We start from the raw sequence: 286,273 nt of genomic DNA on the forward strand, positions 1-286,273 counted from the left end.
AGGAAGAAGCAGGTAAAAGTTCTTTCTGCTTTTGTTCATGTGTTTTCTGAAATGTAAAAGTGTTCCACAATTTGTTGTATTGTTTTGCACTTCCAGGCCACCGTAGCGTCTCCACATCTGGAAGAAATATCAACGAGAACACGAAGCGGAAAGCGGAAGACCGGAAAAAGTGCACCGACAAAGTGAGCGATCTGAGAAAGGGATTATTAGCCACAACCCGTTATATTCTTCTTCTTATTATTATTATTATTTGGTTCGGATTTGATCGAACGTCTGTAGGGTGACCGCACCTCGGAAAAGGGCAGCCATTGACCTTAGATGCTTTTTCACCGGCTGGCTGAGGTTACGCACGTGACGTGCGTGTGTGTGTGGGCGCAAGACAAATAATGGTATGAAATGAAATGAGATGACTCCAACACACCAAAGCAAAGTGCGCGAGAGCGAGAGCGAGAGCGAGCCTTTCCTGGCTCCTGCCAGCAGGCAGGCAGGCCCGTCGCTCCGGCGAACTTCCAGCCAGCCAGCGTGCGAGGCCAGAGACGCGACGTGACGCCATCGAGACTCTGGCGGCGCTTCGGTGCGTCGTCTCGTCCTCCTCCTCCGCCTCTTGTCGGCACCTCGGTGAAAAATAAGCCGCGGCCGGAGGGGAGGAGCTTGGACCGACGCGCCCCGTCGGATGACTTGATAGGTTGCATCGACGGGACCCTCGTTGCACAGTAAAGTCAGTTGGAAGTCGGCTCGAAGGGGCTGCGGGGGTTCTATTGATGTAGACCGCTACCTCGAATTGAACTCAATGTACTCGTTTACCGCATCAAGTTTCCCCTCTGACACCAATTGAAATCCCATTCATCCGTTCCAGCCCCCCAAAAAACCTTTTCCAAAAACTCAGAGATTGGACCACAAGGTGACATATTTGGAAAAGTAGGTCAGCTTGGAGACTGACCTGAGAGAGCCAATCGCAAGCCTCGGCTTGAGAAGGAGGAAGCGTCATGAAAGAAAAAGCTTTACGGGTATTTAACGAAAATGACTATCATGGGAAATTTTCAAAAGCAACTGTAATTTAATGACATTTTCTCCCAGTAATGTAATAGATTACAATGACATACATTTGTAATGAAATGAAGTCATCTCGGGAAAATGGAATGAGTTACTGCCGAAGCCTGCTCATAAATTGAGGCGCCGCCGGAGTTGGGGCCGTCGTGTGTTTTGGGGGACAAGTTGTTCAGGGGTCAGCCGACTTTTCGGAGCAAACGATGTTCAAAGCTACATATCCATTTTCTCAATGCATTTGCAACGGTCTGTCAATGGCCATCTGCGCATTTTCTCGGTCCCTAGTCCCTGCCGACATACTTTTCATCGTCGTAGTAAGTGGACGTCAAAAAAAGGCCAATGAATATTCAGTCCACTTCACTTTAACGTAGACGTGCTTTTAGCCGTCAACAAATAATAGTCAACATATTGAAATAGAGTCGAAACAAGAAAGTTCAAACATGAGCTAAGATCATTGACTTTGAAAAGATGGATTTGATATATTGCCACCGATCACACCTGAATGAACGAACGAACGAACGAATGAATGAAATGTCATTATCGTTGCACGCGTGGCTCAGCAAAGGATGGAGTGATCCGGAACTAAGACCGACGTGCAACTCAGTTCATGTCAGGGCCAGTTTTCTCCTTTCTGCTTTTCCAACCTTTCAAAATAAAATCTGCAATTCCAAAAACATCCAAATCCAATTGCCAGTTGATCTTCTCCCGGTCTGCCCAATAGAACATTTCGGGGCTTTACGATTGCGAGACAGGAAGTGCTCTTTATGTCGTCACGCGAACGGTTGAAAAAGGACGTGCGCAAATTCCAAGCCGGAACAAAGAATCGCGTTTGTTTCTAGCATTCAAATACTAGCGAGCTAGCGAGCTAGCGAGCGAGCTGACATACTGTAAGTAACAATAATTGATTGACATTGTGGACTTTTTGACCTTCTGACACATCGTGAATTCAACGACAATAACACACGCTCCGTATTATCGGCGAACAGTGACGCTACCAATTCCAAATGGATTCAGTCAGCGAACATCGCTTGTTTTGAAAAAGGTTTCTGCCTCTTGTCAGCTGCCCTTTTCTTTTCTTTTCTTTTCCTTTTTCAGTTCTTCAGCATCTATCTGTCTCGTCCGCTATCTTTGTGATTGATTGTCTGCGTGGCAACTGGCCACGATGCCTTCAAGGGCAGGTCGGAAAAACGTGTCACAACATCTTAAAAAGGAATTTCATGAATTTGTTAGCTGGAAAATCTCGAGATTGTCCCTACACAAGACCGGGACTTTTGGTAGCCGAGGCCAAGAGCCTAAAAATCCATCTTCAGAACCACGAGGCGGAACAGTCAAAGATGTTTTGACAAAAAAAAAAAAAAAACGGTGTCTGCAACTCTTTCAAAGCGCAGCATGCAGACATCTCAAATCGTCTGGCGGAGAATCATTCCGTGTAGTCCTTCTCTTAAAACATGAAGAAGTGCTTTGAGAGACCGCAACATTCAGTGACCTGAACGTGCAGGCTGGGCTCTCATCGTCCACTAAAAACCCTCGGTGGACCTGTGCGGAGGAGTCGGGAACTGAGGGTCTTCAGCGTCCAGGTTTTCGTCCCAAAACACAAGTGCGTTGTCGATGTCAGAATGCTGGCCGGCCGCCATCAAAAGATTTGCTGATCTGAGTTGGAATGCTGGGGTCCTTTTCCTCTCCTTATCATAACATCGATGAAGTTGAAGACTTGCAGATCGGCGCCGGTCTCCGTGGAAAATGCGTCCGATTCCGGCCGGTCCCGGACAAGACCGAGACTTTTGGGAGTCGAGTCCGAGATAAGACCGAGACCTTCCGAACGTCGTCTCGGCGTTCCGCGTGACGTACCGAGGCCGGCGACGACTTGGGAACATCTCGACACTTCCGGGGGGCCGACGAACCCGGAATGTTTCTCCGAGCGAGCGAACGTAGCCTCTCGCTTGACGAACAATAAAGTGAGTGAGCGAGCTGTACAATCAACACTCGTTTGCCAGCGTCAGCGGGCTTCGAGATGGCCGCCCCGTTCGCCATGAAGGGGATTTGGTTTCAGCTCCCTGCAAGTACACCGAGGTTTTTGTTACGGAGATCAATCTGAAGGCTTTCTCGATCCCTCGGGGACAGTCACGGCGGGAAATCCTAAACACACAATAGAAGGCTGGGAAAATGTGTTTCCTGATCAAATTGTTGGGATTTGATTTGAAAAGGGTTTTCCCAGAAGATGAACTGGAAAAAGAAATCAAGCGCCAAACTGCCGGCGTCGTGGAACCTTTCGGATCTCCGTTTTGGAGACCGCGCGTCCTCACCGGGGTGAGCAGGAACGAGTCTCCAACACAACGCAACAGCCGGGTTGCCGTGACGTTCTATTCATTTGAACACGCGAGCAGCCCGGCCCGATCTCGTGAGCGTCGCCCTCACGGACGGCACGCGGCTCCCTTGGAAAGTCCGGCCGCTAAACGAGCTGATCGTCGACGCTGGTGGGGCTACGCGAGACTTGCATTTTTACCGTTCAATCGAGCGCACCCCCCCCCCAACTTTGTCCATCTTGATCTCTAAATGGAATCTTCATTTCAAATCATGAGGTTCTCATCTCGCGATCCCTTCTGGGCTCCTCAGACCCTCGCAGGTAATATGGGCATTCGTCTTAGCAATGATTGCTACTTTTGTCTCCCTGAATAATGGCGGCACGAATGGCGGCCTGCGAACGAGGGCCGCACTTTGACCCTTGATTTGTCCTTTTATTGCCGCTTTACACGAGACAATCCGACAAAGGTCGGATGAAGGTTTGAGGATGATGGAACGCAATCAACTTTTCAGTCAGGCAGATTTTTCCTCAGAATTTCCACTTCCCAACTATTCCACCTTTAAGGCGTTCATATTTGGAGGTTGCACTGCATTCCACATTCATTCTGAGTGTGTGCGTGTGCGTGTGCGCGCGCGTGTGTGTCAGTGTGCAACCATAAAAAAAGTACTCTCTACTCCCACAGTGGAAAAAATGATGTGTTGTTGACCAAGCCTGGAGCAAGTAAGTGTCATTTGCGTGTGCGTGTCCGCATGCGTGTGCGTGCGTAACGAGAGAGACTGCACTTGAACGCACGCACGCACGCACGAATGACTTTTGCGTCCGCTTCTTTTTTGGGCCGCGTGTGCGTGTCGGCCATGTTGACCTCCCGCAGCGTATTTGGACTGTTTCCACGCGCCGTTGTGGTTCTTCACGGCAATTTCACGTCGAACGCACCGTCGGGGAAGTTCCATATGGACCCGGAGGTGCGAGCAGGCGGGCCCCGGCTCGCAGGTGTGGACTGTTTTGCGTTTACGAGCGCACGAGTGAGTAAGCGAGTGCTCGGCGTGAGCATAATTGCGTTTAGCGTAAAGCTACTGCCGACTCGCGAGTGGCCACGAAACAAACACTTACCGGATCGCCGTCCCAAATGTTTACTGCATTTGGCCTGCAGCTGTAAAGAACACGCAAATGCTGGCTCTCAAAAGAAGTTTTCATGTTCGTGCAGTTATTAGGGTGTGCAGTATTCCTAAACGTGCCTTCCAGGGCCACGCAAACTTAGCGAGGTCCGGCAGAAATCTCTTTGACAAAAGATTCAGCCCAATGCTGAATGTCTGCCTTTCGGCCGAGTTTTTCTTCTTCAAACGCTTTCGACGGGGTCGCGAGAGAAATGTGAAAGGCCGCTGCGGTGGCAACGATGATCAAGACGAAGGCTGCCGGAGTCGCGGCAAAGTTGGCAGAAAGCGGCAGACGCACATGCGGGGGTGGCGAGGCGTACGTCTCACGGGGGTTTTCAATTTCACAAACAAAAACCGGAATAACTGGCCACAAAAGGAAACCTGAGCAACCGCAACACGAATGGACAGACGCCGACCGAAAGAAAGCGGGGAACCGAATACGAGACGACACGCGAGTGGCCGCAGGGAGCCGATCGGTCGACTCGAGGAACGGGGCGAACGAGAACCTAACGAGCGAGACAAGACAAACATGAAACAGAGGTCAATCTCACGGCCACGCTGCGACGAGCGTCGTCGGGATGAGGGAGGATCCGTTTGGGTTAGGAAGTGAACAAGTCACGATAGATTTGGTCAAAAGGCCCCAAAAGTCTCTGAGTTGTCACTTTGCACCTTTTGTAGCATCTTGGCTCGCGTTGACTCAGTAATGGACTTCGGATCTATCGGAGTCTTGTTGTCAACATCGACAGTTCACGTTCCAAAAGTGTGCGATGATATCCCCTATATATATATACATACATATATGTATGACGGCCGTGTGCGTCCTGTTTTCCCACGTCCTCGTGTGCCTTTGAATGTCATTGAGTTCATCACCGTGACGACATCATTTGCAACAGCTGTTTTTGCGCACGACGGTCTCCCTCGGCCAGACGGATTTCCGGCAGCCGACGACGCTGCGGGGAAACGTCTGAACGTTTCCAGTCAGCGGCGGGATTAACGAGGAGTAAATAAGCCTCTTCCTTCTCAGGTGATGCGTCCGGCTCATGAACGCGCTCCCGCCGCCCGCCCGCCTGCCCGCTCGCGAGTTTGTTTGTTGGCAAGGCGGGTCGGCCGGGTTCCGGTAAAAGGATGTTTGGCGCAGGTGAGGAAACGCAAGTGAATCACGCTCATCGGTGGAGGTTCTTAAGCAGCTTTGAGCTTTGCGTTTTCTTCTCGCCGTTTTGTTCTTTGTTTATTTCCACTTGAGGGTGCCAAGCGACATTTCTGCCTTTCCTCAAGGCTCACACACGTTTTCATCACGCTCCGTACGGCGACCTTCGTTGTTCACGTGAGCATGTCTTACCGGAAGACTCCACACCGCATTTCAAGGTCGCATTTCGAAAGTCTCGGTCTCGGACTTGGCGGACTGAGGAATTTCCCTTCGAATTGCTCGAAACCAGAACTGATCTGCTATTCTTCAACTTGATGGTGGCGACAATACGGAGAAACAATAACACGGACTTCAAACAACAAATGCCTTCTATACTCACTCAGATGTCCATCACAGGTCTGCTAACGCTAACTGCAAGTAACACCGGCGAATCCAATTTTGTCTTTCTGAGGAAAGGTTTTAATTCCAAACTTGAATTGGCTTGATGGAACAAGATTACACTTTGAATGTAGCTTATGCGACGCACTAAATTGGCTTAAATAGTACCGTGAGCCGTAACGTCCGTCCGTCCGTCCATCTTCTTCCGCTTATCCGGGTTCGGGGCGCAGACTTCCCGCTCCCCGGCCACTTCCGAGGGGATCCCGAAGCCGGCCACCTCAACCGGCTCCTCTCGTGCTCCTCCCGGATGACCGATCTTCTCGGCCGTTCTCTCGGGGAGAGCCCGGACACCGAAACTCCTTCCGGTCGCTTGTAGCCGCCATCTTGTTCCTTCGGTCACGAGCTGCGGGGTCCTAGGTAAGGGTAGGAACGTAGATCCGTGGCTAAATGGAGAGCTTCGCCTTCCGGCTCGGCTCCTCCTCCTTCACCACGACAGATCGACACCGAGTCCGCACGACTCGATCCCCCGTTTCCTGTACATCCAAACATTATCTTTGCAAAAATGTAGTCAAAAAGAGAATGTAGGATTTGAGATTTTTGCTTGTAAACTGAAATGAAAGATGAGGCACGGTGAGCGACCGGTTAGTACAGCTGAGGACCGGGGTTCAAATCCCGGCCCTGCCTGTGTGGAGTCTGGAAAATGGAGGGATGAAATTCAAGAGAGAAGGCTCTTTAACTGTTTTCAAAACCGATTTTTATGGTCTCTGTCTTGTCTCGGTCTCGGTCTCGACTCCCAAATGGCTCGGCGAGTTCTGCTCTGGGGCATGTCTTGGTCCGGGATCGTGCGGTCTTGAGCACAACGCTACGGTCCGGTATATGCATGCGTTTTTCAGATGAAGGAAAAAGGACAAAGTCCAAAAAAGCCAAAACAACAGGTGTGCTTACTCTTCCCCCCCCACCCTTATGCAATAGACCCTAACAAAACGAGGAGATCAGCAGTCTTTCCCTAAATTTCCGATGGAATTCTGCAATGAGACGATCTTTTTTCCGACTGTCAAACCGTTACGAGCTGTTTGAATAGCATGCCGTTGCTTCGAGAATCGGAATCCTCTTTATTTGCCAAGTATGCCGAAAACACACCCAAGGAATTTGTCTCCGGCAGTCGGAGCCGCTCGAGCACGACAACAGACGGTCAATCGAAGGAGAGCACTTTGGAGACAGAAACAAGCAGGATGTGGAGGCTCCAAAAGGGTTTTGCATGTGCTTGTCTTAGTTCTGGCAGCGTGTAAGTCCTCAAGGCTGGGTGGGGGGCTTGAAAAAGTGCTTTGAGAAGAAAATATTGGACCAGAGAAAAAAGAAGGAAGGCGGCGGGGAACGAGGACCGCCTGATCTCAGGCCACAGGACGAGCGATTGGCCTCTGCCATCACGAGGAACGCGGAAGTGATGACATTCCACATAAATGGGGATATTTATTGTGGATTTCTCTTTGGAATTCTGGGACGCCATTGCAAAAAGCAGAACTGAAATGGCTTCTACTGATTGCAACAATGACTGAAGCTGCGCGTGAAGTGTTCAATCCAAGATTCAAGATCCAAAGTATCTCATCTCTGCGTTACAGTTGTCAGAAATGAATGCAGTTTCCACGCGTTGTGCATCTCCGCTGATGTATGCTTCTTGTTTTTGGGAACTTCTGGTCCAAGGAGGTTCTACATTTTTTGCAGAGTAACAGCAAATTGAAGGAAGAACATATTGAAGAATCACAGATTTGGGCGTGAAATGTCGGTACGCACCATCCAAGCACACGTTTGTGGCTCTGCATTGGTGGGGGGCGGGTGCTCCTGCATGGCCATCTGCGTAATAAGACCTGACAGACGGACGGACTCTCACTCGTCATCGCTCCAAAGGGGCTCTGGATCTTCACCCGGCGAAGCTGATCTTTTCACGGGTTTTGGGAAATGAGGAAAAACACCAACAGGCATTTTGTTTCATTTCACACTTGATGGGCGCGGAGAGGAATTATTTGTATACGAGCAAATAAAAACGGCCCATTTCCCATTCAAATGATTTTTTCGGAACTTTTTTAAGCTACGCACCCCTTCAATGCCCCAATAGAACACCACAGATACAGATACACACTCAATCTGCCCCCCCCCCAAATACAAACACATTTAGTGTTACGTGAATGTTTTGTTGTTGTTTGTGTTTTTTCCTTTTTTGGTTATAGAACAAGCATTTCCAGATGTTTCTTCCCCTGCCCGCACCAACGCAACCTTCCATCCAGAACAAATCTCTCTCTTTTTGTTGTTTGCACTTTGGCAGCGTTACACTGTACTGCCACGCCTTTTGCGCGTGCAACCTTTCTGGTTTGAGTTCAGTCATTCCAAGGCACGATACTTTGGCCCGAAACGCTCGGCGTCAGTGAGCGCGGTGCCGTCGAACGGACTTCGTCACGCTTTCGTTCCGCACCCGAGCTTCATCAGCTCCAGATCACCCCCGGAGCGCGTGACAGTTCAGTGGCTGCAATCAGATAGCTGGAGCAAAAATAAACATTCATGCTGGAAGTCGGCTCCCATCGCGTCAACAAGCGCCGGTTGCGAATGGATGACAGGATGTTTCCTCCATCCGGGAAGTCGGTTGGCTTTCCTTTCAAGAAATGTCCAAAACATTACCGCAGAGAAGTATTATATTGGCAAGAGAAGGATACTAATAATCCTAATCGTGCCTAATATTGCCAGCCACATTCTGCCCACAATTTCAAAGAGTGCGTCCGTCTGTGTCCAATCTCAAGTGGCTTCGAGTAGCAGGAATTCGAAGAATGAGAACAAAATGAGACCGTATTTCTGTCAATGGCAGCCAGGGGCGTTTGTTTAGTCCAATGCAGATGGGTGGGAGCGTCTGCTTGATTGATTTGTATGATTTGTCTCATGTCTACATAAAAACAACCAATATCTTTGTCGAGGAAAATGACATGAGTCGATTGTGGTGTGGATCAGCACTTGTTTTTCATTGCACGACTCTTAATGACAAATTGCCAAAGCTTTTGTCAGGGGGGACATTTTTCTTTGCACAAACATGGAATAATATTCCAAATCTGGATTGTTTTGGAGACACGGCAAGAACCGAGGCGGACTGGGCGGAAGAAATACTTTTTACGTCACAGATGCGCGCTCCATCAAATGAAGCCCGGGAGAACGTTGAAGATGCCTTGACCACAAAAGTTCATCTTTAGTACTGCACCAACCGCAAGGTTGTCAAATTCATTTTTGTCGCGGGCCACGTTGTAGTCACGGTTTCCCTCAGAGGGACATTACGACTGTCGAAGCATACCCATGGTTGATCGCCTCACATTCTTGCACACACACGACAAATTGACGGGTAACCAATTTTCAAATCGAAGTCGAGGATAATGGGTTGAGTTACAGCAAAAGAAAGGGGGGAAAAAAAAAAAAAAAAAAAAAGCTTCTTACTAATGATTTCAGGAGAGTGTTGCTGTCTCGCCCTGACTAACTTTACAAATTGCAAAGATTTTGTCTGTAGAGGCCATAGTAAATTTGGAGTTGAGTTTTTCTCCATTTACGGTCTGATTGGAAGGCCTTTAGCGTCACAGTGTTCCTCCACGGCTTCGTCTCAATAGGAGCCACGGCAGCCATGATATTTGAGATTTTCTGGGTGACCTCATCCAAAAGTTTGTTGACAGTCTCTGCATTTACAGTTGGCAACACAGAAACTTAAGAGCTTGTACTCTCATTTGTGGACTTTTTCTTAGTAGATGCAGAGGGTCTTTTCCGGAATTCACAAAAACAATCCGAAATGGCCAAGTCCTTAATGTCGACAGATAAAATGTCAGAATCGGAATCCTCTTAAGTATGTCAAGTATGTCTCCGGTAGTTGGAGCCGCTCCACCACGACAACAGACAGTTGCAGTTGTTGTGTCCAGGTGACGGTTGTCCTAACTTTCGCATCGCAATCCTGATATGTAACTTTTTTTGACTGGGGATCATTTATCATTTTTGTCTGTCGCGATGAGAACGATGGAGCAAAGGTTAAGGGCTCCCGCATTTACGACAGCGAGCGTGTCTTTATGGAACAGGAAGCGTGTTCTGAAGCACGCTTGTCCTCCTAAGATGAAGAATCGGGACGATTGATTGATCAATGAAGAGGTTTGTAAAACATCAAATACGAATGAGGCTCAGTAAGACGGACGCTGGGTGGAACAGTGCAAACAGAGGAGAGAAATCAGGTCCAGATGAATGACATTCCATCTTGTCCGAGTTCAGCGTGCGTGCGTGCGTGCGTGCGTGTGTCTCTGGTGGTTTGGGAAGTCTGGGACATGATTTTGGTCTCAGACAATGACACTGTCCTGGCATGACCCCGGACGCTGACTCATCCCCCCCAACTGTCTCCACCGGGAAAAAAGATGTTTATGCTAATAACGCTCGTGTGGTGTTTTTCATTGATCCGGTGCAGGTGTTGGTCAATGTCAGCGGAAATCCGAGACGAGTTATCCGGGGAGTACAATATGCTGTTGCATTGCGTGCGATTAGTCCGGGGCTTCCCTCCGCTTGTGCCTCAATCTTCAAGAAAAAAACAGACCGAAAAATGGGAATCTTCGCATTAAGGTTGAGATGAGTGAGTCTGCTTGCGTGCGGTTACACGGACGCATGCGTCTCGCTCGGTGTACGCACGTCTGTCTGTGTGTACGTGTGTATGCGTGCGTGTGTGCGCGTGTGTGTGTTAGCGCACTTCAACCGCAATTTCTTTCCTGTTTTTACAATCCTTCTCTCGTCTGTGTTTCATTTCACATCCCCCCTGATTTACTGTGTGGGCTGCCCAAAACACTGCAGGGTTTTTGGGCGTTGTGCACAATAAAACGGGAAATATAATATGACATAAAACTGGCCGAATCCCCCATAAGGTAAGCGAGCGAGACTTTAAACAACTTATGCATATCTCGCTGTCTGTTTTAGTTGCACATAAAGAAGTTGAAGTCATGAATTGAATTGATGTTATTGACGGGAGTACCAGAAGAGCAGCTCAGGGTCCAAAAAGCCATCCCTTCATTTTTCTGTGAATCCTTCAAAGGTCTTCAATTGGAGTTCCCAAAAAGTGAGGCCTAAACAGGGAGTTCACAGTGAGCCTTCAAATGAAAGGTCATCCTCAAATCTAACTGTTGCTATTTGGTAGATTTGCAAACCGACCATTGTCATTTAGTATTTTTGAAATATTAACATTTCAAGAAACGACATGAAATGGCATTGACATTATATCGAGCCCACGTGGCCTAATCCACACGGATGCACTAAGTCGACGTGAGATCAAAGTAACCTTTAAAATGCTTACTTTGAAAAATTCAGCAGCTGAATGAAGTATTGAATATGTCACCATTATTATTCCACAGGTGCTGTTGACTTGAACATTCCACGCAAGTCATCCAAATAAGCACAGAAATTAAGTTGTGTGTAATAACGTGAAATGACACAGGGGGAAAGTATTGAATACAGCAACTGGTATATATGTATTACTACTTTGTACAAACGCCTTTGTTTGCAATGACAGCTTCAAGATGACTCATGTATGGAGAAACTAGTCGCATGCATTGCTCTGGTATGATTTTGGCCCATTCCGCCACCGAGCAGTCTTCAAATCTTGAAGGTTCCGTGGGCTTCTTTTATGGACCTTGAGTTTCAGTTCTTTCCATAGATTTTCGATTGGATTTAAGTCAGGTAATTGGCGGGGCCATTCTAGCAGCTTTATTTTGTTTGAGTTTCCTTGGCAGCATGTTTTGGATCATTATCCTGCTGAAGTGTCCCCCCTTGTTTCATTTTCATCATCCTCATAGATGGCAGCAGATGTTTTGCCCATTCATCTTTCCTTCAATAAGGTGAAGTTTACCAGTACTATTTGCTGAAAAGCAGCCCCACACCATCATGTTTCCACCTCCGGACTTCACTGTTGGTGTGGTGCTTTTACGGTGATGTGCAGTGCCATTTCTCCTTCAAATGTGGTGTGCATTATGGCATCCGAACAGTTCAATTTTGCTCTCATCAGACCAGACTATATTCTCGCAGTATTTAACTGGCGTGTCCAAATGTTGTTCAGCAAACTTTAAACGGGTTTTGACATGCTTTTTTTCCCCCAGCAATGGGGGAATGACATTCCGTGGCTTTCCTTGTGACAACGGTACCTGCTAATTCCAGGTCTTTTTGAAGCTCTCCACAGGTGGTCCTTGGCTCTTGGACAACTCTTCTGATTATTCTTTGCACTCCTCTGTCAGAAATCCTGCGAGGCGCACCACCTGCTTGAAGCAAATTTATGGTGGTATGATTGGCTTTCCACTAACGTATTACGGCCCCAACCGTACTGTACTGTGTTCAGTTTGCGATGGTCTTGAGACAGCTCTCTGCTCTTCCCCTTCACGAGGTGTGTCTTGACTCACATCTTGGCAGCGAGACTTTTTTGTAGGCCATCAGTTAGGACTGAACCAGCTGATATTCATTTGCACTGACAAGGGACTGGATTGCTGTTTGGTTATTGATAGACTGGCTGGGGCATCTGACTTGGATGCCTCCCAGACGCCTCCCTGGTGAGGTGTTTCGGGCACATCCCACCAGGAGGAGACCCCGGGGACCACACAGGACACGCTGGCGAGACTACGTCTTTCGGCTGGGCTGCGAACGTCTCGGATCTCCCTGGAAGAGCTGGATGAAGTGGCTGGGGAGAGGGAAGTCTGGGCGTGCCTGCTAAAGCTACTGCCCCCGCGACCCGACCTCCGATAAGTGGTAGAAAATGGATGGCTAAGCAACATGGCTTGGAAAAGGAATAACAACAGCTGCATCATCTCTGTTATTCTTTTTGCCCTTGCCTTGAACATGGTGACTCAGTCTGCTGAAGTGGAATGCAGAGGCCCCTTAACCAAGTCCAGTCTGCAACAGCCCCTGGTAAGAGCATTCATGGAAAACTTTACCCTCATAACAACATGCGTCCCGAGGAGTATGTGCATCAAGCAAGGACTTGACAAAGGCATCACCTGGGCACAGATAACTTAAGGGGGAGGTTGTTGACATGTCCTGCCGTTCTTCACTATCCGGAGCCACCATCCGCGCCATCACAGACCGACCAGTCGAGAGTCTGTGGAAGCTCTGAACTCAAAAAGACTATTGCAATTCCAATCCCAAATCCAACAAATATTCGGAAGCCTGCCTTATAAATGTGAATACGTTAGGCCAGCCTGACTAGCTCTTTGATCTGGATCACCATATCAAATTATGCAGGGGGTTTATGCTGTTCGACTAACAGCAGTCGAGTTACTTGAAAGCAAGATTAGTGGTTTTCTCTGCAAGTCGCTGGGCCTCACCAGTGCAGCACTATACAGGACCAGCATGACTTTATGGTGGCATTAGTGCAGGGACTATAGGGACCAGCCAGAGGGAGTCATCAGTTGGCATCGAGCTGAAGGGAGGGAAGCAAATGGAGGGCAGCCAAGGCAGAAAAGCCACGACGAAGGCAGAAAGCACTGGTGGGTACCACAGCACTGGCACACTGAGCTTGAGATACTTCCCTCACGCACGTCAGCAAGATCCAGCTCAAAGATAGATGGCATGTGATCCATGAAGAGGTGTCAGTCGGACGGTGGGGACAAGGTGGGGGAATTTATTGCGGCGCTGGATGACAGGTGCCTTTCCTTGTTCAACCTGTCTCTGATGCTCTGCCAAGCCCAGCAAAAGGCAAACCCCTTCCTGCCCGCAGTAATTGCACCGCAAAGAGTTGTCAGTAGCTGCCCAAAGTCTCTGAGGGGCTTGATGCTCAAGGGGGCTGCACAAGCAGCGGCAAACATCACCAACCCCAAAGAATAAAATCACCTTTCTTTTGAGCTGGAGAAAACAACGTCCACAATCAATATCCAGGAAAAGGCCACCTCCGCACAGCACCTGACCGGTAGCTGCAAGTCGTCTGATCATGCTCCAACAGGTAGTGCGAAGAGTGCGAAGAGTGCATTGAAGCAGAAAATGAGAGGAAACATGCCACGTGATTGCGATACGAGCCCATACAGGTGGGCTGGAGAGGCTTTGCAGGGCAGTCATTCTACTCGGCCATGGACTGGCACTGAAGGAGAACCACTTAGTCCGCAAGTCACGTCACAGAGAAAGCCAGCAAGTCGGGACTCGATCGATGTCAGCTGGGTCGCCCCACTCAGGGTGTCTGATGCCGAGAGACCCGAAAAACACACGACGGTGCTTCTCTGTGCATCTAGACGTACGTCTCTTACATTCAAGAAGTTTGGCCTGGTTGCAAGACATCTATTAGTTTTACCGCTGTAGTTTTTTCAGGCAGCTGGGTCAAATGGGAACATGTTCAACAGCGCTTCAAACTTCTAATCAGGTGCCAGTGATTTCTTTTTTGCATTGTCCATGCAAAATACTCTTGGTTTTCTCACTCAAGTAGCTTGAGGTAACTGGGATCTAAGGTCAAATGGAATGTTCCATTTCACCTCTCTGCAGGATCCCATTTTCAAAATGTCCAAAGGGGAAACTTTTTCAAGCGCTGCACGTTCAAGACCTCAAAATCTTCAATGATATACGATCAAAGATGGATAGTCTCAACTAATTACATTGTGTGGACATTCTTATATGGACACGGTGACTTTTGGAAAAGGAATTTTTTCTGCTCAATCCGGTGATGAGAAATTTCGGAGGCTCATAAACATTCGAAGAGATGAGCGTTGGCGTAATGGGCTGCGATGTCTGGAAAAACAACGAGGGGCCTCTCATAGTGACATCTTTTTGTGTCTGTTGTCAACCAAAGCCACTGTAAGCATTTTCTTTGGAGTTGTGAGTCTATGAGTCTATAGGATGAGAATAAGTTTAGATGTGCCACCAAGTTGATCTCTCAATATGGAAATCTCCAAAGGGTAAGGTATCAAAAAGGCACAGCTTCAAACTTGCAAGAGCTTGGGATTTTTGAATGATATACAGTCTGTGGATATTTCTACGAGGCTCATAAAACACGAAGAGAGACGAACGCTTGCGTAATGGGCTGTGATGGCCGGATGCCTTCAACGCGCATAGTTTTAGCTTGATTGATGAGCTGCAGAAGTCTCGTGTTCCATACAGAGCACGCTCTGATCCGAGCATGGTACCGTCACTTCCCAGTGGAACGCATCAATTTGAAGTTAGCTCTAAATATTTACTGAAAATGACACCTCGATGATACAGTAAGCCCGGCTAACATCACTGCCAACAAGAGGATTTCTTTTCGACTTGTGTGGCATCCATTTTGAAAAACGATGCACATGACCAAATATGTTTGTATTTAGGGTGCTTGTGCACATGCGTAATAAAACCTGACGAAATACGTATGAGCCAGGTTGCCACACATACTGTATGAATCAACCTCACTGACGGCACACATCGCGGTTACCTTTACTGTTCCCAAAAGGCTGCGACATTACTAGCATCTCTTAGCATCTTTGTACGAAAGCGACGCCTTGAGTGGCGGAAATTGGGATGTGCGAAGTGTGCGAGGAGCGATCGTGACACATTGACGATCGGACCACAAGTGTAAGGCTATACCTGAAAATGTACCGTGAGTCAAATGCTTTTTCCTTTTTAATCATGTGTATGAAATGCACGACATAAATAAAGCTGCCTTGCCATACGCGGGCCAAGGCAGGTGAGAGACTACTGTTGGCAATATACACTATAGTCTACGTGCACACGGGCAGGTATCAAATTGTGTGTTCGGAACCTCCTCGTGGCCGGATGGTCGTCACTATGTTTGATGTCAAAGTTCATGAAGTGAGAAAGTTACTTTGTCCTCAAAGATTGACTTGACATATTCTCTCTATTTTGTTCCACAGCAAGCTCCTGTATATGGCAGGTTGCCAAAATACACACAGATAAATGAAATTCCTCCTCGATAGCACGCATGGCAGTTAGCCCGCCCTGCTCTCCAAATGCAGCGACATTAGCGTATCTGTGCTAAAATGCTGCCTTACATCAATGTACCGTGTCAGAAGCAGATCATGAAAACTAGCAGTATGCAAAGATGAGTCAATAATTAGCAAACAGGAAGTAGCTAGCTTTATTGCCGTCGGTCTTCTACGTGGCAGACGATTTCGATGACACGGCCAACTTACAGTAATAACCCTCCTTCTCTCGCACCCGTGCAAGAGCCTGTAAATCTCGCCCTGTTATTGTTTTAATAACATCAGTGTTAACATTAGCCAAGTGCCAGACATCAAACGCTATACCGTACATTTGCGCCAGTAATGGGGTGAAGGCCGACGGCTTGTGAAAACAGCCAACCCCGCTGACTCAGCAAAGGAGTAGAATGGGATATACAGTATATGTTTTAGCCACAAACGTATGCGTTGATAGTGCGCGAGCCAAACCCAAACATTTTGTAGCACTATTTCCTCCAAACCGCAAAGCCTCGTAAAGTCTCTGCAGCCAGCGTTCCCCAATTGTGTAAACTTTGATGCTTTTAATAAGGGCCTCTTCTTTTGGAGAAAAAATACGCCGATCGGCTTTCGAGCAGTTTTTCTCGATAGAAAGTTGCGTCGGCGAGGACGTCGGAGTCATGTCTGGGACTGGAAGTTCTTTTGCCGGTGGTCATCAAGTAACAGCTGAAGACCGTTAAATGAACCCCATTCCGTATCCCAAAGTCCATCCCCATTGCTTTCACTGCCACAGGCCCTGATGTTTTGACATATGTGAGCAATAAAAAAAGCCCAACGAGACTTTCATTTCTGCTTCATGTAACAAGTGAAATTCCTCTGTGGATTTGTTCAACTTAGTGGGGGGTGAACATGTTTAAATGCTTTGGCCACCAATTTGGCAATTGCCGGTGCATTGCCGTTGAGAAAATTGCTCTCTCAAAAACAGGCGTCCTGTGCGACGCCCCTAGATGGCGCCACCCTGCCCGATCGGCAACGGCCCGCTGCCCGTATCAAAAACCGCTACCGAGTTTATGTGTTGCTGCTCCGTCAGCTGGTTGAAGGATTAGAATTCCTGTTACATCAGAATCAGAATCCTCTTTATTTGCCAAGTATGTCAAAAACACACAAGGAATTGGTCTCCGGTAGTCGGAGCCGCTCTCGTACGACGACGGACAGCCGTTAGACGGAAAATACTTTGGAGACATAAAAACACACTACGGAGAGTCACTGAGCAATGAAAGGTTACCAGTAATGTGGTAATGCCGATATATTTACATGACATAAATAGCGGGGGTGTAGCAGTGATCTAGAATGTGGATTTCCCTGGTGGGACAGTCAAGGTGCTGCTTGTATTTAAGGAGTTCGTGGTTGAGTTTAGCTTTGTTAAAGTCCCCAAGAATAACCAGGGGCGAGTCTGGGTCCTTCCCCCCCCCCCCCCCCCCCGCCCATGTTCGTTGACTTGTTCAGAGAGCGTTAGCGTCGCGGCATTTGTGTTAGCTTGAGGAGGAACGTAGACACCCCCCGAGTCTGAATGAAGCGAAGTCGCGCGGCAACTAGAATGACTTACAGTTCAAAAACAGCGACTCTAAATGCGGGCTGCAGTGTGTGCTAGCTCAGTGATGCCGGTACAGCATTTTTCGTTGACATAGAAGCATATCCCGCCGTTTTTGGCATTTCGTAATATATGTTAGCATTAAGCTAGCGGACCTTCGCTTTATGAAATTAGGAGGTCTGGTTAAAAATGTTTAATTCTCTTTTGTTAGGGAGTGAGAAATGAACAGCTTGGAGCAAGCATCATTGGCTCTTCTTTGGAGAACTGTGATTAAGAGCAGGTGCTAAGGAATGCACGAGGTTACACGTTTAAAGCATGTGGGAGGGGTTTAAAACAAATTGGAAAGGTACTTTTGTATGCGGTCTCTCCAAATTGTGGCTTTTCACCTATTTGCAGGTCAGTCTGGAACGTATCCAATGCGAAGGACCGTCGGGATGTGTGAACTTGACAATCTGGACTCCAACGGAGTCTGTTCAATACACTGTGAAACTTCATTACAAAAGTAGTATTTTTATTTCAACACACACAAACATAAATAATAAAAACGTTCTCCGTTGAAATCAGGTATGTTACTATCTTGCGGAATAAACAAATGCATTTCACTTTCAGCTAGCGAGCGCACACACAATTGTCAAAAGTGAGATACATAAATACGGAAGTAGAGCTGAAGCCCCGGTTTTTAGGAACAAAAAGCGTGCCTACCATGTCCCAAGTGCTGCAGAATGAATGTTGTACACACATGACTTTGTTTATAAAAGCTTAAAGGCCACTTTACCAACGAACCGCACTTCTCGAACTAATAAATAAATAGCTGGTGCGCGTTCCCATTTAGCTCACCGGAGAGCCAAATGAAAACCAAGAAGAAATAAGTTAAAGACAAACCAAAGTCAATTTGGTTCCTCCCTTTCAAAGTCTTTTCGCGTCCAAGAGCAGACAGTCCCGCTATCCGCAACACTCGTCGATCGTCACCCACAGCCACGCAAACACGTCGCAATGAGCGTCGCGTCATCGCAGCACATTTGAGGTGGCTAAGTAAATACAAATGAAGCGGGGCAGAGGAAGTATTGAATCACTTCAAACTAGATTCCGATTGTGACGAAGAGGAAGCGACTACGTTCACGTGGACGCCAGGATTTTGATGACGGCGCTGACACTGAAAAACGGACAGAGAGGACGACTCTCCGAAACGTGCCCGCGCACCCGTCAGGTGGCAATCTGCTGTTGAAAGACAAACATCACCCACGGGTCCTTACTTTCACGTCAAAGCCCAAAAGATGGGCGCTAGCCGAAGTGGTTTGCTTCCGCTATCCGGCACACGGCGGATTTCTGGGCGAAGTTGCCGACACGGTGTCATTTCGGAAGCGTCTCGATCGCTCTCTCTGGGGATTGCCCGTCGTTCTAGTTTGACATGTTACGAAAAGTTGCGCTGTATAGCGTGTCCACCGGACTCCATCTGTCCTGTGTCTTTTTCAGTTCATTCCAGTCTAGTCTAGTTTTTCTGGTCGCTTGTGTAGCGTCGGGCAAAACAAAAAAGAAAAAAACCAGAAGAGACACACTTAGTGGCTGACGTTACGACTAGTTGGCACAATTGCAGAGGAAACAACATTTGAAAGGGCGATGGCATCGTCAGAATTGCATTCGAGTCCCTTGAAAGGTGCTAGATAGTGTAAACGCAAGTGATTATCATCATCATCATTCTAAGCACGATGGTCGCGCGGCTCGGACGGCTCCTGCAAACGCAGCCTTCTGTCCCAGTTTAGCGCAAGATGCGTTGCTACTTTTCAAAGATGCTCTTTGGGGGAAGTACAGATTTTTGAAATGCCAAAACGATTGGAATCTACGCGCAAATATGTCGTCCAGATTCTTCCCGCCTTCTGAAAAAATTCTAAATTGTAAACGGCCGTTTGTGGAAAGGTGCCCCGCGAGTGACTGGCGCTGTGCCTCTGGCCCAAGGTGACCTGGCACCCGAGTGAGCGCAATTTGGGAAAACGGACGGCGTGAGGCAAGAATAACGGTGGGAGCATTTGAAGGTCAGTGAAAGTCAAATTTACAAGCGAGGGTGTGCGCGTTTTCAGAGGAATCGGCTTGACTCGGGACACTCGGCCTTCAATAGCGGAGGCGCAACCTTTGCACGGAAACGTAGCCGTCGTAACGGCGCCTCATCCGGGCTTGCGCCTCTGTCTCGCCGACAAAAAAACCTTTTCCTGGAAAACATCGACAACTGCGGCGGCGCTGGTGTTAAAATGCAAACTCCTTGTTTCCATGATGACGCTGATCTGCGTTGCCAACAATTCCTCACTTGCGCCCTTTTTTTGTCATCAGTGCTTAAAAAAAAAAACAACAACAACAACAGAGTCAAATGTGATCTTAATGAATAACATGAGTAAAAAAAAAAAAAAATTTAAATTAAATAAATCCAGCGCTACACTCGACCGCGGTTCTGTCCGCGACGGCACGTTGGGCTGCGTGCGGCTAAATCTATGAAATCATCAGCGGTTCTTTGGCGTCACTTCAGTAGCGTGGCGGCGTCCCGCGCGTCTTGGCGTGTTTTCAGTTACCCAACTTAATGGCCCCGAAGTACGTGCCCACTCCGTCGGGGTCCAGCATCCACGCGTTGGACACGCTAACGTACAAGGCGTCCCCTTGCTCCAGCCAGAGGCCTCGGCCCTGCTGGGCGCAGTACATGTTGTAGCTGGAGTTGTCCCAGCGCATGGTGCTGCCCGTCTTCATCAGCAGGTCCTCTTTGCTGTTCTGCTTGATTCTCTCGTGGTAGACGTACTGGATGAGCTGCGTGTTGCTCACGTCCACGGAGGGCCCGCCGCCTTGGCCGCCGTCCCCGGGGTAGTCGTAGTAGCGGAAGCAGGTTTTGGCGTAGACGTAGTAGAAGCCCGACTTGACCACCAGCAGTTTGCCCCTCTGGTAGTCCATGCGATGACGGTACCCGTGCGCCTCGTCCCAGTCGATGGTGATCGCGTTCGGTTCGCCGGCTGCAACGCAAAGCCACACGTTTAGACTGGATCGACTTGGCGGCGGTTCCCCGCTATGTCGCGCTTCCACGTTCGCGTCCGCCCGCACGGCCGTTCGTTCGCCGCTGCTTTTGTGGATTTTATAGTATTCGTAGTTCCGTGTACCGCCATACCCTCGCCCGTGGCAAAGGACAGCCACGGTCGGCCCACGGAAGTGCGTGCGCTCCGAGTGTGTCGTATTGCTATACGACACACTCGGAGCGCACGCACGCACTGGCGCTCGCCCACGGTCGCCCGCCACCCCACCAGGCTCACGCATGTACATAGACATTACCCGAACATACAATATTTGATGCTTGCAATTTTTAAAAATGTGGTTAAACAGGTTTAAGTGTGTGCTAATATGTACTGTAAATAAATAATATGCGCTTATAAAATATATATATATATTTACATATACATATATACCCATTTTCCACATATAAGGAAAAGTCACAACGAAGTAAATCCTAAACTATTCTAACCCTGGGAGAGAGTCCCAATATTTGGAGTTGCAGGCACTTCTATTGGGTGAAGAGGGTGGACTCACGCTTGGCAAACTGTTGGTGCATCTTGATGGGCAGGTGGGCGGAGGGCGGGGTCTCCTTGTGGTTCTTGAAGCGTCGGTTCTTCCTGGTGTCCCTCAGCGCGTTCAGCACCGGCTCCGTCTGCACTTCCTGCCGCAAGGAGCGGAGCAGACGACAAATTGTGAGACGCAAATGTAAAACGACAAAGCGGCTCAAAAACACCGTTAAATGTTTCACCGCAGCCGCCATTCGAAATCATCATCAAGTCTTTAAGTGCGTGTGGAGACCGAGTGCGCAAACACAGTCTGATTCAGTCCAAACATGGTTTCCAAGCAAGTAAACAGTTACCGCCGACTCCCAGCTGCCTTCAAAGCAACAAGGTTTACGCCCTGGCCCGATGCTGCCGATAAGGACAAAAACCTCTCTGCCGTCAACGTCGGCGGGCCAGCCGGGAGGCATTTGTCCGCCCAAATCGAGTAACACAAAAGTTAGCTAGGGATAAACCTGTGAAAAGTCCAACAAATAGAAATCGCAGCTCAAGCGGTCATTGATGGCGCCGAGCGCCTCTCGTACGGGCGGCTTTGACACCTCCGTCCATCCTCACTGGGGTCGCCGGTGAACGGGCGACCGGCGGGACAGTGCCCGCCGGCCGATCGCAGGGCGCATACGAACAACCGTTCACGCCTCCGGACAATTGAGAGCCTTGAAGTGAACCTAGCATGCAGGTTTTTGGAACGTGGGAGGAAAATCTAAACAAAATCCACGCGAGCACGGAATCTGCCAGAGCCGAGATTCCAAACGAAACGTCACAACTGCGAGGCCGAGGTGCCAAACACTCGCTCTGACACTTCCATCTAAGAAGGGAAAGAAATAGCCATCCCTTTTATTTATTATTATTATTGTTTTTGTTTTTTTGCAGCCCATCCAAGTTTACTTTGGCTGAGAGGCGGGTACACCCTGGACAGCTCGCCAGCCAACGGTAAGGCATGCGCAGAGGAGCATTCAAAGCTACGTTGACTTCTGGAGACATTTGAGAGTCTTCCGTTGACCTCACCAACACGTTTTGGAATGCGAGAGGACGCCAGGCTGAGGGAGAACATGCCAACCCGCAACCTTGGCACTCCGAAGCAGATGTGCTTAACCACCAGGCCGATACGCCGCCCTCAATGTTTCAGATTGGATTTCACGAACGGACGATTTCATACATTTCTCCAGCGCTCGCCCTCTTTCGGGTCGCCGGACTGCGGCCTACTCCCCGGACTGCTCGACTTTCTTTCTTCCACGGACCCGAGAAGCACGTTTTGGGGACGCGGGAGGAAACGTGCGTGCATTCATTGTCTGTAACGATGGCTCGATGGATGCCTATGCCTTCCAAGTATCGTTCACACAAATATTAAGTGTAAAGATGACTTTACGACTGCATTAGCGTACAAATTTGGTCTCGGTTGCCGCCGTACGAACGGAGCTCGTCGTAAACCGACGACCCCGTGCCTCGCGGTTTGATCATCATTCTAAACTTGTTGATGATTTGTGCGTCTGTGACATAGCGCACTTATGATGCCGCCGCCGCCGCCAACGGGAGCAAGATGAAAGGGAAAGGAAGGAAGTGTCCTTCTCAATTTTTCAGAGCCGCTGGCAGATAAAGTGTCCAAAAATGCTCGTGTGATGAGTAACTGGAAGCCAAGTACTATTGCACTAAACTTTGGAGTTCCAACCAAGATGTCAAGGGTTTGGGTTTTTACGACGCAGACCACATGCGCAGGGGTCGCTCGGACGGAACGAGGGCAGAAAGGAGCGGGAGACGGCCGAGAAAATCCGTCGTCCGCTTTGGGGAGAAAGCCAAAAGTAACGTCGGCCAAAGGAAAAGAGACGCCTGAAGGAGACGCAGTATTGGGAGGCGAGCGTCCGAAGACTCGCCGAAACCTGTGACGACTCGAGAGAGCCCATCGAGATGTTGCCGAGAACCCAACCCAGACTTCCTTTTAGAGCGATTTAACAACAACAACAACACAGTTGACCAAAGTGCTTCACACAACATTTGCCGCCTGTTGTTTTAGGTTTCGTCTCTTCCTTTGTTAGCCTGCAAGCTTGCCGGATTCTGGATGCGGCTCCCGATTGCGTCTGATGCCAATGACGGAAGGAGCCGCTGGCTCGCAGGCCAGACTACCCGGTCGCCGTAAGCTCATCTTATTTTGCATCTACCGTACTTACGGAATACTGACTGGAGTGAAGATTTGGAGGACTACTATTTACTTTTATATTCATATTATTCTCCAGTTACAGTACTGGCGAACAATGTTTGGCTCCCCTACCCATCTCTGATTCCGAGCCAATAAAAAGGTGTGTGTATGTTCCTTCTCAACATCTTCAAACAGTCGGAATAACAAAGTCTCTCTCAAACGACAACTGCCCTCCTCAAAAATGTTTGTCAGTGAAAGCTGATAACAACGGACTCGACTTTTGGGTTCAGCGAACCTGACGATAGCTCAGTTCAGCGATCGTCTACACGCAGCGTGGCAACACACAGAACGAGGCGGCGGCGATATATCCGGGGACCGCAGTATCTGTCCGTTTGCGCCCCGGTCAAATTCATCTCAATCGCGTTAAGACTAGCGCTCTCTTTGCGCCGCGGTGTGAGCAGGCGCGTGCATTTCGATCGACTTTCTGCCACCAAATAGTCGCTCCGCCAGGCGCGCGTCCGAGGACACGCCTTGTTGCGCCAAACTGGCAGTTAGCCCGTCGCTTGCACGAAAATCACCATACGCCAACATTAGCGTCCCGCCACACATGCGGCGTCTATACAATACATCGGGATATGTTCTTTAAAACGAGTATTCGTGAGGAATTGCACTCACCTCGATGGGCCGACGCGGCGCAGCGGTCAGATCTACCTGGAGACGAAGCGGAAGAGAGAACAGAGGTCAGTGCATCGTCACGCCAGCTCAGACCACGTGCAATGTCAGCACTTTCTTGACATTTGGAAGGATGACTCTTTTTAAAGGAGAGGAAGTCCAGACTGCGTGCGTGCATACGGGAGGAGTTCTTTTCCAAAGTGCACTCAGCGTTCCCAAGCAGCAGGCTTCAAAGTCAAAGTGATTTGGAGCTCCTTTCTTATTATGCGACTAAGTCAACAAGACTTTCGGGCTTGCTTACAGTGAGGCGAAGGGGGAGGGGGGAAGGAAAAGAAAAAAAAACAACAAAAAAAAAAGGATCAGAGCCGCATTCCTGCGCTGGGCTCCGAGATCTCTGGGAAAGCGGTGCAGGTGTTGAAGGCGGATGATGGTCCAGTGCCAGACTGCGCTTTTCCTGAGTCACGCGAGCGACGCCGTTATCAGCGCGACGAAGACGCCGGGCGCGCTCATCTTCCGGAGCTCCGACTCCGACGGGTATTCCGAGACCGTCCCAAACCGGTCCACGTCGACGCCATCCCTGCTGTCTTCTCCCCCTGCTGGCCTCCAGCCAGCAACAAATAGCACACTTCGAAAAACAAAGTATCCTCAGTTGAAGTGTGAACGCCAAGTGCATGTAACAAGTATACTCGCATTTCTTTAATATGGACGTCAGACGTCTTCTGTCCATCAAGCAGTCCCGACGTCCGCATTGTGGTGAACAGCGGGAGCCTCAAGAGCCTAAGCCGACCGAGTCTATTCTGCCATTTAAAAAGCGACAACTCCACCATTTCTACTCCTGATATATTATGACGAGACTTTACAGCGATTTTATCGGGCTGATCGGTATCGGCCGACATTTAGCATTTTATGCCGATGGGCTTCAATGTCATAATTCGCCGATCCGATTAAGGACGTCATTGATCGGCTCCGCAAAAGACATTTACTCCGCGTCGCAGCGTGCACAGGATATTTAAATCCAAAAGCTCGTTTATTTTTAGCCTTGTCACGCGTCTTTTGACGTAGAACTGTAAATATCTGACGGGCGAGGAAGTTATTCCAAAAAATAACCCTAAATGTCGGCGGCGTGGGACAGACAACATGTCGGAGACAGACAACACGCGATGCCCGGATCAGACTCCAAGACAAATGTGCTCCACGTCAGACTACTGCAATCGAATCTTGTATTCCGATACCACCGCGTCCCGTTTTTTACCATCATTGGGCTTCACCTTGTCGCGTTAGCGTGGCGACGACAACAACAACAAGAGCGGAGCGAGCCGAATGCATTACGAGGACAACAACGCGTGTTGGTGGTCACCGGGGCTCAGGGCGTTCGTTTAAGGCTCGCTCCCGATCAGAGGGAAAGGGGTGGTCTTAGCCAAATATGGACAAAGCGGATACAAGACTGGGTCAAACAGAAGTAGCTGTAGCTGTCAGAGGGGCCTTTTCTAGACACTGGTATGGTAAAGCCAAGGTGTTTTGGGAACATTAACCACTTGACACTTTTCTACCAAGTCCATGTGAGAGAGTTAGTCTATGGAGGTCAAAATAGTCAAAGTAGCTTCCGCTATTCCGATCGCTGCTCCTCCTGAAATATTCCAACGGGAGCACGTTCGAGGCACAAAAAAGGCGGTAGCTCCTCGCGGTTGTCGCGGAAGCGTCGGGGAAAAAAGGCCGACGATACATCTCGGACTGAAAAAAATAGGAAGCGGGGGAAACATAATAAAAAGGAGAAAGAAGCAAAGAAATCAAATCGAAAGTGAATCGGACCGGTTTGGAGGGCGCAGTAAGCCGGTGGAAATGTTTCATCATTCCAAGGTCAAAACTGTCCTGACCTTTGGCAGTCTCAAAAAAGGTTCGAACGTGCGGTTAAAAAAAAAGTCAAACGATCGACGTCACAGCGCCGGAGCCGTCGAAAAGCGTTTGCAGGAGGCGCGCTGTCCCGACTCGCAGTGCCGAAGGCAAAATCGAGCGCGGTGACAAATTCCTTTGCAACTCAAGCCATCGCACCATTAAAAGGTCCATTTTAAAAAAGAGACTTTTGGACAGGCGGCACAGTGCGTGGCTTTTTGTCCCCGGGTACTCCGCTCTCCTCCCGCGTCCCCAAAACATGCGCGGTAGGTCGATAGAAGCCTCTAAATTGCCCGTAGGTGCGAACTTTTTGGCCCTTCTCGGAGACAAAGCCAATTCGCGGTTTTCTACTTTGAGCACGTATTCGAGCCCAACTCCAGTGGCGTCGTTGGTCTTGTGTGATCGCACTCGCTTTCATTCAAGGGACAAGCAAGTCGAACTGAGGCACGCATTCAAGACGGCCCGTTCTCACTCAGCGGCATATCGCGTCTCGCTGCGTTTAGTTGCAGGAAGACTTGAGCGCACTTTTGCCTGACATTCTAAATTGAGCCTCGTGGTTCCAAGCCTAACACTTCCAAACCTCCAACTATTTTCGTGAGTGTCGCTCAGCGGTGTTTGTGCACAAGAGCTTTTCATTCCGGATACTTTCCAGGTGAAGCCGAGGCACCCCGACGCCGCTCAAAGGCGAGTTCCAAAAGAAATCCAACCTTCCATGCGGTCTGCTGCCTTCGGGCTTGACGCGACCCCGAAACCGAGGCGCAATGGAAAGGGAGAGAGCGCAGGAAAAACAAACGATTTGGAGCTTTGCTGCACTTTGCGAGTGGGAACATCTCGACTCCTCGTGAACTTTTCGCAAACTCTTGTTTACGCCGCAGTGCCGCATATCTTGCAGATAGGAATCACAAATAACGTAGCGGATGTGGAAACATCTGCCTTGTGCCAGATGATGGAAAAACAAGTTTGCAGGCGCACTTGACGCGTCTTTGCGCACACTTTGGAAGTCTTTTCGTCAGCGGGCTCAAAGCATGCCGCTTCCTTTCCAACTTCGCAGCCCAAATTGCGCACGAACTCGAGGAAAACAGAAGAAGAAGAAGAAGAAGAAGAAGCAGCAGCAGCAGCTCCTTACCTCCTGCAGGTAGCCCGTCAGGTGCAGCAAGATGGCCACGCTGGAGGCCACCTGGAGCAGCCCCATGACCGCCAGCGTGCCGAACAAGAGCGGCCGGTGCGAGTGCTCCGGGCCGGCCGCCGCCGGCTGGAGGCGCTGGTGGCCGGCTTCCACGTCCACGGTTGTGCGCAGGTAGCCTCTGTATTCGCCGTGGGCGGCTGCCATGCTCCCCGTACCGACGTGCGGAGGGACTCGGTGGACGAGCTCAAGTCAAGCGGTGTGCGCGCGCGCGCGCGTGCGTGCGTCGGCGGCGGTGGTGAAGTGGGTGGGCCGAGGCACGCGGTGACGGACGCAATGCTCGAGTGAGTCAAACTCCGCCTGCTGCTGCTGCTACTAGTCCACAGTCCGGTCGAGTCCGGAGTCCAGAGTCCAGAGTCCAGAGTCCGGAGTCCGGAGTCCAGAGTCCAGAGTCCAGAGTCGAGATGGAGCTGAGAGAGAGAGAGTGAGTGAGCGCGCTGCAGGTGGCGCGCCTGTCCTTATCACAACCGCAGGAACACGTGACCTGGCCCACCCACTCCCTCCCTCCCCCCGCACGCACGCACGCACGCTTTTGCAGCTCGCTTGTTACGTCACCACAGGCAATCTGATTTCAATTTACACTTGGCCACACACGCAAATTACAATTAAGAACAATCAGCATCAAATGTAATACTTTACAAACATCCTTTCATAATCATACCACAATGTTTTCATCTTGTGGAAGTAAACAACAAAGTTTGAGGAAATTAATCTGAAGAAAAGGTTTCATTCACATGACAAAAGTCATTTTGGGAGTTATTTACTAAGTATTAGTCTCACAAAAGTAAAAAGTTGGATTTTTCTCAAAATGTTAAAGTTGAAATATTACAAGAATGAGGTTTTAGGGAAAATTGGAGTTTCTTTAGTTTTTTTGTTTTTTTTACTTTATGATCATGAAGTCAAGTGTTTTTTTGTTTTTTTTGAGAAACAAAAAATTAGTCATCTTTTTAGGGGGGGGGGGGGAGCTGTTACCTCCAGGAACCATATTTGGTATTTAGTAACTTCAAAAGTCCGACATGAAAAAAAAGGATGTCAATTTCTTTGATTGATTTCTCCCTGCTGAGCAAAGACAAATAACCATTCAAAACAAAAAAAGAAACAAATACCTCTAATTCGCACAAATAATTCTAAAGTAAAAAAAATATATAAACAAATGAGTTCACAACGCTGAGGACCCCTGCGTTTCAATGCTGAAAACACCCCCCCCCCCCACCAGGATCATTCTCGAACTATACGCGTCGCCATACAAATCCACAAGTCAGCGAGTTTGCAAATTGCCAACGGGCAGGGCTCGAGGGTCCATAAACAGGGTTAGCGCAGGAGAAAGCCATTTTAGCTCATCAGAAGCAATTGTGTCTCTCCAAGCACGCGGTGTCAAACTCGTCTACGACAACAAGCGTGCAGCATCTGCGGCGAACTGGAGATTGTTGCTGTCCACCAAAACTTGAAACTGTCTTCAAACCTTTTTTTGTCCTCCCCCCAAAAACAAAAGTGCGTTTTGTTGCGTGGTCGTGCGTGACATTTGAAAAAGCTCACACGTGCTTTTAGCGGCATGGTGTTTTTTGAAACACCCGCGTTGGCTTGGCCTTGGATCAGGTTTTCCAGGAACACTTGTCTTATTTTGGGCGAACGAAAGTGAGGTTCCAGACTCCCCCCGCCTACAACCGACAAACGTCATTTCATATTTCATCGGACCACACGCACGATTTCGCTGAGGTTTGCACGACCTCCTTCTCCCACACATTTACAGTTCATAGGCATCCCGATTTGTATTTTTTTCGGGGAGCCGTGTGACATCCCGCGCGGTGGTGCACTCGGGGGGTCGTCGATAACGGCGTGGGAACCCGTGTTGCTTGCGGATATTTCCTGCCCAAGTCGGGACCCGCGTGTTGCGGCAGTGAAGCGCGGCTAGCTGGCGGGCTACCGGGCGGGTTGTTCCAGTTTGCGTCGGGGTCGGTTGGTTGGTGAAACCTCATACGAGAAAACCGAACGCAGGAGACGGGGAAACGGGAGCCATCACCTTCCGGCTCGAGGCTGAAGGTTTCGGGTTCGCGGGAAGTAGCGAATCTAACAATGTTTCGTAAACACTAAAGACAATTTTCAACGGAATCATTTCCCTCCATCCGGTCCAAGACGGCTAAATGTGAAACCCGTTGCATATTTTGGGTACCCGGGCCTTCAGCCGAGCCAACGCGAGCCGCCGTCGCAATTCACCAAAGCATGGATACTTTCCGAAAAGGCCGCGACACGCAACTGTGCCGCGTACATCGCCTGGAGCCGCTTGGAATGGGTATTTCTCTCAAAAACAGAACACTGAAATGACACTGATTATTACAACCGATCCCAAAACCCATTTGTATTCTTTGGCCTTCAACTCAGCAGCAGATTCTGAATTTATTTGAATCTATTGTTTGAATTTGCCCGATGTTTCGCTGCACATGGCAGTGGGTGCTTTAAAGTGCTCTATCAATAAAGTTGGGTTGAGTGAGTCAATGGACGAATGTGTGCAGATCGCTGCGGACGGGTTTTGCGAGTCAAACTAGACTATGCCGAGGTTTGCGTTAAGCGAACCGATCAGAGGACGGAAAAAGGCCGATCTTACCGTCACATCTGCGAGGCAAATTTGAAATCTGATCGGTTCAAGGACCAGTCCCATTGCTCACGTAGCGGAAGCTACGTCGGCCAGAACTTCGGTTTCTGAAGGCCCTCCGGTGCAGATGAGATTGACATGGCTGAAATCTCAGTGGGCTAAAAAACTGAACATCCGCATCCACAAGTGAAACGCTTTGAAATGAAGGCAGCGGACTGTCGGCAATGACTTCATTCAAATAGTGGAACGTCGGCCGGAAGTGTAAACGCTTGTGATTGCGACCGGGCCACCAACAAAGGAGACCCGACGGCCGTCGAAGAATGGAATACGAAAATGAACCGTAGCGATTCTGTCTAACTTATGGAAACATGGAGGAGATTTCGTGTTTTTCGGATCACAGTCGGTTTTCAGTCATTTGAGGGAACGCTGACGTTTCTTCTGGTGCGCCTGAAAAGTGTCACGGCACACAGCTCGCCAGCGAGGCTTCGATGAGCCGAGGAGTTGCAAATGATAAACCTTCTCCTGAAAAACACCCGTTTGAAAACAAGCCCCTATTTTTGGATCCTGCATTCAAGAATAAATGTGTCTCGTCCTCACTCCCACATCCTCTGCGGTAACACGCTCGCTGCAAGTCTTCCACGCAACACACCAAACCGCTCGGGGATCGTCTTACTTCACGCTCCGAGCCGGCGCCTCCGCAGCGACCCCGTGCACCGCCCGCTTGTTTACGCCCCCGACATCCCATCGCGCCGGCGCATCCCACGATCCCGCGGTTTAATCAAAAGCCGACTTTTGAGTCCGGGGGATATTCCGCTCAGTAGGAGGGTTAGGGTTTCCGTTCAACTCGCCGGGCTGGCGAGAACGAGCCGGCGACACGCTACGACTGACACCGCGGCGGGAAACGGGCCGAGACATTCGAACATGTACGTTCGGGTCACGACCTGTAGATGTTCGACAATGAATAGACTCATCTCCCAAAAGTTTTTTTCCAATTTATTTCAAAGGCTTACTCCCTTTTCTGAAGAAAAGGTTGTCTTCAAAGAACCTAGTGAAAGCAGCAGCTTGAGCCGAACCTGAGCATTACAAATCATTCCTCGTCTTCAATCAACCCGACGTACGTACGGGCGTCGTAAACACTGAAGACAATCGAAGGGTCGAATGAACTTCACTTAACTTGTGTGTCGGACAATTTAGATTGAACGTGTTTTTTGTAAATGGTACAGTCTTCAGTGAACATCACGAAGGCCGTCGCACACCGAGCGCCGTGACCGAAACCGTCTCGAGTGTTGCGCTGCGCGCGCCAGTTCGGCACCGGCGGCCGCCGGTTTTGCCGCGATTGAAAAATAGAATGACCGGTGAACGGTGTCCCAACATTGCAGATGGAACAGCCCATCAAAAATGCACTTGAGCGTTCAGAAAAAACGAATCATTGGTTTCCCGTCTTACAATACAGTTGGTCAGTAAATTGGTCGATTGCCAACAGCCACTCAAAATATCTCACGTTCTCGCCCGTTTCCTCTTTGTGGCCATCCACTTCTTCCTTGACAATCGCACCATGTTTTTGTGGTAAAAAAAAAAAAGCACTATAAGAGAGAGAGAGAGAGATGGTGGATGACATCTGCCTCACACTTGTGAGGTTGCTGGTTAAAATCCGGCTTCGCCGATGTGGAGTTTGCATGCACTCCGCTTTCCTCCCACATCCCAAAAACATGCAGGGTAGGTTGATTGAAGACTCTAAATTGCCCGTAGGCGTGAATGTGGGTGCGGATGGTTGTTTGTTTCTGTGTGCCCTGCGATTGGCTGACGTCCAGTTCAGGGTGTACCTTGCCTCTCACCCAGTGACGGCTGGGCAAAGCGCCAGCTCGCCCGCGATCCTAGTGCGGAGAAGCGGCTCAGAAAATGGATGGATGGAGATATATACATATATATATATATATATATATATACGTATATAAGTATTTAACACATCACCATTTTTCTCACTAAATATTATTTCCAAAAGTGCTATTGACATGAACATTTCACCAGATGTTGGGAACAACCTCGGTAATCCGTACATACAAAGAAAGTAGAACAAATAAGCACAGAAATTAAGTTGTGTGTAATAATGTGAAATGACACAGGGAAAAAGTATTGAACACGCCGACTGGTACTTATTTCATACTTTGTACAAAAGTCTTTGTTTGCAATGACAACTTCAAGATGACTCAAGTAAGGAGAAACTAGTCGCACGCATTGCTCTGGTGTGATTCTGGCCCATTCCTCCACACGAGCAGTCTTCAAATGTTGAAGGTTCCTTGAGTTTCAGTTCTTTCCATAGATTTTCAATGGATTTAAGTCAGGTGGTTGGCTGGGCCATTCTAGCAGCTTTATCTTTTTTTTTCTGTGAAACCAATTGAGAGTTTCCTTGGCAGTGTGATTTGAATCATTATCCCGCTGAAATGTTTCACTTTCATCATCCTCGTACATGGCAGCATATTTTTGTCGAGAATGTCTGGGTACATTTGCCCATTCAATAAGGTGAAGTTGACCAGTACCAGTACCAGTTGCTGAAAAGCAGCCCCACAGCCCCACAGCAACATATTCCCACCTCGGAACTTGACCGTTGGTATGGTGTTTTTAGGGTGATGTGCATTGTGACATCCGAACAGTTCCGTTTTGCTCTCATATGACCGGACAATATTCTCCCAGTATTTAACGGGCTTGTCCAAATGATGCTCAGCAAACTTGAACCGAGCTTTGCCATGATTAGTTTTTTTCAGTAATGGAGTCTTGTGTTGTGAGCGCGCGCATGGTCTTGGAACGGCTCTCTGATCTTCCACATCATGCACCGGCGTATATCGAGTACGAAATATTATGCTTGAACGGCAATCCCTAACTCCTCTGAAGCGCTTCGGGGTTCCCGACTGACTTTGGGCGAGAGCCCCCCGAATTGGTCGCCAGCCAATGGCAGGTTTTATTGACATCAATATATTTGTCATTTCTAATGAAAAGCTTTCAAATATCCACTCCCGCTTGGATTCTCACCTGCGTCCTTTCTGGAGGAATCCGCTTCTGCCGTCACGATGAATCGATCTTGTTATGGTTGAATAAACGTCCGATCCGATCAGGTTCGAGAGCGTCGCGCCGCGCGCGGCGGCCTGAACAGACGTCGGAGATGTTTTTTACATTCTTGTCAACTTTTGATAGACAATTTAGTTGAAAAAAATCATCCCTTTGTCAGAAGCATCAAAACTGATGTGAGCGCTGCAACAGTTGCAGAGAAAGTCAAGTTTACCAAAGTGGAACGCTGCCAGCGCACGAGCCCCCCCCCCCCCCCCCCTTCTGTCGACCACATCCGCTCGCCCTTCGCGACTTCCTCTCCTCTCCCCGGCTTCCTCTCGTCTCTCACGTTACACATTTCGTCGCTACATTGTTCCTCGAATTCGCCTCAAGTGCTGAACCGCGGAGGTCAGGAGTCGTCGGCACTGACGGTAATCTGTTGCCGTGGAAACAAACAGCAGAAGAATAGGAAAAGGGAGGGGAGGGAAACACACGCAGGGCAAGTCCAAGTAATGACATGAGCGGGATCTCCCGGATTTGACCCCCGCCCCCACCGTCACGATGAGCTCATCAGAATAAAATAAAGGCTTCGTCCAGACTATTCACCACCTTTAACACAACGGAGCCTTTTGTTGGCCGTCTGTCGTCTCGTAAGAAGTTGCCGATGACGTCGGAGTCGTAAGCACAAGCGCCCCCGCCGCTTCCACCCTCGTCGCCGCCCGTGATTCATCCCGAACCTCTCTCGCTCGATATTAGCGCCCTCCGCCCACGCCGCTCGCCACACACATCAACGGTCGAGGGTGTAGCCTGGCCCTCCGAAAATATTTTGGGGGGAGCTGAGGCAGATGCGAAAGAAAAAGCAAAAAGCAAAAAACCAAAACATTCAGGCATTGTTGGTCCACATCCAAGCGAGCAAGCTGTTGATTCCGGGTTGATATGTAGTTCGCAATGTTTGGCTTAGTCAGCGTTTGAAAATGCCATGACCTATTTGCAAACCTATCCTTCAGACCGTGTTGGCAGGAGAAAGGCCAGCTTGTTCCATCCATCGGCACTCTACCAGGTGAAGATTTCAACCGAACGCAAGGGAGAGATTTGGACCGATTTGGACCCTGTTTTCTTCTTCTCCCAGTTGTATTCCCGCGTAATGGCTCTATTTCAAAGATTTGGAGGGACGCTTGTCAGCGTTTCACGACTAAAACAAAAGATAAAACGCTATCAGCCGATATTCCTCGACGCTAATGAGCGAGAAAGACATTTTGAAGCTGATGAAGACGAACGCTGAAGTCTTCCAGGGCGGCCGAGGTCGATCCCATCTGACTTTGGGCGGGAGCGGCAGATGTTTCAAAATATGCATGAAGAAACCACGGAGCCTGGAATCCCCCACACCGACATTGCCGCCATCCGACCGGATGACGCGAGCGATCTCAAGACGACGACGAAGAGGAAGAAGAAGAAACGGGACGCAACTCGGCCATGTTGTTTCATTTCAAAACAGAATTTACTCAACTTGAAACCATCTGGGTTTTTGGGAGCGATCGCAATTTCCATGACTGGTTCATTGACTGCATCTTCCAAAAGATTTTCTCTATTCAGGTCATGCCTTCTCATCAGTCAGGTCAAACCAACATTACAACCTGACAGAAATAATGGCTGCTAACTTACGGTCATTATATTACTTTCAATATTAAAATGAAACTTGTTCACGTACAACCGTTAGTGCTGGCGCTAGCTTGCGAGGCTACGTAAGGTTTTGTTGGCTGCTTGTGAGCTGTATGGTATTCAAAGTACATGAACATAGCTCAAGCGAACGTCTCCGGTGACCACCGCCACAATTTTTGACCAACACAATACACGCGCGATCTAATGTTGTTGTTGTTGTGGCCGTGGTAACGAATGTATCCGGTCACGTTCGATTTGACAAAGCCCAGTGATCGCGAGGGCCAAAAATAAACTAGCTTTGGGATAAATGTCTTTTGCGGAGCCGATCAACGACGTCAATGATCGGATCGTCGAATGATGACATTAAAGCCGATCAGCATAAAATGCTAATTATCGGCCGATACCGATCAAGCCGATCCGATCGGTGTAAAGTCTAGCATTTACTACATGATACGCGGGATTACTCGAGTGGTTTCAGGTTTTAGAAGCAATTTTCCTATATTTAGGTGCAGTGTTGAAAACTGTTCAAACTGTGCATAATATTACACCGAGTTGCAATATTATTTTCATGAACACACTACTGCATTAGAAGACTTTTTTTTTAAGGGGTACTTGGTGTAAAAGGTTTGAGAAGGACTGATCTCAGGTTTGGTGGGCAGCTGAAGTTGAGGTTGATTCTAATGTTTAGGAACTGTTGAGTATATTACAGCAAGCAAGCAGCTTGATGGGATCCAGCGTGAGATGAGCGAATCATCGTGGATGTGTTCTATACCAAAAAGTCCAGGTTTTTGGATGGCAATTAAAGCAAGAATCACTGACTTTTCAATATTTGCATAACAGTTGGTTTGGGATCAAATTTCAGCTTAGTGCTGTAGTTTCACCATTGCTAAATGTCCCTTTTCAGGCAGAAACCTTCTCGATGGAAGCAAAACCCTAATTGCTTCCGAGGTCCAACGGGTCCAAAAATTCCTACCAGACATCCTCAAAGTGCTCTTTTAAAAAAGCAACATTTTAGTAGCCTCCGTATTTTCCCGACTGGCCTGGTTAGCATGTCTACGAAACCGGTTAGCACGCGTGCCTCGCAGCCGTCCTGCCGCCCACAATCCAAAAACCCGTTCGACTGTTCGGTCGATAGAAGACTCGAAACTAAATCGCCCCGTGTTTGGCCGGTGACCACTCCGGGGTGTACCTCGACTCTCACCCGAAGCCCGTCGGGACGGGCCGCGATGTCCCTCGGTTCTGCTGCCGTCGGTCATCAAACGCCATCGACACCAAGTACAAATGAACACAGCAGCAAGTCCGAATCGGTCAAGCGTGCAACTGCCTTTTTAGAAACACAAACAACATTTGAATTGTTTTGCTCATCTAGGATTCAAGACTTGAGCTCGATTTCTTCTTTGCGTAGCGAACGTTTTCGCAATCAAAGAAATGTCGACGTTCAAGACGCGCGTTTCTCTGCTTTTGTGTCCTGAAGGTCCTCTTTCCGACGTCTCAGTCAGAACCACCTTTGGTGAAATAGCCTTCAAAGAGGTTCGCAAGTCACGCTCGGTGACATGGAGACGACGACCGAGAGTGTTTTTTTAGCGGAGGCATCCCGGCCGTGTTCGAAGCGTCAAATATCCTCGCCCTCTCGGAGATTGTTGGCCTTTTATTAAAACAACAAGGCCATTGATGTTGAACGATGGGAAGAAAACAGTGCAAATGGGTCAGCGGCAGGTCATCCCCCCTCTGGGCCCTCCTCCCTCCTCCTCCCTCACCAATTCATGAAGCTTCTCACCTATTAAGCGTGTGCTGATGAAAGACAGAGCGCGTGAAGCAAAACAATGGAGAGTTTCTTCCAGGCGAGGTAAACAAAAGGCCCGGCCGAGATGATGTAGCCGGTTTTCCCCTCCGACACAAAGGAATCGTGGATTCCGCGGATTTGACTCAACTGACACCCCCCTCCTCCAGTGGACTCTCCCAACAACCCAGCCGTTTGTTGCTGTTGGGTGGGAAGTGATGTCAGCAGGGGTCGCACCACGCCAGGACTCCGCCTATCTGATGTCACTGTGTGCATAGACGACAAGACACAATAGTGCGGGGCCTCTCGCTGGATCGCTGACTGATGATTTTCTGCTACGCGACGACTGGCGGGCTCCGCAAATGTGTGTGTGTGTGTGTGTGTGCCCGCGCGTGAAATGGCTCGAACGCCACGATAACCTTATAGCCTGAACGACATTCCAGTGGTTTCCGACCCGACGGATGAGGGCTTTCTGCGGTTTTGCGATTCCAACTGACGCAACGTCAAAAGTAATAACGGTTAGCGGAGGCTATGCATGCACTGATAAAAGAATGTGAGCACATCTATTAGGGAATAAAGGGGCTATGCGAAGGACCCTGGACAAGTTTGGCAGGGGATTAGACCTCAAGCGCCAACTATTATGTTCCCATACAAGTAAACTGAAAAACATTTTCTCTTCTCTTGCCAATTTTCTGGATTGAAGACATTTTAGGGGCGTCCAAGTCGCCCACACTTCCAACTTGTGGCGCAATGACAGAAACATGCACCCGTTTAATCACAGCAGTGTCAGATGGTGTTTACCTTAGCCTTGATTTTGAATGTTGTCCTTTTGTCTTTACTTGGCAGAAATCTTTTAGCTTCGGACTGCTGCCTCCAGTTCTGACTGCCGTACAGAGTTTGAACTCGGCTGTCTGTCCGTCCATCCATGCGCGGATGTTCTTGCAGGTACATTAAGAGCTGTACTTTACAAATTTGACAGGTGAAATAAAATCCTCTTGTTCTTGGGCCTCTTGAGTACTTCTCAAGCTGACCACCATTTCAGACGTTGGAGTCACTGATGGTGTAGTGGTTTACTTGCCTGACTGGTTCAATTGCCCTTCAGCTAGGGCGTGAATGTGAGTGGGAATTTTTTGGATTATACTGATTGGACCTGATTAGGAAAGCCCCACACACACACACACGTCTCTATAAGAACTTACGGCTCACGGTGCATGTCAGAGCAAATGAGAATCATGAGGTCAAAGGAACTGCCTGAAGCGCTCAGAGACAGAATTGTGGCAAGGCACAGATCTGGCCAAGGTTACAAAAACATTTCAGTCACACTTAAGGTTATAAGAGCACGGTGGCCTCCATAATGCTTAAACGGAAGACGTTTGGGATGACCAGAATCCTTCCAAGAGCTGGCCGTCCGGCCAAACTGAGCAATCGGGACAGAAGAGCCTTGTAGAGAGAGGTAAAAAAGAACCCAAAAAGCACCGTGGCTGAGCTCCAGAGATGCAGTCAGGAGATGGGAGAAAGTTCTAGAAAGTCAACCATCACTGCGGCCCTCCACCGCTCGGGCCTTAATGGCAGAGCGGCCCGACGGAAGCCCGCATGGAGTTTGCTAAAAAACAACTGAAGGACTAAGATTCTCTGGTCTGATGAGACCAAGATAGAACTTTTTGGCCTTAATTCTAAGCGGTATGTGTGGAAAAAACCAGGCACTGCTCATCACCAGTCCCATACAGTCCCAACAGTGAAGCACGGTGGTGGCAGCATCATTTTCAGCTGCAGGGACATGGAGACCGGTTGCAATCGAAGGTAAATAAATGCGGCCAGGTACGGGAAAAGCTTCTCCAGAGTGCTCAGGACCTCAGACTGGGCCGAAGGTTCACCTTCCAACAAGACAATGACCCGAAGCACACAGCGAAAATAACGAAGGAGTGGCTTCAGAACAACTCCGTGACTGTTGTTGAATGGCCCAGCCAGAGCCCTGACTTAAACCCAATTGAGCATCTCTGGAGAGACCCGAAAATGGCTGCCCACCAACGTTCACCATCCAACCTGACGGAACTGGAGAGGATCTGCAAGGAGGAATGGCAGAGGATCCCCAAATCCAGGTGGGAAAAACTTGCATCTTGCATCATTCCACCAAATACTCAGCAAAGGGTCTGAATACTAATGGCTGTGTGATATTCCAGTTTTTCTTTTTTAATAAATCTGCAAAAATCTCAACAATTGCGTTTTTTTCTTGTCAATATGGGGTGCTGTGTGGACATTAATGAGGAAAAAAACGATTTGAGCAAATAACAAAGAGTGAAAGATTTAAGGGGTTCTGAATACTTTCCGTACCCATTGTATAATCTGGCCCAATATTTGAACAAAACTCTCGAACCCAAGACAAGACGAAACAAATGGGGTGACCTCCCGGGGAGTTTTTGTGGCTCGCCCATGCTCCGCCAGCTGGCGCCCGCCTGGGTGCCCCTCGTCCTATAGACTTTCATCATTTACATAATCAATCCCACCACAGCACAGCCTTGTCCTGCACGCTTCTTGTCCTGTTCTATCCTGTCCTGCCCTTCCCTCCCAGGGAACACTCATATTTCATGTTTTATTCTTCACTTACTTTTCTCATCCTGTTTACAATGAGTGCTTTGTCTTTTGTCTTCGTTTCTCTCTCCCCTCTAGAAACTTTGCTCTGTTTGACTGATCGACTCCGATTCTCAATAGACTTCAATTCTAATAGTAAGAAACCGCATCGGAAGCTTCAAAACTCCATTGCGACACAGTAAAACTGTTCCGACACAAAAGGGATACAGAGCCTCCGTTCTGCTTGACCTAACAGGACCAAAAAAAAAAAAAAAGACAAAACAAATGGTCGCTGTCCAGCATCAAGCATGTGACACCAACATTTCGGAAAACCAGCATTTTTGTTGTCGTTCTTTCCGAAAAATAACTACTCTGACATAAAAGTTTGACCCCTGGATAAGATTCAATTTACTTACATTCATTTGCTACATGGAAAATTCCACACCGGAACAAATGAGAGTGGAACACACAATGAGAACTGCGGTATTTCTGAAAGTCTTTTGGCAACAGTCATCTGAGTCATCTCGTTTCTGGCGGTTCGCAAAGCAAATCGAATGGCCGTAGAACACTGATAAACCTCAGCACGCTTGACGATAGCCGTTTCAAACTGTCAAAACAACGATAAGGTTTCTCAAAAGACAAATTGGGTGAGGCCGAGGGGAAACGTCACGCCCTATCGGAGCCCCGCCATCGGAAAAGTCACCTTTGCCGTCGCCAATGGGAAGCCGACGGTTTCCCGCTGCAAAGTGTTTGGAAAACAGCCTTGGAATCACAGCCCGGAGCGGGGGATCAAACGGCGGTTTCCCACGGAAACACAGTCCGCTGCTTTGTTGACCCAGCTGTGCACCCTGGCACCCTCCCAAACACAAAAACCTTCTTGCCAGATTACAACGTCATCCAATTCGCCTGCCAGCGCTCAGATGAACTGACACTGGAAACTGGAGTCAAGTGCTGGGGAACCACCAGGACGCTTCCAATGTAGCTCAGTAGAGATTGTGTAAGCCTCTGGATAGAGGATGCTGGAATCTTTTAAAAGCAATTACACACAGTGCCATTGCTTCTCGAAAGTCTTGAAAGTACAATTTATAAATGCATTACTCGCGTATGACATACTTCTTTATTTGCTTTTGTGTATTAAAAGGACAACATATACAGTCCCCTCCAAAAGCATTGGAACGGCAAGGTCAATTCCTTTGTTTTGGTTGTATACTGAAGACATTTGGCTTTCAGATCAAAAGATGAATATGAGACAAATGTTGAGAATTCCAGCTTTTATTTCACGGTATTTACTGTACATCTCGATGTGTTCAACCACTCAGGACAGAGCAGCTTTTGTTTGAAACCACCCACTTTCAAGTGAGCAAAAGTATTGGAACATGTGACCTTTGAGATTGATTGCTAAAACATTAGCTAGCGCTTGTTTTTGGCTTCGGGTTTCAGCTGTGAAAACTGCATTTGCTGTTAAGCAAACACAGTCCAGAGAGCTGTCTATGGGAGAAAAGCAAACCATTGTGAAACTGAGAGAAAAGGGGAAATCGATCAGAGCTATTGCACAAACTTTGGCCATAACCGATACAACAATTTGGAATGTCCTGAAAAAGAAAGAAACTTCTGCTGCATTGAGCAACAGACATCAAACAGGTTGGCCAAGGGTATCAACAGCAGCTGATGACAGAAATATTGTGAGAGGTGTGAAGAAACACCCAAAGACAACAGTCAGTGACATCACTGCCAACCTCCACCGGGCAGGGGTGAAGGTGTCACAACCCGCTGTTCGAAGAAGACTTTGAGAGAAGAATAGGCCGTACCACAAGGTGCAAACCACTCATGAGCAAAAAGAATGGCAAGGCCAGATTGGATTTTGCAAAGAAGTACAGCGATGAGTTTTACGGATTGATGAGACCAAGATGAACCTCTACCAAAGTGATGGAAAGGCCAAAGTATCGAGAAAGAAAGGATCAGCATACGATCCAAAACACACAAGGTCAAGCACGGCGGAGGTGATGTCATGGCTGCTTCTGGAACGGGCTCACTCGTCTTTATTGACGATGTAACTCGTGATGGTAGCAGCAGAATGAATTCTGAAGTCTACCAAACCATTTTGTCCGGCAATTTACAGGAAATGCATCCAAGCTAATCGGGAGAAGCTTCATCATGCAACAAGACGATGACCTAAAAACACACTGCCAACACAGCAAAGCACTTCTTTGGAAGGTCTTGGACTGGCCAAGTCAATCTTAACCTTAACCTTAACCTTAACCCAACAAAGCATGCATTTTACCTCCTGAAGAGGAGACCGAAGGAAGAAACCCCCAGAAACAAACGAGAACTGAAAGGCCAGGAAAGGGATTTCAAATGAAGAATGGAACAGTCTGGTGAAGTCAATGGGTCGCAGGCTTGATGCACTTATTGCAAGTAAGGGTTGTCAGGGTTATGCCACCAACTGCTAAATGTTATTCACTTTAAGTTCATTGAATAATGGCTGTTCCAATCCTTTTGCTCAATTGGAAAGTCAAACAAAAGGTGCCCTGTCCTGAGTTGTTTAACATCGAGGTGTAAATAGCACGAAACAAAAGCTGGAATTCTCAACTTTTGCCTCATATTCCTCTTCTGATCGCAAACCCAAATGTCTTCAGTCTACAACAAAAACCCAGGAAGTGGCCTTGCTGTTCCAATACCTTTGGAGGGGACTGTGAATAGAACACAGATAATGGAATAGAATCAGTAAATAGCGCACCATCAAGCTGGCTCCCGTGTCTCCCATGTGGAATATTGTTTTCTTCCCATGTAAAACATTGACAGTCGTAGTCAACAAGAAATGAATTGTACTTTCCATCCATTCGCTCATCTTGTTTCGTGGCTAATCACCGGGATGCTCCTGTTTTGAAGTTTGTCCTTTTCTCATAGAGCGTCAAAGTGCGGCAATGCTGCGCTTCTCTCGTAATCCTTTTCGCTCAGCTAGTTGTTCTTTTTGCGTGTGACTCATGATTTATAAATCACATTCATGCATCCGCTTGGTAATAAGAGTAGACCGTTTGATTTTAGTATGGAAAGAGAATCCAAGAACTCCGGAAGGGAGGCCCGAGGGACGTCACTTGGAAAAATTAGGTTGAAAAGTTGTTTTTCAAATAACTACACTACACAAAATGTTGCTTCACTTTGGAAACGCAAAGTAGATTTACTTGAATTCAATAATAATAATGGACAGCAAGGAATGGAATGGTTAGCACACCTGCCTGTGAGTGTGAATGCTAATCACTGTTATCGCTTTTGTATTAAATCATCGTGCTGTGGTGCAGCGAGCCATTGCACGTTCATGAATGTACTGTATGGAAAATTTAAATCAATCTATCAAAAATATGTTGGGATGTAAAGAAAGACAATTCTAAGGATTCTTACACTAAGTCCTGAGGGACACCACTGGTTATATATACAGCTTCTTTTTCTTTTTTTAATGAAAACACTTTTTAGGTCGGGTCGCGGTCGACTCCCCAGCCACTTCATCCAGCTCTTCCGGGGGGATCCCGAGGCGCTCCGAGGCCAGCTGGGAGACAAAGTCTCTCCAGTGTGTCCTGGGTCGCGTCCCTTTAGAATTTCCATTAGATTCGTTTTTTTAGTCAGTAGTAACAGTATCCATCCATCCATTTTCTGTCGCAGGAGGCGGGGTACACCCTGAACCGGTCGCCAGCCAATCGCAGGGCACATAGAGACAAACAACCATTCGCACTCACAATCCCACCTACGGGCAATTTTAGAGTCTTCAATCAACCTACCACGCATGTTTTTGGGTTGTGGGAGGAAAGCGGAGTGCCCGGAGAAAAGCCACGCAGGCACGGGGAGAACATGCAAACTCCACACAGGCGGGGCCGGGATTTGAACCCCGGTCACCAGAACTGTGAGGCAGATGTGCTAACCAGTCGGCAGTATACAGTAATAGTCAAATATAATTTAGCTTCTGTTTTTGATGGGTGCTCAGCTGTTAAGTGGGTATTTATAATCAATTATAGGCCTATTGCTTTTTTTTTTTTTTTTTTAAATCAAATGATCATGCTTAGCTGCATCTTGTCACTGCATGTGAATTTTATAGAATTTGACTGTGTCCCTTTTGAATCAATGTTTAAATGAAAAATTCGACAATGTTTATTTTTACCCTCATATTTTTAAAAGTTTTTACAACCCCAATTCCAATGAAGTTGGGACGTTGTGTTAAACATCAATAAAAACAGAAGACAATGATTTGCAAATCATGTTCAACCTATATTTCATTGAATGCACTTCACAGACAAGATATTTCATGTTCAAACTGATCAAGTTGATTGTTTTTGTCAAATAATCATGAACTTGGAATTTGATGGCTGCAACACGTTCCAAAAAAGCTGGCACAGGTGGCAAAAAAGAATTCTCATCAAACACGTGTTTGGAACATCCCACAGGTGAACCGGCTCATTGGGAACAGGCGGGTGCCGTGATTGGGTAGAAAAGGAGCTTCCCCCAATTGCTCAGTCATTCACAAGAAAAGATGGGACGAGGTTCACCTCTTTGTCAACACGTGCGTGAGAAAATAGTCCAACAGTTTAAGGACAATGTTCCTCAACATACAATTGCAAGGAATTGAGGGATTTCATCATCTACGGTCCATAATGTCATCAAAAGGTTCAGAGAATCTGGAGAAATCACTGCATGGAAGCGGCAAGGCCCAAAACCAACACGGAATGCCCGTGACCGTCGATCCCTCAGGCGGCACTGCATCAAAAACCGACATCGATGTGTAAAGGATATCACCGCATGGGCTCAGGAACACTTCAGAAAACCAATGTCAGTCAATACAGTTTGGCGCTACATCTGTAAGTGCAACTTGAAACTCTACTATGCAAAGCAAAAGCCATTTATCAACAACACCCAGAAACGCCGCCGGCTTCTCTGGGCCCGAGCTCATCTAAGATGGACTGACACAAAGTGGAAAAGTGTTCTGTGGTCCGACGAGTCCACATTTCAAATTGTTTTGGGAAATTGTGGACGTCGTGTCCTCCGGGCCAAAGAGGAAAAGAACCATCCGGACTGTTATGGACGCAAAGTTCAAAAGCCAGCATCTGGGATGGTATGGGGCTGTGTTAGTGCCAATGGCATGGGTAACTTACACATCTGTGAAGGCACCATTCAGGCTCAAAGGTACATACAGGTTTTGGAGAAACATATGCTGCCATCCAAGCAACGTCTTTTTCATGGACGCCCCTGCTTATTTCAGCAAGACTATGCCAAACCACATTCTGCACGTGTTACAACAGTGTGGCTTGGAAGTAAGAGAGTGCGGGTACGAGACTGGCCTGCCTGCAGTCCAGCCCTTTCTCCCATTGAAAATGCGTGGCGCATTATGAAGCGTAAAATACGACAACGGAGACCCCGGACTGTTGAACAGCTGAAATCTGTACATTGAGCGAGAATGGGAAAGAATTCCACCTCCAAAGCTTCAACAATTAGTGTCCTCAGTTCCCAAACGTTTATGGAATGTTGTTCAAAGAAAAGGTGATGCAAACATGACCCTGTCCCAGCTTTTTGGAACGTGTTGGCAGCATAAAATTCCAAGTTCATGCTTATTTGCTAAAAAAAATCAAGTCTCAGTTTGAACATGAGACTTGTCTTGTCTTTGTCATGTATTCAATGAAATATAGGTTGAACATGATTTGCAAATCATTGTCTTCTGTTTTTATTGATGTTTAACACAACGTCCCAACTTCATTGGAATTGGGCTTGTACATTGGACAGTAAAGCCCAAGGTTTTACATTTGCCTCCCTTGATATAGCATCATTGGTCAGACATGAGGAATTTTTTTCAGTACAGAAAGATAATGACACGGGCTCTAGCAATGAGCCCTGGGCGACCCCCGTGGTAAGACTTTGCATGGTGTGGCTTGTTTAGCACTTGTGACATTGAAACCGGTTGACTTTCTTATCTTATTGACTACATTGTGAGCCTTTGGAGTAGCCCATGTTTGATTTGTCACCTCAATCCAAGCTTCCCATGACATCACTCATTCCGGTTAGCTTCTCTGAGATGGAGAGGCGCTTGTCAGACACATTCTTTGCCTACTGTATCATCGCGAGGTAACCTACAATTAACTGTTTCCACCTTGTACTCATTCCTCTTCTTTCTTCCCTTTTTTGTCACCCTGCCCTCAACGTCAGACAGACACTTCCATTCATGAGCGTTGGCTTATTCCATGTGCAGTAATTCTAGTCGTCAAATCACACAGCAACAGACGTGTTGTTGGTGTGTCTGTTATCGAGACCAGCTTTCATACAAGACAAGCCTTTGGTCTTGTTTTGGCACCTGTTGGGCAGACTACTTTCGACGCACTTTTACACGCTTGTCAGCAGTGCGTCAACGTTTAGTGTGCTGGCCTTACAATGACAAGCAACAACAAGCTTTTGAAAACCATTCCGCAAGCACCTCCCTGACAGGATTACATGATTGCTTTTATTACGTATCGAGGTATTCATGTCAGCAGTTAAATGTTTGGCAGAAATGTTGTGGTTAACAAATTACAGCACATTAAGGAATACATTGCCAGCTATTTATGGTTATATTTGGAATCACACTTCATTCACCCCAAGAGATGTGTAAATGGCAACAGCGCGTCCAATTGTTTGTTGAGAAGAGCGCGTCAAAAAGGATCGCCCACACCCACGCAGAGCGATGAGTTCAGTCACGATAATGAACCTACAGTATCCATCCATCCGTCCATTTTCCGAGCCGCTTGTCCTCACGCGGGTCGCGGGCGTGCCGGAGCCTATCCCTCAACCGGTTGCCGGCCAATCGCAGGGCACACACAAACAAACAACCATTGGCACTCACATTCACACCTACGGGCAATTTAGAGTCTCCAATTCATGCATGTTTTGGGGATGTGCCCGGAGAAAAGCCACGCAGGCACGGGGAGAACATGCAAACTCCACACAGGCGGGGCCGGGGATCGAACCCGGGTCCTCAGAACTGTGAGGCGGACGCTCTAACCGGTCGGCCACCTACAGTATTATTAAATAAAACAATGAAGGATTGAAAAAGTCAATTCATCATCAATATCTATCCATCCATCCATTTTCCCTCCTGATGGGTCGCGGGCGTGCTGGCGCCTATCCCAGCTGACTTTGGCTGAGAGGCGGGCTACACCCTGAACTGGTCGCACGCTTTGGAATGTGTGAGGAAACCAGAGTACCCCGGAGAAAACCTATAGTATTTCCAACAATTTATAATGTTATATATATTTGTTCTTTCTCGTTTATAAGGGATTTATGCATTAAAAGAAGCCCAAAAAAGGGACAACGTAAAAAGCTTTGTCTCACTGAGCTTTTTTAATCATAAAGTATTGACGTCAAGCTTACAAATGTGGATTCACTATTCAGCATTGTCACGAGGGAACAGGTCGCCACACTCACTATCATATTACATTTATATATTATATAACTTAATTCATTCAATATCTTTATTTAGCATGACTTTACAAGTAAGCAGGAACCAATACAGAGTGAGTGTGTGTGAGCGTGCGTGGGGGCGTGGGGGCAGGGGCAGGGGCAGGGGGCACTCTGAAAGCAACACTGCAATACAACAGCGGCCCGTTTTTTACAAAATGTTGCAGGCGCACATCCAGCGTCCAACAGGCACAAACACAAGCCGGAATGTCAACAGAATGACTTTGTGCACGGATATCTTCTCTTTTCATCATTAATCGGGCATTCGTGCCAACTCAGTCTCTCTGCAAGGTTCATTCAAAATACTTCGCCACCTCTTCTTCTTACAGTGCAACTGTTTTTCCTCATAGTGCATTTAGTGATATATTTCACAAGTAAACAATTATTGAGACAAACACCGTTTTAAATTGATACACGTATGCTAAAAACCAAAACCATTCTGGTCAGCAGCCTATAGAGCTGAAGCAGGAAGAGGTGGCATGGAGCGTCTAGCCATGCAGGTGAGGACCCATGCCGAACGACAAATGAAAAGCGATATTTATATATTACGATGACAGTGTCTCCAACAAATGTTTGTATTTTGATCAGCAGTTGGGCAGAAAGCGCTTATATCCAAAGTTGGTCAATTTCAAATCAATACTACTGCACGGTCCGTTTTTTTAAAGTCTTGCAACTACCTCTCTGAACTGTATGATGTTTAATAACTACAAAAACATGTCCTGAAAACTAATGGTTTTGAAGAGGTGAGGATTCCGCCCAACATCGATGACGTGTCCGTTTTAGAATTTGGGACTTTCCGAGGTTTTGTCTCTTTTTAGAATTGCATGGTAGGCCCTATCAAATGCTCTAGGGGTCGTTATATGGCCCACGGGCCACAGGTTGGCATGGAAAGTCGCATGGACGTGGCTGCGCTGCGCACCCCGATGGAATCCGTTGGGCAAGTTGTGGTCGCCCTCTGTGAGGTGGAGCTGACTTATCTCTTCAGCCTGAGTTTGTGGTTGAAGAGCGACGCCATCTGCGTCGGCGGACCTTTCACAATCCCGACACGGCACGGATGAGCCACTCTGATGATGACTGGGTCCGCGTCAGGTCAGTTTGGCAACATTAAAGCCACAAACGTTGGCTTATTTCAGCTTACTGAAAAATAAATACTCTCAACGTACTGGTCTACCTGGTAAACAATCCACATGCTAGGGACGGGCAAGATCGATTCATCGTTGAACGGAGCCTTAAGAAACGAGTGAGGGTCTGGACTTGATTAATGGTGTCTTGAAGCAAATCAGGCAAAATAGAGACCACCGCTTCCTGTTGATTTCGTCTGAACTTGCTTGCTGTCTCCTGTCAGGAAACGTTAGCAAGACTGCAGTCTAAAGAAGTCTCACCAAGTTTGCTGTCTAATGTCTGAACAAGTTTGCAGAGTAAAGAATTCTTGGCAAATTTACCGTCTTAAGTCTCAACTTGATTGCTGTCTCAGGAAGTCTTGTTTGCCGTCAACAAAAACCTCAAGTTTGCTGGTAGTCTAATGCCTGAATGAGTCTGCAGTCAAAAGTCGCCTCAACGGGTTTGAAGTCTAAAGAACTGAGACTCGATTGCCGTCTGAAGAAGTCTCAATTAGTTTGCAGTCTAAAGATTGCAATCTATAATGTCTCGACCGTCATCTCAAGTCTCAACACATTTGCTGTCGAAAGAAGGCTCGATTACTGCTTCATCTTGGCAAGTTTGCCAAGTGAAGTCTCAATTTCTTGGCCGTCTAATGAAGTCTTGTTAGCCATCAACAGAAAGCTCAAAAGGTTTGCAGTCTAAAGTAGTGTCAATGAGTTTTTCCATCGAAAGAACTCAATTGCTGTCAAACATCCAAGCACGTTACAGCCGAAAGAAGCCGAGACTGCCGTCTCGGTGCGTTTACCATTTGAAGTCGAGACTGTTCTTATCTCAATGTGTTTGCTGTCTCCAGAAGCATTGATCGACGTCTAAAGAAATCTTAACTAGACTGCAGTCTTTTTTACCTCGACTAGTTTGCTAACTGAAGAAGTCTCGATTGTCGTGGAACGTCTCAAAGGGTTTGCCGTCGAAAGAATCGAAATAACTCTCGATGCCCGTCAAAAAGAAAATGTCATCTAATCTGCAGTCAAGTATTTATGGCATCTAAAAAAGTCTTAACTAGCCTCGACAAGCTCGCCGCCAAAAGTCTCGATGGGTTTACTGTCTAAAGAAGCCTCCATTGCTGTCGAAAGAAGTCAATGAGGAGGCTCAATGAGGCGGCCTTATTAAGAAGTCTCAGCGAGGCATGTTAAGTGTCAAAAGTTTGCGGTCTAAAGGAGCCTACATTGTGGTTAAGGAAGTCTCAAGCATTCGGTTTGCCGTCCGAAGACGTCTCAGCAAGACCTTTGCCGTCTGGACTCTCGTCACTCGTTGGCGGTCTAACATTCGGAGAAAGAGATTCTCTCTCATCTTTTACAAGAAATCAATTGAAGCGTTGCCCATCCCGAATCCACCATTTGCAATATTTCAGCTGGCAAATCACCCTCTAAAGATAAAACAGGAAACACACTGGGTCCTATCGATCCAAATCAAATTGAAGGCCCTTCCACACTGCCTGGAAAAGTCAACACTTTTCCGCCTATTTTCCGCATGTCGCAGAAATCGGGGGGGGGGGGGGGGCAAAGTCAACTGGGCAATTTTCTCAGAGCCGTACCAGAGGCGGGAGAGTCTGCATGTTAAGGCTATTCCGCAATGCCCAAGTCAGCGTGTGACTTGTTAAGACGCTTTGTTGCATTGAAAGCAATTGCTTCCGTAGAAGATGATCAATTGTGGAATTCTAAGGCAATTTGTGCAGTATTTCTGTGTGTAACACAAACGTTGAAAATAAAGCGATGGCCTTTTAGCGTGTGGAAATTCTGCTTGAAGAAACACAAAAATGGATGGAGAGAAATGCACCTTTTCAAGATGGCCCCTACTCTGATAATGGAAGCGCGTGGTGTTCCTCTCATGTGGAATCAGCTACGCTGCCGCCAAGGTGAGCTGTGGATGTGATGACCTAATCGGCCTGCTGGCAGCCATGGGGATCCCCGAACAAAAAGGGCCCGCCCGCCCGCCCGCACTTTCTCCCTGCCTCACAAATGGCCGCGCCAGGAACGAACGGGATGGGTCGCTCTGCTTCCTTTTTAGGAAAGTGTGAGATCGTTCGTTCGAGCAACAATCGAACAGCAGCAAAATAATACGTCGTACAAGGCTCTCACGGCTCCCTCTGCTGGAAGCGGGCGGAGGAAAAAAAGGAGCAGGGCTTTAGGTGTGCTCCAGGAGCCACTTGAAGAGGGGGACGCGCTGAGACTCTCGGACCACGTGGGGCGTCTCCTCCCCGGGCGGAGCATGCGGCTGGGTCTCTTCGCAGTAGCGCAACAGGAAGTGCAGCAGCTCTCCCACCCTCCACTTCCTCTCGCGCAGCCTTTGGACCACGGCCGGCAGCTGAAAGTGCGCACAAACAAATTGACGCTTCAAACTCTCTGTGTGTACGTACTCATATGACCATATGTCACAATCTCAGGTGGAACGTCACGAAATCAGTGAGACTCCAGTCGACTACATCGCTAGTTTAACTAAATGAGCACAGTACGCTCATCATTTGTACTTATTATTTGTTATTTACAGTATTTAAATCCCATCCCAATGTTCGCATCAAATATATTCCCAAAGGTGCTATTGACATGACCATTTCACCAGTGGTTGGAGATTCATACACAAATGTACAAATGTAGTATAATGTATCCATCCATCCATCCATTTTCTGTCGCGGGCGTGCCGGAGCCTATCCCAGCTGTCATCGGGCAGGAGGCGGGGTCCGCCCTCAACTGCTTGCCAGCCAATCGCAGAAGTATAATAAATTGCGGTCAGGGAGGTCTGCGGTCCAAAATAGCCATAAATGCTACAAGATGGCAGCAAAGGACTACTTTTATCAAAATGAAACTCTTCAACACACTTCAACATAGTTTCTCTGCACCAAGATGGCGAAAAAGGACTACTTTTTACGAAAATTAAGCTCCACAATTCACGTTATTGCTTGGGCTACACAGAGTTGAGTAGGCAAATGCCGTCACCGTAGTTCCATGAAAAATGTTTCTTCTTGAGCTGATGTTTTGCATAAGTGCATTAGGCCTTTCAGACGTGCATTATTAGCATGGGTGCCGCGACAGCACACCGCTGCTCTTGTAAGAACATTGGGAAATGAGATCTTGACCTACAGGGTTAAGCCATCAAATGCAAGTCAAGCGTTTGACAACCTAAATCCTATATACCTGCTGGAGCTCATTGTCGGGACTCAGTTGGATCAGAGGGACCCCGGCGACGGAGGCCGCCGCCCACTGCAGCAAGCTCCTCAGCTGGGGGTCGAGGGTCAAGTGCCGAGGGCTCCGCCGGAGTTCCCGGATGTCCGAGTTCAGGATAATCAGCGTAGTCCTGGAGACCCGCATCTGGGTGGTGTCGTCGCACAGAGTTCCTGCAACGCGGCCAAACATCGGAGTCTTAGATTCGCCGTTTTTTACCGCAATGACGTCAAGTGAAACCGGAGTTGAAAACTGCAAAACGGCAGGAAACAAACGATGCGGGTAAAAGTGTGGCGCGACCGCGTCCGTCGACTAAAGCGCTCCTGGTCGTTACGGACGCCGCCTCCTCATAACGGAAGATCCCCTTAATGCCGAGGAAGCCATTTCCACCATGCGGCATGACTTCCTTCACACGTGCAACAATTTATTTGCGAGACTCTTTACGTGTGTCACGCTGTCGGTATTGCTGATTTGAGTTCAAATAGGCTCGGCAGTAACTGGGCCGCTATTAGAGGAAACACTTGTTTGGCTCCGCTCACCATCTCCAAAACACATTCAAATACATTCATGTTTGAGGTTTGAGCACAAATCTGAAATGAATTCATAGCACTGGAGACAGTTCAAACTTCGAGCGGTGTTAACAATTGCTTCATCAGCTTAATCACACTTTTCAATGTTGTTGGCACCAAATATGCCACACATACTACATTTTGTGCTTTGATGAAAAGAGTTCAGCGCTGCATTATATGCAAATGACCTTTGGTTTTCCCCCCCCCCCCCCCAAAGTTGCATCGTTGTGACTTTTGAAGCAAAATATGCACAACAGTTTAAGAGTCCCTCACTTATATCTTTGCAGTGGCGCAAGTGTTGACCTGATCACTGAGCTTACAGCAACCCGCACCGCATTTCACATATTCATCCACGATTAAGGTAAAGGAGCGTGTGCTGTCAACATTCATTGTGTGAGTCATCTGACTATTGCGATCATTCTTTTGTGATTTACTCATGAGTTAACGCTTTAACAGCCAGTTCATATGTTTTCCTCGTCCAAATACAGGAGTCTGTATTCAAAAGGATCGTCAGAGCCCGTCGATAACGGTCTGCAGCGAACATGCTAATAATGAGTGAGTGCCGATGACGAATGAACGTCAGTGTGGCTGACTCGCACTACGGGGGTGGTAAAATCCCCGCTATGACACACCCAGACAGCGCGGCAGGCTGACGTACACGCGGCTCACGTCAGTAGACTCGACTCGGATTGGAAGGACTCATTCATCTCTGCCGCTTTGATGTTACAATGACAAATGTTTGAATGAATTAAAAGGGGGAGTTTAAAGACACTTACCACTGGATTCTTCTTTCGCCTCCCCCTCTTTGTCCTCCGTATGGTCGCTGTTGGATACGAGATGGCAAACTAGTTACGATCAAGAGATGTCTTTTGACTGCAAACTAGCTCCACTAACTTCCCTTTTTTTGTTTTACTTCAGTTATGATACTGACTGAGAGGAAGAAGTCAATATCTCAATTCTGAAAATCCTCCAAACAAAAGAAAGATATTTCAAAGAAGAAGAAGAAGAAGAAGAATCACCTTTTCTTGTCATGAACATGCATGCACACGAAATTTGTTCTCTGCATTGAACCCATCACAGTGAACACATACACACGTTAGTGGAACACATTGAACACATTTATTTTCTAAACGATGACATTTTCCCCATCGCTGCGTTTGCACAATGACTACATTTTCCAAATCCGTACTTTTTACGTGACGTGTAGATAAGATTTTGTTACGGTTGCATGCATATTGCACAGATCAAGGCACACACGAGAGCAGCACTTCGGTTCTCGTTTCTCAAATTGTCTAGCATTAGCATTAGCATTATTCAGATTCGAGAGGATATAATACACATGGATTACAGACATCAGAATCAGAATCAACTTTATTTTCCAAGTACATCAAAAACACACAAGGAATTGGTCTCCGGTAGCTGGAGCTGCTCAGACAGCCATTGTGAAATACTTTTGAGACATCCAAACACACACGACAGGTTCATGATAATGTGATAATGCTGATACAATGACAAATGTGCAAATAATACAAGCAATTTAGAGCCGTTGAAATGACTAATAGAGCAATCATCCGGTACAGTGACAATTGTGCCAATGGTGCAGAGTCCTCAGGAAATCTAAGCGGTTTAAAGTGACTCGTAATGTGATCATCTGGAACAGTGGCAATCGTGCGCATGGTGCAGATAGTTCTCCAGCACGACATGCAATCCAATCCAATCAGTCCTGTGTTCTTCCATCACAGTCTGGTTTGGCGCTGCTACAAAAAAGGACCAACTCCGACTGCAACGGACAATCCAAACTGCTGCAAGGATTGTCGGTACCCCCCTACCCACCCTCGAGGACTTGCACGCTGGCCACAAAATCCTCTGGGACCCTCCGCATCCCGGTCACCGGCTCTTCCGGCCGGCTCCTTCCCTCAGGTAGGCGCTACCGATCGATGCCGACTAGAACTAGCAGACATTCCAACAGCTTCTTCCCTCTTGCAATCAACTTCTTAAACAGCTAAGCTACAATTCCATTGCAACATGCTGCCAATTGTTTTGTCTTTTTGTCTTGAGTTTGTTGTCACATTTCTGTGGGGCCAATTATATATTGCTCGTGCACTCGCTGTAGTGGTCTCACCACGCTGCACCATTTGCATATCTGTTGTTGACCGATACTGGCCACTCATGCCAGAGTAGCATCTGCAACATTTGCACAATCGACATTGTGCCAGACTATCGTACTACTCGCTTGAAGTCTCGGCGCCCTTTGCACCGGACTATTGTAATATTAGTCATTCGAACTTCTCTAAGTGCTGGAGGACTCTGCATCTATTGCACAATTGTCCCAAAAAAAATTATTATTATTATTATTTTTTTTTTTTTATTTTTTTTTTTTAAAAGTACCGGCATTACCAGACAACTAGCAACCCTTTATTGCTCAGTGACTCTTTTTGTCAATGTCTTTCTGTCTCCAAAGTGTTCTCTGTCAATTGAGCGTCTGTTGTCGTACCGGAGCGGCTCCGACGACCGGAGACCAATTCCTTGTGTGTTTTTTGGACATACTTGGCAAATAAAGATGATTGTGATTCTCATTCTGATCCAATAGTAACGACACTGAGGTACAACGTGATCAAGTCACGGCTCGCAGTTGGTCCCAACAGCGCTGCAATTGTTAGCTTAAGCAATTTACAAGACGCCTCTGAAATCGCAATAGCCACTAGCTACTTTAACACAAGTGTTCACTCGGCTGAAAGCTGCGGCGCGTTTTAAGTTCCCACCAGGCATCGTTGCTCTTAAGAATCACCCGAAAAGACTCAAAGTGGGATACGGCTGCAGTTGCTACAACTATCTGACTGGCTCTCGGTACCAGAACGAAATCAAGTCACATCTGGATTTAGTTTGACGGGAGAGACATCAGTTTATAATATTGGAAATGGCGCGGGGGAACGACGTAGGTCGGCCACGACGTGCGATACGTAAAAGGAAAACTGAGTCGTGAGCCTTCCTCACGGGAGAACGTCAATGCAGTGTGCGATCAAACTGTCAGCAAGTCTGAATAGTTCAAGAGAAACACTGGATCACAATTGCGATACGACAATTTCCAGGGGTGAGGTGTCAAAAGCCGCTTCCAAATGTGAAAACTGAAATTGAACTGCATATTTCACGGCTTCGGAGGTTGCGTCAGATGCGTGACCGGGCCGTATGAAAAAAATCATAACTCAAAGCCTAGAAAAGCTCACACACACACACACACACACACACACACAAACGGTTGCCCTGTTGTCTTGAAAGGGTTGCCGCCCTTCGACGGTGCAATTAACTGTTCACCAAATGCCTCTGCAAAATTCTGTCATTTGGCAGAAGCTGTGTGAAAAGTGCTAAAGAAACAGAGAAACGATACGAAATGAGGGTAATCGCGAAGCTACGACAGAGACACCATGATCCTGTGGTGAGTTGTCGAGTCTCAGCCTAATAGCTCAAGAGCTCCAAAGGGTGTCGAGGGCTTGATGAGGATGAAAATAGTCTCGGCAAACCCAAGAAGGGAAATAACCCACAGCTATTTTGGTGGTGTCTACAAACATAATCAAAACACCAAAATAGGCATTATTCCCTTTTTCAAATAATAATGCTGAGCTGCAGACTTTGTCAAATGGACAGCAAAGGGCGCTGACGCAATTCAAGGATCTTTTTCCACTAGTTTGTCACCAGTCTGAATCTGGGCTGTGATACGCCAAGAGAAAAACATTTTGCGAACATTCACCCCTCATACAGCTGCTAACCACTTTGTTGTTGCCGGAGCCTCCAGGCAAAGACGCTTTCCAGCAGGAGGTTGCCCGGGGAACCGCAAATGTTTTTGATACCCAAACAGGGAGGACCCGAATAGACAGGTGGCAACAACTACAAATACTGGATCCGTTTCTATCGTACTGTATCCCGGACCAGAAGGCAGGCTGGCCTTCAACATGTCATGTTATGTTATGTTATGTTATGTTATGTTGTTGTTTATGCAGCTACAATTTGGACCGCTTCCCCTCTGGGGCGAGTCGTGACAGGCTTATTTTTCAAAATTCGGATTCATCTGAAGCTCAAATATGCAAAGATTGGAAGGGTAACTAGTGGTGCTTTGCTAACATCCCATTGATGGAAAAGGTAGATCAAAGTCAGGCTGGCTGAGCTCTTATTTTATTTTCATAATCGGAGGCTCGCCATGTGGATTAATGCGCTTGCTTTACTTCCCATGTCAAAACTAAAGACTGATAGGCCTCACTTGTACTCTGCAAGTGCTATCATGGTCTGTAATGATGTTTTTATTTGGTCTTTTTGAGTTTGCAGCTGCACGACTGGTAGGAGATCAAAAATGCATTTTTGTTTTACCCCATTATCCATTCGCTCGAATGACCGTCATTTCTCGTGTATAATACGCTCTAAAGTATAATGCTGGGACACTGGCTCATGCTCGGACAGCAAGCCGCCATGATGACATCAACAATGAAACAAAGATTTTCCCAGCGTGCCTCGCGCCCTTGTGTAATAATTGTAATCGTGTGAATGCTAATAGAACCTATGCGTGCTTATCCGCCCTCTGCAGCTTTTGTTGTGTCTTAACTCTTTTTCTAAATATCTTGCACCAGGAGTGAACGCGTTATCTGGGCACATGACCTCTCCAGCTTTCAGTGCATCGCGCAAGCCAGCTTACGCGCCAATGGCCACGTAGGAGCTGGAACATACCACCGTAAAGCAGCAGTGGTAAAACTAAACACTAGGGTGCATCACAGCCTCAATATTTACATACAATAAATGAGTAGTAAATGACTATATACTTATAAATGTATTAAGTCTCTATACTTACAAATTTATAAAGTTTTAAAACTAATTGACAGCTTTTCTAAAACATATCTATTCGTATACATCATTATACTGTGGAGGCTAACTTTGACTATACTTCGGGACAATACGGCGTATTGACTTGAAGATTTTTGGGGGGGAACAATTGCGCATTATACATGAGAAATTACGGTAACGCCAATATAAATCTGAAGCTCTTCATTTGTAGTGGTGCGTATCAAAGCCTAAAACGCTGAAGCATTGCAGCATCAATTTCAGTATTCAGCGTTTAGACTAATGTTAGAAATGGCATCACATATGAAGGTCGAGAGGGCAGGCATCATCTTCATCCAAACATACGAGAAGATAACAGCACGAACTGAGTCATAAAGTGAGAGCAGACGGTAGCATCGACAAGAAAAAGCGATGGCGCAATGGAATGTTACTTCCGAGTATGTAATCATCTGAAGGAATGAGGACTGAATGAAGGAAGGATTTGGTCATGAAGTGTTTTTGGCGCTTTCAGTGTGTACCCGTCTTACTTAATAGTACTATGTTTGACTTAGTGTGCCACATGTTTGTGTCCCACTCTCTAGTAACCCAAGAAAGATCTTGCAGGCAGGTTCAGTACTGATACGGTGGCACACTTAGGAGCGTACGCTCCTGTATGCTTGATTCTGAAAAGGCGCGCAGCGGCGCGCTTCGTCCGCTGGAATGGATCCATTTCAGTGGGCGACATGACTTCGGTTAAAGAACGTTTCTTTGTACAAGCGGGGTCTCGGAACGAATTCAGTTCGGAAGCCGAGGTTCCGCTGTACTACTAAAATATCGGTTTGCATGACGACTGACCTGTCCGAAGGCGAGGATGACATGCGTTCGTCAAAGGGCTCCCCCTCCAGGCCAAGACTGCTCCAGCTGCTGCTGTTTCCATTGCTGCTGGCGAGAAAGAAGGCCAGTGACGTACCATAAAGTGCCATAAAGACAACTGACGATCTCAAGGCGCGTGGTAGTGCAATTATTATGACTTCATCGCTATTATGTTACACGATTGCAAACGAGGCAGATCTCACTCGATATACAAGACGTCAGTGATAGTGTGGGTTAGCGGAACCCCGATTTATGAAATCCTCAATGGTGGAACTATTCCATTTACGAACCGCAGACCGAACAAAAATATCGGTGAACGGGTGAACCTTATCCATTTCATTCATCCATTTTGTGCCTGCCGCCCGTTGTGGGGAGGCGGATCACTCTCTGCCGCTCCAGCGTCACAGTCGGTCGCTACTTTGCTAAGGGCGTCATTATGTGCCTTCTCGGTTGTTCTTCCTATTTTGCTTGCTCAAATATGGCTCAGAGAAAAGCAATGGATGAACGAGCGTGGCAACAGGGCGGGACTCATGAGAAGTACATTAATGGTGCACGCATTGAAGAGCTTGCTCGCAAGTATGGAAGAAGAAAATTCCACATACAAACAACCAACCATTCGCACTCACATTCACACCTACGGGCAATTTAGAGTTGTCAATGAGCCTAGCACGCATGTTTTTGGGATGCGGGAGGAAAGCGGAGCGCCCGGAGAAACCCAACAAACTCCACACAGGGTTGAACCCCGCTCCTCAGAACTGGGAGGCAGAGGCTCTAACCGGTCGGCCACCGTGCCGCCCCAATTATTCATGTTTACATAATTTCTTATGGGAAAATGATGTTAAATTGACACACATTTACAAAGCCCATTCAAGAAACAAACAAGTTGATAAATGGAGGTTCCACTGTATAATTTGTATTATCGATCTTTTTCTTCCGCTTGAATTCAAATCCTTATTTTATCTCCGTGGTCAGAGCGGATGACAAGGTTTTGTCCATCAGCATGCTCCGACACCCTTTAAGGATGAATTGTATTTTCCCTTTCGTCGTTTCATCTGCTAAGCGGAAATGGCCGCAACAGGCTTTTCGAGGGAGTCTAATGAATCACACATGGCGGTGGACTTTGTTCCTGCACAAACCGCGCCTGAAGAGACAAAAGCACTCCTTTGAAGACACACCTTTAGAAAATATTATGATACATTAACTCAGCCTCCTCAGACACTGCGTGCCTTAGGTATCTTGGGAAAGAATCTCATTGTCAGATTTGCAAAAAAAAAAATACAAATACAAAATTGGCAACTAGTGTGAGAACATGTCAAAGCGCTGACCTTATCCACACATCTCTCTTTGAAATGTACATTCATTGCAGAGTTCCCACATTTCCTCTGAGCTACTTAAGTGCATTACAACTACACCCACGTACATGAAACCTTTTGGATCTTAAGACCACATACATGTTAAAATGTTCCAATATAACCGAATAATATAGGACAAATCAGAGGAAATGGCACTCAGGCAGCAAAGGCCAAGCAAAACTCCCAAGACCAAATCCCTTTCCATTTTTCTTCTTCTTTTGTGCGTTTCCTCCCCACCACCGGAGTCATCTTCCACACCACCATCCCGTGCTGTCTCGCCACACTCTCCCCTACCGCCACCTGACAGTCTGTAACCTCCTTCAGATGACATCATCTGCACAAGATGTCATCCACCTGTGTGCTTCCACCTCCGCTCTTGCAGGTCACCGTACGTTTCTGCCTCTTCTGGCAGAAAGCGCTCACTACAGCCATTTCCGTCGTTTTTGCAAAGTCTACTACGATCGGTCGATCCAAGTTCCTTTTCTTGATGCCGAACATACCCGTTACTTCTTCATCCCCCCTGTTTCCTTCCATTACAATCTGCACCAAACACGACTCGCTCTCCGTCTCGGATGCTCAAAACTACTTTGTCAAGCTTCTTCCAAAATTGCTCCTGCACCTCTAGGTCACATCCTACCTGTGGGGCAGAGCCACTAATCACAAGTTTCAGCCTCCTCACGCGATCTGATACTCTTTTCACCGCCAAGAAATTCTTGGCTAACCCTTTCTTGAAAATAACACCTACCCCATTTCTCTTCCCATCTACACCATGGTCAAATCATTTCAACCCTGCCCCTAAACTTCTAGCCTTACTGCCTTTCCACCTGGTCTCCTGGACACACAATCTATCAACCTTTCTACTAATCATCATGTCAACCAACTCTCAAGCTTTTCCTGTCATAGTCCCAACTTTCAGTTTTGGGCTCTGTGCTTTCCTCTTCTCTTTCTACCCAAGAACCCGCTCTCCACCTCTCCTTCCTCTTCGAGCCACAGTAGCTGAACTTCCACCGGACGTTGTTAATATTTTTTTGGCAAAGTTTTAAACGGATGCCCTTCCTGACGCAACCATCGGCATTTATCCGGGCTTGGGGCCGGCCTACAGTTTGCACTGGCTTGTGACAAAAGTCTTTGGGACGAAAAACGAAAATCCACTTTTGAGCCATTTTCAGTCTCGGAAAATTCGGTGCATCTCGAATGATAGCCAGACTGTGGATTATCGAGTATGTAATTCATCATTCATGATGTATACCTGTCACTGAGGTGAAGGAAGCTGCTGTTGTCATCCTCGAAGCTGAGGTTGGACCAGCTGCCCAAACTGTCATCCCCGACACTCAACTGCTGGGACACAGTGGATTCTGTGGCTTCCCTGCCTGGAGAGCTACATGCAAAATAAAGTAAACTTAGATGGCTTCAAAACATAAAGGTCAAATTCACAATCTAAGATGTATTTTTTTTTTTTTTTAGTAGTTAAAAGAGTAGTATGATCACCTCATCATATGGTGCAAAGAGAATTCTGGAACTATACCCCAGAACTAGGAACCTTTTGTAGGAACTTTTCTTTAAAATGAGTTCTGGGAAAATGTATCAGGGAAAAAGAAGTGCTCGCTAGGGAGGTTTCCCCCTCAAAACATTCATGAACCTTAGAACTTAAGAACGATACTGACATGGAGAACATGCACTAAGATTCTATAGCCGTTTGTACCTGACACTGGCCGCTTGGCAGACGTTAAGTGCGGAGGTCATGGCCTCAGCAGTGACACTCTCCGCGTAGCTAGTTCCATCATGGCCGATGCCACTGTCTGCGTTAAGGCTGGTGTTGCTCAGCTCGCGTTTTGCGTTCTCCATCGCCACAGACACCATCTGTTCCGCAAATGCCGACCTGTGTTCCAGGTCGATATGGATTTTAGGAATCTCCAGCCCGTGGAGGCGCTCTGGCCTGGTTTGATACTCTGGGCCCCTTCTCCTCCTGTGCAATATAGGCTGGTGGTGATGCAGACTAAGTTTGGTGCAGTAGGGGCACTCCAGGGCCTGACAGTAACAGCAGGTTGTCTCTCCCTGGGCGGGACCTGGCGCCGTCCCTTCAGACAGCCTTTGGGTGTGTGAGAGTCTGTCTGGGCCAGGGGTCCTCTGATGATCCCGGGATGAATGCCCAACTGAAGCCAAGCTCATCTTTAGAGTGTCATCAACTATTTTCTTTGCATAGTGCTCAATGACCGGCATCATCCTATTGCTGTGGCCGGCATCAAGCAAGCTTCCCGTGCTGTGGTAAAGTCTAGCCTTAGTGACCTTGGACAGTAGAGGGCAGGAGAATGAGTTCCTAATGAGGTTTTCTGTCACGTTTTCAAGATTGGATTTCTTATAGAGACAAGAGTCAGTGAGAGACTTTGGGAGACGTACAGAAGATAGACGAAGCATTCGTGTAACATCACACGTGATATTGTATGCTAAAGATTCTGCAAAGTTCACCAGATCAATGCAGTCCCTCTGGCCATGATTTTCTCTGCAACAACACTGCACATCCTCACACGAGAGACAAACTATTGACTCCACTATGTCCTTGAGTGGTGAGGCCTCACGACCCGAAGCCTTCTGTTCATCTGGTAACGACTTTGAGGGATAAAGACGGGCACTGGAAGATCTCTGTTTTATCTTGCGACTAGCATGAGCCAAACCTTGTTTGATAGACCGGTACGCCAGACGACTAGCATACTGATCGAGGACTAACTCCCGATTGCCTCCCTCTTTTTTTAGCACCCTAATGAGGTAGCCGGCGTATTCGTCTGTCACACTCTCACAGCTGGGATACGCGGAGGACAATCCAGAACTGGAACTACTCGATGTGGAGACAGGCGACCGGAAAACAGAGGCTAGGAGATTGTTTGACCATTGCTCAGCCACCCGCTCCACCCTCCAGTCACTCCTCTCATCTGTTCCGGTAAGAGAGTGGTGTTGGTGGTGATCGTGATGCAAACATTCCGAGCTCAGACGGTTGACACTTCTTCTTCTGGGAGAACCATGATGAGAGCGCTGCTGGACAGAGCTCAGCATCCTCTTCACGTCATTGATTACCTCCCCGGCCACCTCGCCCGCATACACCCACAAGGTGTTCAAAGTTTGCTCTGAGAAATGAGCCACACTGTCACACCTTCTCTCACTCGGACCAGCGAATTCCCCCACTTTGTCATCGACCCCGAGAGCATCTATCTCAGTTGCCATTGAGACTATATGACAAGCCAACTGCTCAGCATAATGGAGAGCTTCCTTGTTGGATAGCCCGCGAGATGACAACGGTCTCACTTCCTGCAGGTGACCTTCCGACTCGGCCGATTTGTTGGTGCCACTTACACCGGTGTCTTCTAGCAATTCTTCCTCCTCTTCATCCACATTACCATCTGCCTCCTCGGAAAGAGATCTCATCAGTTTTAACATGAACTCGGTCTTGTCTGCCTCTGGACTGTTTTCCGTCGGACACGGGCCAGGTTCAGTGTGATAGTGCGGAGTTGGAGGAGGGGTTGCTGGAGAAAATTCTTTGGCCAACTTGCTTTTTAACTTCTTGGAGAAGCGTTTTATTTGTTTCTCCTTGGATACTTCACTGGGCTGCTGGGGTGTAGACGGAGGAGTGCCGGGTGTCCGACCAGATCTTTGACCCAAATTTGGAGTTGTGTCATCGCCACCATTAGATGTCTTCTTTTGTCCGCCCATCTCTGCATTTGGCACATCCAGTGTGTCCCTTTGGCTCACGACTGCCTTTGCAAGGAAACCAGCACAGTCATCAAAACCTTTCTTCATTTTAGAAGTACTTATAACTTCAGTCACTATCATGTCCACCATGTTGCCAGAGAAGTTTTGGAGTGGCGATTTTCTAAGGGAGCATCCTTTTCCACAGGTGGGTGTTTGAGTTCCATGGCTGTAAATGTGAGTTTGCGTACATGTGGTGTTATCGGAGGAAAATACTGTTACTTTTTTAGGGCTGGACGGTGAAGTATACGTTAAGCTAGAACCATGCTGGTCTTCAGGATCCTTTAGATGGGAGATGGCTTGGCCTGCTTGGGGCACAGGGATACAGCTAGCCATGCCTGACACAGTGAAAAGGGCTTCCTTCACTGTGCAGGGGGCACTTTCTCCTGAGGCCCCCAGAACATATGCTACGGTTGCACTGGAAAGCTCCTGGTTAGCAAATGTGCTGCAGGTGTGAGCACTCATATTCTCTGCACGAACGTAACAAATGTTGTCTGGAGAAACACTGATGGCTGCTTGGCTAGTGAAGGCAATGTCAGCCTGAGAAAGCTCGATGAACGCCTCCTGGATGACAGACTCGGACAAGTCTGAAGCATAGGAGGTAACCACCTCCTCCTCCTCCTCCTCCTCCTCTTCTTCTTCCTCATGCCCATGGCCAAAAGACCAATCAGTGGGGGTTAGAGGTGTCGACGGGTGGGAGAACTGACACACCTCCATAATACCTTCGAACAGCAGCTCTTCGGCTAAATCGGCCGCAAACTTCGTCACCGTGCTCTGGAAAACCTGCTTTTTCACAGTCAAGAACTCTTTCAGAGCACCAGATACTGCCTCTCCGACCAAGAAGTTTGCTAACCCGTTCACCGCTCGCTCCTTCAACACATAGGCCTGCCGCATGCCAATCTCATGGAACGCCATCTGAAATACTGAGGAGGTGAGTCTAGCAGCTAGCTGACACAAAGTGGTGGTGCAAATAGACACGCCTTTTTGGAGGTCCCGCAAGGCGCTGCCCAGGCTCATTTCTACAAGGTCAGCAGCAAACCTCTGGATACCGCCCTTCAAAGACTGGGACGATTTCTGTAAGCCGGCCACTGTTACAGTCTCCTGGATTTCCGACAGCTTCATTGTGTAGCCTGAGGAGTTGGTGAATTTCTTTTGGCACACACAACTGAGATTCTTGTTTTCATGAATGTCTATAGCGGACTGGTACCCGCAGACAGATCCAAGAATTTCTTTGGAGAGACTGTTGGCAAAGTCTGAGTAGGTCTTATACAAAGAGCAGAGATCTTGAGGTTTTCGTAACTCAGTGCTGTTGCTCCCGTCCTCACTTCTCTTCCAGAAATATTCCAGCACCCCACTTGAATCCACCAGGGGGCTAAATGCAGAGGAGTTAATAGGACTGAAGAGTGGACCACCATTGTCCTCAGACGGACTCTGTACTGGTCGCGGGGAGTCAGGAACCTCAGAGTGAGGTCCATAGGGGGAGCCTAGTTTAAGGGGAGTGGGTTTTTTCACATCGGCTGGGAGAATGGGTTGATCAAAGCAGTGAGGATACATGTCCTTTGTCGAGCAGCCTTTGGAGACGTATTTGGTTGCCGAGCCACCGGTGCTAGATTTGACAGTGGTAGTCTGTACTCCTGGAGCACTGTCATTATCCATAGGCAGCGTGAGAGTGCCACTCTCCGAACTGAAATCTTCAAGATCATCAAACTGGTCGAAGCTGTCAAAGAATTCACTCACTTCAGAGTCAGAGTCTTCCACCCTCTCTCTGGGACCTCCTGGCACCTGAGGGATGTCCAGCTTGGCCAACATGCTCTTCTGATAGCCCACCTCATCCAGAAAGATGATGGGGCTCGGGCTGGAGCAGTCAGATTCTTCGGATTGACTGACTTGAACTGTCGGTGAGGGTAGACGAGCTCCTGGACTGCAGTAAGTCCACTGGGTTTCCATGCCCGAGGACCTCTGCACTGTGACAGAAACCTCCGGGCCCGGTTTGTGTTTGGCCGCGCACTTCTTTGAAGACGAGCCTATGATAATACGGGTGCCTGATAGTTCCTTTCGTCTCTGGTGGGCAGGCGCCGTCTGTGACGCCACATCTCGTCTTTTGAAAGGGCGATAAGCTTCAGTTGTCCGTAGTCATCGGAAGAGAAAGAAAAGGACAAAAGAGAGGGGTAAGATGATCGGAATATGACAATCAAAAAACCTTTTTCCAAATTTTACAACCCATTTCCATTTTATTTCCTCCAAAGGTGGGAGTGCCACCTTGACCACAACACACACACTGGTGCCTATAGAGCAGATGTGGCATCTGTAAAGCTGAGGTTAACGGTGTGGGCATTCCAGAGTACAGTGAACTTCCACTATTGGCGGGGGACAGGAACAGACTTGGCAAATAAAGATGCTTCTGATGTTAGGGAACGTTGCCTCATTTGCATAAAGACATGACTAATGACTTCAATAGAAGAACATGAATTCATCCATGATGATGATCATTTTTGAATTCTTACGTTTATTGTACTCCCTTAAGGGGACATTCAACTCACTCTCGTATGTATACTTTGCGTTGCACCCCACACATCGGCAGGCAAGCGAGGGGAGTGAAAGCGGTGCACAAAGACGGCCACACCGCTTGAGCTGGGGCCGACGCTTTGCTCAAGGGCACCTCGACAGTAGCCGTCTTGTAATCTAGCATCTATTCAACAACCAGTTGCCATTTTGACATTTGTGTCTCATTATTATTCATGTATTCTAATCCCTCTAGTCAATCATTTTCCATACCACTTTCATCCTCAGATGACTTTGTGCGAGAGGCAGGCTATACGCTGGAGGTTTCGCCAGCCAATCGCAGGGGTCGGCAACCCAAAATGTCCAAAGAGCCATATTGGAGCCGCAAAAAAAGGAAAAGCCGGATATAAGCCTTATAAGGAAGGCAACGCACGCCGTGTCGATATTAGCCTACTGTCCAAATGACATCATGAGCATTCATGATGAAATGTTTATTTTTCCTGCAGCGAATGACACACCATGTGACTACTCTGCTGTACGATGTTGTTTTACGTTTTGTTGCGTGGATGAAATTATAGAAATAGAATAAAGAAAACTGAGTTTTTTTATGTCATTTTTATTTTGATTCAAAAAAACAAAATGTAATTTCACACCTCCCCATGAGAATAAAATAATACAAACAATCCTCTTCTCTTCCCCCCCTTATCTGGGCAACAGACCGAGTGTAACAAAACACAGCCTCCTGAAAAGGTAACTACTACGAAAACAAGCCTGTTTCATTTCAATTAATGAAATTAAATAACGCACAACCCTCTTCTCGCCTAATGGCGGCAAATTAATAGGCTACAATTGCACGTGTGATAAAAATAAAACAGCAGCCGTTCAGTTCGATTTCTGGGCATTATCCTCTTGAGTTTTCTCCAAGTGCTAAGGTGGCCAGTGCAAGGTAAAAAGCAGCCTCCTCTTCTCTTTTGACACGCACAATGCAACGCAGCCATCCTCGGACCTGAGCAACAAAACACAACAATATCCCGATGTGTCATTCCAAATATATACTGACAAAAATCAGAAACCACTTGATAAAAATAGACACATCGTTGCTAAATATATTCGTACCCGTTTCATGTGGCTTCAGTTTTCGGACATCACCGGACAGCTTCTCGACATCGGGCGTGTAAGATGGAACTCGAATCTTGGTATGACTGCAAGCTCTCGTCTGTGACGCGGTTGCGGTATTTGGACTGAATGTAGCTCATGTTTGAGAATATCTGCTCGCACCAAAGATGGATAATACTCCAAATGCATATTTGTCCATGTTCCTATAAGTGTCAGGAAGAGCATTCCATGTTTCAAACAAGTTTCTCCGGTGTCAATTTCGCTCCATTTGTGGCTTTCTGGCTATCCTCAGCTCTCTCTCTCTTTTTTTCCCTTTGCGATCCACGGCCCATCACACACCCGCCGGTTTGTTTGCGACGGCCACCTGCCACGCCGAGCTCAAAGAAGCGAGCGTCGCAGACTATGACGCAAGTCTTCGTTGACAGAAATGTTGAAATGCAATATTTATTCCACACATTTTTGCAGCATTGGAAAACGGTAAGAATTTGTGTTGTTATGTTTGTCCTCCTACAGAAACCATATTAAAACAAAAAAGATGATTTTTCCATTTTCATACATTTTTGAAAACGCTCCAGGGAGCCGCTACGGCGGCTACTAAAGAGCGCCGCGGGTTGCAGACCCCCGATCTAGACACCCAACCACTCGCACTCACATAAACACCCACACGCCTTTTTTTCCCCCCCAATCAACTTAACATGCATGTTTTTGGAATGTGAGAGTAAAGCGGAGAAAACTCACGCATGAAAACTTTGAACCGCCGACCTCAGAACTCTGAGACAAACGTGCTAACCAGTGTTACCGCCATTATAATACATTCATTCATTCATCTTCCGTTCCGCTTATCCTCACTAGGGGGTGCTAGAGCCTATCCCAGCAATCTTCGGCGAAAGGCGGGGTACACCCTGAACTGGTCGCCAGCCAATCGCAGGGCACATAGAAACAAACAACCATTCGCACTCACAGTCATGCCTCCGGGCAATTTAGAGTCCCCGATTCACCTATTACCATTACCATGCATGTCCTCAGAACTGTGAGGCAGATGTGCTAACCAGTTAAATTAAGTATCACTACTTTTGGGAAAAACCCATATATCATATCATATCCAAATGTTAGAATTTAGCACTCCTCTGCAGTTGAGTCAATGAATGCCCTAAGCCTAGATGAGGACATTGTGCAGTCAGACCCCCCCTCTACAGAAAAACCTTACGGGGGCCGTCTCCCATTTCGACCTCCTCGAGATTCTCCAGCGCGGTGACAAAGTCGTCCTCGATGGACGAGACGGACCGGTTGGTGTCGTCTTCCTCCGACCGCCTCGCTTCATCCCTGCGGAGGCTTTGCAGCTCCACGGCGTAGCGGATGCCGGCGACGTAGCGCCCGAGAAGGCCTGCCAACGACGTGGCGCCGGCTGCGGGTTGCCCGCTGGCACCGGGGTTGTGGCGCAGCACGCACACAGCCTTTAGCCGGCACTGCATGTTGAGAGTTCAAGGGAAAAAAAACAAGTTTCAAAAGGGGATGACACCGGCCTCGCGGCTTCCGGCATCACTTTCCAACCTACTTGAGGCCCAGCGTCCTTGTGCTCCGTCAGACTGCGCGAGTCTTTGAGCATCTGAACTTCATCGTTCCTCAGGCCGTGAACGTGGAAGTTTCCGAGCATCTCGCGCAGCCCCGCCGGAAGGGACGCCAGGGCCTAAAAGGAGGACGGAATACTGAGTTGCGCACTAGATTCCGTCGACTGTCACGATCCTCACGCATCACGCAAATTCTTCATATAGACATCATGTGAAATTGCTGCATCATTTACCCACCTTGGCGCAATATTGCCAAAACCGCGTGCATTTTAGCACCGAGCAATCAGATAATTGGAGAATAGAAGCGCCAGTGTCCGTCTGGTGTGGTGTGTACATTTCAATGCGGGCCACCCATAAACACAGGCATGATCCACCATCTGTTACAGCTCTGGTAATAAATTAGGCACACTAAGATGGAATTGGCATTGTCTGGCCTCTGTTACAATGCTGATATGGATCAACTTTGTGCCATTTATGCAGGAAAGCATCATGGGGAAAACGGTGAAAAACGGTGCCCTTTCTACAGTACAGTAACACGGGAAAAACGGCAGGAAAATGGCAGCATGCGCAGGCAGTGTGAAAGGGACGACAAACGCTGTCCCTTTTTTTTTTTAATGGCTCTGACAGCACACGGGGGGACGGGGAGGTGGGGGGGAATCTGTTTTCTTTACCCTCACTAGGGTAAAAAAAGAAAATCAAAATTAAGAAATAAAGTTCTTAATTTCATCATGTACATCGGTTGCACATGATTAAAATGTAGTAATTTGCGCCTCTTGTCCCTGACAAAAAGCAATATACGTAACTTGACCACATTTCAATCACATGCAACCAATGTTCAAATGAAGTCAACTCAAAGCTCTTCTCTTTTCCTCAGCGTCGCACCGAAGAAAGAAAATGTGCCCCTCCCCCGTTCCATGTCAAAGCTAAAGTATGAAAGTACCTGATCCACAGCGACGTCGCCTTCACTCTGACCAGGCAGACAAACAAAATGGACCTGAAGGAGGAATGAAAGGGTGCATATATTCGCAGTTCAAAAAAAATTGTATGAATTATTCAAATTATCTTTTGAAAAATCATCTCTCTGGCCCCACGTGCACGCACGCACGCACGCGCACACACACACACACACCGTTTGAAAAGTGACCCCTGGGGCGCTAAACTTTTCAGCCACGAATGTATTGTCTATTATATACATATACTCTATTTGTGTCATAAAACAAAAGTATCAAACCACGCATGCGTACGTTGGCGCTTGCGCGAGACAAACCTCTGCGACTATTGTGCCGTCTCTGGACGGGAGTTCCAGGTCGAGACGGCAAAGATCCTTTCGGCTCCGCAAGAGGCTCTTGACAAACTGCGCTCCGCCGCTGTCACGCATGGTCTGCACACACACATGGACGGACGGTCATGGCTTACAAGGAGACCCAAGAACCAAACCCAAGTAGGAAGTCCGGAAGTAATGGACGGCGTTCGTTTACTCAACTCAAGAGTGGCAGCTGTCATTTGAAGTCAGGCATCTACATTGAACCCATTCATTGCGGAGGATACCGACACCACTCGTGGTTTTTTCCCCCCATTGTTTGCCTCTCCCACACACATTAAACACATTTAAAGGTACTACAAGATGCTTGTAAGCAAAGTGTAAATCTATTTTAAACATAAAACCGCAAGCACAAAGCGTATGGAAAACGCGGTCCACATTGTAGCGCCGCTGCCGAAGAGACGAGGCTCGGTGGGCGTGCGCGTTTCATTTTCTCCCAGCGTTCAAGAAACGGCTGAAAAGTCCATCAACCTCCCAGTAAAAAGTGCCAATACTGAAATAACGATCTTGTCTCAATTCAAATCTGGGCTTCTGTAGTCGAATGCAAAGCCGATCTCGACTCATTGTGTCAAATTGAAACAAGTCGACAGACAGCTTTCATGTAGCTTCTGCCATCCAATGGCAGAGCATTTCATTGGTCTCTGCCTGTCACGATAGACAGAACAGCAAATATACAAAGTCGGTACCGACATATCTGTTGAATAAAAAATCTTCAAACATTAGATTACAAAAACAACAATGATGATAATGACTAATAATGGTGCGAACACACTTTCAATCACAGCCGAACTACACAAGACATAACTGAATTTTCTAAGAGCGACCCCAACCGAACGGTGTCACCGCAAAACCGGGATACAAACCCAAGCGTGGATTTCGTCAACTGCTGCACCCCCAATTGGTTCTCAATTCTTGTCACACGACGACTCGACTCGTATTTTCCGACTGTCGCTAAGCCGCCGCCCACTTTAAGAGACATAAAGAAGAATAAAGGCACTGTATTGTTCAAAAATAGCCTTTAAAAACACATTTTAACTATACATTCTCACATGTCAAAACGAGCCAGTCTATCACTAACTAACCCAAAATCAAAGTCAGAATTACAGGAAATATTTGCATATTTGGATGCCATAAAGCAATCCAATGAAAATCAGTGAATGCAGCGCTAAGAGGGCACCGCGTGAAAACGTAGCCTTACGCCATCTGTCACCTCGAAAAGTCCAATGTCCGTCCCGTCGTAAACTGAGGACGCGCGTCATTTTTACGACCTGCCCGCTGACCCACCGGTTGAGAAGCAAGAAAGCCCATTTTAGGCGACCATTTGAGAACGTGCGCTACATTTGTGCGGCAAAAAGCCAAGCCTGAGGCGTTCGACCAGCGGATGTGCTCCCTGACCTCTTTTCTGACGGAGGCCCCGGACTTGAGCGGAGCTCCTCGAGCTCGCGCGCGAGCATCCATGGCGACCGAGGGCTCGCTCACCTGCGAACGTGAAAGTCAATGTTAGACCAGGAAAACAACAATCAAGGAAACATTACAACTTCACCTCGAAACTCTCACAAACGTAGTCTCCGACTTGTTTTCGCCGCAGAAGACTACAGCATCGTTCTCAAAATATTAAAAGACCCTGTTAAGTGAGGTCCAAGACTTACACCACATTATACACGTGTGAAGATAATCGCTGAAAACGTGTCGTACTCAGTTGTTGTTGAGATATAGCGTTCCAGTTATCCGGATTTTTGGGACACAGCTAAGGCGGCGCCCAGCACGAGTCGCCTCTCTCCCACCATCGACGAACTGAGCGCCTTTTGTTCCATCGCTGGCTATTTTGCTAATTGGGAGTTACTTACTTAGAATGACTTGGCCCATTTATGCCACTACGGCGTGCAGTTAGCGCGCTAGCTAGCGATGCCTACGATCTGAAAAATGCACCTTCCGCGGACGCCGCAATTTACAGAGCAGCTCGGTGTCGTCATTTCAATTCCCAAGTGTTATGTATTCTCGTTATTGAGACTGCCCTAATGTGTTGCATTGTGGGTATACGATGAGCAGGAAGTATGTGCTCAAATGTCCGCCGTGTAGTGCGAGCCACAGGCTGAAGGAAGTGTTCGGTGAACGTTTAACTTTCCCCGCAGTGTCTCTGTTACGCGGTCCGACACGCGACTCATGACCGAGCGAGGCGGCGATGTACTCCGCGGCATCCGGAAGCCCGCTAGCTCGCCGGTGGCTAGCGCCTCCCGTCGCAACGTGACGAAGTTTGGGGACAACTCGCAGCCACCGGGGGCCTGAAGCAAAACGTAAGCGGATGTGTAGGCTTTATGATGCTTCACGTGCCAACGCAATTTGTTGAAAGTTGAGCGTGCCGGTTTTTCAGCGCATTTAACGGAGACGCACAAAGCGTCTAAGAGAAGGTCTCCATTTTTCACTTTTTCTTTTTCAAATTTGTCCGGCTTGTTGAGAACGCTCCCCTGTGTGGCTTTTCACATTTTTACTTCCGCTTTCCAGGGAAAATTCGACTTTTTTGTGTCATATTTTTGTCATTTCTTGGTTGACATGTTACTCCTTCCCTCTTGAAATATTACAACTTTGTTTTTTTCATATTACGTGTGTTTGTTTCTGACAGCACATTTTTAGTAACGTGTGAATGCTCATTTGTCGACCCGTACTCTGCGATTGGCTGGCGACCAGTTCAGGGTGTACCCGCCTCTCGCCCGAAGTCAGCTGAGATGGGGGCCAGGGCACCCGCGGCCCTCGTGAGGAGAAGTGGCTTAGATGATGGGTGATGTCCTAAAAAAAAAATCCTGTTTGAAAAAAATCCAGTTTATTTATTCATTTCAAAATTCTTCTAACATTTAAAAATGTTTCTCTCGTAACATTACAACTTTATTCTGTTAAAACTACAAGCCCAATTCCAATGAAGTTGGGACGTTGTGTTAAACAAATCAATAAATAAATCAATACAGAAGACAATGATTTACAAATCACGTTCAACCTAGATTTCATTGAATACACTACAAAGACAAGATATTTCATCTTCAAACTGATGAGCTTTATTGTTTTTGGCAAATAATCATGAACTTAGAAATGTATGGCTGCAACACGTTCCAAAAAAGCTGGCACAGGTGGCAAAAAAGAATTCTCATCAAACACGTGTTTGGAACATCCCACAGGTGAACCGGCTCATTGGGAACAGGCGGGTGCCGTGATTGGCTAGAAAAGGAGCTTCCCCCAATTGCTCAGTCATTCACAAGCAAAGAAGAGGGGACGAGGTTCGCCTCTTTGTCAACACGTGCGTGAGAAAATAGTCCAACAGTTTAAGGACAATGTTCCTCAACGTACAATTGCAACGAATTGAGGGATTTCATCATCTGCGGTCCATAATGTCATCAAAGGGTTCAGAGAATCTGGAGAAATCACTGCATGGAAGCGGCAAGGCCCAAAACCAACATGGAATGCCCGTGACCGTCGATCCCTCAGGCGGCACTGCATCAAAAACCGACATCGATGTGTAAAGGATATCACCGCATGGGCTCAGGAACACTTCAGAAAACCAATGTCAGTCAATACAGTTCGGCGCTACATCCGGAAGTGCAACTTGAAACTCTACTATGCAAAGCAAAAGCCATTTATCAACAACACCCAGAAACGCCGCCGGCTTCTCTGGGCCCGAGCTCGTCTAAGATGGACCGACGCAAAGTGGAAAAGTGTTCTGTTGAGTCCACATTTCAAATTGTTTTTGTAAAATTGTGGATGTCGTGTCCTCCGGGCCAAGAGGAAAAGAACCATCCGGACTCTTATGGACGCCAAGTTCAAAAGCCAGCATCTGTGATGGTATGGGGCTGTGTTAGTGCCAATGTCATGGGTCACTTACACATCTGTGAAGGTACCATTCATACTGAAAGGTACATACAGGTTTTGGAGAAACATATGCTGCCATCCAAGCAACATCTTGTTCGTGGACACCCCTGCTTATTTCTGCAAGACAGTGCCAAACCACATTCTGCCTGCAGTCCAGACCTGTCTCCCATTGAAAATGCGTGGCGCATTATGAAGCGTAAAATACGACAACGGAGACCCCGGACTGTTGAACGGCTGAAGCTGTACAACGAGCAAGAATGGGAAAGAATTCCACCTGCAAAGCTTCAACAATTCGTGTCCTTAGTTCCCAAACGTTTATTGAATGTTTTGAAAAGAAAAGGTGACGTAAACACAGTGGTAAACATGAGCCTGTGCCAGCTTTTTTGGAACGTCTTGCAGCCATCAAATTCTAAGTTCATGATTATTTGCTAAAAACAATAAATCTCATCAGTTTGAAGATGAAATATCTTGTCTTTGTAGTGTATTCAATTAAATATAGGTTGAACGTGATTTGTAAATCATTGCATTCGGTTTTTATTTCTGTTTAACAACGTCCCAACTTCATTGGAATTGTACTTCTATCATCTAAAGGAATGAATTTATTCTCAAAATGTTCAAATTTTCTCTTAATATTGCTAATTGATTCTCCTGAAAACACTTTTTCGCCCCACTATATCATAAAAACATTTTGCTCATAATATGACTTTTGTGCATCACACCTTGCCTCTCAAGCTTACAACTTCTGTCAGTTTTTGTAACATTTCCATTTGTCTCTCGCGTAACATAACTTTAGTCCTGTAAAATGACTTCATGTACATGCAGCCAATGATAATATGTAAACAGTTTTCAGTACAAAATGAATCTTTAAATAAGAATAATTACAACAACGTACCCAAGAAATTCAAATGTACCAAGGGCTAACTGAATAAATGTGCTATTACGCAATCCAATCACAAATTGCAACTTAAGGGAAGCAAATAAAAGGCAACAACATTAGGGCGCAAGCACTGACTTTTCATTGGAACATCCCCGTCAATGTAGTGAATTGTCAAGGACGGGTTCGTCTCCATTGTTCTGCAAACTGCAAAGTACGCGACAGTTGCGAGTTCCCCTCTCACTTGACTTGCAGTCGGGCTCGCTTGTTTAGGGCGCCCCCTGGTGGCTGGCTGACGACGTCACTTGTAGTTCTGTATTAATGCAGCTGAACAAATATTCCTTCCTGGGTTCACAAAATCAGACAAAACCCGGGTGACGCTTTCAATGTAAATCTTCTTCTCTTTGGCTGGCGAACTCAAACGCGGGCCATAGCCGACATCGCCCCCTGGATAACGTTTGTTTGTTTGTTTGTTTGTTTAGCACCATTTCAAAAGAGTGCAAAGGAGAACCTTTTTCCGCAACACGGGTTCCGACAGGGCCACCGCCGCAATTGGGTTTCGTTTGACTGCAATGTTACCTTGCATTGAACGATTTGGTTGGAATCGGGGCGTCATTGGAAAAGAGAGCTTGCTGTCCCAGAATAAATAAAAGCTGGACTTGAACGTTCCACGATTGTAAATATGGAGGAGGAGGAGGAGGAGAACAGCTAACGTGTTGTTGTTTCACTATCGCTTGGGCGACGAACACGAGCAAGGCCGTTGTCACTGGTCACACATCCGTGTTCGAAACGAACTCCATTCTTTCTGAAAGAATATTCAGAGAAAGGGAAAGAAAGGGCCTTTCGTGCTCGTTGACGGGCTGCCTGGCAGGCTTGAATAATATAGGCCGCAGCCCAACGTGAACGCAGACGCGCCCCCAAAGCAGAAACGACAACGACGACATGGTTAGCGTGGAGTTTACCTCTGCTGCTCGCCGATGTCGGTTTCGGTTTCGACGTCGATGTCGGCGTCGGCGTCGGTGTCGGTGTCGCTGCGTTCACTTCCAGCAGCGCCGACGCTAACCGCAGTGCGCCCTTTAGGAACACAAAACCACTTCGGGATTTGTCAACACTTCCCCCTTGATGGCCAACACGAACTGAGCAGTGGCTTCTTTCTTCCCCGTCGTTCACCGATGGAATTCATGCATCATCACAAAGCGACGCGAGTTCAAACCGCACTTAGAATTTCAAACGTGACATCGACGTTTTTTTATATTATGCACGGTGTTCACTTTTACCGAGTGCGTTAAACGCAACCCGTCTCCCCACTCCGTGCGCAGTGTGAAAACCAGAATGTCTCAGGCATCACCAGTCGAAGCCCGATAAACAGAACAATCACTGTAACATTCATTCATCCATTTTCCGTACCCGAGGGTCGCGGGCGTGCCGGAGCCTGACCCAGCTATCTTCGCGCGAGAGGCGGAGTACGCCCTCGACCGGTAGCCAGCCGATCGCCGGGCACGTGTAACCGAACAAGCATTCGCACCTACGGGCAATTGAGTCTTCAATGTTTCGGGGATGTGGGAGGAAAGCGGAGTACCCCGAGAAAACCCACGCGAGCCCGGGATTCGAACCCACAACCTCACAACGGTTGCGCACCGTGCCGCGTAACATAAATACGTAATGTTCGCTTTACGTCAGCGAATAACCGCTCTAAATATTCTGACATTGTCACGACCATAGAGATCGATATGAAATATATCCGATACGACAGCGCGGAACCGCAAGACTCCATGTTTTCTTCGTTGTACTTGACATTGCGGGCCGAGCACGGGCACAAACATTTTCGAGCTCAGGACACTGTGCCGTCGTATCTGTTGCATTGATTTCTCATATTTCATATTGCTCAATTGATGTCTCGCAGGCGGCGCGGCGAACGACTGGTTTGCACGATTGTGAGGTTGCGGGTTCAAATCCGGCCGCGCCTGTGTGGCGTTTGCGGGTTCTTTTCTATCCAGAAAACACACATGCAAGGTGGATTGAAGAATGTGCGAATGTGCAGGTGCGAATGTGAGTGGCAATGGTTGTTTGGTCGCATGTGCCCTGCGATTGGCTGGCGCCTCCTGCCCGAAGATGGCTGCGATAGGCTGCGGCACGCCCGCGACCCGCGTGAGGAGAAGCGGCTTGGAAAATGGACGGATGGCTATTCAACGCCTGTTGAGTGTTGTTCAAAAGGAAAGGCGATGAAAAGACGGCGGTAAACGTGTAGCTGGCCCCGCCCTTGACAACAGCGTGCGGAAGGGGTCACGTGCACACGCCCAAAAATCCGTTGGAACGAGAAATATCTTCGTGTTCGTGATGTACTCCGTGGAATCCTTGTCGTCTGTTTTGGAAGGGCGCTATTCGAGGGGGTTCGGGACGGGACCGGGCCGAAATTCGAGTCGCCCGTTGGAACTGGACCAACCGCCATAAGCGTTTTTGGGACTGCTTGCCCGCCGCCATTACAATTGGAAATCAAATCCGACCCAATTGGACAAAGAAATCCGCGGGCGCCGAACCACGAGCCATATAAGGCTGTTTTTCATCGTTTTATCATCATCAATATCATCTTGTTCTTTTTCTTTCTATTATTTCCATATTTTCTTGTAACATGACAACTCCACTCTTGTAAGATTGTGTTTTTTCTCGCAATGTCGATGATTCGCAGACGTTTTTCAACTCTGTTCTTGCAATTTGACAAATATACGCGCACCTCATCGTATCATCGCTTTCTTCTTGTAATATTAGGAGTTGTAACGTTACAAGATTTCCCCCATGTAATGTACAACATACAACTGCATTCTCAAATTCTACTTGATTACAAATGTGTTTGGTATGGGCGGCACCGGTTAGAGCGTCCGCCTCACAGTTCGGAGGACCCGGGTTCAATCCCCGGCCCCGCCTGTGCGGAGCTCGCATGTTCTCCCCGTGCCTGCGCGGTCTGCGTGGCTTTCCTCCCGCCTCCCAAAATAGGGGCGAGTGTGAGTGCCAACGGTTGTTTGCGACCGGTTCCGGGGGTAAGCCCGCCTCCCGCCCGATGATAGCCGGGCTAAGCGACCCGCGTGAGGAGAAGCGCTACTTTGGTATGACTGGTATGTTTTGGCGTGCCGAGTTATTTCTCACGACGTAACATTGTGACTTGCCCAAAACCCGCCACCGACGTAACGGCACAATAATCGTGCGGCGGCTGACAAATTTCTATTCGGAGAACAACGATGAGCGGGTCTGCGGTTTGAAACGAGAGCAGCTTTCGGTCGGGGGCATATTTGAGCCCCGAAAGCGTCTGAAAAGCTCCGACCGGGTTGCGAATGCCTCCGTCGGCGGACGTTTTCCCGGCGGCGGCGCATTTCCGAGCTCAACCGCCGCGGAATTGGTTTCCCAAATGCGAACGGCAATTGGGTGCCATCCTCGAGTGTCTTTCGTTGGGGAGTTGAACATAAGAACTTGCAGAACAAAGTCATATATTGACTGAAATCTTTTTTTAATGGAAGAAGAGAAAGACGGTGTGCATGGGTGGCCTCTTTAAGGCAACCAAAAGCCCGTATCAGGAGTACAAAAATACACATCTCAGTGACTTCAAATCCATAGAGAATAAATAAAGTTCAACATGCACTTTCTAACCATCAAAAGGCACAGAAAACAGTCACTTAGTAGTCATACAAGCAATTCTTCTTCTTATTATTATCAGGAAACTTCTTTTTAGCCGAGTAATTCAATATAGCAATACAGCTGACAACATTATATTTATTCAAAATGTGAGATAAGACAACGCACGTGTACACCTTAGGCAATAAATATTTCTTCGAGCACTTATAATTCCTACAAATGAAAACTGTAAACACCAAATCAAAGTGCCATCGCTGTTTTCTCGGAGCCCGCGACGGGTTCTTTTGCGAGGTTGCGAGGTTCGAGGACAAAAGCGGCAGCGCTTTGCGATGAAGGGAGGAGGGCGGCTTGCACGTGCCTCGCCTTCAAACGTGGCGCCGGAGAATTCCAAGCGACCCGCAACAAGTCTCGCTGAGCGCTTGGCTCGTTATCTTCGGCCGATCGTCGCTGAATGGAATCGACGTTCATCAAAATACCGAAGACCGAGAAGGTCGCTCGGCTCTTTCAGTGACGTCAACGGCACCCAGACGGAACTCGCGTCCGAACTCGGTCCAGATGGCGGAAAGGGACTCGGTTTTTTTGCCGCGCGTCGCCATGGCAACTCCTCTCACGATCCCAATCCAAGTGCCCACTTTGATACGGTCTCGCTGCTTTTCATCTAGTGGATTGGATCAACATTTGCTCAAATGTGAAACAACAAGAATTTTCTTGAGAAATCATATCCACTTCAATCAACTGCTAATGCTAAACGAGAAACTTATTGATGTCGTCAGCCGTGTTTTTTCGATTCCCTTTCGACTGGAATGCTTTGAGGTCCAACCTGCTAAGCTAAGCTAAGCTAAGCTAAGATAAGCTAAGCAGGATATCTCCCACTTGCGGACATTGCGTAGAATCCAAACCTGTCCCTCGTGTTACCGTCGCGCAACTCCAATCGATTTGGACGTTTTGGGGGGGATTCTCTCTGAGGGTAAAATCAAATCATTAAGAATAAAGCGTCATTAAATATCCTGTTTGGCAAACAATATCTGAACTACACAAATGACATCACAGCTAAACTGTCGCGCCTGCGCCCTTTTTTGTCACTAAGGCGATCCTATTTGAACGTCACGATGGAAGCACCGCCGGAAGAAATGTGTGCGCGCGTTTGTCCATTTATTGCCGGTCGTTCCGTCACCGCAACATTGCCGGCGTCACGCAGGAGACCGCACGCGTTGACGCGCGCTCGCCACGTCGGCCGCCGCCCGACAAACCTGGCTCGCGTTTACAAACGGGCCCGTAGAAATAGCTCACCCTGTACTGCCACCGCTTGCAAAAACCAAGACGCACGCCCACAGGGTTCTGCAGGCTAACTTTCCAATTCGACTTGGAAAACAACAACAACAACAACAACAACAACATCAATGTGTTCCTCCCCCCAAAAGTCGAGGGGAGTTGCTAATCTACAGTATATGAAAAGTCGAAATATCCTCGTAAAGCGGTCGGGGGCGATTCAGCGTACCGCACATCGACGCGTCGTTTTACAAATATTACTTATTCAACGGAGTGTAAAAAAAACACATACTTACTCCTTTATTATTACATTTCACAATCGTCATTATACTATATTGTTTCTACAGACAATTTGTTTTGCGTCCAATCTCCGCAAAAGTGACAATATATGCCAACATTATGATGGACTTCATTTTTGACCAGAACGGAAGAAATCGACGATTCTTTTGTTTTTGGCGCAATCGGGTCAAAGTTGACGGAGCAGATTTTGCTTTCAGACGCCACGTGTGTTCTGCAGGGCGCACACGCCGGCGGCCTTTTTGGCGCAACTTTAGGAACGCGAGCGCATTTGGCAATCAATTGAGAATGATTTGGAGGAACTACAGATATCAAGTCGTCTCCCGCTGCTAATGAAACCAAAACGCCAGGCGAAAATCGCCAGTTGACATTCCCTTGGCTTTCCTATTTTTTAAGTGGCAAATACTTTTCAACCCTCCTGACGACGTGGTCCTATAAAAGCTCATTTGAAAGATTTTGGCACCGACGCGCAACTCTGACAGAAATGAAAAGTCTTCGGGAACGGAGACGCTCAGTCGAACTTGTTCAAGTGTTCCCGTAAGACACGAAAGCATGCAATTCAATCGAAACCGGGGAGCACGGAACACTTCCGGACAGTTCTGCAAACAAACAGCGCATCCAGCAGAACCGCATGCGCGCTCGCGGAAGTCCTGCGTTCGGAAGTCCATCAACAAATGGGCGCCGTCTTTGCTCGTTTACCAAAATGGGGGCGGGGCGGGGCGTTATACGTGATATGATGGGTTATCGTCAAGGAAAAGCCTCCCGGACGGCTTCTTGCTGAACCTTCGAGCCGACCGCTCTGATTCTTCTCCCGGCACGCCAGCGGGAACGAACGAACGAACGGACGTTTGTTTCCTCTGTCGAGAAGCGTCCTCTTCCCGGCTAAAGATCAAGCATGGAGGTCTTGGCCAGGTCCTTCGTTCCCTGGAGGATTCTCTTCATGTGACCCACTTTCGAGATCCCCAGATCCTGGAAGAGCAACAAAAAGAAGAGACACTCAAACCAACATACACCGCAAGTGATTCTTTTCTTTTTTTTTCATCCTTTTACAGTCGATGATAGAAGTGACTCTGTTCTCGGTGCGTCGGACAGTTGAGCGTTTCCACCCTTCTGGAAACGACTTCCAAGGCAAACAAAAACAAACTTCTTTTCCAGACGCTGTGAGAGTGTTTGAGTTGACGCAAAGATCTTTTGAAAAGCTTGGGAAAAAAAGCCAATGTCAATGTTTGACCACAGCTCAACTGTGGCTGAGAAGGATTTTCATCCTCACAACAGCATTTCCCAAGTATGGGCAGGAAGTGCGGGATGACATCTTCAATCTCACGCCTTTATGCGCCCGCACCACGAGCGACCCTTCGGCCTCGAACTGAGCTCGTCTGCCGCAAACTCAAGAACGGTTACAAAGCGAGCTGGGACTCCGCGGAGGAAGGAGCCCAAAAGGGAGGAGGACTTTCTGTTTCGCGGTATGGTTTTCACAGCGCATTTGTGCCACGGCAGGATGTGAACCAGCAACTCGGGAAGGACGTCGCAGGTCGCGAGTCCGGTTTCGTCCGGATCGCAAAAGCCACACGAGGAGCGGCCGTCTTCCGTCTTTGAGAAGAAAAGCCAGCTCAAAACGGATTTTTGGACGACGCGTTCCCGGACGTCCTCGTCGACCGCGGCCGCGGCTCAAGTCGCCGCCGACGACCATCGCGCCCCCACGTCGGAGGACCTTCGTCAACAGCTGCCAGGAAAAGAGCGAATTCGTTTACGTGAGTCGGCCTTTTCCCGCATGAAGATCGTTAAGTCCGAGTAGCCTCCCGCCACGACGGAGGAACGCCCGGAAGCGCGCTCGAGGCCGGCCGTCGGCGGCTCCCGTCCGGACCGCTCGTTCGCATCCCCGGCCCGTGCGCACATCGAACGGACGACGCGCCCGAGCGACACCCCGCGTACGCCGCCGCGACCGTGTTGCCCGCTATTCGTCGACGATAGAACACCACAATTACCTTCGCGTGCCGCGAGATGGCGGCAAAGGACTGCTTTTGTTGCAAAACAGCAAATAGGTGACTTTTTCAAAAAGTTGCGAATCACAAATCACAAATTAGTCCAGTCACGCTTTTCGCTGTAAACTAAAGTCAAGTCTTCCACCGAGCGAAAGTCAAACAGGCAAAAGCAGCCAGCCGGCCGGGAACGGCGCGGCGCGGCGCGGCAATGCGGCACAGCACAGCAACGCGGCACAGCAATGCGGCGGGACGGGCGGCCGTTCAAAAGAGAAAGACACCAGGAGGACCGAGAGAGAAGAGCGTCGGTCGGAGGACGCGGCCAGCTGCGTACCTTCAGGTCCCTCCTCTCCAGGTGCAGCAGCTCCGAGCCTCGAATGTCGTGACGGACGAAGGTGTCCCGGTACTCGCCCAGACTCAGCTGCTCCAGCCACGCGCCCACCTCGTCTGTGCCCCATCTCTCCGCTACGCACGCACACACACACACACACACGCACGCACGTGCGCACAAAGCAGAGCAAAGAGAGGCTCAGAGCGCCTCCCGGATATGCAAAACAAACACAGAACACACAAGTGGAAAAACGTCCTCACACGCAACCGCACGTACACAGACACACACACACGTGCGCACGCGCACACACTCGCCCAAAGTGGTATATCACTGAAGGAAAAAGAAGAACGGAGAACGGAGGGAAGAAACGAGAATGAAGGGAGGGAGAAAGAGGAAGATCTGGCAAGACTGGCAGCTGCTGGCAGGAAAAGGGGGCGGGGCCCGGGCGCGGCGGCCGTACATGCAAGCGACCGTCCGGCTCGACGCGGGGCGGGAAAAAGGAGAGCCGCAAATCCAGCTTGCCCGATTTTCATTCGTCAAAACAAACCGAGCGGACTTGTCTTTCAACTTGGACTTTGCGCCGTTGCAGAACTTCTGCCGATGCCGACAAACTCACCCAAGTATCGAGCGACCGATCATTCTTTGACTTCGGATGAAACTGAAACCGTCGGCGGACGACGTCTGGTGTGCGCTCGTAAAAAGTATCCCACCACCCGACAAAACCCACGAGAGACCGCCGAGCGTGACAATGTGGACCGCTGTCGCTTCGGTGAGCTCGCGACTTGTCAGCAAGAATGGCCAATAAAACGGCATCAAACCATTTTTCTGATGGGCAACGGGAGGTAAGTGCCGCACGGAAGCCGAGCGCTTCGCGCGTCTGCCTCGTAGTTTCGAGTCCAAACCATTTGCCGACGACATTGGCCGACTCCGTTTGCCGACTACGTTTGCCCGCTCTTTTGTCGAGTAAATTTGCCGACTCCGTTTTCCGACTCCATTTGCCGACTCGTTTTCCGACTCCATTTGCCGACTCCGTTTACCGACTCCATTTGCCGACTCGTTTGCCGACTACATTTGCCCGCTCTTTTGTCGAGTAAATTTGCCGACTCCGTTTTCCGACTCCGTTTTCCGACTCCATTTGCCGACTCGTTTTCCGACTCCATTTGCCGACTCGTTTGCCGACTACATTTGCCCGCTCTTTTGTCGAGTAAATTTGCCGACTCCGTTTTCCGACTCCGTTTTCCGACTCCATTTGCCGACTCGTTTTCCGACTCCATTTGCCGACTCCGTTTACCGACTCCATTTGCCGACTCGTTTGCCGACGACATTTGCCCGCTCTTTTGTCGAGTAAATTTGCCGACTCTGTCGACTACATTTGCTGACTCCATTTTCCGACTCCGTTTTCCGACTCCATTTGCCGACTCCGTTTTCCGACTCCATTTGCCGACTCGTTTTCCGACTCCATTTGCCGACTCCGTTTACCGACTCCATTTGCCGACTCGTTTGCCGACTACATTTGCCCGCTCTTTTGTCGAGTAAATTTGCCGACTCTGTCGACTCCATTTGCCGACTCCGTTTACCGACTCCATTTGCCGACTCGTTTGTCGACTACATTTGCCGACTCCATTTTCCGACTCCGTTTTCCGACTCCATTTGCTGACTCATTTGGCGACTACTTTTGCTGACGACATTTGCCGACTCATCGCCGACTCCATTTTCCGACTCTATTTTCCGACTCCGTTTTCCGACTCCATTTGCCGACTCGTTTTCCGACTCCATTTGCCGACTTGTTTACCGACTCCATTTGCCGACTCGTTTTCCGACTCCATTTGCCGACTTGTTTACCGACTCCGTTTGCCGACTCGTTTGTCGAGTCGTTTGCCGACTACATTTGCCCGCTCTTTTGTCGAGTAAATTTGCCGACTCGTTTTCCGACTCCATTTGCCGACTTGTTTTCCGACAACATTTGCCGACTCCGTTTTCCGACTCCATTTGCCGACTCGTTTTCCGACTCCATTTGCCGACTCGTTTTCCGACAACATTTGCCCACTATATTTTCCGACTCGATACCGCCAGTTCACTCGGGGCTTAATTCTGCCATTGGTGCACAAATCTTTTGACACGGCGCCGATTGTGCCGCCATGACTTCAGCCAGGCCCCCGAGCGTACCCCGCTCGTTTGCATGGAACGGCTTGAGAGGCGCCCACGCGCCCCCGTCGCCCACGCGCTTGCAGACGTTTATTCGACGGGACAAAGAAAAACAAACACACACGCAAACACAAAACAAACGGACTGGCCAGACGGCATCAGAGCAGCCAATCGACGGCAAGTGCCGTATGAAGTTTGACCTCCGTGGGGCGCTGTACTCGCGGATGGCAGAATGCGCGCACGTCCCGATTTGACGGTGAACGGCCGGCCACACTCCAGGGTCGCGCCACCCGGGGTCGCTTGCTGGCACGAAGGGTGCGTACGTGACAGACTGAAGCGCGCGGCCAGACGAGCATGGAGCTGCGCGCCTTTTCTGACTCGAGCGCACGGGAGAATTTGCCCTCGGTCAGTGCGAAACACAAAGTGTTTAGTCGGAACACAAAGCGGGCATCGGGATTCAAAATGTTGGAACCGATTCACAGCCGACGAATCGCCGCCCTCGTGCGCAAAAGCGAGATCCGCGAAGGCTTCGTTCGGATGAGTTGGGTGTGGAAGAACAAATCCACATGGATGCCATATGTTCTCGTACTTTTGTCTGAACAGAATGCAGCTTAGCAGTCCATCAATTCAAAGTGGGAAGCTATCATCGCACCGTAGAGGCCATCAAAGAATCGATCCCACAGCTTCAACGTCTGTGAAAAAGCCAGCGGCGCCTTACCTGACTGCGGGCTGCCCTTTTTGGCCGCCTTCTCCTTCTTGAACTTGGGCACTATGCGAAAGACGCCGCCGCTGCCGCCGCGACTGTTCCTCTTGCCGTAAGCCAGAGAGTGGTCCTGGTACACAAGCACAGTCAACCTACAGCCTTTCGTGGAGCTACTGCGCTCGCCCGCCGCACGGAGCCTTCTACGACCTCGCCTCGCCAACGTACCGCAAAACACACGCCGTTCGTATGCGACGCTCACCTCCTCGTCATCGGGCTGCAGAATGCGGTAGAGCCACGGAATCTCTCCGACTTTGCCCAGTTCCGACTCCAGACTCTGGAGGGCGCCGGAGAGCTGCTCCTCCTCCGCCGGCTCCAATTGCTAGCAGAGGAAGACGAAGCATTATGACCGCTCCCAAGGCCAAACTGTTCACAGAAGCGGTGACCTCATTTGCGCAAGTTCTGGAGGGGGGGGGGGGGCCTCCCATCCCATTTTACGCTTTCGCTACGTCAACGAGGTCATTGAAAGGAAAGCGGCCGGTGGCATTTCGATTTTGGCACAGCAGTTTTTTCACCGTAGGAAAAGCAATTCAAGTCAAAAAGCCGACGTCAAAAAGGATGAACATACTGCAAGATTTGATACAGAAATGTTCAATTATCGTTATATATCCCATAATACTTTTTCAGCATGTCCACCATCTTTGATGACGTTACCGTTTTGCACAGTCGCTTCCGAAATTGCTGTGAGGATTAAATGAAGGACTTCTCTGCAAGTAGTAAATTCCCCCCCGGCCTCCAAACGTGAATGCTCTTCCTTCCGCGGCATCAAATGATTTGCAGCTATCTCTGCGTACTTGATTTGGTCGGATGAACCCAAAAAAAGCGCGAATGGCAGGCAATTATTGATCACCGCATTTTGGAATCTCTTAGATGGCAACCAACGTAATCATGAAGTCTTGCGGATTTACCAGAGAGATCCGACCCACGAGGAGCGATTCCGTCTCGTTGTACAAAGCCTTGACGGTGCAGGCCACCTCGATCGCCGTGTTCCTCGACAAACTCTGGAACGTACAGCGCACGCACGGGTCAAGTTGGTTAACAGGAACAGCTTTGCGTGTGAAGTTGGAAACGGAATTTGCGCAGATGAAAAAACTCTTTATTGAATTGAAGATTTGATCCAAAATAAATGTTATAAATATGCATGGCAAATTTAATTTTCAATCTATAATACACTGAATCAAATTGTCTCATCAAATACTGAACGAATAAATATTTTTCCATTTTGAAACACAAAAATGAATCAGCGCATTTAAAATATATAGAACATTTCATGTATTAGACATACTGTAATACAGTTTCTAATTCAAATCAAACTCAAATCTATTTTTGAACCTATTAAGTGTAAATCATTTTAAGGTTAATTTGCTCTGAATTCTATTCCGTTATTTTATTGAATTGTATTTTTGGGAAATCTGCCCGATCCCAAACTCCAAGCTGAAAGCACTTGCAAAATGACTTGAATACAAATCAGTCAATGTTGTACGCGGTAGCCATACAATTTAAAGCGAGCGTCTGCCTCGCAGTTCTGAGGACCGGGGTTTCGAATCCCGTCCCCGCCTGTGTGGAGTGTGCGTGTTCTCCCCGTGCCCGCGTGGCTTTTCTCCGCTTCCCTCCCACATCCCCAAAACACGCATGAATTGCCCGGAGGCGTGACTGTGAGTGCGAATGGTTGTTTGTTTGTTTGTTTGTTTGTATGTGCCCTGCGATTGGCTGGCGACCGGTTCATTGGTGTACCCCGCCTCCTGCTCGACCCGCGTGACAGAAAATGGATGGATGAACTTGTAAACGTCTTTAAATGCACATTTGAAAGGAGAAATGTTTGGAATGAATCCTTTTTTCTTTACCTCGGGAAACTTGGGGTGCGTTTTGTTGATGGCGTGCGACGCCGCGTTTACGGCGTGGGCCAACTCCTGCTCCAAGAGCCCGTTGCTCTTTGCGGCCTCACATATTCTGCAATCGAACAGGGAACCGCTGAAGGTCAAAGCGCCCGACGACGTCTATGGCGGCGTACGTACGGCGTACCGCGTGATGAGCTCCTCTGCGGCGCGGGCGCACAGCCGCACGGCGGGGGCCTCGTCCTCGCCGGCCAGGTCGACGGAGTGCTGCGGGTAGAGGTGCGGCCGCAGAGGGGGCTTGTCGAACTTCAGCTTGTCCTCCCACGACTTGAGCGTGTTCTCGAAGGCCTGCGCGGGGGGGGGGGGCACAGGAGACCGTGAGAAGACGAAGCTGCGCGTCGACGGCCGTCGCGCTCCCCCCGAGGTTCCTCACCCGGTCTCTGGTGAGCATCTGCGCTCGGTTCTTGTGCTGGATTTTGATGAGTCCGGGCGGCTGGATCCAGGCCTCGCCGTCCACCTGGACGGGAACGCCCTCGTCGCCCAGGATGGTGATCTTCACTGTTCGGCACTGATTTGCAAAGCGCGCTTTAGACACCCGGGCGCTTTTGCGCCACCGTCGTTACACAGTGACTCCTCCCGACCAGTGAATATTGCACTCAACTGGTCTGGTGAACTTTGATGACTACACTTCGTATCATATCATCATCTCCTCGTGCATTTCTCTATGCGTGGCAAACATCGTGACAGGAAGAATCATTCGAGGTTTCCCCACGAGATGGCAGAAGGTGCATACTGTAATTATCCACCTGTCGCCATTCATCAACGTGACTTTGTGGGTAAATCATTATTTCAGTCCATACTGTAACTGTATACTTCTTGTGACATTCATTCTGGAGGAATATGTGCTAGTAGACTGACTGTGCTCCACTTCATATGGATCTTCTTGTTTAATTGTAAACCAGGGGTGTCAAACTCTTTTTTGTTTTTGTGTGTGTCTCGGGCCGCACTGTAGCTAGGATTTCCCTCAGAGGGGCGTTAGAACAGTGAAACCCAATCAATGTTTCATCCCCAAAACATATTATTACCATTACACAACAAATTGAGGGACAACTGCTTTTGAAATCAGAAAACAAGGATAATAGTTTGCTCAAGTATTGTTTAAGTTACTGTAGAAGAAGGGGTTGGTAGGAGAAAAATGCAGTCGCTCAAAAATCAAGGAGCTTGACGAGCATGATTTGCTTCGGCGGGCCACATAAAATGATGTGGCGGGCCGCATCTGGCCCCCGGGCCCTGAGTTTGACACCCATGTTGTCGACTATGAGATATTTGTTTCACTTCCATAAAACAATTGCCTACTTTGGAACCCAATTCAACCTAAATAAGTTTGAGTGAATTCATGCCATGTCATGACTTTGTCTGAGCACAAGAAATACTTTTTGCTTCGCTTTTTTTGGACAGCAATTTCTTTGAGCTCTTTTACCGTGGAGCGTGTTCAAATGCGCCGTAAGTGCTTGTCACCTGCGCGATGCGGTGGTGCTGCAGCTTGATGACCCGCGAAACCGCCATCTGCATGCTTCCGAACACCGCCACCACCTCCAGGATCTTGTCGTCAAATGACGGAGCACAGAAAATCTGCGGGGACGACAAATGAAACAAATACGAGGAAGTCATCGGACACAAGTCTGCTCTTAAGATGACAGCGGACATCTTCCCTTGTCGTTGGGTCCTTTTTGCTCTTCTGCCGATTGTTCTCCTTTTCCACAACAGCAGTTGCATGACACCTCATGTTATACAATGAATGTGTGCGTGCGTGTCCAAGTTTGCCCGCTTAAGGGAATGTGCGCGTTTGTGTGTGCAGTGTTGTGAACCCGCCTACACTGTACTCTAACTCTCTTCGAACCAGACCCCCCGTTCACTCAGAGCGGACTCACGTCATCCTCCTTGGTGCCACCCCAGAAGTTGGTCCCGCCGGCGTAGCTGGGGATGTTCAACACGGCGATGCCCTGCAGACTCGGCAGGGGGATGTACTGGCCGTCGCACTGGGACAAATAGAAGCGCAGGTTAATTTCAGGCAGTGGGGCTCAAGATCTCTTGATTGACTAAATGAATGAATGAATGAATGAATGCGGCGGGATGTTCGGTGGTGGTCGCAGGGGCCGTCGGCGCAGAATGGCGGCCAGGCTTCCGTCAAGACTGCCCCCTGCAGGGCCAGTAGCTTACCACCGCCGGGAGTGACTGCGGAAGGAATGAATAACGCGTGCAATTGGAAAGTATTGAAGGTGCTACAGGGTTTTAGGGTGTGGCGCGTCTGGGGGTACACAAGGGTGCGTAGAATGGAAATCAGATCAGGCTGCGGGAGTGCGTTGCAAGCTAGCTCCCGGCAGGGTGCATGCGGAGGCCACGGAGAACACACAAGGGCTGGAAACTGTGGAGAGCCAGCGGCGAACGGTCACGGTTCTGCAGAGCAATGATGGCGTCGGACGGGACCGCGGACCAATCAGACGGCAGCGATTCCATACTTCCTCTTTCAAACATCGCATAAGTCGGATAGCTTTGTTCAGTGTGCGCTGTCTCTGCTGAGGCTCGCATAAGCGTAGCCGCTGACCCGGAGCTCTGTCAAATGTATGCCCTCCTCTGTCAGGAATACATTGCTTGACTTTTAACACGTGGTGATAATTGTAACGAACACGCATTGGAACCTCGAGAGGAATAGGTGATTCGAAAATTCAGGTTCCTTCAGTATCACGAAAGGCGCTACACAGTGCTAGGCATCATTATCATTATCATTATCATTATTATTATTAAGGGTCCTCTGTCTCACCTCCAGCTGGACCTTCTGTTCCAGGTTCTTGTAGGTCCTCTGGAGGAGCTCCTTGGTTCCCAAGACGCCGTACCACATCATGTTCTTGGTGCGACTCCTGCCGAATAAAAGAAACTTTTCTCTGAATACGAGACTCCTATTTCTTCGTATCTTTCCGCCCTTTGTCACAAGTGGAGTTAATCCATGAACGGCGGCTTGCGGCCACATTGTTGTGTATGAAAGGCACCGAATGAATGAGTTCATTTAGGAATGCGTTTGCAAGAGGCGAGTCGAGTTGATTTGGAACGCCCTTAATCCCAAGAGAGTCTCAAAGGGCTTCCCCGCCCCACAGTTGACAGAGACTGACAACATCCCCTGAACCCAACCCCCCAAAAAGCCAAAACCGGGTTCTGCGGAAGGTGTCGGCTGCGGGGCGTAAGATTTGCGGGGTTTCTCCCGCCTTGCGGCGCGCATGGGCGCTTTGGCTCCCCCGAGGTCCCGGCGGTTCCTCGCTGCCGGGGTCACAGTAGCGCCTCGGCTTCTGCGCCAGCGGGGCGGGGCGGGCCGAGCCGAGCCGAGCCGAGCGCCTCGTTGCCCCGGCGAGAGTTTGACGGCATGATCTTTAGTAGCGTACGGGCCCGGAACTGGTGCTGCATACAGATGGAGATGAAAACTCTCGGTTTTAGGGTGGAAGGAGTTTATTTAGGTACACTATGTCATCTCAATAAATGAGAATGAATATATTCTCGTTTATTGAGATGACATAGTGTACCTAAATAAATTGGGCAACAGAAGCATGCGGATGACTCGAGATTGAGATGATTTATTAGCTGGAAATTGCAAAGTTCCACTACAGCAATAAATCACATCTGTAATCATCTGCCGGCTTCTGTTGCGCAATTTATTATTCTCGTTTATGGAGATGAACCTGTACTCGACTGCTCAATTCTTGCCTTCATGCTTCGCTTGCCCCATTGTGCTTTGTCACACTCTTGCCGGATGAGCTCATTGCAAGTGCTCCCTTTCCTTTAGTTTTTCTTTGAGTTGATCTTATTTTATGTTTCCTCGTTTGTTGCTGAACTTCCGAGAGGGCAGGGATCGCGCACTCTCGCACGCACACTAAGACCTTTTTTTTTTTGGAAACACAATAAAAATGTCCAAAATGCATGTTGTATCTGTATTGTTTTTACCACATAAAAACATTCATTCAATGTCAACAAATCATTTCCATTTCTTCCATTGGTTGCTGGGCTGATATATTTGTTCAGCGTAGTATAAAAAGAAAGAAAGAAAGAAAGAAATGTAGCGGCATTACCAGATCACGAGCAACCCTTGATTGCTCAGTGACTGTTTCTTTTGTTCATCAATGTCTTTCTGTCTCCAAAGCGTGTTGTCGACGACCCGAGACAAATTCCTCGTGTGTTTTTGGGACATACTTGGCAATAGAGCGGACTTCGATTCTCTACATGACCTGAGAGGTAAATAATCCGAAAAAGCTCACCTGCATTTTTCTGGATGTTCCTCTCTCTTGTTGTTGAACTCCAAGGAGATCTTGGCGTCGAGTCCGATGCCAAAGTAGTTGTTCATCACGCATTTCTCCATGTAGCCCTCTCTGACGGAGCAGCAGGACGGTCAGCTCGCTCGCACGCAAACACCGGACGGGATCGAGTTCTTACAGGCAGTCCAGGTCGGGATCGATGAAGGGGGTGGCACCCAAGGGGTCGATGTTGGCCAGCAGCATCTTGCTAATGATGGAACTTCCTGCAATGGAGGCCGCCAGACCGGCCCTCAGTCCTACATGCACACACGCGCACGCGGGCCCGTTAGCTCAGCAGATCACTTCAAAGTTGACTTTGTGTTTTTCACTATATTGTTTTGTTTTCAGGTGTACTATTTCTTTGACTGACTTTGGATTTTTACTCCTTACATTTGAAAACAGATACAGATACAGTATTTAGGATTTGTAGTCCTTCTTTTTTTCAACTCCGTGTGAAAAAGAGAGGTTGCGATCTGGAGGGCTCACGAGGCGGACGGCAGCGGCGCGAGCCAGGAGGCGTTAAGGGCGTAACGGCAACGGGTCGGCGCCGGCCGAATCTTCGCCGAAGACGATGTTTTGATTTTATAAAATCGGCTATAAAAAAACGGCTGATGAAAGCCACGAGCTTGCTCAGTCTAAGATTTGAGCGTCTCATCGTGCGTTATCTGGCGCACGTGTGGACGGACGTGCGTGCGTGTGCGTACCGGGACAGATGATGCGTGTGTTGAGCACGGGCAGGTTCTCCTTGCTGGTGGTGAAAGGCGTGATGCTGAAGGAAGCGTACGACTGCGTGCTGCGACTTCCTCTCCTGTCTGTGGGAGAACAGACGGTCTTGACGGCTACGCGTGAGCACACGCACGCACGCACGCACGCACGCACACACACACGCACACACACTTCTCTTTAGGTTTCTAGCGCTTCCATGTCTGCAGGAAAATAGGTTGAAATTGAAGTCAGCTGCGAGCTCTTCTCATCAAAGCGAGGCCCTTATTTCGGATGGCTTTTCCGCAGTGCTCGGCGTACGTTTGCTCAGTTGGGTAACGGCGGCATCTTACCGAATACGCCCGAAACATGAACCTTAATACGCCCAGAATAGCATGAATGCGCCATTTTGGAAAGCCTGAAAAACAGGCCTGTGTCGTCGAGAACATGACACTTTCATCAAGGGTTAGCTTAGCGCTTTTTTATTTTGACGGCAAAAAGTAAAAGTGTAACCATAACCACAGAACTGAAAATGAATCTTATGGCTAGCACACTCCTCTGTCCTGGCTGCTTATCACATTTTGGCCAAAACAAGAATCATCCGAAGACTGGATGAGTGACTTGCGTCCTCCGGCCCTCGCGGGTCTTTCTATTCACGTCAATTCATATGGGGACCAAAAAGGGTTTGCCTAATATTTCTCGCTTTTGGCTGACTGCAAAAGGAGAGGAAGGAAGGAAGGCAGGAAGGAAGGCGGGAGGGAGGGAGGGAGGGAGGAAGGAAGGGATGAAGGAAGGGAGGTAGGAAGGAAGGGAGGAAGGAAGGAAGGAAGGCAGGCAGGAAGGAAGGGAGGGAGGGAGGGAGGGAGGGAGGAAGGGATGAAGGAAGGGAGGTAGGAAGGAAGGGAGGGAGGGAGGGAGGGAGGGAGGGAGGAAGGGAAGGAGGAAGGATGGAAGGGAGGGAGGAAGGAAGGAAGGAAGCAAGGAAGGGAGGGAGGAAGGGAGGGAGGGAGGGAGGGAGGGAGGGAGGGAGGGAAGGAGGAAGGCAGGCAGGAAGGCAGGAAGGGACGAAGGAAGGAAGGCAGGAAGGAAGGAAGGGAGGAAGGAAGGAAGGGAGGAAGGAAGGAAGGCAGGAGGGAAGGAAGGAAGGAAGGCAGGCAGGAGGGAAGGAAGGAAGGCAGGAAGGCAGGAAGGAAGGCGGGAGGGAGGGAGGAAGGAAGGGATGAAGGAAGGGAGGTAGGAAGGAAGGGAGGAAGGAAGGAAGGAAGGAAGGCAGGAAGGAAGGCGGGAAGGCAGGAAGGGAGGGAAGGAGGGAGGGAGGGAGGAAGGATGGAAGGGAGGGAGGAAGGAAGGAAGGAAGAAGGGAGGGAGGAAGGGAGGGAGGGAGGAAGGCAGGCAGGAAGGCAGGAAGGGACGAAGGAAGGAAGGCAGGAAGGAAGGCGGGAAGGCAGGAAGGCAGGAAGGAAGGCAGGGAGGGAGGGAGGGAGGGAGGGAGGAAGGGAGGCAGGCAGGAAGGAAGGGAGGGAGGGAGGAAGGAAGGGATGAAGGAAGGGAGGTAGGAAGGAAGGAAGGCAGGAAGGAAGGGAGGGAGGGAGGGAGGAAGGGAGGAAGGCAGGACGGAAGGAAGGAAGCGAGGAAGGATGGAAGGCAGGAAGGAAGGAAGGAAGGAGGGAGGGAGGGAGGGAGGGAGGAAGGCAGGAGGGAAGGAAGGAAGGAAGGCAGGAGGGAAGGAAGGAAGGCAGGAAGGCAGGAAGGAAGGAAGGGAGGGAGGGAGGGAGGGAGGGAGGGAGGGAGGGAGGGAGGGAGGAAGGCAGGAAGGAAGGGAGGGAGGGAGGAAGGAAGGGATGAAGGAAGGGAGGTAGGAAGGAAGGGAGGAAGGAAGGAAGGAAGGCAGGAAGGAAGGAAGGGAGGGAGGGTGGGAGGGAGGAAGGGAGGGAGGAAGGATGGAAGGGAGGGAGGAAGGGAGGGAGGGAGGAAGGCAGGCAGGAAGGGAGGGAGGGAGGAAGGCAGGCAGGAAGGCAGGAAGGGTCGAAGGAAGGAAGGCAGGAAGGAAGGCAGGAAGGAAGGAAGGAAGGAAGGAAGGAAGGAAGGAAGGGAGGGAGGGAGGGAGGGAGGGAGGAAGGAAGGCAGGAGGGAAGGAAGGAAGGAAGGAAGCAGCTGCCTGACAAACAGGAAGAACTCGGCGGCGTGAATGTGCAGGCACGTGTTGATGTTATTTCTAACTTCTCGATGCGACTCCCTTGCTCAATAAGAGAGAGACGCACGTGGCTCTCGTTATTGTTTAACGTCGTCTTCAGTGTCGCTTCCATCTTTTAGCCGTACATTTCATTTCCAATGTCCAACGCAACTAGGAGCGCGAGGCCTCATGAATATCGCACAGGCACGTCAACGCGGAGAAAGAAACAGATGGAGTTAAAAGCTCGAAACTTGACGCGTCCACGATAAGCGACAGGACGCACAATCTGCGTCAGTTTTGGGGAGGATCGAAACTCATCGCAGGCGCGCAAACGCAGTTATTTATTGAAGCCGACGCCGTGCTTAACCCTCGTTTATCGCAGGAAACCCATTTCTCATTTTCAATGGCGACCTGGAGGCAATTTAGGGTTCAGCGTCAGATTCCAACCACCGACCCCGCGCTCGACTCACCGAGCCACGGCGGGTACCCGGAATCCCCCGCGCTGTGGTTTTATCAACGACGATACGGTAGCCGTAGACAATGGTAGCCGTAAACGCGGCTCCTCCCTTTTGCTCTGTTCCTGCCGATATTGTTGTGCGGCTCGCAAACGTTTTGGGGTGCGATTTGATAGGAAGAGCAGAAAGTGCATTCGAATGGCATTCTGGCCTCGGCGACAAGCACACAGCTACCCGATAAGGAGCGGGAGGGAGCTCGCCGAAGTGATCGGACCATTTTTTGCCGTCTTGCCCGCTGACGATCGTGCTTACGTAGGTGCCGCCGCATGTGCGCCGCACGTTCGAGAGTACCTCCGCTCCGCAGAAGAAACAGAGAGGCCGCTGAGGGTCTCGATCAGTGGCCGTCAATCCAAAAACATCACGTATTCTTCTTTGTAAAGTCGCGTTTGAGGTCTGTTTTCTTTTTCCTTTCCGGTGGCCCAGAGTCCGCTTCGAAGTTTTTATTAACAGCATCGTGCAGTAACTTTCACAACGGAATTCACATACGAGACACTTTAGACAAAATAAAGTCCTGTTACCCTCTGCAGTTTAGGTAAAAAGAGCTCTCAGTCACATCTGAGGAAACTAATCCCAGTTGTGTACTGCGAATGGCATAGAATGGTTTTAAAAAGATATTTGATTTTCACAGACGCCTTGCAATTACACCACGCACCACTAGGGGTCCACAGACCCCAGTTGAAAAAAACGGCATGAGCGGTTCGCCAGCCCAAGGTTGGTTGCTATTTGGGAATTTGGTTCATAAAACCCTGACTGTGGCTTGTGTTTTCGACAAATACGGTACATTGTGTCCCCAATTGCCGCCACATTTGAAAAACTAAATCCCCCTTCCACTGAATCTGCAATAAATGAACGGATTAGGCTATCGGGACGAACATCGTATATGTTTGTGAAACACGAAAAGGCAGAGTTTTTTTTCGAGGTGTGCCATAAAACAAACGTACGGGCTAGCGCTTCCAGCTCCTTGGTGTCCTCGTCCTTTTCGCTGTCCCGGTTCTCCTCCTCGCCGTCCTTGCGGAACTCCAGCGGGGACGTCGGCTCGGACTCGTCCGTGTTGGCGTTCTGCTCGTCCACCACTGAACATGCAAAAGACGTACACGTGTGTACTGCTGCCACCACTGCGAGTACAAATTGGAAGGAGGCCGCAAATTGTATACGTTGCGGAAAATTATGGACGGACCGAAAGGAACACAAGAAGGATATTTTTTTAAATCCATTCCTAAATAATTTCAGTGACATAAAAAAAATCATAAAAACAAATAATGAATAACAAAAAAAAACCCAAAACAATCCATCCATCCATTTCCAATGCCGCTTATCCCCACACGGGTTGCGGGCGTGCCAGCTGACTCTTGGAGAGAGGCGGGGTACACCCCGAACTGGTCGCCAGCCAATCACAGGGCACATACAAACAAACAACCATTCACACTCACATTCACACCTACGGGCAATTTAGAGTTGTCAATCAACCTCGCACGCATGTTTTGGGGATGCGGGGCCGGGGATTGAACCCGGGTCCTCAGGACTGTGAGGCAGACGCTCTAACCAGGCGCCCACCGTGCCTACTCTGAAAAAAACTACATTGGAACCTTGATAAGGACCCTGATATATGGATATCGGATAAAACGGAGGGAATGTGTCCAAAAATAGTCACCTAAACTGCCGTTCCAGAATTGGCCACTGTCGTTGACCGGCGCAGGAAGAGAATGGGACCGACATATTTCCGGGTCACTGATATACAATATGACTCGATCCGACTAAAAGACGCGCCTCCTGTGCCTACGTGGCGGCCATGTTGAATGTGGGGCATCGACGTGTCGGCCGTGTCGCGATGTGTGTCTATTGTGCATAGAGAGCGGCATGGCGGCAATATTAACTCCGAGGAATACAAAACAAAAGTCTCTGAAGTCTGGAACGTGCTATTTTGTTTGTCAAGTCGTTCGCCTTTGGCAACATATTTGGAACTAGGAAGCACACTAATTCCTTGGGGCTTGTGAAAGCAAGCGCCTACGATGAGTAGTGTACGTTAACAATGTCACCATGACCACGCAGACCGGTGTGCTAACTTTGGATAAAATGGGAAACTTTCAAACACTTTCAAGCTTTTTTAAAAATGCATTTACAATAACTTTGTACTGTAGCCTACTGGGTGTTTTAGGCCATGAAAAAACCTACAAAACAATAATTTTGTGCCGTACAGTAATATGGGCGCATAAGGCCTAAAAATATGAAGAAAGAAATCATTGGATGTGACGGAGAATCGGCTCCACGGGACAACCTCCCGCCCCTTTTAGTCTGTTCAATCCAGGTTCCACTGGACTTAATTTTGGGTTGCACATGATTCAAATGTATTAAACTGACATAATTCTCCCATCATTTCCTGGAAAATAATCCAATAATATGTTAGTTTAACACACGTCGATGTACATGTTTGATTAAGTATGTGTTACGTATTTTTTTTCAGGGTCTGTGTCCATTTCTGTTCACACAACAGTGCTAGGAGGCGACAGCGGCCGAGCGGCAGGTTTTTGGCAAAGTGGGAGGGTGCATGCGTACAATTCTCCCCAAAACGCAAATGAATTCTGGTCAGATTTCAGAACATTTTGTTGAAAATTGATGACAGAAAGCATCATTGTTTTTGGGAAATATGGATGAATGAAGAACAAACCAAATGCCCTTTTTTCATCTCGGGCGAAATGGCAAGTGCTTGTGCAGCCCCGAGTGGCTATGTGCGCACGTGTGTCTTGACGGGAATCGTTACCTCTCTCGGCCTGCCGCACGATCTGCCGCAAGGCTTTTTTCAGACTGTCGGCCCTCAGCGTCAGCTGCTGGCGACTTTTCAAAGCGCCGCCGCCTTTCTCCGTCTCCTCCTCTTCCAGCTTCTCCTTCAGCTCCGTCAGGCTCTCCTCGCTGGGGGCCTCCTCGTCCGCTTTCTCCTCCTCGCCGTCCTCCGCCGCCGCCGCCGCCTCCTCCTCCTCCTCCTCTTCCTCCTCCACGATAGGAGGAGCGGCTCGGGGCGGCGGCGCCTGGCGCTCCGTGTCGAGCGCTCGGAGGAGGGAGTCCAGCTTCTCGTTCAGGATGGCACACTGGTCATGTACACGGGCACAATGTAATTGACGTGGGCGTACCGAATGCCGTGACCGTTTTCCACGCACCTTAAGAGAAATGCTGTCACAGTCCTCAGCATTCTCTGCGCTTTTTTCGTAGGCTTTCTCTACTTTGGCGACTAAATCCTTCACCGTTTCGCACAGAATCCTGAAACAGTATCAGAAATACTAACAATGAAAGAGATGTTGGTATACTAGAAAATAAAAGGCATTATACTGACATTCTGTACCAACACTGCGACTCCATCTCATATGTGCAACGCCAATTCCAATCAAGTTGGGACGTTGTGTTAAACATCAATCAAAACATCAATGATTTGCAAATCATGTACGGTCCAAAATATCATCAAAAGGTTCAGAGAATCTGGAGAAATCACTGCATGGAAGCGGCAAGGCCGAAAACCGACATTGAATGCCCGTGACCTTCGATCCCTCAGGCGGCACTGCATCAAAAACCGACATCGATGTGTAAAAGATATCGCCGCATGGGCTCAGGAACACTTCAGAAAACCAATGTCAGTCAATACAGTTCGCCGCTACATCCGTAAGTGCAACTTGAAACTCTACTATGCAAAGCAAAAGCCATTTATCAACAACACCCAGAAACGCCGCCGGCTTCTCTGGGCCCGAGCTCATCTAAGATGGACTGAAACGCATTCTGTGGTCCGACGAGTCCACATTTCAAATTGTTTTGGGAAATTGTGGACGTCGTGTCCTCCGGGCCAAAGAGGAAAAGAACCATCCGGACTGTTATGGACGCATCTGTGATGGTATGGGGTTGTGTTAGTGCCAATGGCATGGGTAACTTACACATCTGTGAAGGCACCATTCATGCTGAAAGGTACATACAGGTTTTGGAGAAACATATGCTGCCATCCAAGCGACGTCTTTTTCATGGAGGCCGCTGCTTATTTCAGCAAGATAATGCCAAATCACATTCTGCACGTGTTACAACAGTGTGGCTTGGAAGTAAAAGAGTGCGGGTACTAGACTGGCCTGGCAGCAGTCCAGACCTGTCTCGTATTGAAAATGCGAAGCGCATTATGAAGCGTAAAATACGACAACGGAGACCCCGGACTGTTGAACGGCTGAAGCTGTACATCGAGCGAGAATGGGAAAGAATTCCACGTACAAAGCTTCAACGATGCGCGTCCTCAGTTCCCAAACGTTTATTGAATGTTGTCAAAAGAAAAGGTGATGTGACACAGTGGGAAACGTGAGCTTGTCCTGTCCCGGCTTTTTTGGAACGTGTTGCAGCCATCAAATTCCAAGTTCAGGATTTTTTGCTAAAAACAACAAGGTTTAACAGTTTGAACATAAAATATATTGTCTTTGTAGTGTATTCAATTAAACATGATTTGCAAATCATTGTGTTGTGTTTTTATTGATGTTTAACACAACGTCCCGACTTCATTGGAATTGGGCTTGTATTTCAAACCAAGAGCGACAAAGCTTTAGAATCCATCAGGAACGGATCATCTTTTCTTGTGTGCTCATTATGGTCTGGCTTTTGGAAGAAAGCTTGAGTCAAAGTCATTCTTTCGTGGACTGGAATCGGATCGGGACCCAGCAAGGCCTGCTGCCAATGGCTAAAAAAGGTTTGATTTTGAATAATTGGCTGTATTCATAGATTAAACTGTAAGTATACAAGAAATTACGATGCCAAAAATGTTGAATATTATTTCAAACTCATCTTACAACATTAGCCTTAAAAGATGTGATTTTGAAAAAAGTCTCTCTCGTCACTAAGTTGGGACGTATCACTTCGACATTGTCCAAACAAATCGTCTACTTTTCGATCAGAAAGGGCTTTGGCGCCATCTTGTGGCATTTTAGAATGGGTACAAGAACTGCAAGTAGCAGAGCTTTCCAGCAAATCATTATGGATAGGTTCCATCCATCCATCCATCCATCCATCCATCCATTTTCTGTAGCGCTTCTCCTCACGCGGGTCGCGGGAGCAAATCCCAGTTATCTTCGGGCGAGAGGCGGGGTACACCCCGAACTGGTCGCCAGGGCACACAGAAACAAACAACCATTCGCGCACACATTCACACCTACGGGCAATTTAGAGTCTCCAATTCACGCGTGTTTTTGGGGATGTGGGAGGAAACCGGAATGGCCGGAGAAAAGCCACGCAGGCACGGGGAGAACATGCAAAGTCCACACAGGCGGGGCCGGGGATTGAACCCGCAACCTCACGACTGTGAGGCAGTAAAAAGAAAAGAAAAAAGGCAAATAAATACATTCATGAGTAGTCAACCGTGGATCTGTGATGGCGTCCATTTTGATTTAAAAGTCGTCCAGATTGCTCGTCAGTATGAACCTTCAATTCCAAAAGTTCTCAAAAATCAATGTTTCAAAGTTTGGTTGAAAAGCCTGCTAAAAAGGACAGTTGTTTTAGCTTACGATGAACGGGCTCGCTTACTTGGCGGAGGAGATGACCACAGAGTGCTGCTCCGACTTGAGGATCTTGGTGAGATGAGCCGCCACAGAATCTTCGTAAGCCGAAATGTCAAACTGGAGCCAACGTACACGGTCATTAGAAGGCCAAAACGAGGACACCCGCGCCACGGCGCGCCCTACCTGCCGGCCGTCGGAGGCGTCGGGCGCGTCGGGGCGGCCGCGCTCGGGCGGGATCTTGATCTCGTAGGTCATGATGCTCCAGCGGTCCAGCATCTTGGTGCTGGCGCGCTCCAACTTCTCCAGGGTCTGCGGCAGCTGCGTGTCGTCGTCGCACGACGGGCCCCAGCCCAGCACGCGCGCCAGGTCGTTGCCCGTACCCAGCGGCAGCACCCCCAGCTGGCACTGGGAGGAAATGCCAGCGGCATTGCAAACGGTTTGGCTCATTTTGGGGCGCTAAAGCTGCTGCGAGTATTTGACACCTAAGCCAAATGTTTGCCATCGCCTGCAGACGCCACAAGATGGCAACAAAACACTTTTTCACGATATTTGGAGCCCAAAAAAACCAAAAGCTTTCATTCACTAAATATGATCGCCAGCAGATTTGACCCATTTCTTATATTTGCCAATATACCGTTGATAATCATGAAAACTGAAATCTGGAGACATCCTTGACTCTGGGGGGCGGGGCAAGACTTTGATTTGGTCAGACGGTCACCCGAGAGACGGCTCACGTGCTGCTGTTGGTGTTCGGCTTCCACCCGACGGCACGACGGGAGGCGCGCATTTGCAATGTGACGACGATTCTGCGCTCACCTGCTTGTGCAGGTTGAGTTTGTCGATCTCCGACAGCACCCAGCCCACGCTGCCGTCGCCGCCGCACACCAGGATTCGGAAGTTGTCAAACTTCTGGAACAGGCGGAGACTGACCACACGTACAATGCGTGCAGGTGATCAGAAATATCATTCCAAATTCTTCCAAAAGCGTTTCGGTGTCGAGACGGTGTACCGCGTACGCATTAGGTACGCCGGCACGAACAAACGACATCCGATACAAGAGACGTACGAAGCTTTGTGGTTTTGGCGGGCGCTCACCCGAGGTGCGGGCCGCCGTTGACCAGGTCGAAGACTTGCGCCGGGTTGAGCAGCTGCTTGAAGCGCCGCAGGAACTTGACTCCTTGGTTGTCGCCGCTTTTGGAGTTGACGAAGACCAGGAGGGGACTGGCGCAGGACGGGGGGCAGGTGGCCTTCCAGAAGCCTGGACGTTCAAAGGACAGAACGCCGCAGCCGTGGTTACGTTGATTTGCTCGCGCGGGTAACGGCGCGGCACGGTGGATGATTTGCCACACGCTTTGGTGCAAACACAGAACGACTTGTTTCTCTCTCGATTTTGCCTTTTGTCGTGTACTGGATAAGAATATATCTTTATTTGTTATTTCAAAACAACTTTCCGATGGCAAACTGCCTCTTACTCAGTAGTATCAAATACACGTATTTGCTCACCTGCCTCGGCACCGCGTTGAAGGTGTCCCGCCGTCTTGCAAAGTCGAGCTTTCGAGCTTTCAATTACCGCAAGGCTGCCTGCCCATTAGCAGTAGTTTGCTTTTTTGAACGCGTTGATCGGGAAACGATGGGAGACCGTTCGATTTTATGGACGGTGGAAAAAACCGAATCCACAGCTTATCTGGATGCTGATTTCTTTTTTTCTTTTGTATGCACAAAATGTCCTTTTTGTCTCTTTCAATTTGTTGAGTAGAAAAACAACTTAAAAGGCTCAATAGTTTGTTGAAGTTTGTATTTGGATTTGTTGCTGTATATCTATTGCTTGTAGCACGACGTAAGAGCAGGGATCCCCAACATGGCGCCCGCATGGGTAGCCAGCTAAAAATAGCTCACCACTGATGGAAGAGTGACGAAGGATGAATATTTCTTTGTTTGTTTATTTATACTGAAGGTGGAACATGTTTATTCTGTATTTTGTTGAAAAATAAAATAGATTGCGTGGACTGGAAAGAATCGCTTTTAGAGCTGGAATGTTTTTGCCGCAGGTTGTCGTACTGTGGGAATGTGAACGCTCGTCACACACGAAGCTCGCTGCAGGAAATCAAAACGTGATTGAGGGACGTCGGATATGGTTTTTAGGCTGTTATGAAAATTGTGTTCATCATATGCGATGACGTCATGGATTATGGAAAGACGCAAGTACAGCGGACCACCGCTACTGGCGGGGGATCGGGACCGCGCCGGACTGCCAATGGCGGAAATACGCTGATGAAAAGTCAACCTTTTCAAATATTCTTTTTAAACCCAAAACGTTCTTGAATAACCGGGAATAAACAGCCACAAAAGCTTTTCAGGCTCGGTGAAAAAAACCAAAATGGAAGAAAGGCGCCAGTATGCAGGGGTCCGCCGCGTATGGCTTTGTACATACAGCTCGTTGTATGGCGTCTGTATTTCTTTGGGGTTGCTTTGTTTTGTGGCCGCTGTCTGCAGCCAGCTTGGCAATCTGTTCTCAATTGCCCGCGTAAATAACCCTTCTCAATTCTCTAGACACCCGTCGGGTCCGCCAAGCGTTAGATCGGGATGCTCGAATGTAATGTCTGTCAGCGCTTGAATTGCTCAGACTGAAACGAATGCACAGAAGCCGCCGCTTGTGCTCGCCGTTTACCTTTGTGCTCAAACCGCGCAATCGGCACGCGCACACGCGGCATCGACGCGGACGCCATCCACGAGCGCGTCCGCCATCCCTCATATTTTGACGTCCACTATAATGCTGCTTTGGCATCACTTCACTCTCTTTCTCTCCAGGAAGGACGGAGGATCGGAGGTGGGGCGGAGAAAGAAGGTGGGGAGAGGGGGCGCTCACGATGCCGCAGCACCGCCGGCCGACATCCCAGAATGCGAGGAGGGATTCCGAGTGACTCGCCCTCTTCCAGCTTTCCACTTCTCCTCCTTCCCCTTTGAAAGGATTCCCCATCTGCCGCATCTCTGCCGTCATCGAGCAATTCGCCGTTGCGGCCTTTTGACACACGTGCGTGTGCGTGTGTGTGTGTGTGTGTGTGTTGGACACTAATTGAATCAAACTCTGACTCGGTGGTAATTCCCAGTGAGTTTCACGCAAGCTCTCTTTTGGATATACGCACACACACGCATGTGTTGAGAGCGTTGTTTGGACACACACGTATTGTACGGGCGTGACGCTCGCCGCGCGCAGTGAAGCGCTTCGCCCTCTCCCGAATCCATTTGAGTTTTTGTCAGCTTGTGTGCGCACGTCTATTTTTAGCCTCGCCTCAATGCCAGCGAGGGTAACTTTAAGCTGCGAAACACTAAAGTTGAAACAAAGTCAAACGGGAAAAAACCGTTTGCGACCCGAAGGCCGTCTTGGAACGGCAACGTCGCTCTGATGACGAACGACATCCGAGGGAGCTTTGATTTGGATTTTCCTTTTTGGCTCATTTCAACCCGTCTGACTTAAGGATGAAAATATTTACAGTTTACTCATAAACAATAAGACTTGGAATTACGGCCGATAGCGATAGCATCGGAAGCTAACGGAATGATCTCCAAAATCCGGATGGGCGCCTCGTGCGCAAACCGCTCAGAACAGAAGTGAGCGGTTTGCGCACTTTTGGTCGCGCGGGTTGGCGCCGAGCGGCCTCGTGCATCTTATCGTGATAATATTCGCTGCTTTGACTTCGGATAGCAACAGCGTGTTGACCACCTTTTCACCGACCATCACGTGGGACCAACGTGCGCGCGCGCGTGCGTGCGTGTGGCCTACCATCCGAGTCGATGCTGTTGAGGGCCGTCGGAGGGATGATGGAGACTTTGCACTGACCGAGAGGACACTTGCGAGAGTACACGTCCATGCAGGCTGTGTGCACCTGCAAACACACTTGACATCATGAAAAGCTGCTCTCGTTCTCATCTTGTACGCGCACTCTAACGAGAATATGCGCGGAGGAGGGAACTGAAGCGCTGGCGTCGTAAGTATTTTTCTTGGCATGTCTTACCATGGCTTTGCACCAGAGGCAGCGCCAGTCCTGCAGCCGCAGCACACTGCCGCACGTCTTGTCGCACACGGCGCACTTGGCGCTGACGGGCAGGTTGCCCTCCAGCCACTGGTGAGGCATCGCAATCTATCGGTCACACGCGAACACGTTTTACGACTCGACGTTGTCACGCGCTCAGCTTCTTTGAACGAACGACTCCGCTGTCATCTTATTTCGCTTTGACGATGATCGGCGGACTTCACCCACCCCGTCCTCGTCCTCGATGATGTCCATGCCGATGGAGGCCAGCGTGGTCCATTTGCAGTTGTTGGTGGCTCGAACGGCGCAGCGTTTGTGGGCCTTGAACTTACAGACTGAAAAGTGCAACCGCAAAAAAAAGCTCACTCACGATGAAAGAATTCATTAACAATTCATTTTCACTTTCAGTATGGTTTACGTTTCAAAGTGTCTATTTCATGTACGTCGAGCTGATCAATGAGGTCAATGAGGATTCAAAATAATAAGAAGCCAGGAGGGAGAAAGCAACACATGGGGGGACACACTCACAGACCCCCTCATTAGGTACACGTGCAAAATGAAAATGTATTGAATGAAGAATATGTCGAGTGCGGTGGCACATTTCAGCAGCCACGGAGATCCAAACTGTTTACAATGATTTTTCAAAAGCTCTTTTTTCATCGAGGGTTGAGGACAATTTTGCTTGGCTGAATCCGTTTCTCTTGTCCAGCTGAGGTTTCTAGACCAAGTTGTTAACGGTTTCTTGATCAAACGTTACAAAACTCTTACCGAGAACATTTCTCTGATTTCTAGTCATTCAAATAAGTAAACACACATCAAGTAAAAAGCCGTTTGTTCTTCGACAACCTTGTTTCAAGCTCATTTTTACTGAAAGCGCAATTAGTTTCTTAGCTCACGAGTCTTATTTCAAGTGTTCGTCAGATTACTTTGGGGACAAATATTCTTTGGCGTTTTTGCAGTGTCCTCGAAATTGAATTGTGGAAATTGATCAAAGTAAGCACCTGGAAATTGAATATAATTTCATCATTGTTCAAAATTCAGGGCATGAACCTCCATTTATTTCAACCTGGAAAGCGAAAAAAGGTCAAATCAGCTCCAAAACCTTTGTCGTTGACCGATGTTATTCATATCAAACCCTTTTAATCACTCAAGTGAGATGCAGTTAAGCAAGAAATACAGAAAAAAGGGTGCATGAAGACAATGAGCAGCCCAATTCACACCACAGTCTACACCAATCATGAAACATTCATATTCATAGTATCGTGTTTCATCAACATTTCCCATGCAGACAATTATGAATGGAACACTGAACCCCCAACACACACACACACACACACACACACGCTTGTCCTTGAACGACGTGTAGACGCAAGTAAAAGACGCTGTGTTGCGCTACCCGGATGCTGCGGTCACTACGCTAGCGATTAACACGAAAAAGAACTGTAAATGTCAAATGAAAAAAAGGACACCACTTATAAGTGGTGCCCCTTTTTTGTACACAAGCCTCTGGAGTCTGGAACACGCTATTTGATCTCGTCTATGGCAACAGATTTGGAACGAGGAAGCGCACTAATTCCTCGCGGCTCACAAAAGCGATGAGTCCTGTACGTCGACGTGCTGAATGTGGATCACATGTGAAACTTTCAAAGCTTTTCAAGCTATTCTGATATTTATTTTCAATATCTTTGTACTGTGCCGGGCATTTTAGATCCCGGAAAAATGGACAAAACAAGACTTTTCGACCGCACAGGAAATATGGCCACAAAAATCGGCTGTATGGGATGGATTAAAACAACTGGAACACAGTTGTGCTCATTTCCAAATCAACATTTCCTTTAGGAAATAACGGGAATGAAATTGTTGCCGTCATCCAACTGTCTCAATGAAGAATTTTAGAGTTTGGCATACGTCTATGTACAGGGTTCCCCAAAGTGAGATTGGGGGGAACAACTTGACGTTTCGAAATGTCTTGTCAAACGTATGCGATTGATTTGACGGCTCAGAATGAGCAGACAGAATCGTTCCCGCGTCAATAACGGTTATCAGGAGACTTTTTCGATTTGTCATCACCGGTACTTTTTGGTGGCGGCGTCACGGAAAATGTCCAAAACTCTTTGGATCGAATCCTTCCGATGTGACAGCAAATCTGCGGACATCTCATTATGAAAGCCTTCACGCCAAAGTGTACGGAGCAAAATATTCCAACGAGCTCGCAGCTTGATGCGGTGCACTTGCATACCAACCATCCCAAACTGCAAACCCAATCAACACTACAATCTTCACTAACTAGCGATGCTGAGCCAATGCAGAAAGTCCTCCGCGAGCGCTTCTCACTGGTTTGTGCAAAGTGTCAGGTTGCTATTGTCCACATAAACCTTTAGTCAGGCCATCGCCATGAAACCGCGTGTGCGCGTGTTGCTACGCGTTTACGTACCTTCGCAGGAGAGGCCGTGAGACGTGACCCCCGACAAGCTATCTTTGCAGACGTTGCAAAAGGTGGGCCGTGCGTGCGAGCAGGCGTACCAGTTGTGCATCCCTGAGAAATGTTCCACATTAAACTGAGCCGTCTGGCAAAGGAGAGGTTACAATAGGTTGGCGGCACCGGGATAGCGGGTACAAACAAACACAAGGCAAGCACAGTACACATCATTGTCCTGGCCGTTCGACGTTGACGACGGGCATCCGTGGGAAAAATGAACTCATCATTAAGAATTTGGTATTTGGCCTAACTCGGGAATTGTGGATTTCATGGCACGGTCCCAAGCGGCAGAGATGCTGCAACTACATTGCTGTGTAAAATAAAAGACCAACCACGTCAGCTGCTCAAAATCGTATTGCTACATTCGAATGATTCACATACGGAATCGTGGCAAAACTGTGGCTTTTGAAAAGGATTACGTATATATATATATATATATATATATATATATGTTGCTATCCAACCATCCATCCATTTTCTGTCGCGCTTCTCCTCACGCGGGTCGCGGGCGTGCCGGAGCCCATCCCAGCCGTCATCGGGCAGGAGGCGGGGTACGCCCCCAACTGGTCGCCAGCCAATCGCAGGGCACATACAAACAAACAACCAGTCGCACTCACAGTCACACCTACGGGCAATTTAGAGTATTTCAATGAACCTACCCTGCACGCATGTTTTTAGGATGTGGGAGGAAAGCGGAGCGCCCGGAGAAAAGCCACGCGGGCACGGGGAGAACATGCAAACTCCGCACTGGCGGGGCCGGGGATTGAACCCGGGTCCTCAGAACTGGGAGGCAGACGCTCTAACCGGTCGCCCACCGTGCCGCTCTATAAATTCATATATTGTAAAAACGACAAACTGACAATTCACTGCAAATCTCCCCAACGCCATGGAACGCATGAAATTGCTCATCCTGGTCCCAAAACGGTTTTTTGAAGTGTTTAAAAAATGTTTTGAGGAAATTTCCCATCATCGGTGGATGAGTGTTCCTAAGCTAGTCGACGATTCAACGATGCAACAAAATGGACACGTGTTTGGCAAAAGCGGCCCCTGATGGGCAGCGAACGTGGGCGCGTGCAATCCGATTTTGTTCGCGCTCGAAACTTGCGTCGACGCACACGGGCGCAAGCCGCCGCTGCGGGCGTCCGCTTGAGCGTGTGCGCTGCCGCGGCGCGTGTACGCACGTGTGTACCCCCTGTGCGAGCTCTGGGGGTGCAGCTGCATTGCGGTGCAGAAAACAGAGTGGGGGGTGGGGGGCCGGGGGGCTTATATAAGAGTTCCCTCAGAAATCGGAGGCGCTTCGGCATGCGACGCTGCATTCCGGCACGTTTATTATTTCAAGTCGAGAAAGGGCCCCACAACAACATTGAAGATGAAAAGTTCTTGTGAGTTGTCCAAAACGTCTTATGATAGTCAACACGTGCGTTTACATCTTTGCCCGCCCCCCACCCCCCCCGACCCCCCCTCCCCTCTCACGTATCACTACAAGATCGGACTGTAGCCATCACATCAAGTCTCCCTTTTGTCAACAGCCTAAATGAAAACCTTCTCCGCGGATGCATGTTCTTACCTCGTAATGCTCTCTGGACTGGACGGACTTGAGCGAGCTGATCCAGTCCTCCATCTCTTTGCGGTTCTCAGCGCAGAGGATGAGCCTACGGAAAGGGGTGATCACCTGGAAGGGAGGAAGAGGAGGAGGACGATGAGGAGGAGCAGACGGACGCTTCCCGCTGCGCCGCTGCGACTGAGAGCCTCCGTCTTGAAGGCAGAAAAAGATGCGGCGGCCCCGCCTCCCTCTAAGCAGCCCACCTGACTCAACATCTCTCTCGCTCCCTCATTAATGCTCGCTCGCTCGCTCATCCCCGAAGCCCCCTCCCGGTTCCCTCTTCGGCTCACAGCTTGCAGCCACCCCACACGTGTTTCCACAGCCTCTCGGCTCTCCGTCGCTCCCTCATCGCGTCGCACCGTGACTTCGCCATGTCACTCTGTCTTGATAAAACCAAAACATTTGCACAAACGCACAAAACAAAGTTGGCGAACTCGGGCCGTTTCTTACCTTTACCTTTTGACCATAAATGTCATAACTCATCTCCAAACGGAAGGAAATACCATTTTGCCAATGTATTCAAGCGGTTAGCACGCAAGTAGACTTCGAAAGGAAGAAATCCAAGAGAAGATCACCAAACAAAACCTTGACTTGACATTTGGGTTGAAGTTGGCTACAATGGAAGCGGACAGCTTTGAGATTTTCTGGTGCCTTCCACTTCACAAGTGATGAAAGCACAACGGGGGTGTTGCTGTCGCGCGCGACAAACTACACTTTCTTTCCATCCATCAATTCTCAACAGCGCTTCTCCCGGGTTCTCGGGTCCTCGGGGCGCCGGAGCCTACCCCGGCCGACTTCGGGCGAAAGGCGGACTACGCCCCGAACCGGTCGCCGGTCGGTCGCAGGGCACACACAGACACGGACAACCGGTTGCTCGCACTCGCATTCACGCCGTCGCCGAGTGGGAAGTGAACCCGTGCCGCCTGCACCCAAGGCGGGCCGATGCACCGGCGCACCTGATGACCACTCTTCAATGCACATTTGGCAAACATGAAGGAGGAGATTCAGTTTGGGGTCCCTGTGGAACGTGAACACAACCGCTTGGATTTCGAACTCTATCCGGGGTTAACACTCTGTCGCTCCGTCCTTCAACTGCCGAGACCCCGAGCGGACCGTCCGCCGACACGGCTGCGGTGTCCTCGAGCGAGACGCCGATACCCCGAAATGCTCCCCGGGCGCTCCGGCGCTTTCCGCTAACATGCGTATGTGTTCGCTGTGTGTTCGGTTAAAAGCCGAGCACAAATGTCGTGTGCGTGACAAGAAAAGGTGATTCTTCTTCGTCTTCTATATTAGAATTTGCAGCCTTCTGTTCATGGCAAGGACTTCAAAAAGGAACACTATTGACTTTGAATGTCACCCAATACAGGCTAACTCCAGATGCCGTTGAATCACCGTTTGCCAACCGCGCTACAACCGAATGTGGCCGATTAGGTGTCGATGAATAGAAAGAGAATTGCCATCATCGTGGCTGCGATCTGTCCCAGGAGGCCTGATCGATATCCGCTTACATCGGAAAACAACCTGTGTGTGCGCTTTTACGTGCGTGTCTGATCATTTCCCTTTAATTGCCCATTTCTTGTTTGGTCCAAGTTTCATCTGAATCTTCTTTGAAACAAGAATATCGAGTGAAACCTGGATCTGGATGATCGTATGAAAAGCGTCTGCCGAAAACATCTTCATCACGTTCCCTTTTACACTCCAAAAAAGGATTTTTGGTCCTGGTAAACATGAAGTATTTTTAGAAATAAACTGTATTTGAAAGCGATCAAACAAACTTTATGATGTACGCACTTAAGTGGGAATCTTGCATGAGACTTACCGACTAAAATGACGTGGAAAAACTTCCTGTAAATAAAACAAGGTCTGTGTTTTTGGAGCGTAGTTAAGGGCCAGGTGTCCTTATTTTTGTTGTTCAAGTGTACTTTGGATATGCATGAATGATTTTCTAGGAGGAGGGTTCAACACATTTTCAGTCAGACCCAATTTACAGTGGAGTACCTCAGGGAAAATATTTGAATGCCCTTTCTTTTCTGCAAAGGTTGAACCTGCCTCTTCCCTGTAGTAAGAGCATCAAGTATAAATTGCTAAACAACGGCGATACATATCAGTGACTAACACCGCCACAAATGCTCTACTGGATCAGTGAACACAAATTCACACACACTCCAAAATCTAAAATCGACCGTAGCTGCGAAAGGGGGACACGCTGGACATTTTCCTCACGTTTTACTTCCTGTCCCAATACTTTTGTGCATATTGTGTACCGTTGTGATGCAAAAAGGCATGCGCTATGTCGCCGAATGTGCGCGTGCCCTCTATTCCCTGCCGGTGTTGGGTTGAAGTGCCGGCGATCGGTTGCCGCGGGAAACAAGAACAGCCGTTTCCCAAATTGGCTGCAGGCATCCCTCAAACGTGGAGGAGCTCCCTTGACGGCTGACCTTCACAAGCGTGCGTGTATGCGTGTGTGCGAGTGCGTGCGACAACGCGATGAGGAGCCTCATTAATATCGAGGGCGAGGCACTACACAGCGCTGTCGCACGTGCGCAAGCCTCGGGGTGCAATTAAGCGGTTTGGAGCGGATCCAATCAGAGCGAGCGAGTCAGCGAGAGGGGGCGGAGCTTCCGCGTCGAGTCTGTGATGGGGACGGAGGTTTGGAGGGTCATGAACTGCAAGGCGCTGGTCTCTGAACTGAACTGCTCTCTGTCGAGTCTTTCCATTTCGCTCTTCATTAGGTGCTCATTTACATCGATCTGATCGGCTTGACCGGTATCGGCCGATAAGCAGCGCGTTATGCTGATCGGCTTTAAGGTCATCGATCGGCTCCACGTAAGACTTTTATTCCGCGTATATTTCAATCCAAAAGCTAGTTTATTTGTAGCCTTGCCGCATGTCTTTTGACGTCGTGCTGTACATATCTGACAGCCAATAAAGTGATTTCAAACCCCAAAAAACATGGCGGCGGCGTGGGACGGACAACACGTCTGAAATCAGACGACAAATTTGCTCTTTGGTGGCACGGTGGGCGACTGGTTAGAGCGTCTGCCTCACAGTTCTGAGGACCCGGGTTCAATCCCCGTCCCCGCCTGTGTGGACTTTGCATGTTCTCCCCGTGCCTGCGTGGCTTTTCTCCGGGCACTCCGCTTTCCTCCCACATGCATGAAGACTCTAAATTGCCCGTAGGTGTGAATGTGAGTGCGAAGGGTTGTTTGTTTCTATGTGCCCTGCGATTGGCTGGCGACCAGTTCAGGGTGTACCCCGCCTCCTGCCCGAAGATAGCTGGGAAAGGCTCCGTGAGGAGGAGCGGCTCAGAAAATGGATGGACGGACGATGGCAATCAAATCTTGTCTTTTACGATCACTGGGCTTTATCTGGTCAACTCAAACATACACTGGATTCCCTCGTCACCATGGCGACGACAACAACAATGGATTGCGCCGCGTGCATTATGAGAAAAAAATGGGGGAAATGTGCGTCGGTGGTCAGCGGGGCTCGGGAGAGGACTTTAATTCAAGGGTGGCTTGAGATATGGTCACGTACGGCTCGCAAGCAGGCAACCAAACTTTACGTAGCCTAGCAAGTTAGTGCGAACACTAACGCTTGTACGTAAACATGCCATGCTCTCAAGCATAGGTGTTGAACTCAAGGCCTGGGGGTCAGATGCGGCCCGCCACATCCTTTTATGTGGCCCGTGAAAGCAAATCATGTGCGTCAACTTCCATGATTCTTGCAAAAAGCTGTACCAAAATTGTAAAAACGAGTTCGACACCCCTGCTCTAAAGTTTCAGTGTGTGTGTGTGAAGTAATTTCATTGCAGTAAAGTCATTTAATGACAGTAAGTTAGCACCCAGTATTTCTGCCACGTTGTAATGATGGTTTGACCTGACTCGAGAACACTTTTGAAGATACCCAGTATGCAGTACACGAGTATATACAGTCATTGAGCAAGTCATTTCAAAGAGACATTGCTCCATCTTGTGAACTCGCTAATCGGTGATCGCTAATTTACATACATTGAGACGAGGATGATCTGTGACCTTCTTAAATACGGGAATGTCATGTACAGTATATCAGGGGGAGATTTCTGTGGCAGAGTCGTGCTCCGCAACCTTCGCGTCACGATCATCATGATCACAAAATTCTGGAAGCAGATCAATATCAATATCAATATGCAACACTTTTTCTAGAAATCTCTGCCAGTGTTTACGTTTCCAAATGATCGCTTGTCCAACATTCGTAGAAAATCCCAACGTGCCGTCACCGGTGTGCTCGTTACAGAACAGGCCCGCAGGCTACTGGCGTGGTCCTTGGGGGCTACCTGGTGCCCGGCCGGGGGCTCCGCGTTGGTCAGAAGCAATAAACTAACTCACTCATTCCACTCGACAATTTGCAGCAGCGCACGTGCGCACACACATGCACTCGCACACAAGCACACACGTGCACACATGCAAACCCACGCGTACCGTACACGCGCACATGCGCAGGTCTCGGCCCCCGTTCGGCACGCCGCCGTACCTTCCGCGATGTGGCGGCCACAGAGCACCAGCCCCCCCGGTTCTATTTTGGGCTTTCTCCTTCCTCGTTATCATCAACTGCCACCCTTCTAAATGAGACCCTGATGCTCGGTGTCCATCTCACGCAGGCCTTTGGATTAAGACGTGTGGCCCGCGTGCGCGCGCACACACATGCATACACGCTCCAAGACGCGCGCGCACACACACCAGCCGCGGCTCCAGTTCATCTCATTTATGGATCGGGCCGACGATCATTCCCAGGCAGGCGTTTCAAGGCGTGCGCCTAAAAATAGCGGCACTGTTCTCCCGACGACAACCCCCGCCCCCTCTTCGCATAGCATCACCCGGGACCAGTGGAGACATTTTTAGAAGGCAACCATTTTTTTTTGTCCTCACCACTGATATTTCAGGTTTGTTACATCACACTCTGTGCTCGCTGCCAGGAAATGTCAGCTGTGCTTCCCCAAGTGAGGAGGCCAAAAATAATCGAAATTTCACCGAAAAATACGCCAGAAATATTGAAGCTCTTATTTTGAGCCTCATCATAAAGTCGAAGTTGATGAAATTCTCCTTTCCACCATTCATTAAAAGGATGAAAAAAAAAAAAACCTAAACATGACGTAAGGCTCCATTGGCCCCGTGTCCCAAAATGCAACGAAAAAGCTGCACTGCATTGTGGGAGCTGGCAGTAACCACAGTGAACGGAAACATCACTGTTTCCGTTCACAGGCTAAGACGCTACACGGTGATTTGCTAGCGAAGCCACTCTTGTGTCGTCTTCATCAGAAATGGTCTTTTCACCTATTTCTTTATTTTCAACCAAAAAAAGGTCAATATAACGTGGAGCCGCAGCTGGAACGGATTCATGACATTTCTATTCATTTCAATAGGAAACATGACCTCCATTGGCAAACGTTTCGAGGCCACGGAACACATTGCATTCGTAAGCTGAGGTGCCACTGTATTTCAGTTGTAAATATACCCTGGCCTAAAACAAACAATTCCTGCATCCATTTTCTACACCTCTTGTCCTCATCACGACCTTGAGCCGATTCCAGCTGACATTAAGAGAGACACCAGTCAATTGCAGCCCGAATAATCCACAAGAAGGACTTCATGAACTAACCTTGATACGGAAAATTCTGAAGACAAGAGCAAAATGAACTTGGTCAACTCTCTGGACCTGAAGTGGGAGACCAACATCAACTCCATCCTCAAGTAGGCCCAGCAGAGGATGTAGTTCCTGCGGCTTCTGAGGAAGCACGGCCTGCCGCGGGAGCTGCTGAGGCAATTCTACGCAGCGGTCAGCGAATCGGTCCCGTGTGCATCCATCACAGTCTGGTTTGGTGCTGCCACAACAAAGGACAAACGACGACCGCAACGGACAATCAGAACTGCCGGGAAAATCGGCGACACCCCCCGACCCGCCCTCGAGGACTTCAACGCTGCCAGAATTAAGACAAGAGCAGGCAAAATCCTTTTGGACCCTCCAAATCCTGGTCAGCACCTCTTCCAGCGAACATTGCAAACTAGAACAAGCAGACATTCCGACAGCTTCTTCCCTCTTGCCATCAACTTCTGCCATCAACAGTTAACTTAGAAATTCCATTGTTTTGATGTCTCAAAAGTAGTTTTTGGGTCAAAATGGCTGTCTGTTGGCGCACTAGAGCGGCTCCAACTACCAGAGAAACAATTCCTTGTGTGTTTCTGACATACTTGGCAAATAAAGATGATTCTGATTCTGATTCGGAACTGACTCACCGTGAAGCTGTTGTTGGCGTTCTTGGTACTGGACTCCGCAACGCTGGCGTCCGATAGGTCCACCTCGTCAAAGATAAGAGACTGCGGGAAAGGTGGAGACCGGGGTTAGCGTCTACTTTCTTACTCCTTGCATTGAGCTTCACATTTGTACCGGGCAGCGACGATGACGAGACAAACGTCTTATCATGGGTAAAGCAAGGCAGACCTGGAATGGGATGTGCATGAAAGCATTTGACGTCTGCATTTTGCCCGCCAAAAGCAAACTCAACAACAGACGGCTTTGTGTTGGAGGCGCAAGATGGCACCTCTAATGGCAATCGCGCCTTCTCAAAGGGTGTCATGTGCGTTTTTAAAAATAGATGCCGTGCAGAACCAAGAGTCTCCGCTGTGGTTCTGGGCAAAAAGAACCCATTTGCGCGACCAGTCAAATAACGAAAGGCTTGCCAAATGTATTGGACTCAAGGGAAGAACAAGGAGACTTAAGAGGTTCACTGTGGCCCCCATTCCACACAAAACAATCAAAGCCATGAACTTTGGGTTGCAAAAGGGTACGTAAGAACATATACTATTTGCAGCCCAATGAAAACCACGCATCTGCATATTGCATGTTTCTGTTTTGCTGTTTTATCAGGAAAACAAATCCAAACTACAAAGGCAGTTAGCAGAGCACAGACCTCCACCGAGTCCATCTGAAAAATGCGGTGGCTCTCTCCTTGGCTTGCGTGTCAACGCTCTCTAGAGCTATGGAACTCGCCCCAAAGCGGTAAAAATGATTTGTGCCAAAACGGAACCGACAATGGGAGAGAGGGATTTTGGGGAGACTTTTGGGACTGAAGATCAGTTTTAGGGGCGCTAGGACAATAAAAGTTCACCCTAAACACATACTACCAAAGATGTTGGGGTGGAGGCTTGGCAAGTTTTGAAAATAGGCCTCGCGACGCCACTGGAGTCAATGTCTTTTGTTTTACACAAGACGTCTTCAAGAGCTACCAAAGATGACAATATCGCATGTTTAGGCTTCGCTTGTTCTTACATCTATCACATCACATATGTCGAAGGGAATGGTTTGACCGATGTAACGGTCTGAAGACGCCAGCGATAAGTTGGGGTTAAAACCGTGACGTCATCAGCACGTATATACGGCAGCACACGCAAGTCGCTCACGTGAACTTCTGCATAAACTTGATGGCTCCCAAATGATGGGTTTTATTTTGATCGGATAGTGAAAGCAAAATGTTACAGGTACTTCTTGGCCCTTGTGTCAGCCCACTAAACGATTTCATGGAAATGAGTTGCCTCGTGCATTCCAATTGATAATTATTAGGATTTTTTGTTTTTAAAGAATGCAACAAAAAGACAGTTGAACTTCATTAACATACCGTACCGTATTAGTAATTCCATATTGGGGTTCTTAGTTTTGGTTTTTGGCTGCCTTTATTGGCTGCCTGAGGCCTAGCAGCAAGACCTCAGACTTCTGACGGGGCGTGTGCGGCTGTACCGCGGGTGCACCGAGCCTCCTCCCGCAAAAGCCCCAAAATACCCGCCGTTACGTTTCATCGGAGACGGCCGTCGAAAGGCTGCGAAAGGGTTGGAGGCAGAGCAACCGGCACATACTGTACAGTACAGTACAGTACCGTGGCTCCAAATGAGAGCAAACGACGCAGACCTTTTAAGCGATAACTCACTCGTTTCCATCAGGCAGGAAATGAGCTCGACCACATAACAGCACGACAACAAATTTCTTTGTGGCCGCTGCAGCAAAATGTACCCAATTCCTGCCATGGACATGCTGGCGAGCGCGAACATGTACTGTATTTGGCCGAATGGCTGACGTTCGATAAGGGGCTGTCCAAACTGTCCGTCGGGGCAGCGGATGATGGGCGACGATGTGCAGTGCGAGTGCGTGCGTGCGTATGCGTGTGTTGGCCAAAGAGTGCCAACCCAAACATCCGCTTACGCTTTTGGCTGGCACATGGTTGGGTCATATTTAAGTGTATTTGTGTGTATTTTATGGCTTTTTACAGTTCCTTTGACACACACACACGCGCGTGGACCCACACTAATAACACGCGCACACGCACACAAAACTGTCTTGAGGGAAGCTGTAATGAAAGCTGACAGCAACAGTGGCCAAAGGAGAAGCGTTCCAAACCCTCTACTTGCACGCTGTGCAAAAGTCTTAGGCCACCCTGTGGTTTTAGCCAAGCGAGCATGAACGTACGGTACGTGTGCAGTATGCATATACTGGAACTGCAATGGCAGTCCCAGAGTACGGGCGAATGGCGTCTGGAACGCGAAGGTCCAGCGTATGCAACTGAAGATGACAAGCGACATAGCGCACAAACAATGGAAGCCTTTTTTCCTTTTAGCCGATAATGATTCATTTGTGCGATCAAACCTGGAATTAGAGCTCGACTGATACCGGACCTATGGGCCAAGTAGTCGCATTGAAGATATCCACTCTAATGAATAGGAAGCATTTTGAAGCTGAATAATCCATAAACATTGGAGTTACTGGTCATGTATTTAAAAAAAAAAAATTATATATATATATATAAAGGCTGTCACTATCGAATCTGTTTAGAATCGCTTATCCTATAGATATTTCAGCACCAAATCTTTCAAAGAAAATTGTTTATTTTATGACTAACATGCATCGTGTTGTCACTTCTGTCCTTAAACTCCACATATCGGAACCGAGTGTATGCGATCAAACTAAATCGGCCTTTGCCAAACGCTTGCGATTAGCATTGGCGCACTAGTGATTACCAGTTTAGGTTTTAAAAAAAAGAAATAGATAACTACCATTCAGCTCACTCATCAATCATGTTATGTGTACATTACACAACTAATAGTGAGTTTAATGATTTCATCGATCCATCTACTTTTAGGTCTTCGCCGTGGTCGCTTTGTTTCCAGTGGTATCCAATTGATAGTTTCTGTGGTCCACCTAACCCTAACCCTAATATATATATATATATATATACATATGCAAAATGTGTGTAAATTGAATGAGTAACTTGTCACGTTTTGCAAAATGTGTTTTTTGTTTATGCATGCATAAAAGCTGGTGCAGAAAAACGTTGTTGTGTCAAATTATTTGAACATATAACATTTGCAAAAATGGATGGATTCATCAACAACTAATCGAATTGACAACTATTTTGATCAGCGATTCATCTCTGAGAGAAATGAGCTCATTTCTAACGCTCTCCAACCCGCCGACTCCTCAACGTCTTCATTTGCTCTGCTTCCTGTCGTCTCTTCAGTGCCACCCGCCGTCTCGAATCCGTACGTCGTGGCTGGCTGGCCTGGCCGCCGTCTTCTTCTAAACGTTGCCCTTCATCCTAGCCGAGACTCACACCTGACACCTTCCTCCACCCGTTCCAACATGCTTGGAAAGTCAAGGATTTTTTTGGTTTGCTTTTTGCTGATCCAAAAAATGCAGCCCCGACTGAGAACTGTCACAAAATGTGGCGGCGGCATTTCCTACTAAATGCTGAAAGTCCAAGAGTGACGTGCTGTATATGGCAAACTGCTGTTTTGGCCTTTTATGCACACGTACTTTGCCAGTTTGTGCGTAACAATGTTGCAGTTCTACAAGTTCTACAGTGCTTTGCTTTTGGTAGGATTTCCTACTTGAAGCCGTAGTTTCAAGTCGAGGAGTGACATCAAGATGTCGGGCAGAACGACGGGTTTGTGTCTTTTTATGCCCGCGTACGCAGTCCAAGCAGAAAACTGTTGCTGGAAAATAGTCCAATTCGAAGAAAATACGGCGCACTCCCAGCTAAATGTCGACCCACGTTAAGTTCACGTGTGATGTATCAGCCGGGCTCTAACTGGCTCTTGGCACAAAAGGGATGCGTTCAAGTCACCCGAACAGCGAGTCAGACCGCGTGACGTCACCGTACGGCACGCCCGCATCTCTATGGGACCGAACTGCGCTGACCCGAATTCTCACTAGGCCCTCCTCGGATCCGCTGGCGCCCAGAGGCGGGGGTGAGCGCCGCGCGCCAGTCCAGCACACCGCCAGAGCTCGCCAGCAGACCCGGCTCCGCAACGCCCGGCGCGGCGCTCGCTCTTGTCGGCGGGCCGACGCGCTGCCGGACTGGCGCACGCGCCCGGGTGCAGGTGGTCGTGGGGGCGGGGCGAGTTCAAAGTAAAAGGAAGGAAAAAAATAACAATAGAGTGAGGTGACGTTTTAGTAAGTGTAATTGATCACAAATGAGGTCACGTAATTTATAGGAGTATCAATGAATCGCGTCGTATACACTGCATATACACATTCGAAATCAAAACAAATTCACTCAAAATGATCTCATTGTTATGAGAAACTAAGAAATGCCCAGCACATAAATTACCATTCAAATGAATACAATAAAACATATCAATTCCTCCACTCATCCGGCTGGCTCTGCTTTATTCAAAACAAACACATGCAAATGAATTTCAAATAAATGTAGTAAATCAAACAGATTGGATGAGGTGATCAGTTCTACACATCTCAAAGTGCATGTAACTCGTATGATTGGGGAACGCGAGTACAGTCATGTGATGTGTGCGTCCAATGCATGTGAAAGCTGGAAAATTGGAAAACAGAAGGTGTTCATTCTTTAATACCACTTTATTATTTATGGTCTTTTGCAATAAAGGTTCGAATGTTCATGCTTCTACTGCGGAACTTTCTTTTTCTTTGCTTGCTATTTATAGGGAAACATCAACTGTCTCGTGTCCACAATGTTGCTCTTAAAATTGGAATTTCCAAATGTGGACTATACAGCAATGTGTCACGCGGGAGCAGAGGCGGGTGTTCGTCTAAAAATAACATTCATTGGGGATGTTTCGCTTTTTAGTAAAGGTTGGGCTAGTATCAGACTAAACAAGTGATTTATGACAACAATAAAGATAGTATGTGGGCCGAAGATGTGGAAAATGGGAGCCTGAATCTGTTGTGTGCTCATGCAAAGGTGCTGCGAGTGCGAAAATAAACTGCACGCTACATACTGTATACTCACGTACAGTCTACTCATGTTTTTTCCTGTTACGAAAAGGGAATCGAATATACATCAAATGGACGTTCCGAAACACTTTGGCAACATTTGCATTCTCTATTGTACAAATGGTTGCTTGAATATTAGTTTGACGTTGAACTCGTGCACGCGGACATTACCTTGGCGTCTTTGGCGTAGTAGAGCGTTCGGCCTCTCAGCTTGAAGTAACGCTTCTTCCACCGCTGGAAGGAGCTGGTCTGTTTCAGCAACAATCCTTCCTTTATGCTCGTCTGCAGGAGGGGAGGGGAGGGGAGGGGGGGGAAAAAAAGCGCTTTTAATGCTCCCAAATGCAGCAAATCTGTCTTAAAGTGCATCTTGCAATACTCTTATCCGAAATGTTGTTGTTGTTTTTTTAGTTTTTTTTTTAGACAAACAACGGAAGCAATGTTGCCGTGTGCTTTGCGTTGCTTTTTGCATTTTGTGTCCTCTTCAATCCCAATTGTCTGAGAATCGACAATCGTTCCGCTCAGTTTTGAGTGCTCTGTTTTCCGCTTGAACATTGAAACTGCGAATGTCACGTTGCACTGAACGCACCCGTCAGAACGAGGAGCGCTAACAAGGGTTCACCGCGGGGGACGGCAAACGTCTCCTGTATTTATTTCTGTTGCCGGCGTCATCTCCGACATGAGCATCCCGAGTCCACAGGCGGCTGAAACGTCGTCTTCTCGATTCGTATGACCATCGACATCAGTGTAAATTGAAACTGCAACAACCCAAACGTACGACGTGAGTTGTCGAGTTGTTCATTTGGACTTGGCCTTCAACTAAAACCCGCCATTCATTTTGGGCGGTCCTTTAAACCTTGAAAATAGTACAGCGGGAAACTGTGAGAAGCACGTTGTACATAACGCACTAACAAAACAATCACAATGGAGGACCGCGAGAGTCTCGAGTATTCATTTCTCTCGCCAGCGTAGTTTTTAGCATTAGCATTCCAAGTCCCCAGACAACTGGAATGTTCTACTTCATTTGTTTGACAGTCGACGTGAAACTGCAAAGACGAATGTACGTTCGCGTCAAGATCGGAGCTTTGACTTTCCGTTGCAAGATATTGACTTCAAAAACGGCGCAGTTTCAAAATGGTGCCGAGGGAAAGCGCAGAAACGATGGCGCTGAATCACGGCTTCCGTCCCGAAGAGTCGCGCTAACAAACGGCAACAGGGGAGAACGGGGTCTCCGGAATTCCTTTTGTCTATTCGAGAGGCTGTGATTGACTGGGGACCGGTCTAGGGTGGAGCCGGCCTCTTGTACAAAGTCAGCCGGGATAGGCTCCAGCTCGCCTCATTCAGGAAATGGATGCAAACAAGGACAAAGTGCAGCCAAACGGAGACTGCGGCGTACAATGCTGCATTTTTGGCCATTTCTCGCCATTGAAAGCAGTGAGCAACCAGCAGGATTCTTTACAAACTTACAAGTTCCTCGGTTAAAAGGAGGAACACCGAAAACATCATCGGCTTCTTCTTCTGCTAACTAAAGGCACTAAGCGACAAAGGTCATCACGTTTATTAGCGTCTTCCGTGTCGGCGGTTGCTTGAGCTGCAAACAGGCGGCAAACTTCCACGACGGCCACAAGACGAGGTCCCATCCTCGTCTCTGGCGCTCTACGCCAGGGGTGTCAAACTCTTTTTTTCTCTCGGGCCGCATTGGAGTTATGATTTCCCTCAGAAGGCCGTTAGAACAGTGAAACCAGATAAATGTTGAATCACCAAAACATATTATTACCATTACACAACATATTGAGGGATAACTAGTCTTGAAATCAGAAGACAAGGATAACAGTTTGTTCACGTATTGTTTGAGTGACCGTAGAAGGAGGGTTCGGTAAGAGAAAAATGTCAATCTCAACATTATTGTTTATTATTATGACAATTTGGAATTTGGGTACACATTTTAGCAAAAATCTCGGAAGCTGACGAGCATGATTTGCTTTCGCGGCCCGCCACGTCCGCATCTGGCCCCCGGGCCTTGAGTTTGACACCTATGTTCTACGCGCTGCAAAGGCACGCACGAGGAAAGCATAAAACACGCACGCTGGCTCAGGCACACACACACACACACACACACAGGCTATTTATAGCGCAGGAAGGCTGTTCTTGGAGGGGGAATTACAAACAGACGCAGGCCCGAAGCTGACATCCTGCCCACCAGCTGTGTCAACTTCGACACACAAACGCTGCACTGGAACACAAGCAGACACACAAGCGGCCAGCGCCGACCGAGGAGCACTCGACAGCGGCGTCGTGCGGAAATCACCGCCGTGAACTCCAGCGAGATTTTGTTGTTTTGATTAAACGACAAAGGGGTTTGGCCAGCTCAGTCTCATGTCTCACGGGAAAAAAAAGATTGGCCGGGCTGCGGTGGAACGTACAGAAAAGAGTTTCTGGACAGCCGCCACAGGACGCGAGAAGTCAGTCTCGGGAGTCAATCGTTATTATTAAGAAAGCAAAAACCCTGTCTGTTTTAAACGGCAACTTTTTTACCAATGTTCTTCCTTAGATTAACTTCCCACATAAAAACAAGAAATTGGATTTGGGGATAACATCTCGGAATCAGTATTTTAAGTCACAAGAGCATCCCAGACAGAGAGAGCGTCGTGATTGGTGCAGATTGTAATGGACATGTTGGTGAAGGAAACAGGGGTGATGAAGAAGTGATGGGTAACTATGGCATCCAGGAAAGAAACTTGCAGGGACAGATGGCGGTAGACTTTGCAAAAAGGATGCAAATGGCTGTAGTGAACACTTTTGTCCAGAAGAGGCAGGAACATAGGGTGACCTGCAAGAGCGGAGGTAGAAGCACGCAGGTGGATGACATCTTGTGCAGACGATGTCATCTGAAGGAGGTTACAGACTGTAAGGTAGTGGTAGGGGAGAGTGTGGCGAGACAACACGGTCATGGTGCTGTGTAAGATGACGGGAGAGCTGGCTGAGACAGGCTCTCGTTGGACAGGAGGAGCTTTCGGAAGACTGGACCACGACAGTCAAGGTGATCAGTGAGACAGGCAGGAGAGTACTTGGTGCATCTCCTGGCAGGACAGGAGAGAAGGAGACTTGGTGTTGGAACCTCACAGTACAGGAAATCATACAAGGAAAGAGGTTCGCTAAGAAGAAGTGGGAAACTGACAGGACCGAGGAGAGGCGAAAGGAATACATTGAGATGCGACACGGGGCAAAGGTAGAGGTGGCAAAAGCCAAACAAGAGGCATAGGATGACATGTATGCCAGGTTGGACACTAAAGAAGGAGAAAAGGAGCTATACGGGTTGTCCAGACAGAGGGATAGAGATGGGAAGGATGTGCAGCAGGTTAGGTGATTAAGGATAGAGATGGAAATGGGTTGACTGGTGCCACTAGTGCACTGGATGGATGGAAAGAATACTTTGAGGGGTTGATGAATGAGGAAAATGAGAGAGAAAGAAGACTAGAAGAGGCAAGAGTGGTGGACCAGGAAGTGGCAATGATTAGTAAGGGGGAAGTTAGAAAGGCATTAAAGAGGATGAAAAATGGAAAGGCAGTTGGTCCTGATGACATTCCTGAGGAGGTATGGAAGCATCTAGGAGAGGTGCCTGTGGAGGTTTTGACCAGCTTGTTCAACAGAATTCCAGCGGGTGAAAAGATGCCTGATGAACAGAGGAAAAGTGTGCTGATGCCCATTTTTTAAGAACAAAGATGATGTGCAGAGCTGTGGGAACTCTAGAGGAATAAAGTGGAGGATGAGCCACACAATGAAGTTATGGGAAAGAGTAGTGGAGGCGAGACTCAGGACAGAAGTGAGTATTTGCCAGCAACAGTATGGTTTCATGCCTAGAAAGAGTACCACAGATGCATTATTTGCCTTGAGGATGTTGATGGAAAAGTACAGAGAAGGTCAGAAGGAGCTACATTCCGTCTTTGTGGATCTAGAGAAAGCCTACGACCGAGTACCCAGAGAGGAACTGTGGTACTGAGTTAGAATGTTAGAATAATACAGGACATGTACGACGGCAGCAGAACAGCGGTGAGGTGTGCTGAAGGTGTGACAGAGGAATTGAAGGTGGAGGTGGGACTGCATCAGGGATCCGCCCTCAGCCCCTTCCTGTTTGCAGTGGTGATGGATAGGCTGACAGATGAGGTTAGACTGCAATCCCCGTGGACCATGATGTTTGCAGATGACATTGTGATCTGCAGTGAAAGCAGGGAGCAGGTGGAGGAACAGTTAGAAAGGATGGAGCACTGGAAAGCAGAGGAATGAAGATTAGCCGAAGTAAAACAGAATATATGTGCATGAATGAGAGGGGTGGTGGGGGAAGAGTGAGGCTACAGGGTGAAGAGATAGCAAGGGTGGAGCTGGAGGTGGCGGAAATGAAGATGTTGAGGTTTGTTCTCGGAGTGACCAGGTTGGATCAAATTAGAAATGAGCTCATCAGAGGGACGGCCGAGGTTCGATGTTTTGGAGACAAAGTTAGAAAGAGCAGACTCGGACGGTTCGGACACGTCCAGAGGAGAAATAGCGATTATATTGGTAGAAGGATGATGAGGATGGAGCTGCCAGGCAAGAGAGCGAGAGGAAGACCAAAGAGAAGGTTGAAGGATGTCGTGAGGGAAGACTTGAGGGCAGTTGGTGGATGCAGGAGATAGGCTGACGTGGAAAAGGAGGACGCGCTGACAAGCCCAAAGGAAAAGAAGAAGTATTAGAAGTCAAAAACTATCTTCTTCAAACTCTCAGTAGTTACTTTATTTCATTTATTTTGGGTATTTTTACCAGTGGTCACTCATATTCAACCTTCCCATATTAAGAAATTCTACTGATTTTGAATGAATCAAAGCAGCTAGAGTAAAATGTTCAATTAGTCATTTGTCACGATTCCAAATGACACCTGATGATAATTGTAAAGATTCCATTAATTACCCGACCTAGGCATTACCTTCTCATTACCGGAAAGTATTTTGATTTTGAACACAAGAGATCATGTGCAGAACTAGTCAACGTTTTGGCAAAAATTGGAGTGATTTCAGACACCCAAAGTAGCTTACTGGAGAGGTCAATGATTTCATGGCTGTACAGTGCTATCTTCCCAAAACAGAACTGGATATGATTTCTAACAAATCTCCCTCGTAGGTTGCAATAGCATCTCTTCGCTCGAGTGCTGAAAGGCCTGTGATCTAGTTTGTCTTGTTTTGGCAGAAACAAAGAGAAAACAGTGGAACACTTGTCAGCCAATGTTATGGTAATTCCCCTGCTGTTTTCCATGAACACTGCTGATGGCCAAATTCCTGGATTAAGGTGAAATACCTCCAATGCGGACTTCCCTATAAGGCTGTCTTTGCCGCTGGATCGCGAGCGCAATCAAAGCAGGACTGAGACGCTCTCGTGGCATGTGAAGTCATCGCCCAATTTAGGGCCAATGAACAATGCTGGAAATCTAAATCTGTTTCGAAAGAGATGCTCCGTGAGTCTTCTCATGAATTCAACCGTCCAATCGGCTGGTTGGAGGGTAAAACGCAAGGCCTAATGGCAGAAAAATATACTTCAAAAGTCGCACAAGAACTTGGAAAAGTGTCATCGGCTCAGTTAGCATCTGAAGGACTGCTTTGCTTTTTCATGTGATCATGAAACGGTCAAATATGGCCCAACGTAAGAGGTTTACGATGACTTGAATTCTTGCAGCCCCAGAACAGCAAATGGAACATATCGCAAACCGTCTGGCCAGTACCGACCGAGTGGGCCACATTATTCTGACCTGGCTGCTCAGTACAATACCGAGTCAACAATAAATTCACATTATCAATTGGGCATCTGCACGTTTTTGATGCAAGTGCATCTCGGCGCTTCTCGCGCGGCGGACGCTCCGTCGCGGCACAGAGCAGCGACACGATTGGTCGTCGGCTATACGCAGACAATCGAAGAATGGTGTGCACGGCGCAAACGTCAGCGTACGCCGTACTTTATTGTCGTGCTTCCTCCCTCCCTGCGCACATCAGCACTTCTCATTCGATTGTTTTTCTGTTTTCATATTGAGGGAGGTGTTCCGGGCACGTCCCACCCGGAGGAGGCCCCGGGGTCGACCCGGGACACGCCGGAGAGACGTCTGAGGCCTCGGAATCCCCCCGGAAGAGTTGGACGAAGTGGCTGTGGAGAGGAAAGTCTGGGCTTCCCCGCTTAGGCTGCTGCCCCCGCGACCCGAAAGAAAATAGGTAGGTGGATGGATGGATGGATGGATGGATGGATGGATGTTGGAGCATTGACAGTGGTTCTGATAATAATAATAATAATAATAATAATAACAAAGGTTTTATTTAGAAAGCGCTTTTCTAGACACTCAAAGACACTTAACGGTACAGCAGGCATACATCCACCCATCCATCCATTTTCTGAGCCGCTTCTCCTCACGCGGGTCCCAGCTATCTTCGGGCGGGAGGCGGGGTACACCCTCAACCGGTTGCCAGCCAATCGCAGGGCACATACAAACAAACAACCATTTGCACTCACAGTCACGCCTACGGGCAATTTAGAGTCTCCAATTCATGCATGTTTTGGGGATGTGCCCGGAGAAGAGCCACGCAGGCACGGGGACAACATGCAAACTGCACACAGGCGGGGCCGGGGATTGAACCCCGGTCCTCGGAACTGTGAGGCGGACGCTCTAACCGGTCGTCCGCCGTGCCGCCACAGATGCATAAAATACAAGGTAGAATTGAGGCCATCTTCAAAAGAGGGGTGGAGGCTTTTGAAGGGGGGCAGAGTGTTGCAGTGACAGATGTGTTCCAGCGGGAGGGAGCCGCTATGGAGAAGGAAGCCTGCGTCGCATCAGAGGCTGCGCTGAGCTCGGACGCCGCCAAGTTACGGAGGGCTTCGTGGGCGAGGTGTTCGATGTGTCGGGGGACAGGAATACGAAGACCCGGTTTTTCAAGGACGGGAGTAACAGGATCACAGGAGCAGGTGTGAGTGAGGACTGAGCTTAACTTCATTTCAGCTTTGAGATTGAACTGAAATTTGACATTGAATGAAAAAGAATGTCATTTTTTCAGAGCTTTTCCCTGAATCGTCTCCAGTCAACTCAGATTACATTTCAAATGGAATGGGGGAATTTGGGGGAGAACCTCAAATCTGAAAAATGGTGCTGTTGGGATTTTGTTTGCTTTGCAACGGCCAAACGAGAACCACGGAACCAGTGAAGTGTTTGTGCAACATGGCTACGTAGCACGTGTCTCTGTGCCGGCTGCTCGGGCCAAAGTAACCTCCCGTTCAGGACGAGAGCGGACTCGGTTTCGGGTGAAAATTTGCCAGACGCTCGGTCCTCTCTTTTTCCCGGTTGAGTCGACAATTACAAGAAAAGAAGTGTGACAATTTGATTGTTTTTACATTTTAGAATTGACAGTGGTTGACACGTTTTACACTTGTGATGAAAATATGAAAATGTTACTTTCATTAGTTGTCCGTTTTATGATGGTGGCAGTTTGACACCAGAACAAATATTTCTGTTTGCATTTCCTTTGAGCAAAACAGTTTGAAAGTAGGACTCCATTTCGACCGTGCGGAGAGTAAAACTAGACCGGCGACTGAACGTCACCTCAGGCCACACTGACTCGATCGCATGCGACATGAACGGGAGGCACGATCCCACTGGACAAAACCACGTCTATTCAAGTCCAATACATAGACTGTATCATGAGAAATAGTGACATGCATAGCAGTTGAAAAGAATCAAGCCTTTTTTGCCACCAGGGTCCAAAACCTTTCGTCCTGACCTGTCAGAAAGGACTTTAGCTCTAATTGGATGTTCTATTTTCCCCTTTTGTCCCTCCTTGGCCTCCGTAGTTCCCTTCCTTGTCTCCATCTCCTTCCTGTTGCCAAGTAGGTCAGAAGCGAGCTTTAAATAGCGCCGCTACTCTCCTCCGTCCGCTGGCCCGCTCTTCAGCTAAATTGTCCTGTTGCGGAAAAAAAAAACAGTAACCCGAGTGCCGCGCATCTTCCGCCCACACACCGCTTGGCCACCGGCGGGCCGACAACTGCGACACGCACACTCGCGCTTGCACACAAACAAGCTGACACAATGGACAAAGGCGGCAGCCGTTCAAATGGCTTCAGCAGCTGCGGTTGGTCGACGGAAGGCTCGTCGGAGCGGAGAAGGCTTGTGTTCCTTTCCACGAGGTCGTTGCATACACGGGACTTGACCGTCGACGGACTTCATATCGGCCGAGCCACGGTCAACAACAGACTCCATTCCGCTAACGGTCCCCACCGTCTTACCCTAAAGCGAGCGAGCGCCGCGTGCCGAGCCAATTACGAATCCCTGTGGAGCCGACCTGATTAATGGGCTTGCTTTAAGACAAAACTCCAATCCTAATCTAGCCACTCATCTCCCAGTAGGGAAAAACAGAGCAGAGGCTGTTAACAACTGCCTTCGAATCCCGATCGATGACAACATCCTGAAACATCAAACTGATAACTAGTATTAGGAAAACCTACAGGAGCTGAACAATCAGACCAGTATGCTCTTGGTGCCTCCTTTCTGGGAAGACCTTCCACAAAATGTTGGTGTGGCTCAAGAATGCAATTGTCCAAAATGGCATTGTAGGATGAACTAGCGCTTCCTTGAGGGATTCCTTCATTGCCGTCCAAGACTTTTGGTCATAGCTAGTACGCTACAGTATTGCTTCAAAGCATCAACTCTCTGTTGTCCAAGTACTCCATGACAATTTTTCGGTATTCCCCCCATCCCTGCCAATGGAAACGACCTATTGAACATGTACAACATACGGCGCAGGGTTTTTTTTTTACCTGAATCTCAGACTGAAAATGTGTCACCGGATTCAAAAACATTACGTATGCTTGATATGCGTGTGTTCTTCAGATATATAGATATTGGTATGTATTGTATGATGTTTTCTCCCACAATTTGCGATACTACCGATATCAATGGTAAAATCATGATAATGTTGTAACATCAATTATTCTGCCATTCCCACCCCGTGTGTCTTTCCAGTGACTGAATGAGAAAATTAAGATTTGTTGTCAGAATTGTTGCATCTAAGCTGCAACAGAAGAACTATATCTATATTTCTTCTTCGATAGCCCTCTTCTTGACTATGACTGACAAGTGTAGTGTGGACTCTATGAAATAATTATGGAAAACATCATGTTTGCTTCCACAAAAAAAAAAAAAAAAAAAAAAAAAAAAAAAAAGTATCAAAACGTTTGAAGAGCAGTAGTCACGTGAAAGAGCAGTTGTCTCGTTAATGAGCATAAGGAAGCTTGAGTTGCAGAGTGTCAAATGTTAACGAATATGGCAGGGAGCCTGCGGGACTCTGGGATAAGAAATGCCAGGACCCGCAGTGCACAAACGCAGACTCGAGCTAGCTACAGCTACATCCCCGCCTCAAATCACATCCCGTCCATTTTTCCAGGCAACTGTATACGAGGCCGCAACTGTGACAAAGAAGACAGCTGACTCATCCGTCCCTCGCATTACTGGCGGCGTGGGGGAGATGAGTCCCGGTCATCGTTCCATGCAGTTAAGAGTCCATTATGCCTCCATTATGGACCCATTCGGTTGGCGACAATGCTGTATTTGTCTTTTCGAGCTCCCCACTAAATATCCTCAATCCTCTCCCTTTTGTAAGGCATCTCCTGTGGCTCCCTACGCATACTGTAACCTCCCCACTGGAACACATTGGAACTGCGTACCCTGCACTCCCACGACATGCTAAAATGTCACAATGCTGATGAGAAAATTACAGCGGTGTCGCTGCAAGGGGATAATTCCTCTGTCGCCGATGTCCTTTGGGTATGCGTGCGTGTGACAAGAAGCTACTCGGCTTTGCCAGCAATTTACCCGCAATTACCTCAATCAGATTCCCAAGCAGCTTTGGAAGGAGTCACGCCTTGAAGAAGAAAGTGAATTGCATTACACGACTACTTCCAAGAAGGGTGAGCAGCTGCCATATTTCCGCATCCAGCGTTGTGAGGACCGAGGATGTCTTTGCTCCGATTCAAGCTCGTGAGCTTGTGCGTCCGCCAAAACCAACACTACTGAGCCAGCAAGCAGGTCACTTACGCTTTTGTACGCTACGATGTTTTTTTTTGTATTTCTATGCCAACAGCTGGGAAATTAACCAAAAAGTACCGCACTACTTTCTGCCGCCCCTTCCATTGAGATGCATCAAATGCCGACTGCACTTGAAACCCTTTTCAATGCAATGGTCAACAGCAGAAGCAGAAGAAGGGCATCTTTTGCTTTCTGGCTAAGGTTTATTTAGCAGGTATTGGATGGCCCCATTGCTAGTATAGTGGTTGAATTCCCGGTCAAATTTGCCTTTTGTTCAAAGTCCGTCGGGATACGCTCCAGATCCCCAGCACCCGGAACAAGAGACCCTAATCAGTCCAGCAAATGGATGGACGGATGGAACTGAAAGTCTCCTTTCGGGAAACGGCAACAGTGGTTGCAAAGCTACGTTTTGTGTGGGAGAAGGACTTTTGGGAAAGGGCTTGCTTGCCTTCAGCACCCGAGGACAACAACATTCGAGTTTGACTAGAGGACACTGTGGAGCGGTGAAAGGAACACGAAATTGGAATGAAATTTGCGGCTGAGGTTCATTAACAGACATCGAAGGCTCTGCACATTGTTGGCGTGACAAATTGAGGCAAAGGTTGTGTTTCAATGACAAACTGGATGTCTTTAACCTTCTTGGTGGCCCGTATACCCGGGTATTTCGTGGCCATGAACGCAGGATTTTTTTTGTTCCAGTTGCAATAGGAGTATGGAGAAACAGAGCTATTGCAAGAAACCATCTGCTTCCTGAAGAGAAGATCGACTACTTAGTTCACCGCACCGAATCCATCCCGAGGGAGTAGTGGGCAATCGCCATGCAATGCCCAGGGACCGGATCTCGATCTCAGGGTTTCCCACATATACACTTACAATATCAATATTATACAAATATTAACTATTATCGGGCGGCACGGTGGGCGACAGGTTAGAGCGTCAGCCTCACAGTCCTGAGGACCCGGGTTCAATCCCCGGCCCCGCCTGTGTGGAGTTTGCGTGTTCTCCCCGTGCCTGCGTGGCTTTTCTCCGGGCACTCCGGTTTCCTCCCACATCCCGAAAACATGCATGAATTGGAGACTCGAAATTGCCCGAAGGTGTGAATGTGAGTGCGAATGGTTGTTTGTGTGTATGTGCCCTGCGATTGGCTGACAACCAGTTCAGGGTGTGCCCCGCCTCCTGCCTGATAATAGCTGGGATGGGCTCCAGCACGCCCGCGACCCGCGTGAGGAGAAGCGGCTCAGAAAATGGATGGATGGATGGATTGGGGGGTTGTAAACATCGATGTACAAAAAGAGTTACCCCTGCTCCCCCCAACGCGCCCGGGCCAGCCGAGGGGTGCCCACCACCGCAAATAGATCCCGCTCCGGTGGGAAACACTGAATCTTGTGTATCTTGGTCAAGGGACTTGGCTTGAAATGAAACACTGCCTGAAGGGGAAACCAGAATAACCAGAGAAAGCTCACAACAGCGCAGGAAGAACACACACACAACCCAGAAACTTTGGCCCCATTCTTAGTGGTTGACCAAACTCAACAACTATCCAATCTGGTTTATTATATTATTTTTTTAAGTGCTTCTCCCCCACTCTCCTTCTCCCCCATGTGTGTTTGGGTATGTCCTCAGTGTGCGTAAAGGTGCCGTATTCATCAAATATACAGCTACGTTTGTTGTTGGCATGCAACACATCACTGATGAGAAGTGGGCGGAAACAATCGGAAGGCCTGCAGACTAAATCCAACTCATTGGTGAAGAGAACATGCTGGAAATGAAGCGTACGTTTTCGTTTGTTGGTAAGAAAACCCACGTAGGCGTGGTGGGGAACGTGCAAACAAATACATAAAGATGAGTGTAATGTGGATACACAACTGGGGGGGAAAACTTTGTTTTCCTTCTTGCATATACAATGGCTTTGTAGCAATCTCAAAATGTGAACCAAATGTCGCCACAGAGAAGACATCAAAATGAGTTGAGGAGCCCGACTGCGGCATGTGTTCCCAACCAGTTGTCTTCATGACGCCATCAGCAGCTACCAAGGACATGGTTCTCCACGGCAACCAAAGAAGCGGAAGATGGACGTGCAGTGGACAGCGACATGGGAAAAGTCCACACGTGCATGTGCACTAACAACACACACGCACGCACACACACAGAGCTGTGCAAACAATTCAGTGGAACAACACTCTCGAGAGCGTACGGACACATGATCCATTAGCAACTGTCAGCATACACACGCGCACCTAAAACAACCCCCCTGACCCACACTGCACGAACTTTGTGTTAGCATAGCGTGCTAAGCAGCAGAAGCCTTTTAGAGCACCTTCTCAGCACCGGCGCGCACATGAAATCATTTCTGGGATCTGGGCCAGCCTGTGCAATGAAAGTCGCCAGTGCGGCGTGCATCGGGATTCATACCGTGTTCGCTGTGACAAGCATCGCCCTCGACGACACAGGCGACAGGGGAGAATTTCAACGTGGGGCAGAAATATCGAAAAATATAACAACGGAGAGAAAAAAGATCATCGCAACAAGGGGTAACCTTTGAAGCAATGATTGAACAATTTGGAATTTGGCCAGAGGTTTCGGGGGGAAATACGCAGTCGTGCAAGATGCCAAGCGCACGACAATTCGGCGAACATAAAGTACTACAAAGTCAACGCTGTTGGGCGGAATCCTCACATCGCCAAAACTATTATTGTTCAGGAAATTGAACAAAACATATGCCCTCTTTTTAGTTCTAGTATTAAAAAGGAGGACGCCGTCTGTGCAGCTTTTTTGAGTCCAGACGCAAAAGTGAATAGGCGCTCCCTCTGATGTTGAATAATGCAAATGGAAGTGGAGCAGTCAATAATGAAGTGGATCCTTTGGCGTGGGAGTGCGGCGCGCCGTTGCAGTCTGGAAGGCAAGTGGGCCAAGGAGGCTTAGGTGACAGCGTGGAAGAACTAGCGACGCATCTGCTTACCAACGCCTGCACATCACACGTGGAGCAGATATTATATTATACATACTGAAATATGAACATAAATACAGTATACGTCAGGCGGCACGCCGGACGACATGTGGAGTTTGCATGTTCTCCCCGCGCCTGCGTGGATTTTCTCCGGGTACTCCGCTTTCCTCCCACATCCCCAAAACACGCGTGGTCGGTTAAATGAAGACTGCATATTGCCCGTCGGTGTGAATGTGAGCGCAAACGGTTGTTTGTCTACATGTGCCCTGTGATGGGCTGGCGACCAGCTGAGGGTGTAGCCCGCCTCTCGCCCAGAGTCAGCACGCCCGCGGCCCGCGTGGGGAGAAGCGCTACGGAAAATGGATGGATGGATATATTATACCTCCGCCATATAAGCACACAACTTCACAACTAACGCTTTTCATCAGTCTTTTGTAATAAATAATCCCATGATTATACTGTACATTTCATGACAAGACATTACGGGAAATCAATTTCCCACTGAGATTTTCCCACGGAAACCGTTGATTCGTGACATTCACGGGCCACAACATGAAGTATATATCTGCACATAAACGAGATTCATCTCGATGTCCTTTACACACAAATTGGATTGGCACACTTTCAACAACAAATTCTGATCGTTCATTCATTCATGTTCCGTAGCGCGTCTCCTCACGCGGGTCGCTGTCCCAGCTGACTCTACACCCTCAACTGGTCGCCAGCCAATCAAATCTGATCATATCGTTAAGAATTTGATTGCAGTTCACCAAATATTGCGACGAATGAACATTTTGGAAAAGGATCACTTTAATAATAACCATGATTTTACAAAATACTTATTTGACATTGCTCCTGTCGCTGTACTGAAAGATGTGATATACAGTGCAGCAGATTTCAACATCTGCAGTACAGTTGAAGCTCAACCAAGCGCAATGTTGCATTATGTTGCATTGCATTGACTGTATCGACAGTACAGGGCAGCTAACTTACTGTATAGTACAGTCGTAGGCGGCACGACTGGTTCGCACAGCCGTCCGGCAGTTGTGAGTTTGCGGGTTCAAATCCGGCCCCGCCTGTGTGGAGTTTGCATGTCGCGGGTGTGAAAGCTCCTTTGTTTCTATGTGCCCGGCGATTGGCCGGCGACCAGTTCGGGGCGACCCGCGGGAGGAGAAGCGGAATGCAAGATGAATGAATGAAGAAGAAGAAGAAGAAGAAGAAGAAGAATTCAAGAGGCGTGCACTTGCCACTATTGGTAAACGTGCACAATTCAATGAACTCCAAGAGGAGAGCCGCCTTGCATCCAGACTGATCATGGCAGTGACACCTCAGACACATCAAGTTGTATTATTGGGGGCTGTAGTTTGCAGACTCCATCAAACTGAGAGATGGTTGTTAGCGACATGAGGGGAGCGCAATGTGTTATTACTTGTTTTGGCTCTCGTGCAGGTAGGTCGAGAACAAAAGTCAAGAAGAAGCCATCTCTCCAAGCACCGTTAAGTCTCGTACCTTGCTCCTGATCTGTCCGGAGGTGGACACCTTCCGGATGAGTTTCTGGGGACCCTCCTGCTCCACCTCGCTGTCGGACGACTCGTCCGCAGCACCGGACACCGACACAGCGCCCACCACATGGGGATGCAGCGTCGCCGCAGACCCGGGCCCCTTGTCTGGATCCTGTGTGGGGGCGACAAGAGCTGGTCAGGACCGAGCGGCTTCGGCTCGCTTCGGGGGAGTCCGGGCAAGAGAGGAAAGAGCGTTTTAAACGTGTAACAACACTCGACGACGCGTCAACACGACAGTACAGAATCACATCATGATTGAAGTCGTTCTCGCTTTGCTTTGCTCGTCAGCAAAACCGTCGGAAATGTTCACGTTGCATTCAAAGAAGCTGCAAAAGAAGGCGGAAACCGCACACAAAAGTCTTCTGAAGTGTGCCACAATCGCCGCCGCACGCACGCACGCTAGCTTGTCAAAAGCAAGTCCATTCGAGTCATTTGTTTCCGAATGAATCCACTAACCAGCTCCTCCCAGGCGGGGCTGCGGCTGTAATGGCAGACATCCTCCATGACCGCGCCTCTCTCTGGAGCTCCTCTGCGGGGAGACCAGACGCCGAGCTCGGCCGAGCGGAGGACGACTTGGCGCTGCTCGCGCGGTGCTGCTCAGCCGCGTCGGACCCCGACCTTCCTCCTCCTCCTCCTCCTCCTCCTCCTCCTCCAAGGAACCTCCACAGGCACCACGTGACCCACGTCAACCGAGCACGTTCGGCTCGGGTGACGTCACGGCATTCTCCTGTACGTCTGAAATGATACAAATCCATCCAATGCGTTGTCGATACGAAAGTCGTGCCGGAAGCTGGAGCCTCTCCCAGCTGACGTTCAGTGTTGCCACGACGACTTTGAGGGATGTGCTTGCTTACCATTTCAACAAGTTACTCTGTTGAAAAAGGAACCCTAGTAGCACAATTTCGTGCGATCAGTGACTATGGCATAAAAAGTCCCAAATTATCAAGATGAAATTGTTCAAAATGCTTTCCAAAGTAAAACTATGACATTCACCTTTTCAAACTCTCCGACAAACTCATAGATTGGCGGCGATTCGAGGTCATATTTGGAAAAAATGGGTCACGTTTGAGACGGCGCCGAATGGCACATGACCAGAGAGAGCCAATCACAACGAGGAACTGACTTTTGCAGCTATTCTTCAAAATGAACTACAATTGTGAACAGGGACATTTCCGAAAGCAACTGAAATGTAGAAATGACGGTGTAAAGACAATGACACGTCATGGACTGCAGTTACATAAATGTTGGAATGAAACGGCGTCATCTCATTGCATGTAATCGTTACTCCGCAACAAACAGACGACCCGCGGGCCAGAACCGGCCCGTCAGGGTGTCCAATCTGGCCGCTGGGGGACAGAGACCAAGTGAATTTATATTTTTCAATGAGTCACTCTTGTTGCTAATTTTGTCCACTGGAGGTCGCACTGACAACCACTAAAATGACATTGTGAAATTGGATCTGATATTGATTAAAGTTTAAGTTTCAGGAGAAAAGTAAGCCTACTTCGTATCAACTGATGCGCCACCTTTGCGCTGTGAAGAATACAGTTGTGTGAAAATGAATACCTACTGGAGAAATAAATATTTGACTGAATATTGCAAAACGTCAGTCAACAAAGAGTCTGTCTTTTTTTTCATGCACTGCCCCAACTTGTACGTATTTGTATGAAGGCAGGCGGACGACTGCACCCTCTATGGGAATAGTTGCCCCTTTGGTCTGTATGGTGTAGTGAGTCACTTCAGGGTGCCAGGATTTCCAGATGGATGTGGAAATTCATGTCAATTTGAAATGATTTCGAAATTGTAACACGTTGTTTTGTAAAGAGTGCATTTATGGGTACACTTGGATCTGGAACACACATTCACACCGATGGACAATTTACAGCACCTGTGTCAAACACGAGGCCCGGGGGCCAGCTCCGGCCACCCGCATCTTCGTTTACGGCCCACTGAAGCAAATGAAGTTGTCTATGTCATGTTTCTTGCCAAATTGACTTGTTCCTTTCATTTTGCCAGAAAATATGCACCAAATTTTCAGATTTTCTTCACTTTAAACAGCTACGACAAGTAGTATTCCACCACATCATTTCCTAGCATAAATGGACCAATAATTGTATTTGTTATCTGCGAGTGGCTGGGGACCAGTTCGGCTGTACCCCGACTCTCGCCCGAAGTCAGCTGGGTTCGGCGCCAGCGCGCCCGCGGTCCCACTGAGGATAAGTGTGGCTGAAAATGGATGGATCTTCTGACTTCAAATTGAATTTGTTTCCAACTCAACTCAACTCAATGCAACTTCAACATAATGTCATGAGCTGTGCCCTGCAGTTCTTTTTTTGGAGCTTGGGCGGAGCTATGCGCCCCTCTCGGCCTCTCTCTGTCTCTCTCGCTCGCTCTCTCTTCCCAGTAACCAGCACCACCTCGGGCACGCACCTGCCATCAATCAGCCTTCATCATCACCTGCATAAAAGCCTGCCAGATCCAAGACTCCACTGCCAGAGTATTAACGTTCTCCCGTGGTACACCGGCTCTCAAACCCTCCCCGTGAGCTACGGCAGTCCTCGTAATACTTCTGACCTCAGTGTTTTTCCTTGTCCTCGGTGCTCCTTCTGTGTTCCCCGCCGCGTTGACCTCTTCCACCACGCCGCCGAGCCATCCACCTGCTCACGCCACCGCCCGCCAAGAAAAGTTATACCATCCTATCATGACACATAACACACATTCAAAACAAATATTTATAATAACAACCAAATGCAGGGCCATTTTTGTATGAACTGATATACATCCATTCTCTCTTAATAGTATAGTAAGTCTTTGATTATGTATCCTGTATTATATTGTCTTGTAGATGTATTTTATTGCTTTTTTTACGTCATGGCCAGGGGACCACAGATGAAAACTAGCCTTCTGGCTAATTCTGGCTTTTTTTTTTTTTTAAATGAAATTGCATTGTCCCCTTTCAAATAAACTGATTAACGACTAACAGTATGTGGCTTTCAGAACTACGATATGGCCTGTGACAAAAAAACAAACAAACAAAAAAAAAAAAAAACACGAACCTTACTGATGGATGAATAAAAATACGTTAAATTAAATAATACAGTATGTAAATAATTAAAATAATTACCAACACATTGAATTTATATTGTAAAATCATGTCACATTTATTATACAAAGTAGGCCGTCATTTGATTGTTTTGTGCCAAAACTAATTTGTCAATTAAATAACTGAAAAAATATTTTAACGTCCATTGAGTACTTACAAATATATAAGTACAATTGAATTCAACTTTTACTATTGAAACTATACATATACATCATCCCTCCTTTTCAAATCTTTTTGATATATATTAATACATGTGTAATAATTCTGTTAAGTTTATTTTGTGTGTCGAACTTCACCTTTCATAAACACTCCAAACTTACGTGTTGTCCTTTTCGTTTTTGTTTTTTTTAAAATCTTGTTCCCGGACGAAACATTTAACTCGCGGACCTGTTTTGTCCCTCGTCGAAAACATTCCGGCTTGCAAAAGAAGGAGGTGACATGTAACAAGCAGGTGTCGGGCAAGCAGCAGTGGCTCCCCTTTTACGTCTTGACTTGTCGATGTCGACTTCGTGCGAATAAACGCGAATATGCGCCCGCAGATGTGGTGGAGCGCCACGGCCGCGGCGGTCGCTGCCAGGAGGATGCGGACGATTTTGGGCGCCGTGTTGGGGAAAGACGGCTGGATGTGGAGGAGCCACGAGGTCAAACTTGTCAGCACGTCCTCGGGTAAAGTTCGATGACTAAACGGGGATCATCTGTCACCGTTTCATGACACCAACCGCAGTTTATCAGTCACTGTCAGCGGTAACATCTAACCTTAGCGTGATACGAACTTGGCTTTTATGGCTTCCAATAGCTTCATTTCCTTTCCAGGCCAAACCTGTCCAAAGTAACTTGTTCGAGATCAGATATGTTTGCGTTATTGCAGTAATTGTGTTGACATTGTGTGTTTGCAGGTGAGACGGTGAAGATTGGAGATATTTCTTACAAACTCAAAACGCCACGCAACCCCGAACTGGTTCCTGTCAAACACAGTGCGTCATCGCCGCGTGTGTTGAGCGCTAGAACCCTTAGAACTTGTCACCTTTTCTCAATTTGTGCTCTTAGTTTCAGACTTCCTGCCCCAGGCTGTGGCGCAGCACCTGCGATGGATCATGCAGAAAGACCTCTTGGGTCAGGATGTGTTTCTCATCGGACCCCCGGGACCCTTGAGGAGAACCATAGCGATGCAATACCTTGTGAGTACGCTCGTATAAAGTCCTCCGGTCGCGCAGATGTCGCCAGGGGGTTGCGGTGAAATCCAACATGTTCCATTTCATTGGAGACCTTTTGGCGGCGCCTCTATATGTTTCGCTAGAGAGAAAAACCTTCATGTCACACAACTGCAATCGGTCTTCACCAAAGTTGACGGAAAGTGGACATCTCTACTTGTGGCCGTGCCAACCTCTAAAAAGATCAAAACGATCGCCCCAATGTTTTGGAAGATTTTTCCACTTACATAAAAATTGCTTACAATGCTGCTCAATGTGACAAAACAGCGAGCAATCATCACTAGAATATATGCGGACATCGCTACCTGTGGCCACTTAAATCACCTCAATATTTAGGATTTATTTATGGACATTCAGGCGGAGACCTCAGACTGCCTGGTCAGGTCCAGGATAAAGCTTTGTGGTTATTTTTGTTATATTTATTGTTTTTATCTATCCACAACAATTCTTGCCTTCGAAAACAAGCAACTCATTTCAAGTCTAAACTGCAATCGACGTTAACTTTGTGCCGTCTACTACATAATTAGGAGCTGATCCAGGTCATTCCCAGCGGGCCCTTGGCGAAGTTGAGGCCGACCGAGGCAGCCTGGCCAGCGTGACGCGCCGGTCCCATGCTGAATCCAAATTTTTAGCAATATTTTTCTTCGTACGCAGAGACCGAAACGTCCCGGCGATCGTTGAGTTTCTCCGACCCGTTAGCGTTTGCGCCACGCACGGCTCGGTCGGCTATGCCGCGTCCCGCTCGTGCTCGGCAGAAAAACGTAAAAATCTGTGATTCGCAGTTTTGCTTTTCTGTGTTTTTTTTATGAGGCGCAAAATACACATTTTAACTCGCACATTGCAACGTAAATCTGCTTATTTCGAGCCTTAAATAAAGTATTCCCAGGGTCACCAGCATCTCTTATAAAGTTTACAGAACATTTCAATAAATCAATCAATTAATACTTCCCTGAAGTTTACCCACACAGTGCCTGTTCAGTTATTAAAGGTATTTTGATGGTGATAATTTGATCCTCGAATAGCGTATTTGTATTTCTATGATGTCTTGGGTGGAAAGAAAATAAATTAGGTATTAGCATCCCATAACGTAATAATATATCCTTTCTCTCGTTGTGTGAAATTGGCTCGCATGTGCTTTTTGAGTCAACATCCTTCCTTGTTGTTGTTGGCAGGAGTTGACCAAACGGGAAGTGGAGTATGTCGCTCTGTCCAGGGACACCACAGAGACCGATTTGAAACAGAGGAGAGAGATCCGGGCCGGGACAGCTTTCTACGTGGATCAGGTAGGCAGGGTCTGGTCCGGTTCCCGCTGCGGAATTTTGGACCGCTTGTTGCCGAGCTGCTAGTTTACTGCAGGGCGCCAAACCTGAGCCATAGTGTGAAGCAAACGTGCTAAACACTACATCGCCATGCTACCGGAGTTATCAGCGGACTAGCGAAAATACGCGGATACTTCACGCACATTAGAACTCCATTGAAATATGTATTTTCTTCTGAATTTTTATGCATTGAAAATATTTTTTCTTTCCTTTTTTAAACCCCCAAAAATATTGAATAACACACTCAGTGTTTTTGGGGTTAGCCCCCCCCCCCCCCCCCCCCCCCCAAAATAAAGGGGAAAAAAATTCAATTAAAAATGGGAAATAATTGGAAAAGAAATAGTATGCCCGTGTCCACTGTACCTAAAATATCCATCCATCACTTTTCTATAGCGCTTGTACTCATTAGGGTTGCAGGCGAGCCAGAGCCTGTCGCAGCTGATTTTGGGCAAGAAGTGGGCTACACCCTGGACGAGTTGCCAGTCAGTCGCATGGCACATATTTACACCTGTGGTTAACTTACCATGCATGTTTTTCAAATGCGGGAGTGCCCGGCGAAAAGCCTTGCAACCATAGCGAGAACATGCAAACTCCCAGAACTTCTCATCTGTAAGGCAGATGTGCTAACCACCTGGCTGCCCAATATACAAAACCATACAAGTGCTGTGAAAAAGTATCGGCCCCCTTCTCAAATGTTTATATTTTTGCATAGTTTCCCCACTTTAATGTTTATGATCATGAAAGAAATGCAAATATTAGACAAATATAACCCAAATGAACTTAAACTTAAAAAAAAAAAAAAAAAACAATTCAAAGTTACCTGTTCAAATAAAACAAATACAAATAAATCTGGCTGCACAAGGATGCACGTGGCCGTGTTCAGAAGTTACTGATCACATTCAAACTCAGGTTCAATGGGGGTTTACACACACTGCCACCATTTCAATTTTCAGTGGAAAAACAAAAACAACGCATGCATAGGGCCCTACAGAAACATTATTTGCTTTATGCACTAGAACGACTGACTGAAGAAGCTGTTTGCTGACCAGAATTATTGATAAAGTGTGTCTGTGTGTGTGTGAGCGAGAGATAGAGAGAGAGAGAGAACAGAGAGAGAGAACAGAACGCACCCCAGAAGATGCATGTTTAACAGTTACTTGTGACCATAAAATAGGGCTAATGTTGCCATATGCACAGTCGAAACAACAGCAAAAACATTTGCAACTTACCGCAGGGTGTTTTCTCAAGTTAGAAGTGGGCTGAAATTTTCAAGTTTGGGCAGTGACAAAAACTACGCTGCACGTTAAAGCTGTTGTTTTTTGTCGTTTTTGACGAGTCACGCACGGCTGACACGACTCACTTTGATTGGGCCGCGAAGCCCATCCGAAGACAGACGTGACTTTTTTGTGTCGTTTGATTGGTGAACTTGAATCAAACATCACTGTGGTAATCACGCTGGATTCGAGCAACGGCGCCTGATGTGGAAGGCGAAAACGAAAGTCTAAAAATAGATTGCGCATGCCATGATTGATAAATGAAAGTAGCGAGCAGCATGTAGATTATTGTAACGGAGTAAAAGTGCAATTTCTTCTTAACATAAATATTCAGTATGCTTCATTCAAACTACTCTGACGAGTACAATTAACCAAAATGTTAGTAGAGTAAATATAGCGCATTGCTACCCACCTCTGCGCATATCATTAAGACAGATGTGTGTAATGTGTGTAATCAAGCGAGCACCTCCACCTTCCTCCCACACGCCTCCAGATGAAACCAGCTGTCCGTGCTTTGTTGCCATGGAAACTGGCCAGGACAACATAGTTTTATTTTGGCTCATTGAAGGTGGAGAGGAGCTGCGCACCCATTTTGCAGTGTTTTGATTCGAGAAATAAAATCATACTATAGATAAATACATTTATGAGGTAGCAGTGGGTGTAAGAAGTGCACATTCCAATTTGTGTTTCAAGATGTGTGGGCCTAATTTGGAAAGTGATTGTCGCTCAAATGTCAACTAGAATATTGGCGGACATTCCTCAGAGATCCGTGCTCATTTGGAGTCCTACATTCACTGGGAACGGGTCAATCCCCGTGCTAACGCTCGCGCAATCGTTCCCTGCGGCAGCCTCAGCTCGCTAGTTCGTAGGTCACGAGTCACAAGGATATAATGCTTTTTCTTTTTGGACTTCTCCAATTACCACTAACCACTTAGCAGCCACTTGTGTTGGGCATCTATCATTTCCTCAATTACAGTAATAAAAAGCATGAAAAGCATCCATTGGAAAGTAAGGCATCTTCAAGCGAATGGCAAGCTGGGTGTTTTTTATAGATTTACTGGACGCGCTTTCCTGTTGTTAGTGGAACACGCAACCTGCAATGATCCTCTGCGCTCCATGCTGACCCTGTGTCAAGTGACTCTGAATGAACAGAACCCTGAACATATAAGGAGGAGCCAGTAAAAAAACAACAACTTGACACTGCTTGAGGACAAGCGGCAACGCATCACTTGTATAATTAGCACGTACGTTTTCTTCATGGTCTGTTGTTAAAATGTTTGAGGCTTCCAAATGGTCCGTGTACAGGTGTTTGAGAAAAGTTCCAGCACTGGTATGAGTGTGACAAAGGATGCACAGTGGAACCTCAATTTAGCGGACAAATGGGGAAGGGGTCGTCCGTTACTGCTGATTGTCCGTTATATTGAAGCACCTTTTTTTATTTTATCTTTTTTTTTGTTGTATATTTGGCCTCATGCACCCAATATTACTTACTGTACAGTACAAAATTATTGTTTTGTACTTTTTACGTCCGACATCGGCGTGTGACCTCACAAATGTGCTCCTGGAAGAATGGGCAAAAATCCCCATAAAGTCACCCCTAAACCTTATCCAAAGAGTTGCAAGTACGAAAGCATACGGATTTAGAATGGGACATCGCTTCAAAAATCACGTGGTCGAAACACTATATCCAACCGTGAAGAATCGGAGGCCTGTTAATTAGGTTAGAGACAATTAGGTTGTTCCACATCATTAAGAAAATCGTAGTTTTTATGCATAAATTCATGATGTAAAAGAAGTATCATTGTGCTGATGAAAAGCACGGAATTGTCCGAGGCCTCGCGAAAGGAATGGAAACAGTGCCCGTTTCAAGAAACTCATCACACGGTCGGATCATTTGAACGTGACTCAGAGAGCTAACGGGTTTGTTCCGATAGAAGGAAAAAGAAAAGAAAATTCTGTGAGGCAAAGGTAGAGGAGCCAATGATGAGCAGCTGCTGGCGTCTCCGGAGTGCCAAGAACCTCTCGACGCAGTTTTCCTCCAAAGGCTGTATTTCGGCCACCCCTAACCAATCTCACAAGAATGACTTCAAGACGATTTCACAGGGTATCGAATTGCTTTTAGTTAGCGGTCATCCCTGCATTAGCTTGTCAGGGATACTTAATGGTGGAAAAATAGCTGTGCTAAGCTAGTTTCTTTCAAACCCTTTGAAACCATCATTTACCATCATTACCAAATTATTATTTCATGACAGTGCTGAGAATGGACTTGCAGTTAAATTTAGAACATGTAGGCCTCGCTATATTTGTTTTTATATACAATGCGCCGCATGTGCAAGACACGCACACCTAATTGCATGTGCGCTGTACTCTGCGGTTCGCCCAGACGGCTCAAGTTTCCTGCCCGCTGACGTCAAGACGAGCTTTTTGGTTTTTGCTGAAAATGTGCACACAACACATGCAATGTAAACAAGGAGTCGCCCTGGATCCCACATTTGGAGAGAAAATAAAATGCCTTCTAAAAATAGAAGTTCGGTTTTGGGAGCACAGTAAAACATTGGTTTATTCGAGTTGGGCCGTTGTGGACACTCCGGGCGAGCAGAAGCGGATGACATCATCTTCATTCATTCATTCATTTCTCGCTCAGTGCGCCGTCCGGGCAGCCACTCGAGGGCGCGTTCTGCTTCTGGAGGGTCTGGAGAAGGCCGAGAGGAACGTTCTGCCTGTCCTCAACAACCTGCTGGAGAACCGAGAGATGCAGCTGGAGGACGGACGCTTCCTCATGGCAGCCGAGCGCTATGACAAGCTGCTGCAGGTTGTATTTTTTTGCTTCGCTTTTAACCTGAGCTGATGTTTCTCTTTGCACACTACACAAGAATAGGGAGTCCACACAGGAAACAAATGAAATCAATCGTAAAATCGATTTTCTTTTCATTTTAACAAATGATTATTCTATTCCTGCAATATAAAAGTATTATTGCTTTATAGGCACTTTGACTTCTGCGGGATGAAATGAAATTTTTACTTCATTTTACGAGTGCATATTCAAATATTATTTACTTTGAAATTGCAACATTGGCTTAGCTTTTTTCTGAATGTTTGCATTCAACGAAGGAATCTCATTACGACTTTATCTTTGTCATTCTTACCAGTAAGAATGACAATTTCATTCATTTTTCTGCTAATCTTGGTTTCTCGATATTGAATCCAAAAATGGAACATAAGGGTACACATAAAAGAAAAAGTTCCTCCAAGGAATGGCCCTCTTGTCTTGCCCATTTTTCTTGTTTCAGGCCAAAGTTAGACTTTTTCAACTCAGAACTGCTGCAGTTCTATTGGGTCCCTTCCCTTGCAATTGTGCAAGTTCATCTTCCAGCAACGATACTACTACCACGGCAACCTCCTACAATCCTTACCTTACTCAGTAAATAATTGGCATCTTGTCACTAGCCAAGGTTTACTTTTGGAAGTTTTTGTCATTCCGAGTGAAGATGTCCGTAAACAACTGTTTACATGTGACGGAATCTAGTCCGATCGGGTGTACGCTGTGTTCCGCGTTTAATCGGAAACGCCGCGTGACAGGCGCACTTCGTCGTGATCGTCACGTCATTTATCAAGATGGAGCTCCGTCCGTCGTCTATTCAGCACAGTAGTTGGGATTGTTTTTGTGCGTTTATTTAAAAAAACAACAACTTAGAAGTAGTTAAAAATGAGATCTCTGTCGCATACGACCTCCATCGGGAGCCGCTATCTTCCAATAGGATCTTGTACAATCTTTATGGGTTTTTTTCATACAAAGAGCTATTTCCATAGAGGGAGAGGAGAGAGGGGAGGAGATGGGCTCGTGCTCTTTGCAAGCCCCCACACTCTGTCTGAGCCCGAAACTCCAGATTGTAAGGAAGGTCCTTCAGTCACATTCAGTAATTTTCCATAATCAGGACATTGCCAGCAGCTGTTGTGGCCCGCTTGGGAATGTTCTTGGAGAAGACAAACAATGCCTTGCTGCTTTTAGCAAGGCGAGACATCTCAGAGAAGTTACAGCAGACGTCTAGAACGATAAACGAATGCAAGGACATGCATTCAACCGTATAAACGTTAATATAAGTCATCTTTTCCCGGCTCTCTTCCGAATGCCGAAAATGGAATATTCCATCCATGTGAAACCGAATGAAATTCCATTCCGATTGAGGTGTTTCTCTGGAGCATTTCATTTCATTCGCTTTGGGCTTCGAAACCGATCCTAAATGGAAGGGAAGGCTCCATGTAAACCAGGCTCGTGTTTTTTTCTGGTTGATGTTTGTTTCCTTTCCAACCCGTAGGAGCACACAAAAGAGGAGCTCGACGACTGCAAGATCATCCGCGTAAGCGAGGACTTTCGGGTCATCGCCCTCGGTCTTCCTGTGCCCAAATACAAAGGCAACCCGCTGGATCCTCCCCTCCGCTCTCGCTTCCAGGCCCGAGACGTCTATTACCTCCCATTTAAGGTTTGTTCCCGTGCTCTTATTTAACACCAAAAGAAAGCACACAGTAGCCCTAACAAAACTGGATTTGTCTTCAGGACCAGTTGGAGCTGTTGTACGCGGCAGCGCCAAACATAGCGGCACAGAGGTGAATGCCTGAAAATATGACCCACTTTATGCATCTATCCATTTTCCGTAGCGCTTCTCCTCCAGCGGGTCGCGGCGCCAATCCCAGCTATCTTTGGGCCAGAGGCGGGCTACACCTTGAACTGGACGCCAGCCAATCGCAGGGAACATATAAACAAACTCACATTCGTTCCTTCCAGGTCTCACTGTCATTGCCCATGGGAGCATTGAAGTCCCCCCAGCAGAATGATGGAGTGCCCAGCTGGAGCGCTCTCCAGCACCCCCTCCAGGCGCTGAGCCAGGGGGCAATAAGTATACCCACACCTGCTCGGTGCCTCTCACCGTGGGCAGCTCCAGAGTGGAAGAGAGTCCAACCCCGTGTGTGGAGGCGAGCCCGACTATATCTAGTCTTAACTTCTCAACCTCACACACTAGCTTGGGCTCTTTCCCTGCCAGAGAGGTGACATTCCACGTCCCGAGAACCAGTTTCTGTAGCCGGGGATCAGATCCCCAAAGTCCCCACCTTCGGCCACCGCCCAGCTCACACTGCACACACTCCAACAGGTGGCGGGCCCGTGGGAAGGGGGACCCGCGTTACTCTTTCGGGCTGCGCCCGGCCGGGCACCGGATGAATTATTTAAAAAAAAGATATTTTCGGGATGGAGCGATCGCTTGCTGGTTGTTCTAAACTCCTGTTTTCATTTGTAGGGTAACGTACAATAGCGGGGGTCTGCTTTCTATATGAATGAAAGTGTACTCACACAGTTGGTTCATGTGTCAGGGTGTCCCAACTGCTGTCGCTTGCTACCACACTGTGCTCCCAGGAATCAGCCAACCTGGGTCTTCCTGACTTTCCCATGGACAACCTCCTTCAGGGCATTAATGTACTGGTGAGGACTCGTTGAAACCTCTGCTGCACTCGTCTTTGAGATAAGGGCTACAGTATGATTTAAGAGTAGATGACCTCCAGATGATCTCCATTGTGTCGGCGCAGAATGTTTTCCCCACGATGTCCTCGCAGCAGCTGGTCCAGAGACTTTACCCATACCATAGTATGTTGGGCAAGGACGGGCGCAGCGCTGTGGAGACTGTGCTCAGTGTAAGTTATGCGTCTCCGTTCACTTTGGAGGCCCGTGGGCATCTCCTTCTCTGCAGTTGGGGATTTGTCAGACCTGTATGATGAATGCAGATGTTCTGACTTTTACACAGAAATTTGAGCTTCTGGACAGCCACAGCAACAGCGACACATCGAGCAGCGCCGTCGTCAGCGTGTCCAGGACCGCTGGCGTGGAGGGCTACGCGGACGTCACCTTGCGTGTTGCACAGAAAGACGTTACATTTCAGGTAGCTACCTTTTAATAAAGTCAAATGTTGGACTGAACTCACTGACCACCACATTGGGACAATTTCACGCAATTGAATTGGTTTTACAATGTGCTTTTGCGATATCACGCTTCATCGATCACGCCTTTGCTTTGTTCCGGAATCGTTTAGAATAGCTTTTTACCCGATATATGCCCTTCCTTGCATGAGGGAAAAGAGAGCCACGATCACCGATGCACCGCTTGTCAGACGTTTATTGAATGGTGGGAGAACCGTCAGAAAGATAAACACAATAAGATGCCCAGACTCGCCGATGTCGCACGCGACCCCACCAGGCCGTCCCTTAAAAGCCAATAGACAATAGAATACGCAGCATTTTACATACATTTTATGCTTCCAATTTTTTTTTTCTGTGCTCTGATGCTCCACAACATCCAGAGCCTTCAGGAAGGGTGTGTTTTAAATAGTCGAATTGTGTTCAAAGTGTGTGGCAGGGTCAAAAGTACAAAAACAATCTGTACCTGGCCACTATATTGCAGATTTTCCACTATTGTGGGTGGGTGTGGAACATATCCCCCGCCATAAACGGGGATTGACTCATTTTGTGATTATTTTATTTCGCGCTAGGTTTAGGATAAGTTACAGAAACGGATACAATAATTAACATAAGATTAGATCATGCTTTATTTGCCTCACATCTCAGAAATACAACACAAAAACCTCAAGAAATATTGTGTGAAAAAAATGTGTCAACAAGCAGAGCATAGCACTTTCAGTTAGCATTTTTTAATATATTAAATGAATCCTACTCTGAGGCGGCACGGTGACCGACTGGTTAGAGCGTCCGCCTCACAGTTCTGAGGACCCGGGTTCAACCCCCGCCCCCGCCTGTGTGGACTTTGCATGTTCTCCCCGTGCCTGCGTGGCTTTTCTCCGGGCACTCCGCTTTCCTCCCGCATCCCCAAAACATGCATGCTAGGTTCATTGACAACTTAAATTGCCCGTAGGTGTGACCGTGTGTGCGAATGGTTGTTTGTTCCTATGTGCCCTGCGATTGGCCGGCAACCAGTTGAGGGCGTACCCCGCTCCTGCCCGATGACAGCTGGGATAGGCTCCGGCACGCCCGCGACCCGCGTGAGGAGAAGCGTGACAGAAAATGGATGGATGGATGGATGGATGGATGAATGAATGAATACTTCTCTGATAGCTTAATTTTTGCCCGTGTAAAGGCAATTTTTTTTCAAACACAGTAAGTGCATACTACATTGAATATGTGAACTCCTGTATGAAAATTAATAAAAGGAAAAAACACATTCTATAAAGCAATTATATCATGTATGGAAAAAACTGAAAGAGGATATTAATGTATTTTACTTGTCAATTATTATTTTTATTATTATTCTTTTTTAAGTTGCTTAGTGACTTAATATCATGGCTTTTTGGCTGATGAATCATTTAAAGTGTACATATTTTGTTTCTATGAATATCATGCCGCTGTGGTAAAATAATATGAAATTATTTAATATGTCATATTATATAAAATAATATGTCATCGACGGCTTGTGAAGTCAAATATCCATGTTAACTGGGAGGGCTGGCAGGAAATGTGAGAAAAGTCAACTGCCGTCAAATTCCACATTTGCCGTCTGCAACTCCGTCCAATGAACAATCAGGTCCCCGCGGGCACCAAGGAGCCGCGGGCACCCGACTGCGGCCGCGCCTTCGTCAGCACCCCCAGCCACTCGCAGCTGATTGCTGACATGATGCAGTCGCATATGGTGAAGGACGTGTGTCTCATAGGAACCAAGGTACTGCACACGTACACGAATAAAGGTTATTGTGAAAAAAGGGTCAATATGATTTGCTCGTGTGCGTTTCAGGGTTGCGGCAAGTCAGTGGTTGCCAGAGAGTTTGCTGAGATGTTGGGTTACAGTTTAGAGCCTGTCATGCTCTACCAGGTAAACAGAACTAAGACTTTCACACCGCCGTGGGCAAAATGCGGGGATGGAAGGCGCAAAAGTGACAGAAAATGTGCCACGGCGGTCACGGCGGGGAGGAGAAATCTAGTCGGCCACTGTGCAATGGCGTGAACGCAACGAAGCTCGACAATACGTCATTGGATGTATGAAAAGTGTAGTGGGACCAGACGCAAATGCGTTCCCCGGCTCGCTTCGAAAAGTCAACTGCAGTATGTGTTGAATTTGTGGCGTAGCTGTTTCCAATGCTCACCGCTGAATGTGTGAATGGGTGAGTGAGATGAATGTTCTGCTCCAAGAGTTGGGTTAGTCAATGAGTTGTTGATAGAAAACCAATATTATAGTATGTCCCAGCACCCTTCTCCCCGCCGACGCCGATAAGAACAAAATAAACAGATAAATGTCATTTGAATGCCACATACTGTCATTTAAAAAGATGTTTTATTTACCTTTTTCAGGGTGTGTGCAGGAGAAAGGGGGTGCAGGGATGTTGAAGGAAATTTAGATTCCGAGTTGTAGATCTTGAGAAAAAGATCACGTCACCTTCACGTTAAGAACAGAAAATTAGGCTCCAGAAATTCAGTTTGTTCAAGTGGGCGGGCAGATTTACGTGCGACGTACAAGCACGGTGGCCTCCTTGTTGGGATCTCGCCTCGGGCCGCCCTGTTTGGAGTTTTCGGAGTGCTCCGGCATCCGCCCGCATTTCAAAAACATGTTATCGGATTTCCCGTAGGTGTGAATGTGAGTATGAACTGTTGTTTATCGACATGTGCCTTGTGATTGGTTGTCGCCCAGTACAGGGTAAACCTCAGCCGGAGTAGTAAAAGTGGTGGGTGTATAAAATGAAGGGAATTGACACGTGAGTCGGTCAAGTCAATGAATCAATCAATCTATCCCAGTCACAGTGTTGTCAACATGCTTGATTTGCAGCCCTCGGTTTTTTGATGGTCTCATTGTGTCTGTGCCAGGACATGACAGCCAGGGACCTCCTCCAGCAGAGGTTCACTCTCCCCAGCGGCGACACGGCGTGGCGTCCGTCGCCGCTGGTCACCGCCGCCTTGGAAGGCAAGCTGCTGCTGCTGGACGGTATACACAGGGTCAACCTGGGAACGCTGGCCGTCCTTTCCAGGCAAGGCCGACGTTTAGCGCGACGTTCCGTATGGTTTCGGGGAAGCGCAAGGTTCACCGGTGCCGTGTGCTGCAGGTTACTTCATGACCGGGAGCTGGATCTGTACGATGGCACCAGGCTGCTGAGGTGGGACAGATACCAGGCACTGAAGGAGGAACAGAACTTGACCGACCAGCAACTTCAAGAGAGGTGTGCACAATGCCACGTGTGTCTGTATAGTCCTTTGAAGCGGAAGAAGAAGACCACATAAACTCACGATAATAGATCCTATTATGCTGGATGCAATAAGAAATGTTTTTCAAGAGTGCAAAGCAATTACACGTTGTACCCTTGCCAAACATTTTCCGTGTGGCAACTCTGTGCCCTATTGAAAGGGCATGTACCACTTCACCCCGAATCAATATACACAATTCATTCCGTATGGATCACAATTATTACAAGTGGCAAAAAACATCCTTTCATCAACATTCCCTGAAAATAATACAACGGCGGTGATGTCATTGTGTCATCGCACTAGACTAGTGTGTGTAATGTGTGACCAAGGCAACCTCTTTACTGGCGATGTTTTGAAGACGCTTTACGGTGACTTATAACAACAATGCTAAATGAGTAGATTTGTTTTGAACAATTGGGAGCCTGCCGGCCACATTTTGGGATGCGGTGCAGGTCGAAGTCCAATAATAACTGTGAGCTTCAGACTCATCTGATGCTCAGCGGCCACTTCGTAGGCTCCTCCCCCACCGGCGTAAATATAGTCCAGCGCCGTGTGGGCGTCTCTACGGGGTTACGGCCACGGTCCTCGCTGTCCTCTTCAATCAGAGGCGTACACAGCCAACTGTCAAAAGCCACGCGTTTCTTCATGACATAGATTGGCTGCGACACGCACGCAGTTTCGCACACACGCACTCGACCTCGCCACGGCGGCTAGTGTGTCATTGGTCTTTGTCTTTTCAGGTCAATCTTCGCCATCCACCCGTCGTTCCGTGTGCTCGCCCTTGCCGAGCCCTCGCTAGTGGGCGGCGGCGGCGGCGACGGCGCCGAAGGTCAGCAGTGGCTGGGTCCCGAATTGCTCACCATGTTCCTGTACCACACTGTCAGTCCGCTGGCCCGAGCCGAGGAGCTGGACCTCCTGCGAGGGCTGGTGAGATACCCTTAGGGCCGTATTCGCCGCGTGCCCGGAGCCAGAAAAAGCGCTCAGCTGCGCGCGACCGTCCCGTCCGTTTTTGCACCGGCTTCCGTGATGCGCAGTTTGACCTCGACAAATAAATAGGCGGATTCAAGCTCCCGTGCGCTTTATTGAAATGCACTTGCTTTTGTTTTCATGTCACCTTGCAGTCTCCTAATGTTCCGACGGAGGCTGCCGAACAGCTACTGCTCCTCACACACACACTGCAACAGACAAATGACCCCACGGTAAGTGTGTGTGTGTGTGTGTGTGTGTGCCCGTCATTGGCAATAGAATTAACGTGGTTTATTTGCATGCGTGACCAGGCCCAGTCTCTGGCCTCCTCCCTCTCCAGCAGACAGCTGCTGCGGATCTGTCGCCGGCTCTCTCGCTACCCTGAGGAGAGCGTCGCCCACGCCGTCAACAAGGCCTGCCTCTCCAGGTGCGCTCGGGCTGCACGCAATGGCACATTTCCTGCCCTTTTACTCATGTGTGTGTGTGTGTTTGTAGATTTCTTCCCAGCTTGGCCCGCGGCTCGCTCCAGAAAAGCCTCGCCAACTGCGCCATACATGAGACTCCGGGCGGCGAACACACACGTGACTTCACTTGTGCGTCCCACTCGCTTGCATACACAAGAAGACTTATTTAATGGCAACACCTTTAGAAGAGACAAAATGGAGTTTCTCCAGGAAACAGGAGTGGCGTGCAAGACTTGGACAATGGGACCCGGTTCGACCTCCCATTTGTTTAATTCCCAGGGTGAAACTGTTGCCATCGTAAAACCTTTATGGACTCTTTTAATTAACATTAACATATGTCACACACATACATGTACAAAGTAAGTTAACCACAATTTAGTCATTTTTTAACGACAAATGAAAAAAGGCATAATGCGTTGGTCTCGAGCGTCGCATTTCTAACCCTAAACAAGTTAAAAATGACAAAACACTCAACCTTCATTTTACTGACACTGTGTTTGGTGATGCTGGAGCCCGCTCAGTGGACGTAAAGTCCTTCCTTCCTCCTCCTCTTCTCGTAAAAGCCCCGCTGGACCAAGCTCACAAAAAAGGGAAGACCAAACTTGCAGAAACAATCCTTTTGATGCCTTCTTGTGTGCTGTGCAGACGTCTCTTACAATACGCTTGAAGTCCGCTGAAAGGTCCAAACCAACTTTTTCCGTGCCTCAGTAAACATGCGAAATATGGATTCCAATGGTCCGCGCATTCCAGACGTTTTTCTGCCGAGAAGCCTGCAATCGGCTCGTCGGAGTTTCTCGAGCTTGTCGCCGTCCTCTCCGCTCCCTTGTTTCTCGGCCGCCGTCGACATAGCAAGCACGGAGTCGTTATTACATGCGTCCGAGAAACTTCAGTCTGGACTTGAGCGTTTTCCGCTTTTAAGACACAGCCCGTGTCAGCAGCTGTTGCAGTGCGATCGATCGATTGATTGATCTGGTGTTTCTTCAGGTATGGTCAGAGATGGAGTGCTGACTATCGGCAAAGTGTCTGCTCCCGTCAACAAGCCCAACGAGAAAATGAAGGTTCCAGATGTGCTCTTCTATGATAATCCCCAGGTAAGCCCGGCCGCTGTTATTGATTACGAGTTTGAGACGACCGAAGTCGGCACTGTGAAACTTCCGTGAAGGAAAAAACTGTATTCCTGTGGCCCAGATTCCTCTTTTGGAAACGCTTGTTTTCTCTCTCGGCCTCGTTCCCCATAATTCTATTGTGCCGTGTTGAGAATGGAATTGAGAGTGGATGTCGCTGACATGCTTTGTCAGGGCCAAGAGAGCATGTCCTACTTTTTTCAATGAGCTGCTTTCATCCTGTCTTCAGAACGGAAGCGCAAAAAGATCATGTTTTTTTTTGTAAATTGATTTAAGGACTTCTCATGTCCCAATTTTTAAATGTATGTGTCTGTCATCTGCGTCTCTGCAGCACATGCGGGTGATGGAGGACATGTTAAAAGACTTTCTTTTGGGAGAACACCTCCTCTTGGTAGGGAACCAGGTAAGCAGATGAAGAAACTTATGATTGAAGTATTTTTTTTCAAAATTGAGATTGTCCCACACTAATCTTTACTGTGTGTACTTTCTATTTCTACGGCAACCGATTTAGGCAGAAAAGTGGGCCCGGCAGATCCTTTAGATTACCTTTGCATTGCCTCAAAGCTTCTTGTGTCCAGCAGATCGCTCAAACGCTACATTGAAAATCCAACTATTGCTCAGCAATCATGTCTGTTGTGGGGGAGGATTCAAACTTTTATTTGATCCCACAGAGCACAACGTAGAACCACAGTACAATCAATTCATCACAAAGGAAATGACTTGGTCAACTGTTGCCCATAGAGCGGGAGTCTCAAATCCAACTCATCTTGGGGCCGGTGGAGAAAAAGTCATCCAGTCTTCTCAATCTTTATTACGGACAGTTCGGAAGAAGATCGGTGACTGACCCGGCCGTCTGTCATCTGCCTGCTATTTCGCATACTCGTCAGCGTGTCCGGTTGAGTAATGACGTCTGTTGTTGTATTTCTTGAGCACCGCGACTTTCTCTGTGCATCTAAAAAAAAAAACACGTCGGGCTGCTCCTGTGCTCAACACAAAACATTGGCCGCGATCGTCGCCAAAGTTTCTCTTCACGACAGGTTTTGAGACTGGCCGACACGACATATTTTCCTTCCATTTGATGTCACTTCAGAATTATGTTTCAATCGCGTGACTCCCGTTGCTAATTCGCTTTGGCTAACTTGTCCGCCGAAAGCTGTTACGAGCCTGACCTATGGTAGCTTATAAGTGATTTAAAAACACACACACACACACACAACGCACAGGCCGCACTACCACTAAACTTTAATGTCAAGTAGGGGCCGCAAAATATCATCCTGCGGGCCTCAATTGATCCCCGGGCCGCGAGTTTGAGACCCCTGCCGTCGAGCTTTCCAATATTAATGATCATATAGCAGGATCCCGAATGTTCGATATCAGCTCGGGAATAAGAAGCTACTTGCTTATTCTCGCAGCGATGATTGTCAGTAATACGGACAGAAGACCTCCTCTGACCCTTAAAGAAGCGTCGCGCACTTCCTTTGGGAGGCTTCGCCCCGTCAGTTTAGTTGAAGAGGGAGGAAATGGACACGGCAGCCAAAATATGCCGGCCTGTGTGCAGCGAGCGGGTGAATGCGTCCCGAGCGCAGACGTTAGCGGCTGCCAGAGCGCCACGTCCGGCGGGAGTCCCGGAGAGGAGAGCGGCCCCGTCGCAAGCTGTTTCCATCAAAACTCGGAGACGCTTACGTTCCGCAGCATTGCTCCTCACGTCTCCTTCTCTAGAGCTTTGTTACTGTGCTATTTTCTTCCGTAGGGTGTGGGAAAGAACAAAATAGCGGACCGGTTCCTGCACCTTCTGAACCGGCCCAGAGAATACCTACAACTGCACAGGTCTGTAGTAACAAGTTGTTTTTGTTGTAATGTCACGGCGTCTTTACATTTCTTGCTATTTCTAAAATGACAGTTTTATTCAAGTGTGGTGTTCCACAACTCTTCTCGGAGTAGCACCACGTGCTCGTGTGGTGTGGGAGCACCCTTCAGTCGAATTTTATTTTTATTTTTTTTAGGACTCTAATGCACGGAAACACGTTGAGCATTTCCAATGCAAAGGTCAGATGGCGTATTATCTACTGTCAATATGTATATATGTATGTGTATTTCTAATATGTATGTAAAGCAAAGCAAATGTATTTATATAGTGCATTTCAAGGTAACTCAATGTGCTTTACATGATTACAAATATTTAAAAACAAAGGAAAAAAATGGCTTATAAACATTTAAAACAAAGAGGAAAAATACAAATACAATAAAAAGAGTGCGCATTGCAAGAAAGATCATTTAAAAGTGGAAATGCTCTAAAAAGTTTTTAACCTGGACTTCAAAACATTCACACTTGGGGCTGACCTCACTTCTGTTGGCGACTGTATAATAGCCCTGGGTCAAACTGTTGACATCATAAAAGATTTGAACTGGCGGCAGGCTGGGGGCCGACTGGTTAGCACATCTGCCTCGCAGTTCTGAGGACCGGGGTTCAAATCCCGGCCCCGCCTGTGTGGAGTTTGCATGTTCTCCCCGTGCCTGCGTGGCTTTTCTCCGGGCACTCCGGTTCCCTCCCACGTCACAAAAACATGCATGCTAGGTTCATTGAAGACTCGAAATTGCCCGTAGGTGAGAGTGTGAGCGCGAATGGTTGTTTGTTTCTACGTGCGCTGCGATTGGCTGGCGACCAGTTCAGGGTGTACCCCGACCCTCGCCCGAAGATAGGTGGGATGGGCTCCAGTACGCCCGCGACCCGCGTGAGGAGAAGCGCGACAGAAAATGGATGGCTGGATGGATGGTACATTTGATGGTCCTCGACGACACGTGGTACTGAGCAGCCTGAACAGAGGCACGTTTCCTTTACGGTGCAGAAGCACATTTCAAAATCGCATTTCTCCTCTTTGCCATCCCTGCCAAGCCTTCTGTGGTGGCTTCACACACTTGTTGCTGCATTCCAACACGATTACGCCTGTTGGCTATCTGCGTGTGGGTTATTTCCAACGAGACGACGGCTTCAATCAAAGGCCTCGTATTGACGGTGTGCTAATATAACGTTACTAATGAACGAGCCAATGACTGCTCAGTTTTTGGCACAGAAAGAAAAGAAGTCCGATTGAGATGAAAACAAACATCAAAGTCAGGTGAAAGTCAAAACGAGCAGCTCAGCGGACGGACACGATGACCCGATTAGCTCCGCTCGCTGTAGCGGCTAATATTAGATCAAAGCGGCAGGGGAGGGAGGCAGGAGGATGTGCGCGTACGTGCGTGCGTGCGTGCTTCTGGGAGACGGAAAGTCTTCAGAGATGTGGCTCAGAAAAGCTAAAGCCACCCAGGAAGGAAAGTAGGACGGCTTCCGGGTCAAGTAGAAGAGCGGGTCGTCAGGGAGGGAGGAGGTCAACTGTATGATATTTCGGATTGTCCGCTGGGAGTAAAAGTGGGTGGGATTGTGATTTGATCAAATATTTTTAGTTTGCTGATGCAGAAAATGGATGGATGGATGGATGGATGGATGGACTCAAATGCAGTGGAAGGTGGATCTCGAAATGGAGTGAACACACCCTTGTTGAAATTGCAGATTTAGATCTTTATCATCCCAAAGAATCAGTTTTCAAACAAATTCAAAAAAGCAATTTTACCTGTACAATTCAATTCACTTGGCCTTGAAGAAGAAAGAAATGTCTTGAGGGGATAGATTACAAAAGAAATAAACACGCAATAAGTAAACATGTCGACTTGGCAATTGTGTAACGGAACGCGAGGGCATCTGGTGCACGACCCCTTCGTTTCGCCCCGTATGTCACAAATTTGGATTTCTGATATGGTATGGGAGCGTTGATTGTCAGTTCTCCATAAAAGTGGAACATACTGGGGCCCAAATTACTTTTCCAAGAGGCCACTGTCCCAAAAAACAATAATATGAAAAAGCAAGCAAACCATGAAGACATGAAAGTGCTTGAAGATGAGAGAGGATATGTACAGATTTGGAAGCCACCTGAATGCTGATTACTCGTTAGTCGGTTCCCGTGCTCGCCTTAGCGGTCAGCACGTCCGCCTCACAGTCGGGAATCTCGGCTTTGGCGTTCCTGAGTCGTTGCCCGTCGTCCAGAATGTTAGTGTAAATGGTTTTGTCGATACGTGCCCTGCCAGGCTGTTCCCCGCCTCTTGCCCGGAAGTCAGCTAAGATAGGCTGTAAGTCACCTGTGAGTCTGTGACCCTAACGAGGACAAGCGCATCGAAAACGATGGATGAGTTAGCGTCACGCTTCATTTTTTCCTATTTTGCGTGTTGCCTACAAAAAAAGGAGGCAAAAAACAAAGTTCATCTTTTGCCTTGCGTGACCAGACCAATTGTTCCACTGTAGTGCAATAATGAAAAATAAACAGCGTAGTAGCGAACCCCGAGGCGCCAGAAGACCGAAAGTATTGTGGTCTATGTGTTGCGTAATCCGCTGCGCTCCCCGCAGGGATACGACCGTGCAGACGCTGACGCTGCAGCCTTCAGTCCGAGATGGTGTCATCACGTACGAAGACTCGCCGCTGGTCCGTTGTCGACGCCTCTTATTTTTCCAGTCTGATGTGCTCGAAGTGCGACTTTGGGAATGTTTGTGTGGCTGTGGCGTGCGCGTGCAGGTCAAAGCCGTGAAGGCGGGACACATTTTGGTGATCGACGAGGCCGACAAAGCTCCCACCAACGTCACCTGCATCCTCAAAACGCTGGTGGAGAGCGGAGAGATGATTCTGGCCGACGGACGCAGAATTATCTCCGGTACGCCCAACGCGCGTCACGTGCCGAGTGTGCCGGAAGACCGAGATGATGCTTGGAATCGGATTCTTTAAATGTTTGTCCGCTCGTATTTCTTCGTAGATGTTATTGGAATGTTCACACGCGGACATCAAAGAGTTAATTGCAGATGTTGACGTTTTTTTGCCTCTGAATCATTGCATTATCTTTAGATCCACTGGAAGCCAAGGGGAGGCCCAACACCGTCGTCATGCACCCAGACTTCAGGATGATGGTGCTGGCCAACCGGCCGGGCTTTCCCTTCCTGGGCAACGACTTCTTTGGAGCTCTAGGTAGACGTGTGCGCACTTGGGCATCCCGCGCCAGTGATTCCCAACTGGAGTGCTGTGCGATGTCATTCGGTTTCACGTAATTTGCCAGACAATTACTTATGGACCACCTGTATAAATATGTCATTGTTTCCCTATCTTTGCCATCGATGTATAGTGACAGGCAGAAGTTAAACAAATAAATCTGGGAATTCATTCGTACAACCCAAGATGTCATGGCTTCCTGCGACTTTTATACCCTCCTTGTGTTTGGTTACACAGGCCTGAGTTAGTCGGATTGTGATGACATCATTATTATGTCAGTTTTCCTACTTTTTGTCACATTTTAGTTTGGTGTTTTGCCGTGAGATTTTTCCAATGGCAAATAAGCGCCTCGGCTCAATAAAGGTTGAGCAACACAGTCCTACACGGCTCCATTTGTTTTGCGAGCATACAGAATAAGACGGGTTCATGTCTTCGTAGGCGACATCTTCAGCTGCCACGCCGTGGACAACCCCGAGCCCCGGGCCGAGCTCGCCATGTTGAAGCGCTACGGCCCCGACGTTCCCGACGCGACTCTGGAGAAGCTGGTCGCCGCCTTCGGAGAGCTCCGCTCCATGGCCGACCAGGGCGCCATTGCCTACCCGTACTCGACTCGCGAGGTGGTTAACATTGTCAAGCATCTCCAGGTAGGAAGATGTTTCCCAACAATCGTTTGTGAAGATTTACCTTTCGTTTTTGCTGTACCGCTAGCCAGGAAGAAGCTTACAACAGTCCCCTCCAAAAGTATTGGAACGGCAAGGTCAATTCCTTTTGTTTTTCTTGTATACTCGAGACATTTGTAGATGAAGATGAGACAAAAGTTCAGAATTGCAGCTTTTATTTCGTGGTATTTACATCTGGATGTGTTAAACAACTCAGGACAGAGCACCTTTTGTTTGAACCCACCCACTTTTCAAGTGAGCAAAAGTATTGGAACATACATGATTCAATTAACATTTAATATTTGGTGGCGTAACCCTTATTTTCAATAACTGCATCAAGCCTGCGACCCACAGACTTCACCGGACTGTTGCATTCTTCGTTTGAAATGCTTTTCCAGGCCTTTACTGCAGCCTCTTTCATTTCTTGTTTGTTTCTCCCTTCAGTCTCCTCTTCAAGAAGTAAAATGCATGCTCTATTGGGTTAAGGTCCGGTGATTGACCTGGCCAGTCTAAGACCTTCCACTTGTTGCATGATGAAGCTTCTCCCGATTAGTTTGGATGCATTCTTATGTAAACTGCCAGATAAAATGGTTTTGTAGACTTCGGAATCCATTCTGCTACTACCATCACGACTTACGTCATCAATAAAGACTAGTGAGCCCGTTCCAGAAGCAGCCATGCAAGCCCAAGCCATGACATGAGCTGCACCATGCTTCACAGATGAGCTTGTGTGTTTTGGATCATAAGCAGATCCTTCCTTTCGCCGTACTTTGGCCTTTCCATCACTTTGCTCGAGGTTAATCAGTCCGGAAAACTGTTGTGGCTCATCTCTGTACTACAACCCAATTCCAATGAATTTGGGACGTTGTGTTAAACATAAATCAAAACAGAATACAATGATTTGCAAATCATGTTCATCCTATATTTAATTGAATGCACTTCACAGACAAGATATTTCATGTTCAAACTGATAAACTTTTATTGTTTTTAGCAAATAATCATGAACTTAGAATTGAATGGCTGCAACACGTTCCAAAAAAGCTGGGACAGACAGGCTCCCGTTTCTGTACTGTGTTACATCAACATTTCTTTGAAGAACATTCAATAAACGTTTGGGAACTGAGGACACTAATTGTTGAAGCTTTGGAGGTGGAATTCTTTCCCATTCTCTTTTTTCCCGCTTCATAATGCGCCACGCATTTTCAATGGGAGACAGGTCTGGACTGCCGGCAGGCCAGTCTAGTACCCGCACTTTTACGACGCAGCCACGCTGTTGTAACACGTGCAGAATGTGCTTTGGCATTGTCTTGCTGAAATAAGCAGGGGCGTCCGTGAAAAAGATGTCGCTTGGATGGCACCTGTTCCCAATGAGCCTGTTCAAACAGGTGTTTGTGAGCATTCCTCAACTTTCTCAGTCTTTTTTGCCACCTGTGCCAGCTTTTTTGGAACGTGTTGCAGCCATCCAATTCCAAGTTAATGATTATTTGCTAAAAACAATCAAGTTGATCTGTTTGAACATGAAATATCTTGTCTTTGCAGTGTATTCAATGAAATGACTGTATTCTGTTTTTGTTTAACACAACGTCCCAACTTCATTGGAATTGGAAATTGGAAGTCTAATGTTTCAGGAATCAATCTAAAAGGCTGTTAACACTTGAGCAAGTCGAAACACCCATCAGTCACACGTTCCAATACTTTTGCTCACTTGAAAAGAGGGTGGCTTCGAACAAAAGGTGCTCCGTCCTGAGTTGTTTAACGCGTCTAGATGGAAATACCATGAAATAAAAGCTGGAATTCTCAACTTTTGTCTGCTATTCATTTGCAACCCAAATGTCATCAGTATGCAACAAAAACAAAGGACTTGACCTTGCCGTTCCAACGCTTTTGGAGGGGACTGTATTTGACATGCGCTAGCAGCTAATGTTGGCAATCGACTCACAGTAAACTCCTCCTTCATTTGGAAGAAGCGTGGGTGGAAAAAGCCCAATTTAATGCCGTATGAACTGAGGTCTCATACAATGTTTATTTATTAATTTTTTTTTCTGGGGGGGGCAATGTTAGAGGGTTTTTTTTTTTTTCCCTAGAAAAACTAGTGTGTTTCTAACAAGTGCATCCACAGTTTGACTTGTTTCAGCCATCTTCTCAATGCTGAAACTCGGGTAATTTCGGACTTATACCACATGTATATCACATCAGTCTAGAAATATGTATTTTCCCGACATCAGCTTGTCTCCTTGTGGTCTTGAAGGCTTATATAATGCCCATTATTGCGACCACAGAAAGCACCAGAGTAGCAAGGGGAATCAATAATTGGACGAGGCCTTTCTTCCTCATTTCCCTGCCGGCCTCGCCGCTTTGTTGCTTTTTGGCATCTTTGCCCCAAAGTCAATGCATGCGTTGCCTTGGTGCTGTCGGGCTTTGCTGATTGCGCATCCATTTACTACATCTCAGCCCACCTCTTTAAATAAATACATAGTGTCCCCAGATTCACAGCTGTCCCGTCGTTGTGATTAGTGTAGGCAGATTTTTAATCAAGAGCGCTTTTACAATGGTTTTGTAAATCCTCAAATAGTTTCCTCCATTCTACTAGATGCCGTACCACAACTGTTTTTGAAATATTCCCACAAAATAGCGGCCGTCCCTCAAATTATACTGAGGTGTCAAACTCATTTTGACACCTCAGTATAATTTGACGGTTATGACGACATGCTCCGCGGGCCGTCATGACTGTGAAACCATATGAATGTATAATCGCAACAAATCGAATTGCAGCAAAACCAGTGGCTGACGGTCGGCCTCTCAGGACAACTATTTGCCGAACCCGAACGCTGCGCAACGGTTTGGACCACGTCGCTTCTGCAGCTGGCCCTTAATAAAGACGATTTGAGGAAATATGCTATTTGTACCGTAATTTCTCGTGTATAATGCGCATTTCCCCCCCCCCCCCCCCCAAAAAAAAATGTCAAAAATCACTGGTGCGCATTATACATCGGTATAGGGGGAAATTTAATTTTTTTTCCCATTCTATAAATGTATGCCGCCATCTAGAGGTTATGAAAAAGCGGTACACGTTCATTGCAATATGCCATCGCCACCTAGAGGTTATGATAAAGGTGTATACACTTTCATTCTAATATGCCACTGCCACATAGTGGTTATGAAAACGTGTAGCCTACACTTTCATTACAATATGACAGGGGTACGTATGACTGCATAATAAGTACAGTTGTGCTCATCAGAATCAGAATCATCTTTATTTGCCAAGTATGTCCAAAAAACACACAATGAATTTGTCTACGGTAGTTGGAGCCGCTCTAGTACGACAACAGACAGTCAATTGATAGAGAACACTTTGAGACATAAAGACATGGACAAAAAACAGTCACTGAGCAATAAAGGGTTAATAGTTATCTGGTAATGCCGGTACATTTTTAATTTATTTTTTGACAATTGTGCAAAAGATGCAGAGTCCTCTAGCACTTAGAGCAGTTCGAATGACTAATATAGCAATAGTCCGGTGCAATGACCATTGTGCAAAGGGCGCCGAGACCTCAAGGAGTGTATGCGGTTTAAAGTGACGAGTAGTGCGATAATCTGGGACAATGTTGATTGTGCAAATGTTGCAGATACTCCTCAATCAGTGTGCAAATGGAGCAGATGCTACTCTGGCATGAGTGGCCAGTATTGGTCAACAACAGATATGCAAATAGTGCAGCGTGGCGAGACGACTACAGTGAGTGCACGAGTAATATATAATTGGCCCCACAGAAATGTGACAAAGAACTCAAGTTAAAAAAATTGGCAGCATGTTGCAATGGAATTGTAGGTTAGGTGTTTAAGAATTTGATTGCAAGAGGGAAGAAGCTGTTGGAATGTGTGCTAGTTCTAGTTTGCATTGATCGGTAGTGCCTACCTGAGGGAAGGAGCTGGAAGATCTGGTGACCGGGATGTGGAGGGTCAGAAAGGATTTTGCACGCTCTTGTCTTAGTTCTGGCAGCGTGCAAGTCCTCAAGGGTGTGTAGGGGGGTACCGACAATCCGTTCAGCAGTTTTGATTGTCCGTTGCAGTCGGAGTTTGTCCTTTTTTGTAGCAGCACCAAACCAGACTGTGATGGAAGAACACAGGACTGATTCGATGACCGCTGTGTAGAACTTTCCCAGCAGCTCCCGTGGCAGGCCGTGCTTTCTCAGAAGCCGCAGGAAGTACATCCTCTGCTGGGCCTTTTTGAGGACGGAGTTGATGTTGGTTGCCCACTTCAGGTCCTGAGAGACTGTAATTCCCAGGAACTTGAAGGTCTCGACGGTTGACACAAGGCAGCTGGACAACGTGAGGGGCAGCTGTGGCGAAGGATGCCTCCTGAAGTCTACGATCATCTCTACAGTGTGTCACAACTGTGTGTTTTTTCATTTACTAAATAAAAGTAGGGCTGTGAATTTCAAAAGAAGAGCAAGTAAATAAAAAGAAAATATTACCTGTTCAAATGAAGTGCTTAACTTCAGAATAATTATTTGAAATACAGATAATCCTTCATGTTTTGATCATATGGGTAGAAGCAAAATCATGCGTTGTAAAAATGCATTATACATGGGTAGAAGGGTTTTCCATAAGTTTTAGGTCAACTTTGGGGGTACGTATTATACATGGGTGCGCATTATACACGAGAAATTACGGTAGTTGTAGTTTTCCATCATTTTGGTTCCATGCGGTTTCCTTATTTTGCTGCATGTCAAAATATTAGGAACACCTCTCACTATGTCGATTGCAACTGACCACCTTTGTAAAGGCAGAATTGTATATCTTGTCCTGTCTCGCACCATCCCAACAGAAATTCCCCAACGAGGGTCTAGCCAACGTGGTGCGGAACGTCTTCGACTTCGACTCGTACAACAAAGACGCACGCGACGTCCTGATGGAGGCGCTGCACAAGCACGGCATCCCCGTCGGAGCCAAGCCCGACTCCGTCCAACTGGCCAAGGAGTAAGGCATCAGGAACGCGCTGACTGGCCGCAGCATTAGGCACACTCGCTAAAAGATCAGATTCCAGAGGGAACATGTAGTGCCATTCTAAACTACTGCAAATTTAAACGAATACCTCTCTGACAGTGTCAGCCAAAACAAAGCATCAACATCTTCATAATGGATCACATTACATGATGCAAGTGTACATAATGTTGTGGTCAACAAGTACGTTTCAAAAGCCAAACTTTATCAACCTAAATGTAGTCAAACAAATAGCATGATTTTAAATATCAGATCAAGATATGACTTGGTCATATTACATTCTATTCATAGCGGTCGAATTAATTGCAATGATTGTCATTTGTTAGGGGTTGCACGGATTCAGCATACATTAAGTCAGCACTCATGTGACAAAGGTCGAGTCGACGTGGACATGTCGCTGATGATGACTGTTGATATGGTTTCAGTACAGTTCTAGAATTATGAAAAAAAATAAAAATAAATCACAGGAGGACTGAATGCTTTGCAATAATCTATGGACAGGTCATACACTGAATGTACACAAAAGATACTCGTTAGAATAAACACAAGCACATCGACGTGGGCCACACTGGAAAAAAGGCCTTTGAATTTACTTTGGTTGCCTGTTGTAAACGGGACTTAAAATAGTATTCAATTATTTTCTAGGAGACGAGTGGAAAATGATGTCAGTTTACCACAGTTGTGCATGGTGGGAATTTGCAATCTAGTGAGAAGAAGCGGGATCGAAAATGGATGGATGCAATAATCGCAGACAATGTGTGCGGTGGAAAAATTCCACGCTCTCCTTCCACTTTGTTAGTGCGGGCCAAAAAGTTGTAGAAAACCCCGCTGGAGCCCGGATTCTTTGCCCCCTCACTGGTTGTCCCTCAATTACCAAAGCTGTGCATTCAGAAATAGAAGACAAATGAAATCAATTAGGGTGACGGACTCATTTCATTCAGCACACTCATCGGCCGCTGCGTGCGGCTCTACCTCCACCTAAAGCCAAAAACTAGTCAATGTGAAGCCCTAAGGGTCATTGTGGAGTAGTAAAATCGACTAATCTGTACAACCCTATCATTTGGTGTCCATAAATTGTAACAAATTGTACTTATCTATTTCAACCCGTGATGATTCCCAAACTGTAGAAATTGAGAATCTTTTGCAGTAAAACTCGATGAAACGTTAGATTTTTACAATCCGTGTAGTCACAATTAATTTCCTGTAATATATTACATTTTTCATGCAGTTTTCATTTTGTATGGCCTGAACTACATGTTTGCTGTTGTCACATGGCACCAAACTCCATCAAGCTTCTACAAAGCCTGCATGAATCCCGCTGTTGAGATAAATGACAATATCTAAAGTCTTGGATTGTTTACAATACACTAAGGACAAATGTAAAATGTTGACTTTTAAATAAAGGAACATATTTGTTTCTTCAGTGTCCTGTGGTTTTATTTTGAACTGATCACATTGATAAAACAATTCAGAACCAGACAGGGCAGAAACAAGTATTTTCCTTCATCAATGATATGATGTACTGTGCAAGTATTAGTACACAATTCGATTTGTCATTTTAGTTATGTACTGATGATCAAGAACTGGTACCACAGTCTGTTCGAAAGAAACCACCAGAAAATGCAACAAAGAGCAGGAAAAATGCGACTGAACTAAACTGAACTTGAACACATGAGCTGTCGCTCACGTAATGTGCGGGCTCCGCCAACTAGCTTTCACGAATGGCCGACCTGCGATTCAAAATTCAACGGCATCGTGACGTCGCAGATGGAACGGCCAATCAAAAACTTATATATAGTTTTTTTTTTTAAATGCAACTGATGACAACAACCATCATTTTTTTTTATGGTTATGTTTTGTTGAAGGATAATGCTTTTCTGAAATGCCTCTTGTCAATTTCATTTGAATCCCATTAAAATAAAGTTAAAGCCTGGCCCGTCAAGTTTTCTTTAAAGAATTGTACCCATCTTACAAATTCTCCCCGGGTAATCAAACATATGAGCACAACTGTGTGTTTTCTCATTTACTAAATAAAAGTAGGGCTGTGAATTTCAAAATAAGAGCAAGTCAAAACATAATACTTCATGTTTTGATCATTGGGTAGAAGCAAAATCATGCATGGTAAAAAACGCATTATACATAGGTAGAAGGGTCTTACAGAATTTTGAGGACAACTTTGGGGGTGCGTATTATACACGAGAAATTACGGTATTTTTTATTTAGCTTCGGTGGCAAATTGTTGAGGTCACAATTTGAACTTTTATCCCAGGTTGCCTCTGCCAGAGGCCAAGTTGACTGGGTTCTGGACGATAAACCCAACAGGCAACGCCCGGCACAAACTGCTGTGTCCCTCTGAGACGCATCGCATTGACGTCAAGGTGAATAATGTCTCTTTTTTTTTTTCAGAGGAGACCTATTATCTCTCATCGCTCCACAAGTATTAGCAGGCAGGCAATGTGTCACCTCACTCTCTTTTCTTTAGGGTCAATCCCAACAGTCCAAAAACTTTATACTGACCTTTTTGACAGCCACAAAACTTCATCCTCACTTTCATCCGGATGCCGATATCCTGAAATGTGATCCCCCAGAGCTCAGAATACGGATGTCACAATTTCAAAACCGTCAGGATATGTCACCTCATTCTCTTTTCCTTAGGGTCAATCCCAACACCCCAAAAACTTACTCCTGCCCTTCTGCTATCCCCTCACCTTCATCTGGACACAAATATTCTCAAATGTGAGCATGGACACGTCCCCAAATACTTCGACCTGAAAGTGGGCCACGGTGGTCTGGATGTCTGCTCAGAGGAACTCTGCTGGGGCGCTTGTTATGTAAAATTGCCCCAGAACAAGTACGGAATGGCGTGCTCAAGTACACTTTCTCAGAAATGGGCAGATCAGAAAAGTTTGTCATTTTTTTAAAATCGCACAGCAGAGACCCAGCTATTTGTATACAAGCTATAAAAATATTTTCCCTTTAAGAAAGAAAGAAATGAATTTTGAGCTGCATGTGTCTGTCTGTGTGTCACCTTTGCAGGGCCCCGTCTACCTGCGTGTTCAGGCTTATCCTTGCAACAGGCGGGAAAGCCGGGCGTCGAGTTTCAACGAGGAAAAAGCCAGCTGGCAGATCCCCATCGACCAAGTCAACATCATCTGCGATGTCGTCACCAAAGACGGTAAAGATTCTTCCTTTCATTATGTTGCCCTTTCTATCAAGCAGGTTCCGGTCGAACGACTGCATTACTTTTGGATTTGACATTTATTTTTGCACCATGACAATATTGTATAGCTGCTAGCGGAGGGCGCTATTCATTCAGGCCTGACTATTGGTTTATTGGCTAAACAGGCAAATGAAGTTTGGTGTGGGGCTAGATTGATTTTGAAGTAAAAAAAAAAAAGACATCGCTCTTCATCATTTTTGCAAAATTTCACTCCTTTGCTTCAACCATGACCAACCAACCAGTGGGAAAGTAATTGTTCATTTTCCAGATCATCAACCAAGGATTATTCTCCCAAATATCACTCCCTGCTACTCTGTAATCTGTAATCTCCAGATTCAAGTGTTAAAGGTTTTGGAAAACATAAAATACATATTGTTATATTTCAAATCTAAGCAGGGACGCGCGCGCCAGCTCTTGATGGATTCGTGGCTCGCTCTGACTTCCTTTTGGCTATTTTCAGACATCCGCTGTTTTGTCAGAAACAAAGCTGAAGTCGCTGCGAGCGGGTGTCACGGCATGATTGCTTTTTCAGGGAGTCACATGTTTCCCTAAACATCTGGAAAAGCCCCTTGTCCTTTCCGTAACACCATTGAGTCATCACGCCGGAGCTGTACCATTGCAACGTGAGCCGATTCGTAGCCTTTGACGCCTTCTGCTTGCTTTGCAGACACTCTGTACGTGGCCACATGTAACCCGGTGACGCTTTACTCCATGAAGGAGAGCGGAGAAACCATTCGGTGCGTGGAGCTTCACGACGTCTTCCCCGGAACCATCAGCGGCGTGTGGCAGCCTTTTGTCACCGTGGCCTCCCTGGGAGGTCCGTTGGATGGGCAGGCGGTGCTGCACGAGCAACAGGTCGGCACTCGAGCGCCACACGAACCCGTGCCCGTAAAAACCCGGCTTTGGTTTTACGCTTACGTGTCGTTAGTCTTGGGTGACGACCTAGAGACCTCGATGTCTCATCCTGGTCTTTGTCATTCAATTCAGACGCTCATCACACTTGCCTTCAAATCCAAATTGAAAACATACCCGTTCAGTATCGCGTACTCCTTTTAACAACACTGCCCTGTATTTTTACTCGTTTAATTCTCTTGTAAAAAAACATATATAATATACGATTATATATTCCTATTATTTTTTGAATTGATGATTGATGTACTGTGTCCTTGGGGGCCTCAAAAGAGGCTAACAAATCCAATGTATTATGAGCATTATGTCGGTCTCGGGCTTCGTGTTCGAGATCGGCTGCAGATTGGATTTGAGGTAAGAATACTGCTCATTCTATTGAGTCAGTTGAGGGCCTTCAGTCGGTCATTAAGGATGCCAGCCTCATGCCTCGATTCCAGCCATCCTGGTCACGTCCGCCTAGAAAGGCTCCAACCGGTTGGGTCCTCCGGAGACTGTGACGTTCTCATTCTGACCACTAGGAACGCTCCTAGAATCTACACATTCTGGGAGGAAAGCCACATACTAGACGCACGTCAGGTTTCTCCAAAAAGCCAGACGTAATTTGCGATGCCGTCTCTGTGTGTGTGAGACAAATGTATTGCATGCTGGCTCTTCGTCCGCCCACCGGTGTTTCTACAGCTGTTGCAAAGGGGGTCGGGCTCGGCGGGGATTCTAAAAATAATGTTGCGGCGTATCATTGTAAGTGTTCCCAGAAATGAAGAGGCCCCGACGGAAAAAAGGGCCTTCAGATCGGAAACGCATCCGCAAAAACGTTCGGTGTCCTCGCTGCTATGCAAATGCTTAATGACCAGTAACAACCCCGGTAGCGCCACAAGCACTAACTAGGCCTCGCGTTCATTTTCAAAAGTTGCCATTTTGTACTTACTACTAGTTAACGGCTAGTTAATGCAAGTACATTGCATACCTTGGTACAGAAAACGTCATGCCTGTTGACTGGGTTCAAATCCCTTCAACCTCTCTGGAGAGAGGAAGAAAGAGCTTTCAGGAGAACGCGGAAACGCACACACGCGCACTATACCAAGGGAGCATCAGGAAATGAATGGGGATCACCTTCGAGGCGATAAGCGACGCCCGCTTCCCCGTGGCGCCAAGTTCTCATCAAAGCAATTGAAGATGAAGACCGAGCTTGCCTGGATGGAGCCTAGGCAGCGGTTCTAACACGCACACACATTTGCGCGCGCGCGCGCTCACAGAGATGTTAGATAATACGCACACACAGGACAGCCCATCCGCACACACGCACACACAATCGTCAACGAAACAAATTAGAAATGTGGGGAAACGAGGACTTTCTAGAGCAAGCTCGGTGATGAGACCAGTAACATCAGTAAGTTTGGGTTTTCAGGTCTAGAGGGCCCCCTGTAGGTTGGTCAAGTGTACGATTATGTGCCAGTCGTAGGTCCCGAAGTCCAAATAAATTCATCGAGTCAACTGTAAAAATGCAAATATTACAGCTGTTTTATTCCTGCCAAAGAGTCTTGGAAGTCATATCACACAGCTCTACTTCACAGTGATTTGGAGGAAAAAAGAACATTTGATTGTTGCTTTTCATTGGGCACGAATCGAAATCGTCCCAAATTCAAACACTAACGGGCAGGAAAAGTTGGTACGATCGAGTATGTCAATTTCTCATCATTTGCACAACTGTCATTGTATCAGCGTGACCACATTACCGGTGAGCGTTCATTGCTCGGTGACTCACCGTAGTGCGTGTTTTTTAGGTTTTTATGTCCTAAGAGTATTGTTTGTCGAGATGGCAATTTTTTTGTCTGTTGTCGTACTAGAACGGCTCCAACTACCGGAGCCAAATTCCTTGCGTGTTTTTTGGACATTCTTGGCAAATACAGAGGATTCTGATTCTGATGTTTTCCCAATGCGTACTCGTGGTCACTATATTTATATTGACTGTGTTTTGGCTGTGCAGCTTTCCAGATGTCACGTCTGCTCTGCGTAGCAGTAAAGATAGGTGTCAGTCTTGCTCCAAGCGATTACGGGCACTTCATTGGGGGTGAGGTGGCGGATAGCGGACGACGCATCTGCCGTCTGTTGGAGTGGATTATTTGAGGAAACATCAATCATTTCAAATGTCAAAAGAACACGTTAGTCGATTGAAATATCGGAATGTCCTTTCCCTCTTCTCAATCAGAGTAACACGGTGCTCCACGTGGACGTGGCCACGGGCGCAGTGCGGCGGCTCGTCATGTCAGCGGACGGCGAGCGGACCCCCGGCAGAGCTTCTCATTGGTGGAGCGGTAAAGAAGCGCAGGTCAGGCACGCACCGTCCCGAGTGGACCGCCTGATGCGTAAATGTCGCACGCAAGGTGCACAAAGATTTGTCCGTGTTGCAGGGAGAGTATAAAATGTGCCGCGACTTCGCCCACAAGAACTGGCTCCTCTTCTACAAGGAAGACGGGTGAGACCCATTCTGATCGGCGATGCCGTGGGGCTGTCGACGCTGAGGGAACTTTTCGTTTCCCGCGACAGCAACCGGCTGGAGGTGCTGGATGTGCTGGAGGGCCGGGTTCACGCCATCTCCCTGCCCGTCAACCTCAAGTCGGTCTTCCTGGTGGCGGAGGACCGCTGGCTGCTGTTGGAGAGCAAGACCGACAAGTACGTGACTACTTTCAAATGATTGAGTCACTGAACGGAAGCATTGGTGACATTTTCTAGGAAGTCCAGCATTGTCACAATCACCAAAATATATTTGAACTCCCGCAATAAACGGGCAAGAGAAGTCATTTCAAAGTGCGTCTCCCTTGGCAAGCATCCTCCTCGAGACTCTTCTTCATCATCCAACAGGAAGTTCCTGCTGACCAAGCCCACGCGCACGGCGGCCGAGGAATCGGGCGTGTGTCGGCTGCACGGCGTCGACGAGGACGGCGTCAGCTCGGGCCAAGGGGCCGCCGGCGCGGGTACATTTTCGGCACATCTGGTTTGTCGTAACGTAACGAAAGAAGCTTCAAGCGGCTTTTAGGTCCCGGTCCGCGCCGCGCCGCGCTCCGCCTCTTAGCGCAGACTCGATGTCGAGGTCGTTCGTGAGAACAGCGGCCAGACGGACGAACGGCCTTGAACAGCTCGCCATTTACCGGGAATAAGATGTCAAGCGGCGTGGGGGTGTTGCAGATGGTCACGAAGACTCATTTAAAATTAGAAGCGCCGTTTCAAGCGGACATCAAAGGAGTGAGTGCCTTATTATTCATCGTTAGAGCAACGGTGGTGCGCAAGTGCCTGTCAAGGGCTTTAGGGATTAACAGTAGATGGTGGCCCTGTGTAATAATCACAAATGATTACGAGTAGTAGTATTTTGCTCATTTCCTCGATAGAATGCGTTCTTTTGCCGAACGTCCAACGGTCCTGAGCTGGAATGCCAAAGCTCGGTCGAATCCGTGCAACTCGGATGCGGAACAGTTCCCGAAAGAGCTGACCCGCGGCATGCAAGGGAGCATCCCCGGCTTACGTTCGCCATGTCCCGATTTCTCAGGCGATCGGTCCGTGCCCCAGATGCTGTCACGCGATCAGCTTCCCGACGAGCATCTCAGCGCCGCTCTCGGCCAGAAGATCGTCTCCCCGAATCGCGTCATGGCCGACGCCGGCACTTTTGCGCGAATCGTCGTGGGCTTCCCGGAGCTCACGGTGAGCATAAAACACGGCCAATATCAGAAGTCGTATCGACGAGCACCTTTTCGTGTGAGCTTTCACGTCTGCTTTAGTCTCCCAACGAGGTGTACAGCTTTCAGAGGACGGTCGACCTATCACAGATGGAGGCCCGCGCGTTCCCGCGAGGTGGTCTGCGGACCACTGCGGCCAAACAGAGCAACTGTGTGAGTCTGCTGTCGGCCGGTCAGGTGGTCCGGGCCCTTCCGCCGAGCGAGGTGCCCCTGAAGCAGCTCTACCCCGAAGGTCTTTGGAGTTGACCGGCCGCCTCTCTGCCCGAGCGCGGCTGACGCGCCCGTGTGACGAGCTTCTTTTTGGTCCGCAGGTGTCGGCCCTCCGACGGCAGCGGCCTACCTGGAAGTGACGGATCTCAACTCTAAAAAAGTCAAATATATTCCTGTCCCCGGGTAAGGAAGACGCATGTTGAGTGTTCCGCCACCACCTTGTGGTCAGAAAGGGAGCCGCCGGTTGTGCTAATATACACTAAGGGACTTTTCACGTCGGTAGTTGGCTTTCTCTGGTCCAACTCATTTGATGTCAAGCCATCTCTTCTCGCTTTACTCACTGAAATGACAGAATGATGATGCCGCCCAGACTTATTGATAAAGTGTGTGCGTGCGTGCGTGCGTGAGCGAGAGATGACAGAACCTAGCCCAAAAGATGCATGCATGCTTCAGCCAAAACAACAACATAAACATCTGCCGTTTACCGCAAGGTTAGAAGTAGACTGAAACATCCAAGTTGGACTCCACTGCAAGACAAAACGTCTCCGAGTCTGTCATGTCAACACAAGTTAGGAGGAGTTTTATTTCTGGATTAGCCTCAAACGCGCTATAGCCTTCACAGGTGAATGAATGTATTACTTAGTGTTTCAATGCACATGTCCAGCTGTTGAATACTTTTTACTTGCTGTTCTTTAACAAAGACGGGAACAGCACGTGGTTGATCCGGGAATCTATCAATAAATTGCCAAAGAACGTCCGCTTCTCTGCCTTTCTGTGACTCTTCCAGTCTCCCTGTTGCAACCTGCTGATGAGCTTTAGTGACACTTAAACAATATTTGATGAAAATAAAACAATTTCATCACAATCGCGCGACGTCATGGCATCATATATCAGAACTCTGTATTGTCAAGTACTCAAATGTAAGCACTTGTACTCAGTCTGTAAAAAGTGGCATCGGTGCTCCCCAATCCAAACGTTTCCTGAGCACAGTTGATCGTGTACATGACGCGATGTCCGACCAAATGGCACCTTCTCCCCTGTGATGGCCGTCAGGTCGACGTCGGCGTCGCCCTACGCTAACTGGCTGTCCAAGGTGTCCGAGACAGACGTGCTGATGGCGCCGCTCGCCTCGGGCGGCGTGGTCACGGTGGACGCGGGCGGCCGCGCGCGGCTCTGGGAGACGGGGACCGACGCGCTGCGCCGATCGTTGACGGAGTGGAGGAAGATGATCGGCTCCGAGGACGGCCGGCCCGTGCAGGTAAAGACGCCGCCGCCGCCGCTCGGGTGGGACGATGACGATTTTTCAAGTCACCAACCGGAGTGTCTGTGTCACGAGTCCAAATTGGAGCTCCGAGTGAGCTTCAAATACACGGCGTGATGTGGAAAAAAGTCGAGAGTCGGCATTTTTTTTGTCCAATCACATTTCAACCGCCATGGGTTGCCATGTCATTGGCCCACGACACATACACACTATTAGCAATGGCCGTTTTTTTAACTTTTTTGGATTTTACCAATCAGGTTTCAGATTTAAAGAACCCTGGCCGTCGCCAAGTCTTAAAAGGATGAATGTTGGCATTTTTCCATCCTCTGATTGGTTGATCAGAGCTTAACAGGCTTGCAGTTCGCAGAGTGATGATGGATATATGGTGGGTCAAAATATTGATTCGGCATCCATCCATTTTCCGTAGCGCTTCTCCTCACGCGGGGCGCGGGTGTGCTGGCGCCTATCCCAGCTGACAGCGGGCGAGAGGCGGGGCACACCCTGAACTTAGGTTAATTGAAGACTCTAAATTGCCCGTAGGTGTGAATGTGAGTCCGAATGGTTGTTTGTTTCTATGTGCCCTGTGATTGGCTGGCGAGCAGTTCAGGGTATACCCCGCCTCTCGCCCAGAGTCAGCTGGGATCGGCTCCAGCACCCCCGTGACCCGCGTGAGGAGAAGCGCTACGGAAGATGACTGAATGATTTGGTGGACCCCTTTTTGCTTTGACTTGAGTGACATTTTTTTAGGGTGCCTCCGTACAGAACACAAGGCAAACCCTGTAATGTCGCGGAACACCACTGGGTGGCGGTGCTACTTAGCAAGTGAGCCCGCTAATTTTAGCGCCAAGAAAAGATTCTCAGTCGGAATATACGGATTTGCTGGATTGTTTCTTGCACCCGAGATTCCCGAGCGGGAATGAACGGAAGGGCTTTGTGTTGATGATGCGAGACCTCTGACCCCGCTACATTGATCTGCAGACTGAGGCGGCATTGTGCAGACGGACGCATTCTTCAGATCTTCAGATGTCGACTTTCACACGCACGCAACACTGTCTGAACATCTGAACGCAGATGACCATGATTCGCATATTTTCAGACTGCACTGGTTATATTTAGTGATGAACTTTATTGTCGTCGTGCAGGAGACACAAATTTCAAATTCAACAATTTCCGATGAATGCGCTCAGTGCAAATGTCCGAATATTTAGGATTATGTATGGATGTATATCATGTGTCATATATCAGAAGATTTATTAGGAATTCGGTAACAAGGAAAAGTAATGAGCATCCATAATAGCATAATGCACGTCAAGACTTTTTTTTTTTTCTCCCATTGGCCAATCTTGTTTGATTGATGCTGCGACAGGCTGCCGTAGAAATCAAAATAGGACGTTTGTGCGGAAAAAAGAAACGTGCCTGAAGATGCTGCACAAAGCAAAATAAGACTTCAACGAGAACAAAGTCAAGTACCTTAAGAATAGCAAAGTTTCATGCTTCAGTGGATTTCTGTTGAAACTAGTTAGACAAAAGAAATCCAGTGGTTAATCTATGGCATAGTAACAGGTTTTCGTAGAATATTTATCCCCCGTTGAGTCCTGAGTGCCCTGGGGGGAAGAAGCTCAGCTGTAATAACGTACAGTCAGTGCACAAACACGCACCGATTCCTCAATAGTCAGCACGTCTACAGCAGACAAGACAGCCGCTGTGCTCGCTGTTGGCTTTGGGCAAACAACTTTTGACTGCGCTGTATGTGAACGTACATGGACTCTGCGTAGACTTCTCACCCCGCCGTTTACAGCCCTCACCTCCATAGCTTGCACGTCACACCCTGCTCTGGAAAAAAAGGGTTCATTTTTGCAGACGTGCTTCACACTCTCAAACAAGACAGCAAAAGCGTTTGCAAAATCCGAATCATCTTTATTTGCCAAGTACGGTGCCGTGAAAAAGTATTGCATAGTTTTCCCGCTTTAATGTTGAAGATCATCAAACAGTGAACTTCAAATGCTGTTTTTAAATGGTGATTTCATTTATTAAAGAAAAAAAACTTTAGTTACCTGGCCCTGTGTAAAAAAAGTACTGGTTAAATCATGAATGAATTGTAGCTAATCCCAATTTTGGGTTTCATTTTCACTGATCACACCCAAGCTTGATTACCTGCAGACCTGTTCAATCAAGAATTACTTGACTGACAAAATGGAATGGGCAAAAGGATCTCAAAAAGCTGCAACAAAATGACAATGATCCAAAGAAATACCAGAGACAGTTGAGAAATAAAGTCGACATCAGTCTGGAAAGTCTTACAAAAGCCATTTCGAAAGCTTTAGGATTCCAGCGAACCATAGGGAGAGCCATTATCCCCACATGGAGAAAACATGGAACATCGTCTTACTTTTTAAAAAAAATAAAAATAAAAAATAAACATCTGAAAGATTCCCAATACTTTTGGGAGAATATTCTATTCTATTCTGACTGACGAGATGAAAGTTGAGCTTTTTGGAAGGTGCGTGTCTCGTTACATCTGGCGTAAATGTAGCACAGCATTTCAGGAAAAGAACATCATAGCAACAGTCAAACATGGTCTTGGGCAGCTTTGCTCCTTCAGGACCTGGACAACTTGCTTGTTGTGATTGATGCCACCATGAATTGTGCGCTTTACCAGAAAAGGATTTTCAGCCATCAGTTTGCCCATAATTCCTCATTATCAACAAATAGAAATCCTTTTGAAATTAATGAGAAATTTTACAAATTGAACGTTTCCTTCCACATTCCTCAACCGTTTTGAACCGCTCGAATGCAAATTATTATTTATTATTCAAAATTCAGGATACTGCCAAATTTCCATAGTTTTAGTATTACATAAATTTCCCAACTTAATGCATATAATTAAAAAACACATCTATCACTTAAATATCATTTTTAGGTCAGTCTCACATTCAAAGATTTTTCCATTGAAATGAATTGCGCAGCATTTCTGTGTCGTGTCCGCTTTTCACATGCAATCTGGACAGAAAGTGCATTTTCGACTTCATTGTGCCGCACTGTGCAGCCGCAAATTACTTTTTAGGGGTTAGAAGACTAGTTCAATGTACACATGAACATTCCACTTGAATCACACTCTGTATTAAGTATAAAATAAATGTGTGAGGAGGACTGCCTGACTTGTCCCTAAGTGCAATTGCTACTGCACCCCTTCAATTAGTACGATCGTCTCCGTGGGTACGGACATCCAAAAGTGCGATAATTACGAAGGGGAATGAGACGAGCGAGTTCACACCATCTCCTCCATCTAATCTCACTCTGACACCTAGCGACCGTGCTAATCTGCGCTAAATATAGCAAGCTCTGCTGATACGGCCTCAATACTGAGCCTCACAGAGTGTTGGTGACAGGCGCCACGTTTTGGCCCGGTAAAAAAGAGCTGAGAGTAGCTAGCTGCGTGGTCACGATAAGTTGCGCAATCGCAACAAGCCCCCCCACACACACACAAAAAAAAAAAACCAGTCAAGATAATGACTATAGGAACTGCGCAATACCGAGACAGGATTGTGAAGTTTAATAGCTGACACTCACGCACGTCGTCTACTTATCTGATGGCCAGAGAATGTGTCTCTGCGGGAAGTGGTCCTCGGTTGCGGCACTATTCCGCTTTTCCTGGGTCTGTGTCAAATCAAAGGTTGAGAGCCTGCCCTGCCTTATTCACAGAAACAAAACAAAAACACTCACATTACTGCTGTTTTTGTGCTCAGGCCAAAGCAATAAAAGTATCATATTGGTGTCAAGGAACTGCGTTGAAGTGAGTTGAGGGGTTTCGTTTACACAAAAAATTGCTTTGCCGGCTACTTTTGGCATCTATAAGCAATTCTAAACTTTTTTTTGTCGCCTCCGTCCTGATCCTCCACGAAAAGGACTTGACCGTATCGCTGTGGATAGGAAGTTAATTTTATCCGCTACATCCTCTTAAAATGACCGATTTTTCAGGACCGGTAGCGATTATTAGTAGCCTCAGAGGCCGATAACCAATATTTATTTGCAGTTAAAGGGAAAATATTGGCGTCAAAATGTTTAATGATATAAAGTCCAACACTTAATTATTTTTGCGTGATTTATTTGTTTTAAACTGCTTTTCAGATTTGTGACATATTTGTTTTCAAAGTCTAATACAAAGTTCCAAGGGTCAGCAGCGTGTCTTTTAAAGTTAATTGACAATTGAAATCAATAAGTAAATAGTTGCCTGAAGTTTACTCAGTTTTACTTCAGTTTCTCTTCGAGGCTGTCAGATTTAAGAAAAAAAAAAAAAAAAAAAAAAAGGCCCATGCCGATATGCGTCCGACCGATATGTCGGCCTGACCGATGATTGGTCTAACCCTACTCAAAAGATCCGCAATATGCTCGCTTACAAGCGTAATTCTTCAGCTTTGTAAAGACGGAATTTGGATTCATCTCTTTTTCTGGCGTCGTCCTTCAGATTACCGTCCAGAGGGACAGCGGTCTGGACGTTTCCGCTCCGAAACACGGCAAGGTGGATACTACCGATGCGCCCCACGTGGGCGGAAACCAGTGGGCGGGCGGCACAGGTGAGAAGTCGCGCCCGCACCGTGCTGCTAACGCTGTAGTGATGTCTTAACATTGAACAGACCTGACAGCTTTGTTCAATTTTTATGAATGATTTGTACAAATTCATATTCTAAATCATCGTTTTCCGTTATTAGCGCTGCAGGTGAGTGACTTGGCCCGATAAGTCTGGTGGGGAGTCGAGTCTCAAGGCGCCTGAAGACAAACAAACACTCACGCTCCAATTCAAATTCAAAGTGAAGTTTCTATGTATTGCCCCTTAGTCGCAAAAGCCTGTCAAAGGGCTTCACGGGCCCGCAGTTGGCAAAGATTGACGACATGCCCAATCGGGCAAGCGAAAGCCAATTTGGGGCAAAAAGAACCCTTCCAGGATGAGCAGGCTGCAATGGATGCAAATTGAAATTCGAGTTGAAAGTGAAATTGACCCCAATTTTGAGCCTTCAAGGGATCTAACGTTCCTGTTGGAGTGTGGGAGTTAGCCGGAGTACCCGGAGAAAATCCACGCGAGCGCCGCCACAACACGCAAACTTCACACAGGCGACCTGTGCTGAGATTCAAACCCACAACCTCTCAACTGTGAGGCGGACGTGCCGCCCTCACTTTATTGAGGAAATGTCGTTGAATCGCAGGTGCTTAATCGTGGCCTTGAGTTGCGAGCACCGTCTTAAAGTAGAAAAAGGTGTTGGCTTGATACTCTTAGGTGATGTTTCCCTGCAGGAGGTCGAGACACCGCCGGTCTGGGCGGGAAAGGGGGCCCGTACCGCTTGGATGCGGGACACAAGGTGTTCCAGGTTTCCCAGGCGGAGAAGGACGCCGTGCCCGAGCATGTCCGCAGAGCTGCGCGAGAAATGGCGGAAAAAGCCTTCAGAGACAGGTGGGTCGCACCGGAATCATACGTGCAGTGGAACCTCGGGAGAATGGACCGACCGATAGGGGCGGGGGGTCGTCCGATAGAGTCAATTGATCGCTACGTTTCAGCACTTTTTGTGGCCTAAAATGCTCAGTACAGTATAGAGGTTATCGTAGATAAATGTTCAAAAGCTTGAAAATCGTTGTCGAGTTTCAAAATGTCTTCAAACTTTCTGCTGGTGACATTGTTGTCGTCATTTGCGATTCACCTTCATGAGCCACGAAGAATAAGTGTTTCCTGGTTGCAACGTCGTTGTCACCGATGAACGGCTTGACCAAAAAAAACAAACAAAAAAACTCACTCCAGAGACTCGTGTGTCGTATTCCTCTTTGCGTTGACATGGCAGTTAGCCATGTGAGCTCTCTCTGCCGCACTATGCTAGATACGCTCGATGAACTCCTGCCATCATGGCAGCCACGTGGAAAATGTTGCCACATTCAATATGGTCGCCACGTAAGGACAGAGTTTTGGGATTCGAATCACAACAAATCTTGTAACATACTGCTTACTTTATTTAGTTAAAAAAATCCAAACTATTTAACGTTTTTTTTTTTCTTTTAGCCTTTCTTTATGCCCGACAGCATTTGAACTTGCTGCGCGTAGTTTCTATGCATGTACGTATTTTAGCTGCACCGTGAGCCCCGTCAAGAAACGTTAAAATGACAAGAAACGAAAAGGAAGGAGGCGTCCGACACCCGAGCCCGAGGAGCTGCACGGATATTCGCGGCAGCGCCAGGAACGGGCGGAAGTCGATCCGACACGGCCTGAAAGATGACGAGAGCCGGCTGGCTAACCCTTCCTAACTAGCCCCGCTAGCTAGGAAGGTAGCAGCTGGCTTTACGGCATCGACAGGCATGCAACCCGCCAAGGGATCCTGGTTAAAGTAAGCCGTTTGAAAGTAAAAAGAAAAGAAAATCTTTTCTGGAGGGAGACGTGGCAACTTGGATTTTCCATTTGTTGGTCTATTTATTATCTGGTAATAGTTGGATTTGATTTGAATTCGGAAGTCATTGGTTATTTTGGATGAAAATTACGAATCCAGATGGAGAAGGTAACATTTCTTTTACCTTCTTCTTGTTTTCAAACATCTGTTCACACTCAACTTTCTTCCTCACTGCTCGCCTAGCTCGTACTCAGCCACTCGCTACACTCTCAAAACTACTCTCAATTTTATTGGCTGACTCATGTCATGTGGGAGGAGTCCCAGTATACATGATCGGTGCGTCTACTCACCGCTTGGCTGCCTCGCACGCACCTGCCCACGCCACTCACAAAAAGGTATTTGAAGAAACATAATTGCCCACGTCTTGTCTGGCGGCAAGCGTTCTGTGCACGCGATTGATGTGTTTCGTACAAGGTGCGTACAAGGCTTGCCCGCCTTGTACGCACCTTCTTGCTCCACTGGTGAAGGCTCTGACTTGAGTCGGCTGAGTCGTGTCACATGGGGAGAGTCACAATATACGCGGTTGGTCTGACCTCACCGCTTGCCGGCCACTCGCAAAGTTGCTCTGAATTTGATTGGTTGGGGCAGCGTCATATAGGCGGAGTCACAATGGGTCTGTCTCCGCTTGCCTGCCTCACGCGCACCTTCTTCCTCCACTCGCAAAGCTGCTCGGAACTCGTTACGTCACGTGGGAGGAGTCGCCATGCGCTCGATTGATCTGCCTCTCCTCGCCGCTTGCTTGCCTTGCTCAAGGGCCTCCGATGTAGTGTGAATGCAGACTGCAAGTGTGGAACGATATGTGCAGATTTTGCCATCAAACGGGTGAAGCGCTCCCATGATTGGGTGAAATCCCATCTCCCGAGCCTGCGTGCGTGCAGGTGCAGCCGAGAGGACAGCCTTTTTAATCCGTGAAGGCTCTCTCTGTTCTCTCAGTTTTGCTCCCCGTTGCCCCCCCCCTCCCCCCGACCCTCTCGACCCCCAGCCCTCTCCCGATTATCGGGACACACAGGGACTGCCTTCGCCCTTTCATGCCGAAGCCCTCCTTGTGTGAATCTAAAATTGATTGTTCCTCTATTTAGTGTCAGTAACTCCACCTTGTTTTTGTGTTTTTTATTTTTTCGCTTTGAGCGGAACTAGCCATTCGCTCTTTTCCTTTACAATGGTAAATTTAAGCTGAGGAATGTGGAAGAAATAGCAGCAGTTGCGGTACACACGCACACACACACACACACACGCGCGTGCACATGGCGGAATGTGTGGAGGAGGCGCAACGGGATGTGGCCGGACAACGGTCGCTACTCGAGGAGAGTTTGGTAAACGAGCGTCGTCGGAATATTTGCGAGCTTCCGGTCAGACTCGAGCGCGCGTTGGCTCACGGGCCGACATCGAGTCTGCTGTTAGCCGCAGATGCTATGCGGTGGATGTACGCAGGTCAAATCTCGGATTCGTTTGTATTTTCAAACCATTTTTCCCGTAGCAATTCATGAAAAACTCATTCACTGCCAGCCCTCCCAGTCAACGTGGATAGTTGACTTCCAAATCCGTCAGCGATTCAAATACATCTGTCCTGCGCTAAAACTGGCACCGCAATAAAACCTTTTTTAACCTTTACTCATTGTTTGAATGATCATACTAGTGGAAACTAAGTTAAGCACTTTAAATGTTTAAACATAAAAAAGCAAAACACGATATAGCGACTTTCATAACAAATGACAACTTATAAAAAAGGCACTTCTCACTGTCACTGGAGACGGTCGTATAACATCACTTTGAGGAAAAGAAGTAAACAAGGGTTCCGTTGGCCTTTTGGCATTATCGTCTGATCACATGGTGAGAGCCAGTAAATTTGCCGGTTTCTGTTCCAGGCAGCCCTGATATGTGTCATAAAGGTCCGTTTTGATCGGCTCTGTGAAAGAGGTATTCAAATGTAACAATATGTTTGTAATTGTGCTTCGTGTAGCACACTGCAGCACACTGCAGCACTTCATACTGAGAGCTGTTCCAATTCCTTTGGTAACATTCATCTCAAAAGCACAGTTGAAGTTGGAACCTTAATTTCATGTATTGTGTCCAGACGTGAGGCATTTCCTGCTTGGAATGCTTGTGGTTTATGGTCTGAGGCAGTTCATGTGTTTGTGTGCTTTATGCCTGCAGGGTGTACACAATTGTTGCGTCTGTCTGCCCTCATGCAAGGAATTGCCCGCACACACCGCACATACAGTGAGTGGCAGGCTGTGACTCAAGCGTAGTTACAGTCTCTTCATATCTTTGAATCATTGGGCTGTCACAGTCTGCTTGTCATCAAAACGCACACATGCACACGCTGTAGGTAAGACCCTGAGTGCCCCCTGAAGAGGATCGTGTGTGTGTGTGTACATTCACGTCTGAATGGGAAACACACTAGTTTCCATGAGGTCACCCTTTATTCTTGTAAAATTATTAAAAAGAAAAGTGAATCAAATTCAATCAAATAATTTGTATTTCCATTTTTTCTATTGTATTATTTTCATGAAATGTAGCTTTTGTACTTGGAATATGTTTCCCCCGCATATAATGATGGGTTTTTCTTGAAATAAAACACTATATGCATCCGCTCTCCCCCTTCTAGCAACATGGTGGGGACTGGTTAGCACGTCTGCCTCACAGTTTTGAGGAGCAGGGTTCAATCCCCGGCCCCGCCTGTGTGGAGTTTTTCATGTTCTCCCTGTGCCTGTGTGGCCTTTTCTCCGGGCGCTCCGCTTTCCTCCCGCATCCTAAAAACATGCGTGCAGGGTAGGTTCATTGAAATACTCTAAATTGCCCGTAGGTGTGAATGTGAGTGCCAATGGTTGTTTGTTTGTATGTGCCCTGCGATTGGCTGGCGACCAGTTCAGGGTGTACCCCGCCTCCTGCCCGAAGATAGCTGGGATAGGCTCCAAGCACGCCCGCGACCCGCGTGAGGAGAAGCGGAATGGAAGATGAATGAATGAATGAATGAATGTATTATAACAACACTTGTTGGCTTTTCCCTTGGTACATATCATTCTCGTGAGATTGACTTTTTTCATCATAATTTACGACTTTTAGTTGTTCTGTGCGACAAAATTGACTTTTTTTTTCACGTAAAAGTAATTCATTTTTCAATCCAGTTGTCCCAAAATTTGAGTTACAAAATCATGGAAAAGTTTCTTTATTTCCATAATTCCATTCAAAAAGTTAAACTTTCATAGGTTACAGATTTAGGGCACACATTTAAAACAATTTCAAGTATTGATTTGTTTATTTTTACATAATTTGGGTTTCCCGCTCGTAAAACCCACAAAATCAGGAATTCAAAAAATGTGAATGCCGTGAAGAAATCAGCCCCAATTTTGCAGGCCATAAATGTTTTAAAGTGAGTGTCACACACTAATCATCTGCACAGGTCTCCCCAGGTGTCATTAAATTGCTTCAGTTTGCTCCAATTGTCTCAGTTGGGTTCAATATGGGGAAGACTGCAGACTTGACAAGTGGCCAGAAGACCATTGAGGCCATTGATAGCCTCCCTAGGATGGGTAAGCCACAAAGGTTCATAGCTAAGGAGGCTGGCTGTTCACAGAGTGCTGCGTCCAAGCATATCAGTGGAAGGACAAAATGTGGCAGGAGAAGACGCCCCGGCAAACGAGATGACGGTGGGCCTCGGCGGATGATCAAACAGAGAAGATTCTAGAATCTAGCGGAGAATCCAGAAAGAGTGGTGTCAAGAGACGGGTGTCACAGCTTCAAAAACCGCCACATTCGGACGCATCCGGGAGACGGGCTACAACTGTCGGCTTCCTCGCTTCTGAGCCTGAGCCGACGTAGGAAGCGTCTCAACTGGGCTGAGGAGAACAAGGACCGCACTGTGATTTGGGGTGCAGTGTCCGGTGCAGGAGTTGGTCTGCCAGAATGTTTTAGAGGACTCGATGATCTGTATGGAGATGAAGATTTCGAGAAGCACCGAAACCTGCTTTGATGCCCACGCCATCCCAGTGCTTGACCGGCCAGCCAACTCGCCGGATCTAAACCCCGTTGAGAACGCATGGGGTATCATCAAGAGGAAAATGAGGGGCACCGGAGCCAAAAACAAAGTAGAACCGACTGCAAGCATCAAGGAAATGTGAGCTTCCATAACTCCCAGGCAATGCCACAGGCCGATTGCCTCAATGCCACAGGGCGCATCCACGCAGTGATTCGAGCAAAGCAAAGGGATTCCCAGCCAAGTATTTGGAAAGGATCATATTTGGATTGATTTAATTTCTCTTTTTTTTCTCCAGTAAAAACTGGTGATTTCTTCACACCATTCACATTTTTTGAATTCCTGATTTCCAAATTCTGTAAAAATAAACGAATAAATGCTTGAAATTGTTTCAATTGTGGGCCCTGAATCTCTAATCTAGCAAAGTTTAACTGTTTGAATGGAATTATGGAAATAAATGAACTTTTCCATGATATTCAAATTGGAAAGGGTCTAGATACAATAGGTTCTTAGCTGCTCAGCTGCGAAACTAGTCACCTGATGGTAAAGTCGACTGAAACGGGACATTTAATGACTGTAAAATTGTTTGCACCTCCTCTCAGGCTGAAGGAGATCGATATGAGCGAGTACGACGCCACCACCTACGAGCGATTCTCCAGCGCTGTCCGGAAACAAGTTCAGTCCCTGCGCATTATCTTGGACGCTTTGCAGGTTTGCTGCTCATGTTTAACCTTTCTCTTCAGAGGGGGAATATTCCCGAATGTATCGGTTGAGCCACTTCAACATGACAATCGTCACCATCACGGGCTCTCAACGTTTTGTAGAATGCTTTCAAAGACTAATACCTGTAGAGTAGGCAAGCTAACAGCAGCAGCTAACTTCAGTGGTAGCAATTGACTTCCGCTGAGTATGTAAGCCAACGTTAGCAGCTAACGCCATTGTTAGCATTTTCACCGACTGGTGTATTAAGCTAACGTTAGGGGTTAACTGCATAGTTAGTCATTTTGCCTGACCTCTATAGAATATCCATCCATCCATCCCTTTTGTATATCTATCAAGCACGGAGAGAACGTGCAAACCCGACTGCGAGGTGGACGTGCTAGCCACTCGACCACCGAGCCGCCCTTATTTAGTTTCTAAGCTAACTGCACTCTGCAAACTGCAGTTAGATGTCAGCCGTTTTCCCTGACTTGTTTAGAAGAGTCAATAGCAACGTGACAAGATTTCACAACAGTGACTCTATCAAAACACTTAGTTTTGATGCACTCGGTCTGTCAACACGCGAAAGACTTTTCCACGTATAAGCTCGTGCATGAAAGAGATTGTGGGACCACATAAAACAGGCGTGGGCAAATTACGGCCCCCGGGCCACATCCGGCCCGTTGATCATTTCAATCCGGCCCGCCAAAGATTGGTACAGAATCGCCCAAATCATATCAAAATCATGAGTGCATTCATTTGACCTTGTCCTGTAATGCCCAGTGGTTCCACCAGGTAGCGCAGTAGGCACAGTGATACATTGACTTGACTTTGGCTGTTGTGTTTTTACTCTGCTACTGCTCTGAACCCTTCTTCAACCACGAGCGGGCCAAAGAAAAGAAAAGTCGACAGTGAGTGCCGAGGGTTTTATATAGAATGGACTACTAAATACTTTTTCACTGAAGTCCGGTCAAAGGCTGTATGTCTAATTTGTTAAGAAACCATTGCGGTTTTAGAGGAATATAACATCGTCCGTCACTTTTCTACCAAGCACGCTGATTATGCTAACAGCCGATCGACGCAGGAACTGATGGCTACTGCTCAGCGGTTAAAATCTAGCTTGTAGTGCTCAGCCAAACACCTTTATCTGACAAACTGCCATCCAAATTCAGTCACACGAGACCGTGAAACGGCGCCACGGGAGCTGCAGATGGAACTGATTGATCTCCAATGTGACACTGTCTTAAAAGAGAAGTTCAGCTCTCAAACTGGATGAGGTTTATGCTTCATTAAGCGCAGGCACATTTCCCAAAATCCGGAAGATGGCACAGAGGATGCTGGTGGTATTTGGCGCTACATATGTGTGTGAACAGACTTTGAGTGTGACGAACACCAAAAAAACATCCCACAGATCCCAGCTAAGTGATGAACACCTCAGATGTGTTCTGTGAAAACTAACACCAGACTTTGATGCACTGGCAAAAAAAAGGTGATCGACAAAACAACACTGGTCCCATTCAAAGTAAATCGAAGTATGAACACCGCAATGCCTTTTTGTGTGTGTGTGTCTATTTTTGATATGTAAGCGTCAAGTACTGGCTTGGCCCGAGTGTCAAATGTTCAAGTCAATGTGGCCCCTGAGCCAAAAAGTTTGCCCACCCCTGACATGAGGCGATGCGACGGGCCAGATTGACCCGGTGGGCCTTCCTTGAGTTTGGCACACATTTTGCTTTGCATTCCAAAGAAAAACAGCATTTAACAAATTAGAAAAAGATGTCTATTTGCTACTGTTTGTTATTTCTTATTTTTGTGCAAAATCCGTATTTCTAGACAGACTCCTTTTGGCTTTGCGTTCAAGTCTAAACTTGAGTTCAGGATCAATTTGAGGGGACACCGTTCAGTATAATAATAAAACAAGAAAGAAAATCTGCTTCTATGTCTACTATCTTTTGTCCTCTTGGCCGTTTCTGTGGTCGCATAAACAACAGCATTCTTTTTTTTGTTTTTGTCCTGTTCAGGTGGATGTGGTGAACGGTGGATCTGTGCGTCTTTTGTGCTGGAACTCTGTTTCATTTATTTCTTATTTGCGTTAATTATTCTGATGTTTATTGAAAATGCAGCCAGACAGAAAAGGGTTTTCGAGGACAGACAGAGGGACGGAACGGACAAGGGGAATAGGGGTGCGAACAATAGAAAGTCGAGATATTGGAGCACAAGTAACATTACAACAGTCAAATCGTGTTCTTATTTGAGGATTTGGGGGGGGGGGGGAGGGGGCATCCGATGAGGACACCGAGAGAGGACAGAAAAGGGCAGGACAGGATGTGGGAAATGGCAAGGCAGTGCTACTGATGAGTGGCGCAGTGGGATTCTTTCAACACCTGCAAGAGTTGCTACGTTAGTGTAACCTGTGTTGTTATTAGTGGTCCCAGCACAAGCAGATCAAGCCTAGAGCGTGTCTATGGAACCTATTAGTGAGTGACCACCATATCACGTGCACGCTAGTCAACTGGCGTACGGAGTTGCTGAGGAAGGGCGGGCCTGACGACCGAAAGCGGGGGGGAAAGTCAGGGGTAGAAAGGACCCCTTTTCACATACTGCATATGGGAGTAAAAGGAAAACTGTTCCTAAACAATCAGCTAAAATGGATTTGTAATTCATGACTTCCGTTAAGCATGTTGACGTGTGTCACCAGTGAACAAAAGGACCACGTTTTTGTGTGTGCGTTCAGGCCAAAGCCAAGGAGCGCCAGTGGCTGAAGAACCAAGCTCTGGGCGAACTGGACGACGCCAAAATCATCGACGGCCTCACCGGCGAAAGGGCCATTTATAAACGCAGGGGAGAACTGGACCCCGAGGTTACAATGTCTTTTCTTTCTTTTTTCCCCCCCCCCCCCCCCTCACGACTGCGCCGCATCTTAAATCACACACACACACAGTTGACCTTTTTGTGTAAGACGGCACATTCCAGCGGTGTGCAAGATTCTTATTATTCCGCCCCGGCTTTCGTCTCCGACTGTCACGCATACTCGTTCCTGTGCTATACAACACAGGAACGAGTATGCATGACAGTGCTCTGCTTTTTCTGCCTCATTTACCTCCAAATCTTTGCATCTATCTTCTCCGACCATGAATAATTGCCTGGCGCGTGTGTTGAGTATCTTCGACAAGTTGAAAGCAAATGACGTGTTTTGTTTCGTTTACTGTCGCCTTTGTGTGGTGCATCGACAGCCCGGCACGCCCCAGCAAAAACCCAAACGTCTGCGGGTGCTCGTCGACGTGTCGGGGAGCATGTACCGCTTCAACGGCGTGGACGGCCGCCTGGAGCGCTCCATGGAGGCCGTGTGTATGGTCATGGAGGCTCTGGAAAGCTACGAACACAAGTTCAAGGTGCGGGCGGTCACACCCAAACATCCTGTTTGCATTTGAGCGTTCCTCAGGGAAAGGATCAGGAACCACTGCTTTTCCCTCTCTTTCAAGTCCCACCTCCAAAGTAGGATACAGTCTGCTACGTGATGCCGCTTCTGATTTCATTTTCTTCTCATATAAAATCATGACAAGTGAGCTATTCTGTTCCAGAGTGTTAAAAAAAACAAAACAAAGAAACACACTCATCAGCAGGTTTGCTTACCTCTAGTACAACCTCAAACATGCTAATGAGTGAACTTCCAGTTTGGTTGACTTTTAAGGCACGTGATTCCAGCATTCTTGTTTCTTTAAAACCAAACTGCACATTTACTGGTTAATGTAGAAGAACCAACAGTTTATGTAGATTGGAGAATGACATTATAAACATCCATCCATTTTCTGTCGCGCTCCTCCTCACGCGGGTCGCGGGCGTGCCGGAGCCTATCCCAGCTATCATCAGGCACACCCTGAACCGGTTGCCCGCCAATCGCAGGGCACATACAAACAAACAAACAAACAAACAACCATTCACACTCACAGTCACACCTACGGGCAATTTAGACTTGTCAATGAACCTAGCATCTAGCATGCATGTTTTTGGGATGCGGGAGGAAACGGGAGTGCCCGGAGAAAAGCCACAAACTCCACGCAGGCACGGGGCCGGGGATTGAACCCCGGTCCTCAGAACCGTTGAGGCAGACGCTCTAGCCAGTCGGTCACCGTGCCGCCCATTCTAAACATGTTTATCTATTTTGAACAGTACGTGTAGGAGAAGACCGATAATGTCATTATGTTCAAACATGAAGTGGTTGTGCATTTGCTTTAAAAAGAAAAAAAAAAGCATTCTCCTGCCTGGCAACAGCGCCAATGAGCAGTCGGGGCCGTCGTGGGAACGTTCTCCTATCAGATAGAGAACGTCACTTCCCGACCTGAAATCTAAACGCTCTTACGTACAGTAAGCCCGACGAGTATGCAGCACGAGGAAAGCATTTACGCGTTCGACGGGCTTGAAATATTCGAGTGGGCATCGTGTGGGAGCGCACCCCTCCCCAACTCTGTGCAAGTTGTATCAGAATAACAGCGATTTCATCTTGACTATTGCTCAATCTCGTGCGTTGTTGTTTTCTTGGCCACAGTACGACATCACGGGCCACTCGGGCGACGGCTATGACATCGAACTGGTCCGAGCGGACAAAGTCCCCAAGAACAACAAGCAGAGGCTCCAAGTTATCAAGGTAGAGCTTTTTGGAAGCGTGGATTGAATGTGGCTGCAGCCATTTTGGTTTGATGACTTCGACCAAAGTGCAGTCCAAGCTCCAAAATCGAACACGATCAGTTGTTGTCGGCTTTTCAAACCATCGGAAATCATGGAAAAGGGAATGAAACCGTTCCAGGGCCACAGCGTTGCCATCCGAACTCCTCACTTCCCACACGAGTAAATAAACGTTGCCAACTGTATATGAGTATAAGGAGAAGTCAACCACTGTATAATAAGGCGAAAATAAACGGAATAAACAACTCGCCCTTTTAAGGACAGGGAAGCGTTTTGGTTAATCCTAATAAACGACAATATAATTGCAATAAAATTGCTGCTTAGTTTCTACCTGAGAAAATGACTTTCATTCTTTCTTAATTGTTAGTTCCGTAATATTCTCCTTTCCAGAGATGGTGAATTTGCGAGCTATAATCATCCAAATCATGAAATGATTTACCTCTGAATGTGTGTAGTGCCTCTTTTTGAAGTGAACTACCTAACGTAATCCTGCTTTTGACACGATTCAAATTTCTTGAGCTGTACCTGTGAGGCGTTGGCAGAGCGCTACTGTCAGCTTTTGGCCATTTCTGCGCCCTTATGGAACTCAAGCCTTGTAATATTCATCGATGCGTATTGCGCTGAGCAGCCAAAAAGCTTTCCTTTGTCCATTTGTGCTTCCAGCGTTCCCACATAGTCGCCATTCGCAAACCTGCCTGTTTGTCCACGCAGGCACGGGGAGAACGAGCAAACTCCACACAGGCGGGGCCGGGGATTGAACCCCGGTCCTCGGAACTGTGAGGCTGACGCTCTAACCGGTCGTCCGCCGTGCCGCCCTTCATGAAGTCGCCTTGTTTAATAAAAAAAAAAAAAGTGCTCCACCGCTATCTTGTGGCATCTCTCGGCAATTTTTAGGGGTTGGCGTCAATGACCGGCGCTATTTGCGGCAGCGCTCGGTCCACACGTTTGCTCTTTTGGCATCTGGGGCGACATTATTTTAAGAAAACCAAGAGAGAAAAAGCACATTTCACTCACTGGATTTGCCGCAACATTTGCTAGCACGCCTTTTTTTCTCTCCGTCCCGTCCGCCGCAGACCATGCACGCCCACTCTCAGTTCTGCATGAGCGGCGATCACACGCTGGAGGGCACGGCGGCCAGCGTCGAGGAGCTGGCGCGGGAGGAGGCCGACGAGCGCTTCGTGGTGGTGCTGAGCGACGCCAACCTGGAGCGCTACGGCATCGGACCCGAGCGCTTCGCCCGGGTCCTCGTCTCGGACCCCCGGGTCAACGCCTTCGCCGTTTTCATCGGCTCTCTGGGCGATCAGGCCGAAAGGTGAGGGCGGGGCCGAGGCCCGATGACGGGAAGCCGGTTCAACTGGCAACTCCGAGTTTATAAATCATTCCTTTGTCAAGAAATCATGGACAGCACCTCGCCAGAGTTCAAACGCACATGAAATTTCGAAGCTAACTCTAACCTGCTTTCACGGCGCCCGGGGGGAAAAGAGGGCGCCTTCGGGCCCGGGTAGGGTTTCTAGCCCGGGATTGGGTCGCCTGGGGTTAGCGTTTCAAACAACAGCTACGGTTTTCAAAGTAGGGTTTTAAATGAGGGTTTCAGAGTAGGGCTTCAGAAAAGGGTTACATGTCTGGGTTTGAAAATTGGGGTTTCGAGCCACAGTTAGTTGACGGGATGGAGAGTTTTCACATCCAAACTTTCAAATGATGGTTTTAAGCCACATGCGAGGGTTTCGGTGTAGGGCTTCAAGTGAGTCTTCGAGTTTCAAAGTAGGGTTTCAAATGACGGGTTTACGTAACCAAGCCTGTGGTTCGTTTCAAATGTGCGTTTGGAGCCTGCGTAGGGTTTCAAACCAAAGTTAGGATTCCGAACCGGGGTTCGGGTTTCAAAAAACGCGATCAAACGGAGCAGTCCCGCTTTCTTGTTTTCACTTCCACTGTCAAAAGTCGGCGCCCCAACGGGGGCAGCCGGATGCCCTGCGCGCTCGACACGCGGCCGGAGGGCGAGGAGAAAACAAAACTTGTTCTCTTCTTACTGTCCAAACGTCAAGAAGAAAGATGACGCCCGTTGTCGTTGACTGTCAGCGCTTCCTCGTCCTCGTTGTTCACGCCAAAGACTGAAAGATTTGTGTCGTAATCATCCGCTTAGCGGATACAAAGCGGCGTCTTTTTTTTAAAGAGGCTTTCTCTCTTGTGCCTCAGACTCCAGCAGAGCCTTCCGGCCGGGAGGTCCTTCGTTGCTATGGATACCAAGCAGATCCCCCAAATACTGCAGCAGATCTTCACATCCAGCTTGCTGGTCGGGGTCTGACGGTGCCTCCGACTGATCGCACGCGCACACGCACACGCACACACACACACACACATCCATCCCCACTTTCCTGCCGACTATTTTGTTGACTGGGAACGGGTGAGGAACGCCCCACCTGAGTGCGGTCGAGCCCCCGCGGCGTCCGCGTCGACGACGGTCATGTCGGTCCTGCGAGGAACCGGAGATCCTATTTCGTGGGCAGACCTCCCGCTCTGTCGCTGTGACGTCAACTTTTCAGTGGCATTTGGATGCAAATAAAACATTTATGGATTAAGCTCTGAACAAAAAAAGCAACGTTACCGTCTGATGTGCTTTTCATGTCACACAGCAGCGTATTCATTATAAAAGTAGCTTTTCTGAGCATGTCACTCGTTGCTAGGCAGAGTTTGTCACAACCCGGTCTAGCATTTTCTGTAGCGCTTGTCCTCGCGAGGATCGCGGCCGAGCTGGATCCTAACCGGGCGACTTCGGGCGAGAGGCGGGGTGCAACCTTTACCGGTCGCCAGTCAATCGCAGGACTCGTATAGACGAGCGACCGTTCGCTGTCGCATTCATGCCTTCGGACATTTTTGAGTGCTTGTTGCCAGACGGAGAGAGAGAGAGAAAAAAAAAGGCATTTATGCTGTTTGCCGGCTGACCCACATCACGGAGAAAGGACAAGGAAGACAAAAACAGAACGTTTATTGACGCACGTGAACTTTGAACTTGACCCGCTGCTCTGCATTCAACGGAGCGTTTTGACCACAGCGGTGTCTGGCCGACGCACTCGCCCGAAAGCGCAATCGGCGTTTGGCGGACTGAGCGGATCGCTGGAACCGCACGAGCTTCCGTTGATTTGACCTCATCAAATGTTTTGGGACAATTTCAGCATTTAAAGACCCCCAAAAGTTAACGAGCCAGACAATAAATGAATGGATACACAAATCACAGAAATACGTGAAATCAAGGTCAAGAACTGAGACATTCTTTCAGCTTGCAGACGCTGCAGGCATGTCGCTGAGAGCTCCCGCCTCGACCCTGTCAATCAAAGACGCGCGCTGACGTCCGACTATTGCTCTTAGCTTCAGTGCTAGCTTTGTGATAATTCTGCCATTTATGTTTTCCTCCTCTGTAAGTCTGAACTTTTAGTTCTACGGCGTGGTGTGTTGAGGTGTGATTAAATGAGATCCCCCCCCCCGACGAACGGTTGCCGATCTGCGAAATACAATGCATCGCCAAAAGTATTTTCTCATCTGTCTGTAGATCAGAATTGAAGTGACGGCCGATTCTTAATCCAGAGGTTTGAATATGACCTCTGCAAATAGATCATCTTAAAGTCTTCAGGGAAGGCTTTCCACAAAGTTTAGTGGAATTGTTGAGCTTTTTTTTTTTTTTTGACAGATGCACAGACATGTTGGAACAGGAAGGGGCAATCTGCAAACTGCTCCCACAAAGCTGGAAGTATCCAGAATATTCGCCCCTGAGCTCCAGTGAAAGGAATTTTTGAGAGAGTTTGGACAGTCGAAACAGTTTGGGGGGGTTTCCCCTTCCTGTTCCAACAAGTCTGTGCACCAGTGCACAAAGCAAGGTCCATCAAGACACGGATGAGAGAATTTGTTGTGGATGAACTTGAGCGGCCTGCGCAGTCCCGATCTCAACCCGATAGAAGACATTCGGGCCTTCTCGTCCGACATCGGCGTGTGACCTCACAAATATGCAAAAATCCCCATAAAGTCACCCCTAAACCTTATTCGAAGCCTTCCCACGAGAGTTGAAGGTGTTACAGCTGCGAAAAGGAAGCCCAACGTGACATGCAAGCATGTGGATTTAGAATGGCATATGGCTTCAAATCGTACGTGAGCCGATACTTTTGGAAATATCGTGTACGTGTGCGTACTCGAACGGGCCCGTGACCGAAGAAAGCTTGGGGACCTCTGAATTAGAAGAGCGTTGAAAAGTTCATTTCTTGAAGTAGTGCAACTCCTCTTATACAGATTCATTCAAACCCAAGGAAATAGTTTTGCCAAGGCCTTTTCCTGCCTCATTTCTTTGTGAATTTGGAGTTTTGGGGAAATCTGGAAAGTACGACTCAACTTTGTTTTGTTTTGACATGAGTGTAAGCGTTATATTTTTGTACAATTTCCTACTAAATTCTCACAAGAGCATCTATAAACAAAGTGTGCCTTTTTTTTTCGGGTACTTGAAAGGATTCTTTGTTTAAAAAGAAAAACCGAGCACCTCCTTCCAGGCAACGATGGCGGTTTTCGAAAGCCCGTCGGCCGGCGCGTGCTGGCTTTTTCCCCGGAGTCGTCTGCCTGCTCACCTTGTCGAGCTCCCACGATGCACCGCTGCGACCTCTGCCCGCTAATTGCACGGCGCTCCGCTTTCTCTCTTTGCGTCCTGCACCACATGGTTTTATTGACACGCTGGGTCCGTTTCATTCCGGAGCCTGACGCATAAAACACACACACACGGCCATCTTCATCGCGCCCTCGATTGATCGATGGCTCTGATTGCCGGCCGATGTCACGGCAACGCAGCAGGCTTGGGGCCGTTTGCAGATGATTGATAGCCGGCCGTCAGTGTGCTGGAGTTCATCCTGCCGGAATGTTACGACGCGGTCGCGAGGTCTCTCAACCAAATCGGTGTGTGTGTGTGTGTGTGTGTGTGTCAGAAGAGCCTGAGGTGTCAATTATGGAAATGGCTTGTAGCCAGGCCAACAGCTTACAGAGTAAGTAAAAAGGTGGGTTATTTTCTCCTGAAACAATCCTTTTTTTTTTTTAAAACAAATCTTTATAACCGCATGACATTTTTGTCCATACCTGCACCAAAATAATCGCAAAATGTGAGTCGTCGCGCTGCGGTCAGCGAAAGCGCGCACGCCTCGTTCCTGTTTTCCTTGACGACCTCGCAAACATTCCGGTTTCTTCAGGAACCGCGGTCTACTTGGAAGATGGCGAGATCCACAAAGAGTCCAAAAGAGTTGTAAAATCACAACATTGACGAGACAAGAGAATCCTAACTTCTTAGCTCCAATTGAGGCGGTGTATTTTTTACAGCCAGTCTTCTATTTGGAGCATACCGGACACGCGCACGTTGGGATTTGCCGGGCCGTAGCCGAACGTCATTCCGCTGAGGAATGATTGGAGCGAGCGAGCGAGCGCAAACGTACGCACGTGACCGGAATGACGACGAACGACGGGGGTGCTGTTTTTTGGAGCGCTTTCCCGAGAAAGCGTCCTGGCCTTTTCCACAAAGTTGAAGCCAGCAGTGTTTTCGAACAACAAAACTCGTATCGCGTTATCTTGCGTGCGCTTTAGCTGCCCAAATGTATTTCCAACAGTACGCTCGTAGGTTTTTCTTGGGTTCTTTCCAGGGGGAATGAGAAATGAACGGCTCAATTGCTTCGGCTTCCTTCTTTCTCGCCGGCCGCCTGCAGCCTTGACTCTTGAAAGCTTCCGATTTATGCAACTGCATGTTTTCATTTGAATGCTTTTATTATTGACTTGTTTATTTTGGAGACTCAACCTCTGACATTGGAATATTGTATGAGATTTTCTACAAATATTTCGATTCAAAATCGTTTGACTACAGCAGTATTTAACATATTTCCGTGTACGTATCCGTCTCTTTTCTGTAGCGCTTCTGCTGTTCGGGGGTCGCGGGGAGCCGGCGCCTAATCCCGATCCACTTGAGTCCAGTCCGGGATGCGTTCTGCAGTCGACGAGCACGACAGAAAATGGATGGATAAATACAAATCTGCGGCGTATGCAAGCGTACACGACAATGTGACATCGTGTACTTACAATCAACAGTCGGCCGGTCAAAGCTTGATTTATTTCGCACTTTCCATCATCAGAAAAAAAATGAACAAAACAGAACAAATGTTCCCGGCATACAAACCAGACGTTTGTTTTCAACGACGGTAACACATTTTGTGAATTGCGTTATGTTCTTTGTTATGTTGTTCCGCTTCCAAAAAGGCGGCCATCGCGCCTGGCTGTGTGCGTTTTTTGTACTTTGGGACCATTTGAACAATTGAATGGTGTTGACTATAAGAAGGCACATTTTGCGGACGTTGAACGAACCCGCTAACTACATTGAAAGGCGGCGGCGGCGGCGGCGGCGGGCCGCGCGTTTGGTACCTGAGCCTTTAGTGGGACTTTCCGGACTTAATCCAACTCTTAACTATCACGTCATAAATACTATTTTGTTAAAAACGCTATATATAACAGCGCGCTAATGTGCCACGTGCATATTTATCTAAGAACATGACAAACACATCAAAAATATATCCGTACCAGCAGGGAGTAGGATTTAGCGAACGTATTCATGTGTGCGGACGGGTTTTGCTTGTCAAACGTGCCTCGCTCTGACCAACCAATCAGAGGATGGAAAAATGCTGGCGTCATTGCGGGCCTGCTAGCTGGCCCTCTGAACTGCTATATTATAAATATTCATATAGATCGATATAGATATCAATGAAATCGCCAGTTGAATTGATTGTATGTTGAATTTTCTTCGCCTGGACTCGTTCGACATCATTGACACTCGCTGACGTATTCGTCGATACGTTTGGGAAAGGACGAGTACGAGCGTGTTCGGCGTTCTGTTTTGAAAGCGCAGGCGCATCCGAGAGCCCGGAAAAAAGCAACTTTTATGAGGTCGCGCGGCCCTTTCTAATCTAAAAGCCTGACGGGTCGCAGATGTGGTGGTTGAGGCCCAATCGTTCGGCGTCCCAGAGAAAATCCAATGACAGTCCGTCATTGTTTCAGGGCTTGGACTTACACGCGTGTCGCTGCACGTAGGCCGGCCTCGCTCGTGCGCTCTGGCATCAAACAGAAACCTTTTCACCTGCGGCCACTTGCCTCCGTTCCATCACTTATTAGGAAAGTGTCATTTGTATTTTTGCAAGTCTCGGCACATTTTCTCACTTCCAAACTCTCCTTAAAAGTTCAACCCGAGTTCAACGAAACCGCATCTTAAGAGCGCAAAAGAAAAACAAAAAGCCGTGCACGTTACAATTGTGGGTTGTGCAGGCGAATGTCCATAAAACAATACAAACGCAGAGAACATAATATCATTGGACAGTTATGATTTAAAGAAAAAAAAATAAAAATCATTATCTTAAAATTATGGATTTTATGAATGTATATTTTATAGGAGCAAAGCAATATTTCAAGATTTTAATATTTAAAAAAAGAATATATATTATAATATAAATAATAAATATATAAAAGGCGGCACGGTTCACGACCGGTTAGAGCGTCCACCTCACAGTTCTGAGGACCCGGGTTCAATCCCCGGCCCCGCCCGTGTGGAGCTCGCATGTTCTCCCCGTGCCAGCGTGGGTTTTCTCCGGGCACTCCGCTTTCCTCCCACATCCCAAAAACATGCATGAAGACTCGAAATTGCCCGTAGGTGTGACTGTGAGTGCGACTGGTTGTTTGTTCCTATGTGCCCTGCGATTGGCTGGCAACCGGTTGAGGGTGTACCCCGCCTCTCGCCCGATGATAGCTGGGATAGGCTCCGGCACGCCCGCGACCCGCGTGAGGAGAAGCGCGACAGAAAATGGATGGATGGATGGAATATATAAAACGCATAGAACTGGCAATACAATTATAAAATAGTAATAAAACAAAAAAAACCTAAAGAAATTAATCTTTTTATGATGACTTGTTTAGCAAATAATCACAAGAGAAGTATCTTGTGATTCCAATCTTTTTGGAAGCGTCTCACACTTGCTGCCGACTTCTTCACATTGAGCCAAGCCGGAAAATTCTGTCGCTCGTTGAGGACAAACATGCGCGCGCGCACGCGTTGTACACGTTGTACACGTTGTACGCGTTGTACGCGTTGTGCGCGTTGTACGCGTTGCACGCGTTGTACACGTTGTACACGTTGTACGCGTTGTACGCGTTGTGCGCGTTGTACGCGTTGCACGCGTTGTACACGTTGTACACGTTGTACACGCTTCCCCAAGGCCAAAGTGTGCTCAGCAGAAGGGTGTGAAGCATCTGGACTACTCCAGACGCGCTGACCTCATCCCAGAGGCCCGGGAACGTCTGTCGCGCTTCTCCTCACGCGGGTCGCCGGCGTGCCGGAGCCTATCCCAGCTATCATCGGGCAGGAGGCGGGGTACACCCTGAACCGGTCGCCAGCCAATCGCAGGGCACATAGAAACAAACAAACAACCATTGGCACTCACAGTCACAGTCACACCTACGGGCAATTTAGAGTCTTCATGCATGTTTTTGGGACGTGGGAGGAAAGCGGAGTTCCCGGAGAAAAGCCACGCCGGCACGGGGAGAACATGCAAACTTGAACCCGGGTCCTCAGAACTGGGAGGCTGACGCTCTAACCGGTCGTTCACCGTGCCGCCTACTTCAATTTTATTCGATACGAATATTTTATAGATATATACATATATTTGTAATTGTTTTTGATTTAAAAATCTATAAACATCTCTTTTTTGGGGGGTTGACATTTCGAGGTATGTCCCAGTTGGATTTCCTTCTCCCATCTTTCATAACATTTTGATACCAAAGGACAACAAATAAATTTAAACAAATAAAACTAGTATGAATTGTCTTCTAATTGATCTACTATACATTTCATTTTCCTGATTTATTTTTGAATTCCTTACTCATGTATTTCTTGATTTATGAGGGTTTTTGACTGATGAAATCATGAATTCCAATAGTATTCTTTTGTTCAGGAGAAAAAAAAAGAATCCGAGAGTGTCATTGCTGCAAAAAATCCCATTTTGGTTTTCCTGCGGGCGTGGCCACGTGTCCCAATACCTTTGCCCATTCGCGACTCCCAACGGTGCCCGTTTGCGGCTCTTCGCGGTCTGTTGACGGCACGGCAGGAAGCTGGCAAGGACGCGTGCCGTCTCTGTGTTTCGACTGGCGTCGTGGAAAGGTTTTCAGCTTTCGCGCCGCGTTCGTCACATGCGCTCCGCTCGTCAGGCGCGCGATCCTTTCACGTGACCGCACAGCTCGAAGCCCGACGAGGGGAAGTCGAGTCCGAGCGGGCTTCCGGAATCGGAGATTCCGTTCCTTGTTTCGAAACAGACTTTGCCGTCGCTAGTTTTTATTGTAACCATGGTAACCACCCGACCCCAAAGGAGGCGTCGAACCTTTTCGAAACCTTAACTCGGGACGTTTTGGGCCAATCGCAGTTCAAGGATTTGCAAAAGGCGTCGTCGTGTTTGTTTTGCCGCTTTGCTGTCCCGGCGCGTCGGTGAGCCAGCGATCTTCGTCAGCGGGGTCTTTAGACGCAGGAGAGCCAGCAGGAAGTTGCCCAGATCTTGAACTTCGCCTACTTGGTCTTCTCTCGAGCGTGCCGGCTTTTTTTCCCGTCTTCCGTGCTTTCGGTCAAATGGGCTCAGTTTGTGGCCTTCGCTTTGGAGTCCAACAGCTCAGACCAGTGGTCGGTGTCCGTAGGTGCGAATGCTTGTTTTGTCGAAAGTGTGCCGTGCGATTGGCTGGCGACCGGTCCAGGGTGTACCTGCGTCTCGCCCGCAGTCATCTGAGATGGACGCCAGCACGCCCGCGACCCGAGTGAGGAGAAGCGCTACGGAAAACGGGTGGCTTTTTTCCTGAAATTATGAAATGATGTCTTTATTCTAGTCCGATTTGAGCTTTATTCTTCCTTCTCATAAAATTCCGATTTTTTTTTTTCTCGTAATATTCCTACTTTTCCTCATAATATCACAAACGTTTTCTCATTTATTCCAAATGACGTGTTTTTTCTTGTCATGCACATTTTCTTGCAATATTTAGATTTTTGAAAACCACGACTGTATTCACGTAATTCTCGGACTTTATTCCTACCGAGCTTTTTTTTTTCTTCTTCTTCTTCTTCTTTTCACTGAGGCCCCTCCCCCCTCGGCTTGGTGCTCGTCTAACCTCTGATGAATAAATGTAAAGGTGTATGATAATACTTTGGACTCGTCGTACAAAAGAAGACCAGACGATGACGTGTGATGAAATACAAGTGGTTTCACCTGATGGGCTCCAACTCTGCAGCCAATAGAGAAGCCTGTATGACCTTTGAACCTTGTGTGCGCGTGCGCGGCGGGCGAGGCAAGCGTCACGCCTGTCACTGCGGCGTTCTATGCATCGTGGCGCTCGGGGCCGAACATCCTTAAAGCGATGTCATTACGTGAAGCTTGGTTAGGACGCACGTTTGTGTTCAAAGCTCAACTATTTCTGCTCCAACTTAGAGGCGGGCCCCACAGCGCTATTATCAGTACTATTATTAAGTCAATTAAAGTCCGTGCCAAAAAGTCTGCCTTTTCCACAGACAATGGCCCATTTTGTTAGAGAATTAAATTGAAGTGTTATTTCGGTTGTCATTAGCAGCCACTTAGACCTCTTTCTAATAGTTTGATGACCTTATTTGGCTAAATTCTACTGTCACCAATAACTATAAACATCCTGAGATGACACCAGGGAAGTTAGCATTTTCTCCTATGTTAAAATATCCGTACAAACCTAAAAAAAAACAAGTACACTTTTTCAAGTTGTGTTGCAAAGGGAGGAAAATGAAGAAAGGTTTTCATGTAATTCATGTCTAATATTTCCATCCGTATTCCGTAGCGCTTATCTGTTATGAATTAGAACGAGTTAGTTCCGGTTTCAGAGCGCGCGGACTCGACTGCGAGAAAAGTCCTTTTGTCCTCTTACGATGTGGGAAAAACCCTTTCCAAAAACAAAAGCCTGCTTTTTCAATGCTAAAATGGGTTGCAACACTTCAACATTTTGATACAAATATATGAAGCCTTGATTTTTAAAGTGAAAATCAAAAGGCGAAAGTTGAGTTGCGAATTTATTTGAAAGTAATAAACACCTTCATCCATTTGTTCCAAAATCTTACCACATGGAAAGTAAATGTTACGGTGTGTTGCAATGTAGCATCATTTTTACTTTCATCAAGTAAAAATAAAGAGAACAAACATTTTATGGGAAGAAACATTCTTTAATATCATCTCTGGCAAGTAGTCGCTGTATTCAAGTAGTCTTTTTAAACTTTCTTTTAACTCACTGAATCAGACCATTTCAGATGATTTACGTGGTACAAAAATATTGTTCCCAAAAATGAGCAATAACTTTAAAATCTGGAAAAAATCCAATCAAATAACAAATCAAATTACGATTATATTCATTTGACAAAAAAGCCTTGTCCGTTGCGCCGCCGGGAAAGAGCTGACACAAACTGCTGGGAAACACGAGATGCACTACTACTGCTAGCGCTACTAGCGCTACTACGACGACGAGAAGCCGCAGCAGCAGCAGCTCGGGCAACTCGGACCCGAGAGACAGTTGAGATGGACGAGATCCATATCGACGGATACGGACCGATAACAGCCGTCCGTCCCTCGGGGGCCGCTCCGGTCGGGAATCTCCCTCGTGGGGCCCTCCGACGCCAAACACCGCCACAACCAAAATCTACTAAATCACTCAATAAATAAATAGAGAAAATATATAGAGAGCTTTTTTTTTTTTTATACAATTTATGGAACATTTAAAAATAACCCTGATATCACCGAGTGTTGGTTATTCATTTTTACCTCAACTATTATTTCATGATATTATTTACTACTTGAATTCTCTATAAATATGAACAATGACAACAAAAACAATCTCGATGATGATAACAACAATCATCATTATCGTCATAATAACAATCCAGTGTGGATAAAACGTGCAGTCGTCCACAAAACGTTTGAGCGGCACGTTTTGCAAGTGCGAAGCGAATTCCGGCACGAGACCGCAAGACAAGCCGGAGGGTCGCCGGTTCAGTCAGATGGGCAGGCGGCGCAGCGGACTCCTCCTCCGTCTCCGTTTCATGGCCGCCAGACGCCCACGTCACATGCCTGAGAGCGGACGGGAAAAGACCTTTGTTCGTTTTAGCGCTGAAGGCCCCGTCAACGTGCCCTTGGCGCCCCGCCAAGTTTGGAACGGTCATCTCGTTACCCCCGCCTAGGCCGTAGGTGTCGAACTCGAGGCCCGGGGGCCTCATTTTCCGTGCCCCGCGAAAGCAAATCATGCTCGTCAACTTCTGTGATTTTGGCTGAAATCCGTACCCAATAATAATGTTGCGATATGGCATTTTCCTGTTACCAAACCCTTCTTCTACGGTAACTTGAACAAACTATTACCCTTGTCTTCTGATTTGAAAACTAGTTATCCCTCAATGTGTTGTGGAATGGTAATAATATGTTTTGGTGGCGATTCAACATTTGTATGGTGTCGACTGACGCGATCGTCCGTCAGTCCGCGCAAATCTCAGAATGCTTCGGCCTGCTTACGGCACCTAAAAAATGGTTCGAGCGACATCGACACATTCTTACACGCAAAAAGTTGGAGTTAGCCGCGATGCAGTTTGTCGGCAAGGGGATTTCTTCTCGTATCGACGAGCCGCGAGCCCGCTCGGTTTTAGGCCGCTTTCACACAGCGACGATCGACGTCGAGCTTTCCGAACCGAAACTGGACTCTACCGCTCGATGGAAACCAGGTGGGCGCGACTCCACGGGCTAACGAGCATTGCTAACGTTCGAGCGTGCTCACAAAGTGGATGGCGTCTGCGCTTACTCTCTAATGTCTTGTCCAGGTCTGCGATGAAGTCCTCCAGTTCTTTGGTGTCGCCCAGTTTGGCTGCGCGCAAAACAAAGAAAGAATTTGACTTTTTTTTTTTGGAATCGCATATCATACGTTCGAGAAAGCTGGGAAGTTGGAAATTTCACACGTGCGACTAGCAAAACTGCAGTGGAATACGGCTAGTAGTTCCAAATCACCAAGTTGGGTTCCAACTTGATGAAGACGCAATTGCGCAGTCAACTCAGCACAATACTAGCGACTTTTAGCCACTTTGGGGTTTGTATCTGGACAATATTTCTTCTTACTTTGAAATGATTACTTACTGGATATCATCGTGTGTATATACAGTATGTCAGTACGTAGTGGTTGGGGCATGCCCTCCTCACGAGGTTCCGGGTTTGAATCTCAGCTGCGGCCTGCGTGGCTTTCGTCCTCCCACCTTCCCAAAAATGCACGTTAGCTTATTTCAAGACAAAATCGATGCGAGTTTGAATGCGCGTTTGTCTTCGGGTGCCCTGTGATTGACTGGCGGCCGGTCCAGCGGGTACCCGCCTCTCGCCCCGGGATTGTCGTGAGTCGCTATTGGAAATGGACGATTGTTGATTCATCGCGGGCAACCGGCGACCTTTTTGTCCATTCGGGGAAATGACGACGTCAGCTGTCCTTTTTTTTTTGGACTGCGACTACAACGCTCTGGTTGGACCTCGTGAGCTCATACATTGCTCGCCACTTTACATCGAAATACTCAAAGAGATACGATAATGAACACTGTGTACATGACTTGTTATTTCTTCATTTTTTTTGTAGTTTGGTTTCTTTATGCCAGAAAGAGAGGGAGAAACATATTTAGATTCTTTGGTATACCCTGGCTAGATAGCGTATTGATCCCACCCAAATCCTGGACTCCTGGAATTTCCAAATTCCCAACACACCCGAATGCATCGTGAAGCATGAGGAGCGCAGCTGACGTTTTGGGGACATGGCGCTGGGCGAGGGGAGCCTCTCGTCGCTCAGGCTGAAACTGGTTCTGGTCGGCCAGTCGGCGCCTAAGTGACACACACACACACACACACAAACGCACACTCACTCACTTGCAAAAATAAGTTAGGCAACCTTAGGCCCACGGGCCATTTATGGCTCTCCACCACGGATTTCTACAAACTGATAAAACCTCAAAAGCCCCCAAAACATTGAAGCCACAAATGCTCTCGCCGTGTCATCATGAGTCAGATTTCTTCACATTTTTCGGACAACACAGATATTCTAAAATAACAATTTCCCTTCCCCCAAAAAGTCTATTCGCACCAAAAGTGTGAGAAAATATGTCTTTTAAATCATATACCAAAGCAACATGCGATGCTATAACACATAAATGTCTTTTTTTAGCCAATTAGAAGCCAAATCAGCAGTGGAACAAAATGGAAATAGTGCATGTGAACTGATGTAATAACACTATCAGAGTCATTCCAAAAATACAGAAACAAGACAATGCACATTTTCCGTTGAAAGCAAAATATGACAACAAATGGCCAAAATGCATTACAAAAAAAAAAAAAGAGAGAGAGAGAGACTAAATGGCATGCTGGTAGACAACCGCCAAGGATGCCAAGTGGCATCTCCGGGATTTTTCCTTTTGCATTTCAAATGGCAAGTGGGGAAATGTGTGAATTCAGGTTTTGTCCAACTCTTGTCCTCATTTCTCCAAATTGAAGACCAGCAGTTTTCGGTCCATGTTTGAAAGTGGAACGACAAAGAAAACTGTGACCCGAGTCACAGCGCCCTAAAAAAGATGGCGTGAAATATCCCTGTGAGGTGTCTCGACTGGCCCGACGCGGCGCTTCTCGCTCGCGTGTTCGATCACGTCGCCCCAAAAGCGCGTAAGCGACGAGACGACTCGAAGCCACCCTCCGCGCTGGACCGGGGCGGGGGGGGGGCGCTTCGTTTTGTGGCCCTCGAGCGTCTTGCGCTACCTCGCGCCACTTTGATGGCGGGACTTTTTTTCTCCACACGGAACGCGCATTCGCTTCGTTTGCGCCACACGTGGCGCTTCTCCTCATTCGGGGGGGGCCGGCGCGCCCGCGACCCGTCGAAGGCGTCAAAATCGCCTGGACACGCAAACTGCATTGAGTTGATAACTGGCAGCAAAGATCTTTGGACAAGCGCTAAGAAGAGGAAAACGTTTGCTTTGTTTTTTAACCCTTGTACTTAAATGTCATAGTTTGCACTTATTTCCATAAGTAAAGGAGTTGAAACGGTATTTGAGGTCTCGAGGCTAAAGAGCTTTTTGTTGTTGTTGTTTTGGAACTCACTGTCGGTGTCGCTGATGTCAGTTGGTGTTGTTTTTGTTGTTTTTTGAACTCACTGTCGCTGATGTCGCTTGTTGTTGTTTTTGAACTCACTTTTGGTGTCGCTGATGTCGTTTGTTGTTGTTTTTTAACTCATTGTTGGTGTCGTTGATGTCGCTTGTTGTTGTTGTTTTTTTAACTCACTGTCGGTGTCACTGATGTCGCTTGTTGTTTATTGAACTCATTGTCGGTGTCGCTGATGTCGCTTGTTGTTTATTGAACTCATTGTCGGTGTCGTTGATGTCGCTTGTTGTTGTTTTTTGAACTCACTGTCGGTGTCGCTGATGTTGCTTGTTGTTGTTGTTTTTTAACTCACTGTCGGTGTCGCTGATGTCGCTTGTTGTTGTTTTTTGAACTCATTGTCGGTGTCGCTGATGTCGCTTGTTGTTTTTTGAACTCATTGTCGGTGTCGTTGATGTCGCTTGTTGTTGTTTTTTGAACTCACTGTCGGTGTCGCTGATGTCGCTTGTTGTTGTTTTGTAACTCACTGTCGGTGTCGCTGATGTCGCTTGTTGTTTTTTGAACTCATTGTCGGTGTCGTTGATGTCGCTTGTTGTTGTTTTTTGAACTCACTGTCGGTGTCGCTGATGTTGCTTGTTGTTGTTGTTTTTTAACTCACTGTCGGTGTCGCTGATGTCGCTTGTTGTTGTTTTTTGAACTCATTGTCGGTGTCGCTGATGTCGCTTGTTGTTGTTGTTTTTTTAACTCACTGTCGGTGTCACTGATGTCGCTTGTTGTTTATTGAACTCATTGTCGGTGTCGCTGATGTCGCTTGTTGTTTATTGAACTCATTGTCGGTGTCGTTGATGTCGCTTGTTGTTGTTTTTTGAACTCACTGTCGGTGTCGCTGATGTTGCTTGTTGTTGTTGTTTTTTAACTCACTGTCGGTGTCGCTGATGTCGCTTGTTGTTGTTTTTTGAACTCATTGTCGGTGTCGCTGATGTCGCTTGTTGTTGTTTTTTGAACTCACTGTCGGTGTCGCTGATGTCGCTTGTTGTTGTTTTGTAACTCACTGTCGGTGTCGCTGATGTCGCTTGTTGTTTTTTGAACTCATTGTCGGTGTCGTTGATGTCGCTTGTTGTTGTTTTTTGAACTCACTGTCGGTGTCGCTGATGTTGCTTGTTGTTGTTGTTTTTTAACTCACTGTCGGTGTCGCTGATGTCGCTTGTTGTTGTTTTTTGAACTCATTGTCGGTGTCGCTGATGTCGCTTGTTGTTTTTTGAACTCATTGTCGGTGTCGTTGATGTCGCTTGTTGTTGTTTTTTGAACTCACTGTCGGTGTCGCTGATGTCGCTTGTTGTTGTTTTGTAACTCACTGTCGGTGTCGCTGATGTCGCTTGTTGTTTTTTGAACTCATTGTCGGTGTCGTTGATGTCGCTTGTTGTTTTTTGAACTCACTGTCGGTGTCGCTGATGTCGCTTGTTGTTGTTTTTTAACTCACTGTCGGTGTCGCTGATGTCGCTTGTTGTTGTTTTTTGAACTCACTGTCGGTGTCGCTGATGTCGCTTGTTGTTTTTTAACTCACTGTCGGTGTCGCTGATGTCGCTTGTTGTTTTTTGAACTCATTGTCGGTGTCGTTGATGTCACTTGTTGTTGTTGTTTTTTGAACTCACTGTCGGTGTGGCTGATGTCGCTTGTTGTTGTTGTTTTTTGAACTCACTGTCAGTGTCGCTGATGTCGCTTGTTGTTGTTGTTTTTTGAACTCACTGTCGGTGTCGCTGATGTCGCTCGTTGTTGTTTTTGAACTCACTGTCGGTGTCGCTGATGTCGCTCGTTGTTGTTTTTTGAACTCACTGTCGGTGTCGGTGTCGGTGTCGCTGACGCTGGCGCCGCCGCTGCTGCTGCGCCTCTTGGCGGTGCGCAGGTGCTCGTCGTAGCGGAAGCGGCGCTTCTCCAGCGGGGACGTGAAGTCCTCGATCACGGCGTCAAACTCGCACAGCGCGTCGTCCAGGTCGTCCGCGTCCGCCACCGGCTCGGCTGCGCCAGGGGGCGACAGCTTAGATAGCGCGCGCAAAGTGGAAAGGGATTGTGTGCAATCGCGCGAATTTACCTTGGCGCGCCACTTTGGGAGACTTCATGGTTCCCCGGGAATGTGGACGACGTGTTGCTCGCGTCCGTCTAGTTTCCACGCGGCTCCTCAAGCTGTCGCTTCCGCGTGCGCGCGCCTGCTTTTGAAGAGCTTTAGTCCGGGGGCGGGGTCGGCGCGCGCGCCCGCGTGCGCGTGTGTGTGTCACGCGGCTGCAGTTCCTCTCCCCTGACGTCTTCCTCCTGAAAAAAAATAAAGTGTTAGTAAACAAGTTGCGTCATGTTTATGCCGATATTACGTCATAACACAAAACAAAAATAGTAGACTGTTAATTCTGTACGCAACTTTCTGTCGCCCTTTCCCTTTCAGCCGCACTGGTGTCAAACTCAAGGCCCGTGGGCCACATCTGGCTCACCGCATCATTTCTTTTGTGGCTGACTAAAGCAAATATAGTTTGTGTGTTTCATATTTTTGGCCAAATGTTTGTCTTTTAATTTTGGCAGAAATGAAGTCCCAAACGTGCATTTTCTTCCCTTTTACAGATATGAATGGTCTTCCCCACCAAATCTCTTCACAAATTGAAGAGCACTTGTGTACTTAAATGTTGGATTTTGTTGTCCCCTGTTCCCATGACTTCTGATTTCATTTGTTGTTGTTGTTGTTATTTATTATTTATATGAAAGATATCTGATACAAATCAAAATGCAGAGGCAATTGAGGTGATTATACATTCATCCCAAAAAGTGATAGCGCTGCTTTAGGGCCAACGTGAAAGGTCACGCACCCGCCCAATCAAAAATGTCTATCCGGCCAAACACGACGTGAACATCTCCCTGCACACATCGAGTAAACGTACATGTCCGCTAGCATCCAATGAATGCGTATCTCTTCAAATGAACTCCTGTCTGCAAATTGGAATTGGAGTTGAATGCTCCTTTTTTTTTTTATATTGAGGGATATTCACTGCAATTTGTATTATTTTAATGTCCCACAGCTTCAAGTAAGGTTGAACTCGCCAACGTCGGATGTCATTTCAAATGTTCAATTCTTCAGCAATGTGTAACAACAAAGAATTGGTGTAACTGACTTCTTCTACCTGCTGCGTTTTGTGCAGGGAGAAGCAAATGACTTTTGTTGACTTGAAATGTTGGGGCGTGCGCGTCTGGCCGGGAGTCGGCAGTCGGAATTCCCAAAGGTCAAAATGCAGGCCGGCGCGCCATCTGCTGGCGATTAGTGGTGTCACGTTGCAAATATACAAGTGGCTGCCGAGGAAAAAGGCCAATGCTTGTTGTCTTCCGAAGAAGAGAATCGCGCATTGTGAACGCCAGTCAGGTTTGTTGCACGAGCCAAAGGAAAAAGGCTTCCTTGTCTAGATTGGAAAATAGGCTTCTTCCAGATACAAGTCCGAGCAGTTCTACGTGCGGACTTGTCAGAGGAGCGCTTAAGCCGTTTGCCATGTCACGCCTTTAGCCATTGCTCTCTTTTTGGAGAACTTTAAGCTCGAGCTCGCATTGGCAAACTTTGTCTCGGCCATTTTGGGGTAGTTGTCATGCATGCATTTTCATAATGCAGCCGAGCTGTCCTTTTTTTTGGGGGGGGGGGGTAATTCAGTTTAATCTTGAATTTTCCGTTGAAGAAAGGCACAACGGGCGTTTGAGACGTGCCAGCACTTCTTAAGGACTTGAATCTTGCGTCATATTTGATGTGACCGTTTCTTCAATGGTTATGTTCAACGACTTTTTCAAACGGAATGATGAACATTTTCTGTGCCTGACTTCAATGCTAACTTTCAAGTAAAAAAAACAACAACAATAATTTCGCAAAATCCAGCCGATGCTGGAGCAACCTGTCACGTGTTCACACTCACGATCAGATCGCTTATAACACAAAATAGGAGAATGAAATCCATCCCTGAGACTCTGCTCTTTCATCTGGTGCACGTTTGCTTTCGGGTCGATAAGGGAGCGTGCCAAGGCTCCGCTGGATTGGGGCGAAATCAGGAGGCCTCACGGTGGCACCCCCGGCCGGCCCTTTTTGGGTCAGTTGATTCAGGAGGCGCAAGGGCTAGCCCATGACGCCAGGGGGGGTGTAAAGCCAAACATTGGGAAAGAATATGGGTTTGGGCTGGAACAAATATTACAGGCAGATGGCGGCACGCTGGTCGACCGGTTAGAGCGTCTGCCTCACAGTTCTGAGGACCGGGGTTCGATCCCCGGCCCCGCCTGTGTGGAGTTTGCACGTTCTCTCCGTGCCTGCGTGGCTTTTCTCCGGGCGCTCCGCTTTCCTCCCACATCCCAAAAAACATGCGTGCTAGGTTCATTGAATCTAAATTGCCCGTAAGTGTGGTTGTGTGGTCCTATGTGCCCTCCGATTGGCTGGCAACCAGTTGAGGGTGTGCCCCGCCTCCTGCCCGATGACAGCTGGGATAGGCTCCGGCACGCCCGCGACCCGCGTGAGGAGAAGCGTGACAGAAAATGGACGGACGGATGATGTATCCATTCCAAGAAATGTATAAGAGAGTAAAAAGTGTGACATGGATCTGCGGCGGAGTCCAACGTGGCCTTCCGTCGTTCTCAGCATGTGATGAGGATGTTTTGGTTTTCCTCTATATTTCTTATCATCCCATCCATCCATTTTCCATTTCCCGCATTCGGGGAAGCCGGCGCCAATCTCCGCTGACTTTGGGCGAGAGGCGGGCACACCCTGAACTGCTCGCCCTGACCCTAACCCACATTTCGTCTTCAATGAACATAACGCGCATCTTTTGGGAATTTGGGAGGAAGCCGGAGAAAGGGTCACACGGGAAGGCCAAATCATCCCTCCAGAGGAAATTCAACTCTCACGCTGTTGTGTATTTGCGCGGTGCGCACCACGCAGATGAGACAACCCGATCACACAAACGCGGGTGTGCCAGAAAGTGAAATGAACCTGCAGCTCTCGGGCGTGGCCGGCTTGCCCAAAGGCATCTCGGCAGTCGGCAGGAAGCAGCTGACCTCAAGTCGCCGTTTTCCTTTTGTCCGCAGCGGGACTCGAACCCTCGTGGCCCTCCGGTGTCGAAGCTCTAGTCCTTAAGAAGGCGTTGCATTTGGAGCTTTTTATTTTTGATTTTGGATATATCTATTTTTTACACCCGTTGACTTGCAATGTCAAGAAATTCAGCAGCCTAACCCCGGCGGCACGAAAATGTGCCCCCCGCCTTCAAAGGTGGGCGGCCGCTCGTCAGCAGAGACCAGCGGTTCGGCCTCGCACCCTCAACGTCCCCGCCGAGACTTTCACACCCGCGGCGTCCGCAAAGGGATCGAGGCGGCGTGGCGTCCGTTTGCGGCGGCCCTCGCGAGGGTGATGCTTGACGACGGGCCTCGACGGCGGACGTGCCACAAGCGACACCTTCCGGGCCTCGTGAGAAGACGTCGGTGTTGGCTTTTTTACACTCTGATGTCATTTGTCCATTTTCTGTCGCGCTTCTCCTCACGCGGGTCGCGGGCGTGCCGGAGCCCATCCCAGCTGTCATCGGGCAGGAGGCGGGGCACACCCTGAACCGGTCGCCAGCCAATCGCAGGGCACACAGAAACAAACAACCATTCGCGCACACATTCACACCTGGGCAATTTAGAGTCTTCATGCATGTTTTTGGGATGCGGGAGGAAAGCGGAGCGCCCGGAGAAAAGCCACGCAGGCACGGGGAGAACATGCAAAGTCCACACGGGCGGGGCCGGGGATGGAACCCGGGTCCTCAGAACTTTGAGGCGGACGCTCTAACCGGTCCTCCACCGTGCCACAACTCTGATTTTTAACAACATTGAAATGTATTGTCTTTCTAGTTAGTTGTTAGTCATGTACATTCCTTTTCACGGATGGATAAAAGTCATAAATCATCTCATGTCATACTGTACACAGTGTATCGTCCTCAACCAACTTTACTCGTTGCAGCTCATGAGACGTGTACGGTATGGAAGCTCGCTGTGTCAGAAATATGGATAACTCGAAACGCACGGTCGGAGATGGCCGCAACGCAGCGCACTCTCTGTCCCAGACACTTGTTTATAATATATATATATACGCACAGTATGCAATATGTACTTCGATCCTGACCATCCACCACTGATAGCTGGGTTAGATGGATGGATGGAGAGATAGATACGTCTTTGAGGTAGGTAGATTGCCGCTGCTTAAGATGCATTAATAACATTCTCGTAGTTTGCAATTCTACTGCATCATTAAGAGAGCTGTTCCTAATATTTGGGTGATTTTATTAAGCGATATGGATAGGGGGGAAATAGTCGGAGCGAGTGAGAATGGTCATGTTTGGAAATGCAGAATCTTTGGATGGCTAAGGCAGCGGCGTGAAGGTCGCTCGAAGGTCGCTCGGCGTCACTCGAAGTTGCAGCCCAACAGCTCGACCCGCAGCGTGATGGAGGCCGTCCAGGTTCGGGGGACGATTCGGACGAAACGGGAAAAAATGGGCGGGTAGATAAAATTCTTGACATGTTCGTTGTTGTCGGTGTTCCCAAAGAAGATCTGAATTCGGGGGGAAAAAGCGCAGAGAGGCAGGTTACAATCCCATGGAGAGTCGTCATCAGTGCACCAGCCTTATTTTGGGTTAGGCTCAAGCCCACCCAAAACTTCACTAAGCCCACCCTATGAATTCGTCCTCAGAAAAAGTGTTCCGTGGTGATAGCAGAGCACATGCTTTGGCAATGACAAAAAATGTTCGGACTTCATCTTCCCAACACGTTAGCCGGGATGCCACGGCGCGCTGGCTTCTCGTCTTCTTATCTATGGGCAGAAGCGCTACCCACATTTGCAGCTGTGTTAACGCCAATGAGCAGCTAATGCTTGATTTCCAAGCGCGACACAATCTATGAAGTGACACTTGACCACACGCCGATGCTTCAGCGGCTCCTCTTGAATTGCTCGATGTTACGACGTGTCGCCACTGACTTGTAATTCTGCGGCCTGCCAAGCTATTAGCTAATAAGCTCATTAGACACCTGGAGCGGCGGAACGATGGACGACCGGTTAGCACATCTGCCTCACAGTTGTGAGGTTGAGGGTTCAAAACCCGGCCCCGCCCGTGTGGAGCTCGCATGTTCTCCCCGTGCCTGCGTGGCTTTTCCCCTGGTTCTCCGCTTTCCTCCCACAACCCAAAAACGCGCACGCTAGGTTGATTGAAGACTCTAAATTGCCCGTAGGTGTGAATGTGAGTGGTCGCCAGCCAATCACAGAGCACATACAAACAAACAAGCATTTGCACTCACATTCACACCTACGGCCAATTTAGAGTCTCCGATTAACCTCGCACGCATGTTTTGGGGATGCGGGCGGAAAGCGGAGCGCCCGGAGAAAAGCCACGCAGGCACGGGGAGAACATGCAAACTCCACACAGGCGGGGCCGGGGATTGAACCCGGGTCCTCGGGACTGTGAGGCGGACGCTCTAACCGGTCTAGATATAATAATGATAATAATAATTATTATCTATTAGTGGCGAGGCTGTCCCTATTTTGGGTCATCCACCAAAGCCTCTTTTTCAAGGTCTAAAAAATGTGATCAAATTTCCGGGTAGGATAGGTACTTTCCAAAACGAAGTCATGGGCCCAGCCCAGCCAAAGTACTTGACCCAGACTCGCCCCTGGTCTTCATCCACCAACAGGAGAGTGAAGTAAGTACCTTAGCCGGTCGGTCGTCGTCCTCCGTGTAGTCGTGCCAGTGGATTCCATTGTCGCTGTACTTGAGAGTGTACGATGTGACGTACATCTCTTTCCCCAGAGACTTGGCTCCTTGCGTGATAATCCCCGTGATCTTCATGACGTCCGCCAGCTCCACCTGAAGCCACTGCTTCATGTCTCTATACTGCTTAAAACACAAATCGCCGTTTTAGGTGCCTGCGCTCACGGAATTTGAGACGTCCCTTACCCTAGCTTGCCAGGCATTGACGGCTCCTTGTTTGTTGAGGCGAGCAAAGGAGGGACTCCAGGGTCCGAAGTACCAGTTGGAGTTCACAGAGCTCGCCGTGACGCGACGGTCCTCGATCAGTCCGTTCTCCATCCCGAGAGGCACTGAGCAGCCTGAGAAGCCGAGAAGAAGCGAACTGCCAATGTCCCACGTCAACCCGGAGCGTGTCAAATCCTGCCACGTCTTCTAAACTTACCGTCGAGCTCACAGCCGTAATACTCCATGCGCACTGTGGCCATGTTGTACCAGTGCACAGGGTGGAGCCGAATGAAGCGTGCGATCACCGGTGGGGAAAAGGTGTTTGTTTTTGTCACGTAAGCTTCCCGGTTCCCAGGAAACACCTGTCGATACAGCAATGTCACCGCTTTTTCCCTACTATAGCGTTTTGTACTCGCTCTGCAGGTGTAGAGAGTAAATATAAACCATTTGAGAGGCTTTGTAAACAATAGGTACTTCTGGGTGGCGCAACAGAGAATGACTACCGCTGACCTGAACTAAAACGATGACAAAGACTTGTTGTGTCTGGGGTTGCGCCGCCAAATACGTTTTTACATTTTTCGATTTCCTCAAAAAAAACTATTTAGCAATGATCATGGTAGCAGTGTCTGAATTTCCTCCGTGTCTATTTTAGAGTGCCTGTTACCTGTTGAAATGTAAATGATGGCCGCCATTGAGCCTCACTTCAAAACTGCTTTTCAACTGACACTTCACACATTCGACTACAGCAGCAGAAAAGGCTGAAATCATCATTCAACTCGTGTACCCGAGTTTCTCAACCGCTCTTCCTGGCTCTAATCATTTGTTTACTAGTGTTGCCACCCGGAAGTACTGGACGTCGTGTGTGACGTCCTGGTGAAATGTCCAATAGTGTAGCGTTCCAAACCCTCCCGACCTTTATTGGGTAAATGCTGTCACCCTTGTAGAGGACCCATCTCCTGCGGTCGTTGCTGTAGGAAATGGAGTAATTTGTGACAAACTGGTATTGGAAGAGCTGTTTGGCTCCTTGTGTGGCCACCTGGCTGATCACCACGGGACGCAGAAAGTCCAACTGTATCCCGGCAGAGGACAGGTGAGTATCCGACATTTTTCGCATTGCCTGGATCCGATCCGTGTGGACATACCTGAATAAAACTGTTGCTCTGGTCTGTGCTCCATGCGTTGTATTTGCCTTTATTGTTCAACCGGGCAAGATGTGGCTCCCAGTATCCTTCAAAGTTGGAAATAGTACCATTGTGTGATCCTGTCTGGCTTTGTACATCTACCTGAGATCAGTGGAGCTCGGTGGTGCTGTGACTACCTCGAGTGTTGTTGGCTGTGATCTGCTCGTCTTTCACACTGCCCGATTGCAAGCCCAAGGGATGGTAGCAGTCTTGGAGAACACATGCAAGAACCATGTGACTATACAGTATACTAAAAGAATTCAGCGTACTAGCGGAGGTTGCGTTTATTGAGTAGTTAGTACCGCTATCGAGGACTAAGAAGAGTGTCTGCATCCCTCGCTGCTGGTTGCAGCCAACTTCTGTCTCCAGCTGCCACAGGCCAGGCTTGGAAGGATACATCTCCAGGGTTGCGAAACCTCCTGAACATAGCAGTTATCGTTCAACTGGCATGCCCCCCGGATGCTTAGTGAGGAAGATGTTGTGTACCAGGAAGCAGCGGGTAGACTGCGTGTCTGTTTCTGGTGGTCGTCGTGTGGAGGAACGTCTGTCCGTGGAAGTGGATGCTCTGGAAGTCTTTGGGGGAGCCCATGTTGATCAGGTGCCAGCGGACCAGCTGGTTGGTATACATCCTCAGGCCCTTAAGGTTATATGTGATACCATTGATGGCTGTAGAAACATCATACAGTTACTTTTAATATTCGCACTGAATTTACATCAATCTGAAGATTGGATTGATGGACCAAGGATCCTATTGTGGGCTTCATGATTACAATGGAACAGGAGGTTTTCTTTGAGGATAGGCTCCAGAATTCCTCTTTGTCTTTTCTGCTGCATGTTCTCGCGATTCTCCTCATAGTACCAGCTCTGCGACTCATCAAAGGTCATGAAGAGCAACGTGAACTCTCTTGTGTTCGTCACATTCTTAATCGTGCCCTCTGGACACACCAGCAAAGGTCCGATCAAGCCGGAATGGATGTCCTTTTCCTGAAGAGAAATACTGTACATGTTAATGTGTATCCATCCATCCATCTTCTCTGACTTCTCCCATGGGTAATCTGGTTCGTACTGTAGGTGAAAGACCTTGGATTGTTCGCCAGTCATTGCCGATGAAAACAGACAACGATTCACATTCACACCCACAAGTACAATCGCTGAGTGGGTCATCGATCTCCACTCCACAACCAGTGACCCCTTCCTCCAAGACAAATGTATGCGCTACTCACAGGATTAACACCAGAATAGTAGGTCCAAGTCTGACAGTAAGGCTCATCTGGCCTGTGTGCAGGCTTTCGGGGGACCTTCCAGACATATGTGAAGTTGCCATTGGGTGGAACCTCATTATCATCTCTGTACCAGGGCTTGGAGCTATCCTCATAGGACAGACCTTCTGTCCACTTGTTATAGGTAACCCCATTCGGGTGTAAGGAAAGCGCACGTTTGGCTTTGTTTCTGAACACCACCTACAGACGGAGTAACGCAGCTTCAACAGATGCATCACAAGAGCAGCACATGGATTTTACTGACGCTTACCATGATGCTTTGTCCGTACTCCGCCTTGATGACAGGCCCGAGGATGCCAAGATGCTGTTCCTTCTCGCCTCGGATTTCAGGAGTTCTGAAAAGCCCATCCGTGTAACCGCGGAATACCACCTTCTTGAACTTAGTGTTGCGAGTGCTTTGCTGTAGCCTTATCTGCCTTCTGTTGCAATAGATTGCGATTTTGATCATTTGACTTTGATTGAAAGTTTGCGGTAACGTCTAAGCTTACCTCTGTCCATTGCCAGCGTAGTCCCACTCGACCTCCTCTGCAGCAATGAAGTACATCTTGACATTCGGCCCTGAGTGCTTTAAGTAGTATTTATTGGTCTCCTCTATGTTGAAGTTCTTGATGTCTTGATGACTGCTGTAGGGGTCTTTGTAGTTCACATACTCGTATTCGTCTGCCTTCAAATCCTGCCTGTCTAACAATAAATGGTCAGGCTCATCTCCCGGAACGTAAAACTCATAGTCACTGAAATCGGGCCGGGGCACACCGATGACCACAGGCATGTTAATGAGCTCCTCCTCATCTGAGATGGCTTTCGGTGAAGCGGGGCGTGACCCCCTTGGGGTTATGTTAGGGTTGAATCCACGAGGAGAGAAGGGTAGACCTCTTGTGACCTCCGGCTTGTATACCTTTCTCTTTCTCGTTTTCATGCCCTGGCCTTTCTGAGGCTTCTGTCGAAGGTTCACCCTCTTGATCTTGGGGATCTTTTTGGGTGTCGGGGTTTCCTTCTTCATGTATTTCACCATATAGTCTGGAATCTCCATTGGTACTTTTTCATTCCGTTCAGTTCCGTCGTAAGTCCAGTTGTGACTCTCTGTCCTCACAGCAGTGGATTTAATCACCTCTGTGTGGTTTTGTTTGAGGTATATAAACACTTTCTCACTGCTTTCTGAATCATTGAAGTCTTCTGAGCTGAGATCGGCGGTGGGCTGCAAGATACCCGTGATCTGAGTCTTGTTCAAGGGGGTTGTACCATTTGACTGCTCAAGAACAGATTTGGCACTCTGTGCTGACTTGGATTTGGTTGAATCCCTCTGGGGGCCACACTCATGGGCACTGCTTGCGTTATCTCTTTGGACAGTATCAACTACAGTCCCGTTGTGGTTGTCCAGGCTGCTAATGTTGCTCGTGTCGAAATAGGGAAACGCATCCCCTCGTGTCAGTCTTTCTTCGGATTTCCCCTCCGAGCCCATAGAGGTCAGATTGTTACTTGTCAAGGTTCTATTACATTTTCCAGCATCTAACGTGGACCTTACAGCTGTTGTTTCAGTCTGATTGGTAGCCTCGGTTGATATGTTCCCAAACTTTGATGAAAGTGTTCTGTTATAAAGTGTTGTTGTTTCCATCTTGGACGCGGCGTCATTATCGAGACTCGAAGCCAACCCGGAAGCACTGCTTTTTGGGCCTTCATCTCGTGACACGCTTAGACTACCGCATATCGGGTTTTTTGTCCTTATTGTGGCTTTTCCATCTTGCACATCAACAGCGTCATAGTCGAGGAAAGACAAGTCCAGCTTCTCCACACTCTCCACTGAAGCTTGATTCTTCAGTGACCTGAGGCCCAATTCAGTGGCAAACATCTCTGTGTAGTCATCAGTCACCGTTGTGCTAGTGGTAGGCTCTTTTGGCTTCTTCATTTCCTCCTCCTTCCTATTCAAGAGTTCGTTCCTACTTGGGGGCTTCCACAAATCAAACTCCATTTTTCCTGGCTCCTCATAGTCACTGTACTCATAGTGGTGGTCACGGAAGCACTCGACATCCTGGAACTTTAGGTGCATTCCTTTAGTTGTCTCGTGGGAATTCAGCGACGCCAGAAGCCAAACACCTGGTCAGGAAGAGAGGAACAATTTTTAGTCAGTCTCAATTTTTATACAGATTTTTGAAGAGTTCTTGTCAAAAGACCTATGTTTTCCATGCGCATCGTAATGGTCTCTCCAGTCATGGGGTAGAGGCTGAGGATATCTTCCATGCGGTTATTCAGTTCAAATGTGTGGCCGTAGACTGTCGCCGTCTGAATGTAGTCCTGTGCGCCCACGCTGGACACATGCCATGTTGCCACTTCACCGTTGCAGAAGCCCAAGAGTGGTCCGCTCTCATACACATAGCCATTGATAGCTGTTGGGACGCAAATGTGGCTCAACTATGAGTGTGCCAACATCCAGTAAGATTACATTTTGACGTACTGTGCATGACATTGGACTTGTAAAAGTTGGGGTCCGCCTTGTTAACTCGGGATCGATCGCAGAAGTGCCTAATGTTGTAGTCCAGGTACCAGCTCTTGTTTTCATCGAAGACAGCAAGCATGGCCTGTTGCTCCTTGTCTGATTTGACCTGTTAGACACAAATCATTTGTCAAAATTCTATCTTTATCTTTATTAGAGCCACACTTGAGCCAAGCAGTACAGTTGAGTTGGGTTTGGAAGGATGGTTTGGAATAGTACCTGTACATGATGAGCTGTTGTTTTTTGTCTGTTTTTTTTCATAGAATCGATCAAAGATAGCATAGAGCCAGGGGACTAAATCCCGATCATGTACTGTATCTGCAAATTGACAATGGAACTGGGTGGGAATGAAGCTGATGTTTTTGTTCGGAACACACGGAGAAAACCGAGACCATTTCTGAAAGACCCCGTCAGATGTCAAAGCTGGAATCAAATCGACTAATCAGTGCACTGCAGTACCTCCACTGTACAACTGGTCTTAATACTGTGGTCTCTGATATGGATGGGCTATTTTGATACCCCTTTTTTTGCGACATGGTGGAAAAATGCTGCCTCATTGTAGGAAGGTATACAAGCATTGTCGTCTCTTAACCCCTGACTTTGGGGAATTTCTCTGAGTTTACATTTCTCCCGAAGGTCCGAAGGTTAAGGTCATTTCCAGTTAGTTACATTGATGAAGGTCAGTCCCAAAGGGCTTCACGGTTTCCACTGTCTGCTCCTCAGTCGATGGGTTGACCGCAGAGAACAAATTTCACTGTAAAGTGACAAGTGCCTCTACAACTTTTGATAAAGAGGGAAAAACTCTTCCTCGACTTCGTTGTTTTACCTGTACATTCCTGACATTGAGCGACTGACTCTTGCAGATGAGAAGGGGTCCGATCAGACCCGAGGCTATGTCGCGTGGCGTATCTACGGCACTGTGGTACATCCGCGTCAGACACCTGGAGTCTCCTTTCAGAGGCCCGTCCTCCTCAGCCACTCGCCAAACGTACGTGTACGTCTCGCCCGGCCGGACGGCATGCGTCTTGTTGCCTGGCGAACACGGCCGCGTTCGTATCACAGTCACAGTTGACAAGAATTTCACTTCAAACGTGTGAAGAGAGACGCGCTACCTCCTTCTGGGTAGTTCACGCCCTCTTCTGACTTTTCGATTGTCAGTCCGTGTGGATAGATGCTGTACGGCCTGGAGGCCATGTTCTTGAATACAATCTGTCGAAAGGGGATCTTAGTGAGCGCTAAGTAAGTTGAGTTGACATCAATGTGGTTTCACCTTGATGACGTCTCTGACTTGCGCTCTTATTACTGGACCCAAGATGCCGAGCTCGCTTTTCCTCTGCTTGTTCTCGATTCGTTCTGTGAAGGACTCGTTGTACAGTGTGTACACGGCTTTCTTGTACTTCCTGCCGATGCGAGTTGAGGACTGTTGCAGGTACTGGAACTTGTAGCTCCTACGGGAAAATATTCAGAGAAAACAAAGATTCTTCAGATTAACATTGGAACCTCTACGGTCGACGATCTGTCACAATCATTTGTGTAAAACTCAGTTAATCACCATAAATATTAGGACAAAATTTAAGACTCATACTGCCCATGTAATGCAATGTTAACGTTTTCACAGTCATACCTATAGAAAACGTTAACACTGTAACAAGTTTAAAAAAAAAAAAAAAAAAGTCTTAAGCGGTAACGCGTACAGTGCAGTGCTGCCGCAGTCAGACTGCTTTGAATGCGCGTAAAGCATTTATTAGCCCCGATGTCTTACTCGTCAATGTGTTCGGGCATATTAGGTGCGTAGTCCCACACGACCTCCTCAGCAGCGATGTAGTATTTCCACTCCCTCCTTTCGCGTATTTGCTCGAAGGTCACCGTCTGGCGTGGTGCTTTGATGCCCTCACACTGGTTCACATCCAAGAAGGCGTGCATGCCCGCTGCAATACGTTTGTTAGTTAAGCCGATGTCGCAAAAATGCTCACGTGTATATCAAATCAAATGGATTTGTGGAGCATTTTTCATACAGAAAAGAAAGAAACAAAGTGCTTTACAGAGATAAAAACAAAAACAAAAATAAAATATACAAAAAGCCACCCTCCCATCCCCACATAGAAACACAAAACACACACATCCGCACGTAGACGCACACAGCACATATCGCTCCACGATTGGCAAGGCACTGAGGGTTCAGGTGAGGAAAGACAACCCGAGGGAGCCGTCCACGCCGAGAGGTGCCGCAGCCCGCCGCCGCGGAGACCACCGTGACCCGGGTCGACCGGGATGGACTCGCCACACTGTGCAACGGGGGAACTGTAGGTCGGCATTCCCGCCGGCAGACCCGAGACACCTCCCAGCTTGGAGGGGACTGGAGTGAAACGTAAAAGGCTCAAAAGGCCAAACCACAACAGGACAGCATACGATGCAATAGCATCAAAATAATGGATAGATACATTCAAATGAAGAAATCAGTTCAAAGCTAAAGCATTCGCCTCCTTTTAAAACCATCATCATTCTTTACTGACCTTCAATGTGCTTGAGCACGTGCGAGGACAGCATCCAGCGGCCCAAGTGCGCCGGCACCAGGCTGGCGGTGGCAGAGGAGCCGCTGATGAGGCCCACGGACGAAACCCTGTGACCCATGTGCCGCAGCACCTGCCCGGCGATGTGCGCCGAGAACAGCTCGGGCTCGGAGCTCATGCCCAGCAGGTAAAGGCTGACCGAGGAATAGGCGCACACGCTCAAACCTGCAAAAAAAAAAAAAAACAGTTCAGCGAGCGGGCCCTCCTCTTCCTTACTTGCGGTATGTGGCCCTCAGTGGAAAAACGGTGGCCATCCTTGTTCCGAAGGATCCGGTTTTTTCTTTCGTGTTTTGTGAGAGCGAAGAGGAAAAAATCAACCATAACCATTAAACAGAAAATCAAATGTCATTTGTGGCAATCGTTTGATTACACAATTGTTTTTTACATATACACGGAAGTCCAAATGTTGAGTCGGGTGCCTTCGGTATAGTTCGACGTACTGGGCAGCACGAAGGCATAATTAAGAGCAAGAAGAGGCAAAGAAGGTCCTCAACTAAACTCCACGAATATTGATTGTTTGTTTCCACAAAGAAAAGACAATCTATGCTTGTGTGTAATGTTTTATTCTCCTTTTGGAGAATAAAAAGTTGTTCTAGGACCAGCAGTGTCTGGAACATATCCTGCGATCTCTACGGGAACGATTGCTTTGAAATGAGATCAACTTGAATTGTGTTCAATTTGAGTTTTTCATCTACAAATATTGTCCCCCTGTCGATTGGGTTTGTGAAACGTTCCTGGAAGTTACGATTACCTCCAGCAAGGAAGTCATCGGACATTTGTCGGTGCGAGCTGGTTTGCAGCGGGACAGGAAGTGATTTCTAGTGCGATACGGCCCAACACGTCTCACCGGGTAGCGCTCCCTCGGTGTAGCCGTTAATGGTGTAGTGGACGTGGTCTAAGGATCGGTCCTTGGGCTTGTAGATGCCTTCTCGCTCGTCAAAGACCCCAAAGAGCAGGACCAGCTCCCGTTTGACGCCGGCCCGTGCCCCCGACTCGTCCGAGCTGCCTGCGCCCAAGAGAAGAAGAAGGCGCGCTCGTCGTGCGCGTTGGGCTTCCTTTCAAATGTCAAACGTTCTCACCGTTCTTGCAGATGAGCAAAGCGCCCACGAGGCCCGAATTGAAGTCCTCTACTGGGTTCAGGTGGGACACGTACGAGTAGACCAGGCAGGCAGGGTCGTCGGGTTCGGGCGAAACGTCGGCCGTCACCTCCCAGGAGTACACATGCTCGCCACCCGTTTTTACCACGTCGTCCTCCTTCTCTTTTTGTGACGTGTTGTCAAAGTAGTGCGCTCCTGCAACATCGTTGTTATCACCATCGTCATCATCGTCGTCATCATCATCATCATCATCGTCGTCATTGTTGTCATCGTCGTCATCGTCGTCATCGTCGTCATCGTCGTCATCGTCGTCGTCATCGTCATTGTTGTCATCATCGTTATCGACGTCGTTATCGCCGTCGTCATCATTATCATTATCATCATCATCATCGGCGTTATCATTGTCATTGTCATCGTCATCATTATTGTTGTCATCATCGTCGTCGTTGTCATCGTCGTCATCATTGTCATTGTCATCGTTGTCATCATCATTGTCATCAACGTCATCATTGTTATCGTTGTCATCGTCATCATCGTCATCATCGTTGTCGTCATCATTGTCATCGTCCTCATCATTATCGTCATCATCATCATCATCATCGTCGTCGTCCTCAGTTGTCCACTAATCAGCTCCAAGCAGCAGTGAGCCGTCAGGCCCAGCGAGACGTCCTCTGCTGGCCTAAACATTGTACAGACGCACTGACTTACATTTACACCCTAAATGATATTGTTCCATGAAATGACGTTGTATATGAATTTATTGCCAACAGTCTATTCTCCTCGCCTCGCTGCACTGCTTCCAGTACGTGTATATGGACGGTAGCTTTTTGTTGTCCAATCAGATTCCAGCTTCGATGTGTTGCCATGTGAAGATAATCTGCCTTTTGCGGCCTTCAGAATCAGTAGCGCCGTCTGATGATATTTGAACAATTTTAGCAATGGGAATGCTTCCTGAACCGATCAGATTTCAAATTCCAGCCTTTTTTCGGTCAAAGTTGAATCAGTCCAGTCAAGTATGTGGTAGCATTTCTGACAGTCATTAAATACGATAATAAGAACACTATTGATTTTGAATGACTAATGACGCCTGATTGTTTTGTTTTCTTCTTCTTCTCAGCTCTCCTGGTGAGTTTTTTTTTCCCCCCCAGCCAAATTTAGCCAGGGCGCCGGCGACGTACCCTTTTGGGGTGCAAGAAACCTATTGATTTTCATGATGTGTTGCACATGTTACGGAGGTAGCTAAAGTCCAATCAGTGCATGTTTGACACAAGGTTAACATTTTCAACGCATTATTGAATGTATGGCAAGAACTCAAGTGATTTTTGAATGCTACCTACCGTTTGCTTGTTTTGGCGCTGGACTGGCCGCGACATTTTAGCGCTTCAATGTTTCATCATCCTGGAATGTCTCACATTTACGCTTCCCTCCGTAAAGTAACGTTAGGTTTCATTTGCTTCCTCCGCCCCCAGTTGGTGTTCGCAAAGTCTGCCTCATGTTGGACTTCGTCTGCTTGCGCCGGTTAATATTTTAAAACAAAACAAACAACCTTGTTTGTTGTGCTGATCAACTTTGCGTGCTTTTTGGAACTACGACTTGCAAACTGAGCAGCACACAAAGGCAAGCACGCACGTCATAGTGGTCCACCGCGGTTTGCTTGAACAGGAAGTCAACTCACCCTCGGACTGTTTCCCGTAAGCAATTCCATGTGGGTGGAGGTTGTGCGGTTCTGACGCCATGTTTCGGAACGTGACCACCAGGATCTCGCCCCGCTCGGCCCTCAGCGTGGGTCCGAGCAAACCTGCGGGTGAAGAAAAACTCAATTAACATTCATCCCGAGCCATCAATGTTTTTCCTGCAGGATTATTGCTGACTCAGCTTGAAACTTTTTCCGGTCAGGGGCCACACGAAATTCAAGACAAAATATGACAGAACAATTGAAGTAATTCTCATTTATTATGAGATATTACAACCCCAATTCCAATGAAGTTGGTAAACATCAATAAAAACAAAATACAATGATTTGCAAATCATGTTCAACCTATATTTCATTGAATACACGACAAAGACAACATATTTAATGTTCAAACTGATGAACCTTATTGTTTTTAGCAAATAATCCTGAACTTAGAATTTGATGGCTGCAACACGTTCCAAAAAAGCTGGCACAGGCAGGTGGCAAAAAAGAGTGAGAAAGTTGAGGAACGCTCATCAAACACGTGCTTGGAACATCCCACAGGTGAACAGGCTCATTGGGAACAGGCAGGTGCCGTGATTGGCTAGAAAAGGAGCTTCCCTGAATTGCTCACTCATTCACAAGCAACGAAGAGGGGACGAGGTTCGCCTCTTTGTGAACAAGTGCGGGAGAAAATAGTCCAACAGTTTAAGGACAATGTTCCTCTACGTCCAATTGCAACGAATTGAGGGATTTCATCATCTACGGTCCATAATAACATCAAAAGGTTCAGAGAATCTGGAGAAATCACTGCATGGAAGCGGCAAGGCCGAAAACCGACATTGAATGCCCGTGACCTTCGATCCCTCAGGCGGCACTGCATCAAAAACCGACATCGATGTGTAAAGGATATCACCGCATGGGCTCAGGAACACTTCAGAAAACCAATGTCAGTCAATACAGTTCGGCGCTACATCCGGAAGTGCAACTTGAAACTCTACTATGCAAAGCAAAAGCCATTTATCAACAACACCCAGAAACGCTGCCACCTTCTCTGGGCCCGAGTTCATCTTAAGATGGACTGATGTCTGTCAAAGTGTTCTGTGGTCCGACGAGTCCGCATTTCAAATTATTTTTGGAAATTGTGGACGTCGTGTCCTCCGGGCCAAAGAGGAAAAGAACCATCCGGACTGTTATGGACGCAAAATTCAAAATCCAGCATCTGTGATGGTATGGGGCTGTGTTAGTGCCAATGGCATGGGTAACTTACACATCTGTGAAGGCACCATTCAGGCTGAAAGGTACATACGGGTTTTGGAGAAACATATGCTGCCATCCAAGCAACGTCTTTTTCATGGACGCCCCTGCTTATTACAACAGTGTGGCTTCGTGGTAAAAGAGTGCGGGTACTAGAGTGGCCTGCCTGCAGTCCAGACCGGTCTCCCATTGGAAATGCGTGGCGCATTATGAAGCGTAAAATACGACAACGGAGACCCCGGACTGTTGAACGGCTGAAGCTGTACATCGAGCGAGAATGGGAAAGAATTCCACCTGCAAAGCTTCAACAATTAGCGTCCTCAGTTCCCAAACGTTTATTGAATGTTGTCAAAAGAAAAAGTGATGTAACACAGTGGGAAACGGGAGCCTGTCTGTCCCAGCTTTTTTGGAACATGTTGCAGCCATCAAATTCCAAGTTCAGGATTTTTTGCTAAAAACAATCAAGTTGATCAGTTTGAACATGAAATATCTTGTCTTTGTAGTGTATTCAATTATATATAGGTCGAACATGATTTGCAAATCATTGTATTCTGTTTTTATTTATGTTTAACACAACGTCCCAACTTCATTGGAATTGGGGTCGTACTACTCTAGTATTATTTTCATTCCTTCTGTGTTATCTTTAATGCTGAGACAAAATATCAATATCACAATATATTGCATCAATATCCATGCTGTGGTGTATCACAAATGTTTCTCTATTATACTGTACCTATGATTAAATATGTGCATAAGTATCATAATATTATCATAGGCAAAATATCACCATCATATTTTATTGTACATTCAACTTTCCTTCTTAACACCACAATCTAAAATATTCCTAAGTGGTGTTTTTGTGTGATACATAATAATAATAATAATAATATGTAATATGAACTTTCAGTTGCCATTGAAAATACAATGAACCCCGCTATATCAAGGCTTTGAAGAGATCATTTGTTGTGTTTTTTACAGGATACTGGCAAGTCCGAATTTCCATGATACTAGACTTGCACTTGGCACATTTGTAGCTATCGCGCGCGCGGGGGGGCATCCCTCATGATAAAGGCGGCTTCACTGTATGTGTAAAAAAAACAAAAAAAACAAGGCTGTGCAGGCTACTCTGTGTTCAAAAAGCCGCTATGCTCATCTCGCCAGCAAAAGCATTTTGTGACAACGATGATAATTGCGTTCAGAAATGTTGAAATGCGTTTACCTAACGAGGGGTCATGAGCCTTTGCCCGTGTGAAGTCTTTCTCGTACTCCCGGAAAACCACTTTCTTGTAAGTGCGACCGAACCTGAGGAGTAACAGGAAACATAACCAGAAACCTCAGTCGCCGGGAAAAGTCAAGCTGTCCACGTCGGGTCGCGTCTCGCGTCAACAAGAGATATGGAATCAGCCACACTTCCAGCGTCACACAATCAAAGAAAAACAGCACATAGTGTATTGTTTTCATCACTTACAATCATCATTGCAAGATTCTAAAGCAGACTCCAAACAGGAGTTGAAAATCATTGCAAATACACTAAAGTGGTCCAATTTGGAGTTGGACTGGAAATCTATGGCTTCAAACAGAAGTGTGAAGTCAGCGAATCTCGGAGGCGCAGCTCATTGAGCGTCGAATGGGGGACATATTTCCTTCAAGATCTGGAACATTTTCTATGATTTGTGCATTCAACTTCTTTCTTTTATTTCTGGAGAGGACCCAGCTGATAGTTTTCAAAAACAAACAAATGAAAGTGAAAACCACACATCAAGGAGGTTTGTTTTTAACTTAAAGAAAACTGAAATCCAAAAATGACATATTTAAAGAAATCAGCCGGGTCTTCTATAAAAAATAAAATCAAAAGTGAAATCTGACTGAAATAATCAAATCACAGAAGAGGAAAGTTTAAGTAAGCAAATACATACTCCTTGTCAGTAGGACAAATAGTATGTATGTATGTATGTATGTATTAGTAGTATATATTTGGAAGCTTATTTTTTCTGTATTATTTTTGAAAACCTTTTAAATCCATGTGCAACACAAGATGACAACCTGTACCTGACATCAACTCTTTGACATCAAGGTCTTTGTCTTGTCCTTTTTATTTGGCTTTTTGTGGTGTCACTGTAGAACAGGAGCCTATAAACATAGATCCTGGAAAACGGCACTGGGTGACATTGTCACTCTGGAGAAAGCTTCCTGTTCCCTCTGCATCTCAGTTCTGTCAATTGGTGAGTACTTTTGCTTCATTTTGTTTTTTTATTCTACAGTAGTACATTGCCTGTATAGTGAATAAAGTTATTCTAACAGGGAACATTTCAGTTGTCATTGTTTCAACCAGCGTCACGGAACAGAATGTGCGCCGCTTTGGAAGTTACGCCGTAATAATGAACAATGTCATAGTGAAGTGCAAACAGTTGTTACCTGCGCGTGTCGTTGCCATTGTAGTTCCAGTCGATCTCCACGGCAGCTATGTAGTATTGTCTTTTCCTGGCTTGGTCCTGCTGGTTGGCTCCAACGTGGACGGCGGAGGAGGCCAGAAGAGCCAGCAGGAGAACGGCAAAGAGACCTCCGCCTGCGGTCCGGACCCAAAGCCTCATGTCTGTGCGTGGAGCGAGTCCGCTATCTTCCAAAAGTGTCCGAGCTGTGCTCTGTGTGACACAAAAGTCCACCGGGAACTTTATCTCTCCCTGATGAGCACACACACCAGGGCGATGAACTCTGCACAGCATATTTATTCTCTCCTCTAATTGAGGCCTCAAGTGCACTGCAGTGACTCATATACGCGTTTGTAATATGTCGCCACATTGAAGTTTGTGTCAAAAGGGAAGAGAAAAAAGTGACTCTTTATGGGAGACAGCGTTCACCCTGCAATCGGAATTGAACAAGCAAAAACCATCCTTTCTTTTTTTGGAAGTATACACTATACATTTGAAACAACTAGTTTGACACATCCAAAGTTTTGAATAGATTCAAATTTGAATCCAATAACAGTTTTTTTTTCCCACTCGGTGACAGTGTGAATGTGAGTGCGAATGGTTGTGCGTGTCGAGATGGGCCCTGCGACTGGCTGGCGACCGGTTCAGGGCGTAGTCCGCCTTTCGCCCGAAGTCAGCTGGGATGGGCTCCAGCGCCGCGTGACCCTGACCAGGATAAGGCGCTGTTGAAAATGGATGGATGGAACATTTTTTTCCCCGCTTTGTTTTATTTGTATTGCTGTTATCAGTAGCACTTTATTTATGTATGTATTTATTTATTTGCCACTAGCTTACAATAGCAGCAATTAAGGATTCTATGGTTATAGTTGCCTCATGATCCCGCATTTTAAAGCACATTTCAGATGATTTGAATGTTTTCCGACAGATCGTGTCCGGATCGCGTCGGTCGGTCAAAGGCCGCATCTCATCGTCTCAATGACCTCCCAAATAGGTTGCGCGTGCACATCAAATCGCAACCTTATCTGGCCGTTGAGTTGGCGTTCAATACTGTACATTGAGTCCACTTCTGCTTGCTCCATCTCTATTATCAAATGTATTTACATTATTATTATCATTTTTTTTTTTTTTTACTGATTTAACCTTTACTTACCCAGGTAAGGGATTTGAGATACAGGTTCTCTTTGCAATGCAGAATAGCTGCTATGAGGACCAAGCTATACAAAAAAAAAAAAAAAAAGATTTCTGTATTCATTTCAATATTTATTGAGTTCAACAATTCAAAATCAAATAAATACGTATAGACACAACTGTTCAATGTGGTATGATTACATTAAAACAGCCTTATACAATAAGTAAGGGCTAGCGCATTTTGTGGCAGCGGGGCGAGGTTGGGTTACGTCACTTCCGAGGCAGGTTGCGTCACTTCACTGATGTGTCCCGGAAACTCTCGCGGGTGCCTCGGCCCCATTCGACCCGCTGCTGTTTCTCCTTCCACGCCATCGTATGTGTTTAGAAATGCCTTGTTTTTCGTGGTCAATACGCAGTATGTTAATATGTAATTTAGTCATCGATTATGTAGAAAGTCTCTGGAATTTAAGAGTACAGTACAAAAAAGAAAAAGAAAATCATTGTCCCTGGGTTTTGTTACGTTTGAGCTGCCAGCAACAGACCCGGCAGCTATTGCGTCACTTCCGCTTTCTTGGCGGCTCTCGACGCATATTGGGGAGCAGCTCGGAGTCGGACGTGTTTATCAGTGACTTGTTTTTGATAGCGGTCCATATACAACATACAGAATACAACTGAAGGCCTGTTTCTCTTATTTCTGTTGGATTTTGTACATTGTTGGCCTTTACGACGACACTATTTATTTATTTATGGAGTGGTAAACAAACCGTAACGGCAGCTGCAGCAGCTGGTCGATCTCACTCCTCAACACACAAGCGGGAGTGACGTCACACCTCCTCGCCCACAAAATCCACGAGAGAAGAAGAAGAAGAAGAAGAAGAAGGCGGCTCTACTGCGCCTGCGCGGATGTATCGGGAAGCAAGCACATCTGCGGAGACCCCAAATGACAGTAACCTGACTGTTCCGCCTTCGTCCAAGATGAGGCGAATCTGAATTGCAATAAAACAGGTGCGTCTTGCTTCAACGATTGAATTTTGTTAGGTCTCTCATCTTATTCAAGACAAAGTGTCATTTGCTGCTTTTCCTGCGGTGCTTGAACGCTGAGCGGCCGAAGCAAGTGTCAGCTGTTATTTGCATCGTTTTGTACACTTTGACACAACAACGAAGCTTCCGTGTTTTTTTTCCCCGTTAACAGGTCCCAACAATTTTGTCCATGTGGGTCAATGATTCCCAAACACTGTGCTGCGGTTGTGGGAAATTAGCCAAGTTCACTGAATTTGTCCAGAAATTATTTACGACAAATAACGTATCTTTATTCATCTGTCTGCGCCAGCAGCGTACAGTGCCTTGAAAAAGTATTGGCCCCCTTCTCAAATTCTTATATTTCTGTATAGTTTCCCGACTTTGTTTACGCTCATCAAAAAAAATTACATTTCAGACAAATATAACCCAAGTGAACTTAAAATGTTGTTTTGAAATGGTGATTTTATTTTTTGAGGAGAAATGAACTGTTCAAAGTTACCTGGCCCTGTGTGAAAAAGTAATGGCCCGCCTTTTTCAAGCATGAATTAATGGTGGCTAATCAAATTTTTGGGGTTCATTTTCACTGATCACAGCCGAGCCGGATTACCTCCAGACCTTTTCAAGCAAGAAATCACTTAAACGGAATCTGTCCCGTCAAAATCAAGTCAGACAAAAGATCTAAAAAAGCTGCAACAAGATGACACGATCCGAAGAAATTCCAGAACATCCATCCATCCATTTTCTGTCGCGCTTCTCCTCACGCGGGTCGCGGGCGTGCCGGAGCCTATCCCATCTGTCATCGGGCAGGAGGCGGGGTACGCCCTCAACTGGTTGCCAGCCAATCGCAGGGCACATAGGAACAAACAACCATCCGCAGTCACAGTCACACCTACGGGCACTTTAGAGTCTCCAATTCATGCATGTTTTTGGGATGCGGGAGGAAACCGGAGTGCCCGGAGAAAACCCACGCAGGCACGGGGAGAACATGCAAACTCCACACAGGCGGGGCCGGGGATTGAACCCGGGTCCTCAGGACTGTGAGGCTGACGCTCTAACCGGTCGCCCACCGTGCCGCAATTCCAGAACAGTTGAGGAATAAAGTAATTGACCGCTAGCAGTCTGGAAAGCCATTTCAAAAGGTTGAGGACGCCAACAAACCACAGGGACTGCCATGAACCACAAATGGAGAAAACATGGAACAATGGTGAACCTTCCCAGGAGATTACCCCAAGAGAACAGCAATGACTCATCCAGGAGGTCACAAAGGAACTCCGGACAACTTCTGAAGAACTGCTGGCCTCCCTTGCCTCAGTTAAGGTCAGGGTTCATGACACAACAATAAGGAAGAGACTGCAGGGAAAAAATGGCACCCAAGGTGACCAAAAAGAACAGGAGTCGAACATAAAGTCTTACTTTGGCAAAAAAAACCATCTGAATGATTCCCCAGACTTTTAGGAGCCTGACGAGATGGAAGTTGAGCTTTTCGGAAGGTGTGTGTCTCGTTACATCGGGCCTAAATGTAGCACAGTGTTGTTTTGGTTCATCGAACAGCCATACTTTGCAATTCCATTCCCATTGAGTAAGTTGAGACAAGATTTCAGTGTCTACACTTTTTGGTGACATTTTTGTTGGAGGTTTAGTTTCATTTTCATTGAACGAAATTTTCACAAAGGGTTTAATTCAAGGTGGGCAAACAAAGTGTCATGTTATGGCATTAGCTGATGAGTCGGAGTGCATTTTTTTCATGTCCTGAAGACACTACGACATCAGCAACGTTGAAGCGAAAGCTGTTTTGTGTTTATAGTTGGCATGGCGTGCCAGCGGCGCTGCCCTCGCCCGTGCTCGCGCTCGTTGGCATACACGCTGGCCCTGGGCAGCAGTTTTGTCGCTCTGGGCACCAGTCGGATCCTGCTGCTTAAATTCTCCGCCAACGCAGGTGAGGAGACGGCCGTGTAGCGTGTTGTCGCACGGTTGCGATCTGACGTGTCGTCCGCGGTCTTTGCGCAGACGACAAATACGACTTCCTCCCAGCGTCCGTCAACATGCTGGCGGAGGCGCTCAAGCTGCTCTTCTGCCTGGTGATGTCTCTCAGGGTGTTTATCCGAGGTAAACGTGGACTTTTTCCCCCTTAAGCACGTTGCTCGTCCCTGTGACGGCAAAGAGAGAATGTGACTGCTGCTATGAGAATTTCGAGTCAGGCTCTGAATGTCGACTCTTCGTCCGGTCTCAGAGCGCCGCTCCTGCCGAGATCTGCGCTGCTCTTCCGCGTCGGCGCTCCTCGGCTCGTTGAAGTGGGCCGTCCCCGCGTTCCTCTACTTTCTGGACAACCTCATCATTTTCTACGTGATGACCTACCTGCAGCCTGTAAGTCACGTTCCTCTACTCGCTCCACAATCCAACGAGATCCAGTACAGAAGCCATCTTGAAAACATTTTGCCTCTACAAGGATAATAAAGCTCCATTATTAGGTTTTCATTGTGAATGTTTAAGACTGTGGTTGTAGTTTGAATTGCATTTTTTTTTTTTTTTTGCCACGCACATTTAGGCTGTGTCAAATGAATGTAGTTGGAATTTGCCACAGGATGATCACATTAAAACAGAATTGTCATCTGTAATAATAATAATGCATGACACTTATATCGCGCTTTCTAGACACTCAGAGATGCTTTCCATTTTTCCTGCAGTCTGCGTTGACTCCACAGTCACACCTGGTGGTGGTAAGCTACTCGCGTAGCCACAACTGCCCTGCGGGGGGCAGTCTGACAAAAGCGTGGCTCCCATTCTACGCCTACGGCCCCTCTGACCGCCGCCATTCAGTCGTAGGCAATGCGGGTTAAGTGCCTTGCCCAGAGACATGTCTACAATGGCAAAGTGACACCAAAAAAACCGACATTTTTTTCATGGCAGCATTTTTTTTTCATCCCACAATAATCTTCGAAGGGACATGATGGAAAATATTGATTTTCTCTCTACTGGGTCCGAATTTATGTTTTTTGTTTTGTTTTTGTGGTCCTCAGGCCATGGCCGTCCTGTTCTCGAACTTTGTCATCCTCACTACGGCTGTTCTCTTCAGACTCGTCCTCAAGTAAGCCACTCGTCCCATAAAATGGGGCCTCCTTTTTCTGCCATTCATGCACCTCCTGTAAACTGATTGAGTTGCTCGGCGGTGTTGTTTGGATGGTCCTCTTGCCAGCCTGACATGTCTTTACCCATGTATGGTTTTTATTGTCAAAAGGTCACACAGGGAGGAAATGGGATTGGGAGGGTCCGTCGGGAATTGGAATCTCAGATTCAGGAGGAGCAGTGTGGTTTTCGTCCTGGCCGTGGAACAGCGGACCAGCTCGACACCCTCGGCAGGGTCCTCGAGGGTGCGTGGGAGTTCGCCCAACCCGTCTACATGCGTTTTGTGGACTTGGAGAAGGCGTTCGACCGTGTCCCTCGGGGGAGTCCTGTGGGGGGTGCTTCGGGAGTATGTGGTACCGAACCCCCTGATACGGGCTGTTCGGTCCCTTTACGACCAGTATCAGAGTTCGGTCCGCATATCCGGCAGTAAGTCGGACTCCGCCAAGGCTGCCCTTTGTCGCCGATTCTGTTCCTAACTTTTACGTACAGAATTTCTAGGCGCAGCCGAGGCGTAGAGGGGGTCCGGTTTGGTGGCCTCAGTATTGCATCTCTGCTTTTTGCAGATGATGTGGTTCTGTTGGCTTCATCAAGCCGTGACCTCCAACTCTCACCGGAGCGGTTCGCAGCCGAGTGTGAAGCGGCTGGGATGAGAATCGGCCCCTCCAAAGCTGAGACCGTGGTCCTCAGTCGGAAAAGGGTGGCGTGTCCTCTTTGGGTCGGGGATGAGATCCTGCCCCAAGTGGAGGAGTTCAAGTATCTCGGGGTCTTGTTCGCGAGTGAGGGAAGAATGGAACGGGAGATGGACAGGCGGATCGGTGCGGCGTCTGCAGTGATGCGGACTTTGTATCGATCCGTTGTGGTAAAGAAGGAGCTAAGCCGGAAGGCGAAGCTCTCGATTTACCGGTCGATCTACGTTCCTACCCTCACCTATGGTCACGAGCTGCGGGTCGTGACCGAAAGAACGAGATCCCGGATACGAGCGGCTGAAATGAGTTTCCTCCGCAGGGTCTCCCTTAGAGAGAGGGTGAGAAGCTCGCTCATCTGGGAGGGGCTCAGAGTAGAGCCGCTGCTCCTCCGCATCGAGAGGAGCCAGATGAGGTGGCCGGGGCATCTGATTCGGACGCCTCCCGGACGCCTCCTCGGTGAGGTGTTCCGGGCACGTTCCGCCGGGAGGAGACGCAGGACACGCCGGAGAGACTATTTTCTCAGCTGGCCCGGGCACACCTCTAGATTTCCCCTCGGAAGAGCTGGAGGAAGTGGCTGGGGAGAGGATAATCTGGGCTTCCCTGCTGAGGCTGCTGCCCCCGCGACCCGACCTCTTCTGATAAGTGGAGGAAAACGGATGGGTGGCTGGAGGTCGCACATTCACCTTCAAGAGTGGACTGGGTTTGACTTGCACAACATCTCAAGTGATGACGTGCTAAGTGGGACGCTGAATATCATCTGGGCCTACCAAAAGTAACAGAAATCAAAAACTACTCGATACATCCACTTTTAAAAGTCAGCTGATTTAGTATTTTTGGTTCCAAAAAACTGCAACAGCAACATGCAATAATTTGTATTGCAAGAACAACAAAAGTGCAGCAACAAAATAGCCTCGTGATACAATAAGAACTTCAAATGTACACAAACAATGCAGATACTTGACCAATGTCATTGAACAGAGGCACCTGAAAGAAGGTGATGAAAAATGTAATAAGTCTTTCAACTTTCAACTAAAAAGTGTGCAAAAGCATTGGGATTTACAAAAAAAACAACTTAAGGGCAAGCATATATCATTTTGATGTTCCTCTTTTTTTGCTCTTCCAGCTTTGTTGATTGTTAATTGCTCTCGATGGCCCCCGTAGTGGCGTTTACTTGGCTTATGCCTCGGCCGACTCTGATTCTGCGTCATTGTCGCTGACAGCAGAACACTGATTTGACTCCGTTTTGTAGTTTAAAAAAAAAAAAAAAAAGAATTCACCCAATGGGGAAAAGCGGTTTGGAAAATGGATGGATGGATGGTGTGTTTTTATGTGGAATATTCCACGATAACCCGCGACCCTCGTGAGGATAAGCGGAACAGAAGATGAATGAATGACTATTCCACGATTAAAAAGTGTTTCTTCTCTCCTCGACCACCAGGAGGCGCCTGTCCTGGGTGCAGTGGGCAGCGTTGGTCATACTCTTCCTGTCCATCGTCTCTCTGACCACGGGGTCCGGCGGCGGCCAGACGTCCGGCGGCTCTGTGCCGGGAGTCCGTCGGAGTCCGCTGTCCGCGCCGACCAACTCCTGCCTGCTGTACACGCAGCTGTTGGAGCAGATGAGGAACAGCAGGTGGCGTAGTCACATCATGTGAAAAGCTCAAGCTCCAGGCTTGGCTTTTATTATCCAACCGTACCGCTCAACCTTACAAGGGTCGACAGGGCTGAGCGAAAATACTGTTCTCTTTTTCATGACTGCCATTGACGGCTGCTGAATTCAAATATCCATGTTAACATGGAGGACTGGCAGTGAATGAGTGCATAGCGCATTGCAAACATTTTATCAAACAGAGGACTAAAGTTAACAATATACTGTATAGTTAAAAAAAAAAAAAAATAAAAATAAAAAAAAAAATCCAGTACTTGCCTTCCAAAATAAAAATAAGAGTCCAATATCAAACGCACATTTATTTATTTTTTTTAAATTACATTTTTATTCCAAACATAAGCACAGACTTGCATTTCCAGAGCAGTCCAATAAGATGACTTATTCAAAATAACTGTCTGTAATGAAATGCACGTTAAATCATTTCTTTGGTTTGGTAGCCTTTCCAAAATAAAATGAAAATACCACATGAGGTGCGCCTTCAATCGTTTTAAAAAATATTCTAAAATATTTTTTTGAACTACTACTTCACCGTGCTCCCTCTGCCTTGACTTTTTTATTTGTATTTTATTTTTGACATTTACAGGGACTATGCAATCTGCAATTCTGAGTGACTGAAGGCCCCCCCACCGGCCCCCTCAAAGGTTTAGAATTGCCTATAGATGCCACAAGATAGTCGCAGAGCACCACAGGATGCTCCTCAAGTCACTCAACATAGTTCCGTGGCACCAAGATGCCATAAGATAGTGCCAAAGCAGTTTTATATTCTATTATTTGTATTTTTCACCGAATAATGCAGGATAGGATAGAAAAAAAACCCAGAATTGGTTCATCCACAAGTAGCGGATCGCGGCTATGCGGGGGAGCACTTATCATCAGTTGTCAATTGTCTTTCAAAACTAAAGTCCAACATTGGCTTGACATTCCATCGCTTATTTGATTTTGGATGCTCCACGTTACCTGCAGTACCTTTTCAAAATAAGAGTTCAACATCAGACTGGCATCGCAACTTTATTCATTTTTGGAATTCTTGCTGACTATTGAGGGATTGAAAGTAAAAGCCTTTTCCTTTTCCGGCGGACCCCCCCCCCCCAGCGGCGACGACTCGTGGGCGTCGAGGCTGCCCGGACGGGCCTGGCGGGATGCCCTAGCGGGAAAGCTCCGCTCGCTGGGCGCGGGCCACGTCCTGCTGCTGCTGCAGTGCTTCGTCTCGGCCGCGGCCAACATTTACAACGAGAAGATCCTGAAGGACGGCGAGCAGCTGACCGAGAGCATCTACGTCCAGAACAGTAAACTGTGAGCTCGGCATCGGGACACAAAACGGCGAGATGGCGTCTCGACTTGTTCGGCTTTTGTCACGTGGCAGGTACGCCTTCGGGGTGCTGTTCAACGGTCTGACGCTCGCGATCGGACGAGAGTCCCGAGGCCTCGCCGTCCACTGCGGCGTCTTGTACGGGCACAACGTCTACTCTCTCGCCCTGGTGCTCGTCACCGGTCAGTCAGCTTACGTGCACCACACAAACGGCCGCGTCATTAGGCGCACGCGCTCACAGGATGAATCATTCGCAAGACCTTTATTTTTGTGGTTTTAGTTTGCGTGCTGCGTCATGCTGAGCTGTTCGTAATACTTTTCAATATTTCTTGGAGCTAAATCGAGCAACCGTATGCACTGGCAGCCATTTTAGAACATGATGACTGATTGTTCAAGACCCACAGAATATTATTTTCGACAATTCTATATGCACCAAATCTACCAAATGAAAGAATAATCACGAAAAAAATGGATTCTCCTACTACTCTACACAGACAGTGACTTTAATGCAAATATTGTTTTGCTTATCTGAACAGTGTTTAGGAATGGCCTTTGATGTCAAAATAATCATATTTACCGATATAAACGCGTGATTTCACAGCAGTCTGGACTCATGTTGTTTCCGTGGCGAATTATGATGAAATTATTATGACCATCCGGTACTTGAGTCCAATAAATTCTAAACTGTTGATATAATATTATCCATTAATACCTCATGTCGATGCATGAGAGATTGTTAAAAACGGATTTATGACTGCTTGTAGCGCAGAGATCAATTAAAAATGCTCAATGCTACTTAAAGTTGTTTTGGTTTTTTTTATATTTGCTGAAAGAACTACAGCGGGGGCGGCACGGTGGGCGACTGGTTAGAGCGTCCGTCTCTCAGTTCTGAGGACCGAGGTTCAATCCCCGGCCACGCCTGTGTGGAGTTTGCATGTTCTCCCCGTGCCTGCGTGTGGGTTTTCTCCGGGCGCTCCGCTTTCCTCCCACAGCCCCAAAACATGCATGCTAGGTTGATTGAAGACTCTAAATTGCCCGTAGGTGTGAATGTGTGTGCGAATGGTTGTTTGTTTGTATGTGCCCTGCGATTGGCCGGCAACCAGTTGAGGGCGTACCACGCCTCCTGCCCGATGACAGCCGGGATAGGCTCCAGCACGCCCGCGTGAGGAGAAGCGCGACAGAAAATGGATGGATGGAACTAGAGCGGTGTGTTGAGATGAGCACATCTTACCCTGTTGACATGAATGGAAATGCCGTTAATCCGTCCGTCGCAGCCTCCCCAAAACCTCAACGCATATTTTTGTAACGTGTTTTGTGATTACTGGCACTTTAGAATATTGTGCTTGATAAAAACCTAACATTATGAACTATAATGTAAAGACATTCAACTGTGCGTCATGATTCATTCATTGCGGCTCCTTCTGGAATGCACAACTGAGCAATACAATTCAATAATGCGTACTCAAACGAAGAAGAGTTTCACAAGCACGAGAGGCGACTCAGTTGGCTGCGGGAATTGTAGTTGTTCTCAGCAGAGGATAAAGAATATATGCGTTTCGGTATTGTTCTAGAGTCTGTCGACATGCGTTTTGCGTTCAAATAGCCGTCGCTTAATGCGTCGTCACTCCGCCGCACGGATGCGATCGGCTAAGCCGTCTACGGCGTTTTGCATTGTATTGCTTGTATTGCGCTTTCCTTGAAGCTCCGATGTCCTCACGCACGCAGCCAGCCTGGGTCTGTCGGTGGCCTTCATCTTGAAATTCCGGGACAACATGTTCCACGTGCTGAGCGGCCAGATCACCACCGTCCTGGTGGCCGCCTTCTCGCTCGGCCTCTTCCGCTTCCGCCCCTCGCTGGACTTCTTCCTGCAGGCCCCCGCCGTGCTGCTGGCCATCTTCATCTACAACGCCAGTCCGGCGCTCGACCCCGAGTACAGCCTGCATCGGGAAAAGCTGCGGGTCATCAACGGGGAGGTGCGAAAGAGGTCCAGAGGGGTAAGGGCGCACACACGCACACGCCAAGATGCCTGCGGAAGCTCAAGTGCGCAGGCGGCCATTTTGTCTTCACAGCCTTGTTGTGGCGTTTCAAAGGAGAAGAGTTCGTTCAGTTATTCATGATTGTATTATTATTTCATGTGTGGTGTATGTAATATATATATATGTACATCCAGCCATCCATTTTCTGTACAGCTATTTCTCATATATATATATATATGTGTGTGTATATATATATATATATATATATATGTGTATATATATATATGTATATATATATATATGTGTATATATATATGTGTATATATATATATATGTATATATATGTGTATATATATATATGTATATATATATATATATATATATATATATGTATATGTATGTATATATATATATATAGATAGTTAGTTAGTTAGTTAGTTAGTCCATGTTATGTCAGCCCTCCCAAAATGCAATATTTAATCCAGCTTACTGTGTGCAGTTCATCGGTTGAGCCGCTGCGATTTGTTTCAGGATGGCGAAGACCTGGAGCTGCTGGCCAAGGCCACCACAGACAGCGACTCCGAAGAGTCGTCTTTGTAGCGCACAGAAGCCGAGCGGCATTGAGGAGTCGCATTGTCCCACGCTAACGCACACGAGCGCTGTCTGCAAAAGCTTTTCTTTTTTTTCTTTTGGCTTCTGGAGCGACGCCATTGACGCCGTGTCTGAAACACACGAGCGGGGCGACGTGTTTTGTTTTTCCTGCGGTCAAACCTCAACACTCGCCGGCAGTTTGTGCGTGCTGGGAAAAAGTCCTGCTACTGTTTTTTTTTTCCCCATTTGGGAATGGTGGGTATTTTTTCCCTCTTAAGCTGCAGGAGGAAGATTTGAATGAGTTTCATTAGCAAAACGACGGATCAATATGTGCGGATATACAGTATTTATGGAACTCAAAGAATTGTTTGCGGCACCATAAATGGACTGTTTAAAAGCACAATGAGTGTATCATGTACTTTTTGGGAGTGTTTCTAAACTGTGGCGCGTGTGCTCCGCATCGAACTGGCAGTCGTCCGCATTGGTCTTGGAATGTGACGGCAGAAGGCGGAATGCAAATCCGTGGAAAAGGGGATGAAACGGAATGCTGTGAATCTGGAGAGATTTTTCCAAACTTCAATAAAATGCAAATCGCAACTGATTTATTGACGTCGTCTCACACAAGCACAATTTGGATTAGAGAAGTTCAGTATGATGTTTTAACTTGATAAGCTTCGCGTTTTAACATGATTAATTTGACTTAACGGTGTGCGGTCTTCTTTCAAACACTTGGCCATATATATTCGAAACAGTATTTGAAGAAGAACAGCGTAGTTCATTGGATTTATACGACTCAAAAAGAAGCTCCGCATAACCTTTCTCTCCCTTCATCGGGCTCCACCAATAACCTGAACCGGAAGGAATTGTCGTCTTGGTTTTGCCGAATGCAAAAGTGAACTTGATTACGTTTGAACGCGATACACTCCACTTCCTCATTCGGCAATCCAAAAATGAAGCAATTCCTTCCGGTTCAGGTCAGCGGCAGAAGGTCCGCGGGTCTTCTTTTTGTGTTTTCAATCAAAGTTAGTAGCTACGTTAACGACGCTGCTCTTTTATAATACTGTAATAAAATAATCAAGTGTTTCAAAAGATGCCACCCGAACCTTTATCGGTGACCTGAACTACAAGTCAAATGTGTCACGTTTTAAACATGAAACCTGTCACCTTTAAACTTGAAGTTCACTACATTATAACTTTTTTTTTTTTTTTTTTTTTTTTTTCCCTTGGTAGGGCAGCAATACACATCCATGGTGTTATTAGAATCTTTATGGAATTACAAATATTCCGAAAAGGCAATGCTGTAATATTTAACATCGTCAACGGTCATATTTCACTTGCGTATCAAGCGGAAAGCAAGCAATTACAATCCAGGAAAAAAGAATTGATAATAAGGCACAAATGAGTATAAATAATAAAATGCAACCCCGAAAAAGCGCTCATGCTGCATGCAGCTGGAAAACTGCAACAGAAGTCCAATAAATACACGTATGACGTATTTGAGCAGTAGTGGAAAAAAGAAAGTCGCTAACATGAAATGTGTCAATTGGAATTGAAAACATACTTGGTCCCAGCAGGCTCAGCTACGATTTCCTTTTCTTTTTTTATTCGAGTTTCGATTTCACCCGCTGCAAAGCGGCGCCATACTGGAGGAAGCGGCGAGGCCAACGCTATCATTTCGCGGCCTCCGCTCAGTGCTGCGAAAGCACACGATGACCTCGTCGGCCAAATTAGAGAGCCGCTGGAGGAGAAAGGCGCTAGTAACCGTAGCCCTGGTGGTAACCGTCCTGGTAGCCGTGCTGGTGGTAGCCGTAGCCGCCGTACTCGTCCTCGGGGCAGCGCATTCCCAGCGACTGCTGGATGGCCATTTCCTGCCGGCGCAGCTGCATGGAGTCCACCAGGTCGTAGATGATGGCCATGGACCACATGGGCGAGGGGTACCAGGACTTGACGTTGCCGTCCTTGCCCACCAGCAGCATGGAGAAGTACTCCGGGCTGATCTGGAAGTAGTTCCTCATGTCCTTGACCAGGGTGGCGGACAGGCCTTCGCGTTCCACCGTAGCGCTCCCTGGAAGGCAAGCGCAGAAGTTAGGGCTTATGTTTTGCGACAGCTTTCGGGTTCGTTCCGGAATTGGACCACGTTTTCTGGGAACCCCATGAAATTTCAAGAGTCAGGAATATACTTCGACGTCAACTAGATTTCTTCGGTGACGCGCTGTTGTACTAACTGTGGGATTAGACGAAATACCCCAAAGTTCTTCAGCACCCCTTAAAAATGCCCTTTTTCTCTTTTGCTAACCCTCTTGATGACCAATTTACACATCAAATATAACAGATAAAAGAAGTTTTAAATCAAATTGTTTTGTGGATTAATTGCTAAAACATATTGTTGTATCAGTAGTGTAGTAATTATGCTCTGAAGTTGTGTCTCAACATACACGCGATCCTGTTGCTAAAACCTTTTTAGGCAACTTCAGGAAGAGGAAAAAAGGTGCGGCCAGAAATGACATCATCAAGCTCATCGTAAGATCACAAGACCGAAGGCGAGCCGTCTCTCGTCTTCTTCAGTTTCCGTCATGGAGCGTGTCGCTCAAAACGCCGCCATCCTGATGCTCGTGATCCGAAAAAGTTGTTGCGGGTTAGGGCTCTTGGCGGTCAGGCACAGCCTGTTTCCCCACGTTCCACAGAAAATTCATGGAGAACTACTTTTGAAAACAACTGAAATAGTTTGTTCAACGATCGTTTGCTCGAACTGTGCAATCGACATATTTCTCTGTTGTTTGGATAACTCGCGATCTTCCTCTGAGTTAGGAAAAACTCTGTTTTCAGTCAGATGGAGTGAGCACATGCGAGAGTCCTGGACTATGCCGCGCCCAGGTGAACAGGAAAGGCCTATCACAGCTAGACCACTCCTCTCTTGGCTGACGATCTTGAACCTCAATCTTTAACTGCACGAGCCCCGCGGCCGGCTGGGCTAACGTCACTGCCAACTGGGCAGAGTGGGCCTCCACCTCTGCCAACTGGGCCTGCACCTCTGCCAACTGGGCCTCCACCTCTGCCAACTGGGCAGAGTGGGCCTCCACCTCTGCCAACTGGGCAGAGTGGGCCTCCACCTCTGCCAACTGGGCCTCCACCTCTGCTAGCTGGGCTAACGCCAATGCCAGCCGGACCTTCACCAACACTAGCCGGACTACGATCAATGCTAGCCAGATGAGCATCAGCACGAGCCGGACCGCCGCCACACTTCGTCAAGCGTGCGCACTATGAGAACATCTGGTGAGTGTTGCACATCTCCTTTCTCTTTCACCCCCCAAGTAACAACAAGAAACAAAACTGGAGACCTGGTGCTAGGAAGACACAGATCCACAATGACTTTGATAACCTTGCTGCCCAGAAGCAAAACACACTGCCCCCCCCCCCCCCCCCCCATCAAAAAAAACAACCAAAAAATCAGTTGGTACTTAATCTTCCAAAACCAGTGCCCAAGTGTTTCACTAATAAAAACAACACCGATTTGATATAAATGTACAAAATGAAAAAGTCCAAGCTGTAACAGAATTTCGCCTCGCAACTGCAAAACAATCCAAAGTCATCTCGAAGCGTCAGACATGACATGCCTCGCCGCCGTCCACGTGCGTGCCATCATTTGTCATCTCATGCTGGGTGACAATTTGCTTTCGAGCGGCAGCCGCTGCCACATCCTCGAGAATATAACTTACTAAAGCTTTCGAGATTTGTTTTCTTGAATTCATTTTCGAGTGTATAAGCAACTCGGCACCTGAGCCGCTCGGTCGATTTATTGAGAGACAAAACGGCGTCACCAGAAGCTCCTCGAACCGAAATTGTAAAATCTCATTCTCAAAGACGACTTTCAGGCAGTCGGCCTTTTCCGCCAAGTCTCGTAAACTCTGGAGCTCGCTGTCGTCGGAAATAAAATCCATTTGAGAGTTTAAGATGTTCCCCACCGCAAATAAAACCCGGTCCGAGAAAAAAAGCAAACCTGTAAATCGTGCGTAGATTGTGTAGCAGAGTGAGCGTGTGAGGGAAGGTTTTTATATCTTCTATGGAATTACTGGTGTAAATCATATAAATGCAATTCTAGAGTATTAAACTACTGAAGTATATAGTATGTTTTTAAAATTTGATATACATTTTTGTGACACAAGAGCTCAACCAGGGACTGGAGCTGAGAATTAGCACACGCTATAAACTCGATATGCATCACATGAGCTGCAAACTTCGAACTATGTTTAATTGCATTGTCCCTGTCAAACAAACAAATCAATCAAAGACGGTCAAATGAAGTTCCCCTGTAAAGTTTCCATACAAAAGCTCAACATCGAAGTTTGGAGGAGTAGTGTTCATCCGGTCTACGGTGTATGAGGTGTTTCAGGTTTTTCGAGGTCCTTACCATTAAAAGGGTAAAGTTCCAAGACGCCGCCCATGTCTGACAGCTCTGTTCCAACCAGCTTCAGGATGGAGATGTGCCGCAAACCTGCAAAAACAACACAAATCAAACGCCAAGTACACATCTGATAACATTCTGCAGTCCAGAGTGCAGACAGGGTCCTAAGCTAAGCGCTGCTTGCTAGCTAAGAGGAGAAGGTGGTCAAGGAGCTTTTTCATCCAAGGCAAGAAAATCCACATTCAACATGGTTGTCGAAACGTGGTGAAGTGCTGAATAGCGGGATGAAACTTTGTTTTTAGCAGGATAGGTCGTTGTTTGGAACAAGGGGGGGGGGGGGAGCACGGCCAAGAACAACACGAAATCCTTACAGAACGTCGGAACTTGCCGGTAAGACTTTTTGCCCTGCGGCGACCGCATCTGACACGAAAAGCTCCCGTGTTTCGCATCCCATAAAAGTTTCGTAGTTGGGTTGTGGCTCTAACTTCGAACCGATGAAGCCTTATCTGTCGGAAGGCGAAATGTCTTCGAAAACAATCACAGCAGTCCAGTTGCTGTCGATTCTTTTAATTAAAGTGTAAAAACAATCGCAGTTACTGTGCTCAACTCCATCTTGATAAATGTCGTGTCGTTTACGTCGATGTGGGCACGTCACACGTCTGTAAAACGGCCGTCCCGATTGAATCTTGTGGCACGTGAAAATGCCAAAACGGCATAGATCACGTCACACTCAAACAGTTGACGTGAGATCGTCAATCGAAATGACACAAAGTCTGCACGTAGACCCGCCTACTGACCTGGACCAATGACAACATTCGCGAGCACCGTTGTCTCCTCTAGTGGTTCCAAAAGGTCTACAAACAGGAGATTTTTCATACAACATGATCGAGCGGTGGTAAACGACTCGTGTAGCCACAGCTGACGGAAGCGTGGCTGCCATTCTGCGCCTACGACCACTCCAATATTTTGCAACTCTGTTCTCCCAAAACGTCCGACCTGACGCGTCCCGCTTTTCGGTAGCCCTGAGCCGTGGCGTCTGTTGTCGTGGTACGCGTTGGTGTCCTCATCGAGCAACAGAATTGCTCACCTTTTTCCGCATCACAAATAAAGGAATTTTGTGTGTGGAACAAAACAAGAAAACGTGAAGATGGAGATGGATGGATGGATGGATGGATGGATACATCGGAAACTGGGATTGTCCTTTTTTCCTCTTAACCCAAGCTGCGGCGTACATGAAGCTTGCTCGTAAATCAAATTTGAGCTCGCGTCATAATGTGAAAGAAAATCGACCGCGGGACAGCTCGTAACTAAAAACTCGTAAGTGGGCTGGCTACTGGAAAGCTACAACTGGATGTGGGTTTATGATGGGTTAGGGTTCAAATCTGTGTTTGTTGCGCCAGCATAATTTTCTGTCGTTATTTGGCGACCGACGCGTGTGGTCTCACAGGTCTGCTATGGTGTCACACCGCTACGCGGCAACAACTCCTCACGGCCCAGTATAGCGGCACCGCTGGTGCAGAAACTCACCCAAGTTGCAGGCCTGGCTGCCCAGGCCATAAAGCTGCTGCTGATAGGCCCACTCCTCGTCGTTGGGGGAGGAGATGATGAAGAGACGTCGCCTCCAGCGGAACCTACGATCACCACAAATTTGGGAGGCACCTCTGTATTCGCCACTCGTCCACAACGATTACAGTGGACCCGCGCCATTTGCAGGGGTTAGAGACCAGGCCGGACCGCCAATCGCGAAAATCCGTGGATAATTGACACCCGTTATAATTGCGTTGAAAAACCCCAACATTTTTTGAAAAACCCCAACAATTCTTGAATAAGCGGGGATTAACCGCCGCGAAGCGTTTTGGGGGTTGGTCCCCCCCCCAAAAAGAAATAACATAACTCCCACAAAAATGAATAATAAATGAACAAATCAATCTGCAAACAGGCGAGTCTGCGTCCACTGCACCGCTGTTGACGACGAGCCGGAACCCTCACAGAATCAAAGACATTTAGGAAAATGGATCATCTGTACAATAATTCAATGTATGGCTGCAGTTGAAATGAAGAAGACAAACAGGCTGTCCCCATCTGCCGATTGCGCTCGAGTTCTTTACACGGCATGACAAACCAACTTTTGAAAAGAGGAAACAGGCTTTGGGGACCACCCAAGCAAGGATGGGACATTACTTAAGATCGTCCCCCTCGAGTTCTCACCTTGAGAGAAAGTTCTCCAAGGATCTGGGCTTGTCCTCTTTCTTGCAGACGACGCCGTCTCGCTTCTGCTGCTCCATCTCTCGGATGCGCGACGAGAAGGTGTCGATGTAGTCGAACACGGCCTTCATGGCAATGGGAACCTCGTAGGATTGCTAGACCGAGAAGTCAAGGCGTTGATCAATCGCACGCTCCCGAAGTCATCGAAGCGTACTTCCTGGATCTGCCCGAGTCGTTGACCCGTGCGCTACTGGAAGTAGAGTGCTTCACATCGCTGACTTTCACGCAGCTGACGTTGGATCCACATTTTACAATTCCCCTTATGATTGGTCATCCGCAATAATAATAATAATAATAATACCTTTCTTTTATGGAGCACTTTTAAAGGGAACTCAAAGACGCTTTACAAGTCAAGAAAAATGTAGCCTTTCACCCTCATCAACTAAGAAAATAGCATTACGTTCGAATGGATAATGCCATTGGCGGCACAGTGGTTGACATAGCTGACTTTCATACAGCTGGTGTGGTATCGCTCGCAATAATTGTAGCCTTTCGCTCATTGATCATGTGGCGCAGTGCTTCTCAAACTGCAATAAAGGATTTCTTTTTTTTTTTCCTAAAGCGGGTAAACCGGCTCCTCCCACCTTAGCTTTGGGCCAATTAAGAGCGCTGCTATGATTGTGCCGAATAAATGTGCCATCCCTGCGTACGCGCTGTCATGTTCTTCCTCGAGTTGTACAGGTGTGAGGCGAGGCCACCTCGGCAAAACATTTGCAGCTCAAAAGTCGCCAATGTGGATAAATTGCGGCGTTTGCAACGTAGGATTTGGTCGTGATCCACGCAATTGACCTCCTTTCTTCTTTTATATGCAAAACGGTGTTCGCACTCATCTTGTCTGTTTCTTCGTGCGAAATACACTCGCTTGTCACTTCGCTAGAGCGGGCGGACAATTCGCTAAATATATATCGAGCAAATTGCTAAATGTGGCGCGGCCTTTCACGTAGCTTACATTCCTGATCGCCACTTTTGGCGAGCAACGCCCGGAATGCTGAGCGTCGCGTCCGACGCCTCCAAACCACATCCGCCGCTGATTCCTCAGGCCGGGGTGAATCCGCTGCGCACGTCCAAAAACGAGCGGCTGACATTTTTGTGCGCACACGTAACCGTGTACGAGCGACGGCCGCGCAAATGTCGTCTTGTGTGAATTAAAGCAGCGTTTTTGGCAGGCGCGGTATAGTCCGGCGTGAGAGGAAGTTGGGCTCGATGGACACATTGGCGGTGAGACTTTAAAAAGAGGATAACGTGAGCAAAAAGAATGAACGACTTCGGTCGGCGGCCAACGGCTCACCTTGACTCTCATGTCCGTGTCGGTGAGGACCATGTGGAAGTCTTCGTGGATCATGCTGAACTCCTTCCTCAGCTCGGTGATCAGGTCCTGGTTCACCAGGTCCTCCTGACGGAGTCCCTTCATGGGTTTGTCGTTCTCTGAAGAAGAAGAAGAAGAAGAACGACAACGGTTTCTAGACTGGACGCCAAGGGAAGTAAATATTTGATGGACGGCGGCAAAGTCAACAAGGAGCCACTTTGACTTCCTGCCTGCTCGACGCGGCGCGGCGGGATGTGACTTGTGAATTCAATTGAACGAGCTGGCGTTCGGAAACGCGAAAGATGCTTTCGGTCATCGCTCCCTCCCACCAGGAGGTGACGCAGTCGAGCGCAAACTACAGTAAGTCGGTCCGCTCGTGTTCAACAAGGGCGAGTCGAGCATCAGAGGTTCAAGACAAATTTCACAGTTTTGTACGCAAGACTTTTTGAGGAAGTCTGCGAAGGCACCACGGAGTTTATTGAAATGCCGAGCCACAGCTGAGGAGGAACGGACATATTGCAACGCTACGAAGAAAACTCATTTTGATACGGCGGCGCCTCTACTTAGACGGTAACGGTATGTGTTCTTTCCGGAGTAAACCAGCGCCCCGCTATACTGAGCACGAGGTTAGCGAACAGGAAACGACCGCTACGCAGTCGGAAGCTATTTGAACGTCAGTAACTGAAGCAATTGGAATTGTTTAAGTAGGTTTGGAGTCTCAAGAAAACCTTTTGGAGTCGTTCAAGGCAACCGAATGAAACCACATGTACTTTGTTTGGCTAAATCATTGCAGGTCTTACGATGAATACTAACCCTATAGCAATGTCCAAACAGCAGAGGTTTTGCTAATATCGTATAAATGTGTCGGTCAGGCCAAGTTTGACATTTGTCACGATTTGTTGTCGTCGACTTGGTTTGGATTCGATTTAGTGGGTTTCATGTTTTGCCGAGTTTTCCCGTGTCCCGTGTTCATGTCTCGTCTGCCGCTTTGGTTTTCGCGTGCACCTGGTCTCGTCAGCCGGTCGGCTCCCTCCGGCCACTGGCGCCTTGTCCGGGTGTGTGTGCCTCGTTGTCACGTCAATTTGTTTGTATTTAGTCCCGTGGGTTTGCTCGGGCTGTGTCAGATCATTGTTGCCGCCGTCGCCGCGTTTCCCTCGTCATGTTATGTTTTCTGTTGTGATGGGTTTATCCCTCGTGTTTCTTTGTGACTTTGAGACTTGGTTCATTTGGTATTTCGATTTTTCCATGTGCCTTGTTCGGCCTCTTTTACTTGGAAAACTATGAAATGTTGTTTTTTTTAATACAACATGAGCTTGTAATGTTGCTCAGACGCTTGTTCAAGCGCAAGCATTGTTCCACTCCACATGAGCGCGCCCCGAGAGAGATCAGGTGTGCCGAATGAATCTTGATTTGAACCACAAAAGGCTGGGAAAATCTGTCTCAAGCTACCGGAGGCAATTCCGGCCTGGCTGAAGTGCCGCTACATTTGAATACATTTCAAACTGAAATACATCTTAATATCGTTAATAGGTTTCAGTTCGTAGTGTCGGTTTGTCGTTTTGGAACAAAGTTGATCTGATTTGAGACCAGACAAAATATTCTTCCAAGCGTTCCGTCGACGGTCATCTTCATCCGCCAGGAAAGGGAGGCACTCAAAGAAGCGCTTGTTTGTACACACTCGCTTTTTTTCCAAGTGGAAAAACAGCGTGTCCCGCGGGCGGGTGACATCACCTTCCAGCTTTTCAACCCAAAATTCCATGCGGGTGAAACCTCATCTTGCGGTGGGAAGTTTGACAAAGTCACACACTAACCCAGGCTTAGAAAATGTCTCCAAATGTAAGCGAGGAAAAGCTGCCCGTGCTTTAGTGTGCGAAGACGACTTCCAGGCAAACGTGGTACGGTTGTCTCCAGTGTCGTGCGGCGGTGGATCAGGCCATTTGTCTCTATTGAATAACAACCGATCTTTAAGATTTGGGGTCGCACCAAATCTCTTTGAAATCAGCTCAGAAATCCCTTCATCTTCATTCCAAAGTTGTAATTTGTTTTGCAACATGGTGAGTTATGTCCATGTTGAAAATGTGAGCTAGGTGTCCAATTCCTGATACAAAGTAAAAGGACTTTCTGTCTTCGACCAACACAGAAGAAGACACCAGATGACTTCAGAAGTCACGTTTTTGGAAGCGCCATTATTCCCTTCTCGAATACCGAAGCGCAACGCAACCCATTTCAAATGTTAGAATTTACCAATTGGATCATGAGTTAGGGTTGGGTTGTGTATTACTGAAGTTACAAAGCAAGTCAATATTTGATGGATTTCTTTTTGGTCCCGTTCGGCTGTGAGGTCAAGCAGAATGGAAAATCTGCATCCCTTTTATGCCCGAGCGGTTTTACTGTGTCACAGTGGAGTTTTGAAGCTCCCGCTGTGGTTTCTTGGTATTGGAATTGAAGTTTATTGAGAATCGGAGTCGATCAGTCGAAGAGAACAAGGTTTCGAGAAGGGAGAGAGAAACAAAGACAAAAGACAAAGCACCAATTGTAAACAGGCTGAGCGAAGTAAATCACTACATTATCTCCAACAATGCAACATTCAATACGAGTGTTGCATGGGGCTGTCGTGCTCCACCCTGGGAGGGAAGGACAGGACGAGATGGAACAGGACAAGAACCATGCAGGACAAGGGTCGTGAACCCGGCTGGACAACTGAAGTGCGGTGGCCTTAATTATGTAAATTATAAAAGTGCACAGGACGTGAGTATACGTGAGGGGATATGCAAGCGATTTGCATATTCATGAATTCTTTGTCGCGGTAAGTGCGTGACCCCACACCCGGTGAAAGAGTCCTAGGGCTGTGTGCCTGCGGACACGTGCAAGTGAATCGATACCGTTTTACATGCACCTAAGACTGACAGAAGGGTCCTGTAATTGCTGTGGCCGCACCGCGGCGGCTGAGGACCCCACCCGATCAATCGAGGGGCGGGATCGTCCACCCGAGAGCGGCCCGGCGGACGGGACGCGTCCCACTCCGAGGGACCCGGGGCGGGGGCCACAGGGATCCAATGCCACCCCCCCCCCCCCCCCCAGCCACCGCCACCCCACCCCACCCTCCACTCCCAGGAGAGCCAGAGGCCCCCCACAACCAGCAGGGCCCGCGATGCAGCCGGTCCCCGCCTAGCCCGAGGGCGGGAGAGTGTCCCTTGTTTGTTGGAAAGGAGGGCGGATGGGGGCACCCGACAAGGGAACGATAAGGGGGGGGGGGACCCAAGGAGCAGCCGCGGGCCATGAGAGGTCAGCCCCAACACCAAGCAGGGCTGCCAGGCACTACTGCCTAACAGGCAACCCCCCCCCCCCCCACACACACACACACACACACATGACCCACTGCCCCCCAGAGATGGGTGTATGTGGTGCATTAAAACAAGGGAGTGTGTGTGATGCATTGAAAATGCAGGGGGGCAGGAAGGGAAACAACACAGAGGAAGAGGCGACCGCAGCGGGACGCGAGGAACGGAGAGAAGATAAGGAAGCAGGCCCGAGGAGCGACAGGGGGGCCCCGCCGCCCCCACCGGCAGCCAGAGCGGGGGACCCAGGCGGGCGCCAGCCGGCGAGTCACCATCACGCCACCATTACTCCCCAGGAGGTCGCCCGCCCCAGCAGTCGAGATCGGGAGTGAGAAAAAGCAAACCCGGAGAGAAGAGGAGAAGATCCCCACAGCGTGCATGTGTCTCTTCACCATGCAAACCCATCTCAAATGTGTGAAAAGAAAAAGAAATCAATAGAATCATAATAAAACCTCGACAACAAAGAATATAGAATTCCATGGTTTACTTTCACACTCGTGAAAATAGTCTCGCTATTGCCAAATGTCAGATGGCAATTCCTTTTCCTCCGGCAAAGGAATCAAGAGTGGAGATTTAGCACGTTGCGGAAAGGTGACCCGCTATCTACGTGTATGCGGCATTGATTTTTTTCCTTCTCCTGATATTTGATATTACGCAATATATTCTATGATGAGATTTAGCCACCGATTGATGTGAATAGCTTGTTTGTTTTTCCAGTTTAATAGAATTGTTTTCTTAGCGGTAGCTAACAAGTGACAAGTCATGATTGTGAATATTTATGAGGGAGGTTAAAGTAGACTGAAGTAAAAATAAAAACCTGATCCAGGTAAATATTGTAGCCACATAAACATCAAAGGAAAACCTTTTTGAAACGCTTCATGAGCGTGACTTCTCCTCACGCGCGGGGGGTCGCGGGGGCGCCGGAGCCCATCGCGGGGTACGCCCTCAACTGCTTGCCGGCCAATGGCAGGGCACATACGAACAAACAAACAAACAACCATTCGCACTCACAGTCACAGTCACAGTCACGCCTACGGGCAATTTAGAGTCTTCATGCGTGTTTTGGGGAAAAGCCACGCAGGCAACGGGGAGAACGTGCAAACTCCACACAGGCGGGGCCGGGGATCGAACCCGGGTCCTCGGAACTGTGAGGCCGACGTACTAACCGGTTGTCCGCCATGATCAATTCCTCAATTATTCAATCAGTTTGTTATTTGATCATAACAAGGACACCGCTCAAATATTTGATATTAGCAAATATTATAAGCCAACTCTGGCATTTGGCCAGTCGAGAAAAAGTGTTCGTGATGTGGCAACGAGCAACGAAAAGCGTGCGTCTCCAAACGTTGCCGTCTGTGCTTCCCCTCATCCGAATTTCATGCCCGTTTGACTCGAGATTTCTTTCATTTTGTTAAAATGCATAAAATGACATGACATTTTGGCGGTGCGGGCTTTTTGTCGGACAGGGACGGTGCGGAAGTGCTTGTACATTCGAATGACCTCCTGAAAGTGCAGCAAAGTTACAGTCCCCACCCACAAATCTGGAAAACATTCGCCGAGCGGACTCGTGTGACGCGACGACGGCTGTCGCCGCGCAAAAGTGTCGGGAAGCCTTTTTTGCGCGTAGTTTGTCCGCCGCTTACCCAACTGGTAGTGATCGATTTTCACGGTGGAGTTGACGAGCGAGCCGAAGATGGAGATGATGGAGACTTTCCGGATGGCCATCTCGCACACCGACTCCAAGTACTCGTCCCTCTGCTGGGCGTACATCTTGTTCTCCTCGCTGGGTGATGTCACCAGCTGGGGGGGGGGGGGTAGAAAGAAGGAGGGGGGTGCGGCGGGTTGGGAGGTCATCCGTAGAGGTCGCACGCCGCAGCGTTGCTGTTTACGTGAACTTGCGAGTGGAGGATGGGCCGTTTTCCGCCTGTGCGATAACAATCAAAACAGAGCCGCGCAAAAAAGACGAAAACAAAAATCGTGTGATGACTGCGCTTTTAAGCAAAGTGCGCTTTTGTAAAACTACGGCCAAAACGGATTCTTTCATCGGAAAGAATTCTCTCGACTGCGTGGGATCGATTGTTGATCGATTTGTTGCATTTTGAAGCGATCGATGCAAAACGGACGCCGGCGGCAGCAGAGGTGCCGTTTGTCGCTCGGCGCTCAAGTTTGCCGTCCGAAGACGAACGACGTAGCGTTAAACGGCAGCAAGTGGAGTCACGCCGCTCCGGCGGCATTATTCCGCTCGATACGACGCGGGAGTTCAGAACATCCTGTTTCAATTCCAACCGGTTATGGCCGTCACCGGTTGGAATTGAGGCCTGTGCCTTTTCAACCCAATGCGAAAATCTCTTCGGTGTTTCCATGAAGTCGAAGTAAAAGATATTCCAACTCGCCCCGAAATGGGAGAATTGATTTCCGTCCTCTACAAACACTTCGCTAAACGTGTTCATTTTCAGCGTTTGCGTTTTCCTACGCTGTCAAAGGTTAGCGATGAGCCGTTGCGACATATTGGATCCTTTCCAGCCTTTGGAGAAAGAGCAACAGCGCTCTTTCTCTTTCTCTTTCTCTTTCTCATCCCACTCGAAAAAAACGTGACATTTGCCCCAATTTCATTTGGATTCTGTTCAGAAAAATGTGATGTTTTCTTCAATGTTGAGGTTTTTTTCCCCCTCACATCACTCAAACTAGTTTCATTTGAGAGGACCTTTCTGTTTTATATTCAACACAACACAATATCATGAATGCTTGGAGGGCATTTTTTCCCCCTATCTTTATTGCCGAGCTGTAATATGCCGCAGGATCGGTACGAACGCCTGACAGGTGGCTCTTAGCTCGAGGGACGTGAGATTTACGTGGGCTCCGACCGATGACCGCAATCTTTCCGTCTGCACTCGCGCAGATATTGCGATGTGGTGGCGCTTTTGGAGGGGAAGGGGTTCATCGGATCCAGATGCGGGCGGCGTGGGCTTTTAAAGCGAACGACGACGCACGCGAAGATTTGGCTTACCAGCAGTCGCCTGCGGTTCTCAAAGTAGTCCAAGAAGGAGGAGAGCGACCCCCTGGGCTTCTCGCCGGGCTCGGGGAAGTAGTCGTCCTTCTCCGGGAACTCGGGCGGCTTCTTTGCGTTCTTCTTGCCGCCGCTCTTGCCCTCTCTGCCGGCCTTTCCGCCCCTCCTCTCCGCCTTCTTGGCCGCCTTTTCGTTCTTCTTCTTCTTCTTCTTCTTGTCGTGCTTGGCCTTCGCCTTCCCGGTGGGACCGACGCGGGCGAAGCCGTCGGCCTCCTCGGGATCGGCGACCGCGGGCTCGCCCGTCTCGTACTTATCCTCGTACTCGTTTGTCGGCATCTGCGCGGATATAGTTGGTCAATAACAGCGATCGACGAGCCGCCCGCCGTTGAAATCCGTCTTTCCGGATCGAGTCGCCGTCTAGCCAAGATCTTCTCCGTGCGTTCGACACGACCCAGTTCAAACAAAAAACTGTGCGGAACTAAGACCTGGGACTTGCAACCGCTTTTAGCTCGGATTATACAGTTTGTCATCTCAAACAAACAGGCTTCTTGTTGCGACAAAGAAAAACAAAAACCCGAAAGTTGCGCTGGCGGAGCGTGTGCCGGTTTCACCGACGACTTCACGAAACGCAAAAGGGAAGAACGAACTCGAGCCGTTTTTTCGGACCTAATGCTTTGCGTGTGTGCCTCACGGTTCGGAGGTTCGTGGGTTCAAAAGCCGCCCTTTCGGTCTGCTGTTTCTTTTCTTCCTCCTACTTTGCAAAAACAAGAAAGTTGCCTTCACTGACGAGGAACAAATTGCCCGTCGATGGAAACGAGAGCGCGAGCGGTCGTTTGCTTCGGCGTGCCGGCGCCCCCATGCAAACCCGGATCGAAGGACGCGTGAGCTAACGAGCGAGTCCGCGACCCAAACGCACGATTAGCAAAAAGAAATCCATCATCGGTTTTTGACCGCAAATATGCATGGGAATACGTACAGTACTGTAGGAGGCCTACGCGTTCGTCACAGCCAAGGCGGAGGTTGTATTCCTATAAAGCAAATGTATTATTCGAAGCCAATGTAACATCGTGCGCAATTTGAACATCGGAAATGAAAACATTCCATTGAAATGTCCCGAAATGAAGAATGCAAATGCATTCAACTTCTACTTTTTATACTCCCACTGAAATGTTGAAATGTACTAAACAGATGGATTTACTCGTACTGGATTTCAAAAACAAAAACAAAGAAAAACCACATCTTAGCTTAAGTTTTCCCGCCTGCCCCGCTTGGAAAATCGGTTGTTTAGCGAAAGCACGACAAAATAGCCCTCACCTTCTCCGCTCCGTTCTTTTTCCCGGCGGGCCTGATCTTGGGCGGTTTCCGCGTGGCGGGCGCCAGCTCGCGGACGCGCCCGCCGCGGCGGTCGTCGTCGGCGCGCTCGTGTCCGGACGGCGTGGTTTTTGCCGAGTCCCGCTCCCTCTCCCTTTGGTCGTAGTAATACGGCTCCGCTGTGGATCCGGGGGCGGGGAGCGGCACGGCCCGGGCGCGGGCTTCGGTCGGCGTCGGGGCGGCGGCGCTTCGTCCGGCGGTTGTCGCGGCGGTCGAGGTCGTCGGCGGCCGAGTAGTGGTCGCAGATGTCGTCGTCGTCGTCGTCGTCGTCGTCGTGGTGGGTTTTCTCAGGATTTTCTTTGCCGGTGCGCTCGCTGTCCGCAGCCGAGTGGCACAAATGGACATCGCCTGAAAATGCGCAATCTCCGGCTCCTGATTTGAACACGCGTCTTACCGGTAAGCGCGCCCTCCTCCACTTGCCCCTCGACGCCGGCTCCTTTGCACTTCTGGACGAACCCTCTTTGGCGAATCTTCTCCAGCTTCCTCACGGGCGACCGATCGATGACCTCGTACATGGCCTCCAGCCTCACGGGGTACGGGTACCTCTCCTCCACCTGCAGCGTCTTCTTCAGCAGCACCATCCCGAACTTGCCTGCGCAATAGAATGGACGGCGGAAGTGCCAAAACTAACTCTCCCCTGACCCTGATGTGCCTGCTCTCGTAGACGTCAAAGATTCTTTCCATCGTTTGGAGAACCTTGTTCTTCAAACACCGAAGACAATAACGCCTTTACAGCGGCGGGCGCGTCCCAACCCGCATTTTCCTAGCGTTGCGGGAGGGCTAGTTAGGGCGCGCTAGCCGCTTCAGTACAGTAACAAAGTATTCGTACTTGATGACTCGGCGCCATCGGCAAAAGCGCTAAAAGTAGTTGAGGTCGCGGTCGCGGACCCGGTCCCGCTGCCGATCGGCAAATCGCGAGGTTGCCGCAAAATCGCCGTAAAGCGCTATTTGCCTCCGAATGAAGCTCCTCAAGTCACTGCAACGTAGTTCCTTGGAAGCGAGATGCCACAAGATGCGCCAAAGCACCACTGTTATCTAAACCGGAGTGTTGCGAGCCACGTGCGAGCGTCAGAAATGGATTTACTCGCGGCCTCTTTGTCCGACTATCTATGGCGGCGACGTACGGTGACAGGCTCTCCCGCTAGCCGGAACGAACCCGCGTGCGCGTCCACTTTTTCTTTGGCGGTGTGCCGTGAGATTTGTTTGAATGTTTGCCTTGGCTAAAAGTTGGGGAAGGCTGCCTCTCGATGAATCAGGATCAGGATCAGGATCAGAATCAGAATCCTCTTTATTTGCCAAGTATGTCCAAAAAAAAGCACGCGAGGAATTTGTCGGAGCCGCTCGAGTACGACGACAGACGGTCGATTGACAGAGAACGCTTTGGAGACATAAAAAAAAACAGTCACTGAGCAGTAAAGGGTTGCGAGTTGTCTGGTAATGCCGCTACATTATTTGGATTTACTTTACTTTGACTTTTTTCTGGCAATTGTGCCAAAAGATGCAGAGTCCTCTAGCGCTCAGAGCCGTCCGAACGACTAATCTCGAAATAGTCCGGCGCAACGAGCGTCGTGCGAAGGGCGCCGAGTGGATGCGCTTTAAAGGGACGAGTAGCGCGATCATCTGGGACGGCGTCGATTGTGCAAATGTTGCAGATACTCCTCGATCAGCGTGCAAGTGGTGCAGATGCTACTTTGGCACATGAGCGGCCACTATTGGTCAACAGCAGATATGCGAATGGTGCAGCGCGGCGAGACGACTACAGCGAGCGCACCGGTAATCTAGAATCGGCCCCCGCGGAAATGCGACAGCGAACTCAGACAAAAGAAATTGGCAGCATGTTGCAATGGAGTTGGCGGTTCGCCGTTTAAGAAGTCGATGGCAAAAGAGGGACGAAGCCGTCGGAATGCCTGCTCGTTCGAGTTGGCGTGAAGCTCCTCAATTCCCTCCGACCAAAATGGTGCGTTTCCGCCCGGAAGATGCGAACGCGTACCTTTCTCCAGCTTGAGGAAGCTCATGAGTTTGGGGACGAGGGCGGCGTCCAGCGGCTCTTCCGCGACTTTGCCCTCGCGGCTGATCCTGCGCACCTTGCCGCCCGTCTCGCCCTCCCGGTGGAACATGACGATCTGCTGGACGTGCCTCTCGGCCAGCTCGCAGTACACGTCGGCTTTCAGCAGGGACATCATCAGCCGGTAGTAGGCGTCGGAGTCGCCGGGCGCCGAGATCACCAGGACTCGCTTCTTCCCCGCAAAAGCGGCCAGCGGGTTGGGCGAGCCGGCGGCGCCGGGCGCCCGCGTCACCCCGGCCCTCGCTCGGAGGGCGCCCTCGCCCTCGCCCCGCGGCGTCCCCGCCCGGGGGCGCACCCCGAGCCCCCTCCTGCCCCGCGCCCCCCCCTCGTAGCCCCGCACGGATATGGCCGAGCCGAATCCGGGGCGCAGCTGCGCGCGCGCGCGCGGGCGCCCGTCCGCCTCGCCGGCCCACGTCGGCAGACACGCGAGCGCCAACGCCAAAGCCAACGCCAACGCCGACGTCGGCGTTGCGAGCCGCCACATTGCGCACATCACAACGCGGCGCCTTCACAGCATTCGGAGGACAACCGGCATCCGGCGGAGACCTTCTCACGGCGCGCCGCTGCTGAAAAAATTCGGCTCGTCAGAATGCCGTCGGCGGTGCTCCACGTCATCGGCGGCACGAACGCAAACGCATCGGAACCGGTCGCAGAGCCACGCGGCGGTTGCGGGCCGCCTCGCGTCTCCGAGACTTGACGGCGGCCAATTTCTCCTTCCAGCCGAGTGGGAGGAATTCGACGTCGCCTTTCAACCTCCTGAGAAGTCCAAGTCAAACTGCGAAAGCGAGCACAGCCGACTGGACGTCCTCCCCCCATCGCCAGTCTCAAGTTCCTCCTTTTTCAACGCCCAGAAATGCTTTCTCTTCCCCTTTTTCACTCGCCCCTTCTCCGATATTTCCGATCATTCCAACAAAACGGATCGATTGATTGATCGCACTATCGAACGAACATACAGACGTGAAAGATGACATTAGGATGCAAAGTGAAAGGTTTCCAAAAGATCAACAGAGCCATTGTTCTTTGCATACTTTGCATGTTGAAAGAAAGTAGGAACAAGCAGGATCGAGTCTGAGCGAGTCAGAAATACTTTGACTTCTGTCCCGTTCACAAGATAACAAGCGATCCGCGTAGTGTCCCCCCCCAAAAAAGAAGCACACGGATAATCTTGTAGTTGATAATCATATGGTTAAGTTCAACAAATAGACTTACACGTGGACACAAGCATATATATATATATATATACACACACACAACCCCAATTCCAATGAAGTCGGGACGTTGTGTTAAACATCAATAAAAACACAACACAATGATTTGCAAATCATGTTTAATTGAATACACTACAAAGACAATATATTTCATGTTCAAACTGATCAACTTGATTGTTTTGAGCAAAAAATCCTGAACTTGGAATTTGATGGCTGCAACACGTTCTAAAAAAAAGCCGGGACAGGACAAGCTCACGTTTCCCACTGTGTTTACATCACCTTTTCTTTTGACAACATTCAATAAACGTTTGGGAACTGAGGACGCGCATCGTTGAAGCTTTGTACGTGGAATTCTTTCCCATTCTCGCTCGATGTACAGCTTCAGCCGTTCAACAGTCCGGGGTCTCCGTTGTCGTATTTTACGCTTCATAATGCGCCACGCATTTCCAATGGGAGACCGGCCTGGACTGCAGGCAGGCCGGTCTAGTACCCGCATTTTTTTACTACGAAGCCACGCTGTTGTAACGCGTTTGGCATTGTCTTGCTGAAATAAGCAGGGGCGTCCGTGAAAAAGACGTCGCTTGGATGGCAGCATATGTTTCTCCAAAACCCGTATGTACCTTTCAGCATGAATGGTGCCTTCACAGATGTGTAAGTGACCCATGCCATTGGCACTAACACAGCCCCATACCATCACAGATGCTGGCTTTTGAACTTGGCGTCCATAACAGTCCGGATGGTTCTTTTCCTCTTTGGCCCGGAGGACACGACGTCCACAATTTCCCAAAATAATTTGAAATGCGGACTCGTCAGACCACAGAATGCGTTTCAGTCCATCTTAGACGAGCTCGGGCCCAGAGAAGCCGGCGGCGTTTCTGGGTGTTGTTGATAAATGGCTTTTGCTTTGCATAGTAGAGTTTCAAGTTGCACTTCCGGATGTAGCGCCGAACTGTATTGACTGACATTGGTTTTCTGAAGTGTTCCTGAGCCCATGCGGTGATATCCTTTACACATCGATGTCGATTTTTGATGCAGTGCCGCCTGAGGGATCGAAGGTCACGGGCATTCAATGTCGGTTTTGGGCCTTGCCGCTTCCATGCAGTGATTTCTCCAGATTCTCTGAACCTTTTGATGTTATTATGGACCGTAGATGTTGAAATCCCTCAATTCCTCGCAATTGTACGTAGAGGAACATTGTCCTTAAACTGTTGGACTATTTTCTCCCGCACTTGTTGACAAAGAGGCGAACCTCGTCCCCTCTTCTTTGCTTGTGAATGACTGAGCAATTGAGGGAAGCTCCTTTTCTAGCCAATCACGGCACCCGCCTGTTCCCAATAGCCCTGTTCACCTGTGGGATGTTCCAAACACGTGTTTGATGAGCGTTCCTCAACTTTCTCAGTCGTTTTTTTGCCACCTGTCGCAGCTTTTTTGGAACGTCTTGCATCCATCAAATTCCAAGTTCATGATTTTTTGCTCAAAACAATCAAGTTGATCAGTTTGAACATGAAATATCTTGTCTTTGTTGTGCATTCAATGAAATATAGGTTGAACATGATTTGCAAATCATTGTGTTCTGTTTGTATTTATGTTTAAAACAACGTCCTGACTTGATTGGAATTGGGCTTGTGTATGACCTCATTCTTACACGTACACTTACATTTACACATTTGTTTCACTCACTCTTTTGAATATCCAAACGTTTGGTGCAGTTTCACCTATTTATACCTGACTATTAAATAGGCGGAAAATCAATAGGTGATAATAATAATAATAATAATGCATTCCGCTTATGTAACCCTTTACTAGAAGCTCAAAGAGGCTTTACAATTTCACACATAATTCAAACACTCCTTGGTCACACCCGGTGGCGGTAGCCGCAGCTGCCCTGCAGGGGGCAGTCTGACGGAAGCGCGGCTGCCATTCTGCGCCTACGGCCCCGCCGACCACATTCATTCACGGGCGTTGCGGCTTAAGTCTCTTGCCCGGGGACAGGACGACGGCATGCGCTCGGGCGGCATACCGACCTGGCGAGCGTCCGGTTGCAGGACGTACACGTACGTGGAGTATTTGCTGGTTAAAAAAAAAAAAAAGAAGAAGAAAAAAGTGCCCGGAGCATCCTGTGTGGACGATCTGGATCCGATCCTTCCTGAAAACCCGGGTCAAGACCTTCGTGTGGGTGGCGGTCAGAAGTTGATTTCCCCCCCCCCCCCCTTCCCCCCTCTTCCGCTGCGCCAGATGTCGAGCAGCACGCGCGAGTGCGACGGGAACGAACCGGACCGCCCGAACCTCGTTTGAGCAACAACGTCGCATTCTCACCTCATTGGTTCTTGTTGTTGTTGTTGTTGTGTTGTTGGCGATGCGGCGGGACCAGCAGAGAACGGTCTTCATAAACACGATGACCCCTGACCCTGGCCCTTGAACTTTGAACTTTTCTGTCTGCTTATCAGTCCACTGACAATAAACTCCATCTGCATTGTCGTCGATTCGCGAGTTGCATCGAAAATCCCGTTTCGGTCCCTTTCTGCCGGATTTGGGGTCGGGCATTATTTCGAAGGAGCGTGTCGACGACGAGCGCTTCGCGTTGTCGGGAGGAACGAGTGCTCCTTCCGGCCTCGTTCGGTCATCTCGCAATTCTACAAAGGCGAACAAGCGCGTCACTCTGAATCACTGAGAATCTGCTCCAATGGCCTTTTTCATCACATGAGCGACTGTCGCGCGTGATTTCGTCTGCGTCTCGCTTTGTTTGTGGCAAGTGCAGACGGAAGCGCTCGTCAGTCGAACTTGAGCTTTGATTTTCCCAGCAGCTGTGTTGGAGTTGCGTTCCCGTTTGGCAACACAAGCGTGTCGCTGTGTGAAAGGGGTTTAAGGGTTTGCACCAAAAAACAAAAGCAGCTGAGTTTTGGAAATCCAAGGCGAAGTATCTGAACAATGTTGACGTTTGATTTGGAAAAAAAAGATTTGAGGCCACCCAGACTTGTGTTGAGGGAAAGCGGTTTAGTGTTTTTAGCAATTGTGGAAAAAACATCATTGAAGACAGTGTTGGGCAGTTACTTATGACTTGTGATGAGATTGAATCACAAAATGTAGGTCATTGTAATCCACTACGTTTTGGTGAGAAAATGTGTCATTCGAGTAAAGTTTCCACGGTTCCAATTTTTGTTGCATTTGAAAAAGCTTTTTGGGGAACATCACTTCCTCCTTCTAAGGCCAACGCTTCTGATTGACTCCGTCTGCTCGTGTCTGCCGTCGACCTATTTTTCCAAATATGATCTCCAAGCGCCATCTTGTGGCGCAATCTTTAGGTTTGTCTGAGACTTTGAAAATATTCAAATGATCGTTTCGCTTTTGAACACATCAAAGAACATTGACTTTTGTACAGTTTCATCTTTCTAATTTTTTATGGAATATTCACTCATCTGGCTTATCTGTCATATGAAGCGATATTGTCTAAATTGTGAAAATTTGTCATTAGGTCAACATGATATGCTGTACACAGACAGTATAATGCAACAAACACGTTTAATGATGAATTCACATGTCATCGTTTTCTTATCAGTTGATTTGTGCAAAGAACAAATATGTGGTTCATTGCAAAATAATCCACTTTTTCCCGAGGAACCTCCAAGTTGACTGTTGGTGCGCTCAGTCAAAACGAAGAATAGCAATCAAACGGAATGAGTTATAGGACTTTGAGAAAATCGGAGAAAAAGTTCAAATACTTTACGTTTTTCTCGATGTCGTTATACCAAAAGGTCAAAATGTTTTATACACTTCTCAGTTAAAAAAATAAATAAAAATCTTGAATATAGATAAGCGGTGCAAATGGCGTGTTTCGGGCCAATAATCGCCCCTTACAGCACAAATCCAAACGAGTGACGCGGCCACGGTGGCGCTCGTTGACGCGCCTGAAAAGATTCTTCGCTAGCGTTTGCTCAGCTAAGTAGCCTCTTAGTGCGTCGGTCTACTGACGCGTACACGATTATGTGTCAACGGATCCGATGACTTCCATCGCGGGCTGCTCGTGGGATGAGGAGGGAGCCCTTCGAGGTCACAGACGGCCTTCCCCCTTTCGGAAGCCGTCGCCGGGACAAACGCGCTCCTCATGCGGCTCGGATCACAGGACCGGCTTATAAAACGTAGGCAAGTCCGGCGACTCCGGCCGTTACTTGACGACGGCGCGTCCGAAGAAGAAGCCCGTTGAAGGTGCTTCATATGGCGTCATATTAGCGTCATTTTTTTTCTTGCTTTGTTTCCTTTGACACTCGCCGGGTGGACAAGCGCTCCAGAGACTCCAATGCTTGAATATGTCCCCTGGAAAGTTCACGAAATTGCAAGATGAAACTGTTCAGTGCAGTTGAACAAATAAACACCGGAAACAGTTTCAGATGTTTTTTTTGTGCCTGCAAGTTAAGGCCTCCCTCCTAATAAATAGCACCCGTGTTGGACAAGGTTGATTTTATTCTTTGCTCGGAACGGAAAGCTGTCACAAATAAAATTGGGAAAAGCGCTTGAATGATTTTTTTGATTTTTTGGGTTCCTGCGCGAAAGCAGCATCCATCCGCAAGGCTGTTGCCACGGCGACCTTTTCAGTTATTGATTCTTATCAATGTCAAACGGCGCGAGTGCTCGGCGCCAAAGGCAATACAGCTGCAGCTTAACAAAAACGGAATATATTTATTGTAATCTAACCGAGGAAGGTCCCGAGAAATTGCTCATTTTCTTTCCCGGCCACAAACAGCTTGCGAGTCGTCGCTTTCCGTGGCTAACGAAGCCTCGATCAAAGCCGTCGTTCTCTCGAGAGCCGCAAACATTTCACAGTCGAGCTTTGACGCAGGCCGGGTTCTTCAGCGTGTACGAGCTCTTGTAAGGAGTAACCATTGAATATTTCCAGGCTTCGGGGAGACGTGTGGAGGTCTCACCTTGAAAAGTAGCAAACGCTGGACTGAAGCGTGTTTTCCCACTGAATTCCACAGATGTGCACAGTGTTTTCTCTCAGCGTGTGAGGGAAGCAGAGCGGCGTGTGAGGGCAGGTCTATATCGTGTTTGACTAGAACATTCCACAGTCGGCCTTTAGAACAACATTCCCTCGGTGGCACAAATGAGGCCAAGTGCCCTCGCAAATCTTGCCGGGAAAACGTTTGGAGCCGATTGCGTTCGATCAGTCGTCATCATCATCATCATCGACGACGGCTTTCGATGTCATGCGTGACTTCGGGTGATCATTAAGGGCAAAGATGTGCAAAGCCCCCACCGAGGGCTTTAATATGATATTCGACTGTTGGCAAGTGGAGGCCGACACTTCCATCGCTTTAGAAATGTGTGAAAAGGGCGATGATTGTTTTTATTTTGGGAATAACTGTCACCGACGGCGACCGGGACCCCGAGCGGGATGAGCGGCGTGGCGAGTGGACGGATGAAGATGAATACGTCGTCAGCCATTTCTCGGGAGTCCTGCTAGCATTGCAGGTGTGGCGAGCGCCCCCCGCGGCGTGTCCTTCCAACAATGTACAAAAGGTTAAGTACCTCAAAAGCCAACTCTCTTGTGCAAAACTCCGTTATGGTGTCATAATAATAATAATAATAATAATAACACAACAGATATTCGAGAGTAGAATTTCCATTTCCTGTTCTGTATCATCGCATTTTCCCGCTTTAGCGTCGCTTCTGTAATGGCGTCAAATGCATCAAAAAAATGAAGCCAAAGAAAACACAAAACAAAAGAACAAATGTGGAGTTTATCCTTTATACTCAGGGTGTCAAAGTCAAGGCCCGGGGCCAGATTCGGCCGACATCCTCATCTCATGTGGCCCATGCAAGCAAATCAGGTGAGTCGACTTCATGTCCGCTTGTATCAAATTTGCAAATTGTCTTCACTTGTAATAATGATGACAAAGGCCGAGCCGTTTTTACGATCAGAAAGTTCAGAGCGACGCAGGCATGTTGGTCCGGTGCGGACCGCTTTCAACTGTACAAAAACCGAGCAGACAAAAGTTGAAAACCGACGCGAACTTCAAGCGAGGTTCCGCTTTGTACGGAATGATACGGCGAGGCAATTCTACATTTCGAGGGTTCTGCAGTCGTAACGGCCCGCTGATGACAAAGGCGGCAATGAGTTTGACTCTCCCGCTTCGGAAGCTCGCCGCAGTTTGATTCTTGCTTGAATCCCAACTTTTGTTTGACCCAATCTACGGATATCGTTGCGCTTTCACTGGCGCCGAATCGGCACAAGCAGCCGCTAAAGGACAACGTGTCCGCTTGAGCCTGGTTGACCTGGTTTCGAAAAACTTTGCGGAAAGCTCGTGTGGGATGCGTTCACAAGTCAAACAGAAGCGTTTTTCTGCGTGTATTTGGTGTCCTGCAGCTGGCGCGCACACGCGGGAGGGACACTCGCCTTATTGCCGACTTGGCGCTTCTCAGAGCGATTTGACACAGCGGGGAAATGTACCCAAAAATATATAAGTTGCAGAAGATGTTGTGTTCTGGGAAAGTTCCCGCTCCAGAGAGATAATGAATTCTCTTTTATTGCATGGGAGTGTGATTTATTGATTTGAAGGCATAAACTCCAACAAACATCTGCAACGTCTCAAATATCCGCCAAAAGATGGAAAAAAAGAAAAGGAACCCAAAAAGCCTTCTTGAAGGCTTTTGCTGAACTTTCTGGAGCACATTCCTCTCCTGTTCTTTTGTCTGGACAAGCTGGATGAAAACGTACTTTTGGAAAAGCACCGTTTTAATAGTTTGAAATCAATCATAGGAGATGAACATATGGATATGTATATTATTATTATTATTGTATTGTAGTCTTGCATGTATGATGATGTCACAACTGTCTTCTCCTTTTATTGGTTTGGCGTTGAACTTGTCGCCGGTCATCTACATCAGCTTAGCTAGCTCGTTAGCGGAGCATCAAATGGCCGTAATTAGCGGTGCGCCCGCATGGACTTCACGCTTGAGGTTTAAACGTTTGGTGGCCTAAAGTGAATTCAGTACAACTTGAAACAGCCGTTTGATCGCTACTCAAATTGCGAGGTCAAGCGCGTAGCTCGTCGAGTGAGCGCACTTCCCGGCCGGTACGCACGATCGAGTTGGCGCCTTATCAACCACGTGAGTAACGGCGGGGAAATGGGCTTTTGTGCGTGTGTGCGAGAGACTCTTTTTCATTTGATCGTTTTCACTACAAATTGACTGCAGTTATGACTTCTGCGTTAGCATAGGTTAGCGATAGCGACGACAGTACGTGTCGAGCTAGTTGGCTGTCGTAGTCGGGGAACTCGGCTTTCTTTGTCATTTCGCAATGCCACCGAGAAGAGATGACCGAAACGGATTGAAAGCGCTTTGAAAGCACCTGGCAATGGAAGCCATTTTGGCAGGCTGTCCCAAATAATACTTGCAGGGCTGCTCCACACGAGTCCAAAGTTGAGAAACGACTGCCTCACTGACAGCGTCGGTCAGTTTGTTTGAGATGGCTGTGATTCGGGTTGGCGTACCTCACCGAGGTCTGCGCCACCCCTGCCACCGCGGCGCAGAGTTGTGTTTTGCTCGCGCCCTCGTTTGTCCAAAACACACGGAGCCCGACGCCCATCAGAGCCAAACCGAGCTTTCCCACGTGATCCGATCCGACTGCGACGAGTGCGAAGCTGCGACGACGCCGTCCCGCCGTTGACGTTCTCGCACCGCGAATCAAAGAGGGGCTAATTTCCGCTGCTCTTAATGAAGGAAAAAAATCAGCAGAAGAGCAACAGAAGGAAGATATTTGTGCACGGACATCGTGGAAGGCGAAATACTTGCCGAGTCTCGGATCGACTGTCTTGGAGCCCCTCGAAAACTTTGACCCCTCACCCGAAGGGGTCAAAGTTTCCGCAGAGGGTCAACCGCTCGGCTGCAGTCGGCTCTCGAAGTCACCGAGCGACGTCCGCGCCGACGATTCCGCTCAGTAGGACGCCGGATGGAAACAGGAGTTCGGAACCTTGGCAGATGTTGGAAGCTGTAAAAGTACTTTTCAAAATCAGATACTTGAGGAAGCGCCGATTTGTCCACTTTGCGGCCATGCGTTTTTCCTTCTGATGTCGGAAAACGAGCAAACGGGAAACAACCCTATTGTTGTTGTTTTTTGTTTCGATGAATGTAAACAAAACGGGAAACGAGTCGTCTCCGGTTTCCTGTTTGGGAATTGGAAATTGAAAAACGGAAAATGTGCCTTTTTCTGATTTTCTAGGAGGTGTTGAACACAAATCGGGATATTAATGACTCATTCTTTTCCTCAAGCTTGTTTTGTGCAGCTTTAAAGCTTCATAGGCAGTATGGAGTTGCACTAGTAGAAGGAGGAGGAGGAGGAGGAGGATCATCATCATCATCATCATCTTCCAGGTCAAGGCAAAACCGCACAAAACGAGGAAAGGAATTACACTTGTATTGTATCTACCGATTTGTGTTAAATAAACAATCAGAAAAATTTCCCTTTTTTTTTGTTGACAAACGCGAAAACAAAAAATGAAAAATGGGGTCGTTTCCCGTTTTTTTGGTTTTGCTGCATCAGAAGGGAAAACGAATGGCCGCAAAGTACACGGACCGCCGCTCAACTCCCGCTCACTCCTGCGAAAATGAACATTTGCGCAGTCTGGCGTTGATATTTGACATTGAAATCAACACATTCATTCTGTTCTTGACCGGCGTGCATCACTCAAATTCTGTTCAGCGAAGTTTGACTTTTACATCAACCATCTGCCTCATAACATCGCGTTCACGATCCGAGGTTGTCGTGGCTCGGTTTGATGAGAACAAAGTCACTTGACGGCGTGGCGCGTCTTCGCTCGTCACCGAAACAAAGATGGTGGCAAATGGAGATACTTGCTATCAACGTGCACTCAACAGCCTTAAGTATACAGTTATCAAAGGGAGATGCAAGGTATTGAATGTAGACTGACCAGATGCGAATTACTGCAGATGGCAACAATCGCATCACCACCGCCATCGAGACAGTCGAACGTCATGTGGACAGGCGGCCTAAAGCTCCCGGCCGATGACCAGGCGTCAGCTTAAGATTCGTTCTGAGCTCGCGAACGCTCTCCAGCAACTGAAACGCAACATCTGCTAATACTTTAGCTTTTTATTCGGGTCTAAAAATGTCAAGGGCGTCTTTGCAACTTCCCCAATGAATGGCTGGCTATCTGCGGCTAGCTTCCCGTACGACCGTACGGGCGGCGGCCGGGGGAGGTTCCGTTTCCCGAGACATCCGTATCATGCGCAAGTCGAGAGGCAGCCGGCCCCGCAGGTGGCTTGGCAAACCGGAGCGCCGGCTGCTGTTCAATGGCGAGCCTGCGCTTCGCGGGATTTGCGGGATGGCAGATGGAGCCGAGCGGGCCGCGGCTTCTTTGATCCAGAAACGGCACAGATGGCCGTGTCGGCGACTGCGTACGTTCGGCCTGGCGGCGGGGGCCACGGCGTTGCCTTTCGGATGGGAATGGACACGGATTCTTCACGTATCACAATGCCACACCAGAAAAAAATGCAAAAGTCTCCACTGCTGCTGCAACTACCTCGATCGCGCTCGTCCTTGGGCCAGAACAGATAACTAGATGACGTCAAAAGAAATACAAAATCAATTTCCCATGAAGTTTAGTCACGGTGTGGTTCACACTGTTTTGCCAAAAGTATCGGCTCGCCTGCCTTGACTCACATATGATCTGAAGTGACATCCTCTTCTTACTCCATCCATCCATTTCCTACACCGCGAGTCACGGGTATGCTGGAGCCTATCCCGGCTAACGGCGGCCAGGAGGCGGGGTACACCCTGAACTGGTGTCCAGCCAATCGCAGGGCACATAGAAACAAACAGCCATTCGCACTCACATTCACACCTACGGGCAATTTGAGTGTCCAGTTCATGCGTGTTTTTGGGATGCGGGAGGAAAGCGGAGTGCCCGGAGAAAAGCCACGCAGACACGGGGAGAACATGCAAACTACACTCAGGCGGGGCCTGGGATTTGAACCCACGACCTCACAACTGTGAGGAAGACATGCTAACCGGTCGTCCGCCGTGCCGCCCCTCTTCTTAATCCATAGGGTTCAATATGACATCGGTCCACCTTTTACGCCGATAACAGCTTTAACCCTTCTGGGAAGGCTTTCCACAAGCTTGAGGAGTGCGTTTATGTGAATTTTGGACCCTTTTTCCAGAAGCGCATTTGTGAGGTTCCACACTGATGATGGACGAGAAGGCCTGGCTCTCAGTCTCCACTCAAAAGTCTTCTATGGGATTGAGGTCAGGATTGTGCAGGCCAGTCAAGTTCATCCACATCAAACTCTCTCATCCGTGTCCTTATGAACCTTGATTTGTGCACTGATGCACAGACATGTTGGAAACGGAAGAACTGTTCCCATGGAATTGTCCAAAATATTGGCTCCTCAGTTCCAGTGAAAGGAACTTTTGGACAATTCCATGCTCCCAAATTTGTGGGAATAGTTCGGGGATGGCCCCTTCCTGTTCCAGCATGTCTGCGCATCAGTGCACAAAGCAAGGTCCATCAAGACGTGGACGACAGAGGAGTGGAGGGGAGGGAAGTCTGGGCTGGATGGATGGATGGATGAAGTCTGATTTGAAGTGTAATCGACATTCCTGGTAAGATTTGAAGGTTTTGCAGTTTCCGGAATTGCCATTAAAGCCTTGAACAGAAGACTTTTACACAGAACCCAGCGCAGACGGGATATGCCGTGTGCGCTGGGCTCACACTATCGAGACGTTAAAAAAGGAGATGACGCCGCTGTAAACTATTGTCAGACAGCGACCGTTGCTTTCAACCCTCAAGTTGAACATCCGCCATAATGCCTGTTGTTGTCATTCTCCTCCACATCCTAGCCCCTTCTAGTTATTGAGCATCATTATGGAATTTCTGAAACAACCTTTCTCTGTATCTCTGTAAGTTTCGAACCAGTATCCAATGTTTTTGTCACGGCTATCCAACGACCTTTGGAAATATCTGATGGTCTGTCTTTTGCCGACTTTGAACGGGAAGGATTATCGGTACGCCCGTCTTGTCCCGCTTGACTGATGCGCCGACACTTCGCAGCTCGGCGGCGGCGGCGGCTAAATGTTTTCTGCGGAAAAAGAAAAAGGCCAAACCTGCAGCGCACGTGTCGAAGCTCCGCAAACAAACGTGCGCAGACTCACTCACACTGCCGCTGAATGTGTTGAACAAGGCCTGCGTCCAAACCGCCCGCTCTCTCTCTCTCTCTCTCGTTCTCTCTCCGTATTTTTCCAAGACGTTTGGAAGTTTGGAAGCAGCCGAGGAATTCGGAGTGGACCGTTTGCGACAGGGAGGCGGCTTTCCTTTTTCCTTTGGCGGCGTTCGCAATGTAATGCGAATAGCAGAATTTCCGCTTCCGTTGCCGGGAAGGCGAGAGTCGAGTCAATCGACTTTTACGGCGAGAGCGAGAGCGAGAGCGACGCTTCCGACGCCGCAACGTATTTCGCGTCAGGAGTTACAAACTCAAAGTTCCTCGGACAAAAGACAAATGACAAAAGTCGCAGACAAAACGACTCGAGTGACTCCGCGTGGCTTCTGCTGGTTGCGCTCCATTTTGTCCCACGTGCTTCGAACACACCGTTCCTCAATTGGAAAATCACTGGGATTGGATTCGTGTTGTTTTTTGGACACGATTTCCTCAAAAGGATCGAGAATTGTCTATCCGCTTTACACACCCTTGTTCTCGTCAGCGTTTGTTACCATGACGACTAGATTGGCTCAGAAATAGACCGAGAAAACAAAGGACTTACTCGGTTATTTGATTTCAAACTTGACAGATGCCTCACTATTTGTATACAAACAACAACAAAGATAGCGAAAGATTTACAAAGCTATAACTAACACGGTCAAAGATGGAAGACCTTTCGAATTGTCAGATTGCTATTTGGTGTGCCGCCACATATTCATGAGCCCCTGTTACATTGTACAGACGCTAACTATACAATGCTGCCCTCTACCGGCCACTGTTGTACTGTGGCAGAGGTTGCCCTTTGAAAGCCCAATTGCTTTTCTCTCTCTCTCTCTCTCTCTCTCTCTCTCGGTCGGTCAACGCTCAAGTCTCCTGGCTGGAACTCCTGCTCAACGTTGGGTTGACTTGACCAAAAGGGGGCGCTATTAGACAATTCTCATTCCACTCTGACCTGAAGTAACCCCATTTGTTTGGGGAACTGCAAGCTCAAGGATATTAAGTGTTGAAGATCGTGTTTGAACGTTACTTAAGCAATTTGTAACGATAATAAGCAGATTTTAACTTGTAGTATTCTATCTCTCCATCTATCTATCTATCTATCTATCTATCTATCTATCTATCTATCTATCTATCTATCTATCTATCTATCTATCTATCTATCTGTCTGTCTGTCTGTCTGTCTGTCTGCCTACAGTATTTGTCCGTCTGTCAATCTATCTGACGATCATATCAAAATAGTTATACCTTTTACTTGAATTTTCTTATTTGACGGTTGTGTCGGTAAATATTTGAAAATATCCAATCTAGCAAACTAACTAAATATAGCGAAGCTGAAAAGGGTAACACACATTTGATGGATTGGATTCCATTTTTCTCCCAACCGATGTGTTGTGCTCAATTGAAAATCGATATCCATTTTTTTACCGGGCCAAACGCTCCGACAAGACGAAACGTGCCCGGTGCGCCTCGAAGCCACGAAGACGTGAAGTTTTACGGCTTGCGGTTCTGCGCATGCGAGGCTTCAGGACGCCATTGTGAACGGCAGTCACGAGGGCTGCGAGCCATCCGTGGTGTCGCTTCAAGATTTATCTCCTTTGCATTCCCTGGCTCGTCTCTCCCTCTTTTCCCCCGAGGGGGCCTGTTGTCAACTTTGACCCGCACCAAGAGCTCGTTGTAAATGCCTGTGTAATCCCCGCGTCTATGTTTGCCAGTGGACTGCGGGAAGAACAACATACACCGAAAAAGACGGGGGAGGGGGTCGCGGGGGCTGCGCGCACGTGCGTCGTCAAGGAAGACGGACGATCCTGGGCTCGGACCCATTGGCAGAATTGTTGGCGCGGAATGCGCAGGAATGCTCTCGGGTTCTCGTGGCTAACGAGCGCCGGCGGGAAGCGACCGGCCGGCCCCGTGGACACGGAGCGGGAACGTGCGCGCGCTGCTTTTCGGAGCTCATTCTGACGCAGAAAGACGGCGGACCAAAAAATCCGCCACCTGTCGGAAATTGGGACCGCCAGGAGACGCCCCCCCCCCCAAATGAGTTGTAGCCTTGTCAAACAAAATCCAAATGAGAAAAACAGTGTTGACGACGTCGCTTCCCGTCCTTTGGCGTTTGCGATGCGACAAACGCCTTTTCAGACCACAGGCGCCCGATCCGCCATCGCATAAAAGGCCCGTGTCGTGACCCAAAAGCCAGGAGGACGCCGTCGGCGTCGCCGGGCCCCTCACGTTTCCAAAACGCTCCGGTCCGCCCACCCGGCTCTTCGAAAGCTAAGTCATGTCTGTCATTTTTGCCGTTTTCTGATAACGCTTAATGTTGAATGTGTGCAATCGCGAGTGCGCGTGCACCTGGCAAAAGCTGGAGTGTGTGCACGCGCGCTACAGTGCGTGATTAAAAAGCTTTTCAAAGCAAAGAGCACAACATATGAAAAGTTGAGTCAAATTCCGACAAAGCATACAGTGCCGGAAAGATCTTTGACAGTAAGCGTGAGAAAAAGACATTTTTCGAAAAACGTTGATTTCACTTCTGTCGGCGACAGCGAAATGCTGACGTCACTTCCCGCTTACAAATCATTCATTCCGCCATGCACAACGTCCATATCCATCTACTTCCTACAAGCGAGCGCCCTTATCCAGGCGTGGCCACGCCCTCCTTCCTTTTAACTGAACCCTTATACTTCCGGCAGCGCGTTCAATTGGCCCTCAACTCCCCCAAAATTCCTGCAAAGCACAGCCGGGATTTCACCATTGGCTTGTATTGTCCTTTTTTTACATTCTATTTCAAAAATGGCCGACCTTCTTTTTCCACTCGCGTGGCCATTAAGAATGTTAAGCGGCGAATTTCCTTCCAAGCGGTCACCCGAGCCCTGTCCATTTCCGCTCCCCGTCTGCGTTGGGATCACGAGCGTCTTTCATTCGAACAGCCGCTAGCTTCTTTTAACGCCTCAAAGCTCAGTTTCGTGCCCAAATGGAGGATTTCTCTTTGGAAAATACCTTGTAAATGCCTCCAAATCCAGTTTCACTGTGACGTCGCAACAATTCAAAGATGAGAAATCCAGCGGGCGGAGCGTTCGCATTCTCCTCACGTTAGGCCGAAGAAACTGAAGTCTGCAAGCGGTTAGCATGTCGCCTCGGGCCGCATAGCGAGAGGTGTGCGCATAAGTCGTCAAACTAATCCCTGTCGAAACTACCCCGACAAGTTTCCGGTTTTGAATGGAGATGAGCTGACCCAGATAAGATCAATCGCGTCCCGCCACTTTCGTCTGGCTAACGCGCATCGAGGCTTCCTGCCGAACCGACGCGACCTACCTGTTGAGTTGCTTCCCCGCACGTCTTTTTCCAAGCGAGTTGGGGGTTTTCGAGGACGTCGCCGTTTTACAAGCTCGTGGCTCCCAGCTCCGGAAACCTTTGGAAGGGATCGCCGCGTAGCCGGAAGTAGTTCTTCTTCTTGTTTTTGTGAGATCACATGATCCCGGGAGATTTCAAGATTGGCGGCGCGACAGAATCACGCCTTCGCCATCCACGTGACGACCGAGCAGCACTTTCAATGAGCGCCGTCCGTTCTTCTCGCGTGCGTTCAGCAGCGGCCAAAAGGAGCGTCCGGGACCCCTCGAGCGAGACCCCGCTCCGGTGTGTCGCTACTGTGATGAGTTTAAAGCAAAGGTCAAGTGTCCTGAATATGCAAATATGTCTTGACCAAACAGACGATTGTTGTTGTTCTTCTTCTTCTTCTTCTTCTTGCTCTCCAAAGACTTCAGATCGTTGCATGACCAATCGTCATTTGTTACATCGGAGCCATATTTTTACAAGCTTTCAGATGACGGTGAGTCGCTCCTCCTCCTCCTCCTCGCCTTCTTTGCTTGTTTGCCCCCGCCTCCCTTGCGGAATCTCAGCCCCATCCACCTAAAGTGTCACTGAAGAATGTTCCATCATTTAAACGGGGGAGAATGCTGGGCTAATATATAACCAATTAGACTGGTCACATTTCCTGTGTCTCCTTAGAGCTCTCCGCGGGCTCAAAGTGCCAATCAGGCCTGGAATGCCAGAACATGGCTCTTATTTGCCAGGGGTCAGCGCACCAGTAACCTCGCATTCTGAAGGACCATTGTTCCCAGGGAGAGACGCGCACACGCTCGCATCCAGGGTGAAAGGCACGCACGCACGCACGCACACACACACGCAAAGTGACCCCGCGTCGAGGGCCCGCCGTGTTTGGACAGCAATCGGAAGGAATAAAGAAAAATATCTGCAAAATGAAAGGCCTGAGTGTTAGGCTCATTTCCGAAATGCTACTTTTTGCCTTTCTCACACGAGACTTTCCGAACTCATTCGGTTGCACTTTCAGTAGTTCATTTGTTAACCTTTTTGAAACTTGTGAGGCGATGACCTTCGACCCGAGGAATCCTTGCTCCGGTGCTCCCGGGCTCCATCCGCCGTACGGCGCCGCCTCAACTCCCGGCCGGTTTCTCAAAACCGATAAAATGCATGAAAAGGAATCCTAATGCGTGACGTCGATCAAAGGATGATTTAAAAAAAAAAAAAAAAAATATATATATATATATATATATATTTTTTTAATTTTTTTCCTGAAAGGAGCGCGCCGGTGAAAACGAGAAGACGTAAACAAATTCCTCGTAAGCCATCGGATGCATTGGAAGCAGAAAATAGTCCGGCCCGTACCCCGCCTCTCGCCCGTGGTCGGCAGGGACGGACGGGTTCCAGCCCGAATCGCTTCGAGTGCTGTTGGAAAGGACGGACGGGAGGAAGCTCGTCTGTTTCGTGAGCTTTTATTTGGATAGCTTCCTGCTTCCTGTTTTTCTCGTCGTTCCCGCGGCTCGAGCCGACGTCGTGTTCACGGAGGACTTCGTGACTGTTCGGAAAGAAAAGAAAAAAAAGAACAATCCTATCTATTGTTGAAAAAGGACATATGAGAAGAATGAACGATTTGGTTTGAACATCACTACACGACGCCGACATGTTCAAAGTGCCATTTAGGGCGACCCCGTTAAGAAGCTTGAAGATGAGCACCTGTGACGATTGCATGTAGCACACGAAAAATACTTTTTCCAAACAAATCAAGAAACTGCGCATGCGTAGCATGGAGAGACTCAGTTGAAATAGCCCGCCAAAAACAGTATTTGGATGAAAATCCACCAATATAAAAAATGAAAAGCAAAGAAGAACTTGTTGAATGAAGTGAAGACACGCGCAAGGGTGGTCAATAGAGATCCAAAACAAGTTTGGCCCTTCTGCCGTGGTCGATTTCATTTGCTACGAGTGGAAGTCTTCATGCTCCAACCGTTCGAGTTGCTTTTCACGTCTTCGCATTGGAACGCTTGACTTCTGCACCAAATAACGGTTTGATTATTGCGGCAGAATTCTTGTCCTGGCTTGTCGAGTGAAGGTAGCTGATCCGGGGTTACTATGGCAACAACAGAGATGCCATCCACTTCAGTTCCGAGCCAGGGAGTCCTCCACGCATTTTGTGACACCTCCAAGCGGTCATGTCGATTTGGCGTCGTCGCTGATGTGAGACTCCGAGCTTTCCCTCACTTCTCTGCGCACGTCGGACCGACCGCAATTGCGACGGATAACGCTCGTGACGGCGCTTTGCCCACGTGGGATGATTAGACAGCACAGGTGTGCAGTTGGATCGTATCGGTTGTATCTGCTTGATCTTGGTTTGTGTCGGCGGCGCAACGAACTGAGTCTCCGTCCCTTGCGGTCGGTCCGATCGCCGATCGCGGGACACGCCGCCGTGTAGCCCGATCCCGTCTACGGCCTCCCGACGTGCGCGATCGGTGGCGAGAATCGGATGAGTTCAGCTTCCGGGAATCGGAGACGTGCCGTAACGGACGAACGGCACGACGACGGCCTTCGGGATCTCGTCACGACATCGTCGTGCGTACCGAATGTCGTCGAGAAAATGCCGCCAAGAACATGGAGTTTGCACGCAAACACAACACGGCAGCTTTCAAAGCAATCGAAGACTTCTTCTCTCAAGTCAGAAATGAATCGAGCAGGACAGTTCATGAAAATGAATTCATCCCAATAACTGGAATTTCAGACAGGAATGAAGGAATAACTTTACTTTACTAGTTTTTGGTCAAATTCATGGAGAACAATTCTGATGTTTTGGTGCTGAAAATCAAATTTACAGGGAAGAGCTTTTTGCAACCTTGCGTATTAAGCATTCATTCATTCATATTATTAAGCATTACAGTCATTTATTTCGGGAAGCTGTGGTTGTTGTTTTGGGATGGCCACAGTGTAGTTTTTGTCAACCGTCGAGACCCTCACATTCCTGGGAATTACAGTCTCTCAGGATCCTCCAAAAGGCCCAGCAGAGGATGTACTTCCTGCGGCTTCTGAGGAAGCGCGGCCTGCCACGGGAGCTGCTGAGGCGGTTCTACGCGGCGCTCATTGAATCGGTCCTGTGTTCTTCCATCACAGTGTGGTTTGGCGCTGCTACAAAAAAGGAAAAACTCCGACTGCAACGGACAATCCAAACTGCTGCAAGGATTGTCGGTATCCCCCTTACCCACCCTTGAGGACTTGCACGCTGCCAGAACTAAGACAAGGGCGTGCAAAATCCTCTCGGACCCTCCGCACCCCGGTCACCGGCTCTTCCGGCTCCTTCGCTCAGGTAGGCGCTACCCAACAATGCTAACCAAAACAAGCAGACATTCCAACCGCTTCTTCCCTCTTGCCATCAACTTGTTAAACAGTTAACTTGCATTTCCATTAGAACATGCTGCCATGTCTTCAGTTTGTTAATTATAATTATTATATTTCATCATTAATAATAATTAATATATTACCCGTGCACTCACTGTAGTAGTCTGTTGTTGACCAATACTGGCCACTCATGCGCCTGAGTAGCATCTGCAACATTTGCACAATCGACATTGTCCCAGATGATCGCGCTACCCGTCACTTTAAAGCGCACACACTCGCTTGAAGTCTCGGCGCCCTTCGCACGATGCTCGTTGCGCCGGACTATTGTTCTATTTTGCACGATGCTCGTCGCGCCGGACTATTGTTCTATTTTGCACGATGCTCGTTGCACCGGACTGTTGTTCTATTTTGCACGATGCTCGTTGCACCGGACTATTGTTCTATTTTGCACGATGCTCAATGCACCGGACTATTGTTCTATTTTGCACGATGCTCAATGCACCGGACTATTGTTCTATTTTGCACAATGCTCGTCGCACCGGACTATTACGAGATGAGTCATTTCAAACTGCTCTTAATTGCTAGAGGACTCTGCATGTTTTTGCACAACTGTCCAAAACAAACCAAAAGTACTGGCATTACAACATTACTGGCACCCTTTTATTGCTCAGTGACTGTTTTTTTAATGTATTCTCTTTCAAGTGATCGTCTGTTGTCGTACTAGAGCGGCTCCAACTACCGGAGACCAATCCCTCGTGTGTTTTTCGGACATACTTGGCAAAATAAAGCCGATTGTGATTCTGATAAATGTTGCATAGTCATGAATTGCGTTGGTGTCCACCATGTTTGTGGAGTTCATTTGATCCAGCGAAGAATGGGAAACAGCGCTTTGTGATTTCCAAGAAAATTCCCATGGAGGTGAAAAGCAATTGGATTCCTTCGGTGTCCTCCACGCAGGAATGCAAACGCATCGGCGTCGGCACGTGCGCTCGGCGCAGGTATGCGGCCTCGTTAAGAGAAACCTGACCTACCTGATGGATCGAAACCGCGTCCTACGCCTACGTTAGGCCCTCGATGTTCAGCGTGGGAAACAATGCCTCGGTCTCAGCTGCTAATTCTTGCTCAAATAGCTGAGACGGACGGACGGACGGACGGACGGACGCCACATTGTCACATGGCTGCACGGCCTTGAGAGGGTCGCGCGCTCCAAGAAGTGAAACGGTGGCAAAGGTGGAAAATCTCCTTTTTTTTTTTTTTTTTTTTTTACGAGTTTCCTTCCATCACTCGCCTCGAAGAGATATGCAAGGCTTTTCAGAGAGACATGATTGCAGCCTTGTTGCCTTTTATTCACAAGTATGTGACTTTTCTGTTTGAGGGGGGAAAAAAAGCTGCAATATCCCCTTTCTATGGCTGCTTTTCTCCGCCGAGACCTTGTCTCTGTGAAAAGAGAGCCGCCGAAACGCTCGTGTGCTCTCAAGGTCCTCCTGCCTTGAAAGGCTTTGCACTGATAAAGTTTCACAGAATATTTTCTTTTCATCGGTGGAGCCGAGCCCTTGCGGTTGACATATTCTTCAAGCGCCGGATGTGTGTCTGAATTTGCTGCTGAAAAGCTGCGTCATGCTTTCACGGGCGCGCAGGTTGTTATTTGGTGTACTTTTGGAGGTCACGGAGCTCGGGTCGATGGCATCGGCGCGTGACGCCGCGTGGCTTGCCAAAGTCCTCTTTGACGTCGGCGATTTGCCGCCCGGAGCCTTATCGGCGAAGCTGCGGAAACCTCTCGACGTTCGCAAACGACGCTTCCATACGCGCGTCCTCTTTCGCGTGTGCCGCGTTGACACTGCGGGACTCCGAGCGAAGGAGCGTCTCGTCCCGTGTTCCTGTGTTTACATTCGCGGGACACGTAAAAAACAACCCACGTGCCTGAATGCTCCAATTATGCGTAACTCCGGTGAAAACGTGATGTCACGTAAGGAAGTATACATGAATAATGCCGCTGTTAAAATGTTACCTAGCACTCGTCCCTTCCGTTGATTTCAATGTAAATGAGGGAAAGTGTCATTTGTAATTCGTGTTTGTACAAGAAAACAAATCCGGTGCCGGGTGGCGGGTGGCCGGGTGGCGGGTGCCCGGGTGGCCGGGTGGCGGGTGGCCGGGTGGCCGGGTGCCGGGTGGCCCGGTGCCGGGTGGCCGGGTGGCCGGGTGCCGGGTGGCCTGGTGCCGGGAGCCGGGTGCCGGGTGCCGGGTGGCCGGGTACCGGGTGGCCGGGTGCCGGGTGGCCGGGTGGCCTGGTGCCGGGTGGCCGGGTGCCCTGGTGCCGGGTGCCCGGGTGGCCTGGTGCCGGTTGGCCGGGTGGCCTGGTGCCGGGTGGCCGGGTGGCCTGGTGCCGGGTGGCCTGGTGCCGGGTGGCCGGGTGGCCTGGTGCCGGGTGGCCGGGTGGCCTGGTGCCGGGTGCCGGGTGGCCGGGTGCCGGGTGCTGGGTGCCGGGTGGCCGGGTGCCGGGTGGCCGGGTGCCGGGTGGCCGGGGGGCCTGGTGCCGGGTGGCCGGGTGGCCTGGTGCCGGGTGGCCGGGTGGCCTGGTGCCGGGTGGCCGGGTGGCCTGGTGCCGGGTGCCGGGTGGCCGGGTGGCGGGTGCCGGGTGGCCGGGTGGCGGGTGCCGGGTGCCGGGTGGCCGGGTGCCGGGTGGCCGGGTGCCGGGTGCCGGGTGCCGGGTGCCGGGTGGCCTGGTGCCGGGAGCCGGGTGCCGGGTGCCGGGTGGCCGGGTACCGGGTGGCCGGGTGCCGGGTGGCCGGGTGGCCTGGTGCCGGGTGGCCGGGTGGCCGGGTGCCGGGTGGCCGGGTGCCGGGTGGCCTGGTGCCGGTTGGCCGGGTGGCCTGGTGCCGGGTGGCCTGGTGCCGGGTGCCCGGGTGCCGGGTGGCCTGGTGCCGGGTGGCCGAGTGGCCTGGTGCCGGGTGGCCGGGTGGCCTGGTGCCGGGTGCCGGGTGGCCGGGTGCCGGGTGCCGGGTGCCGGGTGGCCGGGTGCCGGGTGGCCGGGTGCCGGGTGGCCGGGTGGCCTGGTGCCGGGTGGCCGGGTGGCCTGGTGCCGGGTGGCCGGGTGGCCGGGTGGCCTGGTGCCGGGTGGCCGGGTGGCCTGGTGCCGGGTGCCGGGTGCCGGGTGGCCGGGTGGCGGGTGCCGGGTGGCCGGGTGCCGGGTGCCGGGTGCCGGGTGCCGGGTGCCGGGTGCCGGGTGCCGGGTGGCCGGGTGCCGGGTGGCCGGGTGCCGGGTGCCGGGTCGGCTTTGCAAATGAGAATCGCTCTCGAATAACGGTTAAATAAAAATAATCATTTTGTGCCTACGAAGACGATTAGGAGTCAAAGTGAGTGTGGACTTATTTGGCAATTTAGTCATTCCTAATTACTGTATATTATATCATAGTAATGCAAAAACAAAAAACAACAACGTGTAGGCATGCCAATTGTGTATATTTTTTCCAATTTTCTGCAAACTTGAATAATATCAGGACAATATTGAGCAGTGTGAAAAATGAGGTCTCAAAAATGGTCAAATAATTTTCATAGCGTTTCATCATCATGTATGACGATTGGTCTTTTTTGTTTTAGTTGATTGTTGATTACTTGCGTCAAGTGGAGTGCACTACTTGTGTGCAACAAGCGGAGGCGCTGTTGAGCCGATCGCAATGAGTTTGCTGTCTAGAGAAGAACAACACGACATCAGCTATGGGAACTTGAGTTACCGCCCAACCATGGCAGCGGGAATCTACTCTACTCGATGCAAGGAAGCGGGAGTTCGGAACAGTCTGCAAATCTTTTTTCCCAGTGTAAGTGGAGCAAAGGCCCATTTTCCCTCGTGTCAAAGTCCCCTAAATTTGCTTTGTAGCATTGCAAACCTTTGAACTATGTCAAAAAAAAAGCAGTACCAAAGAAATGGGTGGATTATAATTTGAAGTGGTTTAAAACCATCGCTAGAAAAGGAAGTCCCAACAAACAAAAAAAGTGCAGCATTTCTGTACGACAAAGCGAGGACTCTGACCTTCTGCATGAGGGAAATCCCAAATATGGAAAGCGGACACTTCGACCGTGACGCCGGAGGAAGGAGAATCGAGCGCAACGGTCCAACAGGGCAGAGGTGCGACCACGCCGGCCCCCGCGCGCCAACGTTGCGTCGGCGGCCGGCTTTGACGGGCCCTCGCCGCAACTGTATCAAAGTGCACACGGGTGATAAAGTGGCGCACCGTCACCGTCGAACGACTTCTGTCCTTATCTGTGTCGCAAACATCACAAGGCGAGCCCACGCGCTCTCATGGAGGACACATGAAATGACGGTGATAAAAAGGTTCAAATGCCATTGAACAACTGTTGCCGAATCTCGACTACAAAGCGCACTTCCGATCAAGTTGGGACATCGCGTCAAACGTCAATCCAAACATTTGCAGGTCCTTGTCCACCTATATTCAATTTGCAAATCTCTCTCTCCCTCTTTTTGAATGTGACCCCTTCCACACGTTGTTGTTCAAGCTGGCCCAGGGACCACCTGTTTACCACCGTGTGACTTTTGTAGCATCCGATGAGGGCTGACGATTTCCAAGACAGAATTGTCGTTTATGCACCTTTGTGAACAGGGATGGCGTGGTTCTTTTGGAATGCCGTCTACGTCAAACTTTAGTAAATGTCACCTTTTTTTTCCCTTCTAAATCACGACATAATCATCATCATCATCATCATCATCATCATCCATAAAGAATAGCGCTACGTCCCAGGGATTCTTGGGAAGGTGTTGCGTCCTGGAGCGTTTGTCCGCTCCCAGCTGTAAGCAGCATTTGTTCCGACATTTGAGATGTCTAATTTACCCGGATGAACATTGAATTGCGCCTCATTTCTCGGTACTAAAGGAGGTGGAGCGGGGCTTTCCTACCTAGATCTGTAGCTCTCTTTTTTGGGTCTCCTTTCCGTCTGCTGCTCCGGTTCGTAAAAACCGCAGCGCATTGCGGCCGACACGGAACGTTGTTATCGTTTCGATTCTGACGGAGCATCGTGACACACCGCGGTGACTCACGACATGTGTCTCTGTTTTTGTTCCTCAAGAGCAAAAGAAAAACACCCAAGTAGGGCCTAGTGACCTTTTTTTTTGTAAACACCAGCTGTCAAGTGGACCGGCGGATTTGCTTTTTGAAGGTTTCGCGCATGAGTGCGCAGAGGCGAGCGGGCCGCACAGTCATCGCGCAGGCTGAAGTGAATTAAAGAGAAGCCGGCGGCGGTGAAGCGGGACGCCGTGCCACGTGACGTACAGAGCGGACCGCCCGTTCGGCCGAGCGGTCGGCCCTTCAAACGGGCTTTCAAATCCTCGAAAGGTCTTCCCTCTGGTTTTCCCAAACTAATGCTTTGGTCGCCAAAGCATTAGAAATACAATGCTTAAATTTGCCATTCAAAGTTCTTCAAGTTAGGGCAATTCATAAAGACTAGGTTATCAAACTTATTTTCCTTTGAGGAATTTGTATTTCTTCTTTTACATGGCAGCCATCGGCGTGAGCAGAAGTTCCATGTTTGTTTGCTGAAGGCTGCCAAGTATATGAAAAACAAAATGGGCACTATTCCAAAAACATTTGAATTTGTCTTCGTTAAACCTGCAAATATCCCCTGGAAAAGAACGTGCAGAACTCTTTCACTGCATTCAAACTCCCAACAACTAGGGGCACTCCACTCATTCTATCAGCCAGAATGTCAAGAACATTTTGATTGGAAAGAATCATTTCTTCGCGTATGTCGTGGATTCCTCCCGTGCCATTACTGGGGGACAGTATAAAACAAGTCAGCAAGACTGACGGGGAAAGCCGTCGCCGTGCCAACAGCCGAACCCGACTGCAAACACGGGAGCCATAGCTCTGAGCCGGCGTCCACGTTGAGAAAGCAAAACAAATACACCGAGGTCCAAAACCTCGCGATGGACGCATCGATTCCGTGGTGTCGAAATATCAACACGCTCTTGAGGATCAATTGGGTCTCGCCTACGCTCGTAAAGCCATCAAAGAAAAAAGCGCACGTCACTTCCACAATTGTTCGGATAGCTTACCGCATACAGGCCGACGTATTTCATCCCTGTGGACAAAACGACGGCGAGGGACGAGACGCAAAGCTTGCAAACGGAGAACATCCGCATACGCACACATTTCTCTTCCGGAAAGTTGGAGTGAAGGCCAAGTGGACCGAGGTAGGAGCAATGTGTTTGAAATGCAGACAGCTCACGATCCATCCTGTACACTATATATATAGATATGATTTACATAAAGTATGTGCGTGCCTTTGTGTGTGTCAATACACAGGCATCGTGCTCAGTGGCATTTTAGCGATATGATGACGAGGCGCTTCAAAGGTCATGCAACATGATTTATGTCATGGAAGTCAATGGCTAAAGCTGACATTTTTTCGATTATTATCGGGGGCAAATCAAATCACAAAAAGTATGGGAATAAAATTGGCCAAAAGGAAATCGGTATTGTGTCTGGTATCGCCCATCACTACCACACACACAAAACAAGGTCAAACAGAGCTGAAGCTGGCGAAACAGGCAGCCGTTCCCACTGCGCACTTGAGCGCTGAGAACGGATGCAAGCAAAATCCAAGTTCGTGCAGAAGAACAAAACAAATGCTGAATTTGTCATTCGTATGCGTGTTGTTTCCTACAGAAAGTGGGAGCCGTGATGGATTTCAGCGCACCTCACAGTTTCCACCAAATGGTTTGCATAGAAAGTTTAATGATCCCTAAAAGGCAATTTGCTGCGTTGACAAGAAAAGCTTGGAGGTGTTTGAACGAGCTCGCGATAAAAAGATCACTGCAGCTTGTGTGGGAAGAACCATATTGACTTTAGACAAATGGCGCAGTCGAAGAGAACTGCAAACGCTCCATCCATCCATCCATCCATTTTCTGTCACGCGGGTCGCCCATCCCGGCCATCTTCGGCCCTGAACCGGTCGCCGGCCAATCGCGGGGCACATGGAGACAAACAACTCACATTCACACCGACGGGCAATTGAGCGGCTTCGCTCAACCTAGCACGCATGTTTTGGGGATGTGGGAGGAAAGCGGAGCGCCGTTTCTATCGTACCGTACGCTACCGTGACCTACGACCTGGCAAAGCAAGGACTACGAGATCAGATTTCTGACACGTGTGCCTCGTCCAGGGCCGGCCCTTGGCAAGATTTTATTCGGTGCCCCCCTCCATCGGCAATTTACATACGCTCGCAAAAAAGTCGCAGCGGGTCATTTTGAACAGATGAGACAACATGTCGCGCAATTTAAAAAGATCAAATGGAGCATTTTCGTCATTTGATTACGGAGCCATTACTACCGAACAAATAATGCCAGTAACTTAACGTAGTAGGACAAACAACTTGACGTTTTCCCTCTTTTGCTTCCCGGTCGGTGTTCCGGACAGAGTTCTCCGGGGTCGCAATAAATTTGCCTGAACCCCGAGCGAGAGCCAGCACTATAGCGGATATTTGGTATTCTATGAATTTGGCCTTGCTTGAATTGAATCTGTCCATTCACCTGCAAACAAATTCAACATACATGCAAATGCTCACAGTGATTTACAAACTGCAAGAGATCAGCCAGCAAATACATCTGAAGCACAAAATATGGATAATAACAGTGACATTGTTCTGTTACACGAGGAAGACATTAAGAATCCAGTTTTACGATTATGTATCATTTTGATGGGGGAATAATTCTTCTAGCTTTCATGTGTCCTGTCGACAACTTGATGAAGCGTTTCCGTTAGCTATATTCCCTTGTATGCTGTGTTTATCAGCTGATATATTTTCTTGTGCAACCGTTACCATGTGACACAAGAATGTACGAAACAGCGGATAACAGATCACGTTGATCGAATTGACGAAAACGTTGCGGAAGTAAAGGGGGAGACGCTTGGTACATATTCGTATGCGATGTCAACATCGTGACGGAAAATGTGTTCATCATCGATGGGATGATAGCAAAGTTGCAGCCGTAGCGTGCAATTACCGAACTCGGCGCGCTCGAGCCTGCGTTTCACACGGCGCGGGATCGGGTTTTTCAGGATCGGGATCGGGATCGAGATCGGGCGCAGAACGGTGCAGGTGGTGTGTTCGACGTGGCGCAGGCGGCGCTGCTCCGAGATGCCCGAGGCTCACTCCGGCTTTTGTAGCACCATAACATCCCCGCGTTACCTCATGTATGCTGAACGCACATGCGTCCCAGACAGGGGCGTGGAGGCGCCTCTCCGGCAGCTGCTTGAGGCCTAACCCGTCTTTTTAGTGCATCTACAACGATATTGAGGAGCTCAACAAAACGAAACAAAAGAGCTGCAGGAGGGCATACATCCACTCCGCGCCCGACACATCAGTGTGTTCTTCTTCTACGTTAGATGATGATTGTCTAGCTGTGATTAAGCATTACTAACAGAGTCATTATCTGTTCAAATCGGTCACTTAATTCGAGCATAAGCAGCAGTCACAACCGCAGCGGGGGTGTGTGTGTGTGTCTGCGCGACGCTAGCGCCGGCGCCGGCGTGGCCATTTTGTGAACGCACACGCAGCCGCGGCAATATCCCTTTGCGGTGTTCTGTGTGAAAGACACCGCGGCGCCGGTAAGTGCTCTGTTGTATTTGGCTGACGAATCTTTCGTGAATTCCTTTTGGAAATTCCATGAGCTGCGCTTGTACTTCTCCATTGGAAATGCTAAAAGCCAACAAGGAACGCTTGTCCTTTCGGAGCTTGGATTTATTTGGCCGAGGCAATAAAAGTACACCTGAAGGGGTTGCAGTTATTGGGGAAAAGCGAGACCTTTTTCTGAACGTATTCCTGGTTCTGGGCCGCCACGCATCACATGAGATTTTCAGGATTGCCGTGGGACGAAACCTCCGCCGACAGATTTTCTTGGTGTCAATCGTGAGGATAAGCGTTTCATAATCACATGAGCGTCGTCGTATGGCGAGATGTGTCATCGGCGCGAGCGTCGACGCTGATCACCAAATTAACTACTGCGGTTTTTTCTTTGTTTTGGTTTTTTTTTGTCGGGCAATGGCTAACCTTTTCCTTGTGTAGCTCTCCATCTTTCCCTGTCGTCTTTCTTCCTCGCCATGTGTGGCTTAAATTACAAAGCTTTCACTGCGAGGTGACTCATGTCAGGAGAATGCACTTCTTTCTCTTTGCTTTTTTTCAACTGTCTCAATCGCGCTCTCTTCAGACCTCAGAGTCTTCTGTTCTCCTCAGTTCCCAAGGCCACGCAGGCGCAGGTCTCCCGGGCTTTTGTGTCTTTCTCTCCCCGAGATTGCGAGAATGGAATAACACACATTTTTCACATTATAGCAAAAAGTAGTGCATTGTGCCTTTTAAAGAGTACAACGTCTCCGCTTTGGGCTGGTGCGTTCCAGTGTGCCCTTCGCAAGACAACCCATGCGATGGATTTGAATTTCGGCGTTTTTTTAAAGTTGCTGTATTGGCTTGGGAGGAACACTCACAGAAATGCGATGATGGGGAATTTTCGCACTACTTTTGTTGGGTATCTACTCTAGCTACCTCTGTCTATCCATCTATCCATCAAGTCGAACTGGTTCCGGTAGCAGTCGAGTTGAGGCCGAATCAACAGCGCCCCTGCAGGTCGCAACCGAGTACTACACTCCGTCTTGCCACAATCGCTCTACGGTATGGTTAATTGACAATCAGCAGAATTCTGAACAATCGATTGATCGATTAGTCAGTCATTACCAGTTGACGCGCAACATCCCCTGAAAAGAATGCCCTTCGCTGAACGGATGCCAATTACGTGGCGTATTACATTTTTTGGGCCCCGTCTCCTGAACGCCGTCGGTCCTACGCGGCGCAACCGTGCGCCGGTAATTTCGTGGACGATTGCAGCCCGAGCCGCGCGGGTGGGCGATCGAAGCGGCTCCGCTCGTTGCCTTTCAATGCGGCGCAATGACCTTCTCCACGAAGACGACGCGTAATCGCAGCGATCCGTGCGTGAGTGGAGCTCTGTCACAGAAAATGCGAGCGGGTACCCGTATTCGATACCAAACGAGCTGGTGATACCCGGTGACGACTTCAATATGTCCACGAAGCCAACTGTCGGTCTGCGCGCCGTTGCGCACGGGCGGACCGCTCGCCCGAATTGGCAAACGAATCCAAAGCCGCCGGCATTTGCGTCCCGCCGTCTGCGAAAGTAGAGCCCTTGAGTAGAGCGCGCATCGATTGTTCACTTTGGGGGTCCGCTACCGCACGCTGTCACAGAAATGAGAGCAGGGATTGGGGAGAATAGATGGACAGAAAAAAAAAGAGCACAATTCGTCATCAATTTCAAAGCCAGCGTGTGATAAAACATTTCATTTTCAAACCTTCTCCCCCCTTAGGTAAACCCGTCAAATGCAAACACAAATTAGGCGCCCACGCTCGGCAAGTGAATAAGGCGAAAAGAATGCGCGGCGGCCCACTCATGAAGCCGCTTTCGCTCATTTTCTCCCTCCGCCAACACGTCTTCATAATGGCTCACCTCTGCCGCCACTCAAGCGCGCTGAAAAAAAGTACCAGTGAATTGTTCTAAACGAGAAGCCGCCATCGGACGGATTCGTCGGCAAATAGTAGCACAATGGCGAGGGCGGGACAACCCGGTGAAAAGCGCTGTCGCTTTTGAATCACAACAGAAAAAAACTTCATCGTTTCCAAAGAAAGGCCCGTCGTAAATACAAATGAAAGATGCGATGACAGCGGAGGCCGCCAATGCTGCGCGGGCTCCTCAACACCGACGCAAATCAAAGAAGCGTGGCGGCATCGGGAGCAACGAAAGGACTGGCACGGTTTGAAATGGGGCCCAGCTGACTGGGATCGTGTCAAAACATCGGAAGAATGTTCTGCAGGGAGCGTTCGCCATCCGGAGCGCCGAAACGACGCCTTCGAGTGCACGTCGCGCAGACGACAAGGTTCCTGAGCCGAGCCACGCGAGGGGCGAGAAGGACGGCGCGCCATCAAAGTCGTCTTGGCTCGACAGTCGGCGGCCGTTGCCGGAAGGCCGGGAAGAACCAGGAATTGAACATTTCCCGCAACAACAGAAGCCTCCTTGAACTCTGACAAAAGTTGGCGACATATTCTTATTTCTTTTGTTTTGGTCCTATTGGTAGAAAGGAAGATCGGAATCAGTTTTACCGTGTCACATTCTGAGAGCTCACGGTGCCCAGATGTTCAAAAGTTGTTGGGATTTTGTGTATTGTTCTTCACGTTGACCTGTATTTCTCTTTCAAGGTTGTTGAATGACAACGGCAGAGAACAACGAGGGGCCCCGATCTCCTTTGGTGGTCGCCAACGCTTCGCAAACTAGTCTGAGCGCATTCCAGCATGCAGGTCGTTTTTCTTTTCTTTTCTTTTGGAAGATATATTTTGCCATCCAAGTGTTTTTCATGCAAATCTTCACCGTAACGATGACTTCGGTTCAGGTCACAGAAGTCCCTTGTAAACCCGGGACCCCCGTAATGCCGAGCTCTCGCGACCGATTTCCCAGATCGGGCCCGGCACATTCCTTCTCCTAGTGCGACATCATCCACGAGCGACCATTGGGTCCAAAATGAAGTCGAATTTTTGGGCATAGCGCGACATATCGACGACTCTCCGACAGCGCACCTTGACGTTGACCAATAGGATTGCATATAGAGACCGGCGCTTCGCCTCCCGTGCTTAAAACTTATGATGATGATGATGATGATGATGATGATGATGATTAGGATTAGGATTGTGGGACGTGTGGGGGTGGAGAGCTTAAACCCGGAGGATATTTGCCTGACGTCCAGGTAATTGAGCATTTACAGTAGTCGCGCGGTTAATGTGTCCCTCCCGCATGCCGAGTGCCGCCCACGCGCCGCCGCCGCCGCCGCTCTCCCATTCGACCTCGAGCGCCGCAATGCAACGCGCCGTGGCTTTTAGAGACTTGGCTTTTTCTCTCTGAGGCCTTTCGCTCTCTGACGCACACACGCGCGCGCGTGTACTTGAGTTAAGCTACATGTGACAATCGAGCACATAAAGCGTCAAAGCGGAGAGAAACTTCCATCTTGAGTTGTTCCCAAAAGACGTCATTCATTTAGCATTCGACTCAACATCGAAGTGTAGACTTTCAGCTAGAAATTGGAAGAGTTTTCACATAAATCTGCCGTTTGCCGTTTTTCTGGGCCATTTGGGCTTTTGATGAGATTTCATTTGTTTCAAGTTTTCCTGTGTCTCATGTTGGTCATGTCACGTTGGCTCGTTCGGTTTTCAGCTCCACCCGGTCTGGTCAGCCGTCTCCCTTGGCTCGACCAATCGGCTCCCTCCAGCCAGGCGCGTCTTGTCCAGGTGTGCCTCGTTGTCTGATCCATTTGTTCGCATTTGGTTCCCTGGAGTCGTCGTTGCCGTCGTCACGTTTTTTGGGTTGTGATGAATGGATGTTTCTTCGTTGCTTTGCACCTCGTTTTTGGGGACTTTGTTGATTTGGAATTGACGAGCTTGTTTGCCTTTTTGTGTTTCGAAAAGAACTCCGCCATTGCAATTCCTCCTGCGCTGGGGTCCTCCACTTTTTCCACCGTCACCACAAAACCGTCACAGTTCCTAATGTTTTCGGGCCTACTCGAAAATATTTCGACGATTGGCATAATTGTAAATACCGTACTGTACTTTTCGCAGGTGGGTGGCAGGGAAGATGTGAGGAAAGAGCGTGTGCTTTTTAAAAAGGTTGACTTTTCTAAATCCCACCACACTTCAGTTGCGCAGCCGGGTTCACGACCTTTGCCCCGCGTGCCGTCTATCTCGCCCCGTCCTTCCCTCGCAGGCCGCGGCGCTCCGGCCTCGTATCTCGCGTTTCATTGTTGTGGATGTGTACTGATTGACTTTTTACAATTAGCGCTTTGTCTTTTGTCTTTGTTTCTCCCCCCCCCTCGAGAAATTCGGTTCCGTTCGACCCGTCGACTCTGATTCTCAACAAAGCTCCATTTTAATATTAAGAAACCACAGCGGCAGGTTAAAACCTCCACCGCTGTGACGCGGTAAAACTGTTCTGCCATAAAAGGGATACAGATCCTCCGTCCTGGGACGAAAGAAAAGAATGTTGCGCAAAGAGGCCATTCTGCAACATAACATCCATGTAGTTATCAGTGGTGACATCCAAATAGTTTGTCTTCCCACTACTGAGACCTACAAATACGTAATACGTACTGTAATGAAGTATCTCAACTTTGCCTGAACATTTTCACTCCCTGCATTAGAAAACCCATCTCCGTCCCTTCTACTCCTTACATTGTCAAAACAGGCTGCGAGAACCACAGGATGACATGAAAGATGTCGAATCGGCAGCGCTTGAGATCTCGGTTGACCGATCGACCGAGATGTCCTGGACTCGGAAGTCGGAAAAAACAAAAGGGCGGAGGGTGATTACCGACAATAATGCGCCAGACGGGGGCCAGGCCAGACCTTCTCCGTCCGTGGCCTTCTTTCACGGAATTGTTGAAGCTTTTCTTCTACGAGAATGATTTGAAGTGAATGTGCTGTCTTTAGCCAGCCTAAAAAAAACACCAGCTTCTGGAATCCGAAAATTCTCCCTCTAATCTGAGAAAAAAAACAACTATAGTTTTTCAGTTGCTGTCAATTTGAGCATTTTTCACAAAGACATTCTGATTCTGATTCTGATTCTGACATAGCATCGTAGTATTGTACTTACTTTTGCTTTGATAGCCTGTGCAGTCCTTTGTTTCCCCACCTCAGGACAAGCATAAAGCAAGTCAATAAATGAGGAAAGTTTTTTTGGAACGTTGTGCACCAAAACGTTGTCGTGGCGTCG

At 48.1% G+C, this 286,273-nt stretch overlaps 7 protein-coding genes and 1 long non-coding RNA gene across 47 annotated transcripts; 2 read left to right on the forward strand and 6 right to left on the reverse strand.

The window, feature by feature from the left end:
* Positions 1-18,012: 18,012 nt before the first annotated feature.
* akap11 (A kinase (PRKA) anchor protein 11) lies at positions 18,013-74,390 on the reverse strand. Of its 14 annotated transcripts, none has more exons than XM_061791331.1 (16): positions 73,934-74,390; positions 73,110-73,298; positions 70,944-71,026; positions 69,638-69,721; positions 68,189-68,302; positions 67,862-67,915; positions 66,909-67,040; positions 66,561-66,819; positions 59,700-63,852; positions 59,247-59,375; positions 56,628-56,711; positions 51,746-51,792; positions 50,374-50,573; positions 23,906-23,941; positions 21,074-21,200; positions 18,013-20,505 (listed from the first exon to the last, which is right to left on the reverse strand). In XM_061791331.1, the coding sequence occupies exons 2-16, from the start codon at positions 73,165-73,167 to the stop codon at positions 20,069-20,071; spliced, it is 5,997 nt and encodes a 1,998-aa protein (XP_061647315.1). In that variant the 5' UTR covers positions 73,168-73,298; positions 73,934-74,390; the 3' UTR covers positions 18,013-20,068. The 14 variants fall into 14 exon arrangements, with proteins under 14 accessions (XP_061647315.1, XP_061647313.1, XP_061647312.1 ...); XM_061791329.1 differs by having other exon boundaries at positions 73,110-73,316; XM_061791328.1 differs by having other exon boundaries at positions 73,110-73,776.
* Positions 74,391-78,684: 4,294 nt separating this feature from the next.
* Positions 78,685-133,040, reverse strand: dgkh (diacylglycerol kinase, eta). 17 transcript variants are annotated; one of them, XM_061791749.1, is made up of 31 exons: positions 132,873-133,040; positions 132,364-132,528; positions 118,001-118,111; positions 116,780-116,938; positions 112,831-112,911; positions 106,523-106,627; positions 104,911-105,043; positions 102,705-102,811; positions 102,459-102,584; positions 102,227-102,329; positions 99,541-99,703; positions 99,262-99,370; positions 98,629-98,850; positions 98,471-98,562; positions 96,091-96,190; positions 95,697-96,021; positions 93,880-94,011; positions 90,253-90,387; positions 89,688-89,805; positions 89,513-89,623; positions 88,033-88,129; positions 87,143-87,250; positions 86,730-86,843; positions 85,645-85,779; positions 85,399-85,559; positions 85,221-85,326; positions 84,285-84,377; positions 83,579-83,698; positions 83,335-83,449; positions 80,475-80,605; positions 78,685-79,130 (listed from the first exon to the last, which is right to left on the reverse strand). In XM_061791749.1, the coding sequence occupies exons 1-31, from the start codon at positions 132,918-132,920 to the stop codon at positions 79,044-79,046; spliced, it is 3,912 nt and encodes a 1,303-aa protein (XP_061647733.1). In that variant the 5' UTR covers positions 132,921-133,040; the 3' UTR covers positions 78,685-79,043. The 17 variants fall into 17 exon arrangements, with proteins under 17 accessions (XP_061647733.1, XP_061647731.1, XP_061647742.1 ...); XM_061791747.1 differs by having other exon boundaries at positions 83,545-83,698; XM_061791758.1 differs by lacking the exon at positions 116,780-116,938.
* A 2,870-nt stretch (positions 133,041-135,910) lies between these two features.
* vwa8 (von Willebrand factor A domain containing 8) lies at positions 135,911-190,166 on the forward strand. Of its 3 annotated transcripts, XM_061791355.1 has the most exons (45): positions 135,911-136,185; positions 136,416-136,493; positions 136,567-136,697; positions 137,903-138,013; positions 141,968-142,135; positions 143,640-143,804; positions 143,879-143,928; positions 144,688-144,796; positions 144,901-145,005; positions 145,116-145,250; positions 146,903-147,037; positions 147,110-147,187; positions 148,174-148,334; positions 148,410-148,523; positions 149,289-149,475; positions 149,670-149,747; positions 149,826-149,941; positions 150,010-150,107; positions 150,963-151,069; positions 151,434-151,505; positions 152,853-152,929; positions 155,541-155,616; positions 155,707-155,842; positions 156,031-156,150; positions 156,610-156,815; positions 161,656-161,807; positions 164,101-164,209; positions 164,868-165,006; positions 165,719-165,906; positions 168,167-168,286; positions 168,369-168,433; positions 168,505-168,630; positions 168,820-168,932; positions 169,502-169,653; positions 169,731-169,920; positions 170,000-170,081; positions 170,952-171,156; positions 175,625-175,733; positions 176,449-176,605; positions 182,163-182,271; positions 184,991-185,116; positions 185,490-185,648; positions 186,803-186,901; positions 188,013-188,251; positions 189,133-190,166. In XM_061791355.1, exons 1-45 carry the CDS (start codon positions 136,047-136,049, stop codon positions 189,239-189,241), a joined length of 5,700 nt encoding a protein of 1,899 aa, XP_061647339.1. In that variant the 5' UTR covers positions 135,911-136,046; the 3' UTR covers positions 189,242-190,166. The 3 variants fall into 3 exon arrangements, with proteins under 3 accessions (XP_061647339.1, XP_061647340.1, XP_061647342.1); XM_061791356.1 differs by lacking the exon at positions 188,013-188,251; XM_061791358.1 differs by lacking the exons at positions 176,449-176,605; positions 182,163-182,271; positions 184,991-185,116; ... (2 more) ...; positions 188,013-188,251; positions 189,133-190,166 and adding an exon at positions 175,869-176,076.
* On the reverse strand, positions 171,169-178,239 carry LOC133486357 (uncharacterized). Its single transcript, XR_009791004.1, has 3 exons — positions 177,875-178,239; positions 174,734-174,850; positions 171,169-172,987 (listed from the first exon to the last, which is right to left on the reverse strand). It is a non-coding gene; the product is annotated as an uncharacterized LOC133486357 (long non-coding RNA).
* Positions 190,167-197,969: 7,803 nt separating the features above from the next.
* Positions 197,970-206,412, reverse strand: rgcc (regulator of cell cycle). Of its 2 annotated transcripts, XM_061791995.1 has the most exons (5): positions 204,223-206,411; positions 203,967-204,149; positions 200,796-200,873; positions 199,822-199,884; positions 197,970-199,103 (listed from the first exon to the last, which is right to left on the reverse strand). In XM_061791995.1, the coding sequence occupies exons 1-5, from the start codon at positions 204,248-204,250 to the stop codon at positions 199,096-199,098; spliced, it is 360 nt and encodes a 119-aa protein (XP_061647979.1). In that variant the 5' UTR covers positions 204,251-206,411; the 3' UTR covers positions 197,970-199,095. The 2 variants fall into 2 exon arrangements, with proteins under 2 accessions (XP_061647979.1, XP_061647980.1); XM_061791996.1 differs by lacking the exon at positions 199,822-199,884 and having other exon boundaries at positions 200,760-200,873; positions 204,223-206,412.
* A 2,019-nt stretch (positions 206,413-208,431) lies between these two features.
* f5 (coagulation factor V) lies at positions 208,432-224,368 on the reverse strand. Of its 6 annotated transcripts, none has more exons than XM_061791988.1 (25): positions 224,091-224,362; positions 222,895-222,977; positions 220,422-220,544; positions 218,729-218,941; positions 218,497-218,655; positions 217,593-217,814; positions 216,842-217,007; positions 216,350-216,527; positions 216,192-216,288; positions 215,906-216,111; positions 215,041-215,188; positions 214,760-214,972; positions 213,080-214,682; positions 212,842-213,010; positions 212,535-212,771; positions 212,082-212,295; positions 211,798-211,977; positions 211,614-211,730; positions 211,449-211,520; positions 211,273-211,358; positions 211,044-211,199; positions 210,348-210,492; positions 210,113-210,264; positions 209,867-210,052; positions 208,432-208,716 (listed from the first exon to the last, which is right to left on the reverse strand). In XM_061791988.1, exons 1-25 carry the CDS (start codon positions 224,264-224,266, stop codon positions 208,570-208,572), a joined length of 5,448 nt encoding a protein of 1,815 aa, XP_061647972.1. In that variant the 5' UTR covers positions 224,267-224,362; the 3' UTR covers positions 208,432-208,569. The 6 variants fall into 6 exon arrangements, with proteins under 6 accessions (XP_061647972.1, XP_061647973.1, XP_061647974.1 ...); XM_061791989.1 differs by having other exon boundaries at positions 209,867-210,049; positions 224,091-224,358; XM_061791990.1 differs by lacking the exons at positions 215,906-216,111; positions 216,192-216,288 and having other exon boundaries at positions 224,091-224,361.
* Positions 224,369-225,526: 1,158 nt separating this feature from the next.
* slc35a5 (solute carrier family 35 member A5) lies at positions 225,527-236,204 on the forward strand. 3 transcript variants are annotated; one of them, XM_061793584.1, is made up of 11 exons: positions 225,534-226,237; positions 228,057-228,188; positions 228,260-228,358; positions 228,483-228,616; positions 229,270-229,337; positions 230,381-230,833; positions 231,500-231,691; positions 232,820-233,020; positions 233,091-233,218; positions 234,762-235,030; positions 235,544-236,204. In XM_061793584.1, exons 2-11 carry the CDS (start codon positions 228,062-228,064, stop codon positions 235,610-235,612), a joined length of 1,740 nt encoding a protein of 579 aa, XP_061649568.1. In that variant the 5' UTR covers positions 225,534-226,237; positions 228,057-228,061; the 3' UTR covers positions 235,613-236,204. The 3 variants fall into 3 exon arrangements, with proteins under 3 accessions (XP_061649569.1, XP_061649568.1, XP_061649570.1); XM_061793585.1 differs by lacking the exon at positions 235,544-236,204 and having other exon boundaries at positions 225,527-226,237; positions 234,739-234,935; XM_061793586.1 differs by lacking the exon at positions 230,381-230,833 and having other exon boundaries at positions 225,539-226,237.
* On the reverse strand, positions 236,184-254,375 carry ccdc80 (coiled-coil domain containing 80). The gene is made up of 10 exons (XM_061793583.1): positions 253,283-254,375; positions 251,687-251,884; positions 251,236-251,606; positions 249,922-250,257; positions 248,558-248,714; positions 243,559-243,695; positions 242,214-242,365; positions 241,533-241,636; positions 240,012-240,095; positions 236,184-237,668 (listed from the first exon to the last, which is right to left on the reverse strand). Exons 1-10 carry the CDS (start codon positions 253,848-253,850, stop codon positions 237,358-237,360), a joined length of 2,418 nt encoding a protein of 805 aa, XP_061649567.1. The 5' UTR covers positions 253,851-254,375; the 3' UTR covers positions 236,184-237,357.
* Between the last annotated feature and the right edge of the window lie 31,898 nt (positions 254,376-286,273).

This window comes from Phyllopteryx taeniolatus, chromosome 12, assembly GCF_024500385.1.
Source record: "Phyllopteryx taeniolatus isolate TA_2022b chromosome 12, UOR_Ptae_1.2, whole genome shotgun sequence".
NCBI lineage: Eukaryota > Metazoa > Chordata > Actinopteri > Syngnathiformes > Syngnathidae > Phyllopteryx > Phyllopteryx taeniolatus.

Coding starts and splice junctions, on each gene's coding strand:
- akap11 (XM_061791331.1), bottom strand. CDS start 73,167: ATGGAGACGAACCCGTCCTTGACAATTCACTACATTGACGGGGATGTT. Junction 69,722..70,943: donor CAGCTGACTTCGGGCGAGAG/GCGGGTACACCC, acceptor TCACGTTCGCAG/GTGAGCGAGCCCTCGGTCGC. Junction 21,201..23,905: donor CGCCGCGTCGGCCCATCGAG/GTGAGTGCAATT, acceptor TCCTTGCGGCAG/GAAGTGCAGACGGAGCCGGT.
- dgkh (XM_061791743.1), bottom strand. CDS start 132,920: ATGGAGGATGTCTGCCATTACAGCCGCAGCCCCGCCTGGGAGGAGCTG. Junction 102,330..102,458: donor GCCTCTGGTGCAAAGCCATG/GTAAGACATGCC, acceptor GTGTGTTTGCAG/GTGCACACAGCCTGCATGGA. Junction 89,624..89,687: donor GATCCCGACCTGGACTGCCT/GTAAGAACTCGA, acceptor CTGCTCCGTCAG/AGAGGGCTACATGGAGAAAT.
- vwa8 (XM_061791355.1), top strand. CDS start 136,047: ATGCGCCCGCAGATGTGGTGGAGCGCCACGGCCGCGGCGGTCGCTGCC. Junction 149,476..149,669: donor TGGACCTCCTGCGAGGGCTG/GTGAGATACCCT, acceptor GTCACCTTGCAG/TCTCCTAATGTTCCGACGGA. Junction 165,907..168,166: donor CGGTGCTGCACGAGCAACAG/GTCGGCACTCGA, acceptor CTTCTCAATCAG/AGTAACACGGTGCTCCACGT.
- rgcc (XM_061791995.1), bottom strand. CDS start 204,250: ATGAAGTCTCCCAAAGTGGCGCGCCAAG. Junction 200,874..203,966: donor CACCGACACCGACACCGACA/GTGAGTTCAAAA, acceptor TGTGTCACTTAG/GCGCCGACTGGCCGACCAGA. Junction 199,885..200,795: donor CAGCGCCATGTCCCCAAAAC/GTCAGCTGCGCT, acceptor TTTTGCGCGCAG/CCAAACTGGGCGACACCAAA.
- f5 (XM_061791988.1), bottom strand. CDS start 224,266: ATGAGGCTTTGGGTCCGGACCGCAGGCGGAGGTCTCTTTGCCGTTCTC. Junction 218,656..218,728: donor TTTGCTCATCTGCAAGAACG/GTGAGAACGTTT, acceptor TCTTGGGCGCAG/GCAGCTCGGACGAGTCGGGG. Junction 208,717..209,866: donor ACGACGACCGACCGGCTAAG/GTACTTACTTCA, acceptor CCCCGAATTCAG/ATCTTCTTTGGGAACACCGA.
- slc35a5 (XM_061793584.1), top strand. CDS start 228,062: ATGGCGTGCCAGCGGCGCTGCCCTCGCCCGTGCTCGCGCTCGTTGGCA. Junction 228,617..229,269: donor TGATGACCTACCTGCAGCCT/GTAAGTCACGTT, acceptor TGTGGTCCTCAG/GCCATGGCCGTCCTGTTCTC. Junction 235,031..235,543: donor TGCGAAAGAGGTCCAGAGGG/GTAAGGGCGCAC, acceptor GATTTGTTTCAG/GATGGCGAAGACCTGGAGCT.
- ccdc80 (XM_061793583.1), bottom strand. CDS start 253,850: ATGTGCGCAATGTGGCGGCTCGCAACGCCGACGTCGGCGTTGGCGTTG. Junction 251,885..253,282: donor CTTCCTCAAGCTGGAGAAAG/GTACGCGTTCGC, acceptor TCTATTGCGCAG/GCAAGTTCGGGATGGTGCTG. Junction 241,637..242,213: donor TTGGAGAACTTTCTCTCAAG/GTGAGAACTCGA, acceptor TGGTGATCGTAG/GTTCCGCTGGAGGCGACGTC.